We start from the raw sequence: 271367 nt of genomic DNA, 5'->3' as shown, positions 1-271367 counted from the left end.
AGTAGTTGATAAAATTAAGCCTGTGGAAAAATGTGACCCATAAATGTACACAGGGCATGTTGCAGCAGGTTTTGTTTGTTTTAAACTTTTTCTTTTACAACAACCTCACTTAGCCAGGCGTGGTGTTGCACACCTGTAATCCCAGCATTTGGGAGGCTGAGGCAGGAGGATTGCAGAGAATTCGGGGCCAGCCTGGACTACAGTGAGACCCTGTCTCAAAAAACTAACCTCACTTAGTTTTATTGTCAATATGTGCCTGGACTCCAGTATGAAATTTTTTCTTTGGAGAAATTTTCTTGAGACTTTTTCTCTGGAACATTACCCAGTTATAGTTTCCAGGGCTGAATTTAATCAGTATGAAGTAAAACTTTCTGGCAATTACAGTGCTTCCGGGCCACATGTCTCCTCCCAGGGTAGAAAGAGCTTTTGGCTGAGCTGTTGATGGGAAAGCCACATGGAGGTGAGGAAGACTCATAGCCAGAAACAAGTTGGATTAGATCTCTGAGCCCACCTCATGCCCACATTACATGATAGTCTTCATCTTATCCTGAAGTTCAACCCCAAGTGCATGTATGTAAATAGCAAATTCTCTGTTGAGCATAGACTGTCACGTTTCTACTGCTTTAACACACTCGTTTACACTGTATCTAATGCAGAGGGGTAGAAAAAGAAATGCTTTGGGAAAAAGTTAAACTAATGCTGTATCTGTTTCAGTGAATATATTCTTGGTAGTGACAACACCAAAACTACTGGACAGTTATTCTATTTATTCTCTTCGGTTTAAAGTTGCTTTTTTTTAATGGGTCTTGCTAAGTGTCTGGCCTTTAAACTTGCAGTCTTCTGCCTCAGTCCCCTGAGTACCCGCAATTACAGGTGTGCTCCACCACATTCAGCATTATTTGGCATAAGTTTAAAAGCACAAAAGAAATAATCCAGACACTAAAATGGGATTCTATGGTTAAAAAAATTTTTTTTTTATGCTGGGCCCTCTGTTGGCTGGAATTACAGATTATCTATCTAGATTGTTATACTGCTAATTGATAAGCACCATGCCCTGAAAAATTCAGAGATACCTTCTGAGTCATCAAAGTTATATCAGGTTATTTGGCATAATCCTCCCTGAAATAGACTTTACTTTTGGAAAGCGAATAATCCATGTTATTTTAACATAGCAGTTCTGTGTGAATTAGAATCCGTATTCAGACACACTCATCCCCTCTCCATATCAGACCCCTTAAAATGTGGGGAAGGGCTCTGGGAGAGCCTTGCTGTGGCTCAACTGTGAGGCACACCAGGGTTTAAGTCTCAGCACTGTCCCCCCTCAGACTCCCCTCTGGCCGAGTGGCTGTGGGTGAGTTTGTCCCTTGCCCACCCCATCTCTCAGGAAGAAAACAGCATGCGTCTGTCAGGGCTGGGGGAGCTGATCTACTGTACCTGCCGCCTGGTAGGTGCTCCACAGACACAGGCTGTGTTTCCAGGTGATTTTGTGCATCCAGTGCCTGTGCTCCTTGCTGTGTACTGGGATCCTCCTGAAAAAAGTAAGGGATCAACGGAGTTCTTCTGAGAAGCAATCTCAGCTTTTTCAACCAGTAAAATCTGGATTAAGCAAACTGTCCTAGTGACATAAAGGTTTGACACAGCCTTTCCTGGAACCCATGAGACTGTAATTTACCTTCCTTCAAGACAATGCTGTGTGATGTATTTAAAAATATTTAGGGTGCTAATGTTTGTCTCTGAATCCGTACTCTTACCCCGACTAAGCCCTTACCTTCATTTTCTATCAGGAAATTCTATTCAGCAACCAACAGTTGGAGGGACGGCTGTGTTGCCCTTGAATTCTAGAATTGATTTAATCTGGCCATGTTGTGCATCTTTTTTAAAATTTCATTTTAGTTTATTAGTACATGTGTGCGGTACATAATGTTCACCTTCCTTGTGGGAAGTTAGTGCATGTACGTGACACATTTGAATTCCTTTTATCGTTCCCTTTCCCTTCCCTCCCCCTTCCTCATCTCTTGATCCCCTTCTTCTTAGAGAACAGTCTATCACCTTAATTTATATCATCTACCTTTTATTTTGCTCTTTATTTTTACTGTGGGTTTCTCATATAAGAGAAACCGTGTGACATTTAAGCTGGTATATCTGTTTTATTTCACTTCACCTTTGTGCATCTTTTAGGTGGTATTTTCTCGTACTGTGTGGGACTCACTGTTCCCACCTGGAGACCTGTGTTATGGGCACAGTTTGTGTATAATTTGAGTCTGTGTCATTAGAACTGTGACTGTCACTGTATTCTTCAATTCCTTTTCTTTGGCTGTCCTTTTCTATTGTGTTTTTCTAAACCAGATATCCTGAGCTTGGGGTCAGCAGGCCACCTTCAGCCATTGACAGGCTTCTCTTGGCTCATGCGCTTTCTTTGAAACAGTTTGAATCAGATGCCAGCATTTAAAAATCCTTCCAGTTGAGTTCCTCAGCTTTTCTTGAGGAATCTGGGAAGTTGCCCACACTGGTCCTGCAGTCCCATCACTGGGGACTGAGTGCAGCTGCCCTTGGTACAGGGAGGCCACATCCACTCTTACCACCCAGCCCCAAGGCCTAGACCTTTGCCGTTGGTCTCTCAATATGTTTTTCATTGCTTGTTTTTTTAATAAGAAAGACAAAAGTAAAAAAAAAAAAAAAAATGTGCCCATGCTGCTATCAAAAACCTCAGAAACACTGTCAGTTGTTAATTTTCTGTTCTTTTTTTAACAAGTCACCCTGCCCAGTGATATGCTAAGTGCTCCGCACATGTTGCCCAGTCCTCCTCGCAGCGCTGTGAGGCAGGTGTTACTGCTGTATATGAGAGAGGACATGACTCTGATTTGTCTTAGCTTATTTATTTCTAGCTGACACTGCCATGCAAAGGGGAATGGGCAGTGTGTAGGACCGCCCTCCTACTTTTCTACTCTAAGTGTATTAATGTGCATGGCTGGGGACAAGTCAGATTCTGATGCTAAGGATGCAGCCACGTGCCGAGGAATTGCTGCTCAACACCCTGGCTGTGTAGAGGGATTGCATTTACTTCACGGGGTAGATTATAAAGAATGGAGTTGAGCAAACTGGATGTGCAGACCATTTTATAACTCTGTTAAGAAACTGGGTCTAACATCTCAACCACGTGATCCATAAAGGGGACATTTGAACCCTCCATAAAAAGCTGGTTTTGTTCATTTATTTGATCTTGCAGCAGTGCTAGGGATCAAACTTAAACCCTCACAAATACCAGGCAAGTGCTGTACCACTGAGCCACACCACCAGCCCCACAAAAAGTTTAGAAAAATTAAATCCCCACATTGATTTCACTCTGATCAAAAGTCTTCCATCTCAGTAAAGCAGATGGAAATGTCTTGGTGTGTATACTCTTGCTTTGATTAGATTGATTTCAAATAAGGATGCTTTTTTACATAATGTATATTGTAATTCATATTGATAGCCTTTGATTGGAGTAATCCTTTTCATATAACAAACCAATATACTAAATAAAAAGAGTGCCTCATAAAGAGAGATTATTTCTTTCATGCTTCAAGCCAATTCTTTAATATCATGCACCAATTTCAGAGGCTCCTCCTCTGTGCCCAAAAGAGCCTTTAATAGCTCATTGCTCAACAGAGAATCCAAACTCACAGTTTTCACTGCAAGCAGCTTTATCCTGCAGACACCTAACAACCTTGAGTGGTTTGAAGAACTGCTCAGAACTTTCTTTCAGTCTTCCCAAGATTGCATGTACGGATCCTGTCCCCCAGTTTAAAAGGTGGGGGCAGCTCCTTCACCTACTAATAGCCCATTCCTGGGGTTCTAGATTTTTTTTCTTCTCATTTATGTCTAAAGTAAAGTGAAAGTAAATGGAGAGGGAACATATAAACTTGCTGGAGTATAGCACTCCCTGGACATTTTCCTTTTATTGCAAAGTAACAATCCTGACTGTTTGTTTTAGACATGGTAATGTTGTATCATTGTTACAAATTATACTTAAAAATCACTTAGTGTGAAATTGCAGATTAATCCCACAGAGGCCGGGTATTACCAATCACCCACGCCTTTGGAGCATACAGATGGTGAACCTGGGATTTACAATAGGAACAATCACTGATTACATGCATGGGTATAACCGACAAAAAGACCTCCCCATCTCCGACCTGGAGAGTCCAGGGAGGTCCTAGTGCCTGACTTGTTTGGGACACTTGAGTCCCTAAGAATGTCTGTCCTTTCATTTAGCACACGTGCAACTCTGCAGTCCCTGTTCCATGTGCTTTGAAACCCACAGGCAGAAGTGTTCGCTCAGTGTGCTTAGCTTTCACTCTTCTGCATTCTGAGGATTTGTTTAAACAGCAGCTTCTCAGTAGAGCCTGCAGTGAGAAATTGGTAAATGGGCCCAGCTGTGGCTCATTATCAGAACCAGTACCTGAGGTTCACACTTTATCAGGAAGGAAGTCCCTGTGCCCTACCTCAAAATATCTGCATCAAAACAAGAAAGACTCCTGAATACAATGCCGCTGATTCTGAAGCTGCCTGAAAGCTTGAAGGGCTGCTTGACGTTAAGAATGAATAGGGGGCCGGGGGTTTAGCTCAGTGGTTTTGCTGCCTGCTGCGCAAGCGCAAGGACCTGGGTTCGATCCCCAGTACCAAAAAAAAAAAAGAGTGAATAGAGAAAACTTGTCTTGGATACAGATCCTTGCCCTTGGATACATAGCAGTGACTGCTCTTTTATGTGCTGGGGACACTGAGGTAACCACAGAAGGCTGTGTTCTTTTAAACATCTTATATTTCTTTGGTTTGGTTTGGTTTTGGTACTAGGGATTGAATTTGGGACCTTGTGCTTTCGAGGCAGGTGGCAGCACCACTGAGCACTAAATCCCCAGCCCCCTTATATTTCATTTTTAATAATTGCTCACTAAATTTTTAAGTCAGAGAATAGCCATTTCAATGGTAATTTAGATTCACATGCAAATTCTATACACAAGTAAATACTTTCTGCTAATCTCTGGTTTGATTCAGATGCGTACATGAAAAACAGATTGGCAATCAGGAGAATGCATGGACTTGCAGAAGAACAGAACAGCCCAGATGCTGTAAAGAACTCAAACACCTGTCATAGCTTGTAGGGATTGTTCCTCAAAAAACAACCCTTTATCCAAACTTCTGCTTATTATTAAAGATTTTTCTAAACATGTTTTGTTATAGAGCTCAGAGCAAAATGAAATTATGAATGCTGTTGATCCTGAACATCTGAGGAATCCTGGCTGAGGAAACTTTTATTTTTTTAGTGTACCCCCTCAAACACATACACACACACACACACACACTGCTTATATTGCTGCTCCCTGAAGCCAGTGATTTGGGACAGCATCGGGCCAGCTGAGCAATAATTACAGTGTCCTCTCGATTGGACCAGTTAGTTACCTCCACAGAAGGGTTTTGCAGCCCTGCCTTGAGGGGACGCTTGTAAGCTTCTCAAGCTAATTCTAGAGGTGGTTTGCAAGTGGTTCTTATTTGTCAGGCACTGAGTTGGATAATGTCGTGTTCAGAATGATCAGCCAGCTTTGTTGTTACAGTTATCAGTGACATAAATAGCCTTGACTTAGGTAAGACTAGTTCCCCGATCTCTTTCCCCTCCCTTCCCCTCTCTCTTTTTGGACAGGGTCTTCCTGTGTAGTCCCAGCTGGTCTGAACTTGTGATCCTCCCATCTCAGTCTCCCAAGTGCTGAGATTATAGATGTGCACTACCACCCTGGCAGAAAACTCTGTTTCTATCAGGTTTAAAACATGTATTAAAGAATCAAATGTAAAATATATAATTGTTGGTACAATGTTTATAAAAGCAAAGAGTGGCCATGTCTGATCAAATTTGGGTTATAACTCAAAGTATAGCTATCCATGAGTGTCTACTAATGTGGTTGAAGAAACAAAGACGTTCTGAGGAAGAGACAACTGTTCCTTATAGAAGAATCCCAGATAATCTATGTGAATACTCCCTGCTCCAGGAGGTGATGGTCAGTTGTCCCCAAGTCTCACCCTCCCCTGCTGTTCCTAATGACTCCCCTCTGAAGGCAGAGTGTGGAGAGGGAGAAAGGAGTTTTCTAGTGGAGCAGCCTGGCTCACGCTGTGGAGTTAACGTTGAGAATGGTGCCGTGTTGATGCCTGCACCCCTCAATGTGATGCTGTGGAAAAGCACAGCCTCTCACCTCTGTGCTGTTCTTCCCAAAAATCCTTATCCCCTGTCTACTCCTGAGAAAAACATCAAACAAACCAAACTTGAGCTATGACCTGTAATATATGTGATCTGTGCCCTTCAAAACTGTCAAGGTCATAAAAAGAAGGAATAAGGGGCCAGGGATTTAGCTCAGTGGTTTCACGGCCTGCTGCTCAAGTGCAAGGACCTGAGTTCAATCCCCAGTACCAAAAAACCCCCAAAAAACAAGGAATGAGACACTGTACCAGACCAGAGGGGACTAGGCAAGAACAAGAACTAAATGCAGTGTGGTACCCTGGATGTTGCACCAACATTTGTGGAAGACTGATGAAATCTGAATCATTCTCCCATTTCCAAAGCTATTTCTCACCTGTGCATTTGAATCAAACCAGAGATTAGCGGGGAGTTTTCATCTGTGTATATAATTTTCATGTGATCATACCACAGCAATATATGCACACCCATGTTTATACAGCAAGGGCATAATAGCTAAAGCTTGAAAATAGCCCTTATGCCCATCAACCAATGAATGGATAAAGAAGATGTGGGGTTTTTATACAATAAAGTACTATGCTGTCATAAAGAAGAATAAGCTGGAGACATTTCTAGGTAAATGGGTGCACCTTGAGACCATACCCTTAAGTGAAACAAATCAGACACACATGTTTAAATATTGCATTGTTTCTCTGGTGTGAGAAATTGAATGACTAAATAAGGACCAAAATGAATAATAGATATTGTGGAATAGGAAGAAAATGTTCACATGGGAGGGGAACTAGTGAGAGGAGAGGGGGAAAGGAAAGAAGGGAAAAGGAAAGAATAGAAGAAAAAATGGAAACAAAGCTTTTGTAAATAAGGAGGAGAAAAGGAGTTGGAGGGGAGGAGAATGGGGAAAAAAGAATTAAGGTATACTATGTACAGATACAAATTCCTTATGATGAATGTTATTATGTATATCTAAAATGTTCCAATAAAATTAATTTTTAAGATATTTTGCATATTAATTCCAATTAGCATCTAAATGGCTGTTCTCTGACTTAAAATGTAGTGAGCAATTATTAAAAATGAAATATAAGTCTGTTGTCTTCAGTTGCATGAAATCATTTTGTGTGTGTGTGTTTTGTTTTATTTTGTTTTGGGAGTTTTTTTTGCAGTTCTGGGGATCAAACCCAGGATCGCATGCATTCCAGGCAAGAGCTCTACCACTGAGCCACACCCCAGCCCCTTTTGTGTTTCATCTCATGCTTTGTTGGTATTTTAAAAACAGATGTCAAATCACCAATATCTTATTTATCCACCAGATTCCATGTGGTCTGGAAAATAGAACAGCAAAAAGGGACTGAATTTTGCTCAGAGTTGGGGGAGGGCAGGATGAAGTGTTTGTAAAAGCCTAGCTAATAAAAAGGAGGCAACAAACTCGGGTTTAGAAAATGTCTTTAAAGTATGCAATATCATGATAACAAAAGTTAATAAGTGAATAGAAATTAGCCCACTAATATACAAGACTTATGGAGAAAACTTGCAAAACTTATGAATGTCTATAAACAATAGGAATGAATGGAGAAATAAATGGACAGAAATATGATATTTTTCATGGCTAGAATACTTTTTTCTTGTAGTAAAATATATAAAGCAAATTTTACCATTTTAACTTTTTTTGGCAGTAATAGGGGTTGCACTGAGCTACATCCCCAGACCCCCTTTTAAAAATTTTTAAATTTTGAGACAGGATCTCAACATACCACTAAATAGCTTAAACTTGTGATCCTCAGCCTCCCAGAGTGCTTGGATTAAGGCATGTAATCCCACACCTGGCTCGTTTTAACTATTTTAAAATTTATAATTCTGTAGTAGTCAGTACATTCTTACTATTGTACAACAGCCACCACCATTCATTTCCAGACATTTTTACCTTCCTCAGCTGGAACTCTGTCCTTTTTAAACACTGACTGGTCCCCTAGGGCCCTGGTACCCACGATTGTACTTTGTGAATTTGATTACTCTAGATTTCATGTGGTATTTGTCCTTCTGTGACTGCCTTATTTCCCTTAGCACAGTGTCTTCATCCACACTGTAGCACATGTCAGAATTTCCTTCCTTTTACATTTGAATAGTATTTCACTGTGTGTATATACATTTTGTTTCTGCATTCATCTGTTGGAGGCGATGCAATTTGCCTCACATTTTGGATACTGTGAATGATGCTGCTGCGATCATGGATGTACAAACATCTGTTCAAGTCTCTGCCTCCAATCCTTTTGAACATGTACCTGGAAGTGGGACTGCTGGAACCTAGGAAGATTCTATTTTTATTTTTTGAAGAATTACCAGACTGTTTTCCACAGTGGCTGCACTTCCTCGTCAACATTTGTTTTCTGTTTTTTTCTAATTTTGCCTTTTGGTAATAGTCATCCTAATGGATGTAAAGTGGTATCTCCCTGTGGTTTTGATTCACATTCCCCTTTTGACTGGGAAGGGATTGTTTAATGTACATCTGTTCTCCTTAATTTCTAAACTTTATCATGTTCCAGTCAAACTTACTCCTACTCTTAAGACATAACGAAAGCACAATGGTGCAGCCACCTGGCCAGACAGTGAAGAAAAATCAGAGATGCAGAGATGGACTCGTGTATGAGACACAGATGGATTCTTTAAAGGAGGAGTTGAAAAACCTGCTTCTGTATGTGAAGAAAAAAATATCAGATTCCAAATATAAAAGTAAACTAACTCTAAAAGGGTTTGGAAGCCCTAAATGTAAAAGGCTGAATATAAATATAGAATGATATATGGCCATACCACTGGCCCAGAGTGCCAAGTAGGTGAGCCTCTTGGGCCACCATACCACCACCCCAGAGCACTGAGGAGGTGAGCCCCACAGGCTCCAGCACACCCTCCCAACCCCAGCTGTGCTGAGCCATTACCTAGATCCACACTGAAGAGTTGCAGGGGTCATAAAGGACATTATTCTGAGCTTGAGAAGATAGCATAGAAGTGAACAACAGAAAGAGGGCCTCTCAGAGGCCCCTTGATGAAAATTAAAGCCCACCAGAAAAGTGAAGAAAATCTCTCCACAAAGGCACACCAGACCACCTTAGTAGGGGGAGTAGTGGTGTGGACTACAGCAGCTTGGCTGCAAGCAGATCGCAGCCAGGGCCCTGCCCCAACCCCAGAGGCTGGGGCACACCACCCCAAGCCAAGGGCCCACCAGGAAAAGAGCTGCACAGGCACACAAGCCTCAGCCAGAGGTTCACCCTGATAACTATCAGTAAGTGTGTGAGACACTAGCCAGAAGCTTGCTCACACAACAGGAACTGGGGTGCACAGCCCCCAGCCAAAGACCCTCCCAGAGAAGAGCTACATAGGGGCCCTAGCCAGTGACACACCTAGATATCATCCCAAGTGTGCACAGGCCCCAGCCAGAAGCCCACCCAGCTCAAGGATCCAGAAGGCCACCTTTCTAAACCCAGGAATTAGTGTACCAGTGAGCAGCAGAGAAAAGGCAGCTCTGTGGCTTGCTGAGAATTGAAGACCACTGGGTGAGCAAAAAGTTGCCTCAACAAAGCACAGCAGGCTGCATCTGTTGAACTAAGAAAACATGTAAACAAGCCTCAAAACCAGTCTTCCAGACCATCTAAGTCAATCCCAAAGGGAAACAAGATGGAACAATCTGATACTCAACTACCTGGACTCCCTGAACTGGCAATGAAAGAAGATCTGAAAAAATGAAATCAGAAATAATTTCTCACATAACAGCAGAGATTGTGCCCATAGTGCAAGACATGATTAACAAATCCAGGGAGGACACAGATAAAAAAAAATAGAGGAGCTGAGGAACATGATGGAATCCCAACATAGGAAACAAATGGAATCCATAAAACAGATGCAAACAGATTTCCAGGAGATTAAAAACTCCATTGAAAGCTTACACAGCAGAATGAGCCAATGTGAGGACAGAATTTCAGATATAGAAGATAAGATTGCAATTAGTGACCAGGAAAAGAAAAATTTCTTTAAAATAGTAAAGGACCATGAGAAATCAGTCCAGCACCTGCCAGACGATGCAAAGAAGAATAACATAAGACTTATTGGAGTCAACAAAGAAACTGGAGAGAGTGCAGATGACATAAATGAAACTGTTCTCAGAAGTGATGACAGAAAACTTCCCAAGCAGGGGAAAAGAACTTGACATACAGATAAGGGAGGCATATAGGACTCCAACTAGCCTTGATCAAAAAAAATTTACACATAGGCATGTAATTGTTAAGATTCCAGAAACCCAAAAGAAGAACAAACTTCTACAAGCAGTTAGAGAAAAGAAACATCACATACAAAGGAAAGCCCATCAGAATCACAGCAGACTTCTTAAGGCAAACCCTCAAGGAAAGAAGAGCTTGGAGTGATGTATTTCAAGCTCTAAAGGAAAACAGCCTCCAACCCAGATTGATGTACCGTACAAAACTACCTTTTAAAATTGATGGAGAAATAAGATACTTTCATGACAAAGAGCACCTTAGGAACATCATGAATACCAAACCAGCACTCCAAAAAATCTTAGACAATATCCTAGGAAAAGACAGTGAGGATCACAACCCCATGAAGCCCAGCAGAATGAATCCATCGGGCATGACAAGAAATTAAACACAAAGGGGGAAAATCCAATAAAAAGAAAAGGTCATGACAATGATAAGTCAATATGTATCAGTTATAACTATCAATGTTAATGGTTTCAGTTCACCAATCAAAAGAAATAAACTGGCAGAATGGGTCAAGAAGCAAGATCCAACAATATGCTGCATACAAGAAACACACTTAATTCAAAAAGAAACTCATAGACCGAAAGTTAAAGGGTGGAAAATAATACTCCATGCGATAGGAAACCAAACAAAAGCAGGAATAGATATCCTCTTTGCAGATCAAGTGGATTTCAAAATCAGAAACACTTCTGGTCCCAAGAATTTCAGATAAGGAACAGTCAACCTGTATGTACAAATATATCTTTTTTTGGTGGGGGGGGGGGGTACCAGGGATCAAACTCGGGACCTTGTGCTTGTGAGGCAGGCGGTGGAACCACTGAGCTAAATCCCTGGCTGTATGGACAAATCTATTATGAACATGTGTTTTCATTTCTCTTAAGTAAAAACTTAAGATTTAAGAACAAAACTGTTGGTTCTTAACAGTAATACAAGAAATTTCTATATTGTTTTCCAAAATGGTTTTATCATTTTGCATTCACATTAGCAGTATTAGACAGTTCTAACTGGTTCACACCTAAGCTGACATTTGTTCTTTTAAAACCTTTAACTAATCTCCCTAATGAGTGTATAATATGATCTTGTTATGCACGGATTAGTATTTTTCTGATTCTAGTGTTGCACACCTTTCCTCATGCTGTACTGGCTATTTATCATCTTGTGTCTACTTTTTAATTGGGTTGTCTATTAATGAGCTGTAAGAGTTCTTTATATGTTCTGGTCATAGATTATATGTATTATAAATATGTTCTGGTTAAAAACTACTTTTCATTTTCTTAATGATGTCTTTTAAAGTTCTAAATTTTGATGGAATTTCATTTGTCAATTTTTTTCTTTTATACATCATGTTTTTGGTGTCCTAGGAAATTCTTGCCTACCCTAAATTCATGATCATGTTCCCTTATAATTTCTTCTTAAAATTTTATAGTTTTAGTCTTTCACATCATAGATCTTTTCAAGTTAGTTTTATGTATGGAAATAAAGGGTTGGGGTTAATCTTTTCCATACAGGTACCAGGTGTTCTAGTACCATTTGTTGAAAACATTATCTTTTCCTCTGCTCTTGAGTTGAGTTTATGTTCCATAAAATGTTAATGTTAAATAATCTTTCAAAACTCAGTGGACCATATATGTGTGGTTCTATTTCTAGATTCTCTGTTTTATTCCATTAATCTATATGTCTTTCCTTACACCAACATTGCCTTGATTGCTGTAGCTTTAGAAGAAGTCTTAAAATTAAGTAATAAATGTCTTCCAACACTGTTATTTTTTTTCCTTTTTCCTTTTCCAGGTGCTTTCTACTCCTACATAGCTTTTAAATTTCAATATCCAATTCTTCATTTATAGCAAGTATACATAGATCTGAATTTTTATATATACCTTGTGTTTTCTAATCCTGCTAAATTCAAATACAAGTTCTAGGGGCTCCTGGAGATTTCTTAGTATTTTCTCTGTAGATGATCATTTCATCTACATATAAACATTTTACTTCTACCTTGTCAATCCTATGCTATTTGTTTATTTTTATTGCCAGACTATTTTGGTTTGGGCCTATGTTTCAAAGTTTAATGGACAGATGAAGAGTAGACGTATCTCCCCTTGTTCCCCACCTTAGGGAGAAAGCATTATATCTTTTCCATTCATATAAGGCATTTTTGCTGGAAGTTTGGAGTACATGTCTTTTATCTGTCGAGAAAGTTCTGTTCTACTTCTAGTCTCCTGATAGCTTTTGCCATGAAAAGCGATAGAATTTAGTCCAATACTTTTTCTGCAACTACCTATAGGATCATATGGCTTTTTCCTTTCCCTTGTTAAAATGATGACTTATGGGGGTGGATCTTCCAGTGCTGAACCAACACTGCCATCCCTATAATAAAACCACTTACTACATACTGCCAGATCTGACTTCTAATAGTTTGTTTTGTTAAACAAATTTTTATTTATGTTCACACTTTTCTCTTTTATTATCTTTATCAAATTTTGGTATTAGCACAGTGTTGATTTCCTAAAATGAGGGGAGATGTGTTCCTTCTTTTTTCTGCTTTAAATGTTTGATATAATTTATCAGTTAAAATGTATATGAGCCTGTTGTTGTCATATAGGTAGGTTTTCAAGCTAGGAATATACTTTCTTTAATGGGTGCTATTCCAATTTTATATTTCTTCCAGAGTCAGTTTCATTAATTTGTCTTCCAAGGTACTTCATAGAAGTTGTCAAATTTATTTCCAAAAAGATTTTTGTAATATGCTTTCTATATCCTTTTAAACTCTGTAAAATCTGTGGTAATGTCCTCTAAATCTTGATATTGTAATTTTTAAAAAGTATAATTGATACAGTGTAATAGGAAGAAAAGGTCTAAAGGAGTAGGAGAAGTGGAAGGGGTAGGGGAAAAGAAAGAAGGGAAAGAAAAAATATGAGAAAAGGAAAAAATGGGAACAAAGTCTTTGTAAATAGGGAAGGGTGGAGGGGATGAAGGGAGGACAGGAGAATGGGGGGAAAAAATGAGAACCAAGAAATGTCATGTAAAGGTACAAGATCCCAATGATGAATGTAATTATTTTATACCTAAAATGTATCAATAAACTTAATGGAAAAAAATAGAATGATATGTAATACAGGAAAGTGTTGGGAAGCACTGTTAAGCCCCCCCACACACACACACACAAATTAAGAGCAAAAGTGGATGAAACTGTCTGTGTCAAAGTAAAAGATGTATGCTATCTGAGGACACCACATTCAACAAACAGATGACAGACTCATCTTTGCAAAATCTCAGGGATTCAGACCTGGTCCTAGAAAGTAAAAGGTAACACTACTAACCAATAGAAAAGATGCCACACTCATAGAAAAGCAGGGTCAGGTATTCATTCAAAGGACCATATAAAGAATGGGAAAAAAAACGGGCAAATCATTGTGATCATTCAGTCTTCATAAGCTCATGAGAAATGAGAGTAATACAAAAGTAAACAATGAAATTCTGCCGTACACTTATTGGTCCAGCAGAGATTTTAAAGTCTGAAAACACCAAGTAATGGCAATGATGTAGAGAAAATTGAACTGCAATGTACTGCTGAAAGGGTGACAAATGGGTCCATCACTGTTCTAGAAAAGAACTGTGCAGAATATAATTACACACATGCATGCCCTCATGACCCAGCAGTCTCATTCCTGGGCATACAACCTGCATTAGGCAGCTCTCCATTATTATAACAAATACCCAAAGACAATCAACTTATAAAGAGAAAAGCTTTATTTTGTGTTACAGTTTAGATCTAAACTGTCTCCCAAAAGTCTCATGTGTTCAGAGAAGTTTTATAGAAGGTGATTGTATCATAGGATTGCTGCTATACTCTTCAGTGGATTAAATCGTTGATGAGTTCACAACTGAATGTGCTAGTAAGAGGTAGGGCCTTGTCAGAAGAAGTGGGTCACTGGGAGTGTGACCTCGAAGAGGGTATTCTTGTTCGTGGATCCTCCCCTTTCTTTCTGCTTCCTAGTTGCCATGCATGGGCTGAGCAGCTTTGCTCCACCATGTCCTTTCATCATGCTGCTTCTGTCTGGGAGCCAGGCGAATAGAGACTGAACCCTCTGAAACCATGAGCCAAAATAAGCCTCTCCTCCTTTAAGTAATGGGTGTTGGGTATTTTGTCCCAGTGATGGGAAAGTGACTAATATCTCTAGGCTCACAGTTTCAGAGCTTTCAGTCCATGATCAGTTGGCTTCAATGCTTTGGACTTGTGGCAGCACATTGTGGTGCAAGCATGTAGTAGAATAAATTCACTCACTTCATGACCAGAACACTAAAGAGAAGAGGAAGGATCTAGGGCTCCAAAGATGCTCATTATGCTGCTGCTTACGGAAGTGGTGAGCTCCAGTCACCTTGAATATGTCTCCTTGGGGAATGGCTGGATTGAACAGAGTGGAACTGCATTTGGAGTTGTGTGCAGAGACCCAGGTGGGATGTTTTAGAAATACTTATTACTTCATAAAACACCTACCTATAAATGTTCTGAGTTCTTCATACAGATGCCCTGGAAACCTCTCCTAGAGCCTCCATCTTTGGCAGAGACTGAGCCTATCCCCCTCTCCCCCTAGCTAAAAGGGAGCCTGGAAAACCCAGAATTTTACATTTCTAAACTTTCAAATAAATAGGAGACAAAGAAGGAAGGGGCTCTGTCTAGCCACTGGGTCACCAATCCAAAGCATCTGCCATGCATTTTGAAATACTCAAAATCTCAAGTTCTTTAACTTCAAAGTATTCATGCACATTGACTTATAAATCTTCTGAGCAAGTCAAAGTTTAGTTTTTAGGGGGTGGGTATTCTTTGGTTGAGGGGGTTGTTTTGGGGGAGGTTTTTTTTATTTGTTTATTTTCAATGTGAGACTGAGCAAGTAGTGTCTTTGCTTCAACTATATCATGATAAATTCTTTTTCATTCTCAAGCTCCCTTCCCCTCCCTCTCTTTTGCAGTGCTAGGGATTGAACCTAGACCCTTGTGCAAGGTCCAGGGTTACTTTATTGTAGGGCAAGGACCTAATACATTTGTAAAGAAATCTAAACATAGAATTGTTCAAAAACTTTTTTTTGAGTGCTAGTGATGGAACCCAGAACCTCATGCATACTAGATAAATATGCTGCCCTTGAACTACACCCCCCACCTTCCTTCTAGATTAATAGTCTAAATCTTTTAAAATTTTCTCCCCTTGCCTAATTTAATGAGAATTAACCTATGGACTACCTTCTTTTTCTAAAACATGTCAAGAAAGGTCCACATACTGGCATCTCATTGCAATATTGACATAAATTGTTTAAGTATAGTAGCAAGCGTCCTGATGCAGTCTTGGGAACAAATACAAGTGAGTCTTGTTAAACTTTCAACTCAGCTGGTGGGGACAGAGCATGGATGTTCTAGAGAGGTCTGTTTTTCAAACTTGACAGTGAAGATGAGTCACATAGGAATCTTACTGAAAGGCAAGTTATGACTTAATAAATACAGAAGGAGCCTGGTATTGTAGTGCTCTCAGACAGTGCCCATACCATGGGTCCAGGTCCTCAGTTAGGAAGGTTCTAGAAGGTCTGATGGTTTTGAGAGTTTGACATGCCAAGCTTGCAGAGGTCAGTTAAACAAGTATAGCCCTTATTTTTTCAGTTATTGTTGGAGAGTAATAACCCACCTCACTCTTAATGACGTAAAGCCATCCTTTATTATGCTCTCTGGTTCTGTGGGTGAGGAATTCAGAAAGTGCATAATATAGCCAGCTTGTCTTTGGTACTCAATGTCTCAGGCCTCAGCTGGGAAGACTGAAAGGCTGGGGGTGGGAATGACTTGATAATTAAATTCAAATCATCCAATCCCTCACTGTTGTCTGCTACCTGGATGGGGGAGACTGGCAGATGGGGCCTGTTGACCAGAGTGTCTACCTGCTGCCTCTTCACATAGCTGGGCTTCCCTACAACATGGCAGCCTCAGGGCAGCTGAACTACTCTGAGGGAGCCCCACTGTGTTCTTTCTACCATAGTCTGTTGCTTAGAATGAGCCACAACCTTACCTACACTCAAGGGAGGAATTAGACTCCACCTAATTTTTGGCTAGAGAAATGACAAGGTCTGGAGAGCAAGTGGGACTGAAGAGACTGTTGGAACCATCTTTGGAAATTCTGATCTGCAACACTTTTTAATAAAATGTTTTTCTTCTATAATTAAAATATGAGATATTAAAGATGTCATTACATTAGAGTTTATAATCTCCCTTGGGGAACCAGGGGTGAGGATGGTGGATTACACTGATTTCCTTCCAAATGTACCTACCACCTTATCTGAGAGACCCCCACTTCTTATTTCTTTAAGGAGCACACAAGACAGTTGTATCCTGGATAACCATTCTTCATTACTGCGCAAAGGCCCTGTCTAGGGAGCATTTCTGTGGTCTAGGGGGATGGCCATGGGTGTGCAGTTGTCCTGCCCGACAGGACTAGTCAGACTCCTGTGGCACAATTTGTCTGTACCTGTTCCCGTGTTCTCTTCATTCCCAATGTTACGGTTTAAATCTAGAATGTCCCCCAAAATGTTCATGTGTTCAAGTGTGCGGTTTTTAGAAATTGATTGGATCACAGAGGTGCTATACTTGTCAGTAGAGTTCAGAGTTGAATGTGCCATTAGGAGGAGGTGGGTCCCTGTGGAGGTGTGGCTTGGATGGACTTATCCCCTTCCTGAATCCATCCTTTTCTTTCTGCTTCCTGGCTGCCATAGGTTGAATAGCTTTCCTCCACCATTCCTTTCCACCATGATGTTCTGCCTTGGAGCCAATCAACCATGGACTGAATTCTCTAAAACCCAAGAGCCAGAATAAACTTCTCCTCCTATCAATTGTAGGTGTCAGGTACTGTGTCTTAGTGTCAAGGAAAGTGACTAAGACACACTAGGTGAGCTAGCCCATCATTATCTGGTTGCCTGGGGCCCCAGAGTTTGGGTTATTTCCTGCTGCCTCCTCCTCCCCACTTCATTCCTGATCTCTCTTCTGTTCCAGGCTGGTGGCTCTGTCTTTGCCCTAGTTCCAAGAGCCACATAGTGTCCCCTCTGTCTCATGCCCTTCCACACATGGAGGATGAGGAGGGAACTCTGTGCCTGAGCAGAGTGTGGTCCCGGGCTCTGTAGTGATCAAAGGGGAGGGGGGGAAGTGCCCCTATGTGGTGTCTCCAAACAAATGAGTCTCTTTCTTCTAAAATCCAATTCAGCTGTAAAAGTTTCGTCACTTGCAGCTGAACCACCTTACTAATAAGTAGCATTTATTGAGTGTTTGCACTGTGCTAGGTCCTATTCGCAATGCTCTCAATACATGAGAGGTGTTTTTAGACTTCAGGAATATTTATTATAGATCTGTTGTACTGACTAACATATCTTAGGGTTATTTAAAGCTAGAAAGAAAGATTAGTGATATCTTAAAAGTCCCCTTTGTAGGTACAATTACTGTGGTCAAGATGTGGAACATCTCTAAATTCTGAAAAACCTCACTGGCACCTGTAATATGCATACAGGATCCACCTTCCTTGTTTTTATTAATCAAGGTGAAATGCACATAACATAAAATGAACTTTTAAGTTGGGCATGGTGGTACATACCTGTAATCCCAGCACTTGATAGGTGAGGCAGGAGGATTGATGCTAGTTCAAGGCCAGCCTAAACTATATGTTAAGAGCCTGTCTCAAAACAAACAAACAAAAAGCTATTTAAAAGCAAACAATTCAGTGGTGCATTTATGATGTTGTGTAAGCAGTATGTACTGACTTTCAACCCTTACAGCCCACCTATGAGAGACATGTGACCTGTATCTCTTTCAAACAGATGAGAAAACTGAGGTACATCCTGGGGTTCCAGAACAGGTCACAGAGGTGGGTTGTGCTAGTGCTGGTTCTGAATATTTGAGTCTCTTATCCCCCTATTTTTTATGATGTTTAGTAAAGTAATCCAAAATAATGTTGCAATTATAAAACTAACCTGATATCAAAAAATGAATTTTCTACCACTGTTTTCTTCTCTAGATGTTTTGCAGGGACATAATGATTTTTTTTTCTGGTACCAGGGATTGAACTCAAAACCTTGCTCTTGAGAGGCAGTCACATAATGATATATTTTTATCCTATATTTTTCACGAAATATTGCATCATAAGTATGTTTTCAGCTTTATCAAGATAAAATTAACAAATAAAATTGTATGTATTTAAAATGTACAGTGGAATATTTTAATATACATATTGTGAAACCATTATCCCATCAAGCTAATTAACATATCCTTGAAATTTTCTAAGACAGTAGATCTTAAAGGTTCTCGGCACACAGGAAATATGGTAATGATGCGAGGTGCTGGCCCTTTCATACTTAACAGACATACTACACCAGCTAAGTATGCTACATCAATATAAGAAAAAAATTAAATGTTTCTTTCAAATCAGTGTGTGTTCTCAGAGCCTTCTTTCTCTAAGTGCACAAACTCAGTTCACTGGCTGTTATGTTAAGCTTTGTACCTGTTCTTCTGTTGCATGTATGCTTTATGTTTTGCATGCTTTATGTTTTATGTGGTAGATGTGCCCCAGGTCACCGGAGGGAAACCAGCCTGTGGCTCACTGCTTATTTTTGTAAATAAAGTTTTATTGGAACACAGCTATGCTTATCTGTGCATGTGTGTCCCCAGCTGTTTTCTGGCTATAGTAGCAGAGTTGGGCAGTTGTGACAGTGTCCTTTACAGCCTAAAAAAAGCCTGAAATATTTACTGTCTAGCTCTTCCCAGAAAAAGACTGCTGATCTCTGCCTTAGGTAGGGTTGCTTCCTCTCCTTTGGACTTGGTGGGGAAAACAGGAAAGAGAATTTTCCTAAGAAGAGTGGTTGGGTCAGTTGCCTCAGTGGTAGTTGAGATGGACTTTGAATTATCAGAGGTTGGGAGTGGGCCTTTTGTGACTCCTCATGCTGGAAAATGATTCAAAGCAGTCTCAACAAAACTTGTTGAAATTACTCCTAAACTGGGAGCTGCCCATAAAGCTCACCTTCACTGAGTGACGGCCTTCCCTTTCATTCCTTGGACTAATAATAATTAAGCACCTGCCAGTACATGTTCTGAACCTTCTACTCTGCATCCCTCCTTAAAAACAACCTCATATATCCTGTGGCAATCGTGTGCCAACTGTGAGGCCTCCTGCATAGTGGGACAAAAGCACATGCTTTGGAATTCTAGGATTCCACATCACAGTCAAGGCTAAGAGTTGGGGACACGACTGGAGAAAGACAGCCACGGCCTCTTTGCTCTTGGCAGTGATGGGGTGGAGGCAGATGATAAGTCAGCAAACAAGTGAATGAACAAAATCACTTAAGACAACAGGGTGCTATCCTGCATTGGCAAAACTGGTGATACTAGAATCACACAGAGAGTCTAGTTAATAGGAACATTAATTTCATTTCTTAGTTGTGACCAGTGTACCAGGTTATGTGAGGGCAGAGGATGTACGGGAACTCTGTATTTTCTTTCCACCTTCTTTGTATAGTCATCCCTCTGTATCTGAGGGTTCCACTTCCTCAGATCCAATCCAGCACAAGTAGAAAATACAAATATTTGAAAAAATTGTCTGTACTGAACACGTCACTATCTCTAAATAGTGCAATATAACAGCCATTTACATAGCCTTGTTTCCAGTACTGTAAGTAATCTAAAGATGATTTCAATTACACAGGAAAATGTGCATAGGTTCTATGCAAATAGTATATACAGTGGACCCTTGAGTTATGACTGGCTTGACATACGAGCAACTTGGGTTACGATCAGAATTTTAGTTCTAACTTATGAACAAAGTCTGGAGTTATGACATGAATGCTGGCCACTTATGCTTCCAGATGGTCTCAGATGCAGATTTAACCCTTAAAGAGCTCTGGAAGGAGCATTAAAACATCCTTTCCTGTATGGAGTTAATTGAGAAATACTGAGCCAGTGTCTCTCTAAGGACACTGAGATCTGCCTGTATACAGGAAAGAGACTTTGAAGTCTGTGTAGAGGAGCCTGAGTCTTCAGTTGACCAACTTGAGTTACAACCAGCCCTCGAGAACGAATTGAGTTCATGGACCAGGGATTTAGCTCAGTGTTTTCGCCACCTGCCACGCAAGCGCAAGGACCCGAGTTCGATCTCTGATACCAAAAAAAAAAAAAGTGAGAGAACAAATTGAGTTCATAAGTTAAGGGTCCACTGTATTCTGCTGATTTATTAATTGATTGTGGTGCTGGGATTGAACCTTGTCTAAGCATGCACTCTACCACTGAGCTACACCCCCAGCTTCTATGCCATTTTACATGATTTTACACATGTGTATGTTTTGGTATCTACAAGGCATCCTGGAATTCATATCCTGTGGAAACTGAAGGATGACTGTATGTCTAAAATAATTCCAAATAAAAAGGGTATACAGTCAGTTTTACACCTGTTATCCCAGCATTCTGGGAGGCTGAGACAGGAGGATCTCAATTTTGAGCCTAAGCTGGGCAACTTAACCAGACTGTCTCAAAATTTCAGAATGGGTGGGGAGAGATGTAGCTCACTGTAAATGCCTTGGGTTCAATCTCCAGTACTGAAAAAACCGTGTATGTATGCATAAATACACACAAACACATACATGTTTGTGAACATGTGCACGTATATGCCTGCATACGTGAGTGAGCTACACTGCTTTTTCAGTATTTTTTATTTTTGCAGGACTGCTCATGCTAAGCATGTGTCCTACCACTGAACCATACCACAGCCCTTCAGTACTTTTAAAAATTGACACTTAATAAAAGTACATACTTATGGGATACAGTATGATAATTTGGTACACAAATACAATGTGTAATAATCAAATAATGGTGATGGTATTTCTATCTCTTCGAGTTTTTCAGTATTTTTAAAAAGCAGCCATTTAAATGGTACAGCCACTCTTTAAAAAGTTTTCCTAGCAAGAGGCAGACCACCAGGGCAACACTGTCCTATCTGAATGTGGCAGGGTACAAGGAGTGGACAGGTGCACAACTTGCAGAGTTATTCCCGTGCTTTGAGAACTGAGACGCTTCCTACTTCCTTGTTTGGTCACTGAAATTGCAGGGCTTCATGAGCTTAAGCGACCCACACTTTGTGGCCAGGCTTATCCCAGTGACCCCTACCAAGACCCCTGTCCCAATTTATATGTCAGAGAAAGATGAATCTACCATAGGACCCGTCAGTGCTCATTACCTCTAATTGGCGCTGGCAGTTGGAGAAAGGCCTCGTTATTTTTAATTGGGGCCCAAAGCTCTAGAAGGAAACACCCCAGGTTTATGCAGATTGTGCCTAGGTATTTGCTTGAAGGTTCAAAGTGAAATTACATTGTGAGATTTCCAAGAAATCACATTATTTTCTACCCTTTCCTCCCTCATCATTTAGAGCTGCAGTCTTAGGCTGTTAAGCTAAAAATTATGATTGAATTGGGACTGTCTATTGTCTGCTTCAAAGGGGTTTTTGGTGTATGGGTAGTGGTCTTGTAAATTTTTCTTTCAAAAGTCATGAATAGCCAGGTGTGGTGGCTCATGCCTGTAATCCTAGTATGTTGGGAGGCTGAGGCGGGAGAATAGTTTGAGCCCAACCTCAGCAGTTTATCGAGACTCTGTCTCAAAATAAAAAAGGGTTAGAGATGATATAGTTCAGTGTGAAGGCCCTGAGTTCAATCCTTAGTGCCACAAAAAAAAAAAAAAATGAGAATATTACAGTGCTCAGCAGATTGCTCACCTAAGTACCTTTAAATGGGACTGTGGGCATTTAGGTCATGGATAAATTTTCCTTGTTTAAAGGGATGCATTTTTGCCAATTTTTCCAACTGACTATAAAATAATTAATCCTTGCTATATAGGCCTTCGTGCCTTTTGTTGTTATCTTGATGTTGCTAAATTATCAGCACCACCAGGAGAAAGAAATCCACTGTAGAAAATCCATGGCAATGTCTGTCTCTACTATTGATTTCTCTTCTCTTTGTGAGGATTGAATCTAGTGCCTGGTACTCTACTGTTAAGCTCCATCTCCAGCCCTTTCTATTTTTATTTTTAGACAGAATATTGCTAAGTTGCCAAGGCTGACCTTGAACTTGAGATTCTCCTGCATCACTGTGAACCACTGAACTTTGATGTACTATTGATTATATTTTTCTGGGGGTGGGGGTACTGGGTAATTGAACCCAGGGCCTTTGCAATGAGGTAAATTCCCAGCCCCCCCCCCCCCCCGCAAAGGGTTTCTCATAAGTAGCTAAATTGCCCAGGCTGGACTCAAATTTGAAATCCTCCTGCCTCAGTCTTCCAGGGTACTAGGATGACAGGTGTGTGCCACTGCCCCCAGTTTCTAATACTGCTTTTTAAGAGTTTGGGTTGTTAGCTGGTTGAGGTGATACGTGCCTGTCATCCCAGCTCTCAGGAAGATTACAAGTTCAAGACTGGCCTAGGTGACTTAATGAGTCTGAAACCAACCTTGTCTTGAATGAATGGATGGATGAATGAAGGAAAGAAGGGAGAAGGGAAGGGACGGAGGAAGGGAAGAAGGAAAGGAAGAAGGAAGGGAGGAAGGAAGGGAGGGAGGGAGGGGGAGAAGAAAGGGAGGGGGAGGGGAGGGGAGGGAGGGAGGGAGAGAAGGGAGGGAGGCAGGCAGGCAGGCAAAGGGCTGTGAAGGTGGCAAAATGTGAAGGCCCTGGCTTCTGTGTTGTCCCAGCTTTCCTAATATTTAAACCACCCAAGATGACAAATAATCCTTTTTTTAGTTTGTAAATAGGCCTTCGAAGGCCCTCCAAGAATGTGCAGGAATCAGAGAAGGCTGTTTTCAAGGGCAGCTCTGTGTGACAGTTGGAGATGAGTTGTTTTTGTCTCATTCTTCATGCTTTTCTACTTCATATAATTCAGGGCATAAACACAGCCCAACCTGACAGATTTTCTGCCACCTCCTCCTGTTTCCTTCAGAAGTCCCTCATCTCCGGACGATGCATCAGATTTGAGGTGAATCCTTTGAATGACAAATTCACTATATGACACATAGTCATCCCCCTTTAGCTGCAATATCTCATTCTGGGGTTTCAGTTACCCAAAGTCAATTTTTATCCAAAGATATTAAATGGAAAATTCCAGAAATAAACAATTCACAAGCTTCAAATAATGTGGGTGTGGGTGTGGGTGTTATTGGGGATTGAACCCAAGGCCTTCCCACTGAGCTACACCCCCAGACTCTTTTTATTTTTTGAGACAAGGTCTTGCTAAGTTGCTAAGTTGCCTGGGCTGGGCTCAAACTTGCCTCAGCCTCCCAGAGTGCTGGGATTACAGGTGTGCACCACCACACTCAGGTTAAAATAAATTTTATTGCAGTTTATTGGTATAACTGTTACTAATTGCTATTGTCAATTTCTTACTGTGCCAAATTTATAAATGAAACTTTATCATAACTGTACATATCGGGAATAAATATGCTATACATGGAGTTGGGTACTATCTGTGAGCTCGGGACTCCACTGAGGGTCTTGGAATGATCCCGGTGGAAAAAGGAGGGCTAGACATAGGGGTTATCACAGAGTTTCCTGAGCAGTCATAGACTTAGCACCCCTCTTTTATTTATTTTTACTTATTGTTGTGGTGGTGTGAATGGAACCCAGGGCCTTGCACACACTAGGCCAGATGATTTGTCTACCAAGGACCCAGAATGTTCAAGTAGCAACCAGAGCCAGGAACAAGGGAGAGAAGGCCAGCACCCCATCTCCTAGAAGTCCTTCCAGCCGTGCTTTTGTTTTGTGCCAGGCTTACGACAGTTTAGAAGGCATCTTGCCTTCAACGACAAGGTTTCACAGCCCCTCCTCACAGCAGCTGTTCTCACGTAGGGCTCACCCTGAGGCTGGAGGACTGAGAGCTCTCTGTGTCCCCTGTCTGGGTCACCCTTGTGTCCCCTCCTGTTGAAGTCACCAGTTGGCCACCACATTGTACACTGGTGCAGATTTTTAATGCATACATTTATGTACAAATGTTCCCCCAAAGGCCCAATTTAATGCCAGATTTTATGTGCAGTTTGTATTACATCCTGATTCCATAAAGGTTTTCTTTAGATTTGTTAATTTTAAAAGAAGAGCATGTTTTAAAGTTCAGGTGGTACCTAGAGGCCCATACAGCTCTTGCAGACCCACTTTCTTGTCCATTACTTTCTCTCATTTGTTCATGTGTTGGTTTCCTCTCAGTCTTAGTAGGTGTCAGTCTCTGCTGATGTTTTTTTCTTCCTACCTTTGCTCATTCAGTCAAGTCCCTACTGCCTTGTTCATGTCTAAGAGACAAACTGGGATCACAGCTGGAAGCACACAGGTATAGACAGTTGATTGAGGTCCTACTGGCTGCCTGGGTCTATGTGTGTGCCTTCCAGAACCTTCCTACCAACTCCAGGAAATAGATGTTCTGGTCCATTTTTCTTCAGATGAGAACATAAGGTGCAGAGAAGTTACAGGATTCGATCCATGGAAGTGCTAGCTTAACCACTGCAATTCACATCAAGATTTCTTTTCTTTTTTGGCAGGATGTTATCTTGCCTATGTATCTGTAAGTCTGTTTCATTTACAGACATTTCCTCTCCTTTTTCTTTTTTTTAAATCTAGGCAAGTGCTCTAGCCTCTGAGCTACCTCCCCAACCTCCCCTAACATTTAGCATTCTTGTTAGTTTTGGGATCAATTTTTCTTCCCTATTTATGATTGTTTTCCTAATAACAACTTCATTATGATATCCATATACCATAAAATCTGCCCTTTTAAATCATACAGTTTAGCAGGTTTCACACAATTGTGAAATTCACAAAATTGTGAAACCATCACTGCTATTCCAGAACATACCCCCCCCAAAAGAAACTCTGTACCTATTAACAGCCATTCCTCTTCCCCTTCTCTCCTTAGGCCTGGGCAACCACTAATCTAGCTTCTGTCTCTATGGATTCGCCTGTTCTTGGCTTCTCATATAACTAGAATAACACAACATTATTTGTGCCTGTCTTTGTGTCTTATTTTACCTAGCACAAGTCTTCCAAGACTTGTACACATTGTAGCATATTTCAAAACTTCATTCCTTTTATATTTATTCAGCAGATGAACAGTTGGGGTTTCTACATGCTAAATTACTTAGTCTTCTATTCCCTCATGGACTCTTGGAGGAAACTATGTGGCAAATGAAAGCATTTCCTGCCCTTTCCTTAGCCACTGGCAAGGTGCTAGGTTCTTCCCAGGTAGCTAAGGCCAGGTAGGGGTGAGGACCTCCCTTCATCCTACACTGAGCCCAGGACCCGCAGGATGGCCTCCACTTCTGAGCTCACCTGCATCCACTTCCCGTACTTCTGCATCATGAGGTGACCATGGGGGACAAGACCAACGCCCTCATAAAAGCAGCCATGTGTCAGCACTAGGCACCTCACTTGCAATGTAGGGACAGCGGGCCTGTTCCGGCAGTTTGGGCCACACCAGCAGGTCCTGCCTGCCCCACTCGCTAAGGGGAAGAAGGTGGAAGCACCGAAGAATCTGGGGGGTTGGATGATGGCACACCTTTGATCTTTTTGACTAAACCTCTTTTTGGAACATGTTCAATAAAAACTGAACTGCTAAAAAGCATTTCTTACAACGTCAGGTACACAGTTTCTTTTTTAAAGGAGGAGAGGTTTAATTTGGTGTCTGCTTTGTTTTTGTTGTTGTTGTTTACAACATTGTGGAGAATTCCTCTTTCCATAGTGTGAAAGAAATAAACCTATTGGGTAAATAACCTCATCAACATTATGTCATTTTTTTCTATCTACTTCTGATTTTTAATGGAGTAAGCTTTGTATCTCAGCAGGGCTGGGCTGGGGTGAGGCAAATGAGCTATTTACCTCAGATGCAAAGTTTAAGGGGTCCCCAAAATCTCAGTAATCAAGATAAACAATATTTTAATGTGTTACTTGGGGGGTTGGGTGTGTTGGGTTTTTGTCGTTTTTTGTTTTGTTTTGGTTTTTGGTTTTTTTGAGATGAGGTCTTGCTGTGCAGTTCAGGTTGGCCTTGCACTCACAATGGGTTATTTTTAAGTCAAAATTAATGCAGAAAATTTATAGTGACTAGAATATCATAAATTTAAATAAAGACAAAGTTAGTGCCTGTGTGCACCACACAGTAAAACTATGCTATTTAATGGTAATATCCTACTTCTGAATATTAATGCTATTTGAATTTAGAGAACTTCAAGTCTATAACAGAATGGCTTGAGATGAAGACTACTTTGTATTTGGTGCTATATTGGTTGGTTACTGTGAAGGGAGGTCATAAGAACATTTGGAAGAGAAGTCTTTTTTTTTTTTTAGTTCTTTTATTGGTACATTTTAGGTATACAATTCGTTTACATTTATCATTGGGTGTGTGTACCTGTACATGATATATCTTGGTTCTTATTGTTTTCCCCATTACCTATATGCCCTTCATGCCCTCTGCCCTTCCCTATTTACATAGATTTCATTTCCATTTTTTTTTCTTTTCTCATAGTTTTTCCTTTCCCTCTTTTCCTTTCCCCTTCCCCTCCCTTCACTCCTTCATCTTTGGACCTTTTTTCCTATTTCAAATTATCAATTATTCATTTTAATCATTTTAACCCTTGTTTACACTATCAGTTTCTCACACTAGAGACACTATTCAGTATTTACACATGTGTGTCCTATTTATTTCACTTAAGAGTATGGCCTCGATATGCATCCATTTAGCTATAAATGACTCTAGTTTTTCATTCTTTATGGCTGAGTAGTACTCCATTTTATAAAAAAAAAAAAAACAACACATTTTCTTTTTTTTTTTGGTACCGGGGATCGAACTCGGGTCCTTGAGCTTGCAGAGCAGGTGATGAAACCACTGAGCTAAATCCCCGGCCCCCTACATTTTCTTTATCCAGTTTCCAGTTGATGGGCACTTGGGCTGCTTCCAAGCTTTAGCTATTACAAACTGTGCCACTATGAACATGGGTGCACATATGTCTCTGTGGTATGATTCTTTTAATTCTTTGGGGAAGATACCCAGCAGGGGAATAGCTGGGTCAAATGGGACCTCTAATTCTAGTTCTTTGAGGTATCTCCATACTGATTTCCACAGTGGTTGCACCAGTCTGCACTCCCACCAGCAATGCAGAAGGGTTCCTTTCTCCCCACAACCCTGCCAGCATTTGTGATTTGTTGATTTCTTGATAGCAGCCATTCTTTCTGGGGTGAGGTGGGATCTCAGTGTTGTTTTCATCTGCATCTCTTGAATGATGAGTGATGTTGAACATTTTTTCATATATTTGTTTGCTGCTTTTACTTCTTTGTCTGAGAAATGTCTGTTCATTTCAGATGCCCATTTTTGAATTGGGTCTTTGAATTTGGGGCGTCTGATTTTTTTCAATTCTTTATATATTCTAGATAGTAGTCCTTTGTCTGAGGTACAGCTGCTAAAAAATTTTTCCCATATTGTGGATTGTCTGTTAGCTCTGTTGGTGGTTTCTTTTGCAGTGCAGAAGCTTTTTAATAAGATGAGATCCCAGTTGTTGATTCTTTCTGCTAGCTCCCGTGCTGCTGAGGTTTTGTTCATGAAGTCTTTTCCTATGGGAATGTTTCAAGAGTTCTACCTAACTTATCTTCCAGCAAGTTTAGTGTTTCTGTCTTAAAATTTATATCTTTAATCCACTTCGATCTTAGTTTAGTGCATGGTGATAGGTATGGGTCTAGTTTTAATCTTTGGCAGGTTAAAATCCAGTTTTTCCAACACCATTTATTAAATAGGCTATCTTTCCTCCAATGATGGTGGTTGGCTTCTTTGTCAAAGATGAGGTGACTGAGCATGTCTGGAGTTGTTTCTGCATCTTCTATTCCACTGATCCTCAGGTCTGTTCCTTTGCCAGTACCATGCTGATTTTATCACAGTAGCTTTGTAGTATAGTTTCAAGTTGGGGATAGTGATACCCCCCAGCCATGTCGCTGTTGCTTAGAATTGCTTTAGCTATTCTAGGTGTCTTCTGGTTCCAAATGAATTTTTGGATTGTTTTCTCTAGTTCTGTGAAGTATATTGTTGGAATTTCAATTGGCATTGCATTGAATCTATATAGTAGTTTTGAAAGTATGGCCATTTTCACTATATTGGTCCTTCCTACCCAGCAGCAAGGGATGTCTTTCCATTTTCTTGTATCCTCTTCAATCTCTTTTTTCGGAGTGCTGTAGTTTTCAGTGTAGAGGTCTTTTGCTTCCTTTGTTAGATTGATTCCTAGATACTTCATTTTTTTGGATGCTATTTTAAAAGGGATTGTTTCCCAAATTTCTCTCTCAGTGAGTCTGTTATTTGTGTACAAGAAGGCTATTGTTTTCTGAGTGTTGACCTTGTATCCAGCTACTCTACTGAATCTGTCAATTAAGTCCAGAAGTCTTTTGGTGGAGTTTTTTGGGTCTTCTATGTAAAGTATCATATTGTCAGCAAATAATGACAGTTTAACTTCTTCTTTTCCTATCTTTATTCCTTTTATTTCTTTCTCTTTTCTAATTGCTGTGGCTAATGTTTCCAGAACTATATTGAACAGGAGTGGTGATAGTGGGCATCCTTGTCTTGTTCCTGATTTTAGCATGAAAGTTTTCAGTTTTTGACCATTTAGTATGATGTTGGCTATTGGTTTTTCATAGATAGCCTTAATCAGGTTAAGATAAAGACCTTCTATTCCAATTTTCTGTAGTTTTTATCATGAATGGGTGCTGGATTTTGTCGAATGCTTTTTCTGCATCTATTGAGATGATCATATGGTCTTTGTCCTGAGAAATTTCATGAACACCAAACCAGCACTACAAGCAATTCTAAACAATATCTTAGAAAAAAGCAATGAAGGTCACAAGTCCATGAGGCCCAGCAGAGGGAAGCCACCAGGCAAGGTAACACACTAAAGGGAAAAGGGAAAAAAATAAGAAATAAAAGAGCCAACAAAAGTAAAACATCATGACAAGGATAAATCAATATCTATCAATTATAACGATCAATGTTAAAGGCCTCAATTCACCAATCAAAAGAAATAGACTGGCAGAATGGATTAAAAAGGAAAATGCAGGCTGCAGACAGGCAGGTCTGCACACTCCCTACCGAGGTCCCGAGTCACACAGAACATGCAGAATCAGCCCGCGCCCCGGCAACAATACACTGGACCCCCACCCGTGCTCCTCTGTACAGCCACCTGGTTCCACACTACAAAGATGCAGAGGACACCAGACCACCAGACCACAGTGCTGAGACCCGCTGCCCCCGGCCCAGAGGTAGGGACTTCTGAGCTGTCGTCCCACTGCTCCTGGTCCAGAGGAAGGGGCTTCCTGGCCACCATCCCTCCTGCTGCTCCCAGTCCAGAGGATAGGGCTTTTGGGCCACCTTATGTCCCACTGCTCCTGGCCCAGAAGAAGGGGCTTCTGGGCCACCATCCCTCCCACCACTCCCGGCCCAGAGGTAAGGGCTGCTGAGCTGCCATCCCACTGCTGCTGGACCAGAGGAAGGGGCTTCCTGGCCACCACCCCTCCCGCTGCTCCCAGCCCACAGGAAAGGGCTTTTGGGCTACTGTCCCTACCACTGCTCCTGGCCCCTGTCCCACCTCTACCAGCTCAGAGGAGGTAATCCGTGCAGGTGCCAACAGCCCCCACCCCAGTTGAAATGAGAAAACACGTAAATAAGTCTCAAAACCAGACTTCCAGATCACCTACAGCAACCCGAAAGGGAAATGAGATGGAACACTCTGATACTCAACAACCTAGACCCACTGAACTGGCAACAAAAGGGGATCTGGAAAAGATGAAATCAGAAATAATTTCTCAGATAACAGGAGAAATTGTGCCCCTAGTGCAAGACATGATTAGTAAATCTAGAGAGGAGCTCAGGAACATGATGGAATCCCAACACAGGAAACAAATGAAATCAATAAAACAGATGCAAATAGATTTCCAGGACATGAAAAACTCCACTGAAAGTCTACACAGCAGAATGAGCCAATGTGAAGACAGAATTTCAGATATAGAAGATAAGATTGCAATTAATGACCAGGAAAAGAAAAATTGCTTCAAAATTATAAGGGAACATGAGAAATCAATCCAGCAGCTGCTAGATGATGCAAAGAAGAATAGCATAAGACTGATTGGAGTCAATGAAGAAACAGGAGAGAGTGCAGATGACATAAAAAATCTCTTCACAGAAATAATGGCAGAAAACTTCCCAAGCAGGGGAAAAGAGCTTGACATACAGATAAGTGAGGCATATAGGACTCCAAATAGCCTTGATCAAAAAACATCTACACGTAGGCATATAATTGTTAAGATTCCAGAAACTCAACAGAAGAACAAAGTTCTACAAGCAGTTAGAGAAAAGAAACAAATCATACACAAAGGAAAGCCCATCAGAATCACAGCAGACTTCTCAACACAAACCATCAAGGCAAGAAGAGCTTGGAGTGATGTATTCCAAGCCCTAAAGGAAAACAGCCTCCAGCCCAGATTGATGTACCCTACAAAACTATCTTTCAAAATGGATGGAGAAATAAGATATTTTCATGACAAAGAGCACCTTAGGAACTTCGTGAATACCAAACCAGCACTCCAAAGAATTTTACACAATATCCTAGGAGCAGACGATGAGGATCACAACCCCAGGAAGCACAGCAGAATGAACCCATCTGGCATGACAAGAAATTAAATGTAAACGGGGAGAACCCAACAAAAAGAAAAAGTCATGGCAATGACAAGTCAATACATTTCAGTTATAACCATCAATGTTAATGGTCTCAATTCACCAATCAAAAGAAATAGATTGGTAGAATGGGTCAAGAAGCAAAATCCAACAATATTCTGTATACAAGAAACACACTTAATTCACACTTAGACTGAAAGTTAAAGGGTGGAAAATAATACTCCATGTGATAGGAACCCGAAAAAAAGCAGGAGTAGCTATCCTCTTTGCAGATCAAGTAGATTTCAAACCAACACTGATTAAGAGAGACGAAGAAGGACACTACATCCTTGTAAAGGGAAGAATCCAAGAGGAAGAGATGACAATCATAAATATCTATGCACCAAACACTAGTGCACCCAACTATATAAAACAAATACTAACAGACATGAAAAGTCATATATGCACTAATACAATTGTAGTGGGGGACCTCAACACCCCACTGTCACAAATAGATAGATCAACTAGACAAAAAATAAGTAATGAAATACTAGAACTCAATGAACTCTTGAACAAATGAACTTAACAGATGTTTACAGAGTCTTCCACCCCACAAAATCAGAATACACATTCTTCTCAACTGCACATGGGTCATTCTCCAAAATAGACCACATACTCACACATAGAACATGTTTAAGTAAGTGCAAAGGAATTGAAGTTATCCCCTGTATATTATCAGACCATAGTGCGATGAAATTGGAGATCCATAGCAAAAGAAACTCAAAAAATTTCATAAACACATGGAAATTGAACAACACACTTCTGAATAACCAATGGGTCACAGAGGAAATTAAAGAAGAAATCACACAGTTCCTTCAATTAAATGACAATGGCAATACAACATATTGGAATCTATGGGACACAATGAAAGCAGTCTTATGAGCGAAATTCATAGCAGTGAATAGGCATATTAGGAAAACAGAATGAGCCCAATTAAACAACCTGATGCTGCATCTCAAGCTTCTAGAAAAAGAAGAACAGGACAACCCCAGAGCTCATACAAGGGAGGAAATTATAAAGATCAGAGGAAAGATCAATGCAATGGAGACTAAGAGAGCAATACAAAAAAATCAATGAAACTAAGAGTTGGTTCGTCGAAAGAATCAACAAAATTGATAAACCCCTTAGCCAACCTTGTCAGAAAAAGGAAAGAAAAGGCCCAAATCCATGAAATTAGGAATGAAAAGGGTGAAATTACAACAGACCCAGCAGAAATCCAGAGGATCATCAGTACCTACTTCCAGAACCTATACGCCAATAAGATGGACAACACAGAAGAAATGGACAGATTCCTAGATACATATGAATTACCAAAGTTGAACGAAGAAGACCTAAAAATTCTGAACAACCCAATATCAAGCAATGAAATTGAAAATGTAATTAAAAACTTATCAACTAAGAAAAGCCCGGGCCCTGATGGCTTCACTGCTGAATTCTACAAGACATTTAGAGAGGAACTGCTGCCACTACTGTTTAAACTCTTCAATGAAATTGAAAGGGTAGCAATACTCCCAAATTCATTTCTGGAAGCAAGCATCACCTTGATCCCCAAAGCAAAGAAAGACCCAACCAAAAAGGAGAACTATAGGTCAATCTCACTAATGAACATAGATGCAAAAATCCTTAATAAGATATTGGCAAACAGAATGCAGAAGATCATCAAGAAGATCATACACCCTGGTCAAGTGGGATTCATCCCAGGGATGCAGGGATGGTTCAATATATGCAAATCAATCAATGTAATACACTATGTCAATAGAGCCAAGGACAAAAATCGTACGATTATTTCCATAGATGCAGAAAAAGCATTTGACAAAATCCAACATGCATTTATGATAAAAAAAAAAAAAACCCTACAAAAAATTGGAACAGACAGTCTCTAACTCAATATGATAAAAGCCATCTATGAAAAACCAACAGCCAATATCATACTAAATGGTCACAAACTGAAATCCTTCACACTAAAATCAGGAACAAGAAAAGGATGTCCACTATTACCACTCTTGTTCAATATAGTTCTGGAAACATTAGCCACAGCAATTAGACAAGAGAAAGAAATAAAAGGAATAAAGATAGGAAATGAAGACGTCAAACTATCATTATTTGCAGATGACATGATACTCTATATAGAAGACCCCAAGAACTCCACCAAAAGTCTTCTAGACTTAATAACCAAATTCAGTCAAGTAGCTGGTTACAAGGTCAACACACAAAAATCAATAGCTTTCCTCTACACCAATGACAGACTCACTGAGAGAGAAATAGGGCAAATAATTCCTTTCACAATAGCATCCAGAAAACTGAAATACCTAGGAATCATCCTAACAAAAGAAATCAAAGACCTCTTCTCTGAAAACTATGGCACTCTGAAAAGAGAGATTGAAGATGATATCAGAAAATGGACAGACATCCCCTGCTACTGGGTAACAAGGATCAACATAGTGAAAATGGCCATACTTCCAAAACTGCTATATAGATTTAATGCAATTCCAATTAAGATGCCAGCAGCATACTTCATAGACCTCGAGAAAACAATCCAAAAATTCATTTGGAGCAAGAAGAGACCCAGAATAGCAAAAGCAATTCTAGGAAACAGAGACATGGCAGGGGGTATCCCAATCCCCAACCTGCAACTCTACTACAAAGCTACTGTGATAAAAACAGCATGGTACTGGCAAAGACACAGACTTGAGGACCAGTGGAACAGATTAGAAGATGGAGAAACAACACCAGACACACTCAGCCATCTCATCTTCGACAAAGGAGCCAAACACCCTCACTGGAGGAAAGAGCCTCTTTAATAAATGGTGCTGGAAAAAGTGGGTTCAACTTGCCAAAGATTAAAACTAGACCTATATCTCTCGCCATGCACTAAACTAAAATCAAAATGGATTAAAGATCTAAATATTAAAATAGAAACTTTGAACCAGTTGGAACAGAGGTTAGGTAGAACCTTGAAGACATCGGTGTAGGAAAAGATTTTATGAACAAAACCTCAGTAGCCCGTGAACTAACACAAACAACCAACAAATGGGATCTCTTCTTATTAAAAAGCTTCTGCACAGCAAGAGAAACCACCAGCAGTGTGAAGAGACAACCCACAATGTGGGAAAAAATCTTCACCTGCTCTTCCTCAGACAAAGGTCTACTATCTCAAATCTATAAAGAACTTAAAAAGATCAGACCTCCCAAATTTAAAGACCAATCCAAAAATGGGCATCTGAAATGAACAGACATTTCTCAGACGAAGTAGAAATAGCAAGTAAATACATGAAAAAATGTTCAACATCACTGGTCATTCGAGAGTTGCAAATGAAAACAACACTGAGATTCCACCTCACTCCAGAAAGAATGGCTGCTATCATGAAATCAACCAATAACAAATGCTGGCGGGGCTGTGGGGAAAGAGGAACCCTGCTCTACTGCTGGTGGGAGTGTAGACTGGTGCAACCACTGTGGAAATCAGTATGGAGATACCTCAAAGAACTAGGACTGGAAGTCCCATTTGACCCCGCTATTCCACTGCTGGGGATCTTCCCCAAAGAATTAAAAGAATCATACCATAGTGATATATGTGCACCCATGTTCATAGCAGCGCAGTTTGTAATAGCTAAAACTTGGAAACAGCCCAGTTGCCCATCAACTGGAGACTGGATAAAGAAAATGTGGTTTTTTTAATAAAATGGAGTACTACTCAGCCATAAAAAATGAGAAATTAGAGACATTTATAGCTAAGTGGATGCACATTGAGGCAATACTCTTAAGTGAAATAAATAGGACACACATGTGTAAATACCGAATAGTTTCTCTGGTGTGAGAAACTGAAAGTGTAAATAAGCACTAAATGTATAATAGGTAATGTGAAATAGGAAGAAAAGGGGCAAAGGGGAAGGAAGTGGGAGGGCTAGGGGAAAGGATAGAAGAGAATGGGATTAATATGAGAAAATGGAAAAATAGGAACAAAATCTTTGTAAATAGGGAGGACTGGAGGGGTTGAAGGGAGGGCTGGGCAAGGGTGAAAAATAAGAACCAAGAGAGACTATGTAAAGGTGCAAATTTCCAATGATGAGTGTCATTATATTGTATATCTAAAATGTACCAATGATTAGAATGAATAATCAATAATGCAAAATAGGAAGAAAAGGTCCAAAGGGGTAGGGGTAGTGGGATGGGCAGGGGAAAGGAATGAAGGGAAAGGAAAAATGATGAGAAATGGAAAAACTGGAAATAAAGTCTTTGTAAATAGGGAAGGGTGGAGGGGGTGAAGGGAGGGCTAGGAATGGGGAAAAAATAAGAACCAAGATGCATTATGTAAAGGTACAATTCCCAATGAGAAATGTAATTGTGTTGTATACCTACAATGTACCAATAAAAGAATTTAATTAAAAAAAGGAAAATGCAACAATACGCTGTATACAAGAAACACACCTAACTCAAAAAGAAACTCATAGACTGAAAGTAAAAGGTTGGAAAACAGTTGTCCACACCACAGGAACCCAGAGAAAGCAGGGGTAGCAATCTTATTTGCAGACAAAGTAGATTTCAAACCAAAACTAATTAAGAAAGACAAAGATGGTCACCAGATCCTTGTGAAGGGAACAATCCAAGAGGAAGAGATGACAATCCTAAATATTTATGCACCAAATATGAATGCCCCCATCTATACAAAACAAATGTTAATAGACATGAAAAACCAAATAAACACTAACACAATTGTAGTGGGGGACTTCAATACCCCACTGTCACAAATAGACAGATCATCTAGACAAAAAGTTAACAAGGAAATTCTAGAACTGAACCAAGCTATTGAACAAATGGACTTAATAGATGTTTACAGAGTGTTCCACCCCACAAAATCGGAATACACATTCTTTTCAGCTGCACACGGGTCATTCTCCAGAATAGACCACATGCTAGCTCATAGGACATGTCTAAGTAAATGTAAAAGAATTGAAGTTACCCCTGTATATTATCAGACCATAGTGCAATAAAATTGGAGATCAATAACACAAGAAACTGCAAAACCCCAACAAACACATGGAAACTGAATAACACCCTCTTGAAAAACCAATGGGTCACAGAAGTAATTAAAGAAGAAATTAAACAGTTTCTACAAGTAAATGAAAATGCCAGTACAACATACAGGAATCTATGGGACACAATGAAAGCAGTTCTGCAGGAAATGCCCAGCACTGAATCCCCATTTTAGGAAAACAGAGAAAACTCAGATAAATAACCTAATGCAGAACCTCAAGCTCCTAGAAAAAGAAGAGCATAATGAATCCAAAGCTCGTACTAGAGAGGAAATTATAAAGATCAGGGAAGAAATCAATGCAATGGAGACTAAGAGAACAATACAAAAAAATCAATGAATCAAAGAGTTGGTTTTTTGAAAGAGTAATTAAAACCAATAAACCTTTAGCCAACCTTATCAAAAAAAGGAAAGAAAAAGCACAAATACATGCAATTAAGAATGAAAAAGGTGAAGTAACAACAGATCCAACAGAAATCCAGAGGATCATCAATACCTACTTCAAGAATCTCTACTCCAATAAAATGGAAAACACAGAAGAAATGGGCAGATTCCTAGATACATATGAATTGCCAAATTTAAATGAAGATATAGAAATTCTAAACACCCCAATTACAATGAGTGAAATTGAAAATGTAATAAAATATTAACCATAAAGGAAAGCCCAGGTCCAGATGGCTTCACTGCTGAATTTTACAAGACATTTAAAGAAGAACTAACGCCATTACTCTTTAAGCTCATCAAGGAAATTGAAAGGGAAGCAATACTTCCAAATTCATTCCTGGAAGAGAAGTCTTAAGCTGGTCATGGTAGCACACTTATGTAATCCCAGCACTTTGGGAGACTGAGGCAGGAGGATTATAAATTTGAGCTCAGCCTGGGCAACTAAGTGTCTTAGTGAAACCCTGTCTAAAAAATAAAAAAGAATTGGGGATGTAGCCAGGGCAAAGGCCCTGGGTTCAATTTCCAATACCCCCAAAATTTAAAAAAAGTACAGTAAGTCTCAGATATTGTTTTGTATGTTGAAACTGAGTGGAAAGGAAAAGGAGAAATTTTGTTTTTTGGTCTCAAAGGAAAATGCAAAGATAGATAGTGAAGAGTTTATTTCTTTAGGAATATGACCAATAGAATTAGCCTTGTAAATATTAGAAACATACAGAAGCCAAATATGGGATCAAAAGAAAAAATTTGCTGTATGCAGCATATTGTTGGATCTTGCTTCTTGACCCATTCTGCCAGTCTATTTCTTTTGATTGGTGAATTGAGACCATTAACATTGATGATTATAACTGAAATGTATTGACTTGTCATTGCCATGACTTTTTCTTTTTGTTGGATTCTCCTGCTTTGCATTTAATTTCTTGTCACACCTGATGGATTCATTCTGCTGGGCTTCATGGGGTTGTGGCCCTCATTGTCTTTTCCTAGGATATTGTCTAAAATTTTTTGGAGTGCTGGTTTGGTATTTGTGAAGTTCCTAAGGTGCTCTTTGTCATGAAAGTATCTTATTTCTCTATCAATTTTGAAAGATAGTTTTGCAGGGTACATCAATCTGGGCTGAAGGCTGTTTTCCTTTAGGGCTTGGAATACATCACTCCAAGCTCTTCTTGCCTTGATGGTTTGTGTTGAGAAGTCTGCTGTGATTCTGATGGGCTTTCCTTTGTATGTGATTTGTTTCTTTTCTCTAACTGCTTGTAGAACTTTGTTCTTCTTCTGTTGGGTTTCTGGAATCTTAACAATTATATGCCTATGTGTAGACTTTTTTTTGATCAAGGCTAGTTGGAGTCCTATATGCCTCCCTTACCTGTATGTCAAGTTCTTTTCCCCTGCTTGGGAAGTTTTCTGCCATTACTTCTGCGAACAGTTTTTTTATGTCATCTGCACTCTCTCCTGTTTCTTTGTTGACTCCAATAAGTCTTATGTTATTCTTCTTTGCATTGTCTAGCAGCTGCTGGATTGATTTCTCATGATCCCTTACAATTTTGAAGCAATTTTTCTTTTCCTGGTCACTAATTGCAATCTTACCTTCTGTATGTGAAATTCTGTCCTCACATTGGCTCATTCTGCTGTGTAGACTTTCAATGGAGTTTTTAATCTCCTAGAAATCTGTTTGCATCTGTTTTGTGGATTCCATTTGTTTCCTCTGTTGGGATTCCATCATGTTCCTCAATTCCTCTCTAGGTTTATTAATCATGTCCTGCACTATGGGCACAATCTCTGCTGTTATCTGATAAATTATTTCTGATTTCATTTTTTCCAGATCCTCTTTTGTTGCCAGTTCAGGGAGTCCAGGTGGTTGAGTATCAGAGTGTTCCATCTCATTTCCCTTTGGGGTTGCTGTAGGTGATCTGGAAGTCTGGTTTTGAGACTTGTTTATGTGTCTTCTCATTTTGATGCAGGGGAGGGGGGTGTTGTTGGCACCTGCATGGCTCACCTCCTCACACTGGGAGCAGGGCTATGGCGGCCTGGAAGCCCCTAGTTAAGAACATTCTTAATGCTCTCTACTGGGTATTTTTCAAATATACAGTCACAGTAACTGTTGTGAACCATAGTCACCTGATATGGTATAGAACTTTAAAAGTTATTCTTCTGGCGCAGGTCATGGTCACAATCTTGCTGCTTAACACAGCTCCAGTGAAACCGAGACTATGGCTGAAACCACGACTCCGTCTTTTGCTTTCGCTTTCCACAGTAGTAATTACCTCGGTGCTGTACTCCCTGGGAAATCACTGAAAGGATAAAAGTCAGTACTTCAGAAATGGTTACGAGGCCGGGATTACAGGAAGAAATTGTAAATCCATTTACAGAAAAGCCCCTCACTCATACCTCCATGAGTAGTGGGGACCTGACATCCATATGCCCTGACTGTACAAAGGGAAATTGGGACATCAACAAATTCATGATGCAGTTATGGCTCTTGGAAGGTCACCCTTGGCCAACACCTATATAACCGCAAGGCACACAACAATGAGATCTAATGAAACTTGGCCTAATGAGGTAGCCTGACCTTGCTAAAATGCTTCTTATTCCTCAAATGTAAATCTGATAAGTTAGCAAGAGTTCACTAGAACCCGGAAGAGTATTTAGAACTGGGTGGTCTAAAATAGTTCTTTAGAAGATACCAGCTTTTCTTTAACTCTGTATGAAAACACACTGTGTATGGACCCACGTGCTTACCAAAGCCTTGTGTAATCAAAACGTATATAAGTAAAGTGATTTCAGTATAACTCAGGCAGGCAAGCTGAGCTGCCAACCCTCCATTCAGTGTCTGTCTCATTCTCTCATTGCCAACTCCACACCTCCTCTCAGGACCTGAACCCGCTGGAGCTGGACTCTGGCATTCTTCTATCTACCTGTACCAATTAATCATCTTCTCTCCATACCCTGTTCTCTCCTCACAGCTCCAGACAACCCCTCTTTCTAGTCTTTTCTTCTGAGATAAACTTACCTTCTGCCCTTTAAAACTGTGACCTTGGAAGTCTCTGCAAACATGGGTTGTGATGAGCAATGCAGATGTGCTGCAGAGATCAGGCATCTGAGCAAGGTCTCAGTCTCCCACGTGCAATCTTTCAATAACACATTTGTGTTAAGTAAAGAAAAGTAATAACTCAGATGAGTCTGGAGTACTCTCTGGAGTAGATCCCATTTCTCCTTCAATTGTTAAATTTTACTATTCACAATTTTTCTTGTGACAGCTCCATTCAGAAACCATCTGCAAGACCTACCTGTATTCACTCTGGCATTTGGGGGAACTCACAGGATGGTATTTTGATCATCCTGAAGCTGAAGTACTTGCAGCTTAAAGAAGGCTTACTGAGGTGAGCAGTTGCTGTGATTTCTGCAGCAAATCTTCTTGTCCCTGGAGATAACAAGCAGATCTCTCCTTATCTAAACACAAGCATGCTCTGTCCACTTCTCTGCTTCCTGCCTGCCATGAGGTGAGCAGCTCTCTTCCACCACACCCTGCTGCCAGGATGTTTCTGCCTTGCAGCCAACTGAACATGGACTGAAACTGTGAGCAGATAAAACCTTTCCTCCTTTCAGTTGTTTTTCTCAGGTAGTTGGTCACAGCAACAAAAAGCAAACTAACAAATCCCTCCTCTCCCTGCTTTGGAGCCTTCTACTTCACCATGTGAGTGGGCCCTGGGAAGAGAAAACCTAGGCCGGAAGGAGGAGAAGGCTCAAGATAGTCCTTTCCTGGCCTGTCCCTCTAACCTGTTAAACAACTACATTTTTTTTCTGGTACTGGGGATCAAACTTAGAACCTTGTGCTTGTCAGGCAGGCATAGTGCCACTGAGCTACATCCCCAGCCCAAAACCTACATTTTAGACAGATCACTTCTTGTGTGTACAAATCCTGGTTGTGTAATGTCCTGGTGGTCCTCAGGACAGGCCAGTATTTGAGCTGAGAGCCTCCTTTCTGACCCAGGCTCATCTTGTGTCCTTTTAAAGTCCTGATCTCTTTCCTAGGAGAAGTGTTGAGGCCATGTAAAGGTCACCACACTGGGAGTGACACTCATGCATTTCCTATCCTTGGCGTTTCCAGCAGTTGTAATTTGGTTCTTTCTAAAATTCAAGAGGTGATGACATACAGACTTATGAACTATAATGTTAAGAAATTTATCTTCCTGCTTGAAGGCTCTGCTTCCTCTTGGAACTGCATCAGTGCAAAAGGAGCTTCTCTTGCCTGGCCTATGGTCTAGATTGCAGAGTAGGGAGAGCCCTGGGGTAGGGACAGGGCAAGCAGCCCAGCCTGTGATGTCTCCTTCCTCCAGTCTGGTTATTGGCACTGCATGGGCAGGAGCTTCCCATGCTTGACACCTTTTATGCTACCCTCTGTCATACATACTCCTCTGCTTCCTTGCTTGGCTAAATCTTTTCCAACCATTCTCCCATATTTCACCCTGGACCAACCCTGCCCCATATTTGAATGATTCCTGCACACAGATTCCTGCCAAGAAGAAAGGCAGGTGACTTTAAGGGCCAAGGCAACTCAGCCCTCAGTAGCTGTTCTACACCTCCTGCCCGTCCACGTGCAGACTTGCAAGTTCCATCCTGACTGCTGCTCTACACAGCAAGGAAAGCAGAGGCAGGGAAGGACAATGTCATCAAGGCTGACATAAAAGGGGCTGGTGGGGCCCATTCCCTCGCAGCCTACATCAAGCAGAGCAGGGCTGGCAGGCAAACCACTGTTACTCACAAGAAGTCCAGTAGAGACAAGACTGCCACCTGTAAACCCAGTTCCACTGCTCTACCCACCCTACACTCTCATGACCACTTTGTGACATGTAAAGCTGTTGGGCCCTAGGGTGGCTCTATACACCCAAACCTAGAGCTGCGTGACTTTCAAGGTGGAGAGAAAACAGGGAAGGTCAAGTGAGCCAGATCCTGAGGAAGGATCTTTGTAGGGTTGGTCATCCTGACATGTCCCAAGGATTTTCTGTTATTGGCTTCTGTAATGACCAAATGATGAACACTTTATGGGCCCTGTTGAGAGTGAGGGTGTGAACTTAATGCTACTGTCACTTCTCTGCAAGCTCTGTCCCTTCTAGAACCTTCTGTGAACAAAGACAGATGCTTTCCAAACCTAGCAGGACACAGACAGGAGACACTACCTCTGAGGAGAGAACACATGTTTAGGAACCAGTAGACATCTTGACTGGAAGAAGACATTAACAGAAGAGAATGTGCTCACAGGAGACAAAATTTTTTTTCTAGATGTGTTACCTTTTTTTCTGGCAGTAAACTTTGCCTGTGAAGAAAGGCATGAGAAAGCTTATCTGGTTGTCAAAAAAGGAGGCTTCTTTGAAGAGACTATATAGGGTGAGAATCGAGGTGACCTGTGGCATCTGCCCACCTTGGCCTTTGCTGGCAGGGACTTCAAGGGGAGCAGTGGATCCCCAGGCTGCAAGACCTGATTGCTGTCCCTGTCTCTGATCCACCCACTCTGGAGAAGTGGCTGTGGCTTGGTAACCAGCACACTCCTCTGGTTGGGCTTAGATGGATCCCTGTGGTAGTGAGAACACCTGTCTACAGGTTCCTGGGCTCCTCTGTGTCAGAGTGCCTCTGGCAGAGCCCTTCCATGAGAGGTCCTTGCTTGTTCCACCAGAATCTTTCCAAGTGCCATGAGCACCTAGACTTCAACTGCTGCAATGTCCAGGAACAGTTGGCTTGTGATTGACACCCAGCTCTGAGTAATAGCTGCTGGAGACTTGGCTTTTTGCAGGACATCTTCCTGCCCTTTGCCTTTTTTACTAGGGCTAAGACATTGTAGAACATGCTTTGTCTTTTTCTTGACATGGCTTTCTGGAGAAGCCTCTCTTCTCTGGCAGACATGGGAAAGACTTCCTCCCAATGGTGTCTGTTTCCCTGACCTGAGCAGAAGGACTCCACTCAAAGGCATGGGAGGGCCTCACTCCTGCCAATCTCTCTTCCTGCTCTCTTGATCTGCCCCCCCCCATCAGTTGGACCAGACATCTTGCTGTTGATCTGCCATGTGTGTTATCTTCTGTCTTGAAACTTTCTGAGGAAGTTCTTGGAAGAAAGTTCCAACTTTGGCAATGAAGTTAGCCCTGGAGTCACAGGAGTCCAGGAGGAAAAGGAAGACTATGGAAGGGATGTCTTGAGCCTCACCTATGGGGACATTTCTGATCTAAGGACCAGAAAGTGTGGAGCCAACTGGCTCCTTGACCAAGACCTTTTAAAGGTTGCTTCAAGCCACAGGCAAATTTTCAAATCAAGGAAGGGAAGGTCTGGAGAAGTATCCACACAGGTTTCCAGGCTCTGAGCATGCTAGGTGGGGGAGGGGTGGACTTGGGGAAAATGTGTTTGGCAACAAACTAGTATCTCTGCATACATGCAGAAATCATGCCCTCATGGAGCTGTGACAAACTCCTGTCCAGATGGACCATATGGTTTTTGCCAGGTGGTTGGTATTCAGGCCCCAAGAGAAGTGACTTCCTAAGTAACATTTCTCAGGCTTCATGAGGTCACTTGGTGAATCTTTCTCATACACCCCCCCAACATTCTGTGAGGTGTTTTGTAGACTATGGAGTTGATCTTCTGGGTCCCTCACTGGGTCTTGTTGTAGAATATCCCTTATGTCCTGTTGTTGAAAAGTAATTTGGCCCTTCTTAAAGAAGCTGCCACCACACCAAGGTCTCATCTTCTGTACACCTTTTCTACTTTCACAAGCAGGTGTGGAGGGCTGAGTGGGCTGGGTGGGCCCATGTTTGTCCTGTGCATGGTCCTGACACTTCTCTGGGAATCTATCCTGAGGCTGTCTCAGTTTCTGAGATGCTTGGAAGCTGAAGGCAGGGTAGGGTAGATGTTCATCTCTGATGAACCTCTCTTGACTGTCCTGCTCTGGTCCCTGCTGGAGCTGAGGGCTTTTAGAAACCCTAGGAAGGATGGAGGGAGACGTAAAGATCTAGGAGGTCTGGCTGCCCTGAGGATGGGTTGGCTAATGGTTTCCTGAGGTTTTTGGAGCTCAGAGGTGAGGCATTTCAAGTGATTCTGCAAGAACCATTCCACATGATGATTTTGCATTGGAAGAAAAGACTGTCCCTTGTGCTGAGAGGTAGTGCAAGTTGTTGTACAGACCTTAATCTGGGAAGAAGAAGGTGGTGGTGGGTTTGGGAGAGAGCATGCAACTTGGGCCTGAGTCTCAACCTAAAGCAGAGAATGGAGCAAGTTTTATGTCAATAATTGAGGCTAGGCCACGTGATGGGGTGAAGGCTGAGGCTGGAAAAGCTGTAGTGGTCCTTCAGCTTGAGGTTGAAGTCAGAAATGGGTTGGAACTTCATGGAATTTTATACATTTGAATTGTGAAGGGGGACACAGCTTACAGACTCAGGCAGTAGCCACAAGGGACTCTCTGTGAAAATGCAGCAGATCCCCAAGGAGCTGCCTGCATTCTTGCTCTTTTTTGTTGTGGTGGTGGTGGTGGTAGTGGAGTTTTTGTTTGGTTTTGTTGGGTTTTTTTTGGTACCGGGGATCAAACTTGGGACCTTGCACTTGCGAGGCAGGCACTGGAACCACTGAGCTAAATCCCCGGCCCTGCGTTCTTGCTCTTAATGGTCCTGTGAGACTATGCAGGAAGAGAGCTGCTGAGAGCTGGGAAACAGCTCTGGTTTGTCTTTCAGTTTCCAGAAGCATTGTGTAGAAGTGTCTCATTTGTCACCTAGTGACCTTAACATGTACTGCAGAAACTCCAGAGGATGGTCTGGCTTCATTGGATGGACAAAGAACCTCTCCTCTTCTTGGTTCTTCCACATTATTAGCACTATATTGGTGAACACCATTACCAATAGCTTCTGGGCTTTGGGGTTGATGAAACAGAGGCCCCCCAACCTCTACCTGCCAGCAGGTGGCGTTGCTCCATGACAAAACATCTGGTTGGTGGTAAGAAAGATGACTTTGCTGAGATTTGCTGGGTGCCCAGGTGGAGAAACACAAGATGTTGTTAGTTGCCCTCCACCAGGAGAGGAAGGAAATGGGGCAGTGAGAGGTGTCAGAGCCTGAGTTGGCTGTGATGAGAGATGGCAAATAGGAGTTCCGGAGAAGGGGGTTTTGTGGGATCTTCATCAAGCCAAGCTGGTCTTCCTGATGATCAACTGATGATAGAGTTACCACCAGAGGCAGAGGCTGCCGGGTCCCAGAAGCTGGTGAAAGTGATGGGGACAAAGTTCTAGGAGAAGGATCTTCTACCTAGTAGCTATGTGATGGGTGGCCTCTAGCAGGCCCTGGTATGAACACCTCCCCTGAGGCATTTCCACATCTTCTATTGTCCCAGAGCTCCCGTGAGGGCCTTCAGGATACAGGAGGCACAAGCTGCAGCCAGTAGACAGGCAGAGTGGGCACTTGTGGTGGGCCTACAACCCCTGCAATGCCCCACACCCCAACTTCAGAAAGCCCTTGTTGCCCTCCTCCAGTGGCTTTAGTAACAAGCCATCCCAATATGGAGTCTCCCTCTGGCTCCAGCCAAGTCCCTCAACTAACTTCATAGGTCCTGGTAGGAAGGAGGACCTCAAAGTGGAACGATCCTAGTCTTTGCAGAGGTAAAGCTTCATCCTGAGTCACCACTTCCTACAGGCAGTCCTCCATAAGCTGGAAATGGAAACTAGGTTATGGCAGAGAAGGGAGGGGCCTGGGATCTCACAAGAGGCTGAGTGGAATGAATGTTCCTTGTGGACAACATGCAAGAGAAGACCTGGAGGGCACCGTCAGTGTCCAAGTCCACCTGAACACTGACAGCAATACCAAGGTATAGGGAGGGGCTGCATTTTATCACTTACAGGGTCCTTCCACATGCACCAAGCACCATGGTCCTCACAACCAGCTTCATGGGGGACAAAGGACAGATCATTTCAAAGTGGAGTCTGCTACAGCAGAGCAAAGCAGCTTGTCCATCATGAGACCTGGTGGTCCCACCTCCAGATCCAGGTAGTATTGCTTCACCATGACCCTCCCTGTCCCCTCCTGGACATCGTCCAAACTCTGGCCCAGTACAGGGCCTAGGAAATGTCTCCCTCAGACATCCTTCCCAGGAGTTTCCCTCTCATGCCTCCCCAGCTGATATGCACAGAGATGTGGGCCTGTTCACTCAGGGACAGTTGAGGGCAAGTTGAGGGACAGAGCTTTACCTTTCAGAGAGCAGCTCTTCTCCCTGCTCTTGTTCCGCCTCTTCTCCGTGGGGGCTAAGAGACAAGAAAGTGAGGTGAGCCCCAGTTCCCCCTCTCCTCCCCCTAGAAAATGCAAACACCACACGTTCCTAAATAGTAGGACTTTCTGCCTTTAACAAACAAGTGCTCATTCCTCAAGTGGCTAATTTTTTTCTCTTTTGGAAAATAAAAAAATGCTCCACACGAGCTCCGCCATGTGTATCTTCAATCACAGTGCCTCTTCTCAGGAAGCTTAGCTCTACCAGTGCATCTCAGATGCCAGGTAGGACTCTGCTTCCAGGGGCCAGAGGCATCAGCAGCCTCTCACAGAGGCACTCAGGGGCTCAGCACAGCACAGCACCTAGAAGCCAGGTCCAGAGGCAGCTGCTGTGCCAAGGGGACTGATGAATCTTTCCTTTCCCAGAGGTCCCCAGCTCTTGGCCACTGACTGAGTCACAGTATTTGATTCCACCCGAGCACCTCCACCACACCACACAGATGGTCTGAGAGTCTCTGACGGATGTCCCAGGGCCCACGTGCACCCCTGCCCTGTGACCTATCATGAAAGAATGGTGTTCTAGATTTCCCCTCTTACAAGTGTCTCTACTGATTTACAAAAGTAGAAAAGATTAGTAAAAAGAGAGATCATTGTCTATTGTGATCTGGCCAAGAGTTTCTTACCTTTCCAGTGTTATTTTTTCCACTTTTGGGGGGTAGGATAGATTAGTCTGGAAATAACAGGATGAAGTGCACCAATCCACACCCAAAGGCAAGGATGACAAGTTCTAGATCATGGAACTTGAGCTCACCCATGTGTCATGAACGCTTTTTATAAGAAAGAGAAACTGTCATCTGAAGTATACTGTAACCCTCATGCAATTGAGCCCTGAGGGTTCCCTTAGAGACCAGGGACCAGTGCCAGGCCTGCATCACACAGCTCTGCATGGGGAGGAAGGGAGACTGAAGGGCCCAACCATGCCCCTCCTCTACCTTCCTGCCTGGGCCTTTCTGATCAAGGCCAGTTGCGGGCTCCCCCTGACAGGGTTGTCCCCCTGAAACCAAGATGTCACTACTTCCTTGGAGGGCTCTGCCTGAGCTACGGTACATAGCTTTGTACAGTACATAGCTTTGTAAATGTGGAGTTGTCTCTGGCACTTTGGTATTGCACAAATACCAGACAGAGCAGGATTATCCCGCTCTGGGTCTCCTCTTTCTGCAACTTCAGTTTTCCCAGAGTACACTCTTGGCATTGCATCAATTCAGGCAGAACTGATACTTCTTGTATACTTGTGTTGCACTGAGTTTTGAATAAAAATCTTGTGAAATTTTTACAATTAATTTCACTATCTTCAGATAGAAAATCTTTTTAACAGCAACAGAGAAAAACTTCTGTTCGTGTACGAGGGCACTGCAGTTAGATTAGTGATTGTCATCCACTCAGAAACAGTGGGAGGAAGACGGTGGAGTGGGACAACCAAAGAGGTTAAAGGACAACATTTTTCAACCAAAGATTCCTTGCTCAGAAAATCTGTCCTTTAATAGTGAAGAAAAATTTCGATCCCCGGTACCAAAAAATAAATAAATAAAATGTAATCATGAAGAAGAAGTGAACATATTCATAAGCAAAGCCTCCCAGCACTACTACCTAACAAGAAGTACTAAACAAAGGCTTTAGAATGGCAAGAAAGTTTCACTCTTAGATTTAAAATACTAGATTGATTTATCAAAGTGTGGGTGTGTTTGTGGGGGGACATGTGTGTGTACAAAAGTTATCAAAGTTCTGCATTTCAATTGTCATTGATTTCAGAAGATACAATATCCTTTCGAGATCTGTTGCAATTTTATGCTTATTTAGTCTGGTGAAATTATAATAATATATTAACTTCTTAAGATTCCCTCTCTGACTGCACAGATTGTGATGTGGCTAGGAATGAGTGTGTTTGTTTTTATTCAAAGAGAGGAAATCTGTAGATCAGTGTTTTATAACAAAAGTGTAATTTTTCAGCCATTATTTCTATGAGTATTTTTCTCCCTTTGTTTAATCTCCTTTCTCTCTGAGACTGTTATTCCCCATACATTGGTCTGCTTGATAGCAAGGTTGTCTGAGTGCTACTGTGCCATTTGCTGAAAATGCCTTTGGTTCGATTTATTGTTTTTGCTTTCATTCCAGTATTATATGTCAGTTGGATATATTTATGTGGCTCTATTTCTGGGCTCTCTTTTCTTTTCCATGGATGTATTGTCTAACCTTTCTCTAAGATCCCATCATCTTGTTTACTGTTGCTTGATAGACAGTGTTGAAGTAGAGTACTGTCTTTCTAAAAGTCCACCTGTGCCCAAGATGTGTATCCAGGTGCTACACTGTAGAGTTTATTTACCGAAAGCATTAAATTACAGTACGCATTAAATCAAGGTAGGGGACAACTTAGTGGGGCCTCGAGTAGTTTGTCCTTTTGTGGATGGGTCAGCTATATCTTGCCACAGTGTGTAAAGATGATGCCTGCTGTTCCTGTTGGATTGTGGACTGGTGGTCATGGCTTATGCCATAAGTAGGCTAAAAAAATATGTCAGGATGTTACAGGTGGCCTCCTGGTCTGGCATGACACATTGCTGTCAGTTTTAGGAGTCACTCCTGGACCTGGTCCCAGTGGTCCACATGTGTGAAATGGTTCTTTGCATCAGCCCCAGCCTGCTGCCACCATGGGTCTAACAGAAATGATGCCACCATCAGATGAATGGTGTCTTTAAAATGTTGTTCACATCCCAAGAGCTGCTACTGACCTAAACAACTAAGTCTGGGTATGAGCAGGGCAGGAAAGTAGAGTGAAGCAAGGAATTGGTTGGAGTGAGGTTAGAGGCCCATGAATTCCACTGCACCCAGAACATTTTCTCTATTCTTAAAATAAACACATTGAAGTAAAGTTTTAGCTGAGATAAAATGTTAGTTTCTCTAGCATCAGGTGTCACCCATTTTATCAGTTAGAAGTCTTTCAGTTGCAATCCAGAGATGGGGTGGGTTTCCACCACAATCTGACCCAGTATTTTCACAATGGCATACCCTTCTCACCACCATTCTTCGATCGAAGTCCTAACCCTAACAAGACCATATTTAGACATAGGGCCTGTAAGAAGGCTAAATGAGAGCATATGGGGTAGACCCTGATCTAATAGGATTAGTGACCTTATAAGAAGAGACACCAGAAATCTCCATCTCTCCCTCCTTCTCTGTCTCTCTATCTCTGGCCCCCTTTCTTCCGAAGTATGCATATTTTTTTAATGAAAAAAAAAAAAGATTCTTTGAATAAGCCATGTGAAGCAAGGAAAAAGGTGGCCATCTACAAGCTAACAGAGAGCCCTCATGAGAAACTAAATCAGCAGCCTTGATCTTTGACTTTCCAGCTTCCAGAACTGTGAGAAAATTCATTTCTACTTTTTAAGTCACTTAGTTTATAATACATTGTTTCAGCTGCCCAAGTTCACAGATAGAATTACTGAGGTTTTTATTATCCTGCATTAAATTTTGCACCCAAGGTGATTGATTATCTCTTGGGCCTCACCATACTCCTGGACCTGTGGGACTGTAAGCTTTCTAAGCTCAGACACCCCATTCATTTTGCTCATTGCCATGTTCCTTGTACACAGCACATAGTAGGCCCACCAGAAATATTCTTTAAGAAGCACTTGGGTACAAATTTCCAATGATGAATGTCATTATATTGTATACCTAAAATGTACCAATGATTAGAATGAATAATCGATAATGCAAAATAGGAAGAAAAGGTCCAAAGGGGTAGGGGTAGTGGGAGGGGCAGGGGAAAGGAAAGAAGGGAAAGGAAAAATGCTTAGAAATGGAAAAAATGGAAATAAAGTCTTTGTAAATAGGGAAGGGTGGAGGGCATGAAAGGAGGGCTAGGAATGGGGAAAAAATAAGAACCAAAATGCATTATGTAAAGGTACAATTCCCAATGAGAAATGTAATTGTGTTGTATACCTACAATGTACCAATAAAAGCATTTAATACAAAAAAAAAAGAAGAAGCACATGGGTGATTGCATATGAGAATCCTACCTGGCTTCTCTAGCCCTTCTGGACTTCATGATGATCATTCACACAATCCAGACATGAAAGGCCATCAATCCAGTCCCTGCCTCACTCTGTATTAGGATTCATCACCAAACACCAATTTTTCATTAGTGGTAGCCAGTGTTCAAGTCATGTATCAGACAATTCACTGATTTAACTTGAACAACTTAATGGTTTTTCATAAACAGTATTCTGGAGTGCCCAATCATATAGAAAAACATTATAGAACTTTTAGAGCTGTGGAATAAGTTTTATTTGTTTGTTTTTGTTTTGTGTGTGGTACTGGGGATTGAAACTTGGGCCTTCACACTAGACTACCTCCCCAGTCATTTATTATTTTTATTTTTTATTGTGATACAGGGTCTCCCTAAGTTGCTCATTCTGGGCTCAAATTTGTGACTCGCCTGTCTCAGCCTCCCAGAGTGCTAGGATTGCAGGTATGTGCCACCACACTAAGCTTATAGAATGAATTTTATTATCTTGGTAGGACAAATACTAATCTTTTTCCTTAGCTATTACCATGTTTATTCCTTCAAAAACTTAATAATGTTTTGCCAATTTTAATACCTTTACATATGTATTATAATTACAGTAAATGTAACTAAATATTAATTGGGAGATAATTGACATAAGTTATCATATTTTTATAATTTGTAATATTCACTCTTTTCATCATGAATATTCAAGCCATCTCTTTATCTCTTTTAGCAATGCTTTGAACTTTATAAGGCTAACGTTTATTTTTTTTTTATGTCTGGGCTGATATTTTCTTGTCTATATGGATGATACTTTTCTTTCTATTTTTTACTAGAAAATGTATAGCCAAATTTTGTTTCATGTATTTATCTTGCATTCAGCCACATTGCTGAGCTCTCATTAATTGCAGAGGTTTTTCCATACTGTCTTAGATTTTTAAGTACAACATTATTTCTTCTGAAAACTTCTTAATTTTTAAAACCATTAAGTGAAACAGTTATGTTCCCTGACTCTTCTAATATGAATTCATTATCTTCTCCTTTGATAATGTCTCTCACATCTCGTTTCTACTTCTAAGCCCCTAAGAAACATCCTCCAGTCACCTAGACCAGTGATAGCAACCCTTTTAGAAACAAGTGCCCAAACTGCAACCCAAAACCCACTTATTTATCACAAAGTGCCAACACCATGATTAAACCTGAATACTTAAGTTTTAGTTTAGAAAAAACAACTCATACATTAATATCTTTTGTCTTAAAAGAAAAACAATACATGTGCCATAGGTTGCCACCACTGAGCCCTCGACCTTTCCTTTCCTCAGTCCTCCCTCACCTCTCAATTCACCTTGCCAACTTCCTTCCCAACCAACCTTTGTCACCACATCCTCTGGAACTTCATCTGTATTCATTAAGACATTGCAAGGGACAAAAGTCCAGCTTAAACTGCTTGATTGTTAGATTGCACTTCTGAAAAAGCTTGGCTGGATCCAGGGGTTCAGTACTCATACCACCTGGGTCTTGCACTCTCTCAGCTCAAGTTACTCTCTGGTATTCTCTGAAAAGCTTCCCTCCTTAAGATGGCCTCCAGGTACCACAGGCTAACTTCTTACCATTTAGCACTCTCAGTGGAGAAAATAGGGATTTTTTTCCTTCCAGTAATTAAAAACATTCCAGAATGAACTGTTGTTAGGCTGGCATGAGTCACTTACCCCTTTTCCAGACCAATCACTGTGGTCAGAGGTGATGCAGAGCTTTCATTGGCCAAGCATTGGTCACATGCCCATGCCTGAACCAATTGCTATGGTCAGAAGTGAAGCAGAGTTCTAGGTCGTGAAAATTCTTTGAAGCATGGAGACATTGTCTTACATGAAATTGGAGATGTGGAAGATTAGAGATCAGACAATACAGTAAATATCAGAAGAATGAAGGAAGTTAGAGGCTAATTCCCCCTTCCATTAATGGTGTCTGTTCTACAAGACTATCTGGGATCCCTGAGTTCTTCTGTTTTGTTGCTCTGCTCTCTCCTGGAGGCCTCCTTATCTGCCCGGACAAAGTCAGTTTGCACCAGGTATACAATCCAGCCCCTAAGAAGTAGGAAAATGAGGGGTAGAAGCCAAACAATTTCCTTTTAAGGAAAGGGATACAGAAAGTGCACACATTACTTCTGCTCAGGTTCCATTTCTGAGAACCAAATCACAAAGCCACATCTAACTGCAAGGGATGTAGGGAAATGTAGTTTCGACTTGGTCAGCCATGTGCTTGGCTAACAGGGAAGGGTGTGATTCCTAAAGAGAAGAAAGGAAGCATGGCACATTAGGTCTCAGCTGTTTGCAGCATAAAGTTAAGGGAAAAGAGAGATGTGGCTCTGTTCATTAAAGACTTTATAAAGGAGCTCAGCAGACTGATTAGTACTTAACAGTCTAGTCAGCCTCTTAAGTATCCTGTACTCTACCCAAAGCTAAACATTGCTGATTTTTCTGCCATTTTTTATTTCTCTTTGCCTGGAAAGCATTTCTCACCTTAGGACTATTCAAGGACTATTTCAAATTACTCCTCCTGCATGAAGGTTCCAAATGGGTCTTGCACACCAAGAGCTCTTTGCTCATCTTTCTCTTGGCCTGATATGTCAATTATTTGTATTGATTCATCTACTTGTGTTGCATTTTATGCTCCTCAGTGGGTGTGTCTGTGTCTCTTGCCACTTGTATAATCATTTATTATTAAATGAGAGAAGCTGACATTATCTCAGCTTCCATCCGGTGGTGTAATGATGACCATGTTAGACTTCATGGTCTGATAACATCATTTACTCCAAAGACAATCAATATCATTTATTCCCATTTAACAGATATGAGGCTTCTCTGCATTCAGGCAGTTTTCCAAAGCCACTCATTTAAGAAGTAAGAGAAACCAACCTCATACCTAGTTTGTTAGATTTCAGAGCTCTTGGGCCTCTTGCCCTATAACCTTCCATTGCTTTTTAAAGTGGATTGAATAAAATTTTGTCCTTTTGAGACAGAGCATTCCTGTTATGATGCTTAAGTTTATAGAAGGCCTTCAAAACACTTTGTATTTTTCCATAAAAGACTGGCTTGATTGTGGTACTTTATCACTTTATATGTAATTTTTAGGGACAAAGAAAGTCTTCCCAGTGATTATGTAACATTTTCACATGGAGCTATTGTTATCACTTCAATGATTAGAGTACTATCGAAGACCTTACTGAATAAAATAAAGATCAATACTTATAGCTTTCAAATGTCTCTGTAGTTGAAACATTTCCACTAAGACATCTTCAGTAGAGAATTTATCATACATGTTTAGTACATTTGGTAAGAATTTCTGAAATTTTTCTTCTTCTATAAAAATTAGATGAAATGGCTGAATGATGCTAGCAATTGTGGAAATAAATGAAGACCAACTACATGAAAATAAGCAAAAGCATTTTATTCAAAGCAAGGGAGTCAGTGTCAGCCATGGTACATGTGTTTTGGCAGTGACTCAAGGGCAGGGAGAGAAGCAGGAAAACTCAATGGTGGAGGGGAAAAGGAGGGTTTCAAATGTGCCCTGATTGGAGGATACTGGCCTGGGGAAAGCTATAGGTCACTAACCAGCTGGACATCCTGTGTGACTGATGAGGGTACATGCTTGGCTTTCTTTGGTTGGTCCTGTAGAGGCTGAAAGGTGTGAAAGCTATAGAGACAGAAAGTAGATTAGCAGTGGCTGGAGCTAAGATGGGCAGGATGGGGTGTAACTGATGATGGATGCAAGGTTTTGCTCATGAAAATATTCTGGAATTAGACTGTAGTGATGATCACACAACCTTGTCAGTATTCTAAAAAATTGAAGTATCTAAATAGGTGAATTTCATAATATGTGCAAATTATTATTTTTATTAGTGCATGTTTGCAATATATCATAGTTGTTTTGTTTGGGAGAACTGCTACGTCTATACTGTATATCATATCTTGATCATTTTCAAATCCTTTACTTGCTCTCTTCTACCCCTGATCTCCTTCTCCAACAAGTCTGCTTTTTGTTTCTTTTTTCTTTTTTTGTACCGGGGATCGAACTCAGGTCCTTGTGCTTGCGAGGCAAGCTGCAGAACCACTGAACTAAATCCCCGGCCCCTGCTTTTTGTTTCTTATCATCTCTCCTTTATTTAACTATTTTATTTATTTATGTTTTAGGTTTCTCATATAAGAGAAACCATGAAATATTTATCTTCCTGTCTCTGATTTATTTCATTTAAATTTATGGTTTCCAGTTCCATTCATTTTCCCGCAAATGACATTATTTGATTCTTCTTTATGGCTAAAATGTATTCCATTACACAATGTATACTTCATTAGTCTTCTGTTGATGGTCATCTAGGCTATTTTTGGAGCTTAACTATTTTAGTTGTGCTGTTATAATGATGGGTATGCATGTATCACTATAGTATGATGTCTTTAAATCTCAGGAATGTACCCAGTTGAGGGATAGCTGAGTCACATGGAATTTTTACTTTTAGTTTGTTGAAGAATCTCCACACTGAATTTCATAATGGTTGCACTAGTTTACATTCTTACCAACAATGGAGAAGGGTTCCTTTTCCCCCACATCTTTACCAGCAGTTGTGTTTTTTTGTGTCCTTGATGACAACCATTTGACTGGAGTAAGATGGAATCTCAGTGTTGTTTTGATTTGCATTTTCCTAGTGGCCATTTTTCATGTACTTATTGGCCATTTGTACATTTTTTTTTTTTTTTGGTACCGGGGATCGAACTGAGGACCTTGTGCTTGCAGGGCAGGCAGTCATTTGTACTTCTTATGAAAAGTGTCAAATCAGTTCATTTGCCTACTTTTAGATTGAGTCATTTGATTTTGGGGTGCAAATTTAAGTTCATGTATGTATATATTTTGTAAATACAAAAAAGTTATAAAGAATCATCATACAAAATGATTTTATCTTTCTTGTTCAGTGTGGTATGCACAGTGTCTAAAGTTAGGCACACTGTAGGTACTAAATATTTATCAGTGCACCTGATAGAAATAAATATCACCAGAGCACCTGTTGCTATATGAAGAAATAAAACATTTTCAACATACTTTATATTTCTAGTTCTTCCTTTGTAATCAAATCAGTGATAAATTGTGTCACCTATTTAATTACAAATATTGAGTCATTTCTAAATAAATTTGTTAAAAATTATAGAGTGTTTGCCAGTTGTGTTGTCATATACCTATAATCCTAGTACTCTGGGAGGCTGAGGCTAGAAAACCAAAAGTCTGAACCCAGCCTGAGCAATGTAGCACCTTTAGTGAGACCCTGTCTCAAAATAAAAGTAAAAAGGGGCCTAGGGCATAGCTCAGTATGAAGGCCCTGAATTCAGTCCTCAGTACCACATACACACACACACACACACACACACACACACACACACAATTAGAGTGTTCAAAAAATTATAAACATATTTATGCTCTTGCCATTCAGGCATCTCCAGAAGAAAAGAACCCATAGAATTAGAGAGAAAAAAATATATATGAGGGAATTATTAGGGGAAATGTCTCACATGATTATGGAGGCTGACATGAAGGCTGGGCCATCTTCATCCCTAAGAAAGGGAGGATAACTTTATTTCCTCTGCCTCCAGCACAGTTATTTTACTATTGCTGTTGATTATTTTTATGGTGACTTTCTGTGCATAGTAGTCAATATCACTCATTATAATGATATATAATCTTGGGGCTCTGTATTTAAGGCTGATGGTGACCAGTGGCTGAGGTTCAGGAAACACTAAACATCATGGTCTGGTTTGAAAGCAGGGTAACTGAGGCTCAGTGGGCTGAAAGAACCAGCTCCAAGAGAATGAGTTCCAGAGCAAGGGAGATGCAGGCCTCTTGGCAGCCACTGTGGTGACAGATCCCAGGGACACATGTACCCACTTTAGTGATCAAACACGGCTCTCTGACGTGAACTTTATTTGTCAATTATTGAACAGTGGCCCTGTGGTTGGGGCCGTCTAGAATATGAGAGTCACAGACACATTTCTTGTAGCATTTTTGTTCTGCTTCTTTATACTTTAGAACTTGCTGTAGAGCTGTGATTTTCAGACCTGGCTATATATTTTGATCACCTGGGAAGCTCTTTATCCCAATGCTCAGGCCTCATCCTAGATCAATGACATGAGACACTGAGGGTCTGGAACATCACCTTCCATTGATTCCTGGATTCCTCTGTGTCTTCAGAGATGAGACCCACTGCTTCCACCTGTTTTATAAGAGAAGGAATTTTCCAGGTGTACTGGTGCACACCTGTAATCCCAGGTATTCTGGAGGCTGAGGCAGGAGGATCACAAGTTGTGGGCCAGTCTGGGCAACTTAGCAAGATCTTGTCTCAAAATGAAATAAAAGGGGCTGGGATTGTAGCTCACTGGTAGAGCACTTGGCTAGTATGTACCAGGTCCTGGTTCAATACAGCACCAAAAAATTAATCTGCAGGAATTTTGATCATATTGAAAATATCAGGGAATAATAATCTCATGTAACCGTTTCTTTTTAGCATCTATGCATCTTAAGATTTTAAATACAATCTAATAAAAATCTGATTGCAGTGAAGTGAAAAAAAATCACCAAGCTGTATCACTGAGTGAAAAAACATTCCATTGTGGAACTTTGTATAGAATATACATACATATGTGCATAGGATCACACCCTACATATAATGTGTACTTGTACGCAGGTGTGAATGTGCACAGAACACTATTAACCGAGGCACTAGGCTCAGGACTGGGGGCTGGTTTGTATAATGGTGGTGAGTGAGGCATGGGAAGTTTTCTAAAGAAAAAGAAGACAACTTTATAGATAGAAAATATAAGAGCCAGGTATGCCAGTAGTCCAAGCAGGCCAAGGTTGGAGGATTACTTGAGCCTAGGAGTTCGAGACCAGCTTGGGCTACATAGCAAGTCAGTCTCTCTCTCATAGCAACTGGTGTCTCTCTTCCTCTCTGTCTCTCCCTGACTCTCTCTGTCAGTCTCTCTGTCTCTGTCTCTATCTCTCTATTTCTCTCCGCCCCCCGCCCCATATTGGGGGTTGAACTGAGGGCCTTCACACTGAGCTAAATCCCCAGCCCTTATTCTTGCCAAATTGCTCACTTGCCCAAGTGGGGCTCAGATTTGTAATCCTCCTGTCTCAGACCCCCAGAATGTTGGGATTACAGGTGTGTACCACAAGCTGACTGAAAGAACCCTTCTCTAAAAATAAATTTTTAAATAATAGGTCCAGGCCTAGAAAGAGTGAATTCTAAGCTTCATGTTAAAGTCATCTGTAATTATACTGCCTTCCATATCCTCTCATTTTATGAAAAGAATGAATGCATGTATCACTTTTGCATCTGAAAATTAATAGTAATAAAATTAAAATAAAGCCAACCTGGCAAAGGCCAAAGTCTCCATATTTTGAATCTTGCAGTTGCCTGGTCATCTTGGCTCCCTGAATTTTGAGGGTATAAAGTTTTCCAATTGAAACCATGAGGTGATTTCAACAGGATTCCACAGACCTGGATCTAGGGATGGGAGAATTTTTAATCTTTAGCACTGAACCTGAGGGTCCTGCCTTTATGTCAATAGTCAGCAACTAAAGGGACTAATCAAAGATCAGCAGTGGCTGTAATATAATCTCAAGAGAGGTCTGGTTTCCACTTCTTATCTCCCTGAAGTGGCCCTGCATGCCCACAGGTGGGCAGCCGCAAGGTGACAGCCCCGCCTCCCACCATGAATTATTAACTCTGCTTTGCTTGGCCAGCTAGAGTCACCTCTACCTTGTTGCTGACTGTCACGGGTCTCTGGATCATAAGCTGGTGGGAAGCAAGTTCCGAATGGCTCAAGTGGAATAGTTATTAACACACTCTCCCTCCAGGCACAATGGAATCCAAGGTAATGGGACTTCACGGTGGCCTCTCCTCTACCAGATCTAAAAGACAATGACATTGGGCCTCTAATTGGCATGGAGAAAAAAGAACTGGGCTCACAGATAAGATTCCAAATTTATTTGGTGAAAAAATTTTACTTAAAATGATCAAGAAGATGTGTACCTCTTGTTTGATTGGGGGAAGTGAAATAATTAAGAACCAGAGTGTGGGGAAAATTGTTAACTCATTTCAGATTGTTCTAGAATGGTGTGCTGCCCAATTAAACTTTCTGTGATGATAGAAATGGTCTACCCATTTAATAGAAATTATACCATCCAATGCAATTGCCACAGACCACAAATGACTACCGAGTGCCTGAAATGTGACTAGTGTGTTTGAGGAACTGAATTTACATTTACTTAATTTCTGTTCATTTAAATACCCACATGTGGCTTGCAGCTACTGTGTTAGTGCAGGTGGAGCCTTAAACGATTGTGACCTAATATTGAAGAGATTCATAGGTAATAGTCACCTTTACATCTAAGACTATTTGTAAATTTTCTTTATTATCCCAGATACATTCTGTTTACATATAAATGCAATAAGCCCCAAATTATCCCAGGTAATAGTTGGTTTAAGAAGCTAAACAGTAGACAATGAAAATGACTCTACTGTGGAGGTAGAAGAAACTTCAGTGTCAAACCTATTGCTTCTTCCCAGGAATTAATTGTAGGCATAAAGATTTACAGGGACAAGCTTGCTTGCTTGCTTGCTTTTCTTTTCTTTCTTTTTTATAGCAGTCTCATTTATTGTCTATTTAGAAAACATTATTTGTTGACAGATTGCTTCTCTTTCTCTAGACAGCCACAAAGGTTACAGAAGCATTTATATATGCAGTTAGAATAATTTAGTAGCTGCCCACAGAAGTCTCATGTACCATGAAGAAACTCTAGCTACAGCCTGTCATCGATCCATTCAGTCAATTATCCATTTCTATAGCACCGAATACTGTTGCCTTGGCAACTGGTAACTCAAAATGGCACTGACCTTGAATGAAATGTATTGAATACCCAGAACAAGGTCCTGGTTCCACTTGCCATTGCTGCATTCCATCTCAAAACAGTAACTCTGGGAAGCATGCTTCATTGAAAGAAAATAATGTAGTTGCTTGGTAGAGAGGAATATTCACTGTCCCAAGTCTTGCAGAAGACATACAATAGGTGAGTATTTCCTCAAGCAGGGGCTTATGCGGCACTTCTTAATGCTGTAGCTATATGACACTCATGTCAAAGTGTATACTCAGATTTATCTATATGTAGTTAGACTATTTTTAAAATGAAGGAAGTGCTCCTTCTTTACAAATTAATTCTCTGATTCCTTTTGAAGGACATAAGGCAAAATGTACCAAATTGTCGATTATCTCCAGCTGAAATCACTTAAGGAACTGTAAGCATTTTGGGTGGAGCTCAAGGACATTCTGAGTGGGGCCAAAAGACAACTTCAAGTGGTTGTATAGTGTATGAGTTCACTTGTACATCATTCTCAAAAGAATGATGGTTATAAAAGAATATGGTTATAGATATGAAACACAAGTTACTTCCAGAAGTTAGGGAGAGAAGGGAGGGTGTTCCTGTTGGAGGGTAGCATGTCCTTGTGCGTGAAGGAGAACCTCTGCACTTTCATTATCATGGTGGCTGTAGAAATCTACATGCATGACAAAATCACATAGGACTACACATACATGCATGCACATAAGTACATGTAAAAACTGGTGAAATCTGTGTAAGATCTGAAGATTGAACCAAGGTCAGTTTCCTGACACTATAGTTATATTACCTTTGGGGAAAGCTGGAGAAAGGGTACACAGGATCTCTCTGTACTATTTCTGTAACATATCCACTATTATTTCAAAGTAAGAAGTTAAAAAACACTGTGTTGGAAACATTAGAGATGCTGCTGTACAGACATGTCCTCAGAGAGGCCTAGATTTGACAGCAAAGCCCAAGGAAGAACTAAAGCAATATGAACAGATGGTAACTGAGGTGGTAACTGAGCCCTCGCTTCACACCATTGGATTGATGTTGGCAAATTCAGTTCATGGGTGGTACATTCAAAAGTGCACTTTATGCAAATCTTCTGGGCAATTGCTGCTTTTCTTCAAGTTAATTGGCATGTAGGCACTTGGAAAGAAATTGGTAAGCACTGGGGTTAGATACTGAGGAAGAGACCATGACTCATGTTCATGTCTGGTGTTTGTAGATGACTGCCACCAGGTTTCCAATAAGTACTTTGTCATGGCTCAAATATATTTTTATGACTTTATAACATGGGTCATTTTAATTTTTAATCTTAAAATAAATTTAAAAATTATTTTAAAATAATTGAAACTTTTTAATTTTAAAATAATGTTTTCATTTTAAAATAAAATAATACATGCACATGCCTATAATACCAACTGCTCAGGAAGCTGAGTCAAGAGGATCAAAAGTTCAAGCCTAGCCTGAGCAACTCAGTGAGACTCAGTCTCAAAAGAAAAAATAAAAAGGGCTGTGAATGTCGCTCAATGGTAGAGCACCCCTAGGTTTGATCCCCAGTAACACCAAGAAGAAAAGAAAAAATAGCAGCTGCAAGTATGTGATCATGCCTTCTTCCTGAAATAAATTGTTTGGGGGGAAACACATGAAGTACACAGAAGAAAAAAATAAAAATAATTATAGACTCACAAAAGTCGCAAAAACAGTACAGAGAGGGCCCCACATACTTCTCAGTTAGTGTCCCATCTACATCAGGATGGATGATACAATGTGTGCATAGCTCCGTGTCATTTTGTCACATAGATTCCTTGGAAGGACTACCACAATCAAGAGTAATTGTGTTTACACTGTCTTAGGTGCTGATTCATTAAGCTCAGTGTGGCTTTCCCAGCTCATTCTGGTGTCTGGTGAATAGCCAGGCTCAACTCAATGATAGCTAGAATGGTATCCAAGTCGAGTACTGGGGCCAGCACATAACTGAATTGGGTAAGCTTCTTGGGTCTTAGTTCAGATATCTTCATTTTTAATTTTGCCACTGATTTTGGTATGCCCAATTTAATTTCTAAAATGTTAGTGATACAGAATTGTATAAGGTAAAGAAAAAGGAAAATTATTCCACATTACCCAACCTAGAAATACTTTATTGTTGGTAACATTTAATCAATATCATTCCAGATATCTCATACAGATGTATAAGGATGGAAAGTTAATAAGGATTTGAAAATTTAGCTGATCTATTCTATCTTATAAAACAATTAAATTCTACTTAAATTCAGTGAAAGAAATATCAAAGTTAAACTGAATTGGTATATTTCAAGTGAAGTTTCTTCTATTGTTTTATTAAACTGTGCTTCCAAATTTTAAAAAGTTACTTTTAAAAAGTTAGAGTCTCACTTATACCAAAGGTTTCAATCTTAGACAGGATCTATGGATATGAATACTGAGAAAGGCCAAGGGTAATGGTGCATACCTGTAATCTCAGCTACTCAGGAGGCTGAAGCAGGAGGATCAAAAGTTTGAGCCCAGCCTGGGCAACTTAGCATCTTAGCAAGACCGTCTCAAAATAAAAAATATGAAAAAAAAAAAAAAAAGGGCTGGAGATGTAGCTCAGTGCAAAGATCCTGAACTCAGTCCTGGTATCAGTACCACAAAAGAAAGAGAAAGAGGGAGGGAGGGAGAGAATTTACACTTTAAAAAATACTGAGACAAGGGTGCTGAGGATTTAGCTCAGTGGTTTCGCCACCTGCTGTGCAAGCACAAGGGCCAGAGTTCAATCCCCGGTACCAAAAAAAAGGAATATTAGAAAATACTGAGACAATAAGACCACACATTATCCCACCTCCCCTATCCCAAACTTCTGATTTTTAAAATACATAATTTTTACATTGTCAAAGTTCATTTACATTTACATTCTGTTCTGTAATCACAGTTCACATTGTTTGAAGTCACTTGTCCTTACTTCTGGGCTGGGGATGGCTGGTTTTTAAAGCAGAGTTGAATCTAAATCAGGTCACTGTGTCTTTCTTGTGTCAGGCAGAAATGTGAACACTTTGCCCCAGTCATCCTCTGCTGTATACCTTATCTTTTGACTAGCAAAATAAGCATTTAATATTGAAACCTTGAAAAACCAAATCACACATATTTTCACCCCAGGGACTTATGACACTCTTTTACATAACTTTCCAATTAACCATGTTTTTTTAATTGTCATCTGCTTAAAAACTGCTTAAAATGTTAGGCACTGAGTTCAAGACTGTTGCCTGTTCACCATTTCTGTAATTTTATTTCTAAAAAGATTATAAACTCCAGGGACCAATTACCTCCTCATGCCTTCCACACAGTAGATACCTATAATACATTTGCTGATTAGTTGTTCACATGTTAGGTTTGCTTGAAAAATAAGAACAAAACCCCTATTGCTATGATAATTGTCCCTGTCAACTAGAACGACTCAAATTTCCAATGTGATTGTATTAGTTTTTCACCCTTATAATGAAATACCCAAAGCTGGGTGACTTTATAAAGAAAAGAGATTTGGGGCCAGGGATTTAGCTCATGGTTCCAGCATCTGCCTCGCAAGCACAAGGCCCCGAGTTCGACCCCTGGTACCAAAAAAAAAAAAAAAGAAAAGAGATTTGTTTAGCTCACAAGCATGGTATTTGAGGAGAGATCACATCTCCAGACAGAAAGTCAGAGTGTAAAAGAATTCTTTTATAATCAAACAAAAGAATTAAATTAAAATAGTAAATAAAAGATATCATTGTATAATTATAAAGATGTATATCCATTGGAGGGTTTTAATAACTACTTTTTAAACAAATATACATTTTTTTCTTTCATTTCCCTATTTTATGTCACCACAAATTATTCAGTGTAATAGCAAAAGACAGAAAAGTAAAATTTCAAAATAATTGTAAAAATTTATCTTTATTTTTTTAATATTTGTCTTCATGGATGCTATGTGAGCTTTTTTTAAATTTTATTTTATTGGTACATTTTAGGTATACAATATAATGACATTCTTCATTGGAAATTTGCACCTTTACATACTCTCTTGGTTCTTATTTTTCCCCCTTCCCCTGTCCTCCCTTCAACCCCTCCATCCCTCCCTATTTACAAAGACTTTGTTTCCATTTTTTCATTTTCTCATATTAATTCCATTCCCTTCTATCCTTTCCCCTACCCCTCCCACTTTCCCTTCCCCTTTGCCCCTTTTCTTTCTAGTTCACAGTATCTATTATACCTCTTAGTTCTTATTTACACTTACGAGCTTTTTTTTCCCCCCATCACAAACCATAAAAATTCCAACCCACAATATCCAATATCACAATCCCAGCCCCCAATGCCTGGGTTAGATGCCCAAGAAATCACCCATTGGGGAATGAATATTCTCTGGAACTATATCCGGTGTCCAGCTAAAGAGCTTATATATTTTGCTTTTATTTAACCACTGGGACAGAGAAGGTCTGTTTCTGAAGAAGAATCCTGAGGACCAGTGGTATCTTTTGGTTTTGTTCTGCCTAGCCAGGTCTTTAACAGATTTGAGATTAGGCCTTTTTGGGTCACCTTTCAGAAGGAAGAGCAAAGTCCAGGGGCCTGTCCAGCTTGTTGAGTTCAGTGTCACAAAAGAGAAATCATGCAGCTGATATTTGAGATGGAGGAAAGAGTGTTGGAACATCTCTAAAAATCCTAGTTGCCGAAAAAGAAAGAATTAACCTCACAGTTGTGCGATCGACAAGCCTTAGCTTCCTGGAGCTGGGGCTTGCAGGAGCCCCTCCTGGTGGGTCTTGGTTGCTTCTTTTCTCCTCTGTGAGTCCCTTTTCAATCCAGTAGTGTTTAATAGTTTTCAGTCTCTGGTTTTTGCATTTATATCACCTTGGGGAATGATGATCCTCCTTACGTTCATTTTTCCTTAATTTAACTTTCAAATTTTTCCTAGGTCACTGGACTGGGTCTTACTTTCATCAGTCGGGAAACACAGTAAAGTATCCAGAAATCACTGGAGAACTTGTTAAAATGCAAGTTCTGATTTAGGGACAGAGACTGAGATTTTGCATTTCTAACAGTTCCCAGGGAATGCAGGAACTGCCAGACCATGGACCACAGTTTGAGTAATGGAGTTAGAAGGACGTTCCTAGACTACTCTGACAGAAATGACCTAGTGTAATTTACTGTAAAACATGCAAATTTGTAGGCCCACCACCTTCATTTTTCATAGGATTTCACCAGCTAATTTGGCTACATGCTAAAGTTTGACAAGTATAGACTGTGTAAAATCTGAAACTTGAGGGCTGACATGACGCCACAAGTGGAAAATTCCACACTTGACCTGATGGTACAGGTTGTAGTAAAAAAACACAAATGCAAGCTTGGCATGGTGGTACATGCCTGTAATCCCAGCAGTCTAAGAGGCTGAAGCAAGAGGATCATAAGTTTGAACCCAGCCTGAGCAATTTAGTAAAACCCTGTCTCAAAATTTTAAAAAGGGCTAGTACTGCAAAAAAACAAAAAACAAAAAACAAAAAATGAACAAAAACACAGGTACACTAAAAATATTGTATAAAATTACCTTCAGGCTATGTGAGTAAAGTGTAGATGAAAGAAATGAATTTCACGTTTAGACTTGGGTTCCATCCCCAAGATATCTCATTGAGTGTGTGCAAATATTACAACATCTGAAAGAATTCAAAACCCCAAGCCCTCCTGCAACCAAGCATTTCAGATAAGAGGTACTCAAGCTCTACAGCCTAGGTTTAAGTAATTTCTAACCTAAAGTTCCACAAGTCATATCTATTTTTTACCCAGGTATTAAACATCCCCTTTGGGTGAGGAATATTTTTAAAGCCATGTTAAATGTTATCTATTTTAAGGGCCAAGGATTTAGCTCAGTGGTTCCACTGCCTGCCTGGCAAGCACAAGGTCCCGAGTTCAATCTCCGGTACCAAAAAAAAAAAGGTTATAATAAAAGTTATCTATTTTGTAAGGTCATTAACCCAAAAGGGACTTGGAATGAGTTTTTTTACATTTATTGCCCCAAATAGATTTTAGTATACTCCATTGTCAATATCCAATTTCTGTTGAATTTAAGGCCCTCCCTACTATGAAGTATCTTCCATTCCAGGGAAAGCTAGCTGAAGATGCCCCTCAAGGCAAGAACATTTCTATTTTACAAGTTCATCCATAAGCTTTTAGGAAAACAACTTCAAGGTGCTTCCATGAACTTTGGGCAACCTAAATGTGATTGAAACTGATGTGCTCCATTGAAAACCACTATAAAGTTCCAAACACCTTTTTTTCCCTAACATTTATTATTAGAAAGTGGTGAGAAGGGCCGGGGATTTAGCTCAGTGGTTTCGCAGCTTGCTGGGCATGTGCAAGGACCCAAGTTCGATCCCCAGTACCAAAAAAAAAAAAAAAAAGAAAGTGGTGAGAAAAGTCTAGGCCTTGTGGGTTTTTTTTTTTAGCCCTCTACTTATGCTGAGAAATATGGCTCTGTGATTTCAAATTTTTCCCCTCCACCTGCAACTCCCTTGGGCCAATTAAGAACATGAACTGTCCTCAGTTTTACTAGGAGACAGTCTAATCCCTAAGGTAATTTAGAAGCATTATTCTGTTTGCTGATATTCATAATTATACTCATTCAGTGGTGATTAAGAGGCTGCAGCTGGATAATAAAACACCAACAGTCTTCTGGTCGTTAGATGAAAAGATAATCCTTCATTTCAACTGTGGAGCTGTCAATGTTGAGTCCATTAGACACATAAAAGCATGCAGAATTATCATTCTTTCATCAGCAAGTTTGATCCCTGTCAGTTCCATAGCTAAAACCCCTTGAATTCAAATATCAGACCATGCTTTCTTCCTTGATGTACATTTAAAATTGAGCTGCCACTGAGTTACTACCACTCAGAATTGGGGACAGCAGCTTTTGAGGGGCTTCTCTAAGAGCTGGACCTGTCTGTCTGCTCTCTGAGCAAACGCCGGTGGAGTTCAATGCCAGAAACTGCTGCCTGCTCTCTGCAGAGTTCAGTTTTTGGTTTGTGTTTCACAAGCCAGGAAGCAACAATGGGACTGAAAAGGTGACATCTCAACTGGAACTCGAAATGACAATGATGTGACTTTGCAGCGCTGTTAGGTACATGAAAGTAGAGCTGCTGAGAAGAAAGATCTTAATTTGGGAGTACCATAACAGCAGGATAGAGGGATGTATAATAAGCCCTTAGATGTGTATTTGACCAGGCTATATTTGAAATCCCGCTTTGCTTGTCTTGGTGTGTGCAATGTTAAAGTACCACTGATTGAGAAATCGGGTTCCCAAGCAAAAGGGAAATACATGTATACAGCAGGGGTTGACACATTTTTTCTGCAAAGGACTACACAGAAAATATTTTAGGCATTTGTGGGCCATGCACCCTGTGTGGCAACTACAGTAGTCACCTCTGTTACAGCACAAAAGTACCCCCACACACATAAATAGGTGTGGTTCTACTCCTGCAAAACTTTATGGACGCTAAAATTTGAACATCATATAATTGTCTCATTTTATTAAACATTATTACTCTCCTGATTTTTCCCCCAGTCATTTTAAAATGTCAAGACCATTCTTGGCTCAAAGGAAGAGACAGTGGGCTGTTTTGTGCCTGCAGGCCATAGTTTGCTGGTTCTTAATATAGAGCATCAACACTGTTTTGCTTGTAGAATTTCATTAACCACAAGGCTAGTCAGGCTTCTACAATGGGTTTCACTATGAGTTTTGCTTTCTCCTTAAGAACCCACTGATCTTATCTGCCATCTTCTTGCCATTTGACTCTCTGGCCAAATGCAATTTTTGATAACACATCATGATAATAATCAGAAGCAAGTGCTACATACAAACATCAGGATTGCTATAATAGAAAATACAGTGACATGAGTCATTGTTGAGAGTTTGTGAAAGCCAACATCTATTTTTGCTCACATGCTTATTATCAGTGCATTCTGGAACCTTCACTCAGTGTTGTGTAGTCTTCAGTACACAGAGCACATATGATAACTAGAAGTGTTTTAGATCTCTGCATATTCTTGTAAGATTTGCTCTCTATCAGATAATCTGGCAAGATTTTTTTCCCCTGTCACTTTTGGGAAAGATCCTGATGATCCCCATCTTTTAAAAACTGACTCTAAGCTGGGCACAATGGTGCATGCCTATAACCCCAGCTACTCAGTAGGCTCAAGCAGGAGCATCACAAGTTCAAAACCAGCCTGGGCAACTTAGTGAGACCCTGTCTCAAAGTTTAAGAACTGGAGCTGGAGATGCAGCTCAGTGGGAGAGCATCCTTGAGTTTAAGCTTTAATCCCTACTGCTGCAAAAAAACAACCTGACTCTAAGATAAACATTTTCCAGCCTTTCCTGAGAAAAGGCTTTTGGATCTTTGGGTATGAGTTTTAGTAAAAAACTAACATGTAGGCATTTAAGAAATATACATGGAATCCATCAGGGTTTCCTTGCTGGTGCAGCAAGTGCTTCATAGTTATTACTAAAGATGATTTCTGCCTGGGAGATGGCCTTCCGTTCTGGGAGGGCAGGAGGTGGCCAGGGAGCTGTCCCACTGCTAACTAACCTAACTGTGGGCTGGATTTCTGGCCAAACCCAGACGTTTGAGCGCCTCATAGCTCATAGGGAACCTGACAGGCAATTGTATTATGAAATCTGACATGCTGAAGGGACCCCTTTTAACGATATTCTTTACCTGTCTCTTTGTGTTAAAGAGGGAACAAGCAAAATAGCAGAGGAGGGAGTCAACCAAGGAAGGAGGGAGATGGCAGGTGGAATAAAATATCGGGCGGTTTCATGTGCAGGGCTGATGTAGACTGTGTAACAAGAAAGGCTTGAACAGAACAAATCTCTATTGTTCCCTGTCATCTTTAAATGAGTGTCAAAGTAGGCAGGGGGGCTTTGACCGTTAACTGCACAATTTAGCCGGCCTGTTGTGTCCTGTGGGCCCCACCTCCTTGGAGTTTCTCAGATTAGAAAAGAAGGCCCCAGCCCCTTATAAATGGGCCATCTCTTGTTCTTTGTGTCCAGACTGCCCAGTGTGAAATCCACAGTGACGTTAAATGTTTTCTAATGAATAATTACTGAAAGGAAATGGAGGTCTATATGTGTAATGGATTGTAGCGCATTAAAATGTTTTATTTTGCACACAAAAATATTGTCCTTCACAAGCACCATGATTGTTGCAAAAAGGCTTTTGTGCCAGAACCTGTTTCAATGGATTAACTGCAAGCGTTTCCATCCCAAATGGGAATCAAAGGGCGCCTTTGGCAAACTAATGTTTTTCAAGATGGCAGCCATGAAACACATTTAGTATTTAAAGTTTCGGGTTTTAAAGGAATGTTTGAACTCAGGAGATTTTCTCACTTACTTTCCCCCCCTTTTGATTTGAGAAAGTGAAGCAACTCCCCCCGACCTCTGTCCTATACCAGCAGCCGGACAGTCAGCCTTTACAAGACTCTTGAAGCCTATTTCTTAGAAACAAGCAAGAGATCCCAAGAATGGCTAGTTGGCACTTTCTCTTGGCTCCCCTTCATATTTTTTTCCTGGATGTGTACAGATAAATACGACTACAGGGAACTTACTAAGAATTTCCCAGTGGGTTTTATGGGGGAAGCTACTGGAATCTGTGTGGCTAGTCAATGTCTTTCTAAGTAGCAGGACACGTGGGTCTGTATGCCATCTCTAACTGATTCATGACAAAATTACTGGGAATTTCTGGAGCTTTTTAGATTGTGGGAAAAAGCTGAGCTTCAGAGTTTCTGTGCCATTCTGTTGCTAACTAGACCACCTGCATATCCAGGGTCTGTCCTGCCTCTTTCTCTCTTCCTGTCTCTCTCTGCCTCTGTCTCTCTTTCTCAGACTTCACTAGCAATGTTGGGGAGATGGAAGCTGGACTGGTTTTCTGATGATCATAGACTAAACTTCTGTGAAAGGTATAGTTTCCTGACTACTTGGTCATCTGTCTTTATGAGGGTACAGAGTAGGAACATTTGGTTTTCCTGGAGGATGTATGAATTGAAGCCCAAAACAGTGTTGCTTTTCTTCTTTCATGGAAGTAATCATTTTGAAGTATTATATAAAGAAAAAGTATGCATTTTTCACCTGTGAATTAGAGATATCAATAGAAATAGGTCTTAGTTGCAAGATGGTGCCTGAAATCCTTTCCTCATTTTAAGCTTTAGACATCAGACAACCACAAGATTTTTGTTAATAGAGAAACTAAAACAAAAAAATCTTTAATCTTTTTGAAGGTGTGACAGATATATCCACCGTCCCAACCTGTGAACACAACTCCTGTCTGTCAAGTCATTCTTTTTTGGTTTTGATGATTTTCCTGCTGGCTCCACAAGTATAAGTAATTTTCCAAATAAAACTCTCACCCACTTGGCTTCCCCACTACAATTTTATAAAAAATGAGGAAAAAATAAAAGTGTGGATTTCCTCATGGGGACCAATGTCTTATATACTTTTCTTCAAGTGGAAACACAACAGAATTATGATGTGAAGTTTTTTAAAAAGCTTTTTATTGTGGGATATAACCCACATACTCTAAAGCACATGAAATCAATGTGCAGTTTAATGAATTGTTATAAAGCATGCACTCATGTAACCACCATCTAGTCAAGATATAGAAAGTTGCAGCACCTGAGAAACCCTTCCTGAGCCTCATTCATTAAACTCCTTTCATATCCACTAAAAGCAAGCACTATTTGGATTTTCATGACTTGTGTTTGAATCATTTGCTGAGTATTTACTCTGTGTGTGTGTGTGTGACACACACATCATCTAAAAAATCAGACTAGTTTCACAGAGTGAAGGCTTCTATGACTGTAACTGGTATGAAGATGCATATTCTGTCTTAATACGTAACAAGAAAAATAACTGAAAACATTGCTGTGCATTGCTATGCACATGAAAGGAGAGCCCTGTGGCTCATCCTGCATCAGTGCAAATCAAACAAAAAAACCAACTGAGTCAACAGTAGAAAAGCTGAGATCTTGGCAGAGCAAAACCTATAATTGAACCTGGAACTGTGAGAGTCATTAATGATTGCCTTTTGGAGTGTAACAGATTGCTTTCTGCTTAAATTTGGGGAGAAAAAGCAGGTATCCAGCAGCATTTATTGCTCAGCTGCTTAAAGGCTCCATGATTCTTCTAGCCAAAATAAGAAATTTACCCATAAACTACAAGTCAGCAGATGATGGTTGGGGAGCACCAACATGAGCTTTGTCTTTTAGAATTCTATTTTGCTTAAAGGAAGATGGGGTTCCATCGACTATAAGATTTATTCAAGGAACATATTCCTATATTCAACTTTATAGTCTTATCATCTGAGCTCTAGTCTGGACCAAAAGGTATGTAATCATTTGTTTCTCTTGAATTAGAATTTTATTATTAAAAAATGCGATCCTTGGATTGGGGGGTATAGCTCAGTGTGAGAGTACTTACCCAGCAAACACCAAGCCCTGGATTTGATCCCTAGCATTGTAAATAGCAATGACAATAACAACAATTCTATCCTCTATATTTTGTTTTATAGGGAAGAAAAGAAATATCTTTTCCTCACTCATTGCAAGGTTCCTGGTAGAGCCTATAACAACTCCTATAACTCCTATCACAACAGATTAACAAGATAAATGCATAAAAATTTATTTCATGTGAGTTTTATATGATATGAGAGCCTTCAGAAATGAAGACACTGGGGCCAGGGATTTAGCTCAGTGGTTCTGCCACCTGCCTCAAAAGTGCAAGGTCCCAAGTTCGATCCCTGGTACCAAAAAATAATAATAATAATAAAGAAATGAAGACAACCCCCCTAAACAGGGAAAACTGTATTTTTGTGCTTAGTTGTATGAAAAGTAGACAGTTAGGCAGCAGTCTGATAAGACAAAGGGGATTTGACTTAATAGTATAGTTATCCCCTTATCCATTGATACTTTCCAAGACTCTCATGGATGCCTGAAACTGTAAAGAGTAATGAAATATATATACAATAATGTTTTTCTTATACATACACATCCATGATAAAGTTTAATTTATAAATTAAGACACTGTAAGATATTGACAAAACAATAGTAAAATAGAATTACTATAATTCAAAGAAGACCTGTAACAAAACCAACAAGATAACCAGCCACAAGAAAATTTAAAGCAGCAGTTTTATTGTCTCTGGTGATCATACACATGGGTCAGGAATCCAAGAGTCAGCCCCCACCCAGGAGTGTTTGGGGCTATAGAGAGCTCTGGATGTAGGAAGTGGGGGTAAGGCTAACTGGGAAGTGAGAGACAAAGTGAGGTTTCCGATAGGTTGAACTAAGTCTTGTTTCCCTAAGTTGTTACTATCTTTCTGAAATGGCTTCACCTGGTCAAGGTTGAATTAAATTCTACTTTCCTAAGTTAGGTTTTTATCTCAGAAGTGATGTGGCCGTCTGCCTCAAAGGGGGATGCTGCATTGTCTCCCCACAAAAACAACATACTATAATAGAAATATGTGGATATGAGTCTCTCTCCCTCTCTCTCTCTCTCTCTCTCTCTCTCTCTCTCCCTCCCTCCCCCACCTCAGAATATCTTCTGCACATCGCTTGTTATTCTTGGGGGCTGCAGGTACCTGGAGCCACAGATTAGATGACACTACAGTAATGAACTGGGGAACCTTAGCAAGTCTGTTTGTTCAGATTCTTCTCTGTGTCCCTGTGGATACAAGGAAGACCCCTCTGGTATGAGAGTCTTACAGTAAAGCTAGCCAGATTTTACAGGGGATTTTTTTCTAGTTTCTATGGCCTCTTTTGTTGTTTTCTCAAATGCCAGTGTGCCAGATGGCACAGCATGTCCTGAACCCTGTCAGTTCAGAACCGTGTCCTGAACTGGCTGCAAGCAACAGAAACAACCTAATTTATGGCAAAAAAGAATTTATTGTCTCTTTTCTTTGGACCATAAATGCAAGGAGCAAGGATGGAGGGTCTCCAGGTAATAGTGCGCAGTCATGTTGGTCTTTGCAAAACCTCACTCCTGACTTAGTTTTAGTCTTTCATCTCACTCCTATTCACCCTCTGTCTTACTTTCCTCATTCTGAGATAAAATACTCAACACTCAAAGTTAAAGGAGGAAAAGTTTATTTGGCTCACAGTTTACAGAGGTTTCAGTTCATAGTTGGCTAGCTCCAAAGCAATGTGGTATGATAGGCATCACAGAGGAGAAAAAGCTCATGGAAGGCAGAAGGCAGCAAGCAACAAAAAATGACCCTTTTTCTGTCCCTTCTATTTTATTACAGGCTACCCACTCTTCAAGGTGGGTAGAACTCACACCCAGACTGGGGCAGCCTGAATCCTAGCATCACACCATGATTCAATCCCAGCATCGCATCCTTGATTCCATCAGCACATACCTTAGATCCAGCCACCTGCAAAAAGCCCCACCTATGCCCACCTGAGGCTTGGGAGGACATCTAGATACAAGCCGTAACACCCTCTGTTCAGTGCATTAAATATACATCCTTTAATAGGCTGATGTTCAGGAGCAATGTGTAGCTTTGTTTTCCATAAGAATTAATTGCATACTAGTTAAGTAGTAATTTGGTTATGTTTTTCTTCATAATACATTTAACATTTTTCCTAGATTTTGTGAGTATACTTTATTGCCCCTGATCAAGGCATAGTACTCCCTGGGGTGCATCTTCCAAGCTCACCCGGTCTCTCAAGGTAGACACTGAGGTCACTTCCAAACCAAGATGCCAGCAATGGCTATCTCATTCTTCATGCTCATTCAGTGAGGTCTGTGTACCCAGGGAGAGGTATGGAAACCGGAGCTGTGTCCCACATCCTTCCTTTAGCTAGAAGAGGTAGGAATGTCATTTTGGATAGTCCCACCCGAGAGAGGATGCTTCTGTGGGAGAAGTCAGAGGAGGAGGTGTGCATGCTTAGATACCCAGAACTGCGATAGGGAAACAACATGGGACTACTCTGAGTCTAGTGCCTGACAGGTCAGAGGGGAAAGCAGAAAGACACTGGAAGTAAGGACAGTATAGGTCCCTGGACCTCCCACTTTGCATAACTGTGTCTGGCCCATGCACCAGTCTTTGTGTCCCTCGCATATACATGCATACAGTTGGCTTTCAGTGCAGATTGAGAATATTTTTTTTAAGTCTGCACTGAACATGAACTGATCACCATTTTCATGATTCACAACAATACTGCCTGCCAAAAAGATAATCAAAATCTCCAGCTGAGTGACTGATGAAAATTAAAATAATACTGAGAGATTTCTGGGGAAATTGCATTTTTATACCCAGTTTGTCAAAGAGGATTTGGGGGCCATCTTTTTGGTCCCTGTTTGCAAAACAGGCCCTCCAAATGTCCCTGGACCTAGCAATTTCCTTGGAAAATGCCACCTCCTGGTTCCTTCACAGCAGAGGCCACATTACAAGTGAGAAGATACCCATTGCTAGGCAGTTTGTGACACTAAAAACTAAAAATATAATATTGGTCATGGAGACACATGCCCATAACCTGGGAGGCTAAGGGGGGATGATTGCAAGTTTCAGCCCAGCCTGGGCAACCTAGCAATTTAGTGAGAGCCTATCTCAAAAAATAAAAAATAAAAATTTTTAAAGATTTGGGGATGTAGCTCAGTGCAAAGGCCCTGGGCTCAACCCATGGAAGCACACACACACATGCACACACACCCCAACTGAAAAACAACATGTCTGTTTATAGGACTGTCAGCTCACTGAGGACAGGGACTTTTTTTCTAGCTTGTTCATTTATGGATCCCAAGCAGAACACAACTAAATGTGGGTCAGAGAATCCATGAATATTGCAAGCTGCCCAGTTGCCGTGCACTGCCTTATAGGCAGTACAAATAAACAGGACCATTAGCCATTTTAATATTACATTAATTATGTTTCATTGGCAGGAGGAATACATCAGGATTAACTGCTATTGATTATCTTTCTCTAACCTGTGTTGTCTCTCAGACCACGGACTTTAGCTACAATGCTTTCTCTTTGAATTCTCTTGGCACAGAACTGGGGGGAGAAAAGCTAAATCGCTCATGAAAAATCCACTGAGTGCCTATTGTGTGGCAAAATTTGAGCTAGAAGCAGGGACATAAAAATGGACGGGATTTACTTTCAAGAGGCTTTTATAAGAGGTTCACTTAAGATCAAAGAAGTAATGAGAATAACTGCAGGTTGTGAAAAGTACTATGAAGAAAGAAAGAAGTAGGGTGAAGAGATATAAAATAATGGGTAGGTTGCTTTTATAAATTTTTTGAATAGGTGGTACAAATGTCATGTACAATTTTAAAGGTGTAAACAGAGGTAGAGTGAAATTTAAGCCCCTTTTCCAGGAGCAGCCACTATAGCTAATTTTGTGGGCATCCTTTTAAGGAAATGTCATAAATTTATAAACACATACGTATGTAAATGTTTTTTCTTGAAAATGGGTACCAACCTTTGTAGAAGACTCTGTATCTCTATTATATTTTACTGTAAGCATGTAGCATAATTTAATTTATCTGTTGCCAGTTGATTGATACTGTACAGTAGACCACTGACTTACAAACTCAATTTGCTCACGAAGGCTGGTTGTTACTCAGGTTGGTCAGTGAAGACTCAGGCGCCTCTACACAGCCTTCAGAGCCTCTCTCCTGTATACAGGCAGATGTCAGTGTCCCTAGAGAGACATTGGCCCGGGATTTCTCAATTAACCCTACACAGGAAAGGATGTTGTATTGTTCCTTCTAGAACTCTTGAAGGGTTAAATCTGTATCTGAGACCATCTGGAAACACAAATGGCCAGCATTCGGGTCATAACTCAAGACTTTGGTCATAAGTCAAAACTAAAATTCTGGTCATAACCCAAGTTGTTCATATGTCAGGCCGGTCATAACTCAAGGGTCCACTGTATTTGGGTTGCTTTATCTAGAAGATAAATAGCTAGAAATGAAATTATCACATTAGAGAATATACACCTAACTTTTGAAATATAGTCTCAAATTACTAGAGATTCTACAATATATATACCTTGTCACTTGTAATAAATGTCAATACTTCCTTTCCACACTCTCTCCAAGAATGTATTCCCAAATTTTACCTATAAAATTTCCAAAAATGAAAATGTTATCTTAGTATATGTTAGTAGCATTTCTCATCTGAGTAAATTTGAGTAAACATATCTTCTTCATATGTTACACATTTGTGGTTTTTTCTGAATTGTGGTCTATATCCTTTGTTCATTTTTGATGTATGTGTTTGACATATTGGACTTTTTCTTATTCATTCATGTGAGCTTTTTATATGTTAAGAAATTGGTCATTTGTGTAGGACGTGAGTTGCAGTTATATTTTTCCAAAGTTGTTTTGTCTTTTGACTCTGCTTATGATGTTTCTTCTACAAAGAAGTTTTTCCTGTGTGGGTCAATTGACCACTCTGTTTTTTGTGACTTCTAAATTTTATTTTATGCTTAGAAAGGCATTTTTTTTTGCTCCATCCTCACTTTCTTCCAACACTTTTTCTTTATAATTTTATTCTTTAATGTTTGACTCTTTATCCATCCGTTTGGTTCAACTTTTTGTATAGAACTATCTAGTGTCCTACCACTAATTTTGAAAGTTAGGTTGATAAAGGCATAATTTATATATAGTAAAATTCATCCTTTTTAGATGACATGTCTGAGTATTTGTAGTTATATATGGCATTTATTGAATACTTCCTTGTCTTACCATAAATTTGAAAAACTACTTTAAGTATTTAATACATTCTCTCTATTGGGGAAAGCACTATCATCTCTGTAGAGTTACATTGAATTTCTTGTCTATCATGTGTAAGTACATACTATTGAATTAATGTATACTACTCAATTTAGGTCTTACTATTGCAAAGGCTGGTACCATTTCATTATTCTTTCTGTTTCTTTCAGAAATTTCTTGGATATTTGTACTTATCTTTCCACACAAATCAGTTTCTTTCCACAGAATCAGTTGGTCTAGAATGCCAGAAATTGTGGCGTATTTTTAATGGGATTTTACGTATTGCATAGTTGGATTTAGTTGAATTGACTTTGTGAGACTGAGTCTTTCTAGGCAAGAATATGATATATCTATTTGTTTAGTTCCTCTTTTGTGTTCCTCAGTTGATTTTTATAGCGATCTGGCACCTTTGTTAATAAGCTTATTCTAGATTTTAACCCTTTTGTAAACATAGTAAGTAGAATTCCTTCTTTAATTACACATTCTAACTAATAATTATTTGGTAGCATTAGTACCATTGATTTCTGTTTATTAATTTTGTATTTGCCTGAATTTAAATGTCATATATAATTTTTGTTCAATTTTCTTGGATTTTCCATACAAACACTCAGTAATCTGCAAATACTTTTTCTCTTCCTTTCCTTCTTTTTTTGGTACCAGGGATCAAACTCAGGACCTTGCACTTGCAAAGCAGGCAGCAGCACCACTGAGCTAAATCCCTGGCGTGATTTCCCTTCTCTCTCTCTCCCTCTCTCCCTCTCTCCCTTCAGAACTAGGGATTGAACCCAGGGCCTTTCCACTGAGCTACATCCCCAATCCTTCTCAATTTCTAATTCTGAGACAGGGCTTCCTAAGTTACTCGGTTGCCCAGGCTGGGATGGAAATGCAGTCTTCTTGCCTCAGCCTCCCAGAGTGCTGGGATTACAGGAGTGTGCTACCACACCTGGCTTGAATGTGATTATCAAAAATGAAAGTTGAATTTATCAAATACCTGTTTAGAATTTATGAAGATGTGTAATTTTCACTCTTGAGCTAGTGATATGATAAATCTATTACTTTTAATAGATTTTATGATATCAAATTCCTGGAATAAATTTTATTTGGTCATGTTTTATTATTCCTTTATTGTTCTGTTGAATTCCGTTTTCTAATCCCTTATTGATAAATTTAGTATTAATATTCCTAAGTGGAGATGGTCTAGTGTTTTTATATTATTGTAAAATACCACAAAGAGTACAGCATATGTAAGTTAATTACAAATGCCCATAGACCTCCTCCACCCAGTGAAAGACATGAAATGACATCTTTGGGAGTTTTTGTAGTTTTGTCACCTATGCATGCATCCTGAAACATAACTGTTTAGTTTTGCTTGTTTGAAGCCTTTGTTAAGTTAGAATCAAACTATACATATTCTCACATGACTTGCCTTCTTTGAACAATGCTGATTTTTGAAACTGAACCAGGTTGGTAAACAGAATAATAATTCATCTCCCAGCTGTGTACAGCATAATGGGTGAAACAAACACCTTTGTTGAATATTCCTATACAATATTTGTTATGTGTTTTATCCATTACATGAAGTCTTTCTTTTGTGCTCTTTTGTAGTATGTTATAAAGCACATGGATTCTTGAGTCAAAATTCTTTGTTTTAACCTCAAGCAACATTAGCTATATGGCAAGTTATTTAACTTCTATGAGTATCAGTTTTTCCATCAGTAAAATGGGAGCTAAAATATCTGTTATCATATAGAGTTGTTAAAAAGCTTCCAATGAATCCATATAGGAAAACCACTTGGGGAAGTGCCTGGTAGATTATAAACTGTATAACTGTAGAAGAGAGAGAGTAACATTCTAGGATTGCAACAGCAATGTCTTCTGTTATTGATAGAAGTTGGGATTATTTTCCTGCTTTGAGTTGTCACAAATAATGCTGCCGAGCTTGTTTTGTGCTTCTTCCCCATTCCACAAAAACAGAGGAATGAAATTGCTTGGCCACAGGGATGTGTCTTCACCTTTTCTAGGCTATACTAGATTGCTTCCCAGAGTAGTTGTAGCAGTTTCTTCTCCCATCCACAGAATGTAGGGATTTCTGTTGCTCCATCTTTGGCAATCTGTCTCGTTAGGCATTTTATCTTTTGCCAATTTGGTAAGTATGAAACTCTATCCCACCTGGGTATCAATTTACATATTTTCTATTTGTATTGTCCATTTGATTCTTCTATGAAATGCCTTTTGCTTTTGCCTATTTTTAGATTGAGTTGTTTGGGTTTTATTTTTTTCTTATTCATTCTCAGAATGTATGTGTTAGAATAATATTTTTCCACTGTAGGGTTTTTTTAACTTTTTAAAAAATATCTTTTGATAAATGTTCTTGATTTTAACAAAGTCAAAGTTGCATTTCCTCTGTATTTCAGTATTTACCTTCAGATGGTAAAAAATCTTTTTAAAACATAACTATGATGCCATTATCACACAAATTAATAACTCCTTAATATAATTCAATATTTAGTCCTTGTTCAAAATTTTCAGACTGTATCAAAATTTTGAAAATAGACTTCATTTGAACCAAGATTGATATAAGGTTCACATTGCGATTACTAATGACTCTCTTTCATCTCTTTTTTTTCTTTTTTTGGTACCAGGGATCGAACTTGGGACCTTGCACCTGCGAGGCAGGCGGCAGAACAACTGAGCTAAATCCCTGGCCCCTTTCATCTCTTTTTAAAAATAATATTGGGGCCGGGGTGTGCCTCAATGGTAGAGCACATGTGCAAGGCCCTGGGTTTGACCCTTAGTGTCTCTCTCTCTCTCTCTCTCTCTCTCTCTCCATATTTTGTGATTATTGACAACTTTCATCCGTTTTTTTAAATCACAGTTTTATTGATCTAATTTACATGCCATATAATTTATCTATTTAAAGTGTCCAATTCAGTGATTTTTAGTACTTTTACAGAATTGTGCAGTCATATCATGGAAATGGTTCCATTTCTACTGGATATATCTAAGAGTACAATCACTGGGCCATGTAGTAACTCTAACCACTTGGAAGAACCCCAATATTGTTTTCCAAAGTTCTGTATGATTTTATGTTACCACCATCAATAGGGGATGGCTCTAGTTTTTCTACTTCCTCACCAGGACTTTACTGTTATCTGACTTTTCCATGGTGGCCATCTTGGTGAATATGAAGTGGTATCTCATTGTAGTTTTGATTTGCGTTTTATTCTTTCATTTCTTAAAATATAAGTCCTCACTGGGCATGGTAGTACATGTCTGCTTGTATTTTAAAAAGAAATAACTTTACCAAATGTTAATATTTTTTAAATGATTTCCTACAAAAGGAGGAAAGGAATAGGTAAAAAGGACAAGATAAGAACCAGTTCTTTAAATATGTTATATTTATTTTTTGGAACCATTAAATATTTTATATAATTATAAAACAAAAGTACATTTAAAAACTAATTCCCAAAACTAAACAGTAAAATCAAAGAAATAAATGCATATCCAGTTGCTACAATAGCCACATAGTAATTAATTATTTCAAAGGAATCTAAAATCACAGAAACATGTCTGTACCCAGTGAGATATAGCCTGAGGACAAAGACTTTTAAAAATTTTAGGCTGTTTTCACTAAGCGTGTCAGTAACACTGTTGATACTGTTATTTTGAGGCTGTTATGAATACAGTGGGGAATAAAGTCTGTGAAAAATTGCTCCTGTTACTGAACTAGAACTTTTAAATGAGAGAAAAGAGAAGAAATATAAGAAAAATAAGATTAACTACAAACCTCTCTGTTACGCATTGAATTGATAGAATCAGAATAGTCATGTTATAGCATTTTAAACACTCAAAAATCTGTACAGTGACCCACCCAAAAGCAATGAGCACCCCTGGTGTCTAATTGTGGTATCTCCTTCTTCTCACAGAAAGAAACCAGAGTTCGTTAGAGAAACCACAGAGTCAAGGTCTGCGTTGAGACTGTGTCAGATAAACCTGAAACAACTTGACGTCCTGATAAGGCAGCTGTTAAAGGATATTAAGCCATGTCCAAAGGGCTAGAGAGCCTGCTTAATAGATCCCCAATAGCCAAAAATGGGACTATTTGAATAACAGCAAGCATAATTATTGCCATAAAATGAAATGCATCAAATACATTCAAACCCACAAACTTGTAACAGTGTTAAGCAGTTATTGTTACCTTTGGAGGATACAGTGGTGCCTACTCATTATTCAGAAAACTGCAAATAAGACATTTTTCTGGACTTTCCTTTACAGACTGTGCCACAAGAAAGCCAAATTGTTGATAAGGAAAGCTTCTCTTTATGTCCAGTTAATAAATGGGGAATGAATGATAGGCCTGAAATGTTGTCCTTTTGCAAACTCCTACAAATAATGTGACTTTAGGAAGTAAGGATGGCCAGCCCTTGGGTGTCTCCTATCAAACCACACTACATTGCCTATGATTTGCAAAACAAATCAGTTCTGCATCTGATCTTAACTCTAAATCAAACTACCAGTTTTCAGGAAATTCAAAAGAAAGGGAATAGTGTTTCATGGTCCCATAAGAAAGCAATGAGCAAAATCCAGAATGTGGGAAATTCTATAGAACAAATCGCCCAATTTCTTCCACATGTTAATTGTAAAAAGAAAAAGAGAGGGGAACTATAGAGTGGAAGAGAATTGAGAGACTTGTGAAATAACTATAATGTGTAGACTTTGTTTGGGTCTCCTGATTTGAGTAAACCAATTGTAAAAAAAATACCATGTAAGAGATTTGTTATTCTAGCTCCATTTGGCTAGTGTAGGGAGACACCTGCTGGCCACTCTAGTTTTTTAAACCTTTTATTATGGAAAATTTCAGATTTACAGAAAATAAACAATAGTATAACTCTCCCATCCTCATAATTTACCTTCAACAATTATTAACATTTTGCCATTCTGATTTCATTTATACCCCTACTCCCTCTCAGTCCTCTCCCATTTGGTTATTTTTATGGTTCTTTAAAAATAAAATGTTATAAGATTTACACATAGCTAAATGCACAAAATCTTAACAATGCATCTTGATGAATAGATACATTCATGTTAACTCACAGACCTATCAACATATAGAACATTTCCATCACTTAAGAAATATCTTTTCGTGAAAACCCCCCAGCCAGGCAACAATTGTTCTGATTTTTCACTGTAGATTAGCTTTGCTTGTCCTCAAATGTTATATAAATGGAATCACAGTTTGTACTCTTTTGTGTCTGGGTTCTTTCACTTGGCACAATGTCTGTGAGAGTCATCTGTGCTATTGCATGTACCCGTTATTTCTCTTTTATTGCTGGACTCATTCTATTGAACAGATGTACCACATCCCTCCTCCAGTTGATGGATATTTGGATTGTTTCCAGTTTGGAGCCATTGTGAATAAAGTTGAGCTTGAGTTGAATATCACCTTCAAGTCTTTTTGTGGACATATGTTTACATTTCTCTTGTGTAAATACTTAGGAGTGGAGTTGCTGGATCAAAGGATAGAGCCATGGTTAATTTCATTAGAAACCATCAGGACTTTTCCTAAAGTGCTTGGATCCTTTTACATTTGTGACAGCAATAAATGTGGAGTTCATTTGGCTCCACATCCTCACCAGTAGGCTGTATTGTCAGGCTTTTTAATTTAAATTCTTCTGTTGGTGTATCATTATGGTTTTAATTTGCATGTCCCCAGTGATTAATGATGTTGAACACGTTTCTAGGTACTTAGTGACCATTTATATCCTACCCTGTGAAGTATCATGAAAGTCTTTTGTCCAGATTTATTGGATTTGTATTTTTATTATTGAACTATACATATCTTTTATTACAGATTCAAATCCTCTGCAGCTATATATTTGTGAGTATGTTCTGCCAGGCTGTGGCTTGCCTATCCATTTGCTTAACAGTGTATTCAGATGAAAAGTTTTATATTTGATGATGTATAATTTCTTTTTTTCTTTAATCATTATTTCCTTGTGTGTGCTGTCCAAGAATGCTTTGCCTTCCTCTGGTTGCTAAGCTATTCCCCTTGTTTTCTTCTGGTAGCTTTATAGATTTTACATTTACATTTAGGTCTAAGATGCATCTCAAATTTACATATCTGTTCCATATAGCTCTTATATGTATTTCAGGTGTATTATATTTGTGTATACACACATATAGTGTAAGATAGGGTGCGAAATAGTTGCTTATGGATATCTGTCTGCGGTATTAGTTGAAAACATCCCCATTACCAGCCCCCAGTTTTATTTGTCAGTTAGTGAATGCTCTAGCTTAGATTTTCTTTTCAAGGTTGTTTTAGCTATGCTAGGACTTTACCTATTTATTGCCTCTCAGATCCAAATTCACCTTTCATACCTGCTCTGTAGTAATGAATGAGTCAAGCATTTCTCCTTGAAGAGAGCATGATATTAATTTTGTCACTAGAGGGTGCTGGAGGGACATTGCAACATCAAGAAGTTTCTCTTTCAGGTTCCCTTTGACCTTCATAGAATACATAAAAATCCAGAAAGCAAGTTCAGAGTCAGGCTGTATGGGTTCATATTCTGGCTCTGCCTTTTGGCAGATCTTGGACATGATTTATAACATCCCCATGCCTCAGTTTCCTAGGCTGTAGAATGGGTATAATAATATTACTTACTTCATAGCCAGAATGAGGATTAAATAAAATAATGCAAGTCAAACCTTTGGAATTCATAGTACCTGACCCAGTAAATGGTTGGTTTCTGTTAACTGCTATTACTAAAGTCTAATACGCACATGTGCATGGTTATGTATCACTTGACACTTGGGGATATAGTCTAAGAAATGCATCGTTGGCCAATTTTAGCTTTGTGCGAATGTCATAGACCCAGATGGTTCAGCCGATGGCATACCTAATGGTGCAGCCTATCTCTCCCAAGCTACATATTTGAAAGCATGTTGCTATAACAAGTATGCTAGTCAATTGTAACACAATGGTTAAGTATTTATGAACTTCAACATATCTAAACATAGAAAAGGTACAGTAAAAATAGTAATAAAATATACAATAGGAAATTTTTAGCTGCATTATATTCTCAGTTTTCTTTTATCTCAGGGTTTAGCATCTGGTTAATCCCATTTACTAGACATGTACTAGAAATTTGGGGGTAAATGAGCTGCTGAGGAATGTTCTATCTCCTGTAGAAAGAAGAGGTGAGGAGGAGGCACATTCGTCTGCACATGGAAGGGACGCTGACTGCCCGGGACAAGGTCGGCGTGCAGGATTTTGTGCTGTTGGATGCACACACCAGTGAATCTGCCTTTGTGGACAATCTTCGCAAGCGTTTCAGCGAGAACCTCATATATGTAACCTAACACGTTTCTCAGCTTGTTTTTCTACATTGTTTGTTTCCTTCCTGCCTTTATCAGCCTTGATGATTGTGAAAGATGTTACTGTCTTAGGTTAGCCATGAAGTGGAAGTGTCAAGATGTACAATCAAATGTACTTTGTTCCTTCATGCTAAGCTTTTTATGGTAGCAGGTGACAGAGATTCGATTTAAACTGGCCTCAGCCACAAAAGGAAACTATAACTTTGGGGTGCAGGTACAGATCTAGGGTTTCAGACAATGCCCTGAGGACTCTTTCTCCATCTCTCTGCTTTGCTTTCTTTTGCATTGGTTTCCTTCTTGGGCAGCCTCTTTTTCCTTTGCAGTAAGATGGTGGTGGCCCAGCAGGTCCAGGCTGATGCTTTAACAGCTAGTGTTGCTACTGAGAAGGGGCAATTCTGAGAGACAGGTCTAGCACATGTCCCAGAGCTAATGTTGGTTGGCTCTGATTGGCCCATCTAGAGTCATGTGCCCCTATTTCAACCAGTTTCTATTGCTAATCTAATCCCTATTCTGATTGGCCAAGCTAAATTACTAGGCCCACCCTTGGAGGTGAGGGCTAGGGTCAGAACCCCACCACTGTCACATGGACCGAGAGCTGGGGAAGAGGGTCCTCAAAGGGATCTGTTGGAAGAAGAGCTAATAAATGCCAGGAAGGCCGAGTAAGAATAAGAGATGTCTCAAGACATCCCATAAACTCTCAAGGGCCAAGACCGAAGCACTTCACCAAACTTCTCAGATTGATCTTGTTGCATCTAGTAGTGGCCAGTTTTTATTAAATTCTCCATTTATCACCGCATCTGGACTTGATTGGTCAAGTTTCATGTAAATTTCTCCTAGATAAATTTTATAGTGTTTCTGTGTGTCGTGGGGTTTATTAAAATTATTTGATTTTTTTGAGTTTTTATTAGCCTTTATTAAGAGTAAATTAGAACTGTGCGTGGTGGTGCATGTCTGTCATCTCAGTGCTCTATATGTTTCAAAAAAACAAAACAAAGACTTTTTTAAAGGGTTGAAGATACAGCAAAGGCCCTGGATTCAAGCCCTAGTACCACCACCAAAAATCCAAAAAAAGTAAATTAAAAATCAGAAGCAGTTTTAAAATATTTGTCTTATAGGTAGATTGTAATGATTCCTGTTATTTAATCTATATGTTGAAACCAAAGTTGCCAGAAAAAATAAGCAAGATTTTATCCCATGGCCTAACTTTCAGGATTATCACCTTTAATTGTACAAATAGAAAAAAATCAAAATAATTTTCTGTGTAAGCAAAGGAGAAATAACATGGTATGAAGTACAAACTGGATAATAGGATCGTTAGGACTAAGCTAAGAGTTTCCAATTTAAACTCACCTATTGCAGGAACTATCTCCCACACTCAGCGGGTACCACCTGACTAAAGCAGTGTAGAGTTGTAGTGAAAATACTCTCCTCTGTTGTCATTCTGTTTGAGTTTGTCCCAGAGACTGGAGACACGAGCTGGGATGATTTTAACATAGTCCTAACATAGGCTTTAATGCTTCTGGTATTTAAAAACACAAACTGAGAATCTGAAAATATCAGATGCATTCTCAAAGGAGCCCCCAAATATTTATCTTTTCTGTATAAGATCTTAGAGCTCTTTGTTTATAAATGTATTCCAGGAAGCCTATATTAGTGCTTATGTTGCCAATGTAAGTACTTGAAAAACTTGACTGTGAGTAAAATTTAACGTTGAACTCTAGAGACATAAGTACCAGTCATGGGAGCATTTTGCCCAACTCTAGAAGGCTGGTGGGTACATTTGTCCTGCATATTCACTCAGTGGCCAAAGACCTTTGTGAAGCATAAATCACACCCATCACTTCTCCCTAAGCCATGTGCTGATGTAACAGTTCAGAACAGGTATTTGGCTTCAGCGGGGAGGAACTGTCTTTGCCATGAATTGCATTTGGAACAAGCCCAGCTCCTCAAGGCAGCCCCAGCATGATAAGGACCTGCCGCTCCCTCTTGACATCCTCCCTTCCCATTCACCCTCCTACCCTCACTCGTGGTGTCAGCCACACTTGGCTGTAGTGGGCAGCCTGCTGCAATTGTCCCTTTAGCCTGGAAGGCCCTTCCTGCCTACTTTTCTCATGACTAGCTCTTCAGCCTTCAAGTTTTCACTCAGATGTCACCTCCTTAGTAAAGCCTTCCAGAAGCCACTCGTTAACATGGCCTTCCTCACTCATTTATGCCTACATGACCCTATATACACCTTTCGTAATAGCTACTGCTCCTTGAAGCTGTCTTGATCTCCCACAAGCTCCATGACAACAGAGACCCCACCTGTTGGATTGGTTGTGTTATATCCCCAATGCTGAATGAACACCCCAGGATCATAGAGTGTGACAGTCATTTGTACCCAGAATGCCTCACTCGTGCTGTGGTCCATCCCTCCAGACATATATTGGGACTCTCCTTGTGTCCGTGAATCCATACCAGGAGCTCGGAATCTATACTATGAGCCACATGGAACTTTATCAAGGGGTCAATTTCTTTGAACTGCCACCACATGTGTAAGTAAGGTCATCACTAGGAGTATTTTCTATTTTTTTCTATTATTTCTCTTTTTTTCTATGTCTCTTTTCCCTTTTTCCCACCCACCCACCACTCCATCTGTCCTTCTGTCCATCCATCCATCTCTTCATCCTAATCCTTGATGCATGTTTAGTAAGATATTGCTGCATGCTCCTTAAACTGCTGCCTCCTTGTGAAATAAGTCAAAGCAATAGAAAATATTACTAGGTCATTCTGGAATCTCAGCTCAAATAGACAAGAGTGGAATCTTTGTGCAACTGCCAAGAAATCTAAAACAGTGGCTAGAAAAGGAGCCTTCTCTGGAAAGTGGGTTGCTGTAGTGCCATCTACTGGTGTCTCTGAGTCATGGCAGCTAAGGTGAATGGCCACGGGTAGAAGCTTAGCAGGCCTGCAGAACCTTAAGTGAGCACTTTCCTGCCTCGTCTAAATAATGCAGGCTTTGCTGGATTTCCCCTTTTCCTCCCTGGTTGACTTCTGAGCTAATATTTAGTGCCTCTCCTCAATGTCCTGGTGACTCAGCTGTTCCACTTCCCAAGGCATTTATACACCTTTCTGCGTCACCACTGAGTCCTGAAATAACCAGGACCAGGACGACTTTCACACTTTGGGTTCTGATCTTAGCATTAAGGCCCTTATAATACTTTTACCTCTTGTCCTAAGGGTATCACAAAAGTTTTTGAAATCTCTCTGGTTTCCTCTCTGCATTCTGAGTGTTCTAGGTTATGAGGAAAAGAGAAAACATGAGATCTTTTTATTTACTGAATCATTTAATAGATAAGATGTTGTTTCCACCCACAGTTAATAGAATGTGTCTTGGGGATGTAATGTATACCTGACTTATTCTTACAAGGAATGTAGTTGGTTTTTTAAAAATAAATTGTTGAGGCTGGGGATGTAGCTCAATGGTAGAGCACTTGCCTAGCATGAATGAGACCCTAGCTCCATTCCCAGCACCAAATAAATTAATTTGATAAAGTTCAAAAAGTATTTTCCTCACTGTTCAAATTCATCGCTTCAACCTTTCTGTTATTTGAGTTTTGATATCTAGTGTAGTTTGCTTTTGATCACTCAATGGATCGTGTTGAGGATTTGATATCTGTCTGAACTCAGTGTCCTTGATTCGCAGTCTGGATATGGCTTTCTAGGGACAGAATACTTTGTTTTTCTGCCCTGGCAAGTATCAGAGCCAAGGGAAGTGGCATCAAAACCAATTTGTCTCTGTCCATTCCCTCTCTAGTTATGCCATAGCTGACAATGCTTACCGAATGATGTGCTCGGAGCTAAATAACCACTTTATCCTCATTTCTGGAGAGAGCGGGGCAGGGAAAACAGAAGCCTCTAAGAAGATCCTCCAGTATTTCGCAGTGACCTGCCCAATGACAGAGTCATTACAAATAGCCCGTGATAGGCTGCTGCTCTCCAATCCAGTGCTGGAGGTAAGTGACCCCTAAGGATCCGTACAGGGGAGTTCCAGGGGACCACTAAAAAGAATCGTCTGCCTTGGCAGGGCAGTCAGAATGAACAGATCACTGCTGAGAAAAGGGATCTCACAGGCAGTGTTGTTGTTAAAATGACCCTGAAATGACAGAGTTAGATTCTAATCCAGCATGCCAACACCAGTAAGCTTCCACAAGTCTCTCCAAATCCCAGAGTCTGTCTCCTCATGGGCAGAATGGGTTTGCTTCTTGGATCTGCCCCTTAAGAGGTTTTGAGAATTAAAGAAAATGAATGCCTGAAAAGCACACGGCAGAATTAGTAATCCCTAAAATATTATTTATTAATATTTTTCTTATTTAATTAAAATCATTTTGGTTATTATTATTTCTACTATTACTTCTACTATTACAATTCACCAACTTGCTGGATGGTTTTGAACAAGTTATATTGCCCTGTCTGTAAAGATGCTTCTGGTTACAGAAATTTCCCAGGAGACCCTTTGAGCTAAACGATTCAATATGAGGAGTCTGGGGGTGGGTTTGTCGGCTATACCTTGTAGAAGAACCACAGCCTAGGTATCTCTCCTCAGGTCATTCCTCATATCTTCCTAGATGGCATTCTAGGGAGACCATCTTTCCCTAAATCTAGCATTCAGTGCAATGTAGTTAGCAAATCCTTGTTACAAGATAAATTGTGTCTTTCCTCCCTAGCTCCTCCCTCTGTCCTCCATTCTCATAGAAAGCATATTATTTGGAGTTGAAAATTTGATAGATAAATGATAGTGAATGATACTTTGTTTTCCAAGGCTTTTGGAAATGCCAAAACACCTCGGAATGACAACTCCAGCAGATTCGGAAAATACATGGACATACAGTTTGACTTTCAGGTACTCTGAAATTCCTAATACTAGTTCTTGAGGACCCTTGTTTGGCCAGTGATAGAAACCAACCCAAGGCACCTTAAAGTGGGAAGGATATTTCTTGCCTCAAACAGCTGAAAAATCCAGATTAGTGCTAATTTTAGGAAATGCAAGTAAAGATTACCTTCTGGTTGGGCAAGAATTAAGAGAATATGGGTGTTGAAGATGTGGAGCATTGGACTTTACACACTTTAAGGTATATATTGGTGCAACCCATTTGGAAAATGGTGGGTTGAACCAATGATATGATGGTACTTGGGAAGCTGGCATCACATAATCTAAGGTGCAGTCATTCCACTCCCAGAGATAGCCCCACAGGTGTGTAAGCATAGCCACAGCAGCCCTGATTATGACAGTGGAAAGACCAGGAACAGCCAATATGTCTGGAGAGAACTCAGTGTCTGTTGACAGGAGAATGGCTAAACTGTGGTAAATTCACACAGTGAGGATTACAGAGCAGTGAGAGCAGATGAACCACAGCCTCACATAAAATGGATGAACAAGATGTACACTGTGTACCAATGTGATGCCATTTTTTATAAAGCCTGAAAATAAATAAAAAGTAAACAATATGTTGTACAGGTATGCCTACCAATGGGACAGAGGTCAGCAAACATTTTTTAGATTGAGCTGGATAGAGATATTTTAGGCTGTTTGAGCCATACAGTTTCTGCTGCAACTTCTCATCTCAGCTGTAACAGGAAAGTAGCCATGAGCAATACATAAGGGAATGGGTGTGAGTGTGCTCTACCCAGAGTGGAAATGGGGCTATTGGACATGGGTAGACAAAGTTCTTCCAGACATATTTTCCAAGTGGTGAAGTGACCCTTAGCCTAGAGAATAGCAGCTGTCTGAGGGTGGAATGCAGCAATGAAGACAGATTGGCTCAGGACATCCTGAAAGGCTGGTCTGCAGTCTTCCATGGGGTATGCATTAGACGTTTAATACCTAGGCGTATTCTAAAACTTTTTTAGTTAAACACATATCCAAAAAAAGACACAAATCATGAGAGCAGCCTCATATGTATCTACCTGTGCAGCCACTACTCAGATCAAGATTTTAAAAATTTTTTTCTAGCATCCAGCAGGTCTTCCAACAGTACCCTACTTTCCAAGGGTTACCACTCTAATCACAGATTCATGTTACTGGTTCTTAAACGTCACATAAATGGGATTATACACTATACTACTTTATTTCTGACTTCAATCTAAATTCTATCTGCAAGATTTATGCATGCCAGCTGGATGTGGTGGCACACACCTGTAATCCCAGCACTCTGGGAGGTTGAGACAGGTGGATTCTAAGTTTGAGCCCAGTCTGGGGAACTTAGCAGGACCCAATCTCAAAATAAAATTTAGAAAGGGGATGAGGATGTAGCTCAATGTGAAGGTCCTTGGTTCAGTTCCCAGTTCTACAAAATAAATAAATGAAAAAGAGATTCAACTATGTTGTTGCATGTAACAGTTGTTTGCTGTTTAATTGTATACCTACATTGCAATTTATCTGTTCTCCTATTGGTGCACTTTTAGATTGATTGCAACTGGAGGCTATTACAAATAGTGCTCTGAACATCGTGGCACATGTGTTTAGTGGGTACAAGCACTCATTTATGTTTGGTATTACCCACAAATAAAACTGTTGGCTTCTTACCAGCTGAGTTGTGACAATTAATGATGGCTCCTGTTGCTCCATAGTGTAGTTGCCAACATTTGTATTGTTAGTCTTTTTAGTTTCAGAAATTCTGGTGGGGTATAACGCTTTTTCATTATGATTTAAGTATCTTCCTGATAATTGATGAAGTTTTGTTTATTGGACACTTAAAGGTTTTTGTTCAAGTGTTTTGCTCACTTTTAATTTGGTTGTTTGTTCTTATTTATTTGTAAGAGTTCAATATATGTTCTAGAAAAAAGCTTATTGGATTTATTATTTAAAATAATGAGGACCAGGGATATAGCTCAGTGGCACCCCACCTTCTTGGTAAGCACAAGGCCCTAAGTTCAATCCCCTGTACAGAGAAAAATAATAATCAAGACAGAATGGATAACATGAGGAAAGATAAAGAAGCCAGTAGACCAGAAAGACCCACACACACATATACTTGTGACAAAGGCACCACCGTGATTCAGTAGGGAGGGATAGGATCATCTTTCCAATAAATGGTTACAGTCAACTGTATGTCAATGTGGATAAAAAGACTTTTGAGGACTGGGGATTTAGCTCAGTGGTTCCTCCTCCTGACTCACAAGTGCAAGGTCCCAAGTTTGATCCGCGGTACCAAAAAGAAAAAAATCAAAAAGACTTTTGACACTTACCTCATTCCATAGATAAAAATTAGGTGGTAATGGATCAAAGCCCTAAACCTAAACAATGAAACACTCCAACACAGAAAATACCTTCATGATCTCCAGAGATTTGGTTTAAGTGGGCAAAAATCTTTTAAAAACAGAACCCAGGAAAAATGAATCATAGATCAGTAGATTAGACTTAATTCAAATCAAAAACTTCTGGCTTGATTGTTATTGTCATTGCCCCGTTTTTATTTTGTTTTGAAGGGCATTCCCGTAGGTGGGCATATCATCAGTTACTTGATAGAAAAGTCCCGAGTCGTCTATCAAAACCAGGGTGAGCGGAATTTCCACATCTTCTACCAGCTGCTAGCGGGTGGTGAAGCGGAGCACCTCGCTTACCTGGGACTTGAGCGAGACCCCCAGCTGTATAAATACCTCTCACAGGTTGGAAGGACCAGCACCTGGCTTTTGATCCTTGGGAGGAGGGGACCAGGGATGTCTGTGGAAGTGCCCATAAGATGTTCAAGAGGTTGTTCTATTCTGGATGTATCCTCCTTATCACAAGCAAGCTAACCTGTCTCCTTTTATTCCTGACAGCTATGTCATCTGGTAAAGCAACTCAATGTCTAGGCAAATAGCTCTCAAGCCTGGCTGAAATTAGAATCATTTGAGAAGTCTTTTAAAAGCTCAGATACCTGGGCTGGAGGGATAGTTCAGTGGTAGAGCACTTGCCTAGCATGCACAAGGCCTTGGGCTCAGTCCTCAGTATTATAAAAACAACTCACCACAGATGCCTCCAGAGATTTGGCTTTAGTGGATCTGAGATGGAACCTGGGCATCAAAGTTGTTGTAAATGTTCGCCTAGGCTAGGGATGTAGCTCAGTGGTAGAGCACTTACCTAGGCACTGGGTTGGAGCCCCAGAACCACTAAACAAACAAACTCCCTGATGATTCTGTGTACAGCTAAGGTGGGAACTGCTGGCTCTCTATACAAACACTCCTTGTTTAACAAACCAGTCCTGTCAACTAGGTTGTTAAATTAATTAGTCGCTAAGTGAGGAATTGTATATAGTATGCACATTACTAGATCCAGAACAAAGAAATGATCAAAGGGAACTCCAACTTGATGACTTTGCTTTAATTTTTATAACTCTCACATGCAGTACTATAATGTATAACAGAACATAAAACTATAGTACTGTATTACTCTACAATCAGCATAAATTAGAGTACTGTATAAACAAAGTGTACTGTACCAAGAAAGAACATTGAGACTCTATCAACCAGATGTACAGAACTATACAAAAAAAAAATAAGACAGGGTGTAAGTCTGCACGTCGGGTCCTAAGTCCAAACAGCGTGTATACCTTGGTCGTAAGTCTGAATGGCCATTAAATGGGCAGGTGGATAATGGAGGAATATCTGTACTCACAGCCTATGCTGCTCTGATTTGCTTTCAAGCTACTCTTGAAAAGACCTTTCCCCACCATTCTGCCTATCATCTTGAGAACTCTGAGCCACAAAATGAACACACTACCTTACAGAAAGAGTTCAGGCCATTCCTATATGCAACTCTAGGATCTAGTGGTATAAAGCTGACTTAGAATTTAACTTTGCGACATTAATTTTTCTGCAGTCTGTGCTGGGGCTTGAGAATGCCCAGGCCTTCTCACTGGGCCTGGCTTTTAAACTGAGGTCACTTTGCAGAGCACAGTTTGGAGCAGACAGCAAGAGTGAGAGAAAGCAAGAGATAGAGAGAACAAGACTTTATAAAGTCAGTCTCATAAAATAAGGACCCACATTTCATAGAAACCTTGGAAAAGGAGCCTTGACAAGTTTACCTTTGAAAAGGAATAATAAAGAAAAAGAATTTCATAATCTTACTTTATATTTACCAAGCCTTGAACTAGATTCTGGAACAAGGAACAAATCACTTTTGGGGTGTCTGTGTGTGTGTGTGTGTGTGTGTGTGTGTGTGTGTTGCTAGGTATTGGACTTGGGACCTCACACACGGAAGACAAGTACTTTTCCACTGAGCTACATCCCCAGCATCCTCAGTCCTTTTTTTTTCATCTTGATACAGAGTCTCACTCAGTTATCCCAACTGGCTTCAAAGTTGTGACCCTCTTGCCTCATCCTTCTGAGTAGCTGGGATTATAGTTGTGCACCTCCATGCACAGCTGATTTATTTTTTTAAGGACCCAATTTTTCCAACAAACCTGTCTGTTTGCATCGTGTTTGAATTTTCAAAGCATGATCATTGAGAAGCAATTTATAAAAATATTTGAGGCCATCACTTTCCCAAAGGCTTCTCTAGCCCCTGGATAGTCCAATCATTCTCCTCAGAAATATGCCATACTTTTATTCTTCTAGAGCATTTCTAGCCACATGAGTTCAGCCTGATCCTGACACCTCATTGGCTTTGGAAATAGTTTTGGCAATTTGCCAGTATTGGTCTTTTTTAAAATCAATTTCACAATGTCCTGTGACTTTGGCAAAGTGTATGGCTTTACTATGTTTGTAGTTTACTGCATTGTTGTCAATCCAGCAGGTGACACAGAGGGGCCGACTTCCCTAAGGGGATGGCAGCAGGTGTTGCTGGTGTAAGAAAAGACGCAGTCATCTCTCAGTCTCTACAGGAGCTCGATTCCAGGACACCAAAATCTGAGGATGCCTCAAGTGTCTTACATAAAATGGCAAATAGCTAGGCATAGTAGTACATGCCTATAATCCCATCACTCTGGGAAGCTGAGGCAGGAAAATTGCCAGTTTGAGCCCAACCCCAGCAATTTAGTTATTTAGTGACACCCTGTCTCAAAATAAAAAATAAAAATGGTTGGAGATGTAGCTCAGTGCAAAGCCCTTGGGTTCAAGTCTCAGTAGCCCCAATAAACAAAATGCCAAAGTACTTCCATATAACCTACACACCTCCCATATATTTTAAATCATCTCTAGGTTACTTATAATACATAATACAGTATAAAGCCTATGTAGATAGTTATTATACTGTATTGTTTGAGGAATAATAAGAAGAAAAAAGTCTTCCCAGGTTTAGTGCAGAAATATTTTTTCAAACATTTTCAATTCATGGTTGAAATGATGTATGTGGAACTCAAATTGAGGACATGGGGGGCTGACGTGGGAGACTGCAAATTTTAGGCTGGCTGATTCACTGGTGAACATTTTCACAGTATGAAGCCTTTGAATGCTCCAGGAAACAAAGGCATTTTTTAAAATAATTAATCTTTACATAAGCAGGAAGCTGGGAACTCCTCATATCACAAGATAATAAAAAACATTTGTCTAGAATGTTTTCTTCTTTTTAAATTGTGAGGCCGATTAGTCTGTTACTTATTTAGAAAACAACTTCCAATTTATTTAAGTCTTGCCACATCTCTGCTGCTGATCATTTCCGTATAATCTGTGTTTCTCTAAGAGCCAATGTGTTTTTCCCTTGGGTGAGGCTTCCTTCCATCTAGTCCTGCAGAGATTCCTGGCGTGGGTGGAGATTGTTTTCTGAATTTAAGCAACAAAATTTCCCTCCATGGTTCAGCAGATAATTATGGGGACCTGGCTTCAATTTATTTAGCAAAAATAAAAGGAAAAATTATATTTAACAACACAGACAAAAAGATATTCTGCTAATAGGTAACTTTGAAAGTTCTCTCAGAACAGAGATTATAAATAAAACTCCAAATAAATTTGAAGAAGCCAACAGTTAGCAAATCATCATGTGCTAGCCAGAGTAAACCCTGTTTGGTTACAATCTGGTGCATTATAGAACTAGCTTTTGCATGCTTGTAAAGAAAAACATTTTGATTTAGGAATTCATCTGTACACCCTTCACTGTCCTGAAAATAAGTGAGCTAATTTTGTCACAGGGTCATTGTGCCAAAGAATCATCTATTAATGACAAGAACGACTGGAAAACGGTTTCCAATGCCTTTTCTGTCATTGATTTTACAGACACTGACCTCCAGGTAAGGGTCCTGGGGTTCTCTGTGGAACGCAGGAACAATCCTGGTGGCTTGGGGTTTGTATGGTAGGGTTGCCAGACTCAGCAAATAAAACTAGAGGACACCCAATTATGTACGCATTTCAGATAAACAGTGAATAATGTTTTAGTATAACTATGTCCTAAACATTGCATATGGACAAAAAAGGACTTAAAATTTTATCATTGTTCATGTAAATTCAAATGCTAACTGGAGATTTCGTATTTTTTTGACAACCTTAATTTTTTCCAGTGTATGTACAAAGAGGATCTGATGTGCTTATTTCTCCAAATTCAGTCCAGCCTCAACAATTTAGATCCCATATAATTATGACATTATTGTTTATTTATGCTTCTGATTTGGAATAAACAGGAACAAACTGTAGGAGTGATAAACATTTTGTTCTCTCTGTCTCTTTTTTTCATTTCAATTGTTAAACTATTAATATTGGAGGAACCAGAATATGGTTTAAAATATATATCCTGTACCTGAAATCATGGCCTTGAAAAACTGAAGAGTTTACTTATGGGATTTATTTTATAAAATGTTTTCATTAAATATTTTATTAAAGTGGTTTATTGTATGAAAAATAAATATATGTATTTTATGTTTTTGTGATGTGGAAGTAAAAATATTTTATGCTGGAGATTGAATGAGGCCTCTGCTGAGGCCAAAGCTTCCGGCCTTCCCTCGTTCCTGGAAGTGAATAGGAGCCGTGTTCTGGGGGAGGGGGACATGGCTCTCAGAGCTGCAGCTCGAGTTGGGGAGAGGTGGTATTTTTCCTTCCTGTGTCTCTGCGGATGCCATGTGTCAGTGAGGTGGCTGCTGTCTTCTCTCCCTGTCCTCTTGTCCTCTGCCTGTGTCCCCTGTTCCTAGAATCTCTTCGGGATTATTGCCAGTGTCCTACACCTGGGGAACATTTGTTTTCAAGAAGATGACCAAGGCTGTGCCACCATCCCAGACACCCACGAGATTAAATGGATCGCCAAGGTGATGTTCCCTTCTGAAGGGTCAGAGGGAGGCCAGGGGGCAGGAGAGGGGACAGGAGAGGGGACCGAGGCCCCCAGACACCCACAGTTAGGTGTGGGTGGCCAACCCCACTTCTTTCATCAATGCTGGCCAGGAGGCTTAGCAAGCGCTGACTGATCTAGCGAGGTCCATTGTGCCTAAAGCACAGTGGTCACGGTCAGGACTCATAACCGGGACCTGGGGACTCCACGGCCTCATTATCACTGAGTAAGTAAAACTGAGTCACTGAGTGATACCTCGGATTCCATTTACTCAGCTCCTGGGCATCTACCCATCACTTCTTCTGGAAGCTCTCACCCACAGAAAGATTGAAGCCAAAACAGAGGAGGTAAAACAGCTTTGGGTGGAAAGGCAGTGGGGTTTGGGGCTCAGATCACAGCATGGTGGTGGCCTTCAGGGAAGCCAAGCTCTTGAACCCAGCCCACCACGCCCTGAGTGGCCTGGCTTATCTTCCCCACCCCATCACCACCACAGTGCTGGTGCTCCCTGTTCTTACCCACTCCCTCCTCCCTCCATGAAGTCTGCACTTGCTGTTCCTTCTGCTGGAACACTGTTCCCCAGGCTTCATCCAGCTAACGCTTCTTCATCTTTCAGTTACTAGACCCCTGGATGGAGGCTCCTTCCCCAATCATCCCACCACTATCTCAAGGCGCCATATGTATCTCCTATGGCACTTGTCACTCTCAACCTGACACACAACAGCTATGGGAGAAACAGGTCCTGGGTGACAGCACCATCAGGCCTGGCATCTCTCCCAACGTGACCTTTGCTTAGTCATCATTAAAGACTGGAGTGAGAACATGGGGACCATCTGTACTGTGCACCTGGTCATTCTCCTCAGGTCATATGCCCGCTGACACTAGAACTCTCTGTATACGCCAGAGATGCAACGGCCAAGGCCATTTATGGAAGGACCTTCACATGGCTGGTCAACAAAATCAATTCCTCCCTAGTGAACAAGGTTAGTCAGGCATTTTGGATGACTTGCTCTCACTAATGTGGTAACTCTTTGTCATCATCCTGGATATTTAAAGAATTTGTGAGACTTAATTGTGTGCTCCTCATGGGCAGGGGTAATGTCTTGGTTGGTTGGTTGGTTGGTTGGTTGGTTGGGTCATACTGAGCACTGAAGCCAAGGCTTTTGTGCTGAGCTATATGCTCCAAGTCCTTTTTTCATGTTTTATTTTGAGACAGGATCTTGCTATGTTGCCAAGTTGCTCAAACGGGGCTCAAACTTGCAGTCCTCTTGCCTCAGCCTCCAAAGAGTGCTGGGGTTATGGACATGTGGGAGGTGATGTCTTTTCATGTCCACATTTCCAGTGTCTCCTGTGCAGTGAGCTCCCAGGAGTGCACACTGGGTGACTTTTGTGGCATGTCCCACTATGTAGCGTGCACAATATTTGTGATGTGATGGTTGGCTTTGGGTATACACAGAAATTTTAGCTGTAGTATATTTTATTTTCATATTTTATGATTAAAGCCAGGGGTTACTGAGCTATATCTCCAGCCCTGTTTATTTTGTATTTGGAGATCCCAGCCTTTTTTACTTTTTATTTTGTGACAAGGTCTCACTCAGTTGCCCAGGTTGGCCTCAAACTTGGTATCCTAAAAAAAAAAAAAGAAAAAAACTTGGTATCCTCCTGCCTCAGCCTTCCAAGGAGCTGAGATTACAGCTGTGCTCCACCACATCAGGCTAACAGTGCATATTTTGATATGTTTTTAAAACTATAACTAGCCTTTGATTAGATCATGTTTCCTTTTTAAGTAGAATTGTTTGAATAAAAGAGAGTTTATTCAAAGCTAGACACTGAGAAAATGACTCTAGTGCATGGGAAAGCGGCAAAACTCATGGAGGGGGGATCCAAAGGACAGACCCAGGGAGGCAGCTGCTTAGTAGACTTGCACCAAAGATTCCACTGTGACCCTTTAAAAAGCATAAGCACAGGGCCGGGGATTTAGCTCAGTGGTTCTGCCTCCTGCTTTGCAAGCACAAGGTCCCAAGTTCAATCCCCAGTACCGAAAAAAAAAAAAAAAAAAAGCTCATTATTTGCCTTAGTTCATTTTTTGTTGCTATAACTGAATGCCATAAACTGGGTAATTTATAAAGAGTAGATGTTGCTGGGTTGCAGTGCACACATTTGTAATTCCAGCTACTCAGGAGGCTGAGACAAGAGGATCCCAAGTTCCAGCCCAGCCTGGCCAATTTAGCAAGACCTTGTCTCAAAATTTAAAAAATAAAACCAGCTGGGGATGTGGCTTAGTAGTAGAGCACTTGCCTAGTATGTTCAAGGTCCTGGGTTCCATCCCTACCACTATAAAAACAACAGAAGGAGTCAGAGAGGGGGGAGGAGGAGGAGGAGAGGAAGGAGAAGAAGGAGTTTATTTAGCTCAGGCTTCTGGAGGAGCAGGAACCCCCAAGTGTGTTAGCTCGGCCTCCCTTCCTTGCCATGATGGGGTACCACCCTCATCTAACCCTTACTGCCTTCCAAAGCCCCGCCTCCAAGCACCAAACACAGAAGACCTGAATTCGGGGTGAGCTTTCCAACACATGGACTTCTGGGAGACACAGCACAAGCATAGCAGGATCGTTCAGTATCCATCCTTGCCTGACATGCTTGCCTGTGAAATGACCCCCATGCCGCTGGTCCTGCACTGTCCAGTCCTGTCCTCTGGATGAGGAGCCCCTTGCCTGCCTATTGGTCTTTTCCTCTTCTCTTTTTGGATTAAACGTGGGTTTTGCAGGCTGAAGAGATCTGAAGCAAAACCATGAATCGGGAGGAAAAGGTATCACTACCCAGGACGTGGATATGAAAGCCACAGTGGGACTGGGGCAGGCTGCAGGCACCTGAAGGTTATCCCGTGTGTGAGCCACTGCCAAAGAAAAAGCCCAGTCCTGGCTTTGGGACAGAAACAGGGCATTGAGTATCACAAAGTTAAAAAAATAACCCTAACTGAATTAGTCCATTTTCTGTTGCTATAATGACATACCTGAGGCTGGGTGACTTTGTAAAGAAAAGAGACTTATTTAGCTCACAATTCTGGAGGCTTGAGAGCCCACAGTGACAATGCCTCTCTTGCTGGCAGAATCCTGAGGCAGAGCAGGACACCACATGACAAGACACAGGGAGCACACGTCCTTGTGTCATCTTGTCTCTCTCTCTTCTTATAAAGTGCCAGTATTAGATCATGGGGGCTGCTTTCCAATGATCTTATCCAATCCTAACCACCTCCAAACTCCATAGTTGAATTAAACTTCCCTCCACTTAATACCTCACCATGGGGATTACATTTCAACACACCAGCCCTCTGGGGACGCACTCCGGCCATCCAGACTCCACAATCATTACTCTTGGTGTGTGTATTTTGACTAGGATTTCACCCAAAAAACTGTGATTGGATTGCTGGATATCTATGGGTTTGAAGTGTTCGACAAGAACGGGTGAGTCTCGCATGTTCTACCTACCTGTCCTTTGTGCCCCTTTGTGGTTTCAGTCAAGGTTTAAGTCATCTCTAAAACTCCCATTTCCTATTTAGGAAAGAAAAAAAAAGTACAGCTGGCTGCCAGCATTCAACTAATTTTTAGTGATTAAGAATTATTGGATCTTATAAAGAGAAATCCCACCACTAAAACCCAATTCTATAAATAGAATGAAGTCTTTTGTTTCCAAAGACTATCCATACACTAGAGCCATGTGAAAAGAATGCTAAAAGTGGGATATTTTGTGGCAAACTTTGAGGGTAAGGTTAGGATTGAGATCTGAGGGTTATCCTGGGATTAACACTGCAGCCCCAAGTGCCACCTGTGAGTATTCTCAGGGCAAATGGGAAAGAGGTTGATGTTACTGAAATTGATTTTCCTATCCCTAGAAATTCCCCAGATTTGCACAGCTCCTAATTCACACCCTGATCTGGAAGTGATTCCACTTTAAAAAGTGAACATAAGCCCAGTGTAGTAGTGCACACCTATAATCCCAGCCTGCTGGGAGGCTGATGCAGGAGGATCCCAAGTTCTAGCCCCACCTGGGCAACTTAGTGACTTAGCAAGACCTTGTTTCAAAATACAAAATAAAACAAGGGCTGGGGATGTAGCTCAGTGCAAGGGTCCCATGTTCACTCTCCAGTACTGAAAAAGAAAATGAATATATTTCAACTTGAGTCTCCCAATGTATTTAGTACATTAGTTTACTAATAAGAACTTTGGTTTTTTTTCTTTATTAAAAAGCATCCTTGGCCGGGAATTTAGCTCAGTGATTCCACCAACTGCCTCGCAAGGTCCTGAGTTCAATCCCCACTACCAAAATAAATAAAAAAATAAAAAGCATCCTTAAAAAAATAAGTGAATGGGGCCAGGAATTTAGCTCAGTGGCACCGCACCTCCCTCCCAAGTGCAGGGTCCTGAGTTCGATCCCCAGTACCCAAATAAATAAATGCAATTTTGAAGAGCTAGCTTGTTTGCATAATTTTAGTTATTTCATTCCCTTGCATCTCTAGTTTTGAGCAGTTCTGTATAAATTACTGCAATGAGAAGCTCCAGCAGCTGTTAATAGAGCGAACTCTGAAAGCGGAACAGGCAGAGTATGAAACAGAAGGCATCGAGGTAAACATTCTGATGTTCTCTCCTTGTTTGATTCCTTTATCTGGCTGAAGATGTTTGCTTGAAAAATCTTGTTTCATTGGCGATGTTCCTAATTGGCACGAAGGACTATTTTTCAGTCCCCTCTGCTTATTTTGAAAGAAAGGCTCTTTTTTTTTTTTTGGTACCGGAGATCGAACTCGGGTCCTTGCGCTTGCGTAGCAGGCGGCGAAACCACTGAGCTAAATCCCTGACCCAAGGCTCATTTTTTTAAGGTTGGACATGAAGATCAGATTTTTAAAACAAATATTTAGAAAATCATTTTGAGGCTGGGGATTTAGCTCTTTTCTCTTTGTCATTTTAGTGGGAGCCAATTCAGTATTTCAACAACAAGATCATCTGTGATTTGGTGGAAGAGAGACACAAAGGAATTATATCCATCCTGGTGAGAAAATGAATGCTGACTTAGAACCCAGTCATCCAGGGAAGAACTTTATTAAGGCTTCAGAAGGACTAAGAGTGGAATCTGGGAAGGTGTTGAAGGGTGCAAGTTGAACTTTCTTGCTGATCTCTTGCTTGGAACTCTAGGTGGAGCTTTTTTCCTCTCCTTGAGATCTTTAAGCCTAAATCAAAGCCCTTCAGAGACAGCAAGGACAGACCTCTGATGCGAACGTGTGCACACCTGTCTTCCATTACATAAGCTTGGGGACCCAGATTAGGCAACCGTTTGGTGGCTGCTGTGTCTGGATACAGTCTGAGTGGCTCCCCAAGGGTTCTCACGTTGGGAATTTGGGGTTCAGTGTGGTAACAGTGTCAGGTGGTGAAACCTTTAAGAGGGGAAACTTAGTGGGAAACAATTAGATCCCAGCAGGTGCTGTCTTCAAAAGGAATTGATGTAGTTCTTGCAGGACCCTGGTTAGTTCTGTTCTCCTGAGAAGGTTGTTACAAAAGACCAAGCCTGGCTGGGCGTGGTGGTGCATGCTAGTAAGCCCAGCACGCCAGGAGGCTAAGGCGGGAGGATGGCAAGTTCCAGCCCAGCCTTGGCAACTCAGTGACTTAGCTAGAGAACCTGTCTCAAAAAATAATAAAGGGGCTAGAGATGTAGATGTAGCTCAGTGTGAAGGCCTTGAGTTCAATTCCCAGAACCAAAATAATACTAAGAATATATCAATGTAATAATAACAATAATAATAAGAGCAAGCCTGACCCCTACCTGGCCTTTCTCTGGCTTCCTGTGCCACTGGGTTGCCATCTACTGTGGGGACTCCCCAGAGCTGAGCAGAGGCCAGCACCATGCCCTTGAACCTGCAGAACTGGGTGCTAATTAAACCTCTTCCTTGTGAAGTTCCCAGCCTCAGGCATTCTGTTATAGTAACAGAGAGTGGAGGAATACAGTGGCCATTGGAGAAGGGCTGCTTTCATGTTTAGTACAACCAGGAAGCCAGGACACATAAAAGGAGGTTTTGCAAACAGTGTCAATTGAATTAGAGTTGAGGCTCCTTGGAATGGGCTTGTGGTTATGTTTTGAACTATTGCAATTTATGAAAATATCAGTGTCCTCGCACCCACAATTGATCAAATTCAACAAGTTTTAAAATACATTCTAAAGGCAAACAAGAGATCATTACCTTGCTTGTCCTTCGAGCTCATCGGAGCCACTGTTTGCCTCCCTACTGGTGAAAATAATTGGTCCCCTTTTCTCCCCCGACCTCATATCCCTACACAGCCACCAACTACCCTGTGACCCAGCAGGGATGTCAATGGGTAGTGACTGTTGTTGCCACTAATGTGAGCGTCACCTGTATAACATTAGGCAGGTGTCTTAACCTCTTTGTGCTCCCGTTTCATCTTTGAATGAGTACAGTGATAACAACACTTTCCTCAGAGAGGAGCTGTAGGGCTAAAAGGAGATCATATACTCAGAGTGCTTGGAACTATGGTGTGGGGCAAGCGTTCACACTCTGTTCATCTATTATCTAGCACTTACTTTGTACCAGGATTGTGCCTTGTGCTGTGGGGCACAGCAGTGAGGAAGACAGATGCAAACTCCTGCCCTCAGGAAGTTTTAAAGTTCTCACTTTGGCCAGGGATTTAGCTCAGTGGTTCTGGCACCTGTCTCGCAAGCGGAAGGTCCCAAGTTCAATCCCCGGTAAAAAAAAAAATAAAGAAAAAAAAAATAGAGTTCTCACTTTGAGAGCTTAACAGCAAGCAGCCTACTGGGGAAAATGTAGTGATGGTGCTACAGAGAGAAAGTGGAAAAGGAGGACTCTGCAGGAAGGGTGTGGGAGTGGGGTTCCATTTTAGGAAAGATAGGGAGGTTCACTGAGAAGGTGGCATTTGAGCAAAGACCTGGAGGTAGTGAGGGCAGCATGTGGGGAGAGGATGTGTTCCAGGAAGCACAGGGTGACATGAGCTGGTCCACATCCACTCAGTGCTCCTATGGATTGCTACCCCAGGGTTTTACAAAGTGTCAGTAATAAACGACGCTTGCTGCTTTTGGTTTCCATATGGACATTCACCTCATAGAAGTTATCTCATCAACCTGTAACCCATATTTTTGTTGTGATTTTAATAAAAGCTAGAGGGTTGATTCATTTATAATTTTTCAAGGTGGTCAATTAAATGGTATCATTGTTGAGGACCAAATGTAAAAAACAGACACAGCTTGAAAGATATGAAAGGTCAGTCCTAGTGGGTTTTATAGCCTATTTTCCAGGAGGACTTTGGTCCTAGTGTTGCAGAAATCTCGGAAAGAAATACACGGAGACACAGAATTCAGATAAAATAATGAAATTTCTTCTCGGGAGCGGGCAGGAACACCAGAAACAGGTCTGATTAGTATCCATGCACCCCTTTGTTCGGTGTTTCCCTTTTTATATCCTTTTTAGCCATTATCTCATCCCTAGTGGTCTTTGATGTGTAAATACAATTCCAGTTCCTATTTACAAGTCACAGACACGAGATAGGCACATATACATTGTAAATTCACCCTGGCATTGCAACTTTGTTAGGTTAATGAAGTTACTGGTTAGAGTCGGATAACCATCACCTTAAACAAGGAGTTATGGGAAAAGCAAATCTTAAAGGAACACATTACTTATTTTGCTTCTACAACTACCTTAATAGTCAATCTATTAAGTTATCTAAAACTTTCCCCTATCACTAGTGCAAGGAGTCTGTGTGCATGTCGCTCTTCTTGGATAGTAATGACTGGTTAAGAGAAAGTGAGGCGGAATGTTTAAGTCAGGTAGCCATGGCAACAGCGGGGGGGGGATCCTTGGGAAAATTTCAAAAATACATGAGTGAGAGGTCTAGGAGAGTTGACTCTTCACGGAGCTCCCATTCCCTCTGGTTCCCTGGCACAGATCTAGGAGGCTAAATATGTGTGGTAAGGAATCCTGTGGTAAGATGCAAGCATTTTAGTCCAGGGCCTTCGGCCATTGTCAGCAGGAGCATTTAAACTTGGATTTGCTGTGGATCAAGGTGTGTCTTTTTTCTTTTGAAGGATGAAGAATGCATCCGTCCTGGTCCTGCTACAGACTTGAGTTTCCTGGAGAAATTGGAAGAGAAAGTGGGCAAGCATGCCCACTTCCAGACGTAAGTGCTTCATTTGACAGGCTGCTGAGGCAGGGTCTCTGCAATCTTTGATTTGCGCCTCAGGAGTGCAACTGTCCCTTTATACATAAAAATATCATGATGATACACCAATTCATGCACACCCATACCTTTGTTAGTAGAAATCAAGCTCAAACGAATTCCAAGTAGGATTGTTTTGAGATTTTGTATCTTGCTTTAGTCAATGATCATTACATCTTGGACATGAAACAGTCTCTCTTAAGTATGTATTTTTTATGTAATGAATGTAGATCTGAAATGTACAACCATTGAAATTTTATCTGTGTATGCACCAGGGTAATTATCACGCAGGTCAAAATATAAAGTATTTATAACATCCTGGAAGAAAAATTAGAAATTTAACTTAGTCTTTGAAACCAACAAGAGAGAATTTAAGAACATATGCTCTGGCCTGAGGGTATGGATCAGTTGCAGAGCATGTGCTTAGTATGTGAGGGCCTGGATTTAGTCCCCAGCACCAAAGTAAAACAAAGCAAAAACCCATAGCTCTGGCATCATAAAGACCTGATTTTGAGGGCTGGGAATGTAGCTCAGTAACAAGAACGAATTACTCCTGTGTTTGAATTTCTCCTTGTACAAGTTGGGGATATTAATATACTTACCATATAATTTTGTAAATGTTTATATAAATTGCCTAATTTCTGGCTGTAGTAAAATTCGGTAAATAAAAATTCAGTAGTGTCTTTATCAGACTTATATAATAAGGATAAGTAAATGAACCAAGGATGGAAAAGAAATGGTGGTGCATTCACAAATGGAATAACAGAGCACCATTTGAATTAGTATCTCTGACTGCATGCTGTGATGTGAGTTAGTCACACATAAGTGTGAACAGGAGAGACAGGGCATAAAAGAGTGCATACTTCTGATACCATGTCTCCAAAGTATAGAATGAAATAAAGCTCATGCGTGTGACTAGATGTCAGGCTGTGACCGGAAGGACTCAGGTGAGACAGTGCTCAGGAACTGGTAGCATTCTCTCTCTTGATTTAGATACAGATTATGTGGGTGTGTTTGGTTTGCAAAAACTCACTGAGCTGGGGCCAGAGATTTAGCTCAGTGGTGCTGCTGCCTGCCTAAAAAGCATGAGGTCCCAAGTTCAATCCCCGGTACCCCCCCAAAAAAAAAAAACCTCATTGAGCTGTACGTTTAGGATATGTGTGCTGCCAATAGATGTTATATCTCCAAAATAAATTACTTAAAAAATTTGTAAAACCAGGAATGATGGTGCATACCTGTAATTCCAACACGGTGGGAGACTGAACCAGAAGGATCGCAAATTCAAGCCCAGCCTGAGTAACTTAGTGACTTGGCCAGACTGTATCTCAAAAAGTAAAAAAGGGCTGGAGAGGTAGCTTAGCCCAAAGGCCTTGGGTCAATGCCCAGTACCCCCCACACACAGTATACACATGCATATGTGTCATTAGAATCTGAAACATGATAGTTCATATTTTAGTTTCTCTATATCATAAAATACAACATAGTAAATTTGTTTCTTAATTATCATCTAGGAAAATAGAAGTTTTTTTGGTTTTTTGGTTTTTTTGGTACCAGGGATGGAACTCGGGATCTTGCGCTTTCAAGGCAGGTGGCGGAACCACTGAACTAAATCCCCGGCCCTAGAGGTTATTTCATTTTTTAAACGCAGCATTTTTATTCCTGGTTCTCAAGAGAAGGAAGGGTCTTCCAGTAGGGGGACCTGAATCTGTATTCAGAGAAGAGGTAGCAGGGCTTCTGGCAGGGCTCTGCAGGCAGTTAGCTTTCCCGAAGGCTTCTGTTGCTCACTCTCTGGTCTACGTTTTGGGGATTTTGTTATTTTGTTGCAGGGGAGTTGAAAGGCTCAATCTGTGTCTGTTTGTGTCTTGTAGGCGGAAGCTGGCTGGTCCCAAGGGCCGGAAGAGGATTGGCTGGATGGAGTTCCGACTCTTCCACTATGCTGGGGAGGTCACCTATTGCACCAAGGGTGAGTGGCTGGGGGTGCAGGTCACAGCCACGTGGGAGCCCTCTGTGTGTGCCCAGCCCAGGTCTCCTGAGGAAGTGCTGCACATGGCCACACCAGATAATCCCTAGCCTTTGATCTAGCTTGCCTTCTAACAAACCTTTCTTATTTTATTTACTGGCTACTTTTATCTGTAACCATTTTATTGAGATAGTTAATATTCCATCAAAATTTGTTAAAGTCAGTGATTCACATGCCATAATTTCATCCACCTATAGTGTATAGCTCAGTGGTTTTTAGTATATGCACAGAGTTATGTAACCACCCATGGTCTGTTTTAGAACATTTCAGAACCTCCAAAAGAAGTCCTGTACTCATCACCAGTCACTGCCCATTTCTCACACCCTCTACCCATCCCCTCCAGCTCCAGGCAGCAAACTACTTTCTGTCTCCATAGATTTGCCTCTTCTGGACATGTTCCATAAATGGAATCTGCAATATGTGGCCTTTTAGGTCTGGCTTCTTTCACTAGGCGCCGTAATGTTTCAAGGTTCATCCATGTTCTTCCTTTTATTGTTGCAAAATATTACCATGGTGTAAATAAGCCACTTTTGTTTATTCTTTCATTAGTCGATCAGTCTTGAGGTTGCCTGTGTAAGTTTTAGTGTGAATATACATTTTCCTTTTTCTTGGGCATATAACTAAGAGTGGAATTCCTGGCTTATATGATAACTCTGTGCTTAACCTTTTGAGAAGTTGCCAGACTGTTTTCCACAGTAGCTGTCCCATTTTGCAATCCTAGCAGCAGTGTATGAAGGCCATAATTTCTCCACATCCTTATCAACACTTGTAATTACCTAATTTTTTGGTTATAGGCATTCTAGTGGGTGTGAAAGGTATCTCATTGTCGTTTTGATCTGCATTTCCCTGATAGCTAATGATGTTGGACATCTTTTCATGTGCTTACTGGCCACTTGTATATCTTCTTTGGAAAAACGCCTGTTCAGATCCTTTACCCACTTAAAAAACATTTTATTATTGAGTTGTAGGAGTTCTTTATATATGCTGGATAGTAGGCCCTTATCAGGTATATGATTTGCAAATATTTTCTCCAGTTCTCTGGGTTGTCTTTTCACTTTCTTTTTTTCCCCCCTTAAATTCTTTTATTCGTACATTTTAGGTATACAGTACATTTACATTCATCATTGGGAACTTGTACCTTTATATAACATATCTCAGTTCTTATTTTTCCCCATTCCCCTGTCCTCCCTTCACTCTTCACTTTCTTGATGGTAAGAAATCATCAAGCCGCAAGTCTTTTTTTGCTTTCTTCAAAGCACTTTTGGCTTAAAACTATTTTTACTCCTAAGTTTGTCACTAAGAATCTTTAAAACATAGTACAGTGGTGCCTTGGTTCACAAACTTGATTCTTTCCATGATTCTGGTTGCAAACCGAGTTGGATGAGAACCGAATCAAATTCAATGGTTAGGTGCTCACTTTGGCAGCACATATACAAATTCAGTGGTTAGGTTCAGTGCTGACCTTATGGGGAAATTTGATTCAGTTCTCACCCAGTTCAGTTTGCAACTAGAATCGTGGCGAGAATTGAGTTTGTGAACCAAGGTACCACTGTATAACATATCAAGGTTTTTTTCTTTAAATACAAAATTATACAAAAAACAATTTTTAAAAATAGAATGGATCTCTCTTCCAGATAATCTCTTGATATTTGTTGGAAGAATAAAGTAATACATGTAAGTCTGGATATTGCTGACAGCACAGAGAAGTACAAAAGGAAAAGAAATAGTCCCTTTTACTCCCAGTAACCATGAGAATCAACAGTGTCTTGTAATTGTTTCCCAGAAAATAGAAAGGTTTTGTGCATAAAACTACATATTAGAAAACACACACACACACACACACACACACACACTTGAATAATACAAAAGGCCACTTTGTGTCATACGTTTCACAGATTCTACTTAATGAATGTTGAAGATCATTTGAATTCCTGCTTACTTACTATGTACCATACACTAGGCCTAAGTTCTATACCTCTATTATTCAAAACCTCACAGAACCCTGTGAAAAGAGTTTTATCATCCCCCTTTTACTTTATGAGGACATTCACCTCAGGGCAGTTTAGTAACTCTCCCAAAGTTACACAGCCGGTAAGTGGCAGGGCTGGGGTTGTGACCCAGGCCTTTTGCGCCTGCTTGCATCCATTCTCCATGCAGCACAGGTTCTGCCATGTTGCTTCTGAAAGGCTCCAGGCCTCCCCTGAAGGCTGCGTCCTCGGATCTGTTTGATGGGCATTGCTTGTCCAGCTTTCTTGTTATAAACACTACCATGTTTGGTATTGTCAGATATTTCACTTGGCTGGTATCTGCATGGCACATCCATAGGGTAAATTCCAATAAGTGGCATTGCTGAGTTAAAGGTTCTATCAAAAGTTAATTTTGGGGCCGGGGATTTAGCTCAGTGGCACCATGCCTGCCTTGCAAGCACAGGTCCTGAGTTAGACCCTCAGTACTGAAAAAAAAAAAAAAAAAAAGTTAGTTTTGGCCACTTCTGGGTATATAGCCACAAGAACTGAAAACAGGGACTCAAACAAGCCTTGCACACCCCTGTCTAGAGCAACATCATTCACAATGGCCAGCAGGTGTTGGATGAATAAACAAAATTCAGTATATACAAACAATGGAACATTTTTTAGTCTTAAAAAATGAAGGCACTTCTGATACATGCTACATACAGCATGGGTGGACCTTGAGGACATTATGCTAAGGGAAATAAGCCAGAGACAAAACAACAAATATAGTATGATTCCATCTATGTGAGGTGCATAAAGGAGTCAAATTCATAGAGAAGGAAGTAGAGGGCGGTTCCCAGGGGCCAGGGAGGAGGAGTGGGGAGCGGTTGCTTCATGGGCAGAATTTCAGCTTGAGATGTTCAAAAGGCTCTGGAGATGGGTACAACGGATGGTTGCACAAAATGTAATGCAGTCAACAACCCCAAACTGTACAATTGCAAATGAGTAAAATGTTGCTTTACATATATGTGTGTGTATATATATACACATACACACACACACACACACACACACACACACACACACATATATATATATTTTTTTTTTTTTTTAACCAAAATAAAAAAGTCAATTCTGAGCTGGGTGTGGTAGTGCACGCCTGTAATCCCAGCACTCTAGGAGGCATAGGCAGGAGGATCACAAGTTTTAGCCCAACCTGGGCAACTTAGCAACTTAGCAAGACCTTGTCTCAAAATTAAAAAATAAGAAAGGGCTAGGGATGTAGCTCAGTAGGAAGGCCCTGAGTTCAATCAGTAACAAAAAGAAAAGGAGAAGAAGAAGAGGAGAGGAGGAGGAGAAAAAATAGAAAAGGAAGAAGAAAAATCAGTTTTAATAACTCAAAATTGTCATTTAAAAAAGAAGTATATAATAGACATTTTTGATGTTTCTTTCTTTCCCCCATCCCCATACCGGGAATCAAAACTCAGGACCTTGCATTACATCCCCAGCCCAGTCTCTTTCTTTCGGTGCATGTCATTTTTAGCTGGGTTTTCATCATGATGCCATTTGGTTGCTGACTGAATCATTGCCTGATTAGGGTTTGGTGCTTACCTGCAAGCCAAAGTCTCACGTCGGGAAGGATGTGCATAAAGATGCTGCTGGGCACCAGTAGTCGTCGTGCTCGAGTCTGCTCTTCGTCCATGGTGGGTGGTTGGTTTTGCAGCTGGACGAGAGTGCGCATACTGGGCTCTGTGTGGAGGCTGTGCAGTTACAGGACAGCTCATCAGGCTGGGAGTCTACCATGCGCCATATTTTGGTTCTGAAAACCTGGTTCTCAGCCGGGCTGGTGTTTCCCCTGGGATGGCTGGCGGTGTCCAGAGACAGATTTGGTAGTCACGACTGGGGAGACTGCCAGTGGCGTCTCATGAGAGCAGGGGCTGAGGGCAGCTCAGCCTCCTGCAGTGCACAGGACAGGCCCAGCCCGGGAGTGACCCAGCCCACATATCTGTGGTGCCCGGATGGACAAATTCTGGTTCAATACTAAAAATTATCTCATAGGGTTTCTCTTTGCAATCAGTGGGGATGGAATGGTAATTTTTAGGTAAAACCATTGAATCAAATTTTTCATTACAGGATTTTTGGAAAAAAACAATGATCTTCTTTACAGACATCTGAAAGAAGTAAGTCTGAAACCTGACCTGGTGTGTTTCTGATGGTTGTGAGATCTCCCCTGTGACAGGGCGCTTGGGGTAGATTTGGCTTCTGGGTCTTTTGCATCCATGCATTATGTTACAACTCTAGTGTGTCATGGCCAGGATGGGCATTTAAGACCAGGTGTGCAAACCCTTTCCCCAGAAAACTGGTTCAGTGTGTGTGTGGTACCCACCTGCCCTGGAGTTGCAGAAGTGAGCAAGACAGGCTCTGTGTTCTGGTGGGGTTTTCAGTTGAGGGTGGGGGAATAAATGTACAACCAAGTTATTTATCCATCAGGATGCTGTGCAGAAATTAAACAAAGAACTGTGACTGAAAGAGACACTTTAGTTTGGATGATCAGAAAAAATATCCCTGTCTTGAGCTGAAACCTGAGTGAGAACAATTTGGGCCATAGAAAGATCAGGACTTATTCCCATAGAGGGATCGGCATGTGCAAAGGCCTTGTGTCCCAGATGAGCTCAGAGTGTGGTCAGTGAGGGGTAATGTCAAGAGAGAGGGCTGAGAGCTCAGCAGTGTGAGAGCCACAGGGCGGAGAAGAGACTTTTCTGGTGCAGTGAGAATATCCTGGGTGACATGAACTGAGGATAAGGAAACTGAGGCACAGAGAGGCTACAGCTTGCTGAAGGTCATGTCTCAAGGTGGAGCTGGAGCTCAGATTAGGTCCTGGAGCCACCAGTGAAATTGGCTGTTTTTATATACCTCACCTATCAGAAAATCCTTGAAACCTCAGATTTGTATTTGTTTGTTTGTTTGTTTGTTTAGGGAGGAGGGAGTAGGAATTGAACCCAGAGCTTTTGCACTGAGCTACGTCCCCATCTCTCTCTATTTTTTTTTTTTTTTTTTGAGACTGAGTCTCATTAAGTTACTAAATTGCCCAGGCATGGAAATAAAATCTATGTAAATAGGGAAGGGCGGAGGGGGTGAAGGCCACACAGGTAATGAGGGAAAAAAAATAAGAACCAAGATACATCATGTACAGGTACAAGCATCCAATGATAAATGTAAATGAATTGTATACCTAAAATGTACCAATAAAAGAACTTTTAAAATAAATAAATTGCCCAGGCAGAGCTCAAACTTACCTGCCAGATTATAGCTGGGATTATAAATGTATGCCACTATGCCTGGCACCTCAGAATTTTTGGTTATTTTTGTTGGGGTGTGTGTGTGTGTGTGTGTGTGTGTGTGTGACAGAATCTCATTAAGTTACCCCGGTTGGCCTCAAGCTTGTGATCCACCTGCCTCAGCCTCCAGAGTGGTGGGGTTACAGGTGCATACCATTGTATTCAGCTTCAACTTGTGTTGTTAAAGCTTTTATTTGGTACTGAAATAACTGGTTTGTACAAAAACAGATTTAAAAAAAAAAAAAAAATTTTGTTTTGTTTTGGTTTTTTGTTTGTTTGTTTGTTTGGTACTGGGGATCGAACTTGGGACCTTGCACTTGCAAGGCAGGTGGCAGAACCATTGAGCTAAATCCCTTGCCTGAAAAACAGATTTTATTTAATGTGTTATAAGTTTGGTTTATAAAAATCTGAGATGCGTCCCAGGCATGGTGGTGCAGGCCTGTAATCCCAGCACTCAGGAGGCTGAGGCAGAAGGATCACAGTGAGTTCGAGGCCCACCTAAACTATATCTCGAGACCCTGTCTCAAAAAAAAACAAATAATAACCTCAAACAAAGGCAGCATTTTCAGAATGACCAGGTAAGCAGTGCATCGCAGGAGTGGTTTGGGCCCCTCCCAAGCTTTCTCTGCCCTTCCTGGGCCACTTGTCCAGCCTCTTTGGGTTCCAAACTTTGAATATCTGCCCCAGGCAGCGGGTCTGTGCATCTGAGTCCCCGCTGGGGAATCTGACAGAGTCCCTGTCTATGAGTCATGTGACGGCTGCTTCTTTGGGGTCTCTGTGAATGACACACACAGGCGCAAAGAGCCTGGCTCTTGGATGGGGCCTGCATTCTTCTCCCGGCTCCCCGTGGACCATGGCCATGTGTGTCACAGACCGGCTCACAGAGTGCCTCTGAAGGCCTCGCTTCCCCACCAGGCCAGGGCCGAGGTCCCCTGAGCTCCTTCTGCCTTCAGGATGAAGTTGCTTCTCATTTTGTTCTCTCCTGTCTGCAAATTTCTTCTAACGAAGTGGGATGGGTTAAAAAAAAAAAAAGTTTTAGAGCTCAGTGACAGAGCACGTGCTTAGCACCAAAATAAAGGTTTCAATTTTTTTTTTAAATTTAATATACACATGTACCAGTAATACCATCATGAATCTCATCATTCCATATTGCTGCTAATGTGCATCAATAAAAATTTTTTAATTATGGCAAAACATATATATCATAAAATTTACCGTTTTGCTTTAATGTGTACAGTTCAGTAGTGTTAAACATTGTTGTGCATTAATCTCCTTAACTTTTCATCTTGCAAAACTCATTATTCATTAAGCAACCACTTCCCATGCCCTCTCACCTAGTTCCCAGCAGCCATTCTACTTTCTTTCTCTATGCTATGACTAATGCAGGTGCCTCCCACTAGTTGCCTTTTGTGACTACCTTGTTTCACTTAATACAATATCCTCAAGATCCAGCTCTGTTGTAACATTCATCAAAATTTATTTTTAAAGACTATGTAATATTCCATTATATGTCTATAAGGAAAATTTTGATTTAGTATTAAACTTTTAAAAATGAAGGAATTTTGATAATAGAAATTATTTTGAAAATATGTAAATGGCGGAAATCAAACAGCACAAAACCTGTTGTCCTTGGCTCCATGTCATCAAGTCTGTCTCCTAATGACCAACTGCTCTTCCTGGATTACTGTGTATCCCTCCAGGGATCACACAGGCCAAGATGTGTGGGTCCCCGTCTCCCTTTTTTCTTCCTCTTTGTACAGGCAGTCCTTGCAGTTCTGCATCTCACATTTTTCACTTAACACCATTTTTAAAGGGGCTTGTTGTTTTTTTGGTTTGGGTTGGGTTTTTTTTTTAAGAATTTCATACCTTTATTTAAAAATTTTAAAAACCTTCATTACAAGTTTAAACTCTAAAGAAGCTCTTCCCCACCAAGAAGTTCCTGACTACAAGACTGCAGAGAAAATTCTTCATTTCAAATAGTAATTTGTAAATAGGTAGAAGATGCCATCAGAGGCATTAGCTTATTCTCCAACAGCCAGCACAGCCCCTGAAGCCAAAGTTTCAGGGTTCATGTGGCTGCCTCTCTGTCCTGAATCTACAGGTCAATTTCCATACTTAATCGGGAGAGATAATGGATGTGGTCCTGAGATTTTCCTTACTGTCCCTCCTGGATGGGGCCCCAAATTTTCTACTTGATGTAAAGTTGAGCTTTTCTTTCCTGCTGATTTCTTAGACCCATGACATTATTATCTTTTACCTTTTTCCAATATGTTAATGTAAACGCTCTTTGAATATACCAGGATATTGGTAAGGAACCCCAGCCGTGTCAATTTGCTGGCTCCTAAACGATTGAACTTTCAATGAGAATACCCCACCTGCGGACTTCAGTTTTGATCCCACAATGAGAGGATAAAAATACTCAAAGTGATCCATCGGCCTTCCAGTTGCAGTACAGCGAGTTCCTAGATCCAGTTCAGAAGCCTGGGGTTCCTACTTATTCCCAAGAGCCCCCATTTAATTCTCACCTGCTGCCACTGCTCATTACAGTTTATAATCACATCCTCAAAACCATGAATAGACACAGAAAGCATTAGGAACAGGACTAACATGCTAATGGTCTTCATCACTTCAGGTTTCTATCGGACTACCACAGCAAACAGCTGTTTTGATTTCTTGAGACAGCATCTCACTATCGGTTCCAAGCTGGCCTTGAACTCACTATGTAGCCCTGGCTGGCCTCGAACTTGCTGTGATCCTCCTGCCTCAGCTTCCAGAGTGCTGAGATTACAGGCCTGGGCTACCACGCTGCCAGATCCCACTCTTTTTAGTTAGGAATGTCTTCAGGTTCCCTAGAAGTAGTTGGCCCTGTGACTTCCTGCACACTGCTGTGAGTCTCCTGCAGGTCCTTCCTGCTCTCTGGGGCAGCCACGGAGGTGCTCCCTTCTCCCCACTGCAGGTGCTGTGCCGCTGCAAGAACAGCATCCTGAGGGAATGCTTCCTGGTGGCTGAACTGGAGAACCGAAGGCGGCCGCCCACAGTGAGCGGGGAAATACTGTGTGGACCTGGAAAGGGAACAAAAATCATCCACGGGTGTATTCCCCTCCCCTCACCTGTGCTTTTCAAGCCACCCCCTGCCTTTTTTGGAAGCAACAGTCTCTAAGATCCTACTGAATGTGCGCTTTCCACATTGTACCAGTTCACTCATTTGCAGACACACACCAAGCACCTAGTACGCATCAGGTGCTGCACTGGGCCCGGGATCAGCAATAACGAGATGGCCACAGTCCCTGCCCTCAAGGGCCTATAATCTAATGGGAGAGGGTACAGGAAAAGAGCACCCACTACTAAAGAGCTCATAATAGTGCAGAGTCAGGAAGGAATCGGGACGAGGGGGAGGTGGGGGCTCGGTGACAACCCTGCTTCTGGTGAGGTGCTCCCTGGGACCTGCTCAGTGAGGACGGCCTCCTGGACAGATGCTGGCCAGCTGCTGTTTGACCGGAGCAGCCTTGGGCATCTCAGGTCAGGACCCCCAGAGCCTCTCGTCCTGGGCAAGAGAGCAGCAGGGAGGGCAGAGCCTCTCGCCCGGCTCCCACTCCTCTCATCACGCAGAGGCAGTGATGTCTACTCACAGTGATCTCGCTCCACAGGTGGGGACTCAGTTTAAGAACAGTCTGAGCAGCCTCCTGGAAATTCTCATCTCCAAGGAACCTTCGTACATCCGCTGCATCAAGCCCAATGAGAGGAAAGAACCCAGTGAGTGGAAAGTGCTCAAACACTGAGCTCAGGGGAAGAGGCTGGAGGCAGAGCAAGGTGACATGGGCTTAGGGGCCTTCAAGCCACCCCAGGCTCATTGTCCTCTGGCACAAAACCACTTTCCTTTTTCAACAATAGAAGGTAAATGAATTGAGAGCGAGGCCCTTTGGTGGTCCAGAGCTTGGCTAGTTTCAGGAACAACTCAGCCAAGCCGGGCCAGTGTCAGAGACAACAGGTGCAGCATAGCTTCTCCCCAGCCACGGAGCAGTCTTCCAACCTCCCACCCCACCTTGAGTATTTCCTGTGCTCTTGCCGTGATCTGTAAGAGGTCGCACAGTCAGAAGCTTACAGTGGCCAGGCGGGCGGGACAAATGGAGTAGCAGCCCAGGAGGAAGGCAACAGGGAGTGGCGGAGACGTCAGCAAACTGTAGAGGACACGCTCTGTCTGCGCTGTCTAAAGGAGCGACAGCACTATTCCCTTCTGGCCAGTTGTTACGTGGGACCCTGGGCTCAGGGTGGCCACATCTTAGGATTTCTCAGGAGAAATCGGAAATCTAGATTTTCCTCTAAACTGCCCCTCTGAAGAACTCAAGTGAGGACTCATATTCCCTGGCCAGACTCAGCCCACAGACCTTCAGCTTGCAGCCGCTGGTCTGGCATGGTGGAAACAGAGGCATGAGGTCCTTTGCTGTCACTATCCCTCCTGTTTCTCCAAAGGCAAATTCGATGACTTCCTCGTAAGACACCAGATCAAGTACCTGGGGCTGATGGAGCACCTGCGGGTGAGGCGGGCTGGGTTTGCGTACCGGCGGAAATATGAGCATTTCTTGCAAAGGTAAAGTTCGGTTTGTGCGTCCAAGGCCCTTAAAGTTGGGTGCCTACTACATGCTGTTCTCTGGGATATGACAATAAATAAAAAGCTGTCCCTTAGGGAACTCAACTCGGTTCTTAACATAGTACTTTTGACAGCAAAAAATAACATTTGGGAGACTATAAAAACCCAAGCTAGGGGATGTAGCTCTGTGCCTGCCTGGCAAGCACAAGGTCCTGAGTTTGATCCCTGGTACCAAAAAAAAAAATACAAAACCCCAGGCCACCCTCCCCCCAAATAAAGGACCCAATCAAACTATGGGTGAGTGAAATGAATAGACACTTCACAGAAGAAGCACAAATGGCCAACAAATACATGACAAAATGCTCAGCATCGCTGGGTATTAGATAAATGTAAATTAAAACAACACTGAGACTCTATCCTACCCCAGTAAGAATGGCCATTGTTAAGAAATCAAATAATAACAAATGCTGGTGAGGCTTTGGGGGAAAAGGAACTCTTCCATATTTTTGGTAGGAACGTAAACTAGTACAAGCTCTATGGGAATCAGTATGGAGCTCCTCAAAAAACTAAAACAGAAATTCCACTTGACACAGTTATTCTCCTTCTAGGTATCTTTCTGAAAGAGTTAAAGACGTGATATTATGGTGATACATGGCCACCCATGTTTCCAGCGGCATAATTCGTAATAGCTAAATCATGGAAGCAGCCTGTATATCCATTAACAGATGGATGGATAAAGAAAATGTGGTATTTACACACAGTGGAGTACTACTCTGCCATAAAGAAAGATAAACTTGAGTCATTTGTAGGAAAATGGATGTTCTGTAAAATAGAACAGACACACAAGCTTAAATCTTACATAGTTTCTCTTATCTGAGAAACCCAAACCATAAATAAAGAGCAAAACAGAAGATAGATAATAGGAAGTAAGTAGATAGATGTGTCTCAAATAGGAAGGGGATCAAGAGGTGGAGCAGGGGGAAGGCAGGAAGGGAAAGAGGGTCAAAAGAGAAGTTAAGATGTGTTACGTACATGCTCCATTTATCACCCAGGTGCTGGGCTAGTGCCTAGGCCGCCTAGGCTGTCGAGAACAGCCGTGCAGTGGTGGCGTGGGGAGGGGTCATCATAACACACAAACTCTGGCAGAATCCTCACTCTGTTTGTAGAGCTGTGGCCTAATCCCACCTGTCACATGAGGGTTCAACTGTCATCAGGGAGTTCATAAGGATTTAATGAAAGGCTCTAAAGATACAACCTTCTCTCCAACCGCTTGTGCACCAGCACTTCTTTGGTGACAGGCTCGGGTGGCTTTGTGCTGCCCAGAAGCCAACACTGTCCCTCCGAGCATAGCACGGGGCCATTTTGCAGATCACAATGCTCCATCGTTGACCATTTCACCGCCAGGTTGTTTGCCTTGCTCTTTTTCTTTTTTGGATGAACCTCCCCTGCCCACCATTTTTGCCCATCGTCTACTTGTCGTTCATTCACCCACGTCCTGTCCATTTTTCTCAGTCTGGCTTCTGGTGACACGGGCAGGAGGCAACAGCCACTGCCCGCCCCACACTGAACACACAAGTGCCGGACATTCCTCTTGCCTGCAGCTTTGCTGCTGCCCAGGGCTCCTCCACTCTTCCCGTAAGCTCTGGTGCGCACCTCTGCTATGCCAGCACTCCCTGGGTGTCAGGTGACCCAGGCAGCGGGGCAGGACCCCCACTCCGCGCTCACGGACTGTACTTTTTAGTGGGGGAGACTGGCGATTACAAGAGGTGTGTGAAGCCAGGTGGGGACAATTGGGTAGGGGACAGAGTGGAGGGACCGTCATGAGGTAAGGGGGCGCAGTTGTCTTCACAGGGGCTGCATATTAGAAAGGAGTTGTGCGCTGGAATTAAGTTATTAACATTGGAGCCAAAACTACCCTTGGAAACAATTCTTCATCACTACCCCAAATACAGTACCTTTTATTTGTGTGCATGTGTGGTACTGGGGATTAAACCCAAAGCCTTCACACTGAGCTACATTCCCAGCCCTTTTTTTTTTTTTTTTTTTTTTTTTTTCTTGTACCGGGGATCGAACTTGGGACCTTGAGTTTGCGAGGCAGGCACTGGAACCACTGAGCTAAATCCCCGGCCCCGGCCCTTTATTTTTTATCTTGAGACAAACCTCTCACTAAGTCACTAAGTTGTGCAGGCTGGGCTCAAAGCTGTGATCCTCCTGCCTCAGCTTCCCAGAGTTCTGGGACGACAGCCGTGCGCCACCATGTCCGGCCTTTTCTTATGCAGGTCCACATTCGTTTGCCTGCCCAGCTGTCTGCTGATGGTCACTGGAATCGCCCGCCTTTTGGCTACTGTGAATAATGCTGCTATGGACATGTGTGGACACACCTTTGGTTTCTCTTGGGTTTATACCAAGGAATGGGATTGAGTTAGTAGGATTGAGGGTCCAGTGATGTCACTGTTACAAGAGGACAGGGCCAACCGCCCACCTGATTGAACCACTCTCTCATTTCTTTCTTGCCAAGTGTATATGGTTGGATTCAAGGAAGTCCATGAGATGAGACGGCTGCATTACACCAAGCTGCTGAGATGCCGCGGGGAGCAAGGGCACCTGAGGGGTGGCAGGAGAGGGGAGGATGAGAGGATGAGGTGCCACGACAGCTGATGCATCTCCTTCTCTCCCGGCAGGTACAAGGCCTTGTGCCCAGACACCTGGCCACACTGGCACGGGCCTCCGGGAGAGGGTGTGGAACGGCTGATCAAGTACATCGGCTACAAGCCAGAAGAGTACAAGTTAGGGAAGTAAGTGGCCAGCGAGCTGCTACATATTTCCCCGAAGTTGAAATATTCCATGCACTGATCTGCACTCAGCTTCCTTTTTTAGAGATTTACATGAGTTTACCAGCAGATGTTTCCACCCACTCAGTGTAAGTCCAGCTCTCAATGGTTAGGAGGAGATGGGGTTCGAAAGGGGCCCTGTGTTCTAGACCTTTCTTAGCAGGGGTGCACCCTACCTCTGTGCCTGGAGTCTTGCCTGTGCCCGTGGGCCTGTGCCCTCCCAGAGGCAATATTAGGACCTATGCCAGGTGCAATTGGTCATCTTTAGCGTCCCAGAAAGCAGTGTCCAAATCCCGAGTGTCATTACTTGGGACAGAACAGCAGTTGTCCGTGACCGGAGAGCTTTCATACATGTTGAAACCTTTCAGTATAACTCAGTTGGATGAATCGGGGTTATTTGCTCCTGTTTTGTTAGTCGTTTGGGTCAGGACCTGTTCCCAGACCTCAAGGCCTTCCTGCATCAGGGGCCTCTGCCTTTGACTCTCTCCAGGGGCCCTGCTGGTCCCTACCTCCCCCTTGTATGCGGTCACTCTCTAACTTTAGTCTCCTATTTGGACCCTGTTCCAAGAATCACGTACTTATTCAATCCAGATCCCTTCGGGGGATGAGGCTCAGCATTTCCTGAGAGAGGCAGACCGTGGAGGTCAGAGTCCTATCTGTCCTTCTCATTCCCTAACCCGGGACGGGGAGTAGGATCTTGCGATATGATACTCTGCTGCCCCCCAGTGGCCACCCCAGGAAGCTACCTACCCCACACACCTACCTTGTGAGGGCCCCCGGGAACCTAAAATGAGCACTTGAAACTTACCTTCTGCTGCTTAACAGGATCTTCTTTTAAATTCAGGCTCCTATATTTTCCCCAGTATTTGGGGTTAAACCTTGGACCAACCAATGAGCCACATCCCCAGCCTATTTTTATTTTTTTGAGTCAGGTCTCCCTAAATTGCCCAATCCTGCCTCAGCTTCCTGAGTAGCTGGGATCACAGGTGTGCACTACCATTCCTAGCCTTAAACCCCTCTTCTTTGTGACCACTCTTTAAAGCCCAGGAGCATAACTGAAGCAACTTCCTGTTCCGGTGATAGATTCATTTTGCAGGGCTGCACAAGTCACCACTACAGAAATTTATTTTCACAACTCTGGAGGCCAGAAGTTCAAATTCAAAGCATTGGCAAGGCCTTTTGGAGCTTCTGTGAGAGAATCCCTCCCCATCTCTCCCAGTGTCTGGGGGCTCCCAGTGTTTCTTGGCCATGACAGTGCTCTAATCTGTGCCATCTTCACATGGTCTCATTCTTTGTGTCCCCTTTTCTTTTTCTTTTCCTTTCCTTACCTTTTTTCTTCTTTCCTTTTCTTTTTTTTTCTTTCACTCCTAGAGATTGACTGAGAGCCATTGCACTGAGCTATACATCCTCAGCCCTTTCTTTTTTTATTTTTTATTTTTTATTTTCAGATAGGGTGTCGCTTAATTGTCAGGCTGGGCTTAAACTTGCAGTCTTCCTGCCTCGGCCTCCTAGAGTGCTCAGACTGCAGACATGTGCCACCATGCCCTGTTCTTTTCTTTTTCTTTTTTCTTTCTTTCTTTCTTTCTTTCTTTATTTATTTATTTTTGCAGTACTAGGGATTGAACTCAGGACCTTGTGCTTGCAAGGCAGGCATGGTGCCACTGAGCTAAATCCCTGGCTCTGCCCCGTGCTTTTCTAAGGACCATTTCATCCACTTGAGAGCCCACCAAATCCAGATGATCTCATCTCTACCCTTAATCACACATATAAAGACTCTTTCTACAAGTCATATTTTGAGGTTCTGAGCAGATATGAATTGGGGTGGGGGAAACTATTCAATTATACAGGTGGTCAGTGACCAATCTTAATTAAAACATTTCTTTTCACTTCTAGAACTAAAATATTCATTCGCTTCCCCAGAACTCTCTTTGCTACTGAAGATGCCTTTGAATTCAGTAAACATCAATTAGGTATGACTTTTGTTTTTGGCCCTGACTTCAACAGAATGTGAAATGAACAGGTTTAGCTTGGGAGGGTGTAAATCCTAAACATCGAGTGTCTGCTGTAATTGTTAGAAACATTCACTTTGGAACCAGGAGCCAGCCATGGGATCATGATGATATGTGTGAACGTATGTCTGAAACAGGCTGGGGGGCGGTCTGGGTGCAGGCAGGTGTTTAAATGCCACAGTGCCCTCTTGGTTGTGTGAGCCACACCCTGCTGGGCAGTTCGGACCTGAAACCACCCGACTGCACCCACTGCAAGTCAGGTTCTGATGCAGGCTTCAGCCAGGGTGTTTGTTACAAATGGGCAATGACAAAAGTTAGATGCCTCAGGAATGCAAAACAATCCAGCTCCTGTGAGGGGACTCTTCCTAGAAACCTACACCTGTCTAAGGAGGACCCCATTTGAGTGCCTGGACACCCACAATGGCATTCTCACAATAAACAATACAGTGGGTATTATCACCCCCACTGTATACTCAGGGAAACTGAGGCAGAGATGTTGGTAAACTGAAGGCCACAGAGTCAGTAAGCAGCAGATCTGGGGTTTGATCATGGGCCTGTCTTGCTTCCAGGCCTGGGCCTGTGACTGCCCGCTTGCTGGTCTCAGTTTTGACCCCCACAGCAGCAGGCACCTATCGCTGGGGACTGTGCAGGAGCAGGTGCTGGCTCGGGCAGGTGCAGGGACCCAAGTCGGCCTCTGCCCAGCTCCAGGGATACGCCGCTGCACCACGGGGCCCTCCCTGCACCTGGCCTCTCCATGGTGGGAGCTCAGGCACTGAGTGGAGGGGGTGGAGGAAGGAGAAGCCAAGGCGGCCGTGGGCACTCCCTCCTGGGCTTGCGCTCCTCGCAGCTGGGAAGCAGCTCTGCCGCCTCCGTCCTGTGCCCTGTGTAACAACGCCTGTCTCTCGGCGGGGCGGGCGGCTCAAGCACGACCTCTAAGGCCTAACGCAGAACCGGGGACTTACCCACCCTGAGGGAAGGGAAGAGAAAGGCAGAGAAGAGGCTTGCTGGATGGCACCTGGGAGCCAGGTCTGACAGGAGCCACCCGCTCGCATCTCTGTGTCGCTGCTGCACTGCATGCATTTGAGGGCCACAGCCACAAAGACACGCACACAAAAGCAATTTCACCCAAACTCTTGTTTTATTTCAAGTTGCGAGAATCCAAGCCACCTACAAAGGCTGCCTGGAAAGGAGAGAATACGTGAAGAAAAGAGAAGCAGGTGAGACGTGCACAGAACGGCTACACGCTGTCCTCTCGCCTGCCGGCCCTGCTCTCCCGCTCCCTCCCCTGCCCTTCCTTAGCCCTCAGTGGGGGCCCGGGCCTGAGACCTCTTCTCTCTCCTTGTTTGAACTTACCGTCATGGTTTTGTGTTCCCTGGGCATGTTCTCCTTGCCCACTTGGGAAGGATAATTTTTTTAGAAGGTTTCAAACAGCAAAGGTGCCCTAGACGCCCCTCCCAAATTACGCCCCCAGGCCAGGCCCTGTCCCCATTTCTCAGAAGTGACCTGTTACAAGTTTGCACTGCTCAACTCCTTGTTTTTCTTTACAGTTTTACCGTCTATGGATACAGCACTCAGTGTATTTATAGTTTGGCATGTGTCAAACTTGAGAAAATTATATTGTTGACATTTTGTGGTCACATTTTTTGTGCTCTGAGTCATTTTTTCTAATTTGACCAGGAGAGGTGCAGATTTACTCATTTTCACGGCTACCTGGTACTTCAGTATGTCAGAGGCCCGTCAGATAGTGAATATTTTAGATTTGTGAGTCATATGGTCTCTGTCACAACTACTCAGCACTGCCACTGTGGCCTGAAAGTAGCTTTAGCCAGTATATAAATGAATGGGCATTGCTGTGTTTCAGTACAATTTTATTTACATAAACAGGTGGCTGGTCTTCACCCCTAGTTTGCCAACCCCTGAGCTATATGAGAAGTCCACTATCTAGTTCTGCTGATAAACATTTGGGTCATTTTCCGTTGCTTGTTTATTTCTGTAACAGAAACAGTGCTGCTCTGGAGAAGGAAAGGAAGGCACTTAAAATATCTGAACAACAACAACAAAAAGTGAAAAACATCCGGGTGTGATAGCATATTCTTGTAAGCCCCGCACTCTGGGAGGCTGAGGCAGGAGGATTTCAAGTTTGAGTCCATTCTGGGTAACTCAACAACTTAGTAAGACTTTGTCTCAAAATACAAAATAAAAGGGGCCAGGGCCCTTCAGTGCCAAGTCCCTGGGTACAATCACCTGTACCACCAAAAAAAAAACCCTGAAAAGTATTTAAAAATTGGGAAACAAACCAGAATCTAATGTGTATAGGTCCCATTTTCTGTATTCCCGAGTTTCAACTGTGGACAGCTAAATCAAAGTGATGCTGGGTGAAATACAAAAGGAAGTGAGGAGACTAATCTATGATTTCAAGTGCTATTTTATCCCGGAGGGCTTCCGGAAGCTTCTACAGCAGCCTCTGTTCCTTTCCCCCCTGTTGTCTGAGCGCCCCCAGTTAAGAACCAATGACACACATCCAGCTTCCAGCTTCCATTTCTGAGCCCACAGAGCACTCTGGTGGGTCCCAGATGGGTTCCGGCAGAGGGATACAGCCTTCTATATTTGTGTTCACCTTCTAATGCCAGCAGTGCCCTCTTTCAGCCACCAGACTGGAAGCTCACTGGCGTGGAGCCCTGGCTCGCAAAGAAGTCAAAAGGAGAAAGTGGGCCGTGCAGATAATAAGAAAGTAAGTCAGTACAGCAGGGAGGAGAGGTCAGTAGACACAATTTGAGTTTTGTGATGCTGGGATTTGTGCCAAAAGGAGATCTTCCCTTCAGGATGCTCCTGGGAATTCCGTTTCATCTCCTGATTCTGATGATCGAGGTTGAGTACATTAAAGTCAAATGCTTCCTGAACCCAGGCTTGTAAAAGTGGGGGAGTCTCAGCTGGGCCTGGTAGCTCACACCTGAAATACAAGTACACACTTATGGCACTCAGCAGGCTGAGGCAGGAGAATTGCCATGAGCTCAAGGCCAGCCTGGGCTACATAATGAGACCCTGTCTCAAAATGAATGAATGAATGAATGTGTGTGGATGGATGGATGGATGGAGGGTGAGAAAGTCTCAAGAACTGGGAGATGGGCCAGGGATTAAAAAAAAAAGGGGCCCGGATTTAGCTCAGTGGTGCTGCCACCTGCCTTGCAAGCACAAGGTCCCAAGTTCTAGCCCCAGTACCAAAAAAAAAAAAAAAGAACTGGGAGGAAATGATAGGGTGTGGCGGGGACTGTGGCAGATTGGTAAACTCGGGTCCCTCTCCATCGGGCAGGCACTGTTCTATTCTGACCCACTAGGCCACAGCCGCCAGACTGCTGGATTTTTCAAGGAAAGCTGAAATCCAGCTTTTAAGTAAGACCTCCCAACATTTTTTTAAAAAACTGGTAACTAATCAAGCTAGTGAAAACAGAAAGCAATCTAACTGAAACCAGCCACGTTGGTGCATGCCTATAATCCCAGCACTCAGGAGGCTGAGGCAGGAGGATTGTTGCCAGTTAGAGGCTAGCTGAGGCTACATAGTGAATTCAGGACCTGTCTCAAAAGTGGGGGTGGGGGGAGAAAGGAGGAAAAGAAAAGAAGAAAGAGAGAGAGAGACACCAAAGAAAATCAAGTTGGGGCGGATTTGACCTTTGGGCTGCATTACTGGCTTCCGGCCTATGCAGTCATTTAAACAACCTCTATTATGTTGGCCTTCTCTGAATCAAATGGGGAGAAAATGCAAGGTTCTGGGGAAACGGGCCAGAAACCTAACAAAACACTTTCCTTTTGAGGTTCATCAACGGATTCATGAACCGCAACCAACCCCTTTCTCCTGCCAACGAGGAGTTTCTAGTATTTGTGCGCAAGAATTACATCTTGAATCTTCGGTATCACGTCCCGAAGAATGTCTTGGACAGGACCTGGCTGAGGCCTCCTGGCATCCTGGAAAATGTGAGGACTAAACTGAGACTTGGATGTCACAGGTGACGTGGGCACTGACGGAAGTTTAGCTTTGGTCAGAATTCACAATCTCCTTAGTAGAATTAGAAAGCCAGGGGTGGTCTGATGAGAGCACATTCGAATGGTTTCTCTCCGTGAGGTAGCTTTCCCAGTGACTGTCGCAGGGTCTCTCGAATGATGGCCCAGAGACCCCTGAGTCTGCAGGGTAGAGTTGGAGCTACTGTAAGATTCCTGGGCTCCACTGCAGGCCCTCTGAGTCAAAACCTCTAGGAATCTCTTTATAGCCAACTCCTCAGGGGACTTGTGACCAGATTCAAGTTTGAGAATCACAAGTTAAGCAGTGGAGAAGGTAGAGCTAGACGGGAAGCCTAGCTGCTTTGTGAAATATTAGTGCTGGGTTTTAAAGTGTCTGTTTGGTTCACCACAGCCCAAGACAGGATGTGAGTGAGGCAGGTGGGAAAGAAATGTGTTCTCTACACAGGCTTCGGATCTGCTCAGGAAAATGTGCACAAGGAACCTGGCTCGGAAGTACTGCTGTGGGGTCACAGCTGAGTGGAAAGCTATGGTAGGGACATGGTGTCTGTCCTCATCCACCACTCCACGTACAAGACGAGGGCCATACCCCATGACTTGTAGATGAGCTGAAGATAAATGCACAGAACCCTCAATGAGTGTCAGCTGATGTTACCCAGCATCTGTGTATTGATACCATGGGAACTGAAACCAGACAGGCCCTGCACTAAAAAGAATGAGGATGGGTGATGTGGGAGGTCTGGCTTTGTTACTGATTTTTCACTAAAGTCCCAAAGAGTAAATATTTTAGGCTTTATGGGCCATACAATCTGTTAGTATTCAGCTCTGTGGCTGTAGCAGGAAAGCAGCTGTGGACATGTAAACCAAAGCCACAGTTGTGTCCCAACACAACTTTACTAACATAAAGCAGGCAGCAGGCTGCATTTGGCCCATGGGCTGTAGTTTGTCAAACTCTAATCTAGCAGTGAGAAACTTCTCTCAAGTTCTGAAAACTCCACTTTTAAGCCACTGCAAGCAAGGGGGCCCACAAAAGTGTCAACCCCAGTCTCTACCAGTGTAATTTTTAGGGCATTGTGGCCAAAGCAAGGTCTGAGCTACACCAAAGTGTAACACGGCTCCTGTGGCTTTTCCAGCACACTACATGATACAGGGTATAAAGCTCTTCTTATGTATTACCAGATGCAGCAGAAGGTGGTTGCAAGTGAGATATTCAGGGGAAAGAAAGAAGGCTACACAGAAAGTTTAAATCAACCTTTTGTGAACACTCGGATAGGTAAGTACATTTTCCATCCACAAGTATTGTTCCCTAGTAAGGCAAGATGCTCAACTTGGTAGCATTTCCTGACAGCTATTTCTTCAGCTGAGACCTCAGCATGGAGGAACATAAATCGGTAGACAGCAGCGCCTTCTCCAGGGTTGGTATTTATCGATGATTCATGGTGTTCTGGTTTCCTCCCCAGGTGAAGGAGACATTAATCCCAAAGTGCTTCAACTAATGAGCAGTGAGAAAATCCAGGTAAGGAAATGTGTGGCCTCAACCCTGAGCAGATTTCCTTATCACGCCTGAGAGCAGGGTGTTTAGGCACAGCACTGGGAGCATCACTTAGACAGTGCAGCTGGGCCGCTGGGTGCTCAACTGTGCTGCTCTGGGTACTGGCAGGGATTGTGGGTGACACGTGACAACTGGATACCTGTTGCTGTTCTTACAGTCTTTCTCTGTCATCCTAGAAACTGTGTCGGTTCACTTTCCTCTGAAAATGCAGACATATAACCAGGAATGTAATCATGGAGTGAGGGGTGGGTGGACTTCCGGGTGCTGTCGCTGCCTTCTCTGTGGAGTGGCCAGGAGACCCTGGGCAGGTCACTTAAGGTCTTGGCACCTCTGATCTTCTGTGGTTGTGGATTACGGGAGTGCTGAGGGGCCAGCGAGGTGAGGGGTGTGAAGTGCTTAGCCCGTGGCCCGGCCTACACGCAGCCATTAGCCGGCCTTCATCGTGTGCTGGGTGGCTGCAGTCACCCCTCTTCCCTGGAGGACAGAAGCCTATGTGACTGGGAGATCCTGCTCTGGCCGTGAGGGTCCTCAAGCCCAGCGTGTCTTCTTCTCCACTGGCCTCTCAGACCACGCCCGTGAGGCTGGGTGGCCACAGCCTGGGCTTCCCCAGAGGTCAGAACAGTCAGGTAGAGCTGGGAATCAATCTTCCTCGCAGGGAACAGGACACAGGGGGAACAAAATCTCTTCATCAAAATCTGTCTGGTCTCTCTGAGCACCTAAAGTAACTTCACCAGATTCTGTACTCTGTCCCTCACCCCATGAGGTAACTGCCCCCCATGGTAAGGCTCACCTCCTTGCAGTATGGTGTCCCAGTCATCAAGTATGACAGGAAAGGCTTCAAGCCACGGCAGCGGCAGCTCATCCTCACTCAGAAAGCAGCTTACGTGGTGGAACTTGCCAAAATCAAGCAGAAGATAGAGTATTCAGCTCTCAAAGGTAAGCGGTGGGCAACTGTGAGCCAGTTCCAAGTTGACTCACCTCCTGGGCACACTAGTCATGAAGAAGCCCACAAATGGGAGACACAAGGGGAGGGTGCCCAGAAGGCCCAGGGCTGCCCGGGCCTGGTCTGTGCCTCTTATTCTGCCATAAATGTCCACAGCACCCACTTCACTCAAGTATCCAGTTTAGATAAAGGAAAACTTCCACAGTAACTGGGTTTTGGTTCAGCTTACGAGCCAATAGCATGAGGATTTCTGGAGAATGCCCTCTACCCTTCTGGGCCCAGCTAGAAGGAAGCAGGCATGGAGTTGGGGAGGCCCTGGGTGGTCTCTCTCTATTTTCTGGGTTGATGTCAAGCTGCCCACTTCCAGGCCCCTAACTCTAGGATCTGTCTTAAGGTGTCTCCACTAGCAATCTGAGTGATGGAATCTTAGTCATTCATGTGTCGCCAGAGAACAACAAGCAAAAGGTACTTGATGGCCAATAATCTTCGCTAAAAGAGGGAAGTGATATGTTGCCAAATCTTAAATCAAGAACCACAAAACCTCAGGATTAGAGCTATTGGTTTTTCTTCCTAACCATTAATACTGAAATCACCGTGTCCTCTTTCTACCCAGGGGGATGCCATCCTCCTGTGTGAACATGTATTTGAGGTGGTTACTAAACTCACCATGCTGGTTAAGAAGGAGAACCTTGTAAATGTTGTTCAAGGAAGGTAGGTGGCATCATCTTCGGCTGGGGAAGGAACTCAATGGTAAGATGGTGATCAACAGATAGAGATGCAGATCCTTCCACCTATACCTGCCTCCTGTCCTCAAAGCAGTGTGGGGAGGAAGGCTCCACTGTGTTCCCTGGCCCTGCCTTCAAAAACCTTCTTCTGTCCTCACCCCTCTAACCTTGGTCTAGAGACTAGAAGAGGTCAGTGGTCACTCACTGACCTCAGGAAGCAATAGTCTGCCCATGCAGTTTCCAAAGCTGCTGCTTACATTCCTGAGGGACACAGTCACCAAGTGAAAGGTAGACCTCTAACCTGCAGCAGGGCACAGATATGTCTTTGTTATGATAGCTGGTGGCACAGCTGTTTAGATCCCTGGGCCACAGCTTCACAGGCTGCTCATGGACTAGTCAGGGAAAGCGCTCTAGTCCTTTACTGTGTAAAAGGAAAATTCCTTGCACAGAGTATCCTTACTTAATCTTTTCCAGATCTCTGGAGCAGCCACCACCTTCTCACTTTTGGGGGACACATGTGGACCCCGTGTTAACCAGCATTTGGGGAGGTATATGGATGGCCAGGGAGGGTGTGTGGACTCCTAAGAGCCGTTAGCAACCTCAGCACTGAGCTTGCATGAGGCCTACAGCACGGTGTCTGTAAAAGCAGGTTGCTCTTAGAAAGGACTATTTCTTTTCTCTGCTCCAAGATTTTACAACCCGATAAGCAAATTCATAGGTGGAATAAGGAAGGGCTGAGTACTCTGGAAAGAGTTCTGTTTCACTGTACCTGGAGAGAACACCTAGGCCGCTGTAAGTTCCAGCGTGAGGATGTGTACCTTGCTCCTCGGATGTCAGACTGGCCCTTTGGAAATCTTAATGTGCTAAACTGATCTGAGAATAACTACAGAAGTGTGTAAGTTGCCCAACTGTGAAAAGTCCCCTTTTGATTGCTCACATATGAAATAGAGCAGGAACTCAATCTTGAAACTCCAATAAAATCTCCTTAGTAAATGTCTTTTGCAGGCCAGAGGTGGGGGAAGATAGCAAGAGTATGTCAATAACTTGTCACTTGTGTATTTTAAGTTTACAGTTTTATATCGGTCCTGGGAAAGAAGGCACAATAGTTTTTGATACTGGACCAGAAGAACAAATCTATAAAGATAAAAACGGACAGTTAACAGTGGTAAGTGGCTGGGGTTGGGGGACCAAGTAAACAATTTTACATGAAAATATAGGTTTGAAAAGCGAGTTCATTTCTTTTTTCCTCTTCGTTTTTCCTGATTCTACATCTGAAAGACAGGAAGAGATTGATTTTTGGAAGCATGAACTTAAACACAAAATAAGGGAAAGCCATTTACCATATTTGGTGTCAGGGAAGCAGAAGTTGACATTAAATACTTATCATTAGTCTTACAAGTCCAACTTTTCACTGGCCGACAAGGGTTCTCAAACTTGTCTCCACATTGAAATCCATGTGCTGGAGTTCCCCTTAGATACTGTCATTTTCCTGGCTGGCGGTGTGGCCTAGGCTAGGCTTTAGAATTCGAGATCTCAGATCCAAAGGACACAGAGGTTTGAGAATTGCTGCCATCTTGTGAAGAACCTGAGCACACGGGTGACTCGGTCCTCGACTGCGCCCCCGTATTGGGCTGAGGGTCCCAGTAGTCCTCGCTGACAGGTAGTACAGTGTGCTTTGATCCAGCGTCCCGGGAAGTGACACGTTCAAAGCAGAGAAGGCAGAATCTTTAAAATGTGTATTCTATTTATACCAAGAATTATTTTATAAATTTTAAAATGAATTATCGCCTACATTATTTAAAAATTTACATATTTACTTATAAAATTGTTTTTATAGAAATAAATGTGATGAAGTGTCTTTCATAACCCAATAGATAGGTCCCCTTCAGGAAGTTAAAGTAAAGATCACTGGCATGTTAAGTCATGAGGTGGATTTTCAGTTTACAGGCTATGCTATCTTAAAACTCAAACCCCAGAGACCTGAACATCTCTTTCACAATCTATCTTCCTCCTCCGCTGGCTTAGGCTAAAGATGCCAACAAGCCTCACTGAGCCACTTTCTAAATCCGGCCTGTTCGTAGGAGGTGGGGCTGGTTTCTCAGCTCATCCACCCACCCTGGCCAGGCTGATCTGAGGTGACAACTGCTTCCTTCCCAAAGAGGGGAGCTGTGAGGTTCTGAAGCCAAGGTGACTCTCTCCCAGGTGTCCGTGCGGAGGAAGTCCTGATGGTGGACAACGTCTGATTTCTACCAGTACTGTTTTTGTTACAACTGCGGAAAGCATGGGGCAAGCAGGAATTTGACCCAGTTAGCTATGTCTGCAAGAAAACAAATGCCTGTGGCTCTTTGGACAGCGTCACATCTGAAGACACTGAGTAACATGTTCTGCCAAGGCCTGACCCCAGCATCTCAGCTGCCAGGTGGCACTCTATTAAAATGTCTTCTCCTGGGAGCTGACCTCAAGTCGTACAATGAGGTACTTTTAAACATCCCAGAAAGGACCAACATTCCATGGGCACTTCAACATGGCACGGTCGGGTGTGCAGTGGATATGCTGCCTTTGTCAAGCTGCCCAAGACAATGAAATATTACCTATGATCTGAGAGGAAGTAAATGAAATCTCTTACAAAGCTGCAAAATTTGAATGTTTCTTTAAATAAAGGGAACCTATAAGTTTCAAGGAATTGGCATACATTTCTGCAGGCTCATTAGGTGCCAGGTGGTGAGTGGAGTCCCCCTGCCCTTCCACATGAAATCAGTGGCAACACCAGCTGATTCATTCTGCTTCTTTATGAGCCAGCCAGCATCTTCACCCAAGACTTCCTTTCAGTGGAGACTTCCTTTCAGTGTTAAATTCAAACACTACAGCAAAATGACTCATCTTTTCCTTCCACCATGAGCAACTTCACAGTGACAAGGTGACAAAGGAGAATGCAGGAGCTCTTCCTTTTTCTCTTTGTTATCAGTAGCTCTGCTGTGCTGCGCATTTCAGAAAAGACCCAGAAAACAGATTTAAATAGAAGCACAGTGAAGGTTTTATTTTACATATGTCCACAAATGGTTGTATAAGAGAGAAACAGTGACTACTTCTAAAACTTACAGCATTTTTTCATAGCACAGAGACAGAAAGGTTAATGACACACTTAAATGTGTTACAGTGACTTGGAGTGAAGCCCTAAAGATAACACAAGGGTGGGGGTGGCACACGTCGGTCCCCAACAGCAACTGTAAGGTCTGGGTACAAACACCTGCAAAGGGACCGGGACCTACAGAGGTCAACCAACACAGCCACCACAGAAGGCAGCGGAAAAGGATGTGTAGGGCTTGTTTCAGACACCCAGCCACCATCAGATGACTTATTCAAAACAAAAACTCAACTTGATTACCATGGAGCAAAGGCTGTTCCGATTTTTACCTGTAAGCTCTTACAGTCAAATAAAGCCTTACTCTTCAGCAAATCTTACGCCAGTGTTTTACTTAGATGGTTCATAAATAAAATTACTGACTTCTGCCCTTAGTGCTAACATATGAAAAGTCAGTTCCTTTCCTTGTAGAGTCTATTTGATAGCAGAGCTTGGACCAGCCAACACTTGTCTTTCAGCTCCCAGCTACATGCAGCTGACAGAATCATTCACTGCGGAATGTTTTACAAACCTCTTTGTATCCCAGGGAGGCAGAGATGCAGACTTACAGGTGCAAAGTTGAAGGGAAAGTGAAGGTACCAAGAGCTGCCGGAAGAGCAGGTCATAAGGCAGACATATATGAAAGCCAAAACAAATCAGACTGCTTCGCACACTTACTCACATGAACACTTAAAAAGCAGAATTTACACAATGGCTTTTCCATTCCTACAGAAAACATCAGAACTGACATTCACTGTAACTTTAAAAATGTTTAACCCAAACGGCAGAGTTGACGTTTAAAACTTAAAAGAGTATAAAATATTTATGAAACATTATTTTGTAAGCTCCCTTTCCTTAGCACTTAATAAAATCCAAATAGCCTCATATAAAAGTTTCCCACACAACAGTTTAAAAAGCATCTACCCAATACATCGTTTTGAGGTTCAGTCTTGATTGTTTTAAAGTTTTAAATATTGTAGGCTTTGCTACTGGATACAAAAGAAAGGCAGACAACTGTCACAGGTACAAAGTCTAAGCTGTAAAAACCGTTGCAAAATAGAAACTCGTTTTGTAGATACAGGTGTCAAAGGCTGTCCATGTTAATACCTTTGGTATAAAACAGTAATGATTCCTTGCTAAGCAAACAAAACCCATCCATTACCTGCCACATATTCTCATCTCCTTGTAGCTACTCTACCTAGTCTAGTCTCACCACCCACATCAGTCATCATTCACTTCCGTTCCTGTGCAGGTGCAGAGGAAGCTGGGAGGTAGGTAACTGAGAACGTCTGTCCTAATGAGCACCGTGCACAGCAGGCTCTGGCTCGGGCCACCTGTGCCCCACAAACACACATCCTCACTAACAGTCGCACACATTCCCTAGACAAACATGAACATGGACACAAACTGGACCCAAAGGTATCTGCACATCCTCTCAACCTGTTCACCGATGGCCACTATTCCGCAGAGAAATCAGAGGCAAAGCCGAGAAGGGATCTCCGGGTGACCATTGTGTTACGTCAGGGAAGCCACCCAAGACAGGCAAGCTCCCTTGAGCTGGCGGTATGAGGGGTGTCTGGCTGGGAGGACAGAGTCAGGGGCCACACTGAACTCCTGATGAAAGGCCAAGGCACCCACCTGCTGAAGCAAGCCCGAGGTAATGGGAGAGAAGGCCAGGCAGAAAGAGTGGATGCTCCGGAGTGGCAGAGTGTGAGTTTCACCTGCAGCAGGGTCAGGTGGCCTTCCTGGAATGGAATGAGTCAACAGGAACACCAAGTGGAAGAGGCGGGAGCCGGGAAGGGAGCCGGGCACTCACTGCCAGGAAAAGCTCCACTCCTTGCCAGGCATGGTACAGTCCCAGCAAGCACCAGATTAAAGATCAGCCAAGGCAGCAAAGGTTTTATACCCAAAGATGTACTAAAATAAACACGTTAGAAGTAATGATGCTCGTTAGGTCTCATTTTCACGGCCACAAGCTGAAACTATTTATCAGTAAGCTCTAGGCACAGAACCACGTTGCAGAATGGATTCCCAGGAAAGCCATGGAGACTGTGCCCAGTAGGAAGGCACAGGAACCAGGACCCAGTCAGCTGAGGCTACAGGGTTGGGAAATACAGAGCTCAGACACCTCTCGTGGCCGCCACCTGCAGAGGCCCTCTTGGAATTGTCAGCTGAAACCTGAAGGAGTGTCACTCAAGAAGCCCTAATAGGTACTCAACACCCACAAAAATAAATACTGCAAACAAAGTTCTCACATACATTTTACACTCATTCATACTTTTCCTCTGAGAACCAAAAAAGCCTGGCCCCAGATTCTCATGAAAAGTAGAGACCTTGTACATAGCTTGTTCATCCACTATGGGGGTGCGTACACCTGGGTCAAGGCAGGAGCAATTCACCCTGTCAAGAAATACCAAAAGCATCATCTGGCTTGTCACAAAAGTATCTCCAGACTCCAGGGGAAGTAGAAGGTGCCCGGAAGCCTGCAGAGGATCTGAGTGTGGCAGGGTAGGGAGGAGGCGGAGGGCAGAGGAAGGCAGCTGGGTCCACTGGCCAGCTCACTGGTGGAGGTGGGTCCGGTCATCCGGACGCTTGATGTGGATCCGCCGCACGCGCTCGATCCTCTCCCGCTCCCGCTCCTCATCCTCATCCAGGTGATGGGAGCGTCCAGCTGCACCGCCTGTGGCCTCCAGGAGAGCATTGTCAGGTCCCCGGCCATCCTGGGCCTCATACAGCAAAATATTCAGGGTCTCCTCATAAATCCGGGCTTCAGGGAACTCAACCTGTGCCCCACAAAATACAGGGGAAATGTGTTAGTGTTATACACACACAGCCCACCCGTATTTCTGACCAGGGCCATCAGGCTAAGGAGGGCCGGGAGTGCTAATGAAGACTGTCACTATTATTTTTAAAGCAATTGTTGTTTTCAATTGACAACATTTATACATAGTGCTAAATTCACCTGAGACCAAGGGAACACAGTGAAATTGGTTTCCTCATCCTCCCTGCCCCAAGCTGTTCCTTCACGAAGGCAATGCTTCTCATCTTTTCACTTTCTCGCAGAGATTGCATATATACATACACATAACCACACATACAACAGAAGGCTGCCAGATTCTCACACCCCTCCCTCTTGTCCCTAACTTATCACTACACATCAGAGAACTACGAAGAATACGACAATGCAATCAAGTAGTTCACTCTGATGGACATTCAAGTCACCTCCAATATGTCGCCACCAACAGAGCCGTGGCATCAGACACAAGGCCCTCTATGTCTTGAGGATGGCTTGAAAACAGCTTTCTGTCTGCACAGTCACCTCCCTCCTGCCTGGCAAAGTGCTGCTTGCTTGCTCCCCCCACCACCACCACCAGGCTAAGGATCCCTGAAAAGAGGAAGGCCACACAAGCAGGTCCCAGGCCCTTGACTCTCAGACTAGACTTGGTTTGAAGGACAGGACTCCAAGGTTTCGGGAGCAAAAGAGTTAAGCACACTCCACTTTTTCTTTCTCACTGACTCCACCAAAGTAGGTGAGGATGCACACAACAGCCAAGTGAGGACTCCAAGAGTAAACAGCCCCAGAGGAACCTGGGGAAGGAGCGGCACTGGAGATAACCCCAATCAGTGGTGCATCCCCCAACATCCCCCTGCTCCCCCATCAATGCAGGCTGAAACCCAATACAGGCCCCACACCAGAGCACTCCAGGCCTCTGGTGACCAGAGGAGCCATCAGAGTCTAACATGCAGAGTGGGAGGAAATGGGGGTAATCTCCTGCTCTGTCCTCCATTCTCTCCCCAGTGGCAGCAACCAGAGACCACAGGAGTCAGAACTTGGAGGTGCTGGGGATAAACCCAGGGCCTCACCCATGCAAGGAAAGCTCGCTGCTACTGAGCCACACTCCCAGTTAAGGGGCTTTTTTTTGGTAAGAAGAGCTCTGGTCTCAGGGTCAGCAGGGAGCCAGGCAGGGTGCTGCATGCCTATCAGCCTAGTATTTGGGATGCTGAGGCAGGAGGGTTGCCTCAAGTTCAAGGCCAGCCTGGGTTACATAGTTGAGTGCAAGACCAGCTTAAACTATATATGAGACCCCATCTCAAAAAAAAAAAAAGAAAAAAACAAGGTCAGGAGGAAACCCTGCTGCATTTTTTGCAATCTTCATGCTGGGTGTCCTCAGATACAAACTCAGTCATGAAAAGTGGGTAACAAAAACCCCAGCATCAAAAGCCCCAGCTCAGCTCATGAGAAGTGGGTAACAAAAGCCCCAGGCATGTGCCACCTGCCTGGCTCCCTCCTGACCCTGCAAGAGGGAGGGAGGGCCAGAGAAGCTGAAAGTACAGAAGAGACTGTACAGGAAAAACAGAAGTCAAGGAAGTGGCCTCTAGAGCTGTGCAAGACGAGCAGGATTCACCCAGTTGCAGGACCCAGACCTAATCAGCACACACTGACTGGAAGAATTGATCAATGGGACTGGCCAGAGTGTGCCACAGGGGCAGATCTGAAGGCTCTGAAAAGTCAGCTGTCACTAGAACCACGACCCCTGGAAGCGGGCTGGGACTTGCAGCCTGAACCCAACTAGGTCAACCACCTTCCAAAATGAAACACCAGCATTCTCCCTAGGAACTAAATGGGAGTCCTATAACGAGACATCCAAAACATTCACAACACAATTCAGAATTACTTGATATGTGAGGGGCCAGGAAAATCTCAGCTCCTGAGGAAAAAGATAGTCAACAAATGCCAGTCCCAAGAAAACAGAAGAGGCTGCAATCTGACAAAGACCTGAAAGCAGCTTTTATAAAAACGTCCCAACAAGAGCAATGCTCTTAAAGCAAATCGAAACACAGGAAGTCTTGGCCAAGGGACAGAGGGTGAAGGAACCAAAGTAAAATTTTAGAACTAAAAAATTACAATAACCAAACAAAAACAAAACACTTGATTCACTGGAAGAGTTCAATGACAGTAAAGAAAAAAGAAATTCCCAGGAGAAAAGCATGCGAGCTTGCCAGTGTGGAGAGGGGAACATGCATCTCTCATCCCCTTGCCATCTCTGAAAGAGAACTGAACCTCAGCAAAGTGGCACCTCGGTTCATGAACACTTTTTTTTTTGGTACTGGGGACTGAATTTGGGATCTTGCACTTGTGAGGCACACGGCAGAACCACTGAGCTAAGTCCCCGGCTCCATGAATGCTTTTGTTTGCAAACAATTTGGTTCGCAAACAGAAGCATTTGGCAAAATTTTGTTTTTGTTCACAAACTGCACCAGGTGACGAACATGACCATGGCCATCTTTCCCCACACAAACATGAGTGTGGCCTCTCTTTCAGAATTGCAGAACAAATTAAATTTGCGACCTGAGGTCCCACTGGATTTTTCCCTTTTTGGCTATCTTAAAAATGATCTGTATCTTCCGCCACCTGCCTCGAAACCGCAAGGTCCCAAGTTCGATCCCTGGTACCAAAAAAAAAAAAAGATCTCTTTTAGGATATATTCTGAATATGATAATTATAAATAAAATAGATGGTTAAATTAATCCTGTGTGTGGGAGATGGAGGCACAGACGGAGCACAGAGCCACCGTGACCTAGCATCCACTGAAGCTGGGTGAAGGATACACAGGAGATCACTATACATGTCTACTGCTATGTATGATTTACATTTTCATAACGTTTAAAAAGAAAAAAAAAGGTTCTGGTTTCCACTTTGTGGTATGATTTTCTCCCTTTTGCATTTTGCCTGAGGTCAGCTCCAAAATCTACAGAGCTATGTGCCTCCTCAAGCTGCAGGGACAATAGTAACCTGAGCAAGTGAGTGACAAACTACACAGGTGACTAGAAGATGACAATCAGCCTGTGGCCGACCTACCATATGCTATAGGTTATCAGATTTCCCTTAGACAGCCTGAGAAAGAAACGACAGTGTACAGTGTGACTAAAAGCAGGGGTGGAAGAAAAGGAAGGAGGGGGGAGTAGGCAGGAGAGAGAGAAGAAGAGGAGGAAGATGAGAAAGAAGGAAAGGAGGAAAAGAGGGAGGGAGGGAACAAAGGAGAGAGGAGAAGAGGAGGAAAAGGGAGAAACCAAGACAGCCAGCCCATTCACATAGCCTAAGGAAGGCAGGCAAGCAGAAGAACTAAGGAGAGTAAAGTACAGCAGACCGTATCTCTAGCCGTACTCTGCCATGTGATCTAGCTCTGTAGAACGGCTTGGTGGAAGGGGTCAAGGGAAAGGTCAAGTCTGTTGGTTTGGAGAGGATGATATAAAGCTGGATGCAGAGTCAGTTCAATCACGGAGTCCACTGTGCTCAGAAGGAAGCCAACAAGGGTGGGAGCTAAGGAAGTGCAAATCTGGGCCCTGTGAAGGTGTTGGGCAGCTCTATGTCAGTGGGCAAGAGAAGGATGCACAGGCGGCAAATCAACAGGAGGACATGCCTAGAAAGCCACAGTCAAGATCTTGAAGGCAGGACTGTTCCTCTGATGAGCGAGACTTGATGGGGCTGGACCCTGCTGGTGGGAAACAAATGCAGTGGAGGACCATGAGGAACAATATAAATAGTATCAGAAAGATCCCTGGCGTCAGATGGAGAAAATGCTGGCAGCCAGGTACACCTGGGTACAAGGGAAAATCTGATTGCACACACATGACAAGGGAACTAGGGTACAGCATGACTGTCTGCTTGCTGAATGTTGGGAGGGCGGGATGTTCTCTAATGGATGTTTCTCGAAGATCTACATTTAAATCCTTCCAAGGACCCCAAAGATATTAAGTAGTTTCATAATGAGGAACCACAAGGCAAGGAAAGCATTTGAAAACCTTTCCCTCTTTATGTTTGTTTTGCTCAAGTGGAAAGCAGTCCCATAAACACGTATTTCACAGCAGCTGCTCGGGACTGTCCTCCTGAGGCTCTTACCTTGGTCTGCTTCTTCTCAGTGGCATAGACGATGGAGGTACAACACACTTCAGCAATCTTGCGGCCCTGACCATAGAAAGACCAGCAGCAGATTTCGTCCCCAATGACATCCTTTATGAATAGGACCCTTCCATTAAAGCGCAGAGATAGCTTATCAAACAGTTCGATGTTTTTCAACATATTGTCGTCAGAATTGCTGCAAAAGAGCATTCAATAAAGTGACCACAGTGTGGTAATAATTGAACTATTTCTACACATAGGACCCTGTTGGGCTTATTTTCTTCTCTCTCTCATTTCACTCATGACAGTTCCACAAGAAGATGCTGTAGTCCCCAGTGCTCAAATAAGGAAAATGAAAGTCAGGGAAATTAGGTTAACTGTTCAAGACCAAAACCAATAAACAGCAGAGCTGGGCTGAGAAAGACAGCTCTGGCCCTAAACTCATACTCCTTACCAGCCTGCTCAAGTGCCTGCCATGCACAGCCTCAGGGCACAGGCACCAGAGGAGAGACAGCACCCCACCAAGCACCATGGCGGGGGGAGTGGCATTATCCCATGGGAAACTTTTGACCCTAGGTCAGTTTACAGGTCTTGAATAACATCCTTAAATTCCCCCTCCATCCCTCCAGTTTCTGCCTTAGAGCCACATATTCCCAAGAGAGCCAAAATGCATTTTAAAAACCTATGTAGATTGTTGTTGATTTGTAAAATGGTGCAGTAACTTTTGACTAAACCCAAGTTACTATATGACCCAGCAATTCCACTCCTAGGTGTCTACTCAAGAGAAAACACATGTCCATAAAAAACTTACACGTGAATGTTCAAAACAGCATTATACACGACAGCCAAAAAGCAGAAATAACCCAATGTTCATCAACTGAAGGATGAATAAACAACATGCAGCTGGGAATTTAGCTCAGTGGCACCGTGCCTGCCTTGCAAGCGCAAGGTCCTGAGTTCAATCCCTGATACACACACACACACACACACACACACACACACACACACACAGATAAAAAAAAAAGAAAAGCAGTCTAACCATACAATGGAATACCATTCCACTATGAAAAGGAATGAAGTACTGATGCATGTTTTATCATGGATAAACCTTGAAAACATTCTGCTAAGTGAAGAAAACCAGTCACAAAAGGAAACGTTGTATGATTCCATTCATATGAAATGTCCAGAATAGACAAATCTATAGAGACAGAAAATAGATTAATAATTGCCTAAGACTTTGGGGGGAAGTGATGGGAAAATTGGGGAGTGACTGTTAATGGGATGGGTAGAGGATTTCTTTTGGGGGGTTGAAAATGTTGTAAAGTTCAAACGTGTTGGTTTCATAACTTTGTGATATATTAAAAACCACTGACCTGTGTATTTTTAAAAGGTGAATTTTATGGCATGTGTGTATTAAACTTCAAAGTGATATCTATCTATCTGTCTATCTACCTACCTACCCATCTAGAGGTGCAGAAAGGTCATCCTCATACGAAGGGAACACAAGGAACTAGACCTGGACGGTACAACTGGAGGTTTCCTAGTGAGTGTACTTGTCTTTTCTGGCTGGCACCTTACCTGGTATATGAATATTTGTTGTTACTTCTGTTGTAGAGCAACTTCACAGCTGGCTGTAGGTTGTTTTAAAAAGAGGAAGAAGAGAGTTATTCGGCATGTAGGTGCAGTGAGCCATAGGCTTCCCAAAGGGCTGGGGCCCTGCCAGACAGAAGAGGCCAGACAAGTACAACTTGCTGGCAGGAGAGGGAGGCTGCATGACCCAGTGGCATGGGCGGCAGCAGATGAGCTGCAGCTTCCCATTCTCAACCCCTGCTTAGGTAGCAAAAGAAGTCCCACAGGGTGCCTCCAACATACCTTATTTGAAGTCGCTATAAGTTTTTGTTCTTCCTTAGATGAGGTGATGACTGGAACCTTGCAGAAAGGCTCATAAGTGTCTTTGTTCTGCTGGAACAAAACAAGCTTTCAGGCTAGGAGGTTTGCCTAGCATTGAATTTTTAAGGCTGGCCTGCTGGGCAAAGACAGGCTCTGTGAAGAGAGACAGGGCAGACAGACCTAAGAGAGAAGGATTCTTAACACTAATGAATCAGGACAGGGGAAGCCTAAGAGTGGAGTTTTCCAACAGGGCTTCTCTTTGGTCAGGGCTGATACATGTCAAGATGCCCAGTAAATACTAACAACAATGACACATTTTCCACAGCCCTGAAAACTAAACCCTCAACAGGGCAAATGAAACATTATTTAATCAAAAGCTCCTAAACCCCACTATAATAACTGCATAGGAACAAAAACAGAGAAAAAGAATGGGAGAGGTGAGCTCGGTAGGCAAAAGTTATCAAAACTTCAAGGGTGAAAAGCAGGCCACACAGATGAGCTATGGAAAAGGTCCAGAGAGTCCTCCAAGAATAGCTCTGAGGATTGGTGGGCAGAGTCCAAGAGCAGAGCACCACTTGCCAGGCAGCAGAAGCACCAGAGAGCCCTACGTTCATCCCTGCCCAGCAGAAAGGTCCACTTTCCTGGAGCAGTTTGCTCAGCAGAGAACAGGGCTGAGTTACCATTCTATTCCACTGCATAAGGCAGCCAGCCCACCAGGCTTATCCTCACCAGAGAGGAAGTGAGTGGAGGACTTCTCTATAGTAATAACCTGCCCAAGGAGGGATTACAGATTCTGACATCTGGGGTCCCCATCAAAAAAGTCAGCCCATTAGCCAACCATGAAGGCCACTGGACAACAAGGACTGCCATACATACAAACTTTCAGTCATACTCTTAAGCTTTAATGGAAGTCAAGGATCATCAGATTATGCATGGGAATCCTCTCACATGTAAACCCAAAACTAACACAAACAGCAAAAAAAGGAAGAGAAGTAGTCAGACTGTGAAGGAAGCAGAAAGAAAACTTTACATAGTTATCAGACAGATGAGAGCAGATGCAGTATCCTCTGAAACAAGATCACACATTACAAGAAATGGTTTTCAGAGAACAAGAAAAAGCTCCTGGAAAGTAGAAATCTGACAGCAGAAATGAAAAATTCATCGGAAGGGTTAAAAAGATAAAAAATTTTTTAAAAAAACCACTTCTGAGAGTGAAACAGAAATATCAAGCAAAATACTGGGAGCCTCAGAAGTACAGACATGGGAGCCAGAGGGCAGGACTCCGCGACACAGACGAGAGAGATGTGCTCTGAGGTCTGGACAGTCAAGTGTGAGACTGACCCTTCTGAGAACATGAGGCTGAATTAGGGATATATACTTACGAAGTAGGCAAAGGAAATACCCTGTGATTCAACTACTAACAGCATCTACACTTCTAATGTAAACTCCGAATAACAGTATAACTAAAATTGTGATAACCTATACTGGAAGAATGAGTATGTACATGTAAGCTTGGGGTTTATGTGTGTTAAATTCCAATTTTCCACAGTAATGTCAGTAGCTAATACAGAGAAGTAAAAGTAAAGAGCAGTATGAGCAAGTTATATGGAGATATGAAAGTAAATAGAAAAAACTGCTAAAAGAGGCTGCCTTGGGGATGAAGGTGGCTGGGAAGGGGTATGGTGGTGTTTTTTACCTTAATCGTGCAGTATTGTTTGACTTTCTAATGATATACATGTATTACTTTAATAATCATAAAAATGAAATTACAATGCAAATGCTGCAACATTCAGTTAGATTTACAACAGTTCGGTGATGTGTGGCCAGAACAGTTCCTTGAGGAGCTCAGCATTATGGGTATTGCTCCAAGGGAGGGCCAGATGGGCCATGGGGCTCAGGAATAGTACAAACAATAGCCCCGTGTATACAGATCACGGTCCTACAGCACCCCAAAGGGACTCTTCTGATTCTCTGCCCTGTCGGTATACTGCTTCACTTATAAGGCTGCTGGCTGCATCTAGAAGCATTTGCTTTGTGGGATCTGACTATCACTAGACCTGACCCCAACTTTCCTGGCCCAGTCCAGCTTAGGAGTGAGGGGCATCTGTGTAGAGAGATGATCCTGGGCTCCCAACACTGACTAATGGGGCCATAGCAGTCCCAAAATGGATCCAGAAAATGGATTTGGTTTAACACTCTATGATTCACTACTAAAGGATTGTATTGTAGGCATGAAATGACACAACGCCATGGGGACTAACAGAGAGCAGTTAGGTGACCTGTGGATACAGGGAAGCCTCTCAGGGCTCTCCGTGATCAAGAGAGAGAAGCTCTAGAGTTCGCTCTCACACATCTCAATGAGGTAGGAACCGTTTCCATTTTGCAGAAAGGGAAAATGAGGAAGGCAGGTATGTTTGGTGCCTCTCCCACCCATACACAAAGAAAGGGTGGTGCCTACTTGTAGGGCTGCCTGGCACTCTTCCACCAGGCCCTGGACCAGGTAGTACTTGGCTTCTGCTAGCAGCTCCTCGATCTCCCGGCGGCTCTCAGGCAAGGGGACAGCCCCATCTCGAAGGTAGTTGAGAATCGTACCAAAGTGCTTCCCACACCGGTCAATGAGGATCCAGCCTGCAGTGAGGAGGAAGGGACGGGCTAGTTACAGGGCCATGCTTCTCACTTCTCACAGGAGATGTGGAGCAGGGATGAGTGTCTCCTGGCTTCCTCAACCTCCAGGGAAAGCAGAAGCGCAGAGAGAGCTGTGGTCCCACCTGCCTATCTCCAAATGGCATTGCCGCAACCTAGTGGCCTGGTGGCTACATACAACCCCAACTCTAGACTCCTGGGGGATCAGCTCTGTGGGACTCCAGGACCCCTGAAGCCTAAAAGCATGTTTCTGAAGTATCCTCACATATCCCAAAGGGGCCTAATGCATCATCCCTGGATAAAATGGGTCCAAATGACCGATCTCAATGACAGGGAAAAGGCTTCTGGGCTAAAAACATCTACTCCCTCTACAACACTAAGTTCAGACTCTCAAGCAGCAGAGCCATTCCCAAGGCAGCACAGCTTCATCCGCAGACTGTGCCCTCTGGCTCCAGAGTATGACTCTATATACTCCCCAGCACCACCACAGGAAGTCCTATCTATGACTTCTTGCAACAACCATTTATTGGCTATTGAGAGCAATGGGACATGAAACGGTGCTCTCAATAGACCCAGATGTGAAGCAGCTCAGTCAGCATCAATAGACAGAACCTGTTGCAAAAGATGAAAATGCCCTGACTGCTGATGAGTCAGGCACAGGAAAATTCTTGGAGGTGGAGCCAGGAAGACTACACCCCTGCTTCCCAATGTTCACCCCAATTTTGTAACTGGCCTGCTATTCCTGCCTGAGGGTTTTCGAAATTCCTCTCCTGAAATGCAATTGCCCCACAGTAGTATTTGGAGGAGAAGTCAGGACTGGAGCCTGAAGAGGAGAAGGTACTGAAAGCAAGAAGGAAATGGAGCAAAGACCAGTGATGTCTTTACAGAAAATGGGAAGCACTACAAGAAGCTAGACAGCTGATTAAAAGCCTCAGCGTTCTCTATCAGCAGGACCACCTCAGCCGGCCAGGACTTCCCCAAGTGTCCTTTCCTACATCATGGGAGAAAAATATTAGTGCACAGTCCTGTTAGGAAGTTTAAACAGCAATCAGGGCCTTTATGCCCCCTCCCCTGTCCTTCTCTGTCTCTTCCCAGTTTGGGAGAAGGGGCCAGTTTTCACTCCTAACTGCACTGTGCCCTGCCGAATCCCCTTCAGGTACGCATGCCCAGATCAGAGGCACAAGGCAACAAGAGTCAACAACACCAAGTGTACCTTCCTCGTACACCAGGTCACAAACCTGCCACTTCCCTCTGCCCCCCACCTCCCTGATCCAGCCCCACCAAGTGTCCTTTCATGGTCTTAGCGCACTATTTGATATTCATCACCAAGTTCACTAATGAAGTTATTTCCATTGTCAGCTCCTGAAACTACGCAACCTTTTGTTGCTGGGCCTTTTGTTTAAGGGTGGTCTCCTCCCTCCAGAGCCTTCCACTTGGTACTGCCACACCACTACAGTTTCCTGGGCAGAGCAGGAAGTAGAATGCCAAACTGGGAGAGCACAATGCAAACATGTACCCTGGAGCCCAATTCTGGTTTTGAGGAAGGAAAAGGCCCTCACAGGCATGGTAAATCACACTGCCCTCACACTGACCTCCAGATGTTCTCCCACTCTGCTTCTTTCTACATCTGAGACAACAAAATACGGACTTAATATCTTACACAACTCGGCTGCCCACAGGGACCCACAGCAGCACAAATGAGTGCAGCTGGGCAGCTGGCTGGAGAGTACGCCCCGCCTCCAGGGCAGCCTCTACAGCTCCAGCCCAGAGTGGACTGGCAGGAATATGAGCCCAGGCCTGCTGGGCTTCAAACAATGCCAGAAATCCAGATTTTTCTGTGAATTTCCTGGTTTTTAAGGTATAGTAAACTCACTCAAGAAGAAAAAGTCATCAACCCACTACTGGGCAAATAAAATAAATGTACAGGCAGAATCACCCCTGAAGACTACCAGCTTAGCCTCCATATTTCCCTAGACCTACTATTTCCTCCAAAAAACTGATGAGATGTGGAAAGGCACTATTATCTTCCCAATTGTTCTTTTCCTGGCTGATTCCTCACATTTCCAAGAGTCCCAGAGAGGTTCAGTGGCATTCCCAAGAAGGGAAGGGGCAGGACTACGCAACAAAGAACAAGTAAGGAACTTGTAGAACTTCAAGCTTAAAGAGAAATTCAACTCAGCTGCTCAGGGAAGAATCCATCCACGTTCTGCCTTTGATGTGTGGACAACTCAGCTGCTAGGAAAAGGGTGAGAGTTCCCAAAATCAATCACCCAAGTGACAGCCCAGAGTTTCCATAAACGAATAGGCGGACCGTGACACTGGGCTCCAGCTCAAGAATGTCATCAGGAAATGCCTGTGGTGAAGGAATCATACTTTGTACAAATAAGGGCAAAGGAGCCAGGCACATTCTCCATGGGTTTTCAATTAGCATTCTGACTTTAAAATATTTTGGTTGCTTTCAAAGCAAGAATCTATCCCTTAGAGTCAGCTCAACTGCCTACATGAAGAAAAACAAATGAACATAATGCAGCTTCCCACTGATGGAAGCATCTGTCCTCCTGCCATGGGCCACACAAGCTATTTAGAAAGGCTGTCCAAATCCAGGCAGCCTGGGAATGATGACCCATGCAGCAAGACTGGAAAGCAAGGAGGACAGGCAGAAGCTGGGAGGTCCTGGACTGGGCTCCAGGATGTCTTGCAGCATGGCACAGTGGTCTATATTGGAATCCCAACTCTGCAACCTACTCACCAGATGGCATTAGTATCTCACTTGAGCTCTCTTGTCTAGAAGTTCATTCTTCTCAAAGGGTTGGCATAACGATAGGATGATAGGATCGACAGAAAGCACGTGGCACAATGCTGGTTGATGAGCGGCACTCAAAATTACCTGTAGGTCTTTGGCAATGACCCTACAACTTCATCACCACTAGAGAACAGAGCAGCAGCGTGTCTGATGGCAGCAAGTTCCAGAACCCAGGAGAGATCTCCGTGGCTTTCACATACTGAGGGAGAAGGTTGCTCTGGAAGCCAGGGTCATTGGGCCTCTAGGCTTACCATGCACTCCTGAAACATACCATGTATTCCTTCTTTCTGGGGATATCTGGTTTTTTGTTTGTTTGTTTTTGGTACCGGGAATCAAACGCAGGGCCTCGGGCTTGCCAGGCAGGCGCTGTGCTGCTGAGCTACATTCCCAGCCCCTCTCTGGGATATCTGACCTTTCCTTTCCCTTCCCTACTCCAGGAGCCTTTGCTGACCTCTCCCTGACATATTATTTATTATATTCTATAGTTTTATGGTTGCCACACTTGCCTGATTACTCGAGATACAAATTCAGATTCTAGGACCCTGCCTCATTCCTGAGTTCAAATCTCTAGGGCAGCATCTCTAACCTTGGCTCTACTGACATTTTAGACTGGATAGTTCTGTTATATGGGGGTAGTTCTGTACACTGTATTTGGCTGCATTCTTGACCTCTACCCACTCAATGCCAGTAGCAACCTTACCCCCAAATCATGACAACCAGAAGTATCTCTGGACACTGCCAAATGCCCCTCAGCCAAAAAAAAAAAAAAAAAATTCATTCTTGTCTGTACCACTGAGGCAGATCAAAGACCTACATGCAGGCTGGAGAGTTTAGCTCTGTGATGAACATTTGCATAGCACGTGCAAGACCTTATGTTCTATCCTCAGCACCATTAAAAACAAACAAGACCTAAAACAAAATGGTGTAAAATGTTGAGGTATCAAAAGGCAACACCAGAAAATATTAAGACAAGGCATCCACAACATAAAACCACAAAGAAATAGTACACAGAATATGTATTTCTGCAAAGTAATTTAAAAAAAAAGGAAAATCTGTAAATAAGATGCCGTCTAGGACATAAAAGACAAAATCCACATGCTCCAATCAATAACCATAAAAAGTGCTTAATGCCCTAGAGATTAGGAAATGTAAAATAAAACAACAGGGTATGGTATCATAATCAGCAGTTTGGCAACAGTTAAAAGGCTTGACAGTGCCCAGTGTTGGCAAAAATCCAGACCACTGCTAGGAGTGTAAATTGACACAACCACCTGAGAGATGGTTCTGGCAATATGTAATGAAGCAGAAGATGCTATCCTTAAGTTGACTTCTAGGGCAGAGCTCCCAGGGTTGGGTAAGATCTTAACTGCTACAGCCCCTTGGGTGGAGGGCTGGTTCCTGGGGAGTCCAGGGCCTCCTCATTTACCAAAGTAAAAACAGGATCATCTGTGTGTGCCATGATGTGGCAAAGGTTGAGAAAGAACACCATAGAGAAAATCACATGTGCGCAGGGAAAATGTTCAAGAACGTTAAGATTCCTACAGTGGAGGCTGCAAACAATCTACCTAACTATCAACAGCATATGGCTCCATCAACTGCAGGAAGTATCTAGAATAGAACACTCTACCACAAGGAAATGTCTGAGCTAGAGCTATTTAGTCACAGTTCAAAGTCACAAGCATAATGCTAAACAAGCTAAAGGGAAACAGGATCACCAACAGTACAGCACCACTTAGAGCATGTTTAAAAACACACCATCAGGAGGACATTATTTAGGGACAGAAATAGCTGTGGTAAAATACCTAGGAAAATCCACACTTGTGGTTCCCAACTCTGCACACTAGAAACCCTGAGAGTGCTTCAAGGTCTGAATGCCAGCCACACAATGTTCTGTCACACCTGGCTCTCTGCCCAGGCCCCAAGCACCAGTATTGAAGTCCTTGAGTGACAAGCTTGAGATCCAGCTGGTGACCCCAAAGTCAAAACAGTGGTCACCCAAGGAAGGGAGCAAGGCAAACAGACAAGGGATAGAGAGGTCTGGGCAGTACAGGCTAGGCCTTATCCTGGTCTGAGTGGTTTTCTAGGGGAGTATGCAGATAATAAAATGAAGGACTCTTCAATCTAGTTATATACTCGCTAGTCCCAAAAGGATAAGCCAGAGATTGGAAAACATGTAAAGATGGGAAGGACTGCACCAAGCTATAGGGAAGAAACAGGTGAGCACAGGCCAGTGCTAAAGGGCTTTAGAGAAGGAACTACACAAATCCACGAACCAATGGTCATGTCGATGAGGGCTTACATCACAAATGCTAGCACCGTAAGAACTGAGCTTTTCTGAGGAGACAGGGAAAGGCCTGCTCAATGCTACAGTGTCCTCTCAGAGAAGCCACCCTTGTAGATCATAATGCAGAACTGATGCACACCACTCCTAAGGGCCAAGGTGGGGCACCCTCCTCACAGGGAGGCTCTTTCCTCCTATCTACACCCCTGCCCCAGGAGGGATGAAGCCTCTTCCAAGGGATCAGGCACTGCATCAAGTCCTTTCTAATGGCCTCATTCATGCCCCACAGCTCTACAAAAATCAGGCTCAGAGAAAGTCACTTGCCCAATGTCACAATTTCAGTAAATGGCAAATGTGTCAAAATTAGCACCATGCCTGACGCCTGGAAACAGTTCCACAAATAAGAGCTGTGACTATTACCATGTAGCAGAGCTGGGACTTAAACCCAGGTCCAACTCTCTGGCTGCCAGGCCCAACTCCCAAGGCACACTCTATCAGTTTAGGGATTCCATGGATGTGTGGAGCTCAGACATACAGACAGGCAGGGAACAAAAGGGAGGCTTTTCTAACACCTTGACCCCGGTGCCCCTCCTGAAACAACTGCTTTTTTACACACCTTTTAGCATGTCCTAGAGACATCCTACCCACACTGTTCTGTGCCATTAAAGCCCCTGTTCTCCTCCTAACAAGCCGAACTGCTGGATTCACTTGCCTGGCTGAACTCCACTTGACATTTCTGCTTGCAGCTGAAGGCCACCAGCATCCAGGCCAGTGGGAAGCTGGGAAATCCGGGAAGTTTATCCCAATCTGCACCCAAGGGTGTGCCTGAGACATGTAGGCCGGGGTCAGGCTGTGCAGGGCTCTGTGACAGCAACAGGACAGTTCTGCCAGGCAGACAACGGCTGGGAAATCAGACACTCAGCCTGACTGCCCAGGCCACAGGGACCCTGAAAGGGCTTCGGCACAAAACCAGGAGTCGACCTGTAAGACTGCCCCCTAGGCCACCAAGCGAGGCCACCTAGAAGAGACTTCCATTCAGCCTTCAAAGTGACTTGGCTGCTCTTCCTGAGTCCCCTCCTCCCCCAAAAAACTGAGTAGGGCAGAAGAAAAACCACAACAATCCTGGGTTCTCAGATAACATGTTTCCTTCTACAGCTGGAGTGCTATTGTCTTGATTTCCATAAATACTCTCAGGCAATGTGGGGTGTGGCACAAAAAAGGGGAGCCTCCCACTCATAAAATGCTGTGTTTTCTAGGTGAGATGCAGTTGGCAGTTCTGGAGCTCCAACCTCACTTGACCAGAAACCCAAGTTCACACTAAGTCCAAGGAAGCAGAGCCTGACCATCTCTGGCCTTCTGGAAGACACGGAGGGCAACACCCTAACTGGCCAGCAGGCCATGCTAGAACCACAGAGTAAAACACAACACACCAGGCTTTAGGGCCCCAACCTCATCTGTGTGTGCCCACGTCCCTGGAAGGTGTGGGCATCAGAACTGTAGGCCAGACTCCAACAGGTAAGGCAGGGTCAAGCCATACTGTGATGTGGCCTGGTCGGAAGCACTCTCAGGCCAAGGAATGAAGGACAGGGATATTTTTAAATCTCATATGACCTAACCCCAACCAGGTAAATAAACACCCGGGCAGGTGCTCTTTGAAGTAGCAGTTCTTTATCTCATACTAACATGATTTTGAATACACATGTACAGAACACTTACTACGCAGCCAACAGCCCCACAAGGGGCCTCACCTGCTCAATTCAGCAGGTGAGGAAAATGAGACATCAAAAGAAAAGGCACTTGGTTAGGATCACTAGATACTAAATTGGGAGCTGGGACTCAATCCAGGTTTGTGAGTCTTTGTCAGGACTCCTCCCTAGGAGAATGAGGTCCAGAGAAAACAATATCTCTTTCAGGCTCAAGTGTCATTCTGAAGTCACAGAATTGAAGGGAACCAACTAGGGCAGCTGACCTAGCTTTCATTTTACACAGAAGCAAGGGCGGGGGGGGGGGGGCAGTGGCAATTTTCTCAAAGGCACAGAGCAAACCAACAACTATGTCAAGACTCAGAGTCCTTGTCCCAGTGACTCCCGTCTGCCAACACAACTTGGCGACAGCGTCACTGCCTCAGGAGCGCCCTCCTGACCACACCCAGACCAGCTCCAGTCTCCCTGTGACTCTCGGGGCTCCCTGCATACTGTGAGAACACTGAGCTCAACCAGAAGGCACATCTGGGTGTACAGCTGCCCACTTTATGTTGGTCTTCAAAGCAGGCTGAAGCCCTCAACCACAAGCATGTCCTTGGCACCTGGCACAGAGTCAAGTGCACAACCGGAAGCAGACAGCTGGCACGAGGGCTTACCTTCGCTGTCGGTGAGCACTTCCATGCGCCCACTGAACATGGCTTTCAGCATGGTGTCCTGCTTGGTCAGTGTCTGCATGGTGGTGTAGTAGAGGGCTCCCCCAACATTCAGCTTCACGTACTTGGAGCTGGGACTTGCGCCCTTGAAGGAGGTGGTGCGGGTAGCAGCCGCTGGCACCACTGAGCTCACCACACTTTCTCCTGACATCTCTTCCTGCCAGCGAAGAAGACACAGGGTCACCACACCAGGCCTGGTTTACCCCATTTAGCCTACAGGCTGTAGGCTGTAGACTAAATGTGGCCTCCAGATATGTTCTGCTTGGTCCATGCGTACAATGCATTTTCAGCCAGGCACGGTGACACCCACCTGCAAACTCAGAACTCTGGGTGGCTAAGGCAAGAGGATCACAAATTCAAGCCCAGCCTGGGTAAATTTGTGAGCTCCTGTCTTTAAAAATTTTTTAAAGGGCTGGGGATGTAGTTCAGTATAAAGGCCCTGGATTCAATCCCAAGTACCCCCCCCCAAAAAAAAAAATTAAAAGATCACAGAAAAATCTGGATTTCTGGCTTGTCTTAAAATCAGAGACCAAGCACCCCCTAAAAGTAGCATACTTCCCCAGTTTACTCCAAACCACACCCAGAGAGTCTCATACTCTGACCTCACTTGCTAACCTATAGTTACAAGTTTGCCACTAACTTTTGTGTTACAAGGACTTACTTTCTGCCTAGTACCTGTATAAGTAGTTAGCAAGGCTACATCCTAAAGCAGCCCAAAGCACTACCCAGGTCTTTCTACCACTCCTATGACAGACACCACTAATACCACTAGGTGCTAGCTGAAAAAATGGACACATGAATTTCTGAGGTAAACAGGCCTGGAAAAGGAGACTAGTACCTGGCATACATGTACTTCAAGAAATTGTGTGTGTGCGTGCCTGTGTGTGTGTGTGTGATGCTGAGTATTAAACCCAGGTCCTTCATACTGAGCTATACCTCAGTCCTTTTTTAAATTTTAAGACAAGGTCTTGCTAAGTTACTAAGTTGTCCAGGCTAGGCTGAAACCTGTGATCATCTTGCCTCAGCAGCCTAGAGTGCTAGAATTCAGGTGTACACCACCATGCCCAACAAGAAATTGTTTCTTTCAATGAATGATTCTTTAAATTCTACAGCTGAAGATGTCCAAGAATGGACTAACTCTTTCTGGAACCTGGGGCACAGTACAGAGAAAGAGAAAAGCAGCCCTGACAGCCAAGAACTGGTCTGACCCTCACAGTAAGGCCTTAGCATTCCTACTGAGCAGGACCAATTTCACAGCACTTCGCCATCAGAAAAGGCCACTCTGCAATCATGCTGTCACAAAACAAAAAGGCCAGTTCATAATATTGTTTGAACACAAACAAAAATACATTGGGGGGCATGGGATTTAGCTCAGTGGTTTCAAGGACCTGAGTTCAAGCCCTGGTACAAAAAAAAAAAAAACAAAAAAACAATGGAGCCAGGGATTTAGCACAGTGGCGCCGTGCCTGCCTTGCAAACACAAGGTCTTGAGTTCGATCCCCGGTATTGGAAAAAAAAAACAAAAAAGAACCCCCACAAACATTACCTAAAACACAGTAGTTATAGTTTAGATCTAAAATATCCCCATCTCATCTTCAGAGGTGGAGCTTTTAGAAGGCAGCTGGATTAGGGGGCACTACACTCATCGATGGATTAGTCCACTGAGTTCATAGCTGACTGTGATGTTTGGTGGGACCTGGTCTGAAAAGGTAGGTCTCTGGGAGTGTGACCTGGAAGGGTGTATTCTTGTCCCTGGCTCCTGCCTCTCTGCTTCTTGACTGCCCTGATGTAAGCAGCTTTCCTCTGCCTAGTTCTTCTTCAACCATGTAGTTCCTGCATTGGAGCCAGCCGACCATGGACTAAACCCTCTGAAACTGTAAGCCAAAATAAACCTCTCCTTTAAGTTGGGGCTGCTGGCTATTTTGTCCCAGTGACAGGAAAGTGACCAAACATCCCTATGTCCTGTAATGTAAGACATCGCTGCCTCCTTACCAAGTACAGCTTGGTTCCATTCTTCTTGCTTTCAGGATAGGAATCACTGAGACCTAACCACAGAATTAGCTGCTTGCTAGCAGCATACAACACAGAGCAAAGTCTCACTTCTCTGAGTACCCCCTCCCCTCAAATCCTTTTTCTGAGATGCCCTCCAGCCCTCCTTCAATGCAACCTAGAGGTGCAGCCAACCACGCTGGACTACAGGAGTGTTCCATGTGGTTTTGACTAGAGGGCACTGACAGCACAAAGTTTTTTTGAACTATTCTGAAAAAAGATTTTTACATTCTTTATACATTTCTATCTTCTCTAGATTTTTCACAATAACACGTATTGTATTTATAATTGGTAAGACACAATTTTTTTTTAAATGGGACAGGATGAAACAGTGGCAATTATAACAGTTGAGGCCATGATTAAACGAAAGTCACAGGCAATAAGGTTATCCAACTATTCTGGCCAACCCTTCCCACCTCCCCACCCTCAAGGGCGGCCTGAAAATCAGGGGCTGGGAACTTGAGACAGGGTCCCACAAAATGAAACTGAGAAAGAATGGCCTCATGCAAGGAAGAGTTTTCCCAAGAAGCTGATCCTGCCTCTTCAAGTGAAAACATCACAAGAAGTTTTCAAAAGCTCAGGCTGAGCTCACCTGGGGTCACTGTGGCCTGATGCCAATCATAAAAAAAAAGAGGCAAAGAGGAAGTGGTGACTTCCTCCCTTCCAGCTTTCTTTTGAAATCAGTTCCTAGAGACCTTTACCATAACAGTTATAGCCAACCATATCTTGCAGAAAAACTCTGTTCATGAGATGGTTGAGGTAGCTTATAGGAATAGTTTCCCAAAACTTTGAAGACCTGAAGGGGAAAAAAAAAGGTGAGGAATGACAGAGGGGGTTTAAAGAAATTTGCCCCAAGGGAGAAAGGAAGGAAGAGACAAGAAAAACAAGTGAAAATATAAGGAAAAAATGGAAACAAAGCTTTTGTACATAGTGAGGGGAGCGGGGCTTAACGGGAGGGGAGACAAGGAAAAAAGAGGCAGGATGTATCATGTACAGTTGCAAATTCCCTATGATGAGTATTACCATTATGTATGCCTAACATGTACCCAATAAATGCTTTGCTATTAAAAAAAAAAATTGCCCCCAAATGGAAATGCTTTACTGGCATCCTTTTCAGATGTAAATTTACATAATGTGTCTATGAGAAATGGTCTTGCCATCTTCGAGGCAGCTACCATAAAACAGACCAAAAAAAGTACACATACTATTTCTGGGTTTCCGATACCTCTGTGAAGATAATTTGCATATAATGAAGTATATTTTAAGTGTACTGTAGATGAATTTTGGTTTATTTGTGTATTTGCGTATCCTCTCCAATCAAGATAGAGAACACTTCCATGGCTCTAGAAGGGTCCCCCATGCCCCTTCCTCATTAACTTCTACCACGGTATGACTTTCTGAAATCCAAATAATGCTGGAATACAGCTATCATTATTCTCCTTTCATGGATTTGGATACCATGGCTCAGAGAGGACCAGTTGCTTCTCAAAGGTCAATCAGTAACAAGAAAACAAAAGACATGGGCAAGTGCTAGCTAGCCTGGAGCCCCTCAGGCTTGGTGTATTTAAGAGCTATGACACCTAAGTTAAGAAAAGAGAGCCCCTTTCCCTCTTAAAAAAAATTTTTTTTTAAGATGGGAAATAATGTATGTTTAAAGACTTGGGATTGAGAGTCAGGTAGGTGTTTAAGGCCCAGCCCTGCCACATAATGTATCTACTCCCATCATTCAAATAGGGCAACAGCCACTCCCAGCCCCCAGCTATGATGGAGGCCATAAAAAGCACCCAACACCAACCCTGGCTCAAACATGAAACATTCAAATTATGATCATTTGGGAATGTTCTCCAAGTCTCAAATTATCTCCTCTTTGGAGACTGTTTCCAGCTCTAATGACAACCTGAAATACTGAGACAGAAGCTTGAGACTCCAGGTGAGGCAATGAGAGCCCTATAGCTTCCCAGAGCCCACCCCTCCCAAGGTCAGTCAGCCCAATACCCAGAAAGGCCCTTGGAGAGAACTTCCTGGCTGTGTTCATGTTCTCAGGCCCCAGTTACAGTGAACTGAAGACACAAAGCAGTGGATAATAAACTTCTCATAGTAAACCTCTCTTCTGAGGCCTGTCATTGCCATCCCTACAGGGATCCTGCTGTTTTATTCCTTTCAGAGTTTTGATTACCTTATTAATGAGGTTGGGGAAGTACAGCAGGAGAGAGCAAAATTGTTTACAAGAATCAGAGAAGGAATACCTGAGATACTGGTTTTGGATTCTAGTCAATGGAAAATTTATTTGAGTTAGTAGGGTAAGTCCACACTCTCTCCTTCCCATTTGCCCTGAATACATGGTTACTGATTGTAAGTAATGTCTCTCTACCTGATCACACACTGGACTCACTGGGGAAGCTTAAAAAATACTGATGTCTGGGTCGTAGTCACAGAAATCCTGATGTCATTGGTCCAGGGGTGTGGCCTAGGCAACAAAATTTTAAAATTCCCCTCACACCGTAATCTCAGCACTCTGGAGGCTGAGGCAAGAGGACTGTGATTTTAAGGCCAGCCTGAGCTGCACAGTAAGATCCTGTCTCAAAACAAAACAAACAAAAAAATAAATTCAATTCTTCCAGGCAACTCTAATACATAGCCAAGACTGCAAAGCCCTGTCCTTAAAAGTCTTGTACTTCTCAATTAAGCTATAATTAACTCCATAGTCTTAGAGAAGGTCTCCTACTTCTTGCTCTGTTGGCCCAGTGAACTCCTGACCCACACAAAAAAACAAACCATAAATAAAAGCCTCTACTTCATAGCTTCAGAGTCACAGGCAGGAGGCAATTGTATAAAAACAGCTGAAAGAAAAAATTCTTGACTTGAACAAAGATACAGATTAAGTACAGTAGAGGAAAAAAAGAAACGAAATCCCCACACAACTGTCTCATGTACGCATGTATATGCATGTGGAGGGAAACTAGGCTGAGCCTGGCAAACCTAGACTGCAATGCCAGTTCCACCACATCTTGATGTTCAGAAGAGTGACTTCACCCAAAATTCAGTTTCCTAATTTGTAAAATCTAGTGTCAAAGCCATAATCTTCAAAAAATCCTCAAGGAATGAATGTTAAAGCACTTGGCACCTTGTCCTTGGTTTTCCTTCTATCCTTCAAGTTTTGAGACCTGTTGTTCTCAACCCTACCTACTAGAATCACTTGGGCTATACTTCAGACCAATTAATCAGAATCCTGTAAGAAGACGCTGAGAGCTCAGAAACTAGTGTTTAAAAATCACTTCAGGTGACTCAGATGTGCTTCCAGGGCTCAGCAACACTGGGCTTAGGAAGGTCTTTGTTTAGTCAACCTGATCTAAGAATCATAGGGATGTGCGGCAAAAAACATGAGGTTGGCAACTCTTATAGCAGGGAAATTTAAAAACCACTGCATTGAAAGTAGGCAAAACACTTCCCAAAATTGTGAGCATGTCACTACTCAAAAGTCTGTTATTCCATTTCAATCAAAAAACTGAATCAGTCACACAACTGTAGCATTACTTTGGGTCCAGGACTTCCTTAAAAAACAGCTACTGATAATTCCAATGGCCCCCCCAACAATCTAGTCTAGTTTAGCACACAAACATTAGCTTGTTTCTCAGAATAGTCTAATGAGGAAGATATTATCATCAATACCACTTTCAGGGAAAGATAATTAAGAGTCAGAACTGTAAGAACTGTAATTAACTGACTCCAGTCTGTATGCCCCTTTCATTTCATAGCCCAAATCAAGAAACCCTTCCTCTAAATTGCCTGCATGATCGTATCCTCAGGCTGTGGTAGAGCTTGAAATTTCAGCCAAGTTTTAACAGGTTCCCAGGTGATGTCACTGCTGGCCTGGGGGCCACAGTTTGAGACCCACTAGTTCAGGTGGTCTGCTTCTCGAGTGTGGTCTTTATTTTGCAGAAAATGAAGCAGATCAGTCAAAGTCAAATACAGGTGGACTCATTTTTCTTTAGATTGGGACTGATCTTTCCCAAGACTACTTTTTTGGGAAGTGACAAACACATAAACAAGGAAAAATGATCTGGGCTGATCTCTGGTTGTCCCCACCAAAGGACAAAGAACTATTCAAGGAATAAACCCTTGAGGATCCCAAGTAAACAGAAACCTTCTTACAGCTGAGACAGCAATGTGAGACAACCTCCGTTCCTGAGGCGTGGCCACCTGGGGCCTCAACGGAAGTGACTAGATATGAACCCAGACACCAGCTGGGGGTGGACTGCGTGGCAAAGGTACCGTGACCTCAGACCCCTGGCATTCCTCCCCGGAACTCCAAGCCCTCAACACACAGGCTGGCCTGCCAGCTCCCTCTTACCCATGTGTTCAGAGGAACCTGACAGCCCCTTCCCCAATACCCAGTGACCCTTGCTACACCCTCCAAGATGTAACAAACGGTCTCTCCAAGAATTCCTGCTTTACCCTTTCACAGCCTGTTCTCCTTTAACAGTCCCCCAAATCTTCATTTTCCACCCGAAATGTGTGTTTTTTAATGAGGTCTCTTTGTTCTCACAATCTTCAACTTCCATCTCCAACAAGCATTCACGACTCAAGAAACCCTCCACTCAGCCGCATGCACATCTATTCCCCAAGCTCAGATGCACTTGCCCAGATCCTCAACAGCCAGGGACCCTCCAATTTTCCACCCCTTGCCCTTCCCCCACACTTCTTCCATCCAATCCCCCAAACCGCCTCTCCAACTATCGAGACCAATCCTCATAGCAGCCCCTCCTTTCGGTCCTTTCGCCCTCTACTCTGTCGCTCCCCCCACCCCCACCCCCACCCCCACCCCCACCCAGGCGCCGAGAGCCCCCAAATCGGGGACACTCCCCTGCCTACCATGAAAAGTCGGAGGACGCCGGAGTCTCCAAATCCGGACTGAAAGGAAACACCCAGTTTGCACGAGCGGGGGGGGGGGACTTCCGCTGCTCTCATCCCACTTCCGCCCCGCAGAGGCCACCTCTCTGAAGTGTCCGACGTCGTCGTCCCAGATATGACCGCTTTCTTTTTATCCTCCCTTGCCGGGATGGGTTCCATCTCCCCTCAGCTGGGTCAGGCATTTATCCCACTCCTGAATGTTCAGGTTTGTCACCTGCCAGAGAAGAGGAGAAGCGAAAGGAGGTTTTTATTCCTGGGCAAATAAACTCTGCAGAACTCTTGTTTCCCGGAACCGGATACTTGCTTCCCGGCGGAGTTTGGAGAGCGAACACCCCGGGGCAAGATGGCGGTCGGTCTTTGGCCGTTGCCCCGGGTTTGGCAGAACTCGGGGATATTGGGCTGAGGCGGTGTAAGTTGCAACCCGGACCCCGAGCGCGGGGCCTCAAATGGATAAAGGTCTATAGCCTGCGGGTAGCGGGTGGGAATAAGGGCCTTCGGTTCTCTGGGTGGGCTTGGGGACTTTGAGGGAGGTGGTTCTGGAGCCGAGTCTGCTTGGTCGGAGAGGTAGGTTTGGGGGGCTACCTTTCGATCCTCAGGGGTCTTTCCACCTCTTTTCTTCTTTGAGGCGATAGCCCTTTGTGAATTAACTAATGCTGAGCGAAGAGGATTTGTTGTTGAGGTTGTTGATGCCAAGGAAAGACACCAGGCCTCAGGAGTCACTCAGACTGGAGTTCTATTTCTATTCGCTTGCTTTATGACCCTGGGTGACTCCACTCTTTTCTCTGACTCTGTTTCCTTCTCTGTAGAATGGAATAATTGGCTTGTTTCCTAGAGAACGTTTTATAGTACGTTTTAGTACTGTGCCTAACCCCCAGTTCCTTAATAAAGAAAATCAAAGTCATAATTAAACTTGGACCTAGGCCCATGGGCAGCCTTGCGTTCTTATCTTCTCTTTGTTTTGCCATTCTGTAAAGGAGGAGCCCTGGATCTTGTGTGGTATACTTACCAAGAAGTTATTGCTTTGGGTCAAATTTAGAAGCCCAGAGATCTGTGGCAAGTCATGACTCCTCTGTTTCATTTTCCCCACTGAAGATGAAATTGATATTAACACCCACCTAGAAAGGCTGTAGCTTTCAATAAATGATAGCGAATATTAATGATTTTTCCTAGTCCTGTTGTGTATTCCTGAGTTAAAAAAAAAAGTTGTTGAGACCTAACAAGACAGCTGTTGAAAAGACAGGGTTGGTACGTTGTCTGATACATAGTCTGTAACAAACTTTTATGGTCATTAAACTGGCAGCCCTTATTACCATACAGAAAAAATCATTAAGTAGTTAATATTTATGGTACTTGACCCTGGGACAATATTCTCTGGACTATCATGGGCCTTTGTAATTCTCCATGAAGTTGACCTCACCCAGAAAAGACTGATTTTGAGCAGGTATCATGGGAATATAGAAGTAGTACAGAGTTTGAATCCTGTAGGTATTAAAATCATAACTCTACCACTTGCTAATGGTCTAACCTGGATTGTATTTTATATAATATATTTTAAAATATATGTGTGTATATAAATAAATTGGCAAATGAGGGGTAGAATCAGGATTGATCCACGTCCTTTTCTGTTACAGACTTTTCTTTTATTCTCTGTAGCACTTAACAAAATAAGTACTTGGTATTTGATTATGTATTTTATTTGATGAGCCCTAGTACACATTATGCAAATGGAGGAGGTATATTGGAAAAAAATGAGAAAAACTACATAGACTACTATACAGTGTAAACAGAAACCAATGTAGCCAAGAGGGTGGTAATCTCAAGAAGGGAATCTTATTCTCTGAGGTCCCCTGGGAGAAGTAAAAGTTTTGAGATGGGCTTACATGTAATTAGGCACAGATTGCATGTAATCTTCTCTCCTTCAATTGAGAAGCAGCTCCCTCTTCTGATCCCCATGACCCCACCCCCACCCCCGCCAGTAAGGGACATGTTACAAAGAGATCGTATGTTGTTGTGCTCATGGCGTGGGCCCTGGTCCTTTGCACCTCTCAGGAGCTTGAAGCTGTTATGACTAAGGCCAGGGCTTCATAACCCAAGTGCCAAGACTGGTTTAAGACCCTTGAGGACAGGAAAAAATTTAATGAGTGAAAAACATCAGGAAGCTGGCATTACTTCTATCCAAAGAACCTTAGTGACTCCAGTTGGAAATTTCTGCAGAAGTGTTGAAAAGAAAAAAAAATTGTGTCCATAAAAATAATGCATTAAATAGACTTATTGACTGTGCTCTGTCATCATCTCAGTTGTTGCTTGATACACATCTCAGTTCCCATGATGGGCCTCTGAGCCGATTAACAGATAAAGATAACAGATAAAGACTCAGTCTCTACAATACTGGTAGAGTTCTGTGTGATTCCAAATCCAATGTGTTTCTGTGCAATGCCAATTACTATATGCTCTCTGGAAAATTTAGAAAATAGAAACAGGAAGATTTTCCATAATCTTACATTGCCTCAAAACAACATTTTTGGGTGTAGTGTTGTGGATTGACCTAGTGCCTCCATGTTTAACCAGTCTTAACATGTTGGCATATTTCATCCCAGTGTGATATGTGCCTGCACATTTGTTTTTTCCATTAGGTAATTGGGATTGTATGGTTTACAAGTAGCCATTTTTTCCACTCAAGAACATAAACATTTTTCTATACTGTTAAAAGATGTCAAAATTTTCATTGGCTTTTTAATATTTCATCACCTCTGTTATTTTTGTTTACCATCTTAGAGCCTGTAAAGCTTTAGTTCAACAACTTTAGAATTATTTTCAACCTATTCCCTTTATATTTCAAGGACTGGGGATATATAGTCTTAATATTTAGATGAGATTTTAACGAAACAGGACATAATTTTTTTCTTAAACTTTGAGCACACACACACACACACCACATATATATATTTGGTGTGTGTGTGTGTGTGCCAGGGATTGAACTCAGGACCTTGTGCTTGCAAGACAGGCAGTGGAACCACTGAGCTAAATCCCTGGCCCTTGAGCATTTATTACTTATACTACTCACGAAGATATATGATACCACACCTATAAAACAACTTTAAGGGCCGGGGATTTAGCTCAGTGGTTTCACCACCTGCTGCACAAGCATAAGGACCCGAGTTCGATCCCTGGTACCAAAAAACTTTAAATCTGGATTCTTTTTCTTTTGCTTCTGTCAGAAAAAAACAAAAAACAAACAAACACCAAGCTCCTTTGAAGTGAGAAGTTGTCCTCAGCTGTGTGTCCTGTGCAAGATCACTAATGGTTACCTAGCCGAGGATTTAGCTCAGTGGATCCACTGCCTGCTTCACAAGCACAAGGTCCCGAGTTGGATCCCTGGTAGCCCCTCACCAAAAAAAAGAAAGTCAAACTAATGGTTATTTAGCATTTCTGCTACATGGGTGAGTTGTCAGGTGAGGTCTCTAGATTGGGGCCAAAGGAGTGAAGAACTCAGAAGACAGATACCTTTCTTCCTTCAGCCTTCTCACTCCCTGTGGTTAGGCAGGCTCTTAAAAGTTGTTGAAGACAGACTCACATGTTGGCAGTTCTGGTGTTATTTGACAGGTGTGAATCAGTGTTGAAAAGGGACCATAGAAGTCCCAAATGTGTTTGTGTGGCAGGAGCCTAGCACAAACCTTTTATTCTTGATGATGTTTCTTTATAGGTGCTGCTTTGAGTAACTTAACCTGGTAAAGGGAGTTTTCCAGAAGTGGATTTCTGAAATTCACTTCAGTCTGGCCCCCCAAATCTCCCTCCCCATACTAGGGATTGAACTCAGGGCCTGGTGTGTGTGAGCCAACCATTCCACCACTGAGTATACTGCCCGCCCTTTTTTAAAATTTTATTTTGAGACAAGGTCTCACTGGGTTGCCCAGGCTGGTCTCATACTTCCAATCTTTTTTGCTTAGCCTCCCAAGTAGCTGGGATTACGGTGTGCACCACCACACCTGGATACTTTGTTCCTTTTTAGTGTTAAAATTGGCCCTTCAAAAAGAAAAAGACTTACTGTGCTGGGCACAATATAGGTACCAGTAAATGTTTGTTGAGTGAATGGATGACTAAAATAATGGTGACAAGTATGATGTTTGATTTTTTTTTTTCCCTCAAGCTTTTACTTGGAAAAATAGTTTATTGCTTATTGTTAGCTTCCCAAATATGTTGGACTTCTCCAGAAAATTCAATACTGTATCTGGGAATCTTTGACTTAGAGGATTCCTGATTTGAACTGGAGCGTTATGGTGGGATTGGTTCATGCTCTGTTCCTTTATTAAACTTGTACACATGACTGCTTGGCAAGCGCAAGGTCCTGAATTCGATCCCCAGTACCAAAATAAATAAATAAATTTGTACCGAACCTTCCAGTACTTTATGCCAGGCACTATGTATGCTTTGTCTCTTAAGAAAACATAATCATTTAGTACAGAATACAACATTTCTGACCTAGGTGAATTGCCTGAAAGGAACCGATAGGAGTCTGGGTTGTGCCAGGGTTGCTGAGAGCACCTTGGAAGGTGCTAGAGGGTCCTGAACATCTCTCTGCTGCTGCCCCAGTCCCTGCCTGCCCTTTGCATTTGAGCTCTTTTCTATGTGTGTTTTTCATACAGCCGTCCATACAGCAGCTCCTTGCCATTTTCTTTGCAGAGTTTGTGCAGGTTTGCAAACATGTTCACTGTATCTCAGACCTCGAGAGCATGGTTTATCGACAGAACCCGGCAGGCACGAGAAGAAAGGCTGGTTCAGAAGGAGCGGGAGCGCGCCGCCGTGGAGATTCAGGCTTATGTCCGGAGTTTCCTGTGTCGGCGTCAACTGCATAGAGACATCAGGTGGGTGCCAGGAACTCGTCAGGACATTTTTCTTCTGCTCCCAATTAATAAGAAAAAGAATGAATTTTCCCTTACAATGCCTCCAGATGCTGTGAGCTTCTAGTTTGAAATGTCTTTCTTTTTACTCTTCCCTCCCTAGGAGAGAGATTGATGAATTTTTAAAAGGCGATGACTCAGGGTCCAATAAAGGAAGTGCGCTTTGTATTTTTAAGACTACTAGGAAACTGCTGTTCTTATTCAGGATTAAAGAGGATAATGAGGTAAATAATGATATCAAATATATATATATCCATATGCCAGGACTTTTTATACCCATTTTGCAAACATTAACTCATTTTGTCCATGCAGCAGCTCTCTGAAGTAGCTATTTTACCCCTACCTCCTACCCCTTTTGTTTTCTTGGGACCTGTTTTGTAGAGATCATGCCCATGGTTTCTGGGGATTTTTCACACGGTTACAAACACACATTGGACTCAGATGTATACAGGAGACAGGCAGCCTAGGTATATGAGTAAAAGACACCATATATGAAGCCAGGCATGGTGGCACATACCTGTAAGCCCAGCACTCGGGAGGCTGAGGCAGGAGGATTGCAAGCTCAAGCCCCACCTGTGCAACTCAGACTGTCTCAAAATAAAAAAGGGTTGGGGTTATAGCTCAGTGCAGAGGCTCTGGATTCAATCCCTAGTACTGCCAAACAAAACAAAGACATTATATATGAAGGGAAATACAAATCATAAGAAACAGTAACTGACAGGCTGTGCTTAGAGCATCAAAGGGAGCAGCAAAGTTTGTTTCCTGTCATCCAAAGGGAAGCACATGCTAGTAGGTTCCTTCCAGTGGTGGACTTATACTCTGATTTTTTAAACAGAAGCTGGGTGTAGTAGTGCATACCTGTAGTCCTAGCACTCTGGGAGGTTGAGGCAGGAGGTTCACAAATATGCATGCAACCTGGACAACTTAGTGACTTAGACCCTGTCTCAAAACTAAAAATAAAAGGTAAGGGCCGAGGATTTAGCTCAGTGGTTTTCGCCACCTGCTGCGCAGGCACAAGGACCCAAGTTCGATCCCCAGTACCAAAAAAATAAATAAATGAAAAGTCCTGGGTTCAATTGTCAGTACCGCCAAAACAAAAACAAAACACTAGAGACCTGGGTCTTTATGCTTAATGTTCTGATTAATACAAGTTGGTAACTAATTTGGATTTTTTTTAGCACATTGCAAACCAAACCAAAAACACTGGTTTCCACCTTCAAGATGAGAATGATTGGCCTGGAAAATACAGTCCCAGGGAAGCAGATAATTATCTATAATAGTACTGAGGATGCCACTGAGGCTCCACAAGGACACAAGGCAGCAAGGCTTCTACCCTTATGGAGCTCTGAGCTCAGCAGAGAGGGAGGGTTGCATGGGCATGGGGTACCCTGTCAGGTAGATGAGCACAGACAAGCTCAGACAGGTGATCCGGTCTTACAGAGGAGGAAATTGCAGGGCCATCACATTTTTCCGGGTGGATCTGGGAGTAGTACAGCCAAAGTGTAACCTGTTTTCCAGTTTCTACTTTGTTCCTTTCGCACAGCAGGATAAAAGTGATGGTACAGCAACCTTTAGCTGATGGCTGTGAGACAAAAGTCAGTGTTCAGGATGCTTACAAAATGGAGGACTGAAGACCACCACTGTTGCTAATCCAAGCCCAGTTTTTCAGATGTAATTTCAGTTTTCAAAAAGCACCATGGGCCTGGAGATGCAGCTTAGTGGTAGAGTTCTTGCCTGCTATGTTTGAGGCCCTGGGTTCACTGCAAAAACAAACAACAACAACAGAAACCTCCATTCTGGATTTTTATATGAAATACACCAGTTTGTAAAACACCTTGGAAGGGCTCATCTAGCCTAGGGACCAGTTACTTGAGAGGCTGTCTTTAGCTCTTCTGATCCTCAGTCTCCACATCTGTAAGGAGGAATTGAAAATGATCACATGTGAGTTACCTGGCATATTGCCTGCACATGTCTTATACTCACTGTGTGTGCCCATGTGCCTCTCGATTTTTGGTTATTTGTGGAAATTTATGATCCCTTTTCTGCCTCTGCAGAGATTTGAGAAGTTGTGTCGTTGCATCTTGAGCAGCATGGATGCCGAGAATGAACCTAAGGTAAGTGGCTCAGGAGCTGGAGAGTCTCCCCCAAGCTCTTGAGGGCCATACATGCAAGTAAATAATGGGTGAATGGAAAACATTTAGAGTTCAAATGATGCCTTGGTCTTAACTGTCCAAGGAGCTGTGTTCTGCTCTTGCCTCTTACTTAGGACAATAAATGCCCTTACTAGGTTTTTTTATCTTTGGGTTTAGTCCTACTTGCTGTTTATTCATCCATTCATCTTTACCACTTTATCTGGCACTGGCATTAGCTAATAGGTCCAGCTCCAGTAGAGAGGCCATGTATAGTATGACCCCTATAATTGCCATCGCATTCCTGTCCTCTGCTTATAGGTGTGGTATGTGTCCCTGGCTCTTTCCAAGGATCTTACTCTCCTGTGGATTAAACAGATCAAGTCTATTCTGTGGTATTGCTGTGAGTTTCTTGAGCAGCTCAAGGTAAAAACCAACCTGTAAATCATTCTCTGGAACTTTCCCTTTATATTTTTAGTCTACATCATTCCCTCATTGGTTACAAATGTGAAGAGCTATCATTCAGGGTCCAGTAAAGAATTACTGTTGAGCCACTGTTCTGGAAGAGAGCAAAACAGATGTTGCTAGCAATGTGAGCCCTTCTTTAGTATAATATGTTGAACATTGACCACACTTGCCATAGTCTCAATGCTGGGGAATCCTATCTTCCTTCTTGTTCTTTTGATGTAATGAATACTTTATGATTTATATCTTTGTCCTAATTGGGCCTCTTCTTAGAGGTAACATACAGAAACCCAACATGAGCAAAGTAAGTAATGCAAACAGGGTAAGACAGAATGTTTTGTTATAGAATATGTTCTACAACTTGGTAACTGGGGATGACTAGAACGTAGGACTTCTAGATTCTTCTAGTTCTTTTCTGTTATCTCTCCTCCCTTTGGGAGGCCCTGCATCCCCTCGTGCTGTACTCATGGCAGTCAGTAGTTCCAGCCTCACATCCATGCTATCTTGACCAAAGAGAAAAAGGCCTCCCCCACTAGCTCAAAAATGTAGGAGGATTCTTACAGGCTCAGTAGTACTCTGGGCTAAACCCTGAACCAGTCATAGTGGTGAGAGCAAAGAGCTACTGCTCCTGGCCCAGGCAGGTGCTGTGCCTGCCCCGGTGTTACACAGAGGTAGAAGGCAGTGTGAGCAGAGGCAAAGAGCAGTCTTTCTACTTTGCACACAGCGAGGGAGAGGTTTCAGAAACCAAGGCTTTTCAAGGACTCAGATTGCACCTGAGCACTGGAGCAAATGTCCCCAAACCCTGCCTCATCCCCAGCTGTTATGGTGCTGGTGGATGACTCTTAGTCACAGCCCATCCAAGGCAGCAAGCTAGTAGCAAGCCACAGGCAGCTTATCAGGTGAGGCTGAGGGCACAGGGAAGTGGTCCTACCACCCTGAGCTCAGAGTCCTGAGCTTCCATCACAGTGTCTTCAGCCAGGTGAGCAGATCACTCCCCTACCTCCATTGGAGCCAGGCAGATGCTTCTCCCTGCTTTTGGAATCAATATTCCCTAACAGTTTCTCTTTGAGAAGGGCTCTTCTACTGTGAAAACATAAGAGTAGTTTATGTGTGGAAGCAGGTATTGGGAGAAAGAGCACTGGGTTTGGAGCCAGGAGGATCTTCCATTTAGTTCTGTTGTGCTGATTTCCCACCCTTCCCTGATCAAGTCCTTCCCCTCTCTTCTTCCTGTGAGTTGAGGGTTTGAACTAAGGAGCTCCAGGCTCCTTTCAGATGTGTGTGCTATAGGTCTGTGAGCCTGGAAAGCAGGCAAGCATTTTGCCTGAGTTACTCTTGTGAAATAGTGAACAATCATAATAGCAACCAACAATATATGGAGTTATCCATGTGCTGGACACTAAGGTTGATGTTTTGTGGGCATTAATCCATTTATTCCCCCAAGCAACCCCAGGAGGAAAACACGTTACTATTTCTAGTCAACAGATGAGGAAATCAAGCACAGAGAGGTTAAGAAACTTGACCAAGATCACACAGCTAATAAGTGGTGAAGCCAGAAGTCAGAACCTAGAGTCCCTGTTATGCTCAGTTGCATTTCTACAGTTGCTACAGTGTTCAAGCACAGACATATGCACATGTGGTAATCCAGCCCTGTCATCCTGTTTCCCAAGAATAGTCAGTGCTGCATTCCCAAGAGCCTTTGGTTACATGGTTAAGCACTAGCATGATGAAATCCTCGTCATCTGACTCCACAGTGGCCATTCCCCAGGAGAAAAAGAATACACTTAGAGTCCTGACTCAGTTTTTGTAGTCTGAGTGCCCTGAGAAAGTTGTAAAATGGGTGTTCTACTGCCTGGGATTGGATGGTATGAGTCTTACTCTTCCTCCTCTTACTGTTTCCAGCCTGAAATCCTACAAGACTCCAAACTCATCACACTCTACTTGACCATGCTTGTCACCTTCACAGACACTTCCACATGGAAAATTCTCCGAGGAAAAGGTCGGTGAGACTTGCTTCAAAATCTTTCCTAACTGGCATTTGCATAGAGGATGGAGCGTCTCTTTTCCTTTATTAAGAAGCAGTATTACAACCACGAGAATCGGGGAAGGCTCTGAGACTACACAGATGCCCTTGGCACTTCCTGACAGACTGTGTGGCAGGATCCAGAATGTGCCAGTATTGTGCGTCACACTCTCCCCCATTCAAACTTACATTTAAAGGATATTCTAATCTCATTTTTTATAATTCTTATAGCACCTCAGCCTGTAAATGATAATGTTCATTTACGCTTTCTTATTTCATTTAGAAAGCCATTAAGTAGCAAATAATTGTATTTTGCCCGTAAAATTTGTATTATAAACCTACCTTTTTCCCTGAAGAAGAAATTATCCTTAGCCTTACATATTTCATATATTCTTTTTTATTCATCCATTTAGCCGACAGCCTACTGTATGCCGGACACTGTATCCCCATGGGTACTGGGGACACAGTGATGAGAAAACAGAAAAGGCCGCTGCCCTCTTGGGATTTTCAGTGCTCTGGTCCTCACTGAACTTAGAGTCTAGAGATGCTAAGTAGAAGTCACTCACACAGAGTTAGACTCCGTATTTGCAGGTTCCTTCTCCATGGATTCAGCCAACCAATCATGGATCAGAAATATTTGAAAAAATATGTATCTGTACCAGTCATGTAGAGACTTCTTGTCATTCCTTAACAATATAGTCTAACAAATACCTATCATTTACATTGTATTGGGTGTTATAAGTAATCTACAAATGATTTACAGTACACAGGAGGAAGGGTGTAGGTTCTATACAAATACTACAACATTTTATGTAAGGGACTTGAGCATCCATAGATTTTGACATACAAAAGGAGATCTGGAACCAGCCCTGACAAACGCTGTATTTGTGAGATGCCTCTATAAGATGATAATAAGCTGGGCCGGGGATTTAGCTCAATGGTTCCACTGCCTGCCTTGCAAGCGCAAGGACCTGAGTTCGATCCCCGGTACCAAAAAAAAAAAAAAAAAAAGATGATAATAAGTGCTTGGAAGGAAAAGTCCTAAGGAATGAGAGTATTCATTGGGATTGAGGAAGCCTTTCTTTGACTAGGGCTTAGTTTTCCTTGCAAAAGTGATGTCTGAGCTCAGAGCTGGAGGGAGAGGCAGTGTTCAGAGTGAAGAAGGAAGGAGAGACTGAAAGCAGAAGATTCTGGGCAAAAGCTCCAGGCAAACGAGGGTGTATGTTAGGCATTGTCCTGGACTCTGGGAGGGATCTAAAAGATTGTTGAGCCAAGCTTGGTGGTGTACACCTGTAATCCCAGCACTCGGAAGGCTGAGGCAGGAGGATCACAGTGAGCTCAAGGCCAGCCTGACCTACCTAGCAAGACCCTGTCTTAAAAAACCAAAAGACATTTTAAAAATAAAAAATTATTGAATTCTGACCCCTGCAGGAAACTCATGTCCCAGTAGGGAGAGGAGGCATCCAGGGAGAGTAGAGGGCACCACACCCTAAAAAGGAGTTGGAAAGGAGCAGGGAGCTAGGAGGCCAACATTTCTTCTCGCTGAGGGAAGGAAAGGACCCAGCACCCAAAAAGTCACTTGAGCCAGGCCTTCCAGGAGAGAATGAATCAGGATATCCAGAGCCTCCCTGTGATATGGTTCAGACCGGACAGAAGGGAGCAGGAAGCCAAGACAGTGTCACATTTCCTTACAGTCTTGGGCCTGGGGCATAATTTTCTGCCTAAGATAAACGGGTTATGTTATGGCAAGATATTTTTTTTTCACAAACTTTTTTCTTCATTTAGGTGAGAGCCTTCGACTTGCCATGAACCACATTTGTGCAAATATAATGGGACATCTCAACCAGTGTGGGTTTTATTCTGTGTTGCGGGTATGTGATGCCACCCCCTAAGATGTGACCTCCCATCCCCCAGTGCCTGAAGTTAGACTTTTACACTGGTTTGGGCACATCTGGTGCCTTCACACAGAAGCACGTTCTGTAGGAAGAGTTTAATGCCCAGTGTCCTCTCCTCCTTCCCCCTCCCTTGGGTCACCAGTGGTTGAGGGAAAGGAGGACAGTGGCATTGGGATCCCTGTAACAAGGGCATTACAGTTTTGGCTACACAGGTAATTCATTCTTTTGAAATTTAAACTCAGGAAGGAGGTCTCATGTTTTGTTGCTTCAGGTTCCTTCTTTGTAGGCCTGGAATTGTATTTCTAGCTCTGTGACCTCAAATAGCCTCTGTCCACTCTGCACCTTATTGTGCCAGGTTGTACCCCCAAGAATTGTTAGAAGCTTGGCTGCTGTTGAGAAGCACAGTGGAATTCTTGGGTTTGAGAAGTAGTGTTGATGTTGCCTTTCTACCTGGCTGTGCAATGGGCTATTTCCTGATTTGGTTTCTTGTTCTCCTTACAACAACCCTGTGAGGTAGCGTGATGGCAAAAAGTGGTCTATCAGCAGCTCAGTCTCAGTAGAGGAGACCTATGCCTGATACAGTAACTGAATTGCTTCTCAGTAACATAGTCTTGAAATGTAAGTCAGGTATTCTTGTTATTAGCTGATGATTTTTTTTTCCTGAAGTATACCCCCAGACATTTTCTTTCTTTCTTTTTTTTTTTTTTTTGTACCAGGGATCAAACTCAGGTCCTTTTGCCTGCACAGCAGGTGGCGAAACCACTGAGCTAAATCCCCGGCCCTCATTTTTTGTTTTGAGGTAGGGTCTAGCTAAGTTGCCTGGGGCTGGCCTTGAGCTTGTAATCCTTTAGCTTCAGCCTCCTGAATAGCTAGGATTATAAGGACTGCACCACTGTGTGCCTGGGTTCTTTTTCTTTCTTTGAGACAAGATGTTGCCCACACTGTCCCAAAACCCTTGGGCTCAAGTGATCCTCCTGCCTCAGCCTCCTGGTAGCTGGCACCACAGGCACATGCCCCCAAGTCCAGCTTTCAGCTGTTTGTTGTTTTTTGTTTTTTTGGTACTGAGGCTTGAACTCAGGACCTTGCGCTTGCCAGGCAGGTGTGGCGCCTCAGAGCTACATTCCCAGCCCTCAGCTGTTAATTTTTTTCCAAACTGTTTATTAATGTAATATTTAAGGCCGGGTGTGGTGCACATGCCTGTAATTTCAGCACCTGGGAGGCTGAAGCAGGAGGATCACGAGTTTAAGGCCAGCCTGGGCTACCTAGAGAGACCTTGTCTCCACAAAATAAAGAAACAAAGACAAATGTAATATTTAAAGTAGGAAGACAATAGTAGATTAAGACTCCATACCCAATACCTTTCTTATTTTACAAATTTTGCTTCTGTTTTTTAACATACAAACTGCTACAAAGTTGGTATTATCCTCTGACCAGTTAAATGTTCTTTTCAGGTATTGTTGACCCGAGGCCTGGCCAGATCCCGGCCTTGTCTGTCCAAAGGCACTTTAACAGCAGCCTTTTCTCTAGCATTGCGGTAAGAAACTCTGAGTCTTCCTTCTGTACCCTGAGTGTTTTTCAGTGTAATCTGAGGGAAAGTATTCGAAATGAATTGTGTTTGGGCTGCGGGTGGCCAGATCCAATCACTTTTCTCCTTGAATTCTTATTTGGCCAGATAAAGAAATCCTAAGAGCTGGAGGAGGCTTGGCCAAGGGCAGGGGAGAGGACTAAGGAGGTCGTGTTAGGAACACAGACCAAAATGCTGGAACGGGAAGGGCAGGGAAGCTGTGTTATTTGCCCTCACTTAATCAATTTGTTGATGGACAGTACCTAAGAAACAAGATTTCCTTGTAGGGTCCTAAGAACTGTCAGTTGGCAAGATCTGTTTATCAGTGGGTCTAGAATATTCATAAACTGTTGAGGGGATCGCTGACTTGGAGGGGGTTAGTAAGAACTCCTGGCAGGAAAGGTGCCACAGTTAGACAGCGGGGGGCCGGGGATTTAGCTCAGTGGTTCTGCCGCCTGCCTCGCAAGCCCAAGGTCCCAAGTTCATCCCCCCCCCAAAAAAAAGGCTGAGGCGGAGAGCCACCTACCCTGCTCCTCCTGCAAATCCACAGCACACCTTGCTGTTGGAAGCACTGAGAACAAGTTCTGTGGTTGTCACAAGAGCCCTTATGTTTATTTCACGTGATGTTGGCCCAAACAGGTCCCCCTGCCTCGGTTTTGGATGGTACAGCATGTCTGTTAATACCTAGTGGAGTCATTTTCCGTGGAGCCATTTGGAAGACAGTGTTTAGAGAAGTGGTTTAAGACAAAAGATGTTCATGTATGAGCTGTTTTTTCTAAACTAAAACCTCAGTATTCAGGTTTAATTGCGGTGTTGGCACTTTGTGATAGTGTGAGTTTTAGGTCTCAGTTTGGGCACTCGTCTCTAAAAGGTTCACCATCACTGGGTTAGACCATGAGTTAGCAAACACTTCTGTGAAGACCCAGATAGTAGATACTCTTAGCTCAGTGGACCATACAGCCTCTGTGGCAGCTACTCTTCTGCCGTTGCAGTGGGAAAACAGCCAGAATGAATACAAAATCCCAGGCTTAAAATTTTTCATGATTCACTATATGAGCCACCAATGTGGTTATATCTAATAATTTTACCACATTTCTTCTCCTTTTAAGACTACAGCAGCATCTATCATTCTTCTAAGTATTGGATCCCACCAGTCACTTGTTATGGTCAGGCTACTATAAAGCTTTTTTTCTTAAACAGATATAGTTGAACACAATCAGGACCTTGTCAAAGAAGATATTCAGTGGTGTCATTTTACCAGAATATACTGAAAGCCTGTAAAATCAGAAATGATATGTTTACATATAAGCACTAAATTTGGAAATATGATTAGCAATATTCAGTCATGAGCTACACACTGTTCTAAGACTTTTTACAAATATTAACTGACCACCTTTTTTTGTGTGTGAGCTCTGAGCTCTCACTCTGAGCTCACTATGTAGCCCAGGCTGGCCTTGGCCTCCTGAGTGCTGGGATACAGCCATGCTGTTAACTTGACTCTTAACCGCATTCTTTTATCTGTTCTTTTATAGATGAGGAAACTAAGGTCCAGAGAGTTTAAACCATTTGCTTTTGGTTACACAGCAGGAAAAGGCAAGGTTAGGAATAAACCCCAGGCCGTCTGACTCTAAAGCCTATATTCTTTGCTCCTTACTTAAAACTTGGCCTCACATACTGGACACATATTTTGTATTCTAAGAACAATACATATATCTTGAATAAATACCACATGGGAACCTTTCCAAGCTCATGCCGTTCCTCAGACCACCAGGGCATTAATTATCTGAGTCCCTCTCCTGCCCAGGTACATTGCCACACACTAGCCCTGGCTTCTGTTTTTCCTTGCATGCCTGCCTTCTTCCTGGTTGCATTGTGGGCTCTATACTATGTGCCACTAGCAATGCATTTATATGGTACATTATTCATCAAGGAGGCTAAAGAGTGACAGCTACAACTAAGCTAAAGAAAGATTCCGATGATCTCTTGCTGGTAAAATAGGTCATGGGAAACACGAGTGTTTAGGGTGTGTATGACCTTCTGTGGCTGGTCTCCTGTGAGGCACCCCTACTGTTCATATGGTGTCCTCCGTCCTCACTCCTGGTCTCTCCTAGCTCAGTCAGGCCAAGTTACCTATGGGCATAGCCCAGGATGGAATCGTCAGGTTCCTGTGAGAGTCCACACAGAACACACTGCCCTTTCAGGCTTCTGTCAGGAGACACATGTGAAGTGACCAGTTATAATTTCTGTGCCATTTTCTTGTGGTATGCTTTCCTCTGTCTAGGGAATTGTTTAGTCCTATTTTCCTTCCATTGTTTGTTTTTTTGGGGGGTGGGGGAGGTACCGGGGACTGAACTCAGGACCTTGCGCTTGCGCGGCAGGCACCTGAACCACTGAGCTAAATCCCTGGCCCTGTTTAGTCCTGTTTTAAAACTCTTTCTAACATGCAGAAAATAACCAGATTCTCTTTTGGCCTGCCCAGCTCAGATTAGCTTTGTTGCTCAGCCTCATGTAGGTAGACAAGTGCTTAACATGGACACTGATAGTTGGAGCATTTCAGCCTTATAAAATTTTCTTGTCTCAAAAACACTGTGCACAGTGCTCGCTTCAGCAGCACATACACTAAAAACACTGTGCACACATTAGCTAGAAGCCATTTTTCCCCTGTAAGTTATCCTTTTTTCCTTGCATAGCCTGAGTGATTATCTTTTTAAATAACATCTTTATTAAAATATAATTCACATTACCATATATTTCACACAAAGTAAATGGTTCAGGCATGTGTAGTATATTCAGTTGTGTGACCATCACCACTGTCAAATTCTGAAGCATTTTCATTACCCTAAAAAGAAACTCCATATCCATTAGTCAGCATTCTTTATCCTCTCCCTAAAAGTTCTGGCAACAAATAATCTACTTTCTGTCCCTTTTGGTTTGCCTGTTTGGTCATTTTACATAAATAGAATCATACAAACATGGTCTTTTGTTACCGCCTTTTCTTACTTTGCATAATGTGTTCAAGCTCAACTATATTATACCGTGTGTCAGAAATTCATTCCTTTTTACAGCCAAATGATCCATTGTATGATTATTCCACATCTGATTATTTCCATTCTTTGGCTATTATGTATTGTGTTGTTATGAACATTTATATACAAGTTTCTGTGTAGACATAAGTTTTCATTTCTCTTGGGTATATTTCTAGGAGTAGAATGGGTGGGTGAGTCATGGATGCTTAACTTTTTTTTCTCTTTTTTTTCTTTTTTAAGAACTGCCAAACTCTTTTTGAAAGTGCCTGTGCCATTTTATACTCCCTTTAGGAGTGTATACACGTTCCAGTTCTCCACATCTTCACCAACAACTGTTATCTTTTTTATTCTTTTTTTTTTTTTTTTTTTTTTTTGGTACCAGGGATGGAACTTGGGTCCTTGCGCTTGTGAGGCAGGCGGTGGAACCACTGAGCTAAATTCCCAGCTCTGTCTTTTTTATTATAGCTATCCTAATAGGTATGATGTGGCATCTCACTGTCATTTTGATTTGAAATTCCCTGATGGTTAGTGGTGTTGGCCATTCTTTTGTGTGCTTATTAACCATTCATATGTCTTTAGAGTAGTGTTGATTTAGGTCCTGTGGCTGTTTTAGTTGGGTGTTCTCTCATTACTGAGTAGTATGAGTTCTTATGTTCTGGATCCAACTTCTCTAAGATATATAATTTGAAAATACTTCCTCTCTGTGGGTTATCTTTGCACTTCCTTGGTGGTATCTTTTGAATCAGAAAACTTTTTTTATGAAGTGCAATTTATGTTTTCTTTTGTCTTTTGTGATTTTGGTGTCTTACCTAAGTCATTGTATAACCTAAGGTCATAAAGACTTATGTGTTTTCTTCCAAGAATTTTATAGTTTTAGGCTGCACAAAGTGGCATACACCTGGCATATAATCCCAACACTGCTGGAGGCTGAAGCAAGAGGATCCGAAGTTCAGGTCCTACCTGAACAACTTAGCAATACCCTGTCTCAAAATAAAAAGGTGTAGAGTGGTAGAGGTGTAGTTCAGTAGTAAACAATATCTGGGTTCAGGCACTAGTAGTGAGGGGATGTCTTAGTTACTTTGCTCACTGCTGAGACAAAAATACCTAACCCCCAATTTAAAGGAGCAAGAGTTTATTTGGCTTACAGTTGATAGAGGTTTCAGTCCATAATCGGCTGGCTCCAAGGCAGGGTGGCACATGCAGGGGGACAACACTTCATGGCTGGTGAAAGGTAGCAAAAAGAGCAAGGGACCTTAAGAGTGTCTTTCTGTCCCTTTTATCTTATCCAGACTACTTAAGGTGGATACTTAGTACTCACAACATTAATCCTAATGCCCTTGAGCCTAGCATTGCACTACGAATGAATTCCAGCGTCACACACTGTAGATCCAGCCACCTGTGAAGAAATCTCACGTATGACCGCATGAAGCTTTGGGGGAACATCTAAACACAAGCCATAACAGGGAGAAAAAAAGAATTTTTTACTTATAGCATTTAGATCTGTGATCCATTTTGAGTTAATTTTGATATATACTATGCGATAGAGGTAATTTTATTTTTTTTGGTATTGGGGATCAAACTCATGACCTTGCGCTTGCAAGGCAGGCACAGTGCCAGTGAGCTAAATCACCGACCCCCAGGGGTAATTATTTTAATATTTATCTTTTTCTGATTATGGAAGTAATAGATGCTTATTGCAGAAACCCTATATAAAGCACAAGAATATAAAGAAGAAAAAAATTCTTAAGGTTTTTACAACCAGAGACACATTAACGTTTTTATCAACCTTTCCAATTTCTTTCATGTTTATATATTTGTAAATGTTAATATCCAACTATAAATATTTTGAAATAAACTGCTTAATTTGAGTGTGAATTATTGATGAATTATCATCAAGTGGACATTTTGGTAAGTACCATTTAATTGAAAATTGAACCGTAATTGAAAATTCAGCTGTAATAAGGGTCCTCCAGAAGTCCTTTTCCTCTCCCATTTATGTCTTTGTTTACGTGTGTGTGTGTGTATGTGTGTGTGTCTGTTTGTTTTATAATTTATTACAGCATGAGCATTTTCTCGTGTCAGTAAAACTTCAAAACTGACTTTTCTCTCTTCCCTTGTTGTAGGGGTGTGTGTGTGTGTGTGTGTGTGTGGTACTTGGGATTGAACCTAGGCCCTTTCCTTTATGCTACATCCCCAGCCCTTTTTTATTTATTCTGAGATAGGGTCTCATTAAGTTGCTCGATTGCCTGGTTATGGCTCGAAGTTGTGATCCTCCTGCCTCAGCCTCCCAAAGTGCTGGAATCACAGGCATCTAGCACCACACCCAGCCAAAACTGATTTCTCATAGCTGTAAAGTCTTGCATTGTGTGACTTTACTTTCTTCGACTTAACCATTCCCTGGTGTATGTCCCCATTTTCAGCCTGTCGTTTTCCTAGATGTCCTGGGAAGCATAATTTCTAGGAGTTAGAGGTCTTTGTCAGGATCGCACTTTAGTTCTGGGTGGACACCTGTACCTGTCTGAATAAGTGGATCTGTCTGTGTCTAGCCCTGTGATTGCTGCACAATTTTCAGACAATCTGATTCGGCCATTCCTCATCCACATCATGTCTGTGCCTGCTCTCGTGACTCATCTCAGTACAGTGACCCCTGAGGTAAGTGGACATGGTGAGTTTCCCAAAAATTCAGTTTGCCTTTTGGTTTTTTCCTTCTTAGAATTTAAAAGATAAAATGATTTCTCTGCTAATTCTCACTCGTTCCCCTGCTTTTCTTCTAAGCCAGTAGCCACTATGGGCACACTTATGATAGCAGCCCAAAGAAGTAGGTTCTCGTTTTTGTCCTTTTTCTCCTTGGTGCCTGATAGTGTGTACCGCATAACTAAGGGTGATCTGTAAACAATCAAATTCGTGCCCTGGTGGGAAACTCCTCTTGTCATCTCCCACCTTAACAGCCTCCCATTGTTTGCAGCGTCTCACTGTTTTAGAATCTCATGACATGCTTCGTAAATTCATCATATTTTTAAGAGATGAAGATCGATGCCATGACATATGTGAAAATTTAGAAGGATGCCATACACTCTGTCTAATGGGTGAGTATTGGTGGTTGGAATTTGATTCTAGCCAGCACAAGAAGCCCGGATCTGTTGCTTTTCACCTGCTTAGAGGTTATCGGTTGTTTTTCATAACAATTTGAAATGTTTACCGTAAAAAAACATGTATTCAGGCAGTTGAAATAGACATGTAAAATTAAAAATTATGTGGAAATGAACCTGGGAAGCTAGATAAGTGACTGTAGGTGGGCATTCGATTTCAGCTTTCTGGGAGCCAAGGGAAAAATGAAAACGTAAGTTGCCTGGATAATTCATATTTCAAGAGAGAATGGAGGGGGCACTTAGGTGGGGCTTAGATCAGCGCAGCACCTGCTTCACCTGTTTCAGTGTTATCATTGTTGACGAAGGATTTGTGGGTAGAAGCATTTAGAATCAGTGGTGATGAATAATTCTCATTGCCTAATGAGAAGAACTTCAGATGGAAAAAGATTCTTGTGGCTAAATTGTAAGGGGAATATCTGACAAGAGTCTTCACCCAAGGAGTATTAAAGAACTTTGGTGAACACTGAAGAGTGATTTCCCAGGACATTCAGTTATTGTCATTTCTTGTGTTACTCTTGATTTTTAAATATTAATATAATATTAAAGTGTTATACTAGGTAAATATCACATAACTTTGTGTATCTGACATTTTACATGTGTTTTTTATGTAATGCTCATGGAGAGTGGGAATCATTATTTCAGTCTTGCAGATAAGGAAACAGATTCAAGAGGTGGGTTGAGAGCCATGCAGCTCATCCTCAGCAGAGCCAGGATTTGAAGTTAGGTTGGCCTCTTTCTTACTCCTGCACCCATACTGTGGTCTCCAGCACTGCACTGGCAGGCACCCCTCACATGGACTCTCCTCCTGCACATACACTGTGGCTGCCTAAGCCACAGAGAGCAGGGCTCAGCCTTCTCTCTTTGCAGGCAACATCCTACAGTTGGGCTCCCTCAGCCCCCAAGTGTTAGAGGAGGAGACAGACGGGTTTGTGAGCTTGCTCACCCAGATGCTGTGCTACTGTCAGAAGTACGTGTCCCAGAAGAAATCCAACCTGACCCACTGGCACCCTGTCCTCGGCTGGTTCTCCCAATCTGTGGATTATGGGTAAGCACTGCTGCCTTCTTGTCTCTCCCTAGCACTTCCCCTTCTTCCTTCTTCCAGCTTTTCTTGTTTTGTTTCTTAAAACAAAAATAGTACGTCTTCATTGTATAAAATAGAGATAAAACCAAAAGAGAATAAAAACTATCCTTCCATTTTTTTCCTATCTTGATAGTTTTTTTACAAAAGTGAGCATAAGATGTTGAATTTTGTTCTTTTCATTACTAAGTTATGAACCTCATCTATCAATATTTTTTCTTCTTCAGTATCCCTTTCATTGATTGATTAGACTACCCTATTTTGGAGATGTTGAAACAAGACAGATAATTGAAAGGAATAGAATTTACCCCAGATCCTTTTCAAGAAGTGGAATATAAACCTTAAACATTTTAATTGGGAACTCAAAAGTGTTAGAAACACTACCTTGGAATACTAAAGATCAGCTAAGGCAGCAACACAAACATGCGATGAGTGTGCTGGGCTGAGATGAAACTAACTAAGGTCACTGACATCCAGCTGTTTTCCAGTCAGATGTCTGCTAGGGCATAGGGTCCCTGGCAGGTACTGGAGGGAAGGAAATCCCTAGATTTGCTCCCTTTTCCTTGTACCTGAGTGGCATCATTGAGTCCTGTCTATTTAAAAAGACTCATTGCCTAGGACAGCCCACCCAGCATGATGGCCCCACCTGTGATGTGTGCTTGGAGTCAGGAGGGGTATTGGGGGCCAAGGTGGGGCAACATAGCTCCTTCACAGACAGTAGGTTCTTAGCTCCCAGCCTGCTCCCTGAGTGCCTTTGGACAACTTGCTTCACCCCAGCTTTGTCATCTGAAATGTGAGATAATCATCAGAGTGCCTCTGGAAGGATTGAACAAACAAGACCGTGCAAAAGACCTGCTACTAGGCCTAGTGTGTGCTCTGTAGGTGGAAGCTGTCACCATCACGACAGTGTGACAGGAGCCAGTTTAGGACCTGAGCAGTGGAGGGATGTCAGTAGGTTCCAGGAACGAGGGTGGTACTGAGGTACAGCCTAGATGGAGAGAGGACACTGCCCCAGAAGCAAGGAAATGTGAGGAGGCATTGAGTCAGCTAGATGTAGGGCCACAGCTGCAGGCCAGCTGGAAGGAGGGCAGCACAGCCAGCATGAGAAGGCTTTTGCTTACCCAGTGATAGGAGGCTGTCCCCACGACGTTTGTGATGTATGGAGCTTATGGATCTGGGAGAATCAGTGACACTCCTGGCAGTCAGTAAGTTTGAGTGCAGCGATGGACAGATGAAGATTCAGTGCCTTCAGTATCCCCAGCCCTCAGTGTCAATTTATTGGTTCCATTTCTTATTTTTCTTACTATCTTCTCTGCTATACTAAGTGCCAGGCCTGAGCTACACCTCCAAGTGGAAGGTCCACTGGGAAGTAGAGTAGACTGTCCCCAGTCAAGCAGTGGTGGAGCTGACACACCCTTCTCCTGCTCTCTCCCAGCCTCAATGAGTCAATGTACTTGATCACCAAACAGCTGCAGTTCCTGTGGGGAGTGCCTCTCATCCGCACCTTCTTCAGTGACATCCTGAGCAAGAAGCTGCTGGAGCACCAGGAGCCAGCCCCTGCACAGCCGGCATCCCCACAGAATGTGCTTCCAGTGAAGAGTGAGTGGCTGAGCCAGTCTGCCAGGGCTCTTCTGGGCCCAAGGGCAGCTTCTGACTTCCATGTGGATGTTCCACTTTCTGCCATGCTCTAACTTCTCCCAGAGACTCCGAGTCTGCTTAAATCAAGTCCCCACTTAACAAAACAGTGAGGCCAGGGAGATACAAATCAGTGATCATGTACCTAGAATATCCACTGATGCCTATTCCATGAGGGCCATGTGACTATCTCTGAGCTTTAGTTTGGCCATGAGCTTTGTAGTAGCCAAAATGAAAAGGGTTATGTGCACTCCATTCTCGTCACCAGAAAGAAAGAAAGAAAAAGACCTGTTTCTTAGGGGATATGGTACTTTGCTAAGTTTTTAATCATAAAATGAATCCCATGTGGGGCTTCTTATAAAGAAGCCATTGAATCACAGACCAGCACCTCAGCAGCACCCTTACTGCAGGGTCAGAAGCAGTTACCATGGAAAGGTTTCTTGTTGCCCATTCTGATCAAAGTTAAGAAAATGCAAACTGGATGTGATGGCACACGCCTCTAATTCCAGCATTCTCAGAGGCTGGGGTAGGAGGATCACAAGTTCAACCCCAGCCTGGGTGACTTAGCAAGACTCTGTCTCAAAAAAAAACGGCTGGGGATATAGCTCATTGTGAAAACCCTGGATACAATCCCCAGTACAAAAAAAAACTAGGGAATTTATTTTATTTATTTATTTATTAAAATTTGGGGGGCAGGGTTTTGAGACAGGGTCTCACTGGGTAATTCAGGCAGGCCTTGAACTCGCTGTGTAGCCCAGGTTGGTCTCAAACTCATGGTGACCCTCCTGTCTCAGCCTCCTGAGTTCTGGGATTACAGGCATCCAGTACCATGCCCAGCCCCCAGAGAAATGTCTTGAGTCCAAGCAGCAGCCCCACTGGCTGGCTCTGTCTGTGAATGTGGACTTCTGTTGAAATGTTCTTCCCTTGACCTGATGGGATCTGACAGATGGCTGAACTTTTGCTTTCATTTCTTCTTTCCTCCATGCCAGGTCTCCTCAAGCGAGCATTTCAGAAGTCTGCATCGGTTCGGAATATTCTCAGGCCTGTCGGGGGTAAGCGCGTTGACTCTGCAGAGGTCCAGAAGGTTTGCGACATCTGTGTCCTCTACCAGACCTCGCTGACAACTCTCACCCAGATCCGCCTGCAGATACTCACAGGTTTGGCGTCCCACAGCTGCTGTGCTTCAAATTTGGCAGACTATTTTTCTTAGCAAAAGTTGACCTTTTATTTTCTTCTGGTTTCCTTGACTTAGAGAGTTGATTTTTGAAGGAGGGCAGTTTTTGAGCTATTCTTTTTAAGAGATTGGTAGGGCTTCCTTTAAGTAGCTCAAGCCAGCCTCATTGAGAGCACTTCTCATTTGTTCCTTACCTGGCTCTTATTTTATTTATGAAGTACAACTTTTAAAAAGTTATTTTTTCTGAGTAGAAAACTGGAAAAGATAGGGAGCAAAAACAAAATGCCACTCTTAATCCCACAACCCACACCCATTCCTGAGTGCATTGCACACATAATATAAATATATTTAAACTGACATACACCATTTTATTCTTTCTTTTCCATTGACCACTTCATAAGTATTTTATCATGTCAACAATTCTTCAGAAACCTCATTTTTATTGGCTGCATGGTATCTCATCTCATGAATAAGCGAAACATTTTCCTTTTTAGCTGAGCAAGGAAGAAAATCCCTCCTGTGAGCACAGAATTGGGCATTGAGGGCTTTTAAATTGCAGTGCAGGAGTCATTGGTATGAATTGGTATTATGAGTACAAAAGGTCCTTGCAAACTGTGAAAGTCAGTCACTACATAAAGGATTAAGAACTTCTGCATTGTACATTTTTTTAAATCCTAAATTACTGCTGCTTCTGCCTTTCACACTTAGTTATTCATTCTTCAAATACTTATAAGTACCTGTGCTTGCAAAGCACTGAGGATTCAGAAGTGAACAAGCTAAGTCAGGGTCTCTGCCCCCAAGAGTATTATAGTCTAGTAGTGGAGTGACATCAGTGTAAGTAGAGTAGATTGCCTAAAATGATGAACACCTTAAGAAACTGAAAACAAGGAGAGTCAGTGTAGACTTAGACTAGAGCAGGATTTCTCAGCCTTGGCAATATTAGCCTTTTGAGCCTGATAAGTCTTTGTTGTAGGGGGCTGTCTTTTGCAATGTAGGATATTTACCAGCCCCTGGCCAAGTAATTCCAGTCAAGTTGTAACAAGCATGTTTCCAGACATGGCTAAATGCCCCCTGAGAGGGGTTTGGTTGAGACCCGTAAGCCTAGTAATAGTGATAGAGATGGAAATGAGGAGGTTTCAAATGTGTTTTAGAGGTGCAGTCTCTAGTCTTACTGGTTGATTAGTTTTGAGGGCACAATGACTAAAGGTTTCCAAAGTGATGCTTGATTTTTGGCCCAAACTCCTGTGGATGGTGGCGCCGTTTGCTAAGCTGAGGAAGCCCATCTGGGGACAGGGCCTGCAGGGACTTGAGAGTTGTGTTAGGCTGTGACAGGTACAGGCAGAGGTATCCAGAAGCCTTTGAGTGTATTGTGGGGGCATCAGCAGAGAGATGAAGTGTAAGGCCTGGGGCAGGCTCCCAAAAGAAAGACCAGAGGGAAGAGGGAAGGGAGGACACCATGCCGGGAGCTTCTTAGTACCTGAAGGTTTGGCAGCATCTTGGCTAAGAGGATTTTGAGATTACCACCTTTGTCTGCTTTGTGAGATGAGATCACATCTAAGCTCATTTTCCCAAGTAAGGCAATCCAAAAATAAGGTTTTTGGCCAACATGAAAGCACATACTTTTTTTTTTTTTTTTCTGGTACTGGGTATCAAACTCAGGACCTTGTGCTTGCGAGGCAGGCACGGTGTCACTGAGCTAAATCCCATGCTGAAAGCACATACTTTTAAGAGTGAAAGATTAGTCTATTCTTTTTTTTTTCTTTGGCGGTACTGGGGATTGAACTCGGGACCTTGCGCTTGCGAGGCAGGAGCAGTGCCACTGAGCTACATCCCCAGCCCTCTGAAAGACTAGTCTAAAATGTACATATGATATTCAGTCTATTAGTTTAGCTGTATATATCTTAAGTCAGATTATAGAACATAGCATATTTGTTTTAAAAATAGTATTTCTTTACTCCCACATTTTGTTCATGCTCCTCATGTGCCTTGACAGCACTAGAGCTCTGCTGGTCCTCTGACACCTCCCTCCAGGGCCTAGCATCCCCACTTGTGTCACTATTGAACCATTGTTTGTGGCTGTGACTATTTCAGTCTGCACCATGAGTCTCATAATATGAGGACAGTTGCTTTTCTTCTTTATAATCCCCACAATGTAACTACTTACTGTTTCATTTTTTAACCTGTTTTTAAATTAAGAGGTTTCTGTAGACTTTAGTGTGCATTTTAGACATGGACTGTCTAAAAACTAGTTATGAGCTGAGCACCTATATATCCATCAACCTAGTGAAGAAACTTTTGCATTTTAAAAGCTTCTTTATAACTACATTTTCCTAACCTTGAAAGTGTGAGATCAAACCTTTAGGAGTAATAACTCAATGGATTCTACATTTCTTTACCTCCTTTACAATTCCTTCAGTTCATCTCTAAGCATCCTTAAGTAGCATTGAATTCTCCACATGCCTCCTCCAGACTATTGTATCTTCCCCAAACAGTTCTTTCACAACTAAATAATTCAGTGTACTCTATAAAGTGAGAAGGCTCAAGTAGAAGTGACTGCTTTTCTGAGAAACATACCCTGCCATATGTTCAGCAACACATGGTGTTTCAGATCCAGACTTTCTAAGTCACTATGTATCTGCATTATTAGACTTAAAAATATACCAGTGATGTACCTCATGTGTCTGAGACCTTGTAGCCATCAGAAAGCTGACTTAGAATGTCCTCTGCTTCACCTTTTGCTTCCCTAGAGTTAGTCTTATATAATATGTCAGACTGTCTCTGCTACAATCATTCATTGCTTTCTCATTTTTAATACAGAATAATAGTAGTTGCCAGGAAAACTTTGCTAACTGAGGATGGGCCTGCAAGATGGTTTAAGGCAGGGGTCAGCCCATGAGCTAAAGCCAGCCCACTTCTTATTTCTATAAATAAACTTTTACTAGAACACAACTGAATCCATTCGTTTACATCACGTCTATCAGCTGCTTTTATGCTCATTGACAGCACCGAGCAGTTGTGACAGTGCTAACCTAACTTGGTTTGAAGATGCCTCCATACTCTTGAGTCCTTCCCTAATGAACATGAACCAAACTCTTAACTTAGCAGTCCACTGCCTTACTCAGCCGGCCACCTCATCCCACTCAAACCTTAAGTATGTAAACTAACTGAAAGCCTAACTTAAGGGAATACTTTTGTAACAAATAGCTGAGTCTAAGCCAGTCATAGCAGCAGTTTTCAGTCAACCATAGGCAGCCTGCTTACCAGAGCGTGTTCAAATAAGGAAAGTGCTGAGCTGTGATAAACGCTGTCTGCACACCTTCAGAGCAGAACTCTCTGAACCTGTTCTGATCCTGCTGACTGCATGGTATGTCACCTGTAACTCTGCTAAATTCAATTTGTCTCAAATTTTTATTTTAACAATAGAAATCATCTGGCCCATGAAGCCTAGCCCTTTCTAGAAAAACTTGCTGATCCCTGTTAAAACATAATTACTCACACTGGTCCGGGTTCTTTTCCTGGCTCTGACATTTATTGACTGTGTGGTCTTGGGCAAATCATTAAGCTTCTCTGTGCTTCAGTTTTGTCTCTTATAAAATGGAAATGACATTGCACTGGGCACCATGCTGCACACCCATAATCCCAGCTACTCGAGGCTGGCACAGAAGGACTGCAAGTTCAAGGCCAGCCTGGCCAACTTAGCCCCTGTTTCAAAATAAAAAATTTTAAAAGGCCCCAGGTTCAATTCCCAGTACAGGGAAAACAATGGGATGACATTGGGTTTCACAAGCAGAAATGAGCCAGTGCTTGCCAAATGTTTAAACTGGTGTCTGACACACAGTAAGCACCTATTAAGCATTAGCTGTTATTATCATTGTGATTCTCAGGGTGATAATGCTTGTCCTAATTGCACCTTCTTCTCACGCACATTAAATGATCACTAATGGATTTAAGTGTTTTGTTTTCCCATTGAAAAGGAGAAATAACAGATGAGACGGAGCCCCCACCTGAAGCTTGGGTTTCTCTATCCTTTTCCAGGTCTCACTTACCTTGATGACCTGCTGCCCAAACTATGGGCATTTATCTGTGAGCTGGGGCCCCACGGAGGCTTAAAGCTCTTCTTGGAATGCCTGAACAATGACACTGAAGAGTCCAAGCAGCTCTTGGCCATGCTGATGCTGTTCTGTGACTGTTCCCGGCACCTCATCACGTAGGTTGACTGCTGTGGGGCTGAGTACCTTTCCTAGAATTTACAGAGATCAAACTACAGTGTCAGGAAGCAAGTAATGGCTGACAATTACTGAATATATTAGGCAGGGTATGTGGCCGGGTCATTAGGAGAACTAGACGGGAGCACATGCCTATAGCCCAGCTACTTGGGAGGATGACATAGAATCACTTGACCTCGTGAGTTCCAGACCAGCCTGAGCAAGATGGTGAAACCCTGTCTCAAAAGAAAAAAATTAATGACAAGAAAACATTTGCAAAGCAAGCAGCGTGTACTAGGTGCTCAGGAATGGTTCCGTCTTTTCAGGACAGCTAGGTCAGTACCACTGAGTGTGGGCTTTGGGGTCTCCTGGAAATGGGTTCAAATCATAGCTCAGCCATTGATTCACTGTGCTGGGTAAATCACTCGAAAATCTGAGGGTCAGAGAGCCAGGGTCCAAAACCTGGCTCAGCCATTTACTGTGATACCCTGGGCAAGAGATCAAGGGATTCCACCTGTCTGCTCTGAGATTCTGTTTCCTCATCTATAAATTGGAATAACAACAGCACCCACCTTTTAGGCATGTGGTAAAGATGAAAAGAGATCATTAATGCCAAGTGTTCGGCACAGCCCTGGCACACTGGAGGAGTTTGTTATGTGCTGGCTATTATTATTATCAAGCTGACCCTGGGCAAGTTGCTTAACCTCTCTTGAGCCTCTGTTTGCTTGTTAATAGAATGGAGGTAATATTACCGATGTGATAAAGGGTAAGTGAGAAAAGGAATGTCAGCTACTTAATAAAGTGAATAAAGTCTGGCACAAGGTAGGAAGTTAACAAATGGTTTGCTTCTTAAACTTACATGTTTACTTATATATTTGGCATTAAGTCCACCTTTTCCCAAAAGGTTGGTGAAGAATTGTAAGATAGAATGCACCTCAGGCAATTATGTGTAGCTACAAGACCTTAGCAGGAAGAGATCAGGGATGAGTAAGTGGAAGGTTGGGTAAGCATCGTGGAGGAAGGGGCTCAGTTTCCAGATGGAGGTGAGAGCAGACTCTGTAGCAGCTGGAATACACCATTAGTTGCTGAGTCAAAGGTAACCCAAGAGGGCCTGGGGATTTAGCTCAGTGGTTCCTGCGCCTACCTCAAAAGTGCAAGGTCCTGAGTTCAATCCCCGGTACCAAAAAAAAAGGTGACCTGAGAGTGAGTCAAATTCTAAAGTGTATTGAGTGGTTTTAGTAAATTTTCAGTTAGAGTTGTGTCTCACCTGTTCATTCATTCATAACTTCTTTCAGACATCTCTTCATTCATTCATAAATTCTTATCAGGTGTCACAGTGTCTGTCCCAGATGTAGACTAAGGCTCCACAACTTTTTCAGTAAGCACAGACTCAGTCAAGAGCCCTTCACATTCAGGCATCAGTGAGGCATGAATGCAAGCATAAAGTAAGGTATCACAGATCTTTATGAGTAAGAGAAATACAAGCACAGAGCTTTTTTTTCCCCTTAATCTTTAAAAATCTTTTATTATGGACAATTTCAAATAAATAGAAAGTAAAATAATGAAACTTCATGTGCTATCACCAGCTCAGCAGTTTTGCTCCATCTAAATGCCTACTCACTCTCCTCAGATTTCTTTGAAGCAAATCTTAGACATTATATTTTACCTGAAGTATCTAAAAATAGAGCTTACTTAACATTATTTGTTTCCCCTAAGAAACTGTAAGATAGCATATTATTTTCCTTCTCTTGAGAAATTCTGAATAATTTTCTGACTTAGGATCCTTGATGACATTGAAGTGTATGAAGAACAAATTTCATTCAAACTGGAAGAGCTGGTCACCATATCCTCTTTTCTGAATTCCTTTGTGTTCAAGATGATCTGGGATGGAATCGTAGGTAAGGTAAAGGTATCCACCATCGTTTCACTGATGCTGAACCCAAGGAGGCTAAAGAGTCTGTAACATCAGCTGGTTCTTAGCTTTATTGTTTACCAGTTAGTAGAAAATGCACATTTATTCATATGACTGGAAGTTTTAATTCGCAGTCTCTCTGACCTCTTTTTTGTTTTTGCAGAAGTCTCATGTCTCACTCTCCCAGGCATCCTTCAGGACTTGCATATTTGTGTCAAAGATTATTAATGATGATTCCCTTTACCCTGACTCTCCTTTTGATTACTGATGTTGATTTCCATGAGGATAAAATGTGTGCCAGATGAGAGTCCACCTCCTGAAGTGTTTCCAGTTGCACAGTACTGCGCTCCTTAGAGTAAAAGCTCCTTTGGGTGGTGTATGGTAGAAGGCAGTGTGAGTGACTGTCTAAGAGATGCCAGGCCCTGCAGACATTTAGGACATTCTCAGAGGGTCTTTTAATCCCTTGAGTTCCACGGACATTTCAAAGCAAGAGAGTTAGACTTGCTGAGGGTCTCAGGAGACAAGGACTGTCCTCCCTCCCCTCCACCTCTCACCCCTCTCCCACAGATGTGACTCACCTGTTTGTTTCCTCCATAGAGAATGCCAAGGGTGAGACTTTGGAGCTGTTCCAGTCCGTCCATGGGTGGCTAATGGTGCTGTATGAGCGGGACTGCCGGAGGCGCTTCGCCCCTGAGGACCACTGGCTGAGAAAGTAAGCATCAGGGTAGAGAGAGGCTCGTGGCAGCTGGGGCCTCTGTCATGGCCCATGGCGGAGGGCCTTTTTTCCTCCATCCTGTCCATCCATCTGCAGAAAGAGCTCCTTTGCTATGACGCACCTGTAAGGGTGCATCATCTAGCACCCTTCTATTACACTAGTATGATTAGAGTTAATTAAGGGCAACAAAGCCAGACCACTCTCAGAAGGTGTTTCTTATCCAGACTGAGATGAGAAGGTCTTTGAGTTGATCTGAGTTATCGGGTGTGACAGTTACATGGCAGGTTTTTATCAGCAGAATGACCAGGGTCAAAACTGCTTTCAGGGTTTTTTTTGTTGGGGGGAGGGGGGATCCTCTGCCAGTGCCTAAACAAACTTAAGACCATGTCAGGTTGGGCATGGTGGTGCATGCTATAATCACAGCACTCTGAAGATCACAAGTTCAAGCAACTTAAATTCATGAGACCCTGTCTCAAAATTTTAATTAAAAAGAAAAGGTTGGGGATGCAACTCAGTGCAAAGGCCCCAAGTTCAATTGTGTATAGCACCACCACTGCCCCCATAAAAAGATGTCACCATTGCTAGAGATGACATGTCACCTCTGGAGCTCTGGCACCAGAGCAGGACCTCGAAAATGCTGTAAGTGGCCAGATAGTCTTAGGTGCTGTGGACCAGTCTGTGTTGCAGCTGCTCCCTCTGCTGTTGTAGCATGAATGACAACAACTAGGAACAGTGAATATGTGAATGAACAGGTGTGGCTGGGTTCCCATAGAATTTTCAAAGGCAAGATTTGGCCCCCTCCACTGGTTTTCCTGTTTTAATAATCAGTAACTCATATCTTTTTAAGGGATCTCAAACCTAGTGTGCTCTTCCAAGAACTTGACAAGGACCGGAAGCGCGCCCAGTTGATCCTGCAATACATCCCTCATGTCATTCCTCACAAAAACGTGAGTGGCACTCAGAGCTGGGCTCCTAACATGTTCTTCTGTTCCACATGGTTCTTGACCTCTCATCCTGTGATTGCAGTTTGAAATGAATATATGACATCATTTAGTTTGCGAACACAGTGGTGATCTATCTTACCCTGTAAGGCTGTACTGGGTGCTAGGGCTGCAGAGATGGAGAAGGCAGTGTCAACCAGCAATTCAGGTGCAGTGGTACATGTGCTGTGGGAATGGGGGAAATAGGTCAGGAGAGAGCACCACAAGTGAAAGTGCATAGGACTTAAAGGCCAAGGGTGAGAGAGAAGGGAGATGTATGGTGTGGTTGAAGAGGTACATAGAAGGGAGTCAAATGGAGCTGAGGAAGTTTGTAGGAACTAGAACAAGAAGGGCCTTAGCAACCAAGGCTAGCAGCTTGGATTTTAACCAAAGCCATTACCAGATTTTAAGCATAGGAAGCTCCTGGTCAGAGCTATATTTTCTTTTTTCTTTTTTTTTCTTTTTCCTCAGTACTAAGACTTAAACTCAGAGTCTCACACATGCTTGACAGATGCTATACCTCAACCCTTTTTTTTATTTTTGAGCATCTCAGTAAGTTGCCCAGGCTGACTTTGGTCTCTCAAGTAGGTGGGATTATAGGCATGAACCAACACATCCAACTCAGAGCTATAATTCAGAAAGAACATTCTGGCTTGATGTAGAAGACTGTCTAGAGGCAGAGCCATTAAAGCCAGCTGGCCTGCACTAGGGAGGGGCTGTTGGGATAGAATAGTGATCAAGCCAAAAGACATTTAAGAAGCTAGCACCTAATGCCTTGGAGACTGACATTCAGAGAGCCAGGAAGGGGGAATAGAGGTAGTTTCTGGATTATTGCCTGGAGTTGGGAGCACTGTCCCTGAAGAAGAAACAGAAACAGGGCCTGGTCCTGGACATGGTGGTGAGTTCAGCTTTAAGTGGGTAGGATATGAGGTAGCTGTGGTCCCTGGTGGCTCTAGAGCCTAGGAGAAAAGCTGAGGCTGGAGGGAGACTGCATGTGGGCAGCTCCCAGCTCTCCTGCCTGCACTTACCAACATGAGGGAGGAAATCAGACCTTGGGAGAGGGCTAGGCTCATTTGACATGTCACTTGAAAGGCTGCTAAGAGGAGAGGAGGAATCCAGGGAAGGAACGAGACCAAGAGAGTGTTATGCCGAGCCCAAGGGGATGAGAGAGACTTGAGAAGGGTCAACCGCTGTGGCAAGAGTGTCCAGAAGGTGCAGAAAGTATTGTTCCCATCCCTGGTGAGCAGTGGGCACTCTGCACTGCCTGCTGACTTCTTTGACCATATTGTGCCTTTTCAGGAGAGGCTCCCAAGAGCCTAGCGGTGCCTTTTCTTGCCTGTCCTCTATTTTTTTCTTTCTCTTTTTTTCCCCCAAAATAGACATAGTTTTTGAAAAGAGCATAAATCCCATTTTTGTAAATTAAATCTCACTTTTCATAGGTACTTAATCCTCACTACTTTTTAACACTATTGTGACTTTGATTTTAGTACTTAGAGTTGCTATTCATTCCTCTTAAGCAGTCATATGCTGCTGTTTAAATTTTTATTGCACTGGGCACACTCAGAAATGAGGGTCCTACAGGTAATTGCTTAGTCAAAAGTGTCTCCTTGAGGGAGCCACACACACACAATTCCTCTGACTCTGCCTTGGATAAGAAACGCACAGCTGGGATTCATCCCAGAGATGTAGGGATGGTTCAGCATACTCAGGTCAATAAATGTAATACACTATATCAACAGAGCCAAGGACAAAAATCATGTGATCATCTCAATAGATGCAGAAAAAGCATTCGACAAAATCCAACACACATTCATGATAAAAACCCTACAAAAAATTGGAATAGTCGGTCTCTACCTCAACCTGACAAAAGCCATTTATGAAAATCCAACAGCCAATATCATACTAAATGGTCAAAAACTGAAATCCTTCACACTAAAATCAGAAACAAGACAAGGATGTCCACTATCACCACTCCTGTTCAATATAGTTTTGGAAACATTAGCCACAGCAATTAGACAAGAGAAAGAAATAAAAGGAATAAAGATAGGAAACAAGAAAGTTAAATTGTCATTATTTGCAGATGACATGATACTCCATAGAAGACCCCAAGAACTCCATCAAAAGTCTTCTAGACTTAATAACTAAATTCAGGGGCCAGGGATTTAGCTCAGTGGTGCCGCTGCCTACCTCGGAAGCACAAGGTCCTGAGTTCGATCCCCAGTACCAAAAAAGAAAATGACCAAATTCAGTAGAGCAGCTGGATACAAGGTCAACACACAAAAATCAATAGCTTTCCTATACACAAACAATAGACTCACTGAAAGAGGAACTGGAAAAATATCTCCCTTCACAATACCATCCAAAAAAATGAAATACCTAGGAATCAACCCAACAAAAGAAATCAAAGACCTCTACTCTGAAAGCTATAGCACTCTGAAAAAAGAGATCAAAGAGGATATCAAAAAATGCAAAGACATCCCTTGCTCCTGGGTAGGAAGAACCAATATAGTGAAAATGGCCATACTTCCAAAATTGATTTGAAGCAGTGTAGATTTGATATAGATTTGATGCAATCCCAATTGAAATTCCAGCAGCATACTTCACAGACCTTGAGAAAACAATCCAAAAATTCATTTGGAACAAGAAGAGATCTAGAATAGCAAAAGCAATTCTAGCCAATAAAGACATGGCAGGGAGTATCACAATCTCCAACTTGCAACTGTATTACAAAGCTACTATAATAAAAACAGCATGGTACTGGCAAAGAAACAGACCCAAGAACCAGTGGAACAGACTAGAAGATGTGGAAACAACTCCAGGCATACTCAGCCACCTCATCTTTGACACCCTCACTGGAGGAAAGATAGTCTCTTTAATAAATTGTAATGGAAAACTTGGGTTTCAACTTGCCAAAGATTAAAACTAGACCTGTATCTCTCACCATGCACTAAACTAAAATTGAATGGATTAAAGATCTAAATATTAAAACGGAAACACTAAACCAGCTGGAAGAGAGGTTAGGTAGAACTCTTGAAGACATTGGCATAGGAAAAGATTTCATAAACAAAATTCAGTTGCATGTGAACTAGCACAATCAACAAGTATCTCTTCTTATTAAAAAGCTGCACAGCAAGAGAAAGCACCAACAGTATGGAGAGTCAACCCACAATGTGGGAAAAAATTTCTACCAGCTGTTCCTCGGACAAAAGTATCTAGAATGTATAAAGAACTTAAAAAAATCAGGCCTCCCAAATGTAAAGACCCAGTCCAAAAATGAGCATCTGAAATGAAAGACATTTCTCAGACAAAGAAGTAGAAATAGCAAATAAACATATGAAAAAAATGTTCAATATCACTGGTCATTGGAGAGATGCAAACGAAAACAATGCTGAGATTCCACCTTACCCCAGAATGGCTGCTATCATGAAATCAATAACAAATGCTGGCGTGGCTGTGGGGGAAAAGGAACCCTTCTCCACTGTTGGTGGGAGTGTAGACTGGTGCAACCACTGTGGAAATCAGTATGGAGATACCTCAAAGAACTAGGATTGGAGGTCCCATTTGACCCAGCTATTCCCCTGCTAGGTATCTTCCCAAAAGAATTAAAAGAATCATACCACAGCCATATATGTGTACCCATGTTCATAGCAGCACAGTTTGTAATCACTAAAACTTGGCAGCCCAGTTGCCCATCAACTAGAGACTGGATAAAGAAAATGTGGTTTTTTTATAAAGTGGAGTACTGCTCAGCCATAAAGAAGAAATTAGAGACATTTATAGCTAAATGGATGCACATTAAGGCAGTACTCTTAAGTGAAATGAATAAGACACATGTGTAAATACTGAATAGTTTCTCTGGTGTGAGAAATTGAAAGTGTAAATAAGGATCAAAAGGTATAATAGATAAGGTGAAATAGGAAGAAAAGGTACAAAGGGGAAGGAGAAGTAGGAGGGCTAGGGAAAAGGAAAGAAGGGAATGGAATTAATATGAGAAAAAGAAAAATGGAAAAGTCTTTGTAAATAGGGGTGGAGGGATCGAAGAGAGGGCAGGGGAATGGAGAAAAATAAGAACCAAGATATATTATGTAAAGGTACAAATTTCCAATGATGAATGTCATATTGTGTACCTAAAAATGTACCAATAAAATTTAAAAAAAAAAAGAAAGAAAGAAAACTTTGCAAAGCAGGCTGTCTGTGGCTGTACTCTTCCAAAAACAGCATTCTTCATCTTAAGCTGATCGCATTCTCCGTAACTTCTACTGTTGGACCCTGAACAGCTAGCCCTTAAATATGGTTATCTCTAGCCTGAGGACTGTCTCCTGAGGTTCGCAAACAACTCCCATTTCCCTTCTGAGTCTTTGTTTTCCAAGTGTAGCAGTTTTTATTTCTGAGCTATTGCTCCTTTGAGGTAGTCTCCAGCCACTCATCTCCTGGGCTGCCTGTGGTTTGGTGGTGTCTGATTTTAAATGTGGCTCCCCATCCTGGACCTGTGTTTCCGTGAACTCAGCCTTTGACCTTTGCCTTCCATATGCATAGTCTGGAGTCTCTACTCTGAACATGTACAGTGGCATTGGGGCTTGCCAAAGGATATTTACATCTTTGAGAGGAATGCAGTGTGAACTACTAGTTTAGAGTAGTTTGTGATTTTAATATTCATTTGTACTGTCTGTGCATCCAGGCCATATGCTAACCTTTTTTTTTCTCTTTTGGGAATTTTGCTTAAGATTACCATCAAGACTATTTGCTATTGGCTCCTGAAATTCCCTGCCTTGGGGAGACAGGGTCCTTCCTCATCTCCTGGACCTGTTCTGGTACCTGTGGTTGCACAGCAAGTGCACAAGAGCTCCTGCTGTCTCCAGCCATCTGCAGCCTCACTTCCCTCAGGATTGGGAGGTTGCAGCTGCTCTGAGAGATACTACAAACTCTTATATATTGTTAAGTGGTAACACTCACCCACAACCGCCACAGGGTTAAGTGGGTCCTGCTGGAGTGCACAGGACTGTAGTAAGATCTTGCTCTCATCCATTACCATTGCGCCATCTGCCCTAATTGTCGAGCCCGTCCCTTGCCCTTGATCTTACTCCAGTGGTGATTTATAATGCCTTTCCTGGTCTCCTTAATGATTTTTAAAGCCTCAGCTCTATCTTACTCATACAGCACTTCATTCTCTGTGCTTGCTACCAGTTTATGCTCTAACTGTGACTTAAGGTCTTTCCATGGATCTGGTCCCCCTGCTTACTAGCTGTGTGACTTTGGGTGAGTCAGGGTGTCAGCTGCAGAGTGAGGATAATGATGCTTAGCCAGATGTCTGCTGGGTTGTTGAGGTTTCCAGCCATTCAAAGCTGGATGAGCTTCCTTTGAAGCTTCTTCCACATCCTATGGGAATCCAGAGCCTGATCCGGGCTGTCTGTGATTCCTGAGAGACTGGTACTGCCATGCCCCTGCAGTTCTGCTTCTGTGTAACTGCCCCAGTGGATTGACTGGATAGGACACTCATCTTCGACCTCATGCTCCACAAAGTAGCTCCCCTCGTTACAGTGATCATGCTAAAGATTTGGGGTCACAAGAAGTAGTCATGTCACGTACCACACAGCTCCCATGACTTAAATACTCATATAGCTCCCTGTCCTAGAAGAGAGTGGTGGGAGTGTTCTTTAGCTGCATGACCCGCCCACCTCATTGAGTCCTCAATCCCTCTCCCTTCTGGGTGGCCCTGGCACTCTCAGAGCTTGTGGTATTATTCAGAGCACTTCAGTCTTTGTTTCTAAACTTGCAGTGCCTCCCTGAACAATAGTCCCTCTGCCAAATGCCTTCCCCCTCCCCGTCTTAAAGGCCATTGACAATTGTTTCTTCTGTTTCAATCGTATTTTCCTCAGAATTAATATAAGGATTAAGTGAGCATATGCTAGTCTCCCCCCTCCATAGTGCACCCTATTACTATTGTTCTTATTGCCATTTTTACTGTTCTTATTTATGTTTACTAAGGCTCTTGACTTTCAGGGAAGATTCTCATTTGAAATTAAAAAGCACCTGTGGCTGTCATGTGCATTTATTCAGCTGACTTCATTCTCAAGCCCAGGATCGTTCAAAGGATCATGGTTTTCTGAAGGGGCTCCTGGTTGGGCACCATGGAGCAGGCCTGTAGTTCTGCAACTCAATAGGCTGGGGCAGAGGGATTGCTCTAGCCCTGGAGTTTGAGGCCAGCTGGGACAACACAGCAAGACCCCATCTCTTAAAAAAGTAAAAAGTAAAGGCCTCTTCAGAATCTTAAGGCTAAGGGCAGACTGTCCTATTCAAGTCTTCATTGAGAAATATTAGTGGGACAATGGTGTACTTGGGCTACAGAGGAGGCGGACAGAAAGGCCAGGAACTTTTGTACTGTGGGATCATCTTTTCATGTCTGACAGTCAGAAAAATTGCCTGAGTTGTTTCTGTGTTTTTAACTCATAGTATTTTGATTTCCTCTGAAGCAGGCGCAGCTGTGAGAAGCGCCTCTGTACCTTGCTCTGCCACCCAGTTTCTGTGGTGGGTTATTTACTGCGTGAGGAGAATGATTTTCTCCTGGACTGTTCCTAGCTGGGCTCCTGCTGCAGCTTGACTACTTTTTCTGGAGCACTTCTCCCTTGGCATGAGTTCAGCTGTATTTCTAATTTCCAGAAGTGCTCTTGAGAATGTTTAATGTTCTCACAAGACACTATGACCAACAGCACATATCAAGGCATCCCATTCTGGTTGCATCTTAATTTCAGTAATTCTGCAGAGTGGTTTTTGTGGAAATATCATTTGTTGACTCTGTTTCTGTCGTGTCTCCCCCACCCTTGCTCATTTCAGAGAGTTCTCCTATTCCGAAACATGGTTACCAAGGAGAAAGAAAAACTGGGGCTTGTGGAAACCAGCTCTGCTTCCCCTCATGTCACTCACATTACCATCCGACGGTCCCGGATGTTGGAGGTAAGTGGCAAGGCCTGCAGAAGCTGATTGTAAAGAAGTGTGCTCTGTCACATCAGCCCTGTAGTGGATGATCTTTTGTCTCCAAACTGTTCTCAGCATGCCTTGGCCTCATGATCCTGAAATCAAGGCTCCAGGAGCAGACAGGGACCGTTTGTCCTGTAGATTACTCTGAGTAACTGCTAGGTTAAACATACTCTGAATGCTGGGGACCGACCGTGTCTTCTTTTATCCCTGACAGTCTCTGGACTAGAGTGTCAGAGTCCTCATGCCTCTTTCAAATGAGGACAGGAAATCAACTGCAGTGGCTACACTGCTGTTTCCAGGTCTGTACAGACTTCTTTTCCCAGCAGGCACTTTACCCATACTCCTGCCTGAGAAAGTGGTACAGGTGGAATGGGGTGTTACGCTGATTGAGCCATGCAGAGATATGTTTATCACAGAGCTGGAAGGTCTTTCTACATGTAAACTTACAAGATACAAGGAAAGTTGCCCACCGAAGCCAGACCCAGTGTCCGGAGTCAACAGTATATGGCAACTTCATGTAAAGTAGAAATATAGTGGTACCTCAGTTCACGAATGCTTTTGTTTGCAAACAATTTAATTTCCAAACAGAAGCATTTGGCAAAGTTTTTTATTTGTTTGTTTGTTTGTTTGCAAACTCTGCATTGGGTGACAAACATGACCACAGCCATCTTTTATGCATGAAGAGGAACATGGCCATTTTTCCCCAGAATTGTGGAACAAATTAAGTTGTGAACCAAGGTACCACTGTAGTTGCCCTGTCCTCAAATGCGTATCTCTGTATGTCAGAAAATTATCATATTGATTTCTTATGAGGTGAGTGGCAAGGCCTGTGAGAGCCTATCACAAAGTATGCTTTGCCAAGTTAGGATTTTTCATACGCTAACAACAGTCTGCTGAAACACTGTCATAGTAAAATGGGTGTCCCTAAAATAAATTTTTTTTTAATTTTTTAATTAAAATTGTAAATAAAATGGGTGTCCCTTACAACAGCTGTCCCAGTCATGCTACACCCTTCCAGGGGTTGGATAGTGCACAACCTACCCATTTTGTGCTGATCCTGCCAGCAATGGCATTGATGTTTGAGCTGCAAGTCTGCATTCCTAGGAGAGGCTTGGCTTGATTTATTTGCCACATTTGCTCTTTAGACCTGGTATCCCACTCTGGCCACAGTTCCTCATCTGCACGTTCTGTCAGTATAGACAGTCAAGGGGTCTCATGCAGCCCAGGGCCACATAGCCACCCACCAGCACATGCCACCAGACAGCAGCCCTTCCTCCCATATCTTCATCTCTCCCACAGTGCAGCCACACCACGCTTGTGTTGCTTCTTACCAGAGAGCTTTTAGTTCCCCTGACCCTGGTTATTGACACCAGGAGCCGTTGGAAAAGATGGCATGTGTTAAATAGTTGATGTTTTTGACATTCTTAAAAGTAGAGATAAGTCAGGCGTGGTAGTGCATGCCCTCAGGTGGCTGAGGCAGAGGATCACGATTTTGAGGCCAACATGAGCTACGTACCGAGTTTGAGGCTACGTAGCAAGACAAAATAAAGTTTTTAAAGTAGCGATACGGGCACTCAAGTGCTATGAATTAATTTTGTAAGGCACCTGGAAGGTTGGATGATTCCCACTGAATTCAACCTGCGGGCCACTGGTTTGCAACCTCTCCTTTTATTCAAAGAAAGAAGCAGCCTTGGGCTGGGGATTTAGCTCAGTGGCGCCACACCTGCCTCGCAAGCACAAGGTTTTGAGTTCGATCCCCAATCCCCAGTACCAAAAAAAAAAAAAAGCAGCCTCATTGTGTTGTAAAACTCCCTTTTCTGCCACTTCCTTCCTCAAACCCGAATGCAGCCCCCCTGTGTCTCAAAGTCTTCAGTCCCACAACCATCACACCCCTCAGATGTAGGCAGCACCCATCCCAGAAGAGTGTAGTGTAGCCTGTAGTGTCTCCTGGAAATGGTGAGATTGCTTAGCTCCCTCCTCGAGTGGCATTGCTAATAGGAAATCACTCGGCAACCTGGTTCTGCTGGGCTGACCCCTTAAAACCCACCCCTCAGGGATGGCATGGGAAGAATGTCACTCTTAGGTTTTCTTCTTTCCTTACTGTGAGAGAGAGCATAAAGTGTACTTCATCATAAATTGAATCAAGAAGAAGGGAAGAGGGGCATTTTATTCAGTGATCTAGTGGTTTGGATATTAGAATGACAACCCAGTGGCCTTTGCTTAATCTGAACACAAGGGAGTATCAAAAACCTAACATCAGTTGTCCTGGGCTTTTTTTTTTTTCCCCCAGTACTGGGAAATGAACCCAGGGCCATCTCACTGAACTATCCCCAGACCTTTTTATTTTTTGAGACACGATCTCCCTAAGTTGCCCAGGGTGAGCTCAAACTTATGATCCTCCTGCCCCAGCCTCCCAAGTGCTGGGACTACAAGCATGAGCCATCATGCCCAGCTTGTGCTGAGTTTTTATTTTGCCTCCTGCTTCATGGCCAGCATGAAAGGCCATGCTTCTAGGAGGCTCACAGGTATTGGTCCAAGTCCAGCAGCAAAGCTACCTCCTGAACAGTGAACCAAGGCTGGAGCTTCAGAACTGGAAGGAGCTTGCAACATACTTTTACCCATCCATTGCCTCTTACCCTGTCAGAGGCAGACCTAAGGCCAGAGAAATTTAGATTCTTCGTCATTTTCCCTCAGCTACCAGTGATAGAGCCAGGCCTCTGTTTGCTAGCTCAGTGTTCTCTGTGTTGCACATCAAGATGCAGTAGTGAGAGGAACATTGGGCTCCCACTTGCCTTCCAAGAGACATGTGTATAATCCTCAAATAGCCACTCCTGCTCCCAAAGGGCAAGAAATAAATCAGGAGACGGGGGCAGATTTCTCTCTACAACTTTTTAAAGAGGTTGGTATGGGCCTGATCAAGCAAGACTGAGATCTGAATTCCACATTCTTTGAATCCAGCCTCATGCTAAGTGCTTCCCATGTGTCATCCCCTTTAATCCCCCAAGTCTCACACATCTCTGCTGAGAGGATTATGGTTGGGAAGTGTGACTTTAAAGCAGAATGGAGAAATCTGCACACCCTCAGGAACGTATTGGAATCTTCCACCCACTATCAACACAGTGCCAACAAAATGATCTTCAGTTAGCCTACAGCTGCTAGGTGACATCCTGTTTCTCCATTTTTTCCATCTGACTTAATGGTTCTCAGACTTCTTGTGCATAAAAAGTACTTTTCGTGTGCACATGTACAAAACCATGTTCCTGTTTCTGCTGATGATCTAAGAACTTCAGAGGTCATTTCTCCTTAGCTCACTAACGTGGGAGCCTAATCCCTGGTAAGATTCAGAGGCCCCATCCAAACAGTCCTTTAGATCACTAAGTGAGCATGGCAGGAAGAGACCAAAGGTCCCACAAGTCAGAGCCCAGACTGGTAGATTGCTCATTTGCTTTGTGGTAAAGTGACCAGACTGGCAGATGGGTAGATGCTATGAGATGGTCTATATAAAGTCAGCAAAACATATAACAGTGCTGCAATTGTGACTAAAAGGGAGACATGTGGCCTCAGTAGCATATTAAGGTTGATTTGTTACTCACTATATGGTATTATCTAAAGAGAGCAGTTTCACTCTGATAATGGGGCCTCTCATGTTGGCCAAAGGACTCCTCCCTGGCCTCTGTCCTGTTCGATTTTTATAATCACTGCTCAGAAATAAAAACTTCAACACACCCCAAATACCAGTAATGCATTGGATGACAGAGTCAGAAGCTAGGAAGCCCCTGACAGATTAGAATCAAGAAACACACTCTAGGCCAGGGATTTAGCTCAGTGGTTCCGCTGCCGCCTTACAAGCACAAGGACCTGAGTTCGATCCCAGGTACCAAAAAGAAAAGACACACTCTAAAGTTTAGTAGGAGAATTCTGAAGCTCTGCTCTGGGGGCTATGTGTGTCGAGTTCTGGAAAGGGAAGATACAATGATTAAAACCACAGCCTTGTGCATGCTAAGCACACTCCTTACCACTGAGCTACATCCAGCAAATGGCTGTGTTTTGAAGGAGCTGGACACAAGCTGGAGGTGTGCTGAGGCTTCTCCTCCTCACTGTTTTGGCCCTCACCAGGCCCAGCATCACTCCTATACCTTGGGCTCTCTGCTTCACTCCTTATCCTCTGCTATCCACCTGTTCTACCTCCAGTAGAGCTTTCTAGACAGAAAGCCAACCATGTTGCTCCCTGCCTGAATTCTTATGACCCTTCTCCTACTTGTCCTCGGGATATAACTTTGATACCTCAGCATGACTCATAAGGTTCTGTTTGATCTGGAAAAGGGCACCAGGAGCTGAGGGCTGAGGAATACTTGCATTTTTCATTTCATAGTGTTCCGTAAGTTTGACTTTTTCCCCATGAGCTAAAACATCACTCTTAGCATTAAAAGAGGGGGAGATCCATCTTGTCCTGGTTTCTTCCATTTTTTGTCTAATGGCCAAGAGCTTGTCATGACTCATTTTGTCTGATTCCCTGTCTGGCAGCTCCGCATCCTCTTGAGGGCAGTCTCCTCTTGCCAGAGAGCAAGGCCGTCACATCCCTAGATGAATCTTTCCATTGAATAGGCTCTCATTCAAAATCAAGTGAGAACCGCTTCTTTTCTTGTGTGCTCACATGTCCTGGCTTGCACATTTGGTAATTGCACTGGGAAAGCTTCCCACAGGGGGAGGGTAGTCCTTGGGGAAGGAGCCCTGAATTATGCCATGGACCCTAATAGGCTGTAATTCTGCCCTTGGCAGGATGGTTATGAGCAGCTGCGGCAGCTCTCCCAGCATGCTATGAAGGGTGTGATCCGGGTGAAGTTCGTCAATGACCTTGGAGTGGATGAGGCGGGGATTGATCAGGACGGTGTGTTCAAGGAGTTCTTGGAAGAGATGATCAAGAGGGTGTTCGACCCAGCACTCAATCTGTTCAAGGTGACTAAGTGGATGTGAGTGGGGTTGGCGGCAGCAGAACATGAGGTGTCAGAGAAGTAAGGACAAAGCATGTAACCTCTACCTCTCCCTGTCCTTTTGCCTGGCAGACAACCAGTGGGGATGAGCGGCTGTATCCTTCGCCCACGTCCTACATTCACGAGAATTACCTGCAGCTCTTCGAGTTTGTGGGGAAGATGCTGGGGAAGGCTGTGTATGAGGTAGGCACACTGGGCACTATGGAGGAGAAGTATGAAATGAAATGTGAGCAGCGCTGCTGACTTCATGTATGTGTATGGGAACAGGCCCAACTGTGTAAAGAGCCTGACATTAGAGTAAAATCAAGGCCAGGGACAAGAAGCAACATTTGTTGATGTAAACTGTAAGACCGAGGGCCTTACCAAACGCTCCGAGGAGCTGACTGTAGTGAAGAACGCCCGGGAAGGAACACACCCAACAAGTTGGAAAAGTAAAACAGACCTTTATTAGTCTGGCCAGATGGCACTCTCCAAGCAACAGGCTTAGAGAGGGCCTCGAGTTCAGGGGGTTGGAAGGTTTTATAGGGGCTGCAGGGGTGCTTAGCAAGCAGAATTACAGAAGCGGAATTTTTGCAGTTAGGGGACGGTTGCGGGGGGTTGGTTTGCAGATGTTCTTTACTTAGCAAACAGGATGTTCCTTACACAGAAACAGTGGTACATTCCTGGTGTCTTAACCGATAAGCAAGTACATCCCGGGAACTCTTGTGTCCTGTAGTGAACCGGAAACCCACAGGGACAAGATGGAGGGCCTGTAAAAAGATGACGTTACTTGTGCTAAGTCTCATCTGGGTCTTACATTCCCCACTGATTTTATGCAAGCAAGTAATCTTACGCTCGGCTTTCTTTATCAAGAGGTACTGGACAGTACCTAGCCTGTTGGTTTAGAACCATTAGGCGAACAGATCCTACCCGGGCCCTTACATGGGCCATAAGTTTATTAATAATGCATGGGCTGAAAGTCAAAGCTAGTAACAGGATTAACAGGGGTCTGGCAAGGGCAGAAACAAGGGTAGTCAACCAGGGAGACGAGTTAAACAAAGACTGGTACCACCCAGAATTTTCTTTTAATCTGTCATATTTTTCTTGCAAATGTTTGTTTCCTGTAGCCAGGGTGTCTCGAATAACTCCTGATTTATTGGCATAATAACAGCACTGTTCTCCTAAGGCTGCACACAGCCCGCCTTCTTTCATGAACAGGAGATCAAGACCTCGGCGGTTCTGGAGGACCATTTCCGCCAAGGAGTCCACTTGTCTTTTTAGATGGGATACTGATTTAGTGATCAGGCCCAAGTCTGTTTTCACCTGTTGAGTTAGGGCCTTAAAGTTGGCATCTTGCACCACCAATGCTGCTGCTCCTAGGGCTGCGGATTCTATAATCCCTCCTATAGCCAGTACTGGGATGAGGGCAAGATGACGCTTTATTCTTATAGGGTGGACTTTCTTGGTCAACTATTTCCATCCCTGTTCTCCACCATATATAAATACCTGGGGCAAGATGTGGACCAGCACACAAACCTTGGGCTCCCTTTGTAGGACAGCAACAGAGAGGCAAGGGGTTATGCCTCCTGTGTATGCCCACCATGAGTTGTTTTCTGCCCTTAGGTACTTATCAGGTTCTGTAGAAGCTGTTTGGTAAAAGCAAGCACTGTCCAAGTAAGATGAGGTGACCTTAGGGTTTTTAACGCATGACCCTCTTCCATGTATATCCCCTATTGACAACCTCGTCTGTTTCCAATCACACCCATCTTGGCTGGTTTCAGTGTAAGTTCCATTGATTGCTATTCCTATATAATATGGGGGCTTTGGGTTTAGACACATCCAACATTCATTAGTAACACTGTTTGATCCATTTAACACCATAAACATAGCATCCAGCATTTTTAAGTATGGTTGGATTGGCAACTCTGGGGCAGTTATGGGCACCTTGTTGGGTAGGGTGTTACCCGGGTGGCCGGCGGGGTGAGTGTGTGTTTTCTTTCTCGGCAGTGAGGAAGTAGAATTTCCTCGACGCCTGTGGGGTTGGCCACTGTCTTTTGGGGGGCTCAATATCTTATAAAGGTTTTCCACTGGTTTGGGCGGTGTCACTACCGGACTTCGCTGAATGATCATGTCTGTCATCGGGTCCTGTCCATTTGTATTCAGTGTCACCGTCCAAGATTTACCTTCCTCCCATTCTTTGTATGGATTTTGCCATTGTTTTAGCATTAACCAAATGGGGTTACAGTGTCCCAGGGAGCATGAGCTACTAGCTGTTTGCCGCTCCAAGGCTCAATACTGGTCATTATTTTTTTCATGGGGCTGTGGACTCGCAGCCCCAGTAGTAACAGTGGTATCCTGGCCGCCCATTACATTTTGGGTCATTACCTATGGGACATGTATAAATATCTATGATCTGGAGACCCCTTTCTCTGTTAAGTGTAGACCATCCCCGTTTTCCCCCAGGGGTTGAAGGGGGATCTGAACATGGTCCTGCAATATCAGACACTCCCACGGTCCCAGTAACCAGTCCTATATCACACAAGTCAACCTGAAAGACAGGCTGTCTGTCTGTTGTGACAGTGGCAATCAGGGCTCCAGTAAGTGAATTTTTGAGAGACCATGTCCAATTTTGGGGGGCATGGCTGGAAGGCGCCAGCCGTTGAACATCTCCTTGTACCCGAGCCGACAGGACCAAGGTTCCTATAAATCCCCACATTACCCATCTCAGTCCTTGATTAATCTTATCTTGAGGGGGTCCTCTTTGTTCCGGTCGATCCGCCATGTCGACGTCGCTTCCTCAGGGGGTGCCGCCTTCAAATGACTTCGATGGATCCAGGCAGAGTGTCCAGCTACCTTCACCGCCAAGGGAGTCACCAGGACAAGGGGAAACGGTCCCTTTCAGCAGGGTTCCAGGGTCTTGGAGTTGAACCTGCGAATAAAAACCAAATCTCCCGGCTTATAAGGCAAGGGTTGTAGAGGTTTTTTGTTGGGGTCAGGCATAGTCTTTCTCAATTTATCATGTAATTCTGATGGAAGCTGATGGACAGCCTTTAAAGACTTAAGGAGCTGGAGGTGGGAAAGCTTTTCCCCCAACTCCAAATCAACCAGGGGACGATCGGGGGGGGGGGGATCACCCGTGAATGATCTGGAAGGGTGACAGATTGAGGGGCCACTTAGGAGTGCACCTAGTGCAAAGAAGAGCAAAGGGGAGAAGCTCTACCCAACCTAGTTCAGTCTCTAGGCATAATTTAGTTAGGGCCTCCTTTAAAGTTCGATTCACTCTCTCTCCTTGTCCTGAACTCTGGGGCCTATAGGCACAATGTAAATTCCATTTTATCCCTAGAGCTTTACCAATCAATTTAGATATTTTAGCCATGAAGGCTGGGCCATTGTTGGACCCCAGGGCTAGGGGCAAGCCAAAACGAGGAACTATTTCTGTCAAGAGCTTTTTGATGGTTACTTTAGCTGTCTCTCTCAGTGGAGTATGTTTCTATCCATCCTGAAAAGGTATACACAAAAACTAGTAAATATTTATATCCATACATGTCAGGCTTCATTTCGGTAAAGTCCAACTCCCAATGTTCTCCTGGAGTTAATCCTCTGTGTCGGACCCCACGGGGTTCGGTCACCTGATTTGCATTTACCTTGAGGCAGGTGGGGCACCATCTCACCATGTCCTGGGCCTTTTGGGCCAATCCCTCGCTGAGGAAATGGGGTCGCAGGGCAGCCATCCTTTTATCACCGAGGTGGGGGGACTCATGTAGTTCGCGCAGCAATGTGTCTGCTACAGTGGCTGGGAGCACCACCTTTCCATCATTAGTCATCCACCACCCATGTTTACCTTGAGTCCAGTGTTTCCTGTTCATTTCTGCTACTTTTTTATCTGTGTATTCAGGTTTTTCTGCGAGTACTGGCATGGGAAACAGAACCATTTGCCTCCCCACTGATTTTTGGGCAGCTTGTTTTGCTGCCTGATCAGCAGTATTATTACCAATCACCTCGGAGCTAGACCCCTTTTGGTGCCCACAGCAATGGATGATGGCAACCTCTCGGGGCAACCAGATGGCTTGTAGCAGTGCCAATATCTCAGTCTTGTTTTTAATTTCCTTTCCTTCGGAGGTCAGCTGCCCTCAGTTCTGATAAATTGCCCTGTGCACATGGGCGGTGGCAAAAGCATAATGGCTGTCAGTGAAAACATTTATCCTTTTTCCTTTTCCCAGTTCCAGAGCCTTAGTCAAAGCAATCAGCTCAGCCCTCTGTGCTGATGTCCCTTGGGGTAGCCCCTGCTCCCATTCCACCTACTGGTCCTGGTTGACCACCGCTGCCCCAGCATACCACACTCCATCACGCACAAAACTGCACCCATCAGTGTAGGGTGTTGTCTCTGCATGGGGGAGGGCCTGGTCCATTAAATCCGGATGCCCTCCCCTCAAGTTTTCAAGAGTCTCGAGGCAATCATGGATGGGCGTTTGTTCGTCAGATTCTGGGAGTAGAGTAGCTGGATTGAGGCTAGCGGTGGTGGCAAACTTAATGCGTGGCTGTTCTAACAAGAGTCCTTGATATTGTAACAGTCTGGCATTAGACAGCCACTTGCTAGGTGAGCTATTCAACAAGGGCTTGATGGCATGGGGAGAGATCAAAGTCAAATCCTGTCCGAATGTCAGTTTGTCAGCCTCTCGGGTTAGAGCAGCAGCTGCTGCTACCGTCCTCAGACAAGTAGGCCACCCTCTGGCCGCTGGGTCTAGTTTCTTCGAGAGGTATGCCACTGGCCACTTCCATGGTCCCAAAAGCTGAGTAATCACTCCCTTGGCTACCCCATTTCTCTCCACTACATACAGAGTGAAGGGCTTGTTTAAGTCTGGCAATGCCAGGGCTGGTGCCAATGTAAGCGCAGTCTTGAGCAATTGAAATGCCTGCTGGCAAGCCTCAGTCCATTTGAGGGGCGTATTTCCCCCCGCAGTGGCTTCGTGCAGGGGTTTGGCAATCTCAGCGAAGCCAGGAATCCAAATTCTGCAATACCCAACCGCCCCTAAGAATTCCTGCACCTGTTTCTTTGAGCTCGGCTCTGGGATCTGGAGAATTGCTGATACCCTCGATTCTGCCAGCCTCCTCTTTCCTTTCTCAAGAATGTAGCCCAAGTAGGTTACCTTGGTCTGGCAGAGCTGAGCTTTCTTCCAAGATACGTGATATCCCAGGTCTTGGAGGACTTCCAAGAGGCCCTCAGTGGCCAAAAGACACTCTTCATCGGTCGAAGTTGCCACTAGGAGGTCATCTACATACTGAAGAATAGTTGCTGGGGGAAAAACTCTCCTTACCTCTCGTAGATCTTTGCTGAGAGCTTCTCCAAACAGAGTGGGGGAGTTCTTGAATCCCTGTGGCAACCGGGTCCATGTCAGCTGTCCGGTAGTCCCGGTGTCTGGGTCAGTCCATTCGAAGGCAAAGAAGGGATGGCTCACTGGTGCTAGGGGCAGGCTGAAAAATGCATCTTTGAGGTCTAATACCGAGTACCACACATGAGCAGGAGGGATGAGACTCAACAGAGTATAGGGGTTCGGTACCGTTGGGTGGATGGTCTCCACTCGGCTTATTACCTCCCGCAAATCCTGTACCAGTCTGAAGTCTGAGGTGCCAGGCTTCCTCACAGGAAGCAGGGGTGTATTCCAGGCTGACTGTCAAGGGACCAGGACGCCGGCTTCCTGGAGTTGGTGGATGTGTTTGGAGATCCCCACCTTGGCCTCCAGCAGGAGGGGGTACTGCCACACACGGGCGGGGGTGGCAGAGGCCAACAATTGAACCACCACCGGGGCATGGTGTTTGGCCAGCCCAGGTGGATTGGTCTCAGCCCACACCTGGGGAAACTTTTTCTGAAGGTAGTCCCATTTCTGTTCGGAGGCCTCTGTGCCCTCATTTAGCAATTTAAATTTATCTTCTCGGGGAACCGTTACCATAATAGCAGAGGGTGGCTTGAGTTCGAAAGTCCCTCCAGGCTCAAAGGAAATAACAGGCCCCAATTTTTGTAGCAAATCTCTTCCCAACAATGGGTATGGGCACTCAGGGATAACTAAGAAGGAATGGGTGACGGTGCCTTTTTCTAGTTTTACAGTTCGTTTAGTGGTCCAAGGGTAGGAGGCCGACTTTCCTGTGGCTTCAGTAATGGAGGTTTTTAAGGAAGTGAGGGTTCCAAGGGGGATCTTCAGGACAGAGTGGGCAGCGCCAGTGTCCACAAGGAACTGGACATCTGTTCCCCCATCTCCAAAGTCACCATAGGCTCATTAGGGTTAAGCGGCCATGAGCTTCAGCCCCGTCAATCTTCTTCATCTACTAAGAGGATTCCACCTTTTTCCTTTAGAGCCTCCTTTTCTCTTTTTTTTTTTTTAGCTTTTTACAATCCCTTTTAAAATGGCCCTTTTCCTTGCAATAGGCACACTGATCTTTTTCTAATAAAGGTCGGATCTTTCCCTTGTTCCCTCCTTTGTTTTCAGGTCTTTCTTTCTGGACAAATCCTCCATCAGCCAAGGTGGCTATAGTCGCTTTTCCCAGTCTCTTGGGCATTCTCTCTTCCAGGGGATCCCTGTTGTTAAACGCCTTCATGGCTACACTCATCAACTTTTCTCTATTCTCTCCCTCAAATCCTTCTAGCCTTTGTAGCTTCTTTCTAATGTCTGGGGCCGACTGGGTAACAAATGCCAAATTTATTGCCTGCCAGTTTGCAGGGTCGTCTGGATCGATTGGAGTATACGTACAGTATGCTTCCAACAGATGCTCCAAAAAGGCAGAAAGGCATTCCTCTGATCCTTGAAGGACCTCGCTTACCTTGCTCAAATTGGTAGGCTTCCGAGCGGCTCCCCTCAGCCCAGCCAGGAGATGCTGACAATAGTTCTGGAGAGCCTCTCTCCCGCCCGAGGAATTAACTTGCCAACGGGGTCGGGTGGACGGGAGTTGTGCCTCAATACGGCCCGCGGCTGTTCGTCTAGGGAGCCCTCTCCACCTAATACCGACCTTACAGCTTGTCCCCGGATTCTTTCTCTCTCCTCTGAGGTAAAAAGGGCCTGGAGGAGTTGTTGGCCATCATCCCAAGTAGGATCATGGGTATGAAAGATAGACTCCAGGAGAGAGATTAGAGCTTGGGGTTTCTCTGAAAAAGGAGGATTCTGGTGTTTCCAATTGTATAAGTCACTGGTCGTGAAAGGGATATAAACATAGTGACCTTGCTCAGTCTCCCGAGGGGGCAAGAGAGGAGCCAAACTAGTTTCCCCCACGGGGACCTCGCTAGGTCCATACGCAGCCCCAGCTCGCGTGTGTGGGGGAGAAGTCACCGAGTCCGGGGAGTGGGGCCCCTCAGGGAGAGGAGGATAGAGAGCGGTAGGCACCGAAGGTTGAACAGATGGAGGAAGGGAAGGAGTTCAGGGCCTAGAGTGGGATCCGTCTGAGGAGGTGGAGGGTTCCACACAGGGCAGAGGCCCCCCAAGGGATCTAGGGTTCAGGTTCCTGTGAGAGTACCGGCTTGGGAGCCCGGGTCTTAAGTCCCTGGGGTCCTTGCGAGGCAGCAACTAAAATGCAAGTGTATGTTCGAAGAGAACAGCACTGCAGCCAAGCCGGGGGCTCCTCACAAGCCTGGACCCAGATGTCTATGTAGGGAAATTGGTCTGGGTGGCCAGGGTGACCGGTGACTTTGCCCCACACCTTCCGGCAAATACTGGGGTCAAAGTCCCTTCGGCTGGCCATCCCACCCTGAAGGCTGGCCATTCCAGTTGGCGCAGGGAGCAAAGTCTTTTGCGAGAAAATTTTTCCCCGTATTCATCTTCTTGTTCTGGAGAAAAAGCCAATCTAAAATTAGTGAGAAAACAGTCAAGCGGAGTGGACCTCGTAGAGCAGGATCCTCCCATCACTCTGCTCCTGATGAGGACTGAAAAGAATGTAAAATCAGACACACAACAGACACAACACTAACACATAAAAGATGAGACAAACGGGCGCCACGACAAACTGAAACTAAATCTTCCCTTGTTCCTCGTCAGGAACCTCGGGGTCAGGGGAGGCTTCCCGGCTCGTCAGCCACCTCACTCCTGACTTAACAAACGGTTGCAACCGGCCAAAAACTTACCTCCGGAGGTTTTCTGAGGTCTGTACCCGAGAATCTCCTGCTGGATCCCGCCACAGAGTCTCGGCTGAACCAGGGTTCCTATCCAGGGATCTTGCTGAGGCCTCCAAAATGTAAGACCGAGGGCCTTACCAAACGCTCCGAGGAGCTGACTGCAGCGAACAACACCTGGGAAGGAACACACCCGACAAGTTGGAAAAGTAAAACAGACCTTTATTAGTCTGGCCAGACGGCACTCTCCAAGCAACAGGCTTAGAGAGGGCCTCGAATTCAGGGGGTTGGAAGGTTTTATAGGGGCTGCAGGGGTGCTTAGCAAGCAGAATTACAGAAGCGGAATTTTTGCAGTTAGGGGACGGTTGGGGGGCGTTGCAGATGTTCTTTACTTGGCAAACAGGATGTTCATAAACGCTAGGTGCTTTGCCTGTGTCATCTCTTTTAATCCTCTTGACAGTCCTGTGATTTGCGACTGTGTTCTTTAAGAGTCAGAGAGCTGAGGCTGTGAGAACTCACTTTTCCAGTGGTAGATGGTAGAAGCAGAATTCCAGCCCAGCCAGCCTGAGTCCTCAGCCAGCCCTCACCTGAGGAGGGAAGAGTGATGAGCCAGAGCCACACTGCCACGTGGAAGCTGGCTCCTCATTTTAGGAGGACAGTCTTGTTGGCTTTAGTAGTGGGTATTTTTGTTTTTTGGTTGGTTTTTGCAGTTCTAGGAATGGAACCCAGGCCCTCACATATGCTAAGCTCCGCTCTACCACTGTTTTTAAATCTTTTGTTATTTGAGTGAGTACTTCAGAGTGAGCTGAGGCTCCTGGGAGTTGCCTACAGACTGGAACAAGAAGGTTAGGTATAGCCCACAGCAGCTGGTCCAGACCAGCTCCTCTCTGGCTAGCCTTGTAACCATGTGCATTTAGCACCTCAGTAAAGTGGGGATAATAACACTGCGTGGCTAGGTTGGTATCAGTGGCAAATGTAATACCTGTGAAGCCCTCTCTCTGCCTGGTATATGGTCATCCTAGGTCAGAAGATACTTATCCTCCCTGTCATTAAAAGGAACTCAGTTTCTGTTCCTCAGGCTCATAGGATGAAGGGTATGTAGGTGGGGCTCCACAGATCCTTATCTCTGTCATTGCCAGGCAAGGCAGAACAAGTGAGGCTGTCCAGGTGGCACTGAACCTGCCTTGAGAGTCCTGCCCCCAGGAGGGAAGACAAGCTGTAGGCGAGTCTCAGTTACCATGGGTCCTGAGCTGGGGCCCTTCGCAGGGCCCAGGCTCTGCAGAGCTCCTGGTGCAGCACAGAGGAAGTGAGCTGCCTAAACAGTCCTCATCGCACACGCACACACAGAGAGAGAGATAGAGAGAGAGATAGAGGGAGAGGGAGGGAGGGGGAGAGAGAGAGAGAGAGAGAGAGAGAGAGAGAGAGAGAGAGAGAGAGAGAGAGAGAGAGACACCCTAGCATAGCCAGGATGCCTTCCAGAGGGAAGGAGCCAGCAGCTATGGGAAGGTGGCCAGCCTCAGGCCCAGCTGCTTTGATAGCTCATTGTTCTCTTCTTGGAAGCCTCTATGCCTCCAGCTCCAGCCCTGATGAAATCAAGTGCCCCATCTTGATTTTGCAAATACCCAGTCTTTCTTTTGCTCCATGTTGCTTGGGCAGCCTCAGTTTATTCTGTTCCAGATTTCTTATCTGGAAAATGGAAAGTTTCTCACCTGATTCCCATTTTTTTAAAAAAAGAAAAAAAACTAGGGCTGGGGATGTGGATCAGTGGTAGAGCACTTGCCTAGCATGAACAAGACCCTGGATTCAGCCCCTGGTACCAAAAAGTCTCCAACCATTCAGGACCTACCTGATACTGTGTTTTTCCTTTAAGCATGTAGCTATGATGGGCCATCTGAGAAATGTGGCCTCCTACTTTTCTGAATGCCTCTGTCTGTCCCCCTACCTTACTTCAACCAGTCACAGACCAATGAAAACAGCAAGGACACACTGGCTCTGTGAGGAATGGCCTGTGTTCACAACTTTAACCTCTGGTCCTCAGTGACAGACACTGTCACAGAGTTGGAGTGATCCTCCCTTCTAAATCTGCAGGCACCTTTCTCCACCCTTTCAGCTGCTGCCACAGTTCAGTCTGTCTGCATTTCTTATAGTTGGTGCATCAGCTGCCTGCTGTGTCCCTGCCTTCTGTCTCCTCCAGCCACTACCTACAGAGTGCAAACCTGTCACTTTCTTGCTTAGAGCCCTTGGGATGGAATGCAGACTGCAGCCAGCTTATGGGGCCCTTTTGGAGTCTGGGGCCTTTCTGACTTGGGTTTCATGGCTCACTCACCCTCCCACACACACAGCAGTGGCCAGATGACCTGAGCTTCACCCCTGCAGCACACCTGTGATCCTCACCCAAGGGCCTTGTGCCCCTCCAGATCTCCCATAGGCAACTCTTCCTTCTGGATGCTTCCCTGCCAGCCTCCAGGTGAGAGCCCATCTCTGTGCTCTCTCCGGTGCCCGTGGCACCTGTCCCCATGACTGCTGATAGCCTAGCAGGAGTCAGTGTTGTGGTTCTGCATTCCTATACCTGAGAAGTTCATTCTGAGAATGCCCACAGCACTGGCCTGGTAGTAGTAGACAAGCTGGGGTCTCATTCCCAGACTGTGTGGCTCCAAAGCCTCTGCCCATGACCCTTATGCTCTGCAGGTGGAGCTCAGTTGGGTTTGTTAAATAATGGTGAATGTGGCTCTCCAGACCAGAAACTTAGGGCGCCCTAGAGATGGCAGTGCATGTTCACGGCCACCCCTGCACCCTGAGCTTCCCTGACCCGATCCCTGAGCCAGGGATCAGGGAATTGAAAAGCTTCTTGCCTTTTCCCTCAGGGAATTGTGGTGGATGTGCCCTTCGCCTCCTTCTTCCTGAGCCAGCTGCTTGGGCACCACCACAGCATCTTCTATAGCTCCGTGGATGAGCTTCCTTCTCTGGACTCAGAGTTCTATAAAAACCTTACATCCATCAAGGTTAGTGTGGAACGGTCAGTGACTAAGCCAGGTACTAGTGGGAACTCCCAGCTAAGCCAGGGCTTAGCTGGGCTCAGCTTTACCCTGTCTTCATGTCCTAGAACAAGTTCTGCTGTAATTGATGCAATCCCCGTGTCCCTTCCGAACCCTCCCTCCCAGGGTGGAGACCCACAGCCTCCTCCCTCAGGGTGATGAGCAGCCTTCTCTGCTTCAAGCTATGGGAGGCATGATTGTGAACACCGCCACAACAGCACCTCAAGGAAGGAAGAGTTAGCTCTTCAAGGATGTAGCACTTCGTGGCCCCAACATTGCCCCCTCTCTGTTGCCTTAGCGCTATGACGGGGACATTGCTGACCTGGGCCTGACACTGTCTTACGATGAGGACGTCATGGGTCAGGTAGGTTGGCCTTCCTGGCTGAGCTCCTTCCTGGGTTTCCAAGACCTGCCCAAATTAGGTTTCCCTCCAGAGAGATCCACCCCCCTGTCTTCCCTGTCAACCTGGCCTTTGTGTGCTTGCACCTCAGAGAGGCCCCCCTTGAGACCCTGCTTTGTTCATACTGCATCTTTGGATCTTCTGAAGGAAGCCGATCCCCAACTTATGATGGTGTTTTCATTTCCACGGCAAGAATTAGCCATTACAAATAGGATCATGACTGAGTGGGAATAGCCTACCCAGAAAGAATGTCTCAGACAGAGGCCAGATATGAGTCTTTGATGAGACAGACCAGTGTCTGTAGGCACCGATGGGAACCCTGTGTGTCCTGCCCTCCTGAACGTCACCCAGCCCTGAGCACTTGAGGGCCCTGAGAAGCCTGTGAGAGGAACCATAGTGCAGGTGTGGTAGCTTCAAGCTTCCCCTGACCACAGACTCTTTCAAAGAAAGAGAGAATGCTATTTCTCCAGTCAGCAGAGTTCTGGGTATTCTCTGGAAGCATCTGTGGGAAATACCAGGCTGGATGAAATATTTGACAGAACAGTCAACCATAATATGAACATAAAGATGAAAATGAAAAACCCCCAAAATGCCAGTGCCAAGTGGGGATCCTATAGTCTGTTGTCTCTGTCCTTCAGGCTCTTTCCCAGAAGCATGTATATAGTTTTGTTTACTTTGCAGAAATGATACCAGTCCATGCATGCTGTTATGTAGTTTCTTTTTTGCACCTGTTCATTATGGGTACACTTTCATATTTTTTACTAGCTACACTGTATTCTCATGTATGGTTGTAGCAACATTTATTTGGCCTCCTGCTACTGTCCTAAATGCCAGCACAGCTCCTTCTGTGACATTCTGGAACCTTGGCACAAATGTTTGAACAAGGATCACATAAGAAGAAACCTTTCATATCGATCACACAGGATCTGCTTACTAAAACCCTGAGGTTTTATGATAAATGATCATTCCCAAAAACATACCAGTTTTATTCTGTCATTATCGAGGATGTTTGCATCGGACCCTGTCCTTCAGGAAGCTTTGTTTCCCCATTAGAATTCTCTCTAGTAATTACTCCTCTTCTTCTCCCCCAGCTTGTTTGCCATGAGCTGATTCCTGGAGGAAAGACCATTCCTGTTACAAATGAAAATAAGTGAGTACAGCAATTAGATGTTTAAGGTCACCACTTGAAAAGACTTCATTCTGGCTCTCCAGGCTTACGTTGAGAATTTATTAAGATAGATTGAAGTAGAAAGAGGCCATAAATATCATAATGGAATTTACTGGTTACAGTTCATAAGGCCAGAATTGTATTAAATTCGATTTGCAAAATAAGAATTGATGATTTATTTTTTTGCAGTAGCACTTGTAAGGTCAGAGGCACGCAGGCCACAGTGTTCTTAGGAATGAAATGACGGCTCTGTATGCAGACAGATGGGTTCTGAGCTGATCAGGCTCTGTCCTGAACCCAGAGGGCCTCAAGGCAGAGACACCTTAAAGGAGCAGCTCACTTTAAAATGATGGCATGTGGCAACTGTAGAAAACACTGCTCTCAAGAGACTCAGTGATGAATTCAGTCCAGCAGACTGACTTAGACATAGGAAATCAGAGGAGATTGTCACTGATAGCGTGCTTTTAGGAATCTGTCATAAATGTCAACCCTTTTTGTCTGAAGAAGCAAAGGCCCTCAATCTCCAGCTCTGTCTCCAGCCAGCCCTGCTCTTGCCTGTTTAAAACAGTAGAACCTGGAACAAGGAGTAGAGCTTGGCCCCCTTGTCAGTCTGTCAGTATGCTGTCACCAGGTGCAGCTGGGCTTTTGAACTGGTAATCTGAGCGTCAGTCTCCTCAGTGATGGGTGAGCGCTCAGTCTCACCTGGTGAGTCATCTGCATCAGATGCGTATTACTGTCCAGTGGAACATCCTGTTCCTCTCAGATTGGGTGGTATGGTCACTGCATGCTTGGGAGTTTTCTATTTCGACTGTCAGAACATTCAGAAGAATAGACTCTGTTTACATCATGATTGAAATACCCCAGCTTTGCCCTTTGGCCATAGGGCATTAGGTTGAACCCTAGAACAAAGAGGAAAGGTTAAAGAGGCTGCTAAGGGAGGGAAAAGGACCCAAACTTGAGCATGGAGAGAGTGGGCTAAATTCTGGCCCTGCCCACCTGCAACCCATAGCTGTTCCTTCATGGGTCTGTGCGCAAGAGAAGCTGTAGAACAACTTCCAGGATGTCTGGCTGAAAAGAGGGACTTAGAAATGAGAGCCATGGTCACATCATCAGATATGTGACATATCCCATAGATCCTGCCACCCCCAAGGAAGCTGCCTTTGCCTACAGGTACAGCATAGGGGTTACAGTAAGAACTGTATGCTTGTAAGGTGTGTAAATAACTGCTGGGGGAGCTGGGTTGATGCTGTGTGGGAGTGAGATCCCTATCCTGCCTTGAAACCAGACCTGAAAACTCATTTTACAAACTCCTGTGTTCTAAGCATAGAGCCTCAGTGTAAGGGCGAGGGTAGTCTGTACTGCATACTGACTGAAGAGGCTTGCCAGTGCCTGTTCCTCCTCCTCAGGGGGTGATACTGGATCTCACACTGCTAGGGTGTTGACACTTCCCACTCTCACTCCTTCTGTCTCTTTGGGTAAAATGAAGCAGTGCACTAACCTGCTTCAGAGAGGACCAGCAATAATAGAAAAACTCATATTGAAGTGTTTGAAGGTCAGGATTGCTGCTGGAATATTTTCTAAGATAGGAATATTTTCAGGGCTGGGGATTTAGCTCAGTAGGTGCCACACCTGCCTCACAAGCACAAGGTCCTTAATTCAATCCCTGGTACCAGAAAAAACAAAACAAAAAGAGTATTTTCAAGTTACGTTAGACCTGAGCATTATGGAGAAAATTCCACTTGAACTATACTTATTTGGCGTTATAAGAGTTATACCTGGGCTGAGCTCAAGTTCTTTAATCCCTGAGCAAATGGCTTGCTAAGAAATCAGCAATGTGGCAAGCTTGTTAGAGTGTGTAACCTGTTTAGAGGGATTGCATCATATCCTACAGTTGTAGATGAGATCAGTGTGTTCACACAGACAGACCCAGAGCCCCCTCTGCTTGGAAGCAGGGTCAGTTCCCCGGACTTCCTCAGTGGACCCTGGACATAAGCCAGCTGCACTTGTGGAAAGCATCCTGCAGGTCTGCCCCTTCATGGCTCTAGACTTTTAGTCTACTTTAGCAAGATTCGGACTAAAGTTTCAATATGAAACAATTTTCCTCTACTTTAAAGCTTATTGGAGTACTAAATGATATCATACTCAGTTGTGTCCAGAACGTCAAGATTGAAAAGAAGTTTGAAAACAACCCTTGTACTAAGGACCTCTTCATACCTCTGAGAATGACTTACTTCCCAACATAATGGGGATCATTCTCAGATTTAATGTGGATTTTGAAGACAAGTGAACAAGACAATGCCCTTGAATACCTGAGTCCTTCCTAGTGTCAAGCAGTGATGAGAGCACTGTCATCATGGCCATCCTTGTCATTGTTCTGGTGACATGCAGTGACATACAGTGTGTTTTATAAAATGGTTCAAAAATGACCAGACTCATCTTTCAGCCCATTCATTGGTAACAGCCGGGCTCATCCTCTTAATTTCCGTTATTTTCTCTTCCTTGTTAACAGAATTAGCTACATCCACCTGATGGCGCATTTTCGAATGCATACGCAAATAAAAAACCAGACAGCTGCCCTCATTAGTGGATTCCGTTCCATCATCAAACCCGAGTGGATCCGAATGTTCTCAACTCCTGAGCTGCAGCGTCTCATCTCTGGTGACAACGCTGAGATTGATCTGGACGATTTAAAGTAAGGGGCAGTGAGGAGGGAAGGGTGAAATTCTTAGGCCTCCCAGAAAGCGAGCTGCTCCTTTGCTGGGTTCCTTTTGCAGAGTTACTCCAGGAGCCCCTCACCAAATCTCCTCCTCCACCATGATCTGGCTGGGGTGCTGTGGGGTAAAAACTCAGCCCTTGTCTGCCTGGCAGCTGACTAGTGGAAGCCGGCTTTGAGGCCTGGGGTCTCACTAAAGCTCCAGCAAATGGTGGCATGGTGTTTCAGGTTGGCATCTGCTTCAGAACAGCAGGGGTAGCTTTCAAACTCTCTGTCCATTTACCTTCCAGGAGGATGAGGTCATTTAGGCATGAACTTGTGCCACTGAGAGAAGTTAGTAGTGTTATCCAGGATTGTCCAAGTTGTCTGTGCTACTTGTCTAAGTTACCCTGCCTGCCTGTGTTCACAAGTGCCCATCAGTATGCTGCTGAGCACTTGTCTGGGTCGTTTTCAGGAAGCACACGGTGTACTATGGTGGCTTTCATGGGAGTCACAGAGTCATCATCTGGCTCTGGGATATTCTGGCCTCTGACTTCACACCTGAAGAGCGAGCCATGTTTCTGAAGGTATTTTATGATCTCTGTGTGTGTTCTTGGGTGCATGGTAGTCTCATACATCTAGGAGGCATGTTGATATAATCATTTACACTGGAAAGAGCAGGATTATCAAGAAAGCCTCATCATCAGTATGTCCTCTCCTGCTGACCAGGTAAGCAGGGAGGGCTCAAGGGGTGAGACTGTGCCTGCTGCCTACCCTGTGCTGTGAGACAGGCCCCTGCCTAGCTGGGCATGTGTCCCTGCTGGGCTTGGTACTCCATCCTCTCCTGGCCTATACTGGCCTTGCTAATATTTTTTTTCTTTCTTTCATTATAGAAATAAACCATATTCATTGCCTTAAGAAAGTATAGCTGGGCATAGTGGCACATACCTGGGCTACATGGTGAGTTTGAGGCCAGCCTGCAACATAACGAGACACTGTCTCAAAAAAAAAAAAAAAAAAGGGCTACAAACAAAACTTCAAACAATCCTGTAAACCTAAATATTTCTATAATGTAGAATTTTAGACTACCTATACTGCTACCTACCAGGGACTATCCCTCTACCCTCTTTTCTAATTAGTGCAAAACATGTGTAACACACACACACACATGGTGTCCCAGTAAAGTGTGCACAATTGCTTAGCCGGATGTCATTGTATATTTTTGCAAATGGTTGCTGACATGAACCAGTTCCCTGTTCTGGTGTCCATAAATTTCTGAATATTCCAGATATTCCTCCCAGTGCCACTGCACTGCCTCTTAACAGCTGACCTCAACAAAATGTTAGTATTGTGTAGGACACTGGATAACACACCTACACATCTGTGTGTGTTATGGATGTGTATATTTTTGTAACAATGAAATCATCATTTCACCACCTGCTTTTCTGTTTGACAGTAGATTATGAACACTTTGCCTTGTTCTGGGAATAAATTTAGTGCCTTGAACTATTTTCTGTTAGGCATGTGGGTTTCTTAAACAGAACTGTGTGACCTCTGGTGTCAATGCAGTGTGGCAGTCCACCAGTTGAAGTAGCAGCTGGTCTTTTCCGTGATTGGTCCTTGTGAGGGAGTGCATTCACTTGTGAGGGAAGAGGCCTTCAGCAGTACACCAGACATGAGCTCCAGTCATCCGAGGTCCCCAGGGCCTCGAGGTGGGAGGCAGCTATAATCCTAGAAATTGGTTCTGGGGGAAGCACTCAGGCTTCCCACCAGTGTATTGTCTGCAGCATGGTCTCTGCTGACCTGGAAACCTCACTCTGCTTGTCCTGGGAAGAGGACAGACAGCAGTTCAGTGGTACAATCACCGCCCACAGTTGGCTGTGTCTGTGCCTTCGGATGGCCTGTCACCAAACCCGAACTGCCTCATGTGCTACAGACAGGCCCCAGAGCCAGAGGGATTAAAGCATAGCGCTTGCCTAGGAGTGGAAACGAGCCTGTGGTGCTGTGCAGTGTAGTGATAACAAAGGTCTGGAGGCTTCCCTGCCTGCATCCCTCCTCCTGTCCTGGGAGGTGGGAATGCCTCCCTCCTGAGGCAGCCCCAGGCCACAGCAGGCAGCAGCTAGTTGTGAGCCACCCTGAGCTGGAGGTGCAGATGCTTTGTGTCTGTTTCCTCCTTAGAAGAGGACTAACCCCCAGCCTGGAAGCACAGCATCTGTGTGGTGATTGGAAGAGTCTGTTCACAGAAGCCGCTGCTGCTGCTGCTGCTGTTTTTATAAATAAAACATTTTAGAAGAGGAATATATTTAGTACTCTTTTTTTGTTTTGTTTTGTTTAAATGGCACAGGGGATTGAACCCAGGGCTTGTACACTGAGCTACATCCCCAGCTTTTCTTTTCTCTCCCTCTCTTTTTTTTTTTTATTAAAGACAGAGTCTCACTATGTAGTTCAGACTGGCCTTGAACTCACTGTGTAGCCCAGGCTGGCCTCACACTTGCAGTGCTTCTCTTGCCTGAGCCTCCCAAGCACTGGGATTACAGTGTGCATGACCATGCCCAGCCCTTTTATTTTTCTGCATTTAGATAGGATCTCCCTAAGTTGCCCAGGAGGATTGAACTTGCAGTCCTCCTGCCTCAGCCTCCCAGAGTGCTGGAATTACAGATGTGGGCCACCACATGCAGCTATTTAGTACATTTTTTAAAAAACTTTTTTGAAGCATGACACACAAAACTGTCTTTGCAAGACCTCGGGTATCTCACAACCATTTATAATATTATTTAAATGGTAATATTCTAAAACACAAACTAAATTGGCCACTGAATTTTAGAGCCAGGCTTGGTGTCATAAGTAGCAAGACCCTGGGTCCCCTAGAGAAAAGAGCATTTGGGTTTACTATGGAATTATAGAAAGGGAAGGTTTCTTAGGACATCCCTATGCAAGTTGACCTCTTGAATTTCTAGGTTGGTCCCTGCCTGTGTCCAGACATGAGCTAGCACATTTGAGGAACTTACACAGGTGCCGTCATTTAGAGAGCGCAGTGGTTCCGGGCTGTAGCCAGAAACGTGGCTGGCCCCCCTCAAGACCCACATCTGGTGCCCAGTTTCTCGGTCCAGTCCTCAGCCTCTCTGGCTGCAGAGACCTGGTTCTTCTCCGCATGCTGAGAGCAGAGCCCCTCTTGAAAAGGGGTCTCCAGGACCCCTGTTCACAGAGACAGCTCTGCCAGGAAGCAGGCTGGGGTATTACGGTGAGCATGCCCACCAGCTCCCCTGCATGGCTGGGTATGCTTCGGGCAGGTGAGGTTGCTGGTACAACCCACACCGGGGCTCCCTGCACCAGGCTGTAGCGCCTCGCCTCATAGGCACAGCCTCTCCACCACAGCTTACCTAGTGGGCACTCCCAGTACCTGCCTCCCCTTTGCCAGTGCTGCTGCTGTGTAGTAGCTCCAAGGAAGGCTGTCTGTCACCATCCCACCCTGCAGCTGAACGTGGCACTGCCTCTGGAGACCGCCTCCTGGGAAAGGCACTCTGGTGCCTGGATGAGATCTGCCTTTCCCTAGACGCCACAGTCACATGGTCTCCCATGGCCACCAGTCATCTCTGATGGGCGAGGATTCTGTGTGCATCAGTACAGAGCTGCACCCACAAGGACATGTGCCATGTGTTGTCCACACATCGTGAGCCAGCTGCACCACTCTGTCACCCCTCACTGCGGTGGCTAAGGAAAGGAGAGCACCCATTATAACTGTAGGAGCCCCTCCTGTCCCCTCTGACTCTGCATTGTGTTGCAGTTTGTGACCAGCTGCTCCAGGCCTCCACTCCTGGGATTCGCCTACCTCAAGCCCCCATTCTCCATTCGCTGTGTGGAGGTGTCAGATGATCAGGTAGGTATGCAGTAGGGCCACAGGCAGCTGGCTGGTGTTCCGTGCTCCTGCTTGGTTGTCTTCTGCTGTGCTTACCGTGTGGGGCCCTCAGCAAGACTGGCAGCTGGGCCCTTTGGAGCCACAGTTCTCACAGCATGAGAGCAGCTGGCCCTGCCCTGGCTGCTCTTCCTTTCTCTGTCCTTCCTTGGGAAAGGGGACACTGGTAGGAGTGGTGCCCACTATTTCAGTGGCAGCTGGCCCAGCCAGGTTCCAAGTCTGAGAGGTAGCATGGGAGAAGGTGAGGCTCAGGGTGGACAAATGTAAGCCTGCACCACAGCTGCTCCCCCTGCTACCCGTGCCATCCAGGCACACTGCTTGTCCTAGTCTGTTAAAGGGCAGCATCTTAGGGTGCCCCATGCACTGTGCCCCATGCACCGTGAGCCTGGCCATACCACATGCTCAGATGTGCCCCACCCATGAAGGCCCAGTGCCTTTTGGGTGCACCTCCTTCATTAGGACACTGGATGATCCTCAGCCTCTGTACTTAAGAGAAAGTCAACCATGGACCACAGTACTGGCAAGGCCAGGAGCAAATGTTGGGTTGCATTTAGAAAATTTTTGACACCTAAAGTAGTTTGCTACTGTTCTGTTCTCAACCAGTTGGGTAAGCACTCTGGCTGTGAACCAGAAGGCTGTTTCTGCATTCTGATCTAGCACAAGAGTCCCCATGTGGCCTCACGGAGCAGGGACTGCTCCTCTGTACTCAGGCACTGCATGTACCCAGAGGGCAGCACCCACATTCTGCCTGGTGCCCAGGGGCTGCCCAGCTCCTCTCTCTGCTTTGGCACCTACCCAGCCTCCATACCTGGCACGTCCTGATGCAAGGCTGTGGTGTTGCTTGCAGGACACTGGGGACACCCTGGGCAGCGTCCTCCGGGGCTTCTTCACCATTCGAAAGCGGGAACCAGGTGGCCGTCTGCCCACCTCCTCCACCTGCTTTAATCTGCTCAAGCTGCCCAACTACAGCAAGAAAAGCGTCCTCCGGGAGAAGCTGCGCTATGCCATCAGCATGAACACAGGCTTCGAGCTGTCCTAGCTGCGCTCTGCCCCATCCACGTGCCCTCCAGGGCTCCTTGTGACAGCTTGCCTTGGAGCATGGCCAACATGCCAGGAGACATTGGTGCCCAGACCCTCTCTATAGCCATGAGACCCCCCTGTGGCCTCAAGGACCCTAGATGCACATGGCGGCACTACACAGCCTCCTCCGAGTGATGCTGGTTGGGAGTGTTGATAATAAACTTCCAGGTTCCACCCACACTGGTCCTTTTCTCCCACTTTCCAGTGGCCTAGAGCCCAGGCCTGGCAAATGTAAGAGGCCATTCTTGGATAGTTGGGGCTTTGTGAGCTGTGTGTGAACAACTCCCTGGAACCAAGGGAGCCTAGAGTCATTCCATGGCATGGGTCTGAGTGCAAGAAGCCTGCTACACATGGATCCTCTCCTTCCATTCTGAAAACTCTTCACTCAGGTAAGGCCTCGCCAAGCCTCTATGCACCCAACAAAGTTTCTGCCTCTGTCCCATCCACAGAAGCCTCTTCCCAGGAAGCCAGGCCCATCTGCTGCCCAGAGAGGCCGTGGAGCACCAGAAGTTCAGGGTGCTGCTCCCACTGAGAAGCTGCACGTTCCGTGCTGCAGCCTCCCTTCTGAGCCCTCACTGGCTGATCCTGTCCTATGCATCCACATTGGTGCCCTGGTTCGGGAGAAGAGCTCACTGATTCCAAGGAGCAGCTCCAGTTCTAGCTGCACTGACTGCTACCCAGAGCAGTGACTGCCTTTTTCTCGGCTCATTGCCCTGCTCATCTATTGAGGAAACAAACACTAACTTGAGGTACCTACCCATCTGGACTTCGTGAATCTTGGGGCTTGCTGACTGGCCCTCAGCGCAGAACACCTGGGAGCCCTTTACACTGAGCAGCTCAGGAGGCCGAGGAGACCCACATGTACCCCTCCCTGCCTCTGCATTGGCTTGTGTTTGTTTCCTTTTACTCCTTTTCCCCTTCCAGCCTATTGTGCTTCTCTGTCATCTGTTTTCCCCTTTCATGAAAGCTTTGTCCAGATCCAGGGAATTGAGGCAGGGGCCTTGTTAGTAGTCCTTGGTGACAGCCACCCTCCCCACTTCGTGCACCTCATGTACCCCCACCCAGATTGAAGCCAGAGAACCCGGGAGTGCCTGCTCCCTCCTCCACTCTGTGCCACAGACTTAGGGCTTACAGCCCTCTTCGAAGCCACACCTTCCAGCAAGAGCCTTCCTGTTGGCACCAAAGCAATCAAGAGCAGTCTACCACCCCCATCAGAGGGCTTCAGCTGGATCCAAGCGTGGGCCGGGCCAGAGCCCTTGGGCTTCTGAAAAAGAGTGTGTGATTTACTGTGCTGGAAAGAAGACAAATTTAAAGACAGGAAGTTAATGTTAAGGTGTTTTAGTAACTCCTGCATCTGTGGACTTGCCACATTCTTTAAGCACTTGACTCCTTTAAACGTGTACAACCATGATGTACACAGACTGTACATAGATCCTGAGCCCTGGTAGCTCATGGCCTGCACGAAGACTGATCCCATCTTGATTTTTCTTTCCTGAGGGGGAGCCAGTGAGGACCTGGCGGTGGGGGGGGGGGGGGGTATAAGCACCAATATCAACTTTACCTGTTTCTTTCCTTGACCAGGAGGGGTAGTTTATAATCACAGCAGCTGTGATATTGCACTATCTAAAACACTGAGTCTGTGCTTTTATAGCTGGTGTTCACTGACACCATAATGGCTTTTGATGGCTCTAAAAAGTTGTGAGTTTTTTGTTTTTGTAGATAACTTATGAATTGAGACATGTCAGAGGCTTTATTAAATTTGTACTGAAGCACATGCTGGCTGTGTTCTGCTCTTTGTGTAGCCATGTGCCTGGACAGCTCAGAGTCAGGCGTCCCACAGTGAGGAGAAGACTGTGGCCCACACCTCAGCCTTCCAGCCAGTGAGCAGGGTTGTTACTTGTCACACTTGCTCCCGATTGTGTTGTCAGAGGTAACACATTTCAGAAACATACCCCCACACACAGCCCATCCACTGCCCTCTTCCCAGAGGCCACCGTGACCATAGGTTGGATGTGTATCTTTGCAGTTCCTGTCTTACACAGTAACTTACCAAAGTGTAAATGTTTGGTGGGAAAAAATTCAGATGATTCACACACATATGAAGTAAAATTCTGCAGCTACCCCAGGTGTGCTCAGCTGTTCTGCCAGCCAAAGGTCAAGGGTCGCGCCTTGCCCTCTCCCTGGGACGCTCTTCCTCCTCTGTAGAGCCAGCCCTCTCAGTCTCACAGGGAGCCTGTTTTCCCAACTCCGTCTTGGGTGGCTTTTCCCTCACCAAAGCAGCTCCAACAACCCAGTGGGCTCTCACCACCTCACCTGGCCTGGCACACCTGAGGACTAGAACACGACCCAGGCTGTGAGAGTCAGGAGGCCTCTCCCAGTAGTCCCAGCACTGGTGCCCTGGGGCTTTCTCACTCAGCATTCCTGCTGCTAGTGGACAAATCCTGCAAAGCCCCAAAATGCTCGGGAGCCTCCAGACTAGTGCACACCTGCCTAAAACTAGGGCCTTACTCTGTGACACTTTGGCTTTTCCTTACAAATCATCACTACAAAGAGAAAGTTTATAACAGAAAAACGGTTTTGTTTTGGATCTGCTGATAGGACTTGGGAATGCCTGAGGAGTGTTGTTTTTCAACACGGTTTGAGAAGTACTGGTCTCCAGTGTTGGGAAGCCATGGTCTGTATTTCCTTGGCAAGTAACAGCTGTTGGATAAAAGTGGGTGATCAGGCATTGGCAGGTGGGTTATCTCTAAATTTGGTTAACGTGTAAGTGCAGGGCTATCTTAGGCCTCAGGCATATTACCTGGAAACCTCTTTATTTGGCCAGCGTGGCTTGAAGAATGGTGAAAAATGGTTCATTGAGAATGCTTTTCCATGCCTGCCTCGCAAGCAAAAAGTCCCGAGTTTGATCACCGGTACCAAAAAAAACCAAAAAAACCCAGAATGCTGGGGCTGGGGATTTAGCTCAGTGGTTCCGCTGCCTGCCTTGCAAGTGGAAGGATCCAAGTTCGATCCCGGTACCAAAAAAAAAAAAAAAACAATGCTTTTCCAAAAGGCAGAGCATGATGGGCTCTGGAATTGCAGACAGATGTGCAAAGCCTCCCTGCCCCCCACTTCCTGCCTCTGAGTCCCATGAGCCCAGTCCTGTACCCATTTCTTTATGTGGAAATGGCTCTGGGTGCCTCCATCAGGATGCTGAGAATTTAATCCAGGCACATGTGAGATGCACCAGGCTCACCTCTGGTCTCCGATAGAGCAACCTGAGGGTAGTTCTCTTCCTGCAACTCCCCGCCCTCTGTTAGGATGTCGGGGCTGCCCACAGCCTTGTGCATAGGGCTCTGACCAAGCTCCCAGAGTAACTTCTGCCTGCCACTTCCCACACTCACAGATAGGCACCTACATAACCTCTGGAATTCATCTGGGCTTGAGGGGAAAGGCACATTCCCTCTGCACTGCTGACAAGGAAGCATCCAAGTGGAGCAACCACATGTGCAAAGGGCACTTCAGCCAGAAGGATCTGGGCCAACATCTTTCCAGGCTTGTGTGATCCTAGCCCACTCCACTGTGCCCCCATACCACACACCCCAATGTTAGATTGATGTGGAAGAGGCTGTATCGAGGCTCAGGCCAGACCACAATGCTCCCCAGTCTTCGGGGCTGGAGGTGGGAATGAAATCATTTCCTCATTGCAGTCATCAACCAACATGTGTTAAGAGCAACTGCTTAACAAGTGGAGTCTGATGCACAGCGCAAGCTGAGGACCTAGAGGTCTTAGGAGGACACCAGTGAGAGTAAGGGCTTGGGCAGCCCTGTCACTGTCTCAGCTCTGCCTCCCACTAGCAAGGCCCCTGCTTCTTGGACCTGTAGGCTTCTCTTCTATGGGACAGGAAGAGCAGGGCCCGCCATGCAGTGTTGCTGTGGACAGCAGAGAAATGGCCTGAGAAGCCCCAGTCTGTGCCATCTGGGGGCAGCTAATAACTCGGCCTTCAAGACTCGTTTTATCCCAGGGACCAAATTAACAAGTTCTCTGGAGTTATGTTTTTACAACTCCCCTGACATCAGCAGGAGATCCTGAGGCGCCTCTGCTGGGTTGCATTCAGCTCCAGGTTTATGGGCTCCCCCATGCTACACCCTGAGCTTCCATACATTCCAAGGCAGCATCTCCCTCTCCCAAGGACTAGCAACTGCTTTGTATTTCTTTAAGTGGTACTGGAGATTGAACCCACTGAGCTACATCCCCAGCCCTTTTGAATTTTTAAATTTTGAGACAGGGTCTTGCTGAATCACTAAGTTGCCCAGGCTGGGCTTGAACTTGTGATCCTTCTGCCTCTACCAGCTGCATTTCCTTTGTGCTTTTCTGTGCAGGTGGTCTCAGAGCTGTTGGCAGGGCAGAATGAGATGGGGTCTGGGTCAGCTTATAGACCTTCTACGAAGACAACCAGACTTGGGATGGCACAAGAAACCCCATTGCAGGGGCTGGGGATTTAGCTCAGTGGCACCTCGCCTGCCTTGAAAGCACAAGGTCCTGAGTTTGATCTCTGGTACTGGGGGTGGGAAAAAAACCCCATCAGAGGTTGTGCCACATCCCTCTGATCCCCGAGAAGACTGCAGAGGAAGCAGAAGGCAGAACCCTGTGCCAAAGCTTCTGCCCCTTGGCTGAGCCAGGCTCCAGGTCTGTGGATGCCCCTGCCCTGGATCTGAATGCAGCGTCACCAACAGGCTACCTTCTTTGGGGGCCTCTTTCTAAGGCCGGCTCTTATGGGGCCATGGAGTGGCTGCTGAGGAAAGAAAGCCACCTGTGTGGGTGGTAGATGATTTACAAACCCCCATAAGCTGGAAACGGTGTCCTTGGCCTTTGGGCCACAGATGTGTGAAAGGGAAGCTGTTACAAAAAGTCATTAAGGCCCTGCCAGCACTGTCCCTGAACCAGCCTGCCCAATGCCAGGGGGGAGGCGGGGGAGACCAGTGACGTCACAAGGAGGTTGCACACCCTGAGCTGGTGTGGCTGCAGGGAGTGAGGAGGTGGTGAGCAGGTGCCAAAGCAGCTCTTGAGACACATGCAGGAAGTTCAGAGGCAGGGTCATGGTGGGGATGGCCACCATCTTTGCAACTCCACAGCCCTATATTCCCAGGACCTCCAGAGCCAGGTAGCAGGCCAGGCAGCAAGCCCCCTCAACTCACTTTCTGAGTCACCAAAGGCTCTGGTGGAAGGATTGGCTGGGCTGGAGCCACCTTGTCTTCTAGAGGCCTGATCCTTCTGGGGATTGGAATCCTGACAGCTGTCACTCTGGGATGAGAACTGTCCTGCACAGGGGCCATGATAGTCATGCCCAAATACCTAGGCACACCCAACTCACAGGGAGACCCTGACCCGGGCCCACACTCATGACAGTCGAGTGCTGTACATGGCAAACCATACTTTGAGAAGCAGGGGTGAGGCCCAGCCTTCAGGTGGATAAAATCTTGAACTTGGTATCAAAAGCTTCCTCAGGTTATCTGAGTGACCCCAGGCCTGAGGCTTCTTTCCTCATTAATGCCTTAGTGTAACACCTGCCTGATTACCATACAGATGGTGATGGGTGCCATGTGGGGTCAGGCAGGCAGGGGAGCCCAGCCCGGCCCGGCCACACTACTTTCAGGGACATTGACCACCTTTCCGAGCTCACTCTCCTCATCTGAGACAGGTATAACAAGTCATACCCTAAAATGTGTCTCTAGTCAGGACAGATAACGCAGGGGGTCAAAGAAGCAGTTCACATCCGTGTAAGGAGAAAGAGCTATAAAGGATGTGTCCTTTCCTACACACCTGGGAGAGAGGGCTTCCTCTCTGAAGATGGAGAGACCTGAGGTAGAGGAAGCCAAACAGCAAGACCAAGTGTGGGAAGGTGGTGAACAGTGGGAAATGGAGCACATCCCCTCGGACACAGTGTGAGTGTCACACCCCAACCCCACCCCACCAGTGACTGTCCCACGCCAGGCTCTGTGCTCAGCCCTCTGCACAAACCTTTGCATTTAATCCACCCAGGAACCCTGGGGACTGTGAGTATAGCTGGCCCATTCGATGGATAATGATACAGAGGTTCAGAGAGGTGAATTTTCTTGCATGAGATCACACAGCTGAAGAGCACCACACTTGAGATTCAGCCCTTGGTCTATGTGACTTCACTACCCTGGGAAGGGTCTGCACTGGATGGTGGGGAGTCAGGAGGAGGAGAAAGCCAGTTCCTAAGCTGGGTTTTAGAAGTCAGTGGGGATTCCCCACAGGAGGGAGGCTGAAGCAGAAGCATCATGAATTCAAGCCCTGCCTGGGCAACTTAGTGAGATACACTATCTCTAAATAAATATCTCTAAATAAATAAATGAATATGGTGAGGGATGTAACTCAACCTCAGTACTAAAGAAGAACCAGGAGAGAGGTCATCAGTGGGCACAAACAGGCAGGAATGGGCTCCAGGACAAAAATCCCTTAAGGGAGGCAAGGGAGTCAGAGGTTGGAGTAAAGATGAACTGGGGAGAAACACGGTGACACTTGGCCCACTGGGCAGTTTTGCAGCTCTGGGCTGCCAGGCTTCAGGGTCCATGATCTCTTCCCTAGGGGTCGCTGCCTGGCCCTCGCTGACCTGCTCCTGTCCCACTCAGGATGCTGTCTGGGAAGGGAGCAGCGCCTGTGTGGGGCAGTCAGGGGCTTGACATACAGACTGCTGGGGAGCTTTGTCATCAGCGCAGATGGTGCCAGATGGGCCAGGAATCTGGCAGGTGTCCCAGCCAGGAGCCGGCCCAGGAAGCAAGACTGCCCGGGAGTGCACCCAGCAAAACCATACAGGACCTCTTCTGCTCCAGGGTAGCCTGGGGCTGGGCCTTCAGCCATGTACAATATGACACCATTCCTCCCCCCAGAGCTCACTCTGGTGGAGAAGGAGCTATAACTAACCCAAGGGGGGGAAAATGCAGCATCACATATCCTGATCAAAACCCCCAGTGTCCAGTGCCAACCTGTTGTGATGCCCACTTTGCAGCTGAAAAAAACCAAAGTTCAGAGAGAGTCATCCATTGCCCAGGATCCCAGAGTCAGGAAGGGGCAGAACCAGGGTCGTGAGCCTGATTGGCCACACTACAGAGCCCTGCCTGGGCTGTGTGTGCAGCGAGAGATGCAAAGGGTCCCGATGGAGCAACACCTTGGGGCTGCTGTATCCGGACCCTGCTCATCTGCAGTTTACCCCTGACCTATTTAAGTTCCACTTGTTGCTAGTAGTTCCCACGGGATTTTAGAAGACTTGCTGAGGAGCAGAGCTCTCGTCTCCAAACTCCAGCAAACCAGGGGAGGTAGCAGGACATGGAACAGCAGCAGGCTTCCCAGCCACCAACTGAAAGACAGCTGGATTTGGGGGTGTGCCTGAGCAAAGGGCCGGCCTGCTCTTGTAGCCCCTCCCACCCACCATTTCAAGGCTCACACTCAGTCGAGGGAGGATGCAGGAATGTGTCCCCGACATGCCCCTAGCACATCGCAGTCCCAAGGGGCTGCAGCCCTCTCCTCACCAGCTAAGGCAGAGACCAGGTGAGACAAGACCAGTGTCCCCTGCAGGCCTGGCTCCTTTGCTGTATCTGGGGATGTATTCCATGGTGGGGGGCATGTTTTTCTCTCCATCTCCATCTCTATCTCTGTCTCTATATCTCTATATTTTGCAATACTGGGTGTCTTAGTTATCTTTCTCACTGCTGAGACAAAATACCTGACACCCAAAGGGGAAAAGGTTTACTTGGCTCACAGTTTGTAGAGAGGTTTCAGTCCATAATCGGCTGGCTCCAAGGCAGGGTGCCAGAAGGGCAACAGTTCATGGTGGCAAAAGACAGCAAAAGCAGCAAGAGACCTTAACACCATCTTCCTGCCCCTTTTATCTTATTCAGACTACTTTAGGGCAGTAGCACTCACACCCTTAATCCTAGTGCTCTTAGGCCTACCACTGCACCATGAATCAATCACACACTAGATTCAGCCACCTCTAAAAGAGCCCCACCTCATTCACATGAGGCTTTGGGGGTACATCTGAACACAAGCCACAACACTGGTGACTGAACCCAGGGCCTTTGCACTGAGCTACATCCCCAGTTCATTCCTCTCTCTCTCTCTCTCTCTCTCCTCTCTCTCTCTGAGACAGGGTCTCTCTAGGTTGCTAAGTTTGTCCCAACAGGTGCTCAAAGTCTGAAGCTGAACAGTTGGACACTGCCCACCTCCAAACCACTAGTATGATTATCTTTAATCAGCACCAGTTAGAAACTGAGGCATGGGTATGAAGAGACAGAGGAAATGGTTGGGGCCCCCCATATAGCAATATGCATGGTCCCTGGCACCTTCCGGGCTTCCGGAGCCTCTTCTGCCCCCCAGGGTGGTGGGAAGGATTCAAACTCTGGAATTAGACCAGAATTCAAATCTGCCCTCAGCCACTTCCTCCTCACATGGAACATGTCACTTACCACTCCAACCTTGCCAAATGAGTGGGGGGGAGATCGTTCTTCCCATGGAGGGCTGCTAAGACCATTCCTGGTACATAGTGAGGAACCAGTTACCTCCTCAACCATATGCTTGTCCACGTTTTGTGTGTGTGTGTGTGTGTGTGTGTGTGTGTGTGTGTACACAAGGGCCAATCAAAGTATACAGCAAATGTTTAAATAAAAAGAGACATAGGGAGGTGAGGGGACTTGAGAGGGGAAATGGAATAAAATAAAATTAATACAAAAATAAAATTAGTACAGTAAGACACATTGCCACTAATGTGCCTTCAAAATCCTCCCCCTCACTTCACACACACTTATCCCACCATTCTTGCTACTTTCTGCAGTATTTCTGGAAGTTCTTTTTTGTGAGTGTCCTTACTAGGTATGATCAAAAATATGGGGAATCCTGCTGCCAGGTGCCATCCAAAAGAAAGGCAAGCTTGTGAAAACATTACAGTACATCCTCATCTGCCCTATTCACTGAACCTGGCACCATGAGACATCTGGCTCTTGCCCCAGAGTCAAAATGGCCACAAAGGGCCAGGGATTTAGCTCAGTGGTTCTGCTGCCTGCCTCACAGGCGCAAGGTCCTGAGTTTGATCCCCAGTACCAAAAAAAAAAAATGGCCATGAATTGTAAGAGTTTTGAGTTCATTTGGGACATCGAGGCAGCCATGACAACACAACTAATGACACTCAGGAAAGACTTCCAGAGCTACTTCGGAAAGTGGTAAGAGCAGTGGAGAAGTATCTGAGCGGGATCTATGGAAATGTGTCTTTTACACATTTAAACATTCACCATATTTTTTTGATGACACCGTCATACACATGTATGCAAAGGAGGTCACCCAAGCCAACTGTCAGTTGCGCCCACCTGACCCCCTAATGTAAGTGATGTGTCGCCTAATGATGGGATATGTTCTGAGAAATTTGTCCTCGAAGGCCTGGGTGTGGTCCTGGGTTCTGTCCCCAGTACAGCAAGAAAGTGAGAAGAGGGAAGAGAGAGAGAAAAACCTAAATAGATAGATGTGTCCTTAGACTATTTCATTGTGTGACCATCACAGAGCACACTTGCACAAAGATAGCTATGCCATCACTAGTGATATGATCTTATGAGAACACTGCCATGTATGTGGCCCACCTGACCAAATCATCACTATGCAGAGTGTGGCTGTTACCTTTAGCCACATTCATTCCTCCTTCCTTCTAGGGAAGAGTTATTAAAATATCCAGTCATAGAATGAGCCCTGCTTCTGCCACCATCCAACCACAGCAGAGTCCTCCCCCAAACCCACGACACGAGCCAAATTCCTAGTGTCAGTCCTTACTTACAGCCTCGTCCCAAGGCCCCGTGATTCATCATGGAGTGTGTCTGCTCTAGCAACAAGATTATACATCTGATCTTGTTCAACTACAAGGGGTTTTCTAGTGGTCTCTGGCTGGAGGGCATTGCAAACTCTAAGTCTCAAAATGTGCTCCTCCCCAAACAAGATGCTCCCAACATATACAGCCACCTGGACTGGAGGGGGTGGGAGCAGGAACTGGGTCCCTGCACAGCTGGGAACAGCACCAGGGGACTAAGAGATGAAGCAGCCAAGGGCAGTAGCTGCTGGGACTGCAATGCAAAGCAGACCACGGGATGACAGAGGCTGGGGCGGGAGGGAGGTCACACCATTGTTCATTGACTTAATCTTAAATTTGTGCACTTTAATGCAAAATGTAACTTCAGACACTGAATTATGGTGATGAGCTAGTCAGGGCTGACTAATTAATTAGTCAGATGTATAAGTATTTGGCTCCCAGAGATCTATGCCCCTGATATGTCACCTCAAAGCTCTGAGGAATTTCTCTTCTGCTAGTTAGTTCTCTTGGGGAGCTCTGGGGTGGAAGAGCCATCTTTAGGGTCTGGTTTGGATGGGCCATCTAGGAACCCCATATCCCTCTGAAGTCTTCACACTTTTGAGGCCAGTAAGGGCTTTTGCCTTAGGAATGCAGAAATGTCAGAAGCACACTGCCTGTTACTATGCCTCCCTCTGTGGCCATGTGAAATTACTAATGAATTACCAGACTCTTTTCTCTTGAATCTAGACCCAGCCTTGGCTGCTTCCAGTTGGAACTGTTATCTCTTTCCCCTCCTGGGATAAGCCCTTCCTTGGGGTCAGCCAAAGAGAAGAGAAAGGAGGCTGGATTTTGATACAGAAGGCTGGAGATTGAGTGCTGGTTTTGCCACTTGCTGAGTGTTGCATGTTGAGCTTGTTGCTGTGCCTGTCAGGTGCCACTTCGCTCAGAGAAATGTAGGATGATAATCCAGGATGAAAGCCACATGAGAGAATAAGTCAGAGTGTTCTTTGTCTGCTCTCAAACCCTGTAGAAGTTGAGAGATGCAGTCACCAACAGAGGAGTGAGAGGGACACCAAAGTCCCCAGCAGTTTGGTGGGAAGCTGATGGGATTGTCCCCTGCCATCTCAGTGAGTGGGGATCCTTTTGCTTCCCTCCGCTCTTGCCCTAGAGTGGAATCCAAGTGTCTGGGTGAGGCTGGAGTGCAGCCAGCAGCAGTCTCCCTCTCCCAGAATGAGTGCATCCCACATTCCCCAGCCTCCTGACTCCGGAGGGGCCTGTGGCTTTGGCTACTGGAGGGCAAACCCCATGGGTGTGGCCAGGGAGTCGGGATGTCATCCAAGTGGGCTCTCCCCATGTCTCCCATGGGAGGAACATGATTTATCGCACACAGGGGACCAGTTACCAGCTTCTCTTTTTTTCACCTATGTCTATTACACCAGTAAGCCCCTTCTCAACTCTAACCCAATTCATTGTAGAAAAATTAGAGAAATCCAGATATGTAGAAATGAACGCTAAAACTGCCCATAATTGCACCGAGAGGTATTGTTAACATATGGAATGAATCCTTGCAATTTTTCTATGGTATATACACACATGTATATTTCTTTTACAGGATGTGGATTATTCTCTATGTAGCATTTTGCCATTTATCTTTGTTCTCTTTTTGTTTTCACTTAATAGCTAATCACCACTTTCCCGCAGTGATAGGTAGGTGGGTGCCGTCCTTTTCGGTGGTTTATGATATTTCTTAAAGTCCCTTGTTGTGAGATATTTTACTTATTTAATTATCCAGCTCATTGTTGGACACTGATTTCCAAACTTTTGCTAATGAGCAACAATTCACTGAAAAATCTCTTACAGCTCCGCTGATGTATCTATTTTCTTCTGAGGGATTCTCAGACATGGAATTGCCAGACCATTTCTAGGCCTTTTCATTCGAGTTGCCAAACTGCCCTCCGGAAGTTCAATGCTGTCTCCAGCGCCCTCTGCAGTGGCACTGCCACAGATCTCTCCCCACTGAAGTCGCCAGCTGGAGAGCCACAGGCTCACAGCCCTCTGCAGCTGCTGGGGTCCTACAGCTGGAGCCCTGAGGGCCATGGAAATAAAAGCTCCTTCTCTCTCTTCCCCAGCTCTGAGCACCTGGCAAGAGTCCATGGCCCAGCCCCGGCAGGGTCCCGAGGCCACCTGACAAGGCCACCTGCAGTCCCAGCCTCCTCCCTTCCCATGTGCTTGCTGGCTTTCTTTTCTCAAGGTCCGCGTCTCATACCTCGTGGCGGGACGTCGAGCTTCTGAGTTATAGTGAACCTTATTTCCCTCTACAGCTCCTACGGAGTTAACAGATGTACGCACGTCTGAGGCAGTCAGGCGGCAAGAGGCTTTGGGGCCAATCCTTCCCGTTTTGACAGTGTGTAATCACGGTAAAGCCATAAATTTTATAAACAAGAATAAACGACCCTTAGCAACATATGTCTGCTCGACCCTTCCAAGGTGATCGTAAATAAAGGCACCTGCTAGCTGGGGAGGGACATGGGCATCGCAGATGGCCAGTAGCAAGGGCTGGAGGACCCTCGGGAGCAGCCCTGGGAGCTGTTTGTGGGGCTGGCTGGGGGGAGGTCACCTTGCACCCCTGGGTGCTGAGTCAGCTTTATGGCATGGATTTAGGCAGTTCCCTGGGTACCTTTGCCCTCTTTGCCACCTGAACTGGTACCTGCTTCTTGTCTTTCCTCAGAGTGGCCACTTCTAGCTGGGGCAAGCAAGAGAGTTTGAGCTCACTCCCCTGTGCCCTGCAGAGGCAGCCCACCTTGCTTCACTGTCAGCTAGCCTTCACCACTGGCTGTCTTAAGTGGCCACCGCAGGGGAATCTGAAGGCCAAGGTAAGGACTTGTGGGAGGTAGACAGATCCAAGGTTGATCCCCAGCTGGGCCTCCTATTCACTGCATGGCACCCACCAACTGCCATTTCCCTGTGCCTCAGATTCCAGATTTGTGCCACAGGGATGTCGATGTTTATATGAAGGGCTATTGTAGGGAATGCATGCTATCTCAGGCTCGGCTATGGGGGTAAGGTTTTAATAGATAGATAGATAGATAGATAGATAGATAGATAGATAGATAGATAGATATAATTTTGAGACGGTCTCACTATGTAGCTCAGGCTGACCTCAGTCTTAGTGATCCTCCTGCCTCAGCCTCCCAAGTGCTGGGATTACAGGCATGTGCTAGGATTACAGATCAGCTCAGGGGAGGTTTTAAAAGTTCTGCCAGAAGGAGAGCTCCAAGCTGCCATTGGTGTATGATGACATCATGATAACCAGCATCACCAACCCAGGGGACCCCTATGGCTTTAGACAAGTGATATCACCCCTCTGAGCATGTTTCCTCAAGTAGGGGGATAACTGCACATACCTCATAGGGTTCTGAGAAATAAATGAACACATCAGAACTTGGCTTTGCTGACTGCCGCAGTAGTGAGCCTGTAGTCCCGACTATGCAAGAGGCTGAGCCAGAGGCATGAGCTCAGGAATTCAAGATCAGCTGAGTAACATGGCAAGAAAAAAAAGCAGCAGCAGAAAGCCTGTCATTGTGGTACAACCAAGCACACAGCTCAGTGTTGACGAAGCGCTAGTCACGGTGTTTGGAGGCGAGCATCCTGATTCAAAGTTTGGCCCCACCTCCTAGAGCTGTGGGACCTTGAGAAAGCCATTTCTCTTCTCTGGGCTTCAGGTTCCTCATCCGTAAGTTGGGAATGATCGTAACCCTAAGAGCCCCATCTTCACAGGCTGTTAGAGAATGAAGTAAGCCATGGTGCTGAAGTCCTTAGTAAGATGCTTGGACATAATCAGGGGTCGTTAAGTTCTCCTCTCTGGGCCTCAATTTCTTCATCCATAAAATGGGGGTGGTGATCTTATTGTTCTGTGACTGTGTCCTCTGCCTCTTGCTTTGGCATAGTTCCTGGAGTGGGCCCGAGTGTGACCAGACCCTGTGCAGGCCATTGGTCTCCTCCAGCCACTCTGCAAGTCTAACGATCCAGGGGCTGCCTCACCTGGCCAAGTGAGTAGAAAGTGCTTTGAAAAGGGTAAAATGTGACCAAACCACAATGGCCACATTTTTGTGTCTTTTGAGCTGCTACCATGTGCTAGTTCTGAGGATTTAGTCCCTGAGCCTTTGGAAATTGGTGTTATTATTCCCAGTTATAAAAAATTAAGGGCGAGGCTCGGTGTGATTAAATGAGTTCCTCAAGGGGACTCAGCTAAAAAGTGACCAACTGGAATTTGAGTTCAAATAATAAATAACACATAGGTAGGACCATAGCCAGCACTCGCCAGGGGAGAAAGAAATACTACCTCTACTTCATTTAAGTTCTCCCAGTGACCCTGCAGGGCAGATACTATCACCTCCTTTCACAGGTAAGAAGTGAGTCTGAGGCAGAGGGCAAGTCTTACTCAGGTGCAGAGCTAGAAGTGGCAGAGCTGGCAGGTCTCAAACCTGCATCTGCCTGAGGCTGTGCCCAAGCCATGTTCCATGGCTTTTTTTTCCCCTTCTTTTTTCTCCTGGCATTGGGGATTGAATCCAGGGCCTTTGTACTGAGCTACATCCCCAACCCTTGTATTTTTGGGGATAGGATCTTGCCAAGTTGTCCAGTCTGAGCTCAAACTTGTGATCCTCCTGCCTCAGCCTCGCAGAGTGACAAGCCATGTGTCTGATGGCCATTCATTGCTTCTTGGTTTGGTGGGCATCAACGCCATCCAGCAGCCTCTTGCTGTCAGTCCCAAGTACTCCCTCCTCCTTAGCCTTCCTTTAAGGCTATGGCTGTATGAACAGCTTCCCTACCCCTGCCAAGAGGCTCCTGGAGAAGGCAGCCCTCTGAATCCCCACCTAGCTCCTAAAGAGGGTGCTGCATGAGTTGTTTTCTTGTTTGTTGAAACAGGATCTCCCCACGTTCCCCAAGCTGGTTTCAAACTCCTCAGCTCAAGCGATCCCCCTTCCTCAGCCTCCCAAGTAGCCAAGACTACAGGCACACACCACTGTGTCTGATTTCTGAGTTGAGATCAGGGATTCTCAACTGGGTTTTCCATGGACTTCCAAAGTGGTATGCAGACTTGTGAACAGGTGTGTGCACATTATCAGAATTCCAAAGGTGACAAATGATGGCTCTGGAAGTTTCAATTCTGTGCAATGGGTGAACGCAAGGGACAATCCCAAAGTTCCTGGGTCCTGATCCCTTGCTCTGCTTGGACTTAAGCACCACCCTCCATGAGGGACTCTCAGAGAAGAAAGGCAACAGGCCATGGCCAGTGACAGCCAGACCTCAACCAGACTGCAAAGCTGAATTCATTCCTCTCAGCAATCAAGACAGGACCAGCTTGGGCTCAGTACTGCCAGTGAGGTTCTCCAGCCCCTCTAGGGGGAAGGATGAGCCACAAATCCTTCCAGGCTCTGATTTATGTAGCATTCATGCAGAATTTATTATACAAGGAATTTTATTCAATTAAACTTGAAATGCGTCTGGATTCTTAAAGGTTCAGTAGTGATCGCTGGGACAGAGCGATCATAAAACTGGATGGGCTGTCGGAAGGAGTCAGGGAGGAGGCGAGGGTGACATTGCAGCTGATGGGGGATTCAGAGCTGGGGACGTTTGTCATTGGGATGTGTTACAAGTTCGGGCTGTGGAAATTACTCAGTGAAGAATGCACATTAACAATAGCCATGAAATATCAGTTAAGGGAAACTAGGCTGAGAAATGAGACAGCAGGATCTATTAGTGCTTGGCATTGTTCGCTGTGGCCCAGGTCGTGATTAAAACGACTGTCAAGCAGCAGTGGGGAGGGAGTTAAGGAGCGCCATGTCTCAGGCCAGCTCTCTGGACCTCAGTTTCCCCACCTGCAAAACATGGAGAGTGCTTCCCTCCAGGGCTGCTGTGAGGTTTACATGAGACCACTGTGTGGCCCGTGTGGCACAGGGCCTGCCACTGGGAAGGCCCCTCTGCAGCACTGACTGGCAGAAGGATCATCTGCAGTAATGATGCTAAGCACTGCTGCAGGAAGCCCGGAGGACAAGGCACTTTCTTGGGTGTAAACAGTATGGGAGTGGCCAGGTGCAATGTACTTGCCTGGAGCCACCGCTACTTGGGAGGCTAAGGCAGGAGGATTGGAAAGTTCAGTGCCAGCCTGGACAACACAGTTCCCATCTCAGCAAACATAAATACGGGAGTGTCAGAAACTTCAGTAATCAAGATAAGGGGTTTACATGCAATGTTTTCAAATGTTGCCAAAAAAGAAAACAAAAGCCTATGAAGAGCAGGTGCCAGGATTTTAAATACACATTGGTTTCATAAGCGTCACTGCATGGAGGAAACCACTGGTTGTGAGGGTTGTGAACGGTGTACAAAGAGACTGGGCAACTCAGGGGTTTAGAGAGTCATGGTTTTTGACTGTAGGGTTTCATCAACTTTTCCCACTTGGATCTGTGTATCTAGGCGGACCCATTCTTCCTTTTGCCTGGGGCTCTATTACGGCTTCAGAAGGGCAAGTGCTTCACACAGCCCAGGCTGTGTCCATGTAGCCTTCTGCGCTTCCCAGGTTGGCGGCACAGACATCTGTCCTGCACCTGGGTTGGCCCTTGGGAGCTGTTTTCTGGCGGAGGCAAAGATGGACCCAGAGGGTGGGTCTGGGAACCTGGATGTCAACACCCAATTCTCCAAGAGGGACAGGCTTTGACAAACTGCCTCATTTCAAAGATCTCTGTAGGATACTGTGTGCACTCAAGAGTGTTTCGCTGTCTTTTTTGGCGTGGCTAGGCGGACAGAGCTGTTGTTTTACTGCACAGTTTCTGTCCTTTCTTGGAAGATCTGGAGATGTGGGCAGAAATGAGCGATTGCTGCAAGCTCCTGGAGGATCTGTGCCCTGGCTGGGTCTGCAGAGACCGTAGTGCAGGGAAGCACCATGAGTGTGTTTCCTGTCACCCATCCCGCCCGTACACACAAAGCATCCTACCCAGTGCCAGGCTTGGGTCTAACTAAGGAAGCCGGAATGGCACTGGGCCTGGCCACCTCCTGGAGGGTACTCCTCACTGCTGGGTACTGGGACCTATCCACCCTGCCCAGGGCTCAACAGGGCTACTGCAGCCTGCCTGCTGCCAAAGAACCCACAAGATAGAATGTACTGGCCTTGCCTGCAAAAATATACACATGGCTGAGAATTTAATGTTTGCCAAGTGCCAGCCAGGAAGACGATGGGGACAGCCAGCCCATCCATGCCTGGCATGGAGCCCCTGCTAGACAGGCACTCAATAAATCAATGATTACTCAATGGAGTCCACCAGGCATCCCAAGCCCCGATGGTAGAAACAAGCCCGGCCTTCCGAAGCCACTTCCTGCAATTAGCAGCATGATGTCCTTAAGATTCTCAGGGCTACCTCTCTGCTCTTCATAAATATCCCTCTTCCAAGGACACAGCTGGCACTAACAGTGTCATTACATAGCAGGAGGGAGCAGTGGTGACAAGTGGAATAAAGCACAGCTGTGACACAGGTCTCGGAGGCAGAAACCAGCCAGTGCAATGTCAGAGAAGTCTCACTGCTGTCACCTTTCTGGAAGTAGAAGATCTCATTTCCTTAAGCCAGACCTGCTCTACCTCGCACCTGCCACTCGCTCAGACTAGGCGGGAAGGGCCAGCCTTAAACCATGGCGTTACTCTGACCAGGGCCCTGTCCCCGTTAGCGAGAGCTCTCCAAGCCACAGCCCCGCCATACTTGGATCCGAGTTTCTGAGGCCTCGTCTGTCAGTCAGCAGTTGCCCTTCCCCACACTGCAGTGGTGATGGGGAGCTCCAAGGTGACTAAACTTCCAAATCCTGCCTCCCTTCCCTTTATAAATGTGACATTTACAGCCCCTTTGGCACAGGTAAATCACAATTACATTTCCAAGGGCCACTGGTACCATTCCAAATCCTTGAACAACCTTAGTTGGCAGTGGGAGGGCTCACTCATGAGTTTATCTCTCTCTCTCTCTCTCTCTCTCTCTCTCACACACACACACACACACACACACACACACACACACACACACAGCTCAAGCCCTTCCCATGTTTATTCTTTTTTTTTTCCATCTGGCTCCTTTACTTCACAGTCATCACTTTACCTTTCTTTTCTGCAATACTAAATTTATTCCCACTTCCTCCAAGACCAAGGGCAGCCTGGGGAGGCGGGGACAAAAGTCTTTAGCGCCCCAGTCCCTCAAGGGAAGTAGCAGGGGGAGTGAGGCAAAGCTGAGTCTGCACCGAGACCCACTTCCAGCCTCTCAGGTGAGCTCTTCAGGAACCCGGACCCCAGAAGGCAAACTTCCCTGCCATGACCACAGAGGGGCCTAGGAAGCTCTCCTTCCATTATCTCCAAGAGCCTCAGGCTCAATGTGATGGGTCATTTTTCTTGTATATTTTTTCTTGATTTCCTTCCTTCATGGCCGCGTATCTGGCTACTGTGAAGAGATAATCACTGAGTCTGGAGGGGCAGAGAGAAGCAGAGGGAAGGGTTTGAAATGAGAGATCACTGCTAGCCAGGTCCTATCTATTGGCTTTCAAGGAGGAAGCATGAAGCCACAGCATCTGCAGGAGCACCACGCAGGGACACGGTGCCCGGCTTTCGTGAGAGCTGAGGGCTGACCCAGCCCTAACTCTCAGAGAAGGAACTTGGGGCCACTCCATGAGCTCATTTCACACCAGGATGGGGGTTTCTAAAACTGCAGAAGCACACGGGTCACCAGGATCTGGGTGACGTGCAGATACTGATGCAGCAGGGCTGGGCCGGGCCTAGATTCTGCAGATCAAATCCCAGCCCAGGCCAGGCTGGTACTCCTGCACCCACACCCATACTTGGAGCAGAGAGGCCCTAGGCAGCATTCTTGACCTTGGTACTGAACACATTCTGGTTCACTGCATTGCAGGGTGCTGAGAAGCACTGCTGGCCTCTATCCACTGCATGCCAGTAGCATTTGGATACCCAGCTGAGACAACCAAAGTGTGTCCAGACACTGCCAGTCCTGGTTGAGAGGCACTGGCCTGGAATGTTCTAGGGCCAGAACCTAGTCCCTGCTTTCTTAGAACCAGTGGTGGTGGGCATCTGGGCAGGAGGCTTTCTGTGGTGAAAGCAGTCGGGAGAACACAGGAGAAGATGCCAGGTCTGGCCCTTCCTGCCAGCTCCTAACCTCTGAGGCCAGCTCCATAGAACCCTCCCTGACCCACAGTCCTCTCCTCCCCAGACGTGGAGCCCTGTGCTCTCCCTCTTGGAGACAACAGAGGAGGCTGCTCTGTGCACTGCCTCCTGTGTCATGTGATCCTGGAGGGCAGTGGTGTGTTGGTTTCTTGTTGGCTCCAGAAAACCTGCTGAGGGGAGAAATGGCCCTAGACCACAGCCCCCTGCAGACCATCAGGCTCCCCAGGGATCAGGGCTGCTGCTGCTAAGGGGACACCCTCCCAAGAGGAAGGGAACTGGTCAGGACTGTCCAAACCCAGGCCGCATCTTCCATGAGAAGAATCCACAGTCACTTTCAGCACAACCAGGACAGTTCCTGTCCCCTAGCTCTCTGCCTGCCCTGGGGCTCTAGCTGCACCCACACTGGTACCGCACGAGCCAGGCTGCGTGGACATTATCAGGGCAGGCTCTGGACTGAGGCTGACGGGGAGGGGTGGGGTCCCACCTGGGCTGGCCCGGCTCACAGGTCCTGCCTGGGGCCTCTCCGGGAGGGGACGCTGGCTGAGATGGGGCCTCTGAGGGCAGCCCTCGCTACTGTCCTGTTCCTTTGTACTTCGGTATGTTTCTCCCAAGTCCATCTTAACCTCATCAGAGGCAGCAACAGTGTCTCCTCATGGCACACAGCAGACACACAGAGACCCAGGTGGAGAAAGTGGGTGTAGCCCAGCGGTGCTCCCCAGTTCCGCTGCCTGCTGTTCTGCCCCACAGATGTGCCTGCTCTTTCAGAGAGAGACTCTCACATTCCGGGGGGTACCTGTTTAAGAACTTGGCCACATTTGCATCCGTCTCTCCCATCTGGACCAGAGGCACCACACTGAAAAGAGGAAGCACACAGTCACACCACGTGGTGAGGGTCAACACTCGGGCACCTGGGGCCAGGAGCAGCGTTTCCCAATGGGCCACCATTTGACCTCCATCTGGACAAGCCCAGCCAGCACCTGAGATGGAAAATCCAACAGGCCACCCGCCCTGTTCCTGGGCATGCAGCCTGCCCAAGGAGGGACGGACAACCGGGAAGAGAGCAGGGGGGCTGCCCTACGTCCCAGCCTGCTGGCCTTTGCCCCGCTGGGACTGGGGCTCTCCCTGGATGGGGTGGAATGGTCAGGCTCCAGCTTTCAAAGATGGAGGAATTTGGCCCTTAATGCACAAGCAAACTCCACTCCTACTTCCCCTCACTCAGGGTCCTGTTAGCGGGGTTCCTGTGAGTCCGCAGACCTTTCAGACTGTGTGCGTGAGGGGTCTGGTGAGCGCCTACAACGTGGCAGGGCCTGCTAGGCCCTTCACACATATCATTGCTGCTGCAGCTCCTGTGTCGGGAGGCACCGTCTCCACACCTAGCCCTGGGGTTCTTGGCCTTCTCCAAGGCCACACAGCTGGCTAGTGGCCTAGGCAGGAAGCGATCCTGGCCTACCCCGTGGGCACCTCCAGCCTGCATGGAGCTGTTACCCAGCGGGGCAACTCGCACATCCCACCCCCCCACCCACCCCCGCCCAGCGGTGCGCCTGCTGGTTGTCACTTAGCTGCGGCCTGGCCCTGCCGAGGCCCACTGTCAGTCTGGCTGCCCTCTTTCTTGGGCCTCTGGGTTGTTTCCAACTTTCTGTTATTATGAACACTGCAGACATGGATGGCTTTGTACAAATGACATTTTTGCTTTGAAGCCAAAGTGTTTTCTGTTACTCAGGGATCCTCAGGATCTGTGTGACCTAAGAGCGTTTCATGTAAGATAAAACCTTTGTAGAAAGAGTTCAGGGTTTGACCCAGATAAACCTGAGCCCAGATCTGCACTCTGCCATTGAGCCAGGCCACAATGTCTCCTCTCGGAGGCCATTTCACAACTCCTGTGAAGTGGGCCTGCCACCACCTCTCCTAGGAGTCCCATGTGGACTCAGTGAGACCGTGAACACGGAGTGCCTGGCACAGCCTGGTTTTTGTAAGGGTGGTATGAATGAATCTTCTGAAGTTCCTCTTGTTAAGTTTTCCCTGAAAAGGCTGCAAGTAGACTGGGTGGGGCATGAGTGTCACTCGTCCTTTCCCTTCTCGATGCTCAACTGGAGCAGGGGTTGGGGCAGCAGGTGGCCGGGCTGTTGACAGCTTCCACCCAGGGCCCCCACAGCCACGCAGCCCCTCCAGCCCCTTCTCCCCTGCAGCTAGGTGCCCCAGGACCCATCACTGGCTTCCTGCTGCTCTATTGCTGTCTCCCCTCTGCAATGTGGGACTCTGAGGACAGGGACTTGTCTGTGCTGGCGGCTCTGGCACAGTGAGGCACCTGAGGAAGCTCTGGGTGGTGCAGGGCTGATCCACCATATGTGCCTGCTAAGACCAAGTTCCCTGTCCCCTTACCGTCTCTCAGCTCGGCGGCACACAGCACGACAGAAGTGTAGTGCAGAGCTGCTCTTGCCTCCCGACTGAAAGGAGAAGGCAGGTGTTGGCTTGGCAGGGCTGGGCAGTTGCCCGTTGCAACAGGATTCCTCAGACATCTAGGTCTGCCTGCTCCCTTGGCCATGTTCTGCTTCCAGGGGCCCTGCTGAGTACACCCACTGGGTAGCTGTGTCCAAAGTGGGCAGGGAGGGGACAGCGAGGACCTGGAGGGGCTGGTGGACAGCTTGTCACTGGTAAAAGTCGTAAGGAGAGGCACTTATTGCAAGCCTATGCGTTTCTGTCCATGCGCTTGGCCGCAGCTACCCCCAGGGTGAGGCAGATACCTACGGGTAGAATGAAGGCTGTGAGAGGCGGGAGTTGCCTGGAATAGTTGTCAATCCATTGCTCCAGCTGCAGGATGGGCCCTGCCTCGAAGGCTGTGCGTTCTGAGGAGTCACAGAGCAGAACTGTGAGGCCTCGCTCACCAGACCATCAAGGAACCCATGTCTCTTCCACCCGGGATCCCACAGATGGCTTCCTCCAGCCCAGAGAGTGCCCGCCCTCCAGGGACGATGGGCAAGGCAGCCAGGCCAGGATGGGCCTCAGGGTCTGGGCTTCTGGTAGGGAACTCCAGGAGAAAGACCCCAGCAGAGCCCTCTGACCACCCACACAGCTCAGGAAATTACTTAAGTGAGCCTCCCTGGCAGAAGAGCGTGGAGTGGCCAGGGCTGAGCCGACGTCCTGCAATGTGCACTGGACCTGGGGAGGCAAGAGACGAGAAGAAAGGCCAACTTGGGGCCGGCCGGGCAGAATGCCTTGGTTCCATGGGCAGAGGTGCCCATGAGCGTCAGGAGCCCCAGTGGAGGTCAGCAGGAACCTTCCGGCTCTGACCCTCAGTGGCCATGCACCTGGGCCCTTATGAGGTTTCCTCCTTTTCTCTGCACTGACAGCTCTCGCTTTCCAGGCACTGAGCCAAGGGACTGAATGTGACAGCTCTACCTTACTGCAAGGCCCATGGCATGTGGAGGGGCTGGGAGCAGAGGGCCCAAGAGGGCTCAGCCTGGGCCAGGCTCATGTGGACATGTAGAGGGAAGCCTTGGGCATACCCCAAAGCACTCTGGGGAGTCGTCTCTGTTTCCTGGGGGCCAGAGGCCCAGCTTCATTGTAAGGGACACAACAGTGACACTAGGAGCATGAACCCTGTGGCTGAGCTCACGGAGGCGGGGCTGCGCAGCCTGGGCACCATGGTCCTTCGGGCATTGGCGGGGGGGGTGGGGGGGGGCGGGCGGTGTCCTGTGCAGTGAGACCTTGCTGCACTCCTGGTCTGTACCAGCAAACACTAGCAGCACTCCCACTCCAGATGTGACAACCCAAAGCATCATCCCAAATGGCTGCCAAGGTGTCCCCTGCAGGGCAGATCACCTGAGGTTGGGAACTGCTATACCATGCACCCCTCTTCCTCAGCATGATCCTCACCCCTTGCCTGTGAGGGAGGATGAACTGTGCATGCTCCCATTTTACAGGTGAAGAGACTGAGGCCTGCTGAGGAAGACTGTCTAGCCCTGGGTGACTCAAAGAAGTAACGGTCAGAGGATGAATCGAGTTATGGCCACCAAGCTGTAGAGATGAAAAGTCCCATCTTGGGGAGAGGGGATGGTACTTACTTTCTGAAGCTCCTCAGCAAATGTGTGGCCCTTTTCTGTGATTAATTCCATAGCAAACCTAAGAGGAAAAAGTAAAAAGTATTTGCCTCTAGTATAATGCTGCTGTAAGACAATACACTCTCAGGTGGTAGGCATTTAGCTAATTTAGTTACAATAGCATGGTGCCATTTTTCTTGCTGACAACAAGAACATCACAAGCTTCCACTTGGATGGGGCATTTGTTTCTCAAAATGCCTTTTCTTATACAAATTATCCCCAGTCAATAATTCCTTTGGGTGCCTCCCCTGTCTGGGCCCTGGTGATTTAGTGAGGACAGAAGATGACACAGGCTTCATCCAGCTGGAGGGGGACATTTGAGCTGAGTACCACATTGGTGAACGGGAAGCTGCAAACTGAGCTAAGTGCTCTGTGAAGGACAGAATGTGGGAAACTTAACCTGGCCTCAGCAGGGAGCAGGGAGGGTTTCCTGGGGAAAGCATGCTGAAGGTGGGGCTTTGAAGACTGAGTAGGAGTTCCATGGTAAGGCAGGATTAAGAGGGAACAAACCGCCCACAACTCTGTACTTCCTTCCTGTGCCAGTCAGGAGCCTAGCAGGAAACTGGTGCACTAGATTGGATTCCCAGAGGAGAGCTTTGAAAAGGGATAATTCCCAGAGGTGTGAGCAGTTAGGGAAACTGATGACAGATGGCAGAGACTAGCAAGAGCAGGGGCCAAAGGGGCAAGGGAAGAGGAAGGTGCTACTGACTCTGGATTGTGCTGGCCTGGGGGCCACAACAGGAGCCACAGCAGGGAGTTAGTTAGGAGCTAAAGGCCCATGCAGCTGGGGTCAGGGTCATGTGCTCCCACACCTCTCTCTACTCTCCTGCTGCTGCCTGCAATGGACTGAGCCCCTGAAAGCCAGCAGACCAGGAATCAAGGAGACATGGTCACCACGTGACAAGGTCAGCCCCCCAGGCACAGAGAAGCAGAGCATGGTGGAAAAGAGATATGAAGAATGTTAAGGCTTATATCTAGATGTTCCCTCCACAGAGCCTAATGTGCTTATAGGTGGAGCTTTTTGGAGCTGGCTGGATCTAGGGTGTGTGATGCTATGACTAAGGGTGTGTGGTACTCAATCAGTCAGATGGTTAGTTTAGCATAGTTCTGGGTGTGGATAATGGGAATGCTCACCCTAGGTGTGGGTGGCACCACCCAAAAGGCTTGTAGCCTGGATGGGATAAAAGGGAAAAGGAGGCTTGCTTGCTGGTCCCTTCTGACTGCCATGCCATGGACTGTTTCTCCTCTGTGATGCCCATCTGCCATGCTGTCCTGCCTTGGAGTCAGCCGACTATGGACTAAAATCCCTACAAACTGTAAAAGTAAAGTAAACTTTTCCTCCTTTAACTTTGGGTGTCAGTATTTTGTCTCAGCAATGAGAAAAGCAACAAGAGGAGGAGCAAATGAAGAATAACAAGGACATCTTCCTAGCCCATCTTCTGATCAGAAGGACAAAAGCAAACATAGGATTGGTTGTCTAGTGCTTGTCTCCCCTCTGGAGAGTAAGGAAGGGCTGTGTGGGTTGGGACACTGGCTTTGTCACAGCAGGGCGCCATTGTCAAGAAATACCTGCTTGCTGAGAGATGGTCTGGGGCATGTCTGTCTGGGGACCCCTGAAGGCAGGGCTGAGGCTGGGTTTTGCAGAGCCTGGCACACACAGGTGCTCAGTCAGTGCCTGACAGAGGGAGGATCCATAACTGAAGCTCCAGACCTACCTCCTGCTCCACATCAGCTGGGAGACGCTGGCTCGCTGATCTGCTAATTCTGCATGGCTGAGGCTGGAACTCATCTTCCCTCCTCTGCCCACTTCCTCTTGTACTCTCCCCCACACCCTAAGGACCTGGGCCTCTCTACCCTGCTGGCAGACCGTCTACTCCTGCCATTATTGGTCCTGAAAATCTACGGTAACAGTGTTATTACTTGTGCTAGGCACTGTGCTGGGGGACAATATGGAATTATCTCATTTAATTCTCACTAGAACACAGAGATGGATCGTATTTCAATGGTCACTCTGGTTCTCAGTATGTGTGTCTCTCCCCCCCTACTGATGTCAGGCATGGCCACAAGGCTGGCTCTGGCCCATGAAGTGTAAATGGGATGTGCCACACCCTGGGAAGCTTTAAGAGCCGGTTTGAGCTTCCCCAGGACCTCTTTCCCTCTTCCTTGATGATGGTACTTTCCCAGAGGAAAGCTGCCTTGCTGCCCAGGTCCTGGAGAGAGGCCACGTGAAGCAGAGACACAGCCAACTCACCTGAAGAGTAAGGGAACCAAGGATGGAGGGGGAAGGCAGCTCCAAATGGCAGGGAAGGGACAGACGCTGGCACAGGTGCAGGCAGAGGCAAAAGGGGGAGGTGCCTGCAGCCTGGCAGCTTCAGAGAGCTCACCAGCCATGCTTCCTGGCTGGGGAAGGTTCAAGGGTGGACAAGGTCCAGGATGGCCCAGCTCGACTGAGAGCTTCACAGTAACGATACTCACTGATGCCCAGTTCACACTGGACCTTAAGGGTGATCCCATCCCTCTTACCCAATAGCTGAACTTAATTCATCTGTAGTTCCCAAAGCTTCAAACACCTGGTCATCTTTGGGTCTCCTTTCTCCTGTGAAGGTGCTAGAAAACCCTGTGGAAAAACATTTAGCCCCCCTGAAATTAGATTTTCCCCCCAGATATGCTGTTCTTTCTTTTAAAAAACTTTCAATGTCAAATACAACAGTGACAGAGAAAGTGTTGATATCTGAGGTGTACAGCTCATGAACTGCCACTAACTGAGCAGACCTCTGTGATCAGCACCCAGCTCTAGACCAGAACTTGACCAGCACCCCGGAAACCCCATGTACCCCCTTTCAGTCACCACCCCTAAGGGTAACCACTATCCTTATTTCTTCCGATATGCTTAGTTCACACTTAAAAATCACACACTAACCATCCTGCTAAAGAAATAAAACATCTGTCACATCACATCTACATTATTACCATACTTCACACACAGTTGGAGTCCTTACACACCTAGGTGACAGTTGCCGCCTGGCACTATCAGCGTGGGTGCTGCTGTGCTGGCCTGGCATTCACAGGCAGGCCGTGGTGTTCTGCTAAATAAATGATTTCACAGAATACCATTAGACAGGCCTCTCTGTGACTGTGACAGATCACAGATCAGGACTGAAACAAAACAAGGCCCCTGTGTAATCACATCTGAGCACAAAACACTGTCTAAATGACAAAAATGCCAAGGTGCCCCCTTTCCCAGGTAATGTGAGTGACTGCAGCACTTTTAGCTATCAGAGCTTTAGCACCTTTTGTCTCTCCTGCCTTCAAAAACAAATGAAGACACCCATTTATAGAATTATCCCTACTTCCTGACAGTGTCCAATCCACAGCAAAGGCCCACTTCTTGAATCCTCCCCCAGGCCAGTAACATAAGCCCAATCCCCAAGAAAGCCCTCCGAAGCATGCCCTACCAGGGCTCCAACAGTGCCCAGCGGGGCTATCTCCTTCCTTCCAAAAAGCCACCTCTCCGAACTGTGTTTGCCTAGAGGCTGTCCCTAGAGGTCTCTGGCTGGAGGGCACTCACACTACCACCTGACGTTCATTATTCTACCCTTGTTTTCTTTTTCTTTTCTTCTTTTTTTTTTTTTTGGTACCAGGGATCGAACTCGGGACCTTGCGCTTGCGGGGCAGGCAGTGGAACCACTGAGCTAAATCCCTGGCCCCCCTTGTTTTCTTTTTATTGTTGTTTTGGTAACATAAAAAACATAAAATTTACCATTTTGATATTTTTTCAGTATGTAGCTCGGTGCCATTAAGTACACCCCATGCATATGTTTATATTTTTACTATATAAGTCTAAAAAGCAATAGTTAGTAGTGATCTGCATGATTTTAAAACTTTAGAATGTGATACCATACTGAAACCAGGTATGATCACCCATGCCTGTAATCCTAGCTACTAGGATAGGATTTAAGTTCAAGGCCAGCCTGGGTAACTTAGTGTGACTCCATCTAAAAATAAAATTGAAAAGGGCTAGGGACGTAGCTTAGCGGTAGAGTCCTTGCCTATTACACTCAAGGCCCTGGGTTCCATTCCTAGTACCACGAAAAGAAAATGGTATGATGTTGACTACTGATATATTCTCCTGCATCTGTTTTCTGTACAACATATTCTGGTATTTTTTAAGTTATCAATGTAATATGTGCTTGTTGTAAAAAAAAAATAATAATAGAGGGAGGGGATTTAGCTCAGTGGTTTCGCCGCCTGCTCCACAAGTGCAAGGACCCGAGTTCGATTCCCAATACCAAAAAAAAAATGGAAGTGTGTAAACTTTTGTTCATTCTTCTCTCCCACAACTCAGTTTCTACTGGGTAACAGTGCAAGGTGTAAAAGGTATAACTTTTCAGGCATGTTGAATACACATCTATACACCTCCTTTTCCAGGTGGATTTGGGGTATCTGCATTATTGTGAAACTTGTTTTTTGTTGTGTGAGCCCCCTACCACTGAAGCACACTCTCATCCCACATATGGGTGTGTGTGTGGTATTAGGGATTGAACCTAAGACCTTTACACTGAGCTAGATCCTCAGTGCCACCCTCTTTTTCTTATAGTACTGGAGACTGAACCCAGGCCTTTTAACCGAGTTATATCTCCAGCTTCTTCAAAAATTTTATTTAATTTTTTATATTGAAGCAGAATCACACTAAGTCACTAAGTTGGCCAGGATAGGCTTGAACTTGCAAACCTCCTGCCTCAGCCTCCTAGAGTGCTAGGATTATAGGTATGTACCACCACATCTGGCTCCTTTTTAATTTTTTAGAGGCAGTATCTCACTAAGTCTCTAAGTTGTTCAGGCTGGGCTTGAACTTGCAATCCTCCTGCCTCAGCCTCCCAGCATGCTAGGATTATAGATAGCCAGGCTCTGCAATTTGTTTTTATCATTTTAATATATCTGGGACACTTTTCATTTTACATCACATTTTTGTGATATATATTTAGATCTGTCACATATTTTTTATTGGCCATAGAGAAGGTGGAAGAACTTTAAAGCAATGTCTGTCATATGTCTTTTTCTCCCGTGTCCCTACCCTACCTTTGTCTCCTGTTTTGGTGTAAATCTTGGGGATCTTGGGTGTCTTCGAGGAAGGCTGTATCCTAATGAGAAACAAACACGAAGAGCTGGTAAGTGGGTATAACTCACACAGAGGTGCACCTTCATCTGTGGGTCCCAGCTTGAGTTGCTGTTAGCAACTCAGTGGCAGCACTTACCCACTACTCGGATGGCACTCTCTTACTGACATCTTTGCCCTCCATCTCCTCTGGCTGCGAGCCTTTTGTGGACAAGCTCTGTGTCTGCAGTAGCTGATGTAGTGTACGTGCTCAAGGTAGACATTCAATAAACAGTTGCTGAATTGATTGATCACTTCCAATAGCTTCTGCACCATAGTGGATTACAGGCATCATCCTGGAAGTATCCCTGGAATCTATCCACAACCCGAAAGATAACCTCCACCTATTACCTTCATTTTAGTATTGAGGAAACTAGCTAACAGAGTAGGACTCACCTTCCTGTCACCCAGGGAGGAAGAGGCAGAGCTGGGGTTCATGCCCAAGACTATCCTACACCAGCACTCCAAAGGTCACTTCTACTCTCCCAATGCTTCTGCTTTTAACCACCAAATTAAGGCTTCAGGAAGGAAAGAAAACTGGGCCACTTTCATCCTTTAAGGCTTCAAGTATACTCAGAAATGAAGAACTACCAAAACAAGGGTTGAAAATAGGCAGGGTTTTTTTCCTTTTTAAAAATTTTTAATTTTTTGTGATGCTGGGGTTCAATCTCAGGCCCTTGCACATGCTAGGCAAATGCCCTACCACTGAGCTGCACTCTGCCATAATCAAATAGCAATATAACTTAAATATATAGGTCGGATTTAAAATGTGACTTGCCATCGCTTCTCGGCCTTTTGGCCAAGATCAAGTGTAAAATGTGATTTTCCAAGGTCATTCAAAGGTTAAATCACTGGACCTATCAGCTACATTAACCATTATTAATTCGTGGTACTCTACAGGTCCTGAGATCTAGGAATCTGAAGGTGCAAGTTTCAAAGTAAAGCCATGTTTGCTTTGAGGAAAGCCATGTTTAGATCATATTTGTGTCTCGATGTATTTGAGAACAAGCTACTCAGGTCAAATTCTGAATGATGATCCTCCTGGCATACGTGGGGTCAGGTATGCCCTGCCCTGACTGATGACAGCTTGTTTTTGTTAGGCCTTGTGCAAAGAAATCCTGGTCTCTGGCTTCCAAGTTGCCCACGGTGACGTCAGGACAGAGGGAACGTCGCCAGGATGACATGTCCAGGCGACAACACCACGTGACTCATGGCGGGGTTCGAGTTACTCTCCCAGCCACTCACCTGTCCTCGTCTTCCACGTTCTGAGAGTCGCGGCTCTGGAAACGGGAACAAAGCAGCCTGTAGGTGCCAAAGCACCCACGGAGGCCAAGGCGGCCTCCCACAACCCACACAGCCATTAGCAAGCGGCGTCTCGTCCCGGAATGACTTCTCCAGGCTACCGTCCGAGCCCTGAGTGACTCCACCCATACCCAGCCGCGCCACCTCTGAATCGCCATTTTCCATTGGTCCGTGGCTCTCGCACCAGGGCGGGACACTCCGAGGGACTTGTTTTCCATTGGCTCACGGGAGGAGTGGGGCGGGAAGATCCTTGCCTGCTAGGCTAAAGTACCTATTGACCAATGCTCAAGCCAATTGGTAAAGGTATTGAGCTCGCGCGCTCTGATTGGCTAGACGGAAAAAAGAGGCCACCTTCTACGGTTTGGGGCTTGGGGATGGAGGAATTTAAGAGTGGCTCTGGCTCTGGTGTGGAAAGGCTGTGGCGGCCGCAGGTGAGAGGCTGGGCTCGCGCGACCGGGTGGAGCGAGGTCTGAGACCCAGGACGACCCCAAGCCGGGCTCCCAGCTTCTCTGACCCAGTTTCCCGCCCGGGAAACCACTTTCTAGGATTCTGTCTTGCTCGCTTAATCCTCGTTTAAGCGTGCAGAATGGGGCGTAACAGGTGTTTTCTGCAGCCTTGTTTATAATTGTGATACATAGGAAGCAGGCTCATTGTCCAGGAAAGAATTCTTTCTGATCCTTGTAAATCTCTCTGTCTCTCTTCTCCCCCTCTCCCTCTCCCTGTGTCTCTGTTCCTCCCTCTCTTTTTCTCTTTCTCTTCCTGTCTCTCTGCGTTGCTGGGGATCAAAAATAGAGCCTTGCTCATGCTAAGCAAGCGCTCCATCACCGAGCTACACCCCCAGCTCTCATGTAAATTTTAACCTTCAATAGTAGTAGTAATAAGAGTTGAAGCCAAGAACAGAGCTAGTAGTAACTATCCAGTAATGGAGTGATTAGTGTGCCTGGCACTGCTAAAGGTTCCTCTTGCATTCATTTGACCTTCCTAACAGGCCATTGAAGTTGATTGCATTAGTGTCCCTACGTAATGTGTGGGGAAACCTAGGTTCGTAGCTATGATGACATCACTGGAGAGTGAAAGAGCTACGATCTGAACCCAGATCTTTCTTGTTTGCCCAAATAACTGGCACAGTGTACTGCTTTCTGGTACATAGCAAGTGTTGAATGGTAGCTGCCATTTGTTACTGTTGTTTTTGAGATGGAGTTTCACTATGTAGTCTGGGGTGGTCTTGAACACATTCTTTCTGCCTCAGCCTCCCAAGAGCTGGGGTCACATGTGTGCCCACCACACGTGGCTTTTTTTGTTATAATGACAAGCTTGAAATAGGCTTCCTCCAATATCTCTTCCTTCTGGTGCTGACATCTAGGGACCTTTGTTCTTTTCTCCCTTTTAGGATTCCCCAGAGCCATGTTGTCAGGAGTCCTGGTAGTGTCTGCTCCAGGGAAAGTCATCCTCCATGGAGAACATGCTGTGGTCCATGGCAAGGTAAAAAGCCCTTAGAGCCTTGAAGAATTAGGTCCCACTTCTCCCTGGTACCAGTCTTGCAAGAAGATAAAAAGGAAGCCTGGAGGCTGAGGCATAGCCTGGGAGCAGATCAGAGAGGATTCCTCTTTCTCCCCAGCCAGGCAAGGAAATGACAGATCTCATGCCCACTGAAGAACTTCTCTGGCTTCACTCAGTAAGGTGGCAAAAAGATGACACATAAAGCTGTACAAGTGGAATGAAATTACCTAGGGAATGAGCTTTGGTGACGAGAAAAAGAGTTTTGAGAATTGAGCTTTGGGGCACTCCAGTGTTTAGAAATTGGAAAAATGATCCTGCAAAAAGGGTTGGAAACACATGTTATCTCATTTAATTCTTACAACTTCCCCAGAGGTACATTCTTTTTTTTTTTTTTTTTTTCCGTACCAGGGCTTGAACTCAGGTCCTTGCGCTTGCGCAACGGTAGCGAAACCACTGAGCTAAGTCCCTGGCCCAAGAGGTACATTCTTGTATTCTATTTTGCAGATGTGGAAGCTGAAGCTTAGGAAACAATTGGTCAACTTGACCAGGCTCCCTGTACCTTGGTAGAGCTGAGAGTAAACCCAAAGCTCATGCTTTTTTTACTCCTTCACTTCAACTGCTGTTATTTATGTCTTTAACTTATATTTTAAATTTATATTTCTCTTTGAAAATGTAGTGATTTGGGGGAAGCAATTCTTTGGTGTTGAGAAGCTCTGAAGCTTTCCTTGGGAGAAGGCAGATATAAGTAGATATGACTCCTAATTGAATAGTAGTGGCTGTGCCCAGGCTTGGTGGGATTGCATGCTGAGGTTGATTAGCAATGTCTGCTAAGATCGGGGGTAGGGGTGGTGGGTGTGGTACTGTTTGTCCTCACTTCTCATCACATTGAATTGGCCCCCCATTCTCAGCTTACTGCTTTCCCCCTTTATTCTATAGGTAGCACTGGCAGTGGCCTTAAATTTGAGAACATTCCTCAGGCTTGAACCCCACAGCAATGGGAAAGTGACCCTGAACTTACCAAACATTTGTACCAAGCAGACGTGGGATGTGACCAGCCTTCAGCTGCTGGACACAAGCTTTCTGGGTAAGTGCCAGGAGAAAAAAACTACATGTGGTTAGAGAGTGAGTCCTGAAGACAGGGAGAAAGAGCAGCTGAATAGTTATTCCAGGCTGTCCCCAAGGGACCCGGAAGTCAGCCTCGCCAGGGGTATTTTCTGTCATGACCCCATAAAATTAGCTTCATTCATTGAGTATGTTTAATTTAGAAGTATAAAACTATGTATAAGATTCCTGTGGGGGCCAGGGATTTAGCTCGGTGGTTCCGGCACCTGCCTCAAAAGTGCAGGGTCCTGAGTTTGATCCCTGGTACAAAAAAAAAAAAAGCACAGTTTGGGCTGGGGATTTAGCTCAGTGGTTCTGCCGCCTGCCTCAAAAGTGCAAGGTCCCGAGTTCGATCCCCAGTACCAAAAAAAAGGGAGGAAATCAAGATTTCTGTGGGCTGTTTCAGACAGACCATTGAGTCTTACTGTTAAGAGAAAAAACACAAGATATAAAACAGCGTATACGTATTTTTATATATAGCTCAGTGTGTAAAAGTGCAGAAGAAGGTCTAGGGGGATAGATCTCAGAGCGACAGTGGTGATCAGTTCCTCTGGGAAAATGCTGGCGCTGGGGAATGGACAGAGAGCCTACCTTCCATATGTTGCTTTTAACAAAGAGAATGAATACATTGGTGTCTTGTGTAACTAAAAATTATTAAAAATAGGACTGGGGCTGTAACTTAGTGTCGAGTGCATGCTTAGCATGTGTAAAGCCTTGGGTTCCATTCCCAGTACAATAATAATAGTTCTTCAAAGTAACTTAGCTCTATTTCTGAAAAATACAGTCAGTACTGGGACATGACCAAAAAATCACTGGTTACTGCTTCTCCCCTCTCCAATATGACCTTAAGCGTTTTGGTATTAATCCTTCTGGATTGTTTTCTGTAACTGGATGGTTAGATTGATTGAGATAGGGAGATATCTTGGTTTGTTTTTTTTTAACCAAAATTGGGACCGGCCACATCAACCCTTCAGAGATGAGTAGGTATTTTGCCTGCAGTGCATCAGGACTTTCTTTCTGTGCCAGTGAGTCGGAGCCTCTGTGCTGTATCAGTGGTGTGGGAAGGCAGAGGCCACTGGTAAGCAGACTGGTTGTCTCCCTCAGCCCGGGAGCTAGAGGTGGTCTCTGATGTCAGTCTGTTGTCTCCTCTTGGGACTGACATCTCGATGTTGGCAACAGTGTCTCTCAGCAAGAATCCTGTAGAGGTTTCTTCCAAACTCCACCCGAACCCGGGACACCTGCTTCCTGCTTTCTGTGAGGAGCCGCAGGCACTCCCATTGGAGATGGAGAAACAGTTGAAAATCTCAGAGTGGGGATGTAGTTCAGTGGTAGAGTGCTGGGTTCAATCCTAGAACCACAAAAAACCAAAACAAAACAAATATCTTTCAACTTGTCACACATGCCTGGGAATCCCCTGGGGAGGTTGCTGTTGTTTTACTGCTACAGATGGATTCCTGGCCCTCACTTTTGCTGTGGAGAGCTGACAGGGCTGGCAGGGGCTGGATGTGTGAGCTTGAGCGTGAGTTATCTAAGTTATACCAGGGACACCCTATATTCAAGAGTCTTTAGAGCATGTTTTGGAAAGTGGCCAGCCAGAGCACCTGGGAACTGCTGTCTGTGGTGTTCCTTGAGAACCAGCTGCTGCTTTTATAGGTCACTAGCATGAGCCTGTCTCAGACCCCTGACAGGCACGTTGCTTCACCCGCTGGGCCCCAGTGAGCAGGCTTGTGTTGCCTATCTGAGTGTTGCTTGCCAGATCCAGCAGGACTGGAGGTGGGAGCCAGGGGTGAGACACCAAGCGCAATACGTGGGGAAGGGCTTGTTCATCTACTTCACATAGGAGACAAAAGGAATTCGAGCCTTTTGAGACCCGTTGTCTCCTAGGTTTCAAGGATCTGCCACCCTTCTTTCAGTGTCTTTCGTTCCCTCCCAAGAGTGAGCCATCATTGGCATCTTTACATGCCAGGTACTGCAGGAAGTGCAGTCACATGTTAGCGTCCTTATAGTTCTCCAGCCTTCCCTGGAAGTAGGTGATGTTACTCACCCCATTTATGGATGTGAAAATCAGGGCTGAGTGGTCCAGGGGCTTGGGCCACACAGCCTGAGAGTGACACAGAAAGGATTCTGGCCCCTAAGGCCTATTCCATATCTGTCACAGAGCTCTGAGGTGTCACTGGCCTGGCTGGACTGAACGTGTCATGAATGCATCCAGCTCCTATTTGCTGAAGGCTGAATGGGTGCCCTGCAGTTTCTCAGTACAGGTGTACCCAGCTCCATCTCATGTGTCTGTAGAACCTGACCTGAGACTCGGGGCGGCTCCTAAAGGTGAGCTGGTCAGACTTGCTCAGCCTCCTTGGCATCACAGAGGAGAGAGGTCCAGGCCCCAACATGTCACTGGGAAAAACCTGCTACGTCTCGCCTTTCCCTCCTGTCCAAGCAGCACTTCACATACACCGTTTTTACTGCAGTTTCCACTCTTTTTTTTTTTTTGGTACCAGGGATGGAACTCGGGTCCTTGCGCTTGCAAGGCAAGCGACGGAACCACTGAGCTAAATCCCCGGCCCTGCAGTTTCCATTCTTGCTAATTATCTTTTGAGAGAGGGAACCACCTGGGGAATAACTTAGTGCTGCCTTTGATTTTGGATTTGTACAATGGATGCTGAAAGCCCAGCCTCTGGTTGAGCTACCACACACTCTGTGTGCACATGTGTGTGTGTGCATGCATGTGTGTGTATGTGTTTAAACTACTGTTAGTGAAGTGCTCACGGTGTGCCAGGAGTTGTGCTAAGAATTCTACATACCTTACTTAACTTTGTCTTCGTGGTGACCCTGTGAAGAAGTACTATGTTATCCCATTTTACCAAGAAGGGAAACTGAGGTTCAGAGAGAGCAAGTTACGTGCTCAGGGCCACCCAGCCAGTGAATGGCACAATTAGGACCCAGACCCAAGTCCGCCTACTCCCAATGGATAGATTTGCCTGTAGCCCTTGGACCATAAATTCACATCCTCCCACATTGTGACCCCAGTGGTACCTTGGTTTCTTTGCATTCTGTTATTTATAAAAGCACCCGAGGCCCTCTCACCCACCTGTGTTGGCTTGTGTTGTAACAGACCAAGGTGACATCCCAGCGCCCACCGCAGAGCAAGTGGAGAAGCTGAAGGAAGTGGCAGGCGTCCCCCAGAACCGAGCCGTCCCCGAGCACCTGGCTGTGCTGGCCTTCCTGTACTTGTACCTGGCCATCTGCAGGAAGCAGAGGTGCGTGGTCTGCAAAGGGGCTCTGCTTTGGTTCCCCAGAGAGGTGGGGAGAGCTGGAGAATGCGTGTGTCTCTTCCTAAGTGTAGGGACACGGCCATTGTCCATTGGCTGTCCTCACCCTGCCAGACTTGCGACAGACAGCACTTGGTCATGGCCCCAGCGCCCTGAGGCCTCTACCCAGGGGCATAAGGCCGTTGAGCTCCTTAGCAAGGGGCGAGCTGGAATGGTAATCCCTTGGCTCTGACACCCACACTGACATGCCCAGCCCTACTTCCTCCTCTGTTCTCTTCCTTTCAATAGAGCCAAAGCCATTTCCACTGCTGGGCCCACGGTGTGGCCTCTCCCGGGGCTTGGCTGCAGAGGCACCTTCCCGCCATATCCTGCTGCTCCACGGAAGCGGTTGTTCCTTCCTCCCTTTACAACAAGATCTGAGGAAGCCAGCAGCAGAGGGTGACAGCACCCTCAAGACAGTGTCTCTGGGTGCGAGAGGAGGTCGTACTGGTTCACCCTCACTAGCTGGCTCCTTTTAGACGCCTGTCTTCTTTCAGCCTCAGTGTCCTTGTGACAGCACCTACCTCATGGGGCTGTGATGAGGCTAATTTATCTCAAGTGTTTGGCACAGAGGCTGGCACCTAGCTATTACTATTATTGATAATTTCCTCAGAAAACAAAAAGAAAAAGGGGGACTAGAGGGCCGGGGATTTAGCTCAGTGGTTTCGCCACCTGCTGCGCAAGCGCAAGGACCCGAGTTCAGTCCCCAGTACCAAAAAAAAAAAGAAAGGGGGGGGACTAGAAATATATAGAAGAGGTGCCCAGCACTAACTAGCATGCAGTGAATGTGTAGTTTTGGTTTTTGTTGTTCTTTTTTGGTTTTGTTTGTTTGTTTTGATACCAGGGATTGACTCAGGACCTTCGCACAGAGTTATATCCCCAGACCTTTTTTCATTTTTTTATTTTGAGACAGAGTTTCACTGAATTACCCAGGCTGGACTCGAACTTGAGATCCTCCCAAGTGCTCAGATGATCGGTGCCACCACACCTGCTTGTGTAGTGTTATTTTCTATGCAGAATCCAAAGGTCAGCGCTTCGTGTGAGTGGCAGACACAGGCTTGGTGGCCAGGCACTGTGCTTCGGACACACGCATGCATGGCCCACACTTGCTGTCTGGCTCACGGGTTACCTGGGAGGGGCGTGTTCTGTCAGTGGGAGTGTGCTCCAGAATCTCCATGTCTTGGTAGGGTGGCTACATGTCCTTTGAAAAGGCACGTTCCGAGATGTTGGGGTGTTTTTGTTTTTGTTTTTGTTTTCAGTACTAAGGACTGAACCCAAGGCCTTTGCACTGGTCTACATCCCCTGCCCTTTTTTGTTTTGAAACAGGGTTTTGGTAAGTTGCCCAGGCTGGGCTCGACCTTGTGTGATCCTCCTGCCTCAGCCGTCCAGAGTGCTGGGATTACAGGCATGCATTACCACACTCAGCCAGTGCTACAGTTTTTCTATTTGGAAAATGGGAAAGGCACTTCATGGAAAGTACCAATCCTGAAGTTTGACAGATCTTGCTTGGGGAAGCACATGTCAGGCCTGGGGTGCTCACACCGGGGGATACCATGATGCGAATGGCACCCTATGGGCACACCATCAGACACACTGCCATGAGCTAGCAGAGAGGAAGATGGCAGGCAGGAGCCTTGAGGGCAGATAGGAATGGCACTTGTAGTATCTGGGAAAGTATCACAGAGCAAGCGACATTGAAGATCTTAGAGGAGGTTAGGAACTTAGTGGAAAAAAAGGGATCCAAGGGGGTCACTGGCTATCTCTAAGAGCACGCCATGAAGGAGACTGGGGTGGACACTTTTGGGAAGACTTTGGATATCCTAGTGGTTTAAATGAATCTAGTACCTGTTTTCTGGTTCTCATTCATCATGAGCTCCTGCCATCCCATGGGGTTGGCTTGGGGGCAGGGGGTCAGGAAATCTCCAGGTCAGTCCGGGCCAATGTCCAGTCCTGGTCCCCAGCCCTGACTTCAACACTGTCCCCTATGCCCTTTGAGAGAGTCACGCTTTCCACCCTGGTGTGTTTCAGGGCCCTGCCGAGCCTGGACATTACCGTGTGGTCTGAGCTGCCCCCTGGGGCGGGCTTGGGCTCCAGTGCCGCCTACTCTGTGTGCTTGGCAGCCACCCTCTTGACCATGTGTGAGGACATCTCTAATCCACTGAAGGACGGGGACAGCGTCAGCAGGTGATCACAGCTCTTGCCCTGGTCAGTGCCTTCCTGCATGTCAGGGCCCAAGCCAGAGTCCCCCAGTGGGACCTCACCAACCCCCTGTGAGGAGAGATCTGCCCAGTGGCCATTTTCCAGGTGAGGAAAACGAGGCCTAGAGAGGCCAAATGGCTGGCCCAGGGCTGCACTACTAGTGATGGGAGAGCAGGATTTGAACCTGGACGGTCTGAACCCAGAGACTGAGCTCTTCATTCTATGGTGTGTCCCTCACTCCCATCTTTGTTCTTTGGGGTTCAGGTGCCTGTGGTGTGGTAGAAAGAACTTGAGTCTGGATGTAGCTGGCAGTGGGCTAGACAAACCCTTGCACCTCTGCACCGGCTTGCTTGGGATCTGGGCCTACTCACTGCACCCCTCAGAGCATCCCTGTTCTCCTCTGAATACTAGTGAGAATGCCTGAAGGCTTATTGTGAGGCCAGAGCAGATACTTACAGGAAAAAAGGTACAGTGTGCTGAAAAATCAACATAAGGAGATGCGTCTGTTGGGCCCTCACCTTTGTCCCTGTGGAGGGAGTGTCACAGTCCTCACTGGTGGCTGACCATTTCTGTCACCTGTGGATTCTCTAAGAGACCCCTCCCAACGTGAGTGGCCCTGCAGTTTATCCAGGGCCTGTGGCATCGTGAGAAGGCCCAGAAGCCCCAGAAGCCCCAGAAGCCCCCAGCAGCCCCCAGCAGCTTTGCTGTGAGCATCTCCGAGGGCCCTGTGTTGTGCGGGAGTGACCCACCCCACCAGGGAGTTTGTGGTACCAGCCTTGTTGAGCCCAGCTGTGCTGTCCCAGGTGGCTGCTGGCCTCCTCTGTCTCCCAGCTTAGCCAGCAGCAGAGAAGGCTGCTCAGATGGCCCTGAGTGCCAGGATGGATGTAGCTATGTCACCACCTCACAGGCCCTCAGCAGGGCACAAAGGGACAAGACACCATGACCAGCACTCTGGTCTGGCTAAAGAGCTCTGTTCGCCTGAGTTTGGTTTGAACTAAGTTATTTCTTCTCAGCCATGAAAAGTCCATGGTTCTGTTTTGTGGTCTCAGCCTGAGTCCCAGGGCCACTTCAGTTCTCACAGGTCAGGTCTGTGGGCTCCCCAGAGTAGCTCTGGGTGGCTCCGTGTGTACAAGAGACTGCTTGGAAGATGCAGCAGAAGCCACTGTTGGTCAGGGAGGAGTTGGGAAGCGATGAGAGATTGCCCTGGTTAGTGCCAGGCTGCTGTCGTCAGGGATTGCGGAGGCTTTGCTTGTTTACTTGGTGGCATGACCTTGGCCAGCCCTTGCTCTCTGGAGCTCCCTTTCCTCATCGGGAAGTCAGGGCCTGACCCATGACTCCTTGGGGGGCTGATCTCTGGCCATAACCCAGATCAGTGAAGGCCTGCTGGCTCTGAGTTCCCTGAATAGACCCCTAAAAGAGGGCCAAGAACCTGGCTCTGCTTTTCAAAAGGCAGAGGGTAGCACGGGCATATGGTCTTTCCCATGCTGCTTCTGGCCAGTTCTCCCGCCCTCCCAGAATACCCAGTTGCTCTGCAGGACCTGTGGGGGGAGCAGGCCCCTGCCCTCCCTTCACCCCTGGTATTTCTGAGCCCGAAGGAACCCAAGCCTGGGGTCCTCTGGAGGCTTGAGTCCAAGCCCCTGAACAAGGAACTGCAAACAGGGTAGGAAAGAGCCTCGCCCTGGTGAGGGGTCGGGCCTGAGCCTGGGCCTGGTTGGTGACCTGCAGGCCTTTCTCCTCCATCACTCACCTCTTCCCTGGCACTCTGCTGCCTTTTACTTCCCGGACAGGACCAGCTGGGTCCAGTCCCAGGCACCGCACCAGCTGGTGCCTTGGCTTCAGCACTGTCCCTGTTATCGTTCCTGGCTGGCTCCCCTCCCCTCAACCCCAGCCCTCCTCCCCCTTGGGGCACAGGGTTGCTCCACTCAGCTACCCGAACTCACCTGAGCACCGCTGTGGAGTTCAATGCCTCAGATATTGATTGTTCACCGGTTTCCACTCTCACCTTTAGACTCCAGGCTCAGGGAAGTTGGGGACCATGTCTGTTCCTCCTTCTGTGAGCTTAGTCACGGGCACATATGGTAGTAGTTGCTCAGTAGGAGGGAGGGAGGGAGTGAATCTTGTAGGTACTGTGAAATTTAATGGTTCAGACCTGTGTGGTTCTGATGTGCCCATGAGCACCACTGTAGCTTGGAGAGGCTGTTTTACCCACCTGAGCCTCAGTTTCCCCTTCTGTGTGAAGGGTTTTTATAACCACACATTCCCTGTGGGGTTATGGTGACAATGACAGAGCAGGTCCATTTGAGAAAGTATTCAGCGCAAAGCTCTGAACAACATTAACCGGGTTTGACTTGTCACCCTCAGCTGCTGAGCGAGTTGCAGGGCCGTGAAATCCTCCTTGGCAGATGAAGAAGGGACTCAGAGTGGGTAACTGACTTGCCCAAGGCTGCACAGCAAATGAGTGGTTGCTCTGTAGAAAGCCCTCCGTGCTTCAGAGAGACTTGGAGATGGCTACTGTGAGCCTGGCCCCTCTGGAGTGAGAGTCCATAATGATCGTGCAGCAGACCTGCCGCCAGGACCTTGGGAAGCGCCCCTCCCCTCAGTTCGTTCTTCCCAAAGGTGGGCTTGGCTCGGGAGCTGGCACCCGCAGAGGAGTCCTGTCCTGTCACGTTTCCCAGCTGCTGCACGTGGACAACTTGTAGGGTGCGTCGCCAGCCTCGGCCACACACCCAGCCTCTGAGGGAGGTGGAGTCAGCCACTCCCCTGCTGAGGAGAGCCAAGCTCAGAGAGGCTAAGTGACAGGCCCGGGGGCACTCAGCTAGGAAGAGACGAAAAAGCCCAGGTTTTTTCTACTGCACCAGGCGGGTTTTGGAGGGAAGAGAAAGGAAGCTTGGCTAGGTCTGAGCTGAGAGGCTCAGCGCCTCTTTGCTCTTCCTCTGAGCTCTTGCACCCAGCCTTTTGCCTCTGTTCTCCACCACACTCAGCCTGCAACCTTTGCCCGAAGTGAGCCCATTGCCCCATTACCACCACCATGGTAAAGATGTGTTTCTGTCTCCAGGTGGCCCAAGGAGGATTTGGAGTTAATTAACCAGTGGGCCTTCCGTGGGGAGAGGGTAATCCACGGGAATCCCTCTGGCGTGGACAATGCCATCAGCACCTGGGGTAGGTGCGCCATGGCCTCTCGGTCTGTGTCTGTGTTATTAAGAGTCTTACTGCGTTGGTAGATGCTCTGGCTCTGTTGGCTTGAGATGAATGGCATCATTGGATTCTGAGGAAAAGGGCATTTTCCTGTTTGGGGAACAGTAAGGGGACTCTCAGCTCTACCTTGGACCCCCCGAATTAGTCTCTGGGGGATGAGCCTCAGTGAGGCCCCCGGGGAGGTCTCCATGCTCAAGCTGCCAAGCCACTGCTGTGCACTTTGCGAGCCACGCTCAGGGCCCCTCTGGTGAAGATACTTGACCTCACACATGAGGCCTGGTGCTGGGAAATTGGGTAGCCTAGAAGGAGGGGAACACCCAAGAGTCCCAGGCCTGGTAAGAGCCTCCTGGCTCAAAGCCCCTAACAGCCGAAGCTATGACTGGGGGTCTCGCTTGGCCTGTTCCCCAATGGCCCATACTCTAAGCCCAACCCACGGTGCAGCCCCTCTCCCCAGGGGCCAATGCAGAGCTCTCCCTATCTGACCAGCTCCTTGTTCTCTCTAGGAGGAGCCCTCCGATACCAGCAGGGGAAGATTTCATCCTTAAACAGGTAACTCTGGGGCAGAGCAGTCACATCCACAGGTCTAGGGAGGGCACTGCTGAGCAAGGTGTCCCTGGGCTTCCTGCCCTGCCGTGGGCCTGAGTGTGCTGGCTTTGAGGACCCAGCATACCGAACACCTGGCAGTTGCTGTTTCTCCTCCACACCAGCTCTTAAGTTGCCAGGAGATTAGAGGGGAGTCACATGTGGCCGTCTCTACACCTTCTAGAAAGTGCCTGTCCCCAGACGCTGGCCTCTCACTCGTCTGTGCGCTCATTTGTCTGTTCAGTTGTGCTGCCTTCCTGTGTTCCTCCCGGCACATCCTGGGCACTAGGAATATACAGGTGATCCTCGGACAGTTTCCGGTGCCCTCGCCCAGCTGCGATGGAGGCAGGTGGACACACAGAAGCTGCTGCAGGACAGCATAATGGTTGCCTTGATGGAGACTCACAAGGCCAAGGCAGGGCCAAGCCTACTTGTGGGCTCTTAGGGCAGAGGGGTGGTTGGCAAAGCTCAGCCTGGATTGTGTGTTTCTGCAGCCCGTCCTCTGGAGCAGAGGACAGACACGCATATTAAACGTCGGCGTCCTCTGTCCTGTTTGCACCCGTGGTGGAAATGTCAGATGCAGGGACTTAAATCCGTGCCATGCAGGAGCTGGGCTACACTGGGCAGCAGGCAGTGGTTGTCCCAGGGCACCTCCTTGCCTCAGTGGGCCTCTCTGTGCTGTCTCTTGCCTCTTTCCCCGGGGGCATCTTTTGTGGATGGCTGCTGGTCCTGACCATTAGCAGCACAACGCTGACTGTCCCAGTGCCAGCCCTGGCCCTGTCTGCTCCTGCGGGAGCTTCCTGTCCTGGCCCTGCTGGCTTCCAGGAGCCTTCCCTGATTCAGGCCAGACTTCTCAGCTTCAGCACTGCTAATGACATTTGGGGCCAGGTCATTCTTCGTGGCAGGGCTGTCCTGTGCGTTAGAGGGTGTTCAGCACTGTCCCTGGCCTCTGCTCATGGAAGCCAGTAGACCTCTCAGCCGTGACAGGCAAAAATGCCGCCCCACCCTGCTCGGTATCTCTGGAAGGCAAAGTCCTTTTAGCACCAACTTCTGCTCTGCATAGGGAGGGAAGCAGGGCCACTTAGGAGCATGGAATTGCTTCTTCTGCCTGCCTGTGTGAGGGGTTGTGGCGGAGGGGCCTCGGGCCTTGGTGTCAGCATTGCCAGCTGGCCTGCATCCACGTGGAGAAGAGTGGGGGTGAGGGGAGCCTCAAAGGTGAAGAAGGAAGGCAGCCGGAGGGTCCCAAAGCTGCCCTGGGGGACAGCGAGGGCATAGACGTGGGAGGTCCTGGAGGGAGGTGGAGGCAGTGCCATCCATCTGGTGACCCGGGAGCCAGTGGTAGCCTCAGCACTAGAGAGGAAGCCAGCTTCGAGCGCGCAGTCTATTGGGGGAGCAGGAGCTGAGCGGCGAAGAGGAGCTGCTGCTTGTCCCTGCTGCAGCAGGCAGAGGCTCTGTCATCCCCAAGCGTGGTTCGAGCTCTGTCCCTGCTGCTTGCCACCAGGTGCCCTGGCTGAGTCACTTCTGCCAAGGCCTCCATCATCTCATTTATAGATCAGAAACAGCACCCTGAAGTGCCTCGTTTGCTGACTAAATGATTCAGCTGCTTCAGGATATTATCAAGTGCCTACTCTGTGCTGGGCGCTGGCGCCTCAGCAGGGGGGAAGAGAAGGTTCTGCCTGCACAGGACTCATACTTGTTAGGGACACAGGCAACCTTTGGGAGCTTGTCAGGCAGTCGCAGTACCTTCAGGAAGCAAAGCAGAGTGAGGAACTCAAGAGTAAAGGGGGAATGTGATTAGAGGGAGTATTAGAGCAGAGACCTGATGAAATAAAAATGAGTCATGTGGCTATGGGAGGAGTGGCAGGGGAGGGAAAAAAGCAAGTGCAAAGGTCCTGGGGCAGGAAAAGTAGGTGTATAGTGCAGCAGTGAGGAGGCCAGGATGACTTTGTGGTGTGCATGGGGGGAGGGAGGAGCTGAGGTGAGGTCAGAGGTGGCCAGGCTCCGATCATGTAAGTGCTTCCAGGGCACAGCCCTGAGTGGGGGTCACTGGATATCTCTGGAGCCCTGGGTTTTGTGGGGCCAGCGGCAGGTGCATTCACAGAGGACTTGTCTGAGAAAGATGAAGATACACCACACCAGCCCCTCCCCCCACCCCCGGGGGTGGGAACGGAGCAAAGCGACCTTTGGTGCAGGCTGCAGGGCACCAGTGAGCAGATGGCGGGTCCTCCGAGGAGCCGGAAGGCCGGCTCCACATTAATCCCACGGATGGCTTAGAGAGGGACCCTTTCCCCCCAAAGCACGCATAGCGCTTCTCCATGAAAAAACACATTGTTTGTGAAGTGGATCAAGACGCGGCCTCCCAGAACGCTGCCCTTTTGAGCAACAGCTTGTCTTTAAAGGGAAGAGAAAAGCCAAATAGAATGTTCATCTTCTGTAGAGTAAAAAAAGGAAAAAGCCAGCCTCCAAGGCTGAGAATCGATATTAATTTCATGGGCTTATGGGCGGTAAGATAAAGCGGGTCTCTGGCAGCTTTTTCCAGCCCTGTTGGATTTTACAATCTTGAACTGTGAAGAAAGCGCGAATAAAGGTGTCAAGGGACCTGGGCCTGCAGCTGTCTCGGGCCAGAGCGCATCCAAATTCTCCGCCCTCTGGCCCAGGCTGTAGCACTCTGAAAAGAAGGTTAGATGACAGAAAAGGGAGGGGGGTGGGTCCCGGGTCAGCTCAGCACGTGGACAGGGGATTGTGGCTTTAGGAATGGACAGCTCCGACTCCCTGCCTCCACATCTGGGTTTATGCTCTTGCCACTGGCCACCATTGAGGAGGGGCAGCGATGGACTGAGTGACCTGGAGCCACGCTCTACTGTCTTGCTGCCCCTAGCTTGCTCCAGCATTGACTGTCTGGTTAGGGACGCTCATCCAGTAAAGTCTACACAAATATTCTGAAATCTGGAACCTCTCAATTCAGAAACACGACTGGGCCCGAGCACTTTGGGGAAGGGACCCTTAGCCAGCATGGCACAGGCTGGTTGGGCTTCTCCTAGGCCCTGTGCCACCCAGCCCATGTCCAGCTGCCCCGGCACCCTTGCCCTGGCTCTACCACTTTGTGCTGCTGGTTGGACAGATGTGCTGTGCCCACCTCCCTCAGGCTGCGCACTCTCCACTCCCCTGCTGGAGATCCGTGTGCTTCCTGCCCTTCCTCCATTCTCATGGGAAGCCTTCAAGGACCTCCCTCTCCCCTGTCTACTCCTGTCCTCAGGCCAAGCTGGGCTCCCTCATGCCAGGCACACAGTAGGTACCCCACTGATGTTGCATCAGTGAGTGCTCGAGTGAGTGAGGAGCCAAGGGACCATGTCCGTCTGCCCAGCCACTGAGGTGGACAGAAACTGCGGCCATTGATGCGATCTGTGTGTTCCCCAGTCTGATGTCCTCTCCCTGGGCCTGCACTTCCTCCTGTGTATCAGGGTGGGTGGAGTCCTGGATTGCTCCCCTGATCTGGCTCCTCATCCTACTTTCTCTGCCTCCTGCAGCCCCCCAGCTCTCCAGATCCTGCTAACCAACACCAAGGTCCCACGAAGCACCAAGGCCCTTGTGGCTGGCGTCAGGAACAGGCTGATCAAGGTGCTTCTTGTTTCCTTCCCGGGCGGGTTTCAGGCGGGGCAGGACAGAGTCATGTTTGGATTTCCAAGCTCCCCCTCTGGCTCATGGGCTATGGATGGGTCCTATGGTGGCATGGTAGGGACAGGGAGACTTGAGGAGGCAGTTTTGGCAGAAAAGAAACTACTGTCTATCCCCGTACCCTGGCTAGAAGGCAGGATGGGATTCGTGGAACAACAGTGGTCTGGCTCATTTGTCACACTGGCTTGGTAGCCTGGTGTCAGGAACAGCTGCAGGGCAAAGGCCAGGCTGGAAGGAGAAGCTCCCTGAAGATGGGTCTGGCTGGTGGGGACTCTTCCCTCCCTACCCTCTGCTGCAGGGCTGCTGTCCAGGGTCCACCTGCCCCTGCCCTAGGCTCAGCCTACCTTCCTTTCCCTGCAGTTTCCAGAGATCGTGAGCCCTGTCCTGACCTCAATAGACGCCATATCCCGAGAATGTGAGCGAGTGCTGGGGGAGATGGCAGCTGCCCCGGCCCTGGAGCAGTACCTCATCCTGGAGGTAAGGGTGCACCTGCAGACACCAGGCTGCCCAAGTGAGCTCCCCCCAGAAAACACAGCAGCCAGCCGTCAGAGTCCTGGGGCCCGGGCCAGCGTCAGTGTACACACATGCGAGCAGGCTTCTCTTATTTCAAAGCTGTCCTGAGCCATTCACAAGTGCTCAGGGCAGTGCTGCCACATGGCGCTGTAGGTTAGGGTTTGGGGAGCACACAGGGCAGAAGACCTGGGATCCTGTTGCTACGGGGCTCTCTGGTCCAGGAGTGATCCTGACCTGGCCTGCCTCACACTGCTACTGCTGTGTATGTTCACTTACATGCTTTGGGTCAGACTGGCTTGAGAAAGGTTTTTGTCATAACCCCACCCGACACCATTTTCGTAATTTTCCTGTAAGGCTTTGGATCTGAGCAGGTCATGTAAGCCCAGCTCTCCCTGCTTGCTGGGCGGCCTCACTGAATGTCTTAAGCCCCTTCCGAGTCCCCTGAGAGACACACAGCACAGTACCTGGTGTGCCACCAGCTCAGGGAACCAGGAGGCCCCTTCTCAGACCCGGTCCATCTGGTCCTGTAAATGTGAGTGGTATTAGAAAGCCATCTGGCCTTGCTTCAAGAATGGCGTGGCCGTGCAGCAGCAGTGAATGGAGGTGCAGGCAGGATTCCCCCCAAAAGGGGCCTTGTGGTCTTCATCTCATCACGGTCCCTGCCGCTGTGCCTGGTCTTGGCTGCTGCAGTTGCTGCCTGTGTACCTTCTCATCCCATAGGCCCTTGAGTCTGCAGCCCCCATCATGCAGGAGGGCTGCTGGTAAACCAAGCCTCTTTCTTACCTGTGACTTCTCAGTGGCTCCCCACAGCAACCTGCCTGTGACACGGGCCTATCGTTCCCACTTCACAGATAGAAAAACTGAGGCCCAAAGGGAATTCCTTCCCCCTAGCTTATCCAGCTAGTGAGTGACTGAGACAGATGTCAAACTGACCAACTTGCTTATTCCTTTATTCAACAGATTTTTCCTCTCTGTGGGAATTGAACCTGGGGAGTGCTAAGCTATATTCCTGGCTCCTTTTAAAATTTTTTGTTTTTACAGGGCTGGGGATTTAGCTCAGTGGTTCCACTGCCTGCCTCGCAAGCACAAGGTCCTGAGTTCAATAACTGGTACCAAAAAAAAAATTTTTTTTTAATTTTTAAATGGAGTCTAAGTTACCCAGGCTGGCCTCAAACTTGTGACCCTCCTGCTTCTTCCTCCTGAGTAGCTGGGATTATAGGCATGCTTCCCTACACCTGGCTTATTCACACGTCTTTGATGAGCACCTACTATGTGCTGGGCGCAGGGCCTGCGTGTAATCCCTGCACTTTGGCCCTCATTCCCCAACCGGCTGCCTCCATTCCTCAGCCTTTGCCTCCTTGGCTCTTGATTCCTTCCACAGAGAAAGGAGGAAACATGTCCCCCTGAGTAGGAAATTAATAATGATAGAGTACTGCCTAAAATATACCCTGTTGAGCCCCCGGAGAACGCTGTGGAACAGCACGTTGATTATACATTGTGTATATTTTTGGCGATGGCAGCCGTTGAAATGTGCAGCTCAGCTCCTGGACAGCTTTGCAGTCAAACCAGTGAGCTGTTCCCCCATGTCGCAGCCTGTCATTTGATCCTTGACAGATTTTGGATCAGAATGTGACAGGTGTCTGGAACCTGCCTCAGCAGCGTGACACCTGGTGCTCAGGCGCAGAGCGAGGCCCCCAGAAGTCTTCTCTCACATGCGGCACCCAGGGCTGCCACTCGGCCATCAAGCCTGTCTGCTCGTTTGTCGGAAGTGTAGGGGACAGGAGGAGGTCAGGGGGAGGGCTGGGGGGAGGGCCGGCCAGCCCTGGCCAGCCGATGGCTGTGGGCCCACAGAGGTGGCTCGGTGATTGGCACTCACGCACAGATGTTCTGCTGCCCTGGAGTGGAGCCCCGTGCTGTCGAGCCGCACACTAAGCCCCGCGTGTTCCTGAGGAAGTGGGTGGCAGCAGGGACGCGAGGGGTGCTGTCGAAGGCAGGTAGGCAGGAGCTCCGTGTCAGGCAGAACGTTTTTCCACACCGGCTTACTGCCTTGCTAGCTCTGTGACCTTAAGCAGGGCGCTTTCTTCCCAGCCTCAGTTTCCCCCTTTGTAGAATAGGGTCCGTGGTGACATACCTATAAAAGTCCTCATAGCAGGTGATGTTTCCAGAGCATTTACCTTGTAATAGAGCTCTTATAAAGATTCACCTCATTTCATCCTCATAGTAATAAGGCAGACAGGCGTTCTTGTGGCCCCATTTCCAGCTCCAGCTCAGAGCAAAAGGACCAAGCCTAAGGACATAGGACCAAGAAGGGTCAGAGCTGAGGCCCAAACCCAGCCCACCTGCCTCCAGAGCACTTGTCTGTAACCCTGCCTGGCAGGGCCTGGGTGGGTGCTCGTGCTTGGTACTGTGTCTAGGGCAGCACCCAGCATGCTGTGTGCATTTGGTAAATGAAATGTAAACAGCGGATGCCGGGTAGTGGTAGCTGTTGGTTTTATTATTCCATCCACATGCATTTTGTTTGATTCTTGGAGAGCAGGAATTTTATTATGCATAGTTAAAGAAACCTAGACAAATATTTAGCTCTTTCCCCTACTCATGACCTTGCTAGAAATATAACCCAGTTCCTATTCTGAACATCCGTCCCTGAGGCAGCTGTAGGGTGCCATATTATTTGACACTTTTTTTTTGCAAATGGCAGAAATCTATTTCAACCAGGCTTCTGCAGAAAAGGAATGTATTGGCTCCCAACTGAGAAGAGGAGGAATAGCTTCAGGCATAGCTTGATCCAGTGGTTGATGTGGTTGCGAATCCATCTTTCATGTAATCTGTGACCGTGTGGCAGGGCAGGTAGTTTGGGCAGCCTGTGTCTGAAGTTTCAGCAGCTGCCGAGGAAAAAGGCAGAGAAAACCCCAGGAGACCCCCAGCTGCGCCAGCTTGGGTTTCATGCCCAAGCTTGATCAGTCACAAGGGCCAGAGGCTTCTCGGTCAGGGCCACCATGGTGGGAGGATGAACTCTGCCATCCAAGCCCCATGGGAAGTCCTGCAGGGGGGAGGGGTCCTTTTACTAGTGGCGAGGGATGTGTGCTGGGCGACGGAGCATTAGCCACCCCACATCCGCAGCCCCTGCAGGCTGGGTAGGGAAGACAGTGGCCTGGGCAGGCCAGGAGGGAACATGTGGCCCCTTCTCCCCCAGGAGCTCATTGACATGAACCAGTACCTCCTGAATGCCCTCGGCGTGGGCCACACCTCTCTGGACCAGCTCTGCCAGGTGGCCGGAGCCCATGGACTGCACAGCAAGCTCACTGGAGCAGGTGGCGGTGGCTGTGGCATCACACTCCTGAGGCCAGGTACTGGGACAGGCCAGGTCGCCAATGGACTCTTAGGAATGGTCCAAAGAGGATTCCCTGGGGAGGGAGCAGAGGCCTGAGAACCAGTCTCAGCTCTGCGGTGTGGCCTTGGACAAGCTAATCGACCTGTCTGGGCCTTTGTTTCCTCTCTGGTGGAACGAGGATGATAGTATCTACTTATAAGGCCATTGCCCAGATTCACTGTGCTCATCAGTATCCCCCACACCCTGCACACTCGCTCATGGTGTGGCCAGGATGGGTTGATCTTGCTACACAGTGAAGGGGTTTCTTTCTTGGTGGCCTTTGGAGAAAAAGAGGACTGAGCATAGGAACACTGCTGGTGTTTGTCACCCAGCACCACATCTGCCCCTCGAGATAGGTCCTCAGGAGGCGTCTGCTAGGTGCCAAATGTTCCTCTTGGGTCTCCTCTCCCTCTTCTTCTCGCCGTTTCCATCTTCTTCACTTGACACTGAGCCCCCGGGGGGCTTCAAGATGTCCTCTTGCCCTCAGCAGAGACTCCCCAGCCTCAGGAGGTGGCCATGTCCCCAGGTGCTGGCATTGGTTCTGCACAGGGCCAATGATGCCAGTGAGAGTCGGCACCGTGCCGCCCGTCTCAGCCTGCTGGCGACCATGGGGCTCAGGACCATTGTCCCTGTTCCCTCAGGAGGAGACAGGCTTAGAGAGGGGTCACTTGCCTGAGCTGCGTGGCCATTACGTGGCAGGGCCAGGTCCACGTGATGCAAGAGCCTGTGTGTTTAACTGGCACCCAACCGCTAGGCAGGCGCAGGGCCCTTCATGGCCAGTGCGTGGGGGCTGCCGGCAGCCTCTGAGCCGCAGGCCTGTTGGCACAGGTGTGGTCGCAGCCAGGACAGCCTGCATCCTGGGCCTTTTCTCTGAGTGGCATGAACGTCCCCTAAGCTGGGACACTCAGGGCTATCGTGGTGACCTGCCTTTCCCCAGATCTGGAGCGGGCCGAAGTGGAGGCTGCAAAGCAGGCGCTGACTGGCTGCGGTTTCAACTGCTGGGAGACCAGCGTTGGGGCCCCTGGCGTTTCCATCCACTTGGCCACCTCCCTGCACGGTCCCATCTCCCAGGCCCTGGGTGTCCTCTGAGATGAGTGCACGGTGCTGCAGCCCCACCGAGAAGCTCCTCTCCAGATTCCTCTTTGCTGAGTTCGCCTGTGTGGACCAGCACCACCAGCTCCTGACATTGACGCTTCAGAAGCCTCCAGCCCCTCCTTACTGTCCTTCCTCCTGGCCGTGCCCCCTTGAGTCCCAGTGGCAGGGCCCCAGAGCCCTTGGTGGCTTTCGCTGCCAGAGCGGCACATCTCTGTTTCCGGAGCTGGCCAGGTGGTGAAGCCATGGGGTCCCCTGAGACTCCAGATCTGAGATGGGAGCGGCTTCTGCGGCCCCAGAGCTGTCAGGGGTCCATCTGCCTGCACCCCAGTCTCCCCAGCCTGGGTGCAGGGATATGGGTCGGGACCCAGCACGATGTGCCTTCTCTCCCTCTGCTGCCCCACTTCCACGAGCCTGAGGGCCCAGGCCCCTCTGCCTCCTCCAGGAAACCTTCCTGGCCCAGCGGGCTGGCCCTTGTCCCTTGTCACAGCACCAGTGTGTTGGCATCATCCAGCACTTTGTGCAGCCTGCTGTCCTGGCTAGCTGCCCCCCCTCCCCGGGGAGGGTCTAGGATAGTGGCCTGTGCCTTCTGTCCTCAGGTCAAGGAGGACAGAGTGAAGGCAGCGTCGATGCAAGCTGTCTCCCACTTGTGCTAAAGCAGTTTGCAAAAATGACAGCAAACGGGAATAAAAAGAACTTGCAAAAACAAAGCTTCACATGTGTCCAGAAAGCTGAGGGTTGGGGGAATCAGGCCCCCCGCACCGTTCTCTGCACCTTCTCCAGGTGGAATTCTTAAGGAATGAAAGGAAATGAGGGCTGTGGGTCACTTTTGTGTGTGTCTTGGGAATGGATGGGTTTGCTCAATGGCCCTTGCTGACAGGCACAGAGGCTCCTCTGCCAGGCCATGGCTCCCGGTCCCCAGCACACCACCAGGCTGCTGTCCCAGATGGGGACAGGTAAGCAAGCTCCCAGCTCCTACATCATAAGCACCCACCAAGGCACGGGGCTTTGTGAGCCATGGGTCCAAACACCTGTGGGAGCCCGGGATGTCCCTTTCTCCCCGATTTAACCTGTGTTCATGGCCCCAGGGCCTGGTACTCACCTGGTCCTCTTTGAACTTTCTAATGCAAATCAACGTGGCTTCTGAAACTGGAATCCATGGAAAATGCTTGTAGCTAGCGTGTTGCCTGTAGGACCTCTGGGAGCCACTGGTCTATAAGGCTTAGCGGATGCAGGATTTGGCTCTGGCAGCTCTGTGCGTGTTTGCCCTTGGCCACTAGAGGGCAGCTGGTCCCTTCCCCGGTGTCCTCACCAGGAGGGTGACTGGAAGCTGAAGGGATGGAGCTGGCCAGAGAGCAGCGGCTGAGCTCCAGCCCCACACCCTGCCCAGCCCAGGGCCCTTCCTGGGGTCACTGCCGGGAACATGAGAGTAATAGGAAGGACACCCACCCCAGCTTGGCCCAGCATCACTGATGGGGTTCCCTGTCTCCACCCTCACAGATAATGTTTACAACAGTAACATGGCACTTACGTGGACCAGGCCCTGTTTGTTCTAAGCACTGCACATCCATCCTCTCCTTTAA

The 271367-nt window shown here is 45.0% G+C and overlaps 5 protein-coding genes and 1 pseudogene across 31 annotated transcripts; 3 read left to right on the top strand and 3 right to left on the bottom strand.

Annotated features, from left to right (window-relative positions):
- The first annotated feature begins 39965 nt into the window (after positions 1–39965).
- Positions 39966–132708, top strand: Myo1h (myosin IH). 5 transcript variants are annotated; one of them, XM_087198057.1, is made up of 32 exons: positions 39966–40089; positions 50377–50453; positions 82888–83049; positions 85492–85607; positions 86867–87065; positions 87872–87952; positions 90538–90717; positions 94155–94253; positions 95145–95258; positions 95554–95625; positions 96139–96258; positions 98669–98736; positions 99789–99894; positions 100235–100315; positions 103376–103467; positions 105375–105469; positions 109612–109658; positions 113773–113853; positions 114464–114569; positions 115287–115404; positions 118086–118199; positions 120129–120205; positions 121393–121461; positions 122891–122975; positions 124054–124213; positions 124704–124787; positions 125435–125528; positions 125716–125771; positions 126608–126743; positions 127145–127215; positions 127364–127461; positions 128541–132708. In XM_087198057.1, the coding sequence occupies exons 3-32, from the start codon at positions 82924–82926 to the stop codon at positions 128668–128670; spliced, it is 3075 nt and encodes a 1024-aa protein (XP_087054183.1). In that variant the 5' UTR covers positions 39966–40089; positions 50377–50453; positions 82888–82923; the 3' UTR covers positions 128671–132708. The 5 variants fall into 5 exon arrangements, with proteins under 5 accessions (XP_087054183.1, XP_087054182.1, XP_087054181.1 ...); XM_087198056.1 differs by lacking the exons at positions 39966–40089; positions 50377–50453 and adding an exon at positions 57666–57907 and having other exon boundaries at positions 128541–128640; positions 129678–132708; XM_087198055.1 differs by lacking the exons at positions 39966–40089; positions 50377–50453 and adding an exon at positions 57666–57907.
- On the bottom strand, positions 112919–113440 carry LOC147821979 (oocyte-secreted protein 4A-like; annotated as a pseudogene).
- On the bottom strand, positions 130486–156594 carry Kctd10 (potassium channel tetramerization domain containing 10). Of its 2 annotated transcripts, none has more exons than XM_004843617.4 (7): positions 156452–156594; positions 149474–149687; positions 141846–142015; positions 139370–139459; positions 139076–139128; positions 137498–137693; positions 130486–133379 (listed from the first exon to the last, which is right to left on the bottom strand). In XM_004843617.4, exons 1-7 carry the CDS (start codon positions 156545–156547, stop codon positions 133155–133157), a joined length of 1044 nt encoding a protein of 347 aa, XP_004843674.3. In that variant the 5' UTR covers positions 156548–156594; the 3' UTR covers positions 130486–133154. The 2 variants fall into 2 exon arrangements, with proteins under 2 accessions (XP_004843674.3, XP_004843675.3); XM_004843618.4 differs by having other exon boundaries at positions 139370–139456; positions 156452–156593.
- A 79-nt stretch (positions 156595–156673) lies between these two features.
- On the top strand, positions 156674–221434 carry Ube3b (ubiquitin protein ligase E3B). Of its 9 annotated transcripts, none has more exons than XR_002394466.2 (27): positions 156674–156899; positions 161171–161352; positions 161492–161612; positions 163443–163502; positions 163839–163943; positions 165882–165978; positions 167788–167873; positions 169349–169431; positions 175034–175139; positions 175453–175573; positions 176504–176681; positions 178150–178313; positions 179339–179506; positions 183559–183730; positions 185508–185626; positions 186238–186352; positions 187203–187302; positions 194167–194286; positions 199090–199266; positions 199374–199484; positions 210237–210374; positions 210706–210771; positions 211899–211957; positions 214485–214667; positions 215143–215254; positions 215561–215627; positions 218452–218545. XR_002394466.2 is itself a non-coding variant. In XM_013071712.3 (27 exons), the coding sequence occupies exons 2-27, from the start codon at positions 161192–161194 to the stop codon at positions 220347–220349; spliced, it is 3255 nt and encodes a 1084-aa protein (XP_012927166.1). In that variant the 5' UTR covers positions 156674–156899; positions 161171–161191; the 3' UTR covers positions 220350–221434. The 9 variants fall into 9 exon arrangements, 6 of the variants coding, with proteins under 6 accessions (XP_012927166.1, XP_021112966.1, XP_012927165.1 ...); XR_002394467.2 differs by lacking the exon at positions 218452–218545 and adding an exon at positions 216846–216965; XR_015446182.1 differs by lacking the exon at positions 218452–218545 and adding an exon at positions 216846–216965 and having other exon boundaries at positions 156674–156946.
- Mmab (metabolism of cobalamin associated B) lies at positions 199729–249389 on the bottom strand. 10 transcript variants are annotated; one of them, XM_087198062.1, is made up of 10 exons: positions 249193–249384; positions 248048–248262; positions 247872–247933; positions 245316–245409; positions 242757–242814; positions 241779–241851; positions 241441–241538; positions 241075–241139; positions 239489–239548; positions 235780–236401 (listed from the first exon to the last, which is right to left on the bottom strand). In XM_087198062.1, exons 2-10 carry the CDS (start codon positions 248221–248223, stop codon positions 236215–236217), a joined length of 873 nt encoding a protein of 290 aa, XP_087054188.1. In that variant the 5' UTR covers positions 248224–248262; positions 249193–249384; the 3' UTR covers positions 235780–236214. The 10 variants fall into 10 exon arrangements, with proteins under 10 accessions (XP_004843670.1, XP_021112965.1, XP_087054188.1 ...); XM_021257304.2 differs by having other exon boundaries at positions 248048–248243; XM_004843613.4 differs by lacking the exons at positions 235780–236401; positions 248048–248262 and adding an exon at positions 199729–230514 and having other exon boundaries at positions 249193–249389.
- Positions 249390–249495: 106 nt separating this feature from the next.
- Positions 249496–270494, top strand: Mvk (mevalonate kinase). 5 transcript variants are annotated; one of them, XM_004843609.3, is made up of 11 exons: positions 249496–249680; positions 250640–250731; positions 251686–251833; positions 254963–255107; positions 257187–257342; positions 260413–260516; positions 261056–261101; positions 264662–264752; positions 265170–265286; positions 268516–268669; positions 269630–270494. In XM_004843609.3, the coding sequence occupies exons 2-11, from the start codon at positions 250654–250656 to the stop codon at positions 269779–269781; spliced, it is 1191 nt and encodes a 396-aa protein (XP_004843666.2). In that variant the 5' UTR covers positions 249496–249680; positions 250640–250653; the 3' UTR covers positions 269782–270494. The 5 variants fall into 5 exon arrangements, with proteins under 5 accessions (XP_004843666.2, XP_021112960.1, XP_087054187.1 ...); XM_021257301.2 differs by having other exon boundaries at positions 269601–269781; XM_087198061.1 differs by lacking the exons at positions 268516–268669; positions 269630–270494 and adding exons at positions 266364–266431; positions 266937–267092.
- Positions 270495–271367: the final 873 nt, after the last annotated feature.

Source organism: Heterocephalus glaber, unplaced genomic scaffold, assembly GCF_053883595.1.
Source record: "Heterocephalus glaber isolate CG9 unplaced genomic scaffold, H.glaber_assembly_v1.0 deba00001687, whole genome shotgun sequence".
In the NCBI taxonomy this organism is placed as follows: domain Eukaryota; kingdom Metazoa; phylum Chordata; class Mammalia; order Rodentia; family Bathyergidae; genus Heterocephalus; species Heterocephalus glaber.
Note: the sequence above shows the minus strand (reverse complement) of the source record. Positions and strands in the feature narration are given on the sequence as shown.

What these genes read in the sequence shown, in the direction of transcription:
- Myo1h (XM_087198055.1), top strand. An exon ending in TTTTGTGAACACTCGGATAG is followed by an intron (nt 125,529 to 125,715) that starts GTAAGTACATTT and finishes TTTCCTCCCCAG; the next exon opens with GTGAAGGAGACATTAATCCC. An exon ending in TGAGCAGTGAGAAAATCCAG is followed by an intron (nt 125,772 to 126,607) that starts GTAAGGAAATGT and finishes ACCTCCTTGCAG; the next exon opens with TATGGTGTCCCAGTCATCAA.
- Kctd10 (XM_004843617.4), bottom strand. Translation starts at nt 156,547, where the DNA reads ATGAGAGCAGCGGAAGTCCCCCCCCCCCGCTCGTGCAAACTGGGTGTT. An exon ending in AGTGCTCACCGACAGCGAAG is followed by an intron (nt 142,016 to 149,473) that starts GTAAGCCCTCGT and finishes TCCTCACTGCAG; the next exon opens with GCTGGATCCTCATTGACCGG. An exon ending in AACAAATATTCATATACCAG is followed by an intron (nt 137,694 to 139,075) that starts GTAAGGTGCCAG and finishes GCTCTTTTGCAG; the next exon opens with CAATTCTGACGACAATATGT.
- Ube3b (XM_013071712.3), top strand. Translation starts at nt 161,192, where the DNA reads ATGTTCACTGTATCTCAGACCTCGAGAGCATGGTTTATCGACAGAACC. An exon ending in AGTTTCTTGAGCAGCTCAAG is followed by an intron (nt 163,944 to 165,881) that starts GTAAAAACCAAC and finishes TACTGTTTCCAG; the next exon opens with CCTGAAATCCTACAAGACTC. An exon ending in CAGCACTCAATCTGTTCAAG is followed by an intron (nt 199,267 to 199,373) that starts GTGACTAAGTGG and finishes TTTGCCTGGCAG; the next exon opens with ACAACCAGTGGGGATGAGCG.
- Mmab (XM_087198062.1), bottom strand. Translation starts at nt 248,223, where the DNA reads ATGGTGCAGAAGCTATTGGAAGTGATCAATCAATTCAGCAACTGTTTA. An exon ending in GAATTAAGTTCAGCTATTGG is followed by an intron (nt 242,815 to 245,315) that starts GTAAGAGGGATG and finishes TTTTCCTCTTAG; the next exon opens with GTTTGCTATGGAATTAATCA. An exon ending in TCACAGCCTTCATTCTACCC is followed by an intron (nt 241,140 to 241,440) that starts GTAGGTATCTGC and finishes TTCTCCTTTCAG; the next exon opens with TCGGGAGGCAAGAGCAGCTC.
- Mvk (XM_004843609.3), top strand. Translation starts at nt 250,654, where the DNA reads ATGTTGTCAGGAGTCCTGGTAGTGTCTGCTCCAGGGAAAGTCATCCTC. An exon ending in GCTGGACACAAGCTTTCTGG is followed by an intron (nt 251,834 to 254,962) that starts GTAAGTGCCAGG and finishes GTGTTGTAACAG; the next exon opens with ACCAAGGTGACATCCCAGCG. An exon ending in AGCAGTACCTCATCCTGGAG is followed by an intron (nt 265,287 to 268,515) that starts GTAAGGGTGCAC and finishes CTTCTCCCCCAG; the next exon opens with GAGCTCATTGACATGAACCA.